The 248,090-nt window shown below is 41.7% G+C and overlaps 8 protein-coding genes, 2 long non-coding RNA genes, 1 other non-coding gene and 1 pseudogene across 30 annotated transcripts; 9 read left to right on the top strand and 3 right to left on the bottom strand.

Moving 5' to 3' along the window:
• Positions 1–477: 477 nt before the first annotated feature.
• On the top strand, positions 478–1,432 carry LOC113748339 (uncharacterized). Its single transcript, XR_003464284.1, has 3 exons — positions 478–741; positions 1,093–1,259; positions 1,356–1,432. It is a non-coding gene; the product is annotated as an uncharacterized LOC113748339 (long non-coding RNA).
• A 34-nt stretch (positions 1,433–1,466) lies between these two features.
• Positions 1,467–2,876, bottom strand: LOC113748340 (uncharacterized). The gene is made up of 2 exons (XR_003464285.1): positions 2,840–2,876; positions 1,467–1,643 (listed from the first exon to the last, which is right to left on the bottom strand). It is a non-coding gene; the product is annotated as an uncharacterized LOC113748340 (long non-coding RNA).
• Positions 2,877–8,905: 6,029 nt separating this feature from the next.
• Positions 8,906–16,574, top strand: LOC104929544 (WD repeat-containing protein 78). Of its 5 annotated transcripts, none has more exons than XM_027291449.1 (17): positions 8,906–9,073; positions 9,177–9,348; positions 10,925–11,067; positions 11,171–11,274; positions 11,410–11,566; positions 11,727–11,866; positions 13,149–13,286; positions 13,424–13,591; positions 13,691–13,845; positions 14,044–14,124; positions 14,287–14,441; positions 14,556–14,716; positions 15,304–15,419; positions 15,534–15,632; positions 15,744–15,970; positions 16,033–16,201; positions 16,347–16,574. In XM_027291449.1, the coding sequence occupies exons 2-17, from the start codon at positions 9,190–9,192 to the stop codon at positions 16,407–16,409; spliced, it is 2,235 nt and encodes a 744-aa protein (XP_027147250.1). In that variant the 5' UTR covers positions 8,906–9,073; positions 9,177–9,189; the 3' UTR covers positions 16,410–16,574. The 5 variants fall into 5 exon arrangements, 4 of the variants coding, with proteins under 4 accessions (XP_027147250.1, XP_027147248.1, XP_027147249.1 ...); XR_003464231.1 differs by having other exon boundaries at positions 8,907–9,073; positions 11,171–11,307; positions 16,116–16,201; XM_027291447.1 differs by having other exon boundaries at positions 8,908–9,073; positions 11,171–11,307.
• Positions 16,575–21,128: 4,554 nt separating this feature from the next.
• On the top strand, positions 21,129–28,201 carry snx22 (sorting nexin 22). The gene is made up of 7 exons (XM_010744091.3): positions 21,129–21,397; positions 24,414–24,497; positions 24,667–24,771; positions 26,244–26,338; positions 26,746–26,778; positions 27,247–27,314; positions 27,425–28,201. Exons 1-7 carry the CDS (start codon positions 21,311–21,313, stop codon positions 27,541–27,543), a joined length of 591 nt encoding a protein of 196 aa, XP_010742393.1. The 5' UTR covers positions 21,129–21,310; the 3' UTR covers positions 27,544–28,201.
• Positions 28,202–30,937: 2,736 nt separating this feature from the next.
• Positions 30,938–35,667, top strand: adpgk (ADP-dependent glucokinase). Of its 2 annotated transcripts, none has more exons than XM_010744094.3 (8): positions 30,938–31,171; positions 32,407–32,688; positions 33,060–33,285; positions 33,376–33,438; positions 33,527–33,647; positions 34,141–34,337; positions 34,439–34,537; positions 34,670–35,667. In XM_010744094.3, exons 2-8 carry the CDS (start codon positions 32,471–32,473, stop codon positions 35,228–35,230), a joined length of 1,485 nt encoding a protein of 494 aa, XP_010742396.1. In that variant the 5' UTR covers positions 30,938–31,171; positions 32,407–32,470; the 3' UTR covers positions 35,231–35,667. The 2 variants fall into 2 exon arrangements, with proteins under 2 accessions (XP_010742396.1, XP_010742395.1); XM_010744093.3 differs by having other exon boundaries at positions 34,667–35,667.
• A 3,482-nt stretch (positions 35,668–39,149) lies between these two features.
• Positions 39,150–43,145, top strand: ppib (peptidylprolyl isomerase B (cyclophilin B)). Its single transcript, XM_010744095.2, has 5 exons — positions 39,150–39,362; positions 40,104–40,217; positions 40,514–40,607; positions 41,054–41,238; positions 42,762–43,145. The coding sequence occupies exons 1-5, from the start codon at positions 39,228–39,230 to the stop codon at positions 42,882–42,884; spliced, it is 651 nt and encodes a 216-aa protein (XP_010742397.1). The 5' UTR covers positions 39,150–39,227; the 3' UTR covers positions 42,885–43,145.
• Positions 43,146–66,715: 23,570 nt separating this feature from the next.
• oaz2a (ornithine decarboxylase antizyme 2a) lies at positions 66,716–78,222 on the top strand. The gene is given in 6 exon segments (XM_010744096.3): positions 66,716–66,957; positions 73,089–73,155; positions 73,157–73,237; positions 74,582–74,754; positions 75,171–75,256; positions 75,968–78,222. Coding segments are annotated over 6 exon segments (648 nt in total). The 5' UTR covers positions 66,716–66,847; the 3' UTR covers positions 76,099–78,222.
• A 2,689-nt stretch (positions 78,223–80,911) lies between these two features.
• Positions 80,912–84,578, bottom strand: psma4 (proteasome 20S subunit alpha 4). Its single transcript, XM_010744097.3, has 9 exons — positions 84,512–84,578; positions 84,180–84,203; positions 84,041–84,083; positions 82,945–83,107; positions 82,722–82,799; positions 82,538–82,626; positions 82,273–82,403; positions 81,610–81,733; positions 80,912–81,173 (listed from the first exon to the last, which is right to left on the bottom strand). Exons 2-9 carry the CDS (start codon positions 84,180–84,182, stop codon positions 81,019–81,021), a joined length of 786 nt encoding a protein of 261 aa, XP_010742399.1. The 5' UTR covers positions 84,183–84,203; positions 84,512–84,578; the 3' UTR covers positions 80,912–81,018.
• Positions 84,579–91,372: 6,794 nt separating this feature from the next.
• On the top strand, positions 91,373–226,372 carry LOC104929550 (unconventional myosin-IXa-like). 15 transcript variants are annotated; one of them, XM_027291525.1, is made up of 47 exons: positions 91,373–91,801; positions 113,838–113,945; positions 124,604–125,573; positions 157,721–157,815; positions 158,250–158,312; positions 162,869–162,968; positions 165,234–165,287; positions 169,843–169,943; positions 170,978–171,104; positions 176,531–176,620; positions 183,515–183,631; positions 185,388–185,522; positions 196,456–196,577; positions 198,644–198,785; positions 201,150–201,345; positions 203,141–203,260; positions 206,481–206,556; positions 206,926–207,069; positions 207,315–207,354; positions 207,472–207,594; positions 208,067–208,147; positions 208,256–208,366; positions 209,171–209,293; positions 209,388–209,537; positions 211,037–211,338; positions 212,356–213,546; positions 213,956–214,040; positions 214,849–215,052; positions 216,341–216,438; positions 216,793–216,896; positions 217,046–217,266; positions 217,425–217,541; positions 217,713–217,901; positions 218,247–218,294; positions 218,387–218,498; positions 220,029–220,090; positions 220,394–220,586; positions 220,673–220,801; positions 220,915–221,020; positions 221,313–221,444; positions 222,581–222,704; positions 223,878–223,931; positions 224,639–224,659; positions 224,946–225,180; positions 225,383–225,525; positions 225,811–225,885; positions 226,234–226,372. In XM_027291525.1, exons 3-44 carry the CDS (start codon positions 124,671–124,673, stop codon positions 225,105–225,107), a joined length of 6,867 nt encoding a protein of 2,288 aa, XP_027147326.1. In that variant the 5' UTR covers positions 91,373–91,801; positions 113,838–113,945; positions 124,604–124,670; the 3' UTR covers positions 225,108–225,180; positions 225,383–225,525; positions 225,811–225,885; positions 226,234–226,372. The 15 variants fall into 15 exon arrangements, with proteins under 15 accessions (XP_027147326.1, XP_027147327.1, XP_027147328.1 ...); XM_027291526.1 differs by lacking the exon at positions 113,838–113,945 and adding an exon at positions 100,299–100,488; XM_027291527.1 differs by lacking the exon at positions 113,838–113,945 and having other exon boundaries at positions 169,846–169,943.
• Positions 205,971–206,112, top strand: LOC113748362 (uncharacterized; annotated as a pseudogene).
• A 10,304-nt stretch (positions 226,373–236,676) lies between the features above and the next one.
• LOC113748354 (patatin-like phospholipase domain-containing protein 2) lies at positions 236,677–238,790 on the top strand. The gene is made up of 5 exons (XM_027291847.1): positions 236,677–236,842; positions 237,433–237,493; positions 237,745–237,945; positions 238,111–238,249; positions 238,534–238,790. The coding sequence occupies exons 1-5, from the start codon at positions 236,837–236,839 to the stop codon at positions 238,643–238,645; spliced, it is 519 nt and encodes a 172-aa protein (XP_027147648.1). The 5' UTR covers positions 236,677–236,836; the 3' UTR covers positions 238,646–238,790.
• A 1,244-nt stretch (positions 238,791–240,034) lies between these two features.
• On the bottom strand, positions 240,035–240,105 carry trnaq-cug (transfer RNA glutamine (anticodon CUG)). Its single transcript has one exon. It is a non-coding gene; the product is annotated as a tRNA-Gln (tRNA).
• Positions 240,106–248,090: the final 7,985 nt, after the last annotated feature.

The following is a 248,090-nucleotide window of genomic DNA, read 5'->3' as shown; positions in this document are numbered from 1 at the left end:
TGGTTGGCGTGAACAGGCCACCATACACATAGGGGGTTTTCTGCTTTGTGCTCTGGACAGCTTTTTTTCTGCCTCTCCATCTTTAGCTGTGACAACGCGATTCAAATGAATGGAAAAAAACCGCGCCAGCGCGTGCCCGGAGGGGCGCGCACTGGAACGCCTATAGTGTGTGTGTGTGTGGGAGAGGAGGAGAGGAGAGGTGAGGGAGCGAAGGGGCGCCTAATTAGTGACATGCCCCTCTGTTATTGATCATATCATTTACACATGCACAAACAGCTGTTAAATACAGAAAATGCCGACTCGAAATAATTGTTCCCCCATCGCTTTGGCGCCCCCTCTAACGCGGCGCCCCTATGCGCCGCATATAGTGCATACCCACTCCATACCCACAGGCTGGGCACAGCCTGTCACTTGTTCCCTGGTAGATAAATGTGTCTGTGTTAACGAGGAAAGAACAGAACTCTATGGGTTAAAAGGGCTCAGACATTTATGTTGCTCAAATGTAATTATCTAAGAGAAGTTCATTTCTTGCAGGAAATGTGAAACTGACATTATTCTGTGCTGTTTGTTGCATATCATGTACTTGTAAAGCCTCATTCTAATGTGTGTGTATCCTTTCAGTGTAATGTGGCAAACCAAGACCATAACTACAGCAGTAAAAGACAAATTTCTGTACGTCGGTCAGAGAGGACAAAGAAGCCTGCAGCTCACAGACAGTGTCCATGCTGCAGGGACAACCAGGTTAGAAATCTGGGTTTTATTTTTAATATATTTATTTTTGAAAGGTTTATGTCCCAATTTGTTCAAAATGTCATTCTCCAGAACGAGAGAATTAGACAGCTTGACAAAATGTAGAAATCATGACAGAATATATTTTCAACACTGAGTGTTTTGAGACATCGTACAGGCAGCACTGTACTGCACTGTATATAGCAGTCATTTACATTTACATGAGTGTAATAAGCAGTGCATTTCCATCTAATCTCTGACAAATTTAAAACTTTGCTCTGTGAAATCTTCACTTTTTAATTTCAACTTGTTTAGTGAGTTAATTTACTGAAGCCTGACATCCTCTTTCTTAATTCTCCAAAGCACCAGCACTCTGCTACACCTACTAGCCTGCCCCAGAAGAGGAAGCGGACCTCTGTAGCCCGTCCTTCCCAGCCTTCTCCTGGGCATCCAGAGCTGCTGAGTCAAGCTTCCACTGCTTCTACCAGCTCGTTGGACTTGGTCCCAAGTTGCCAACATGATTTGTTGAGGTATGATTTAGACAAAATCTCTTTTCAACGCAACACGCGACATTTTCCATGAAATAGATCATAATTGTTTCATTTCTGTTTCTCTGCTCCTCACAGGTACAAGAATGGACACCCGCGTCCATACACTTTAGAGCTGGGACGTCGGATCAAAACCGAGCTGTGGGAGCGACTGGTTCGTCCTAGCTTCACAGAATCAGTCAGTGAAGATGGACTGGTGACTATCCACCAGCGTTTTGGGGTCGGAGTCCATCCTCCTCATTATGATGTGGACATTTCTGGCGAACCAAAGCCTGGCAAGCCAAAACAGAAGAGAGCCAGGAAGTAGGAACTGGATGCTCCATTCCATCCTCCACCTACAACCTCCTACCTCATCAACCAACAAACCTATCAGCTCCAAGTGCTTGCCAGACTCTGCAGGTGGAGGCGGCATGCATGCTGGTGGAAGAGGCTGGCAGGTGGAGGGTCAGGCTCAAGCTGCTAGCCAGAGTCTGCAAGTGGAGGCGGCCTGAAGGCTTGTGGCAGAGGCTGGTAGGTGGAGGTTCAATCAAAGCTTCTTACCAGAGTCTGCAGGTGGAGGCAGACTGCAGGCTGGTGGCAGAGGCTGACAGGTGGAGGGTCAGGGCATAGCTGCTTGCCACAGTCTGCAGACGGAGGCGACCTGAAGCAGCTGTGCCCTGACCCTCCACCTGCCAGTCTTTCCAACAGCCTGCAGGCCACCTCCACCTCTCAGACTGTAGCTTTGACTGGCACCCCATCTACCCCTCTCTGTCTCCAGCCTTCAGGGTGCCTCCACCTGTAGACTATGGCAAGCAACTGGTAGATGGAGGGTCAGTCAAAGCTTCTTGCCACAGTCTGGCAGATGATATGCCTGCAGACTGTGGAAAGGAGTTTTAGACTGACCATCCACCTACCAAACTTTGCCAACAGCCTGCAGCCCGCCTCCACCTGCAGACTGTGGACAGCAGCTGGCACCTGACCCTCCACCTACCTGCCTCTGCCACCAGCCTGCAGGTCGCCCCCACCTCCAGACTGTACCAAGCAGCTTTGACTGACCCTCCACCTGCCAGCCTCGTCCAGAGAGGAAGCGGACCTCTGTACCCGTCCTCCCAGCCTTCTCCTGGGCATCCCGAGCTGCTGAGTCAAGTTTCCACTGCTTTCTAACGCTCGTTGGACTTGGTCCAAGTTGCCAACATGATTTGTTGAGGTATGATTTAGACAAAATCTCTTTTCAACGCAACACGTGACTTTTCCATGAAATAGATCAAATTTTTCATTTCTGTTTCTCTGCTCCTCACAGGTACAAGAATGGACACCCGCGTCCATACACTTTAAGAGCTGGGACGTCGGATCAACCGAGCTGTGGGAGCGACTGGGTCGTCCTAGCTTCACAGAATCATTCAGTGAAGAGGGACTGGTGACTATCCACCAGCGTTTGTGGGTCGGAGTCCATCCCCTCATTATGATGTGGACATTCTGGAGAACCAAAGCCTGGCAAGCCAAAACAGAAGAAGCCAGGAAGTAGGAACTGGATGCTCCATTCCATCCTCCACCACAACCTCCTACCTCATCCACCAACCAACCTATCATCCACCTTAAGACTCAAAATAACAAAAGAAATCAAAGACAAACCCATCTCAGACAACAGCATCCACCGAAGCCTCCTTTAACTTTACCTCAAGCCTCCTCACCTGCAGACTCCTGACCACCAACCTGTAAACACAAAGCCTCTGACTACCAACCTCAGCCAACAAGCTATAGAGCTTCTCCACCTGCAGACTCTGGAAAACAGCGACTCCTGGCCCTGCACCAACCAGCTTCAACCTACAACCTGTAAGCCTCCTCCAGCTTCAAATTCAAACACCACCCACTGTCTATCTCTGCCAACGACCTGCAGTCCACCTCCACTTCCACATTCTGGCAACAAGCTGTAGCCTGACCCTCCACCCACCAGCCAACACAATGCAGGTCTCCTCCACCTGCAGACTCTGACCACCACCACTAGCACAAGCCTGTACTTGCCAACCTCTGTCAATGACCTGCAGGCCAACTCCACCTGCATATATTGGCAGAAACGTACAGCAGAAAATCATCTATGAGCCTCTAAGAACAACCTGGAGGTCCTCCACCTGCAGATTCTGGCAAGCAGCTGACTCCTGGCACTCCACTAACCAGCTACAGCCTACATCTTCGAAGCCTCCTCCACCATCAAATTCTGAATACCACCTGTACCACAAGGCTCTGCCTGCCAGCTTTTGCCAATGACCTGCAGGCCACCTCCACCTTTACATTCTGGGAGCAGGCTGAGCCTGACCCTCCACCTACCAACCTTTGACACCAGCCTGCAGCCCGCCTCCACCTGCAGACTGTGAAAAGCAGCTTTAGACTGACCATCAATCTACCTGCCTCTGCCACCACTCTTCAGGCTGCCTCCACCTGCCAGCATCTGCCACTAGCCTGCAGCCCAACTCCACCTGCAGACTGTGGCAAGCAGCTGTACCCTAACCCTCCACCTGCCAGCCTCTTCCACCAGCCTGCAGCCCGCCTCCACCTGCAGACTGTGGAAAGAAGCTTTGAATAACCATCCATCTACCAGCCTCTACATCCAGCCTTCAGGCCGCCTCCACCTGCAGACTATAGCAGGCAGCTTTGAGTGACACTCCACCTACCAGCCTCTGCTTCCAGCCTTCAGGCCGTCTCCACCTGCAGACTCTGCCAAGCACTTTTGACTGACCCTCCACCTACCTGCCTGTGCCACCAGCTGCCTGTGGGAAGCAGCTGTACCCTGACACAGCACCTGTAAGGCTCATCCACCAGCCTTCTGTCCACATCCACCTGCATACTGTGGATAGCAGCTTTAGACTGATCCTCCACCAACCAGCCTCTGCCTCCAGCCTTCAGTCCACCTCCACCTACAGACTGTGGCAAGCAGCTCAAGCCTGATCCTCCACCTGCCAGCCTCTTCCAACAGCCTGAAGCATGCCTCCACCTACTGCCTCTGGCAAGCATCTTTGACTGACCCTCCACCTGCCAGCCTGTGCCAACAGCCTGCAGGCCACCTCCACCTGCAGACTGTGGCAAGAAGGTTTGACTGGCATTCCATCTACCACTCTCTGTCTCCAGCCTTCAGGGTGCCTCCACCTGTAGACTATGGCAAGCAGCTGGAGCCTGACCATCCACCTACCTGCCACCAAGCGGCCTGCAGGCTGGTGGAAGAGGCTGGCACGTGGAGGGTCAGGCTCCAGCTGCTTGCCACAGTCTGCAGGTGGAGGCGGCCTGCAGGCTGGTGGAAGAGGCTGACAGGTGGAGGGTCAGGCTCCAAGTGCTTGCCAGACTCTGCAGGTGGAGGCAGCATGCATGCTGGTGGAAGAGGCTGGCAGGTGGAGGGTCAGGCTCGAGCTGCTAGCCAGAGTCTGCAAGTGGAGGCGGCCTGAAGGCTTGTGGCAGAGGCTGGTAGGTGGAGGTTCAATCAAAGCTTCTTACCAGAGTCTGCAGGTGGAGGCAGACTGCAGGCTGGTGGCAGAGGCTGACAGGTGGAGGGTCAGGGCACAGCTGCTTGTCACAGTCTGCAGACGGAGGCGACCTGCAGCAGCTGTACCCTGACCCTCCACCTGCCAGTCTTTGCCAACAGCCTGCAGGCCACCTCCACCTGCAGACTGTAGCTTTGACTGGCACTCCATCTACCCCTCTCTGTCTCCAGCCTTCAGGGTGCCTCCACCTGTAGACTATGGCAAGCAACTGGTAGATGGAGGGTCAGTCAAAGCTTCTTGCCACAGTCTGCAGGATGAGATGGCCTGCAGACTGTGGAAAGGAGTTTTAGACTGACCATCCACCTACCAAACTTTGCCAACAGCCTGCAGCCTGCCTCCACCTGCAGACTGTGGCAAGCAGCTGTACCCTGACCCTCTACCTGCCTTTCTCTGCCACCAGCTTGCAGGCCGTCTCCACCTGCAGACTCTGGTAAGAAGCTTTGATTGAACCTCCACCTACCAGCCTCTGCCACAAGCCTTCAGGCCCACACTCTGGCAAGCAGCTTTAATAGGCTACAACCTGCAGGTGTAGGCAGCCTGCAGGTTGTAGCCTGTAGTGGTATGTAGTTAGTTCTTACTTATAAGACAATGTAAGTTACCAAACTCCACCTTCTGTTTGTCTCACATGTCTGTCTCTGTTTTGTGTGTTGCTGGATGTGACCTCCAGGCTCCCTCTCACCTGACTGTCAGCTCACCACCTGCTGCTCATCATCCAGTCATCCTATATAGAGGACTGATTCCACCTTCCAGACTTCCAGATTTGTTTTTTGAATCCTGTTTAACCTTACTTTCCCTGTGCTTCAGGAAATCCTGCCAGTCATCCATCCAGTTCAGTCTTATCTAAACACCTGCTCCTGAAGTTTGCTGCCACCACCAGCCTTGCACTGTTCTGGATCTCCTACATTTAAGATCTCATCCAGTCACCCTGCTCCTGGGTTGCACTATTAATTTGGTTGAATAAACTGTATAAATGTATTCTCTTCTGTGGTTGGTGTTTGCAGTTTGGGTCCTCTACTGTTTATTATAATGATCTGTGTATATAGCATCGTACTTTAATCAAAGCAAAGTGCAAATTAGCTGCTGAGCCTCCTATCAAGGCCTCGTTCCTCATTATCTCTGTGCAGTGTGTGCAATATTCCTGTGCTAGAATACATCGGCAGGTTTGCTGTGTGATAATGTGATCAAACACAAAAATAATTCTGTAACACAAATCATCTGAGCACACTGTCAATATCAGTCTAAAACTGGATTTTTAACATAAGAACCCTGATAAGACTGAGGAGCACATCCACACAGTCCTGACAAGAGGCCTAATTAGACAACATGTGGAACAAGCTTTGAGGGTGAACCAGGCTTTACTTAATAAACCACAGGCTCAAATATCAAACATATCAACAGACCTAAAAGTTTGGCATCCAGAAAAGGTTCAAGGGCTTTTTAAACCTCATCACACCTACACTTTAACCCTCATGTATTTACAGGACACATCATGTTCACTGCCTTTTTTTCTTCACTTTTCGTCAGAAACCACTTGTGTTTGGTTTAGTGTTAGGTTTGTCCTGGACACATGGAGGAGAGGAGCAGTCAATGAAATGGCACAGATACAGTAAACTAAGATTTCTGGAGCAGGGTGATATTTTTAAAAGGACATTTCAAGCACAAAACGTCTAGCTTGGATGGATTCGTAGCTTCATTATGTTAATAAAAAACAGCATCTTTAGGAGGTCGTGGTATTATTATGATTCATTTTTTTCAGTTCCACGATATTGTCAAAGTTTTATTCTGCAATATATTGTCATTAGTGCCATGTAACTGCGTCTGGTTTGTTTATGTATAATCTACAAATGTAGTGGTGTGTTATACAGTAATAGCATACTATTTCTGTTTTGAATTAATTAAACAGTGTCAAAATAGTCCTGCATTGAAAAGCTACATTGTGTAAATGTACAAAAGTATTAGCATCAAAACATAGCCTACTTTAAGTACCAGAAATATATATTCAATGGCTGGATGATGATTGGTGATTGTATTAATTGCATGTCACTTTAAAGGTCCAGTGTGTCCGATTTAAGGGTCTTACAGAGTATCTATAATATGAATTACTATGTTTTCATTATACTGACCTGAAAATAAGATGTCAGGAAGTCAAAAGGTCAAAAATAATAATCATTATGTTTGTGTTACCTTAGAATAAGTCTTTCACGTCTATGTAATAGTACCAATAAACTCAAAATGACTGCATTCATTTTCACCGTTGGCTTTGGGGAAAGAAATTGGCTTTATTAATATTCAATGCATAAACCTGGTTACTACTACACCACTGTGTAGTGAAAGCACATTGAGTTTATTAGTACTATTACATACATCTTATTTCTTGCTTCACATGAAATGTATTGGTTAATTTATATTAAACCTATGTAATTCAAATGGGTGGATTTTTTTATGCCATTGAAATGCATAAGTCCTACATTTTGGCCTAAAAATGTTTTAGTGCAGAACAGATAGTTTAATCCATAAAAATATATGATAACTGATCTGTGTGTTTGTATCAGTATATAAATGCTTGTAGCAATCATTTGTATAGGCAGGATTGAAACGTCTGAAGTATTTATGGCCTTTACGTGTGCTTCATGTTGGCAGACTGTGGTGCTCTGGTTTAAAGATAAAATAGGACCCTGGAGATAATCCACACTCGTAGTGTATGGCCAGGATTATTATGCTTTTTTCAAGTTATATAAGTAGGGGATGGGAATGAGATCTGAGACACTGGCAGCAGCATATTAGTATTACTACTGACCTATTGTAGTCCATGAGAATAGCTGGAACATCTCACTCATTTACTGCCACCCAGTGGGGAAATAGGCTACATGCAATGATCTTCTATAAGTTTTACTCATGAACCATGCAAATCCCTCACTCAGAGCATTTCAAAGAGGCGCTAACACATATAAACAGGTACAGAAAATGACATTTATGTTTATTTAGCAAGAAAAGGATATTGCAGATTTTCTCCTGTGTTGTGGTGTTGCAAAACCACCCCGAATTGCTACAGACCTGAAATACAAACAGAGAGATGTCTGAAATGAAGGAGACAAAGACAGATTCCAGTTTCGCCTTTGCAAAGGGAGAACACAGCTCTTAATCTTAACAGACCCCGCGGTCTGTTCACCTTCTCGCCCTGCTGAGTTCTGGGGTCCCACAGCTTCTGGCTAGTTTTATTAACACACACACAAAACAGATACATGGCATATGTCATAGGGCGTTCACTATACATCTTCAATTCCTTTCATGGTCATTTCTCTTAAACAAACACTGTTATTGGAGGTTTTGCTCCATAGATAGTACTCTTCCTGAGAACAGTTTGCAGCTGCACGTGAGAGTACTCTGTCTAGTAGGACATCATAAACTTTTGACACAACCTGTCTAGTAAGATGTTCTGTGTCTGCTCTCAGTTCTAAACACACTCAAGTGGAGTCTCCTATTTCTCTGCTTATCTTCTCGTCTCTCTCTCTCTGTGTAGGCCTTGAACCTGCAACTTCTGCAAAACACTTATAGTTACACAACACTCAAAAGCAATATACTCTGTGTGGCCTTATACTTACACAGATACATTTAACACACATCTATTTTAATTCAAACATTATTATACATTTCCACACCTGTCAAGCCACTAGGATCCTAAATAAAAGACTTTTTTACTAATTTACTTCTCATTACTATTAGGTATTTAGTTCCACTGAGATTACTTTTATGTTTTATTTATTTATATATGTTAAATTGTGTTTAAATTACACAATTATTTTTCATAAGTAAATACTTATGAAAAAAAGATTATCTTGACTTAGAGTTTTTCTTAATTACTATCATTGATAAATTCTGATTAAAAAAAGCTCTTTTAAGATATTATATATTTTATGGATGACTAAAAATGGTATATGGACACATAAAATACTAATTACCACGGATTCATTTGTATGTCAAAGTGCATTTTGAAGTTTCCGACAGGGACTTCAAAATGCATGAACAGTATACTGGTCTATAATAAGCATGAAGGACACGTCCATCACCGTGCAGGTAGCCGTGCTGCAACCTGTATGAAGACATCTGCGACCTCGAGGCGTCTGCGCGTGAGTCAGGGGCGCGAGATTCCACACGTCGCCATGGCAACCAGAGCAACGGCCTCTTAGAGCCGTTTAGAGGATCAGCGCCGGTAAAAACCGTTATTACCGAAACACAGCGACAGAAAACACAGTTTGAAGAGGACAGAGAGGACACAGGAGAAGACTGGTCTGGTGATATCTCAGTAACTGAGCTGCTAACACTTTCAGCTGTAGCTTAGCTATACTAGCCTAACTGTCATGCTGGTTTTTGTTATTTTGCTTTCTCCTAGATCTCCTCTGACAATGAAAAGTTCACAAGCAGGAGCTCAGTCCGCCAGTCAGACACTCAGATGGAGCTTCACAGACTCACAGACACAGATAAAGTCCATCCTGAGTGGCAGCATGAGCAGTCTGGACAGTGTGGACAGGAGCACAGATGAAGCTCCCAGGAGAAACGTGACGGTGTGTAATCCAAACAATCTAATGCAGTGCTGGAAGAAGCATTTCAAACTAACCTAAGTACAAGTAATACCAGAGTTACAGAAGTATTACCATACTGTATTAGCATACTGGAAGTACTCATTGTGCAGAATGACCCATTACAGAATAATACAGTATATATGACTGAATTATAAAAATAAAATCGATGCATTCATGTGCGAACATTACTTTAATGATGCAGCTAGTAAAAGTGGTCCATGACTTTATACTGCTGGGCAGCTTAATCCATAATAACATCAGGATTAGTCAGGTCAGATTTATTCTATAACACATTTTAAACAACCCGAGCTGACCAAAGTGCTTTACAAATATAAAATCATGCATACACCCAGGCAGAGAGCAAGATCAAATCAATGAGTAATGCAAAAAAAAAAAAAAAACTAATAAAACAAGCAATATAAAATGCCAGTTAGTAGAATTAGTAGTAAAGACAAAGAAATGAGGTGTGTTATGTGCTGTGCTCAGTAGAAGTGGTAGATTTGTGGAGGACCAGTCATCCATGAATACAACACTAATAAGGAGTAATTAAATAAGGTAGAAGCTCTTCCTCTGAGTGCCTTGTGTATCCAAAATCTTCTTCCAGGTGGTTAGGATCCTTAAAGCTTCTCCCTGCATTCTTTTTGCAGTGTGTGGTATAGATGTCAGGGTACAGCACCACCTGTTGTATGTTCAGCTGAATGAACCTCTTGCAGGGCCTTGTTCAGGGTCATGTTCTGCACCGTTTCTGTATCAGGCAGGGATAGTTTCTGTCAAGGTGCTGGTGCAGGGATGCTAATTTGTCAGTATTCCAGGTGTGTAGTTGCTGATTGCCACCCGGTCTCCCACCCTTTTCTTCCTAGTGTGAAGGAGAAACTAAGGTGGACATGAAACGCATGAAAAATGCCACACTCTCTCTATCTAGAGCCAGTGTAGTTTATCTGTTCTGTGTTACTGATCGGCTCAACATTGCAGACATGAAAGAACGTTCTTATTTTCAGGTGCTTGTACACTAATGAAACATGATTATGCATGTTACATTTCATTTCTTCAATGCTGTGTAAATAGAGCTTCTTACATGTGGCACACTGGAGCTTTAGATAAAGTGCATGAGTAAATTTACTTTCTCTCAACCAGTGGACTGACCACACAGTGTTTCCTAACACAGTGATGTGCACATGCTTAAAGAGATTTACACCAAAACAGTTCATGTTAGGATTGAGACTTAATAATGGTATAATAATAATAATAATAAGAATCATAATCATAATAATATAACATTTTATGTACAGTAAGCTTTTCTAAGTACTCAAAGACACTATACAGGGTAAAAACATCAGAAAAACAATACATTAAAACCGGAAAAAAAATTAAAGTTAAACATTAGAAGCAGTTTTTAAAAGGTGTGTCATTTTGGAGAAGGCTCTGTCATTAGTCATAATATCTTTTCCCCACAATATAAGTAACAGAATGCACCATTTTTTTGAAAATAACTTGATGAGGGGCGATCATGAAGTCAGTTCGTAACTGATTCTGGCTGTGGTGAGCTTCATCTTTGCAGATTTTGGACAGAGGCAGAGACGTCACTCCTCTGAGCCTGCATCAAGCAGAGCCAGGATGTTTCCAGTCCGGACCAGAAAGACTCTTTCTGGATGAACTGTTTTCCAGCTCGGGATCAGAACACTCCAGTGGTCTCTCTTCCGGGTACCAGATGATAACATTCATAATATACACCAGCTGATATGTAATATATAACATACATTTCCCATCACAATTATGTATTCTCAGTAACAACATTGTTTTGCAGCTCATTGGTGGGTAGCAGCCAAGGATCCACCCTGTCACTGAATAAGGAGAGTGAGGATAATATTCCTCAAATGGACAGACCAATAAACCTCACAGCTCCACGAGGTTATCATTTAGAATTATCACTGCCTCCTCCTGGTGATTATCATGTCATATACCACTGCTTCAAATCTTTTTCTGGTATTTTAGTATGTATGCTCAGTATTTACATATCATTTTCTGTCTTTTGTTTGATGCCAGTTGTGCCAAAGCAAGAAGACGACTTGAAACAACCTGTGACAGAGAAGATGTTGAACGAGGAGGTAGACATCTGCCTCACTGAGACACATATCATTTCACTGTTTGAGCAACCCAACACCTTTGTGTCAGAGGATGCTGATGATGCAGAAGCTCAGAAGTGAGTAAATTCCTCTGCTTGTTTGTTTGTTTTTATATTAGGCAAGATCTGAAATTCACAAAAGGCATTCAGACGGGTGTCATCACACTGTATGACCAGGATGGATGTCAGTTTATGTCACATGTGACATACATGAGCTGTTTTCACCCTCTTCTTACAGAGAGAGAAACAGTCAATATGCTGAGCTTTGCAAAAACAGAATAGGCAGCCTGAAGTATGTGGAACGGGCAATGTTGACAATCAATGAAGCAACTAAAGATAAACAGACCCAGAGTGACACGATTGCCACGGTGGATAAAGGTCAGGCTTCATCATCTTATGCATTCTGTAATATTTATTTCTATAGTAGTCGAACACGTCAGAGCCACGTGTAATGTAACTATAATCTATATATAATTTAACCTAAATATTACAGGTCATACATCACACATACACACACGCGCCAGAATCATGTTAGACACTAGAAAAAAGTTGATTTGTACCAAGCAAAGGGAATAATGTACTGAGTCAGCAGTTACAGAGTTCATCAGTGTTCAGCAGATTTTTGACAACTTTGCTAACAGCCAAACATCAAGGTCAACAACAGCAGACATAGCAGCAGCTAATATTACTGACTAGTCCAGCAGCAGTCAGCCCAGCTCGGTGTCTGTCTTTCAGCCTTTTAGTTCTCCAAACTCTCACCAACCACTAAAAGTCAGTCCCACATTTACTCTTACTTGCTCACTCTCTCTTTTTCCCCTCTTTGTTTCCTCCATCAGCATCCTCTTATGTCTCTTCATCTCTGTCATTATGTCCATCGAGGTTACAGCTCTTTGTGCTGAGCTATGTTATATCATGTTACATTTACAATGTAGCTCAGATGTTTAGTCTGACAATGAAACCTCATCAATAAAGTTTGGTATGAATCTTTACTGGCCTTGTGATCCAGTTACGATTAACGGGTCACTGGAGCGGTTTTAAATGCACGATTCTCGACACATCTCAACATATCGATCCTCAGTTTTCTATCATCTGATACAAGATAAATCTGAACTCTCTTTTTATTTAAAAAGCGCTTTCAAAAATCAGACTACAACAGTCTGTCATATAAAAAGCTGCATCTTTAAATACCAGTATATGTGTGTGACCCTCCTCAGGACATTACATGTAGTGGTGACTTGACTAACTTAACTTAGTAACTCTCCTAACTCCTACTAACTCCATTATCTGGGCTTGAGTTGGATGGCAAGGTTAACAGCGCTTCCTCAATCCTTGGCTGGTTAGCTTGGCTCGCTGGATTCTTTCTAGAGGTTGATGTTAGCTCAGGTGAAAAGACTGATGTGAAGAATAATTTGGTGCTGGTTGCAAACTCCTGATTGTTTTATCGTGGCATCGATGCAGAATCTTCCACATCTGTATCACAAGAAGTTTCCATGCCTCAAGTATTATCTAGCTGATTTCACATGGAAAATGTTTTAGTCAAACTTAATGCGGTAATCAGCGGTTCTCAAATTGGATTTGTTGTTGTTGCTACAGAATCTGCTCACTATCAGGGTTTAGTTTAGTTAGTGGACAGTTAGTTGTAACTTTCTCACATCCACAGGCACTTATGCTACAATCTGGGACATCTATGACTCTTTCTGTGACCAAAGTGAAAATCCAGGGAGTGTTGTGAACACCAGCCGAGATCAAGAGACGAGTGGAGAGGAGAGAAACATCAGCAGCACACTCTACGCAGAAGGTAGCAGTACCTGGGAGAACAGTGACACAGCTGTGTTTGACTGTTTGAGACTAGAGAGGTCAAAGAATGGATTTACATCCACAGACTGAACTATGTTTGCTAGTTTTCTAACATTTTCTCATATTTCAATCCCTCAGGCAGTACCATAGAAATATGCAGGAACAATTCAAACACTGAGCTCGACCCACAGCTGATCATGATGTCAGAGTCATTCCAACACAGCTTATTATTAATGGAGAGGATCATCGTGGGAAACATCTTTCAACCCCAGCTGGCTGCTTACAGACAGCTGCCCATACTAGAAGGTAAACTCAGGTTATCACTGCCTTATTATATTACTCATATAAAATGTCAGTGTATTTGAACAAATGCCGTAAACGGTGTGGTAATGTCGACTGTGTAAGACCCTGACAGGACTGAGACGCCTAAGACGGAGACACGGAGCAAGGAGTGTGATGAGAGCTCTTCATCTCCAGCTCTGAAACATTTCTGGGCTTTCAGTTTTGAGCTCACAAGAAAATGCATCGTTACCTGCATGACCTGGAACAAGGAGGACCCGGTAACCAATGAACAGATCACCTAAAGCAGCTGCTGTGGTTTAAGGGCAGAATGAATTTTGCTTCTGTGTTGTTGTTTTTATCCCATTTAGCTGCCTTCGCTCTTCATACATAGTCTTAGTTTAAAGCTGAATGAAAGCAATGAATGCTTCTTGTTGCTGTGCAGGCCAAATGTCTCACCCTCTCTGCACTTTCTGTAGAATATCCTGGCAGTGGGCTACAGTGACACCAGTGACCAGAAGCGAGGTCTAATTTGCTGCTGGTCCCTCAAAAATCTTAAGGTATATTTATGCTTTATCTTTTTGGCCTTTGTTTCCTTTCAGCTATCGTCTTCCAGCGCTCTATCTTCCAGGGTAGAGAAGCAAACTGTAATGCACTACATAAATGCAGTCCATTTGCCAGTTTTATGAGTGACAGTGATTCTAAATGTGTCCCCTGTGCAGTGGCCGGAGCGGGTCTTCCACTGTGACAGTTGTGTGACATCCATGGATTTCTCAGCCATCAACCCCGGCCAGCTGGCTGTGGGGATGTCCGATAGCACTGTAGCCATCTATAATGTCCACTTTCGGAACAACAGGCCGCGTATCGGCAACAGCGGGTGGGGACTACGTGGATATCATAATAATAATACATAATATCACATCACACGTTGGAAAACAAAAAACACTACTGGACCTTTTTCTGTTATCTTTGTTCATTTTTCTGTTGGCAGTGAATGTACCACAAAGTCCAGGCAGCCAGTGTGGCAGGTCCAATGGACTAAACCTGAGATGAGCTCATTACGGAAGACGATGGTAGAATCTCTCATCTCTGTGTCAGCAGATGGCTGGATCACCGAGTGGTCCCTCTGCAGCAGTGGTCTTGATGGCAGAGGTACTGTAGTCTGGTTATGGTGCGATTATAGTTAAACACATCTCGTGTAAATTATTTACAGATTAACCCAGTATAGCAGTGATAGACAGATACATACTTAATTGTCCTTACAAGTAAAGTTGTTCCCACAGTCTGTACAAAGTTCAGTACAGCACATTTATCTACCTGTATCCCATACCCATAGCTCTCCGCTCCTGCCATAGCGTGCTCATTTACAGGCCAGGGACCTGTACCTGTGACTAGATGGGAACCAGTATGAAGAATGAGTTGAGGGGATGGTCGGGGTCATGTGCTATATTGCATGCTCTGTGCGTGATGGCTTGAGGTCTGAGAGGTTGGAGGTGGGGAGACCGATGATTTTGGAGGCATGGTGTGTGATGCGTGTCAGTTTGTTCTTCCTGGAGGCAGTTGGCATGATAAAGACGTGGGATAAACAGTAGAGGAGAATGGGTCGGACTATACTTTTGTACAGCAGTGATAGAAGATGGGCAGCAGCAGGGAGTGCTTTGAGTTTACGGATGGCAGTGTTTGTGGATGGCAGTGGTGTCTTAATGAATTCATATCTTTTCTGGATCATGTGTTCTTAGACCTTATGCAGCTAAAGAGGAGTATAAATTTCAAGCAGACCACTGAGGCAATGAAGAAGAAGAAAATACTCCTGTCCACCTTAACCCCTGGACATTGTATTGACTTCCATCCAGTAGTAAGCTGACCACAGAAATCAAACAGAAATTCAATTTCATATTTTGAGATGAACTTCTCAGGTTGTGTGTTTCTTTGACTGCAAAATACATCCCATAATTCTCTTTTCCTGCAGGAGTCCACTAACTATCTGGTCGGTACAGATGAGGGCCACATCCACAAGTGTTCCTTATTCAATGATCAGTATTTCCTGGACACGTACAAAGCCCATGTTGTAAGTCCTATGTCTCAAAAGATGATAAGCAGGGTTTTTACCATAACGTGTCCAACACAAAGACTGCAGAGGCTGTTTGTTCACTCCATATCACACCTGGATCTCTTCCAGTGCCCTGTGAACCACGTGGAATGGTCTCCATTTAGTGGTAATGTGTTCCTGAGCTGCTCCTCTGACTCGTACATCCAGCTGTGGAGCCAGGACCACTACACCCCCGTGATGACTTTCGCAACGACCCAGAAGGTTGTGCTGGCCGTCAGGTGGTCCTTGAAGCAGTCCACAGTGTTTGCGGCCATTTATGGACAACAAGTGGAGATCTGGGATCTGAATCAAAACATGTGAGTCAGATTAACACCTGTACAACATGATCCAGAAATAATCCTGTGTCCTTTAAATACAGACCCTTTACTTTTAGAGTGAAGCCAATCATCATGCACCATGCAGCGCCTGGTGTAAGGCTGACGTGCCTGCTATTTGCCACAGACTCAGACTGCGTCTTTGTGGGGGACCATGATGGACAAGTGACTGTCTATGAACTCAAGAATCTCAGTGTGGGGGCAGGCAAGAAGGTAAAGCTGAGGTGGCTTGTGATATTCTACATGTAGCCTGTTGCAAAACACGTCATATTAAGAAGCAATAAGCAGCAAAGCAGGGGTGTAGTTAACAGGCATGATACTATGAGAACAGGCTGATTTGTCCGCTTTTCTCTTTCAGGTGGACACTTTGGACGACATTGTTCACTATGAACTCTCCAGACAGCTTAAAGCTAGAATGTAAAAGTTCACCTCCATTTTCCAAAGATGTCAAACAGGATACCGGTAATTTTTGTTTTTAGAGCCACTTTACATTCGTGTTATTGTGGTTAAGTCTCTTCACTTCATTTTTTATTGTATGTTGTTCAATACAAGTATTGAGAAAAGTTTAAATAAATATTTGAATGAATGTTTATATCTTTATAAGCAAAGCGCCACAACAGATAGAAGAGATAGAGAAAGAGAGGAAATGACAATAAAAGCTAGAGGAAAACAATGAGACACACTGGTGAGAATTTTACTGCACATCAGAGCTTAAATGAATTACACTTACTGTGAAGTATACTGACTACCTTATATGTAACCTACAAGCATAATTACTGAAGTCAAATCTGAACCTGACATAATGTTTCGGTTAAGTTCTTGTATGAGTCTTTAAAAAGTTTGTTCAGACTGAACATCAGCAGCTTAGAGATTTTCCTTTCCTTTATTTGTACACTAAAAATGAGATCTAAAGATTTGATCTCAAAAACTGTTATGACATGATACTGAACCACCTGACCTTATTTAGTATATCAAGATTTAGGGAGACCCCTACTGGCAGCTCATATTTATGCACGTTTAAACAGGAGAGATTTCACACGTTACCAAGGGGAAGTTTGTGAGTCATACACTCTTCTCTTTAAAACTGGAGGTTCAAAATATAAAACACTTCTATTAGACCAATCCATGTAGGGCAATGCTGAATCACAGCAGAAAGAAAAGCTAAGGAGCAATAAAACCTGTCATTGAGTGATGAAACCTCTGGGTATATATTAACTTTGTCTCACTCTGTCACTCTCTTTATAAAGCAGAGAGAGACAGACGGCTGATGAAAGTGTTTTACTATCAAACAGTTGATGAAGACCTTAAACTGGGGGTCTGCAGACCCCCTAAGGGCGCCAGGGGGTCAGACAATACTTTTGACAAAATCTATTTACAAAATAAATTATTTCCATGATGCAGTCTGACATAAAGTGACCAGCTGCTATTGGAGGAGGGAAAAAGGTGAGGAAAGGTGTTGGCTAAAACACAGCAGTTCATTCTTTGTTGTGAAATTAACGTGAATCAGTAACGTTACTAACTTAATGCTAGTTACTAGTTTGATAAGTGAAGCAGAACAGATTCATTTATCACAGTAACGAGGCCTCGAGCTCGATATCCTATACAGGTACTCATTCCACCTCTGCTGAGGCCACATAGGGTGCTGGTGTGGCCTCATGAGGTGCTGGTGTGGCCTCGGCGGGGGCAGAGGATAAACGCAAAAGAGAGAAGGTAAAAAAAACATCATATAGGTATATAAATAGGTTAATAAGGAAAAAGTCAGAGGTGAATAAAGTAAATATAAAAGGTATTATAGGCAGGCTTAACATGTGCAACAGTCTTAAAGATGAATTTTATTCCTGTTCTGTTTGTCTCTCACCCAAGGGCAAGACAAAATTTAAAAACATGTCTAAACCTTAGAAGAAACATAAACCAACAATATGAAGGTAGAAATAGAAATATGATCAGTGTGAAATAGGTTAGAAGAAATTGGAAAAATAGAATTAAACAAACTCAGAACTGGTTTTATGCAAAGGTTGTTAAGATGTAAGTGTAATACATCATGTTCCATGCTGTCTAATAGTGTAGCTGTTGGTCTGGATAAGGATGGATAAAGATCACATCAGTTGAACTGTGTGCAGAACTCAAGAATGCGTCAGCTAACACAGTTATTCTGGATGACAGTGCTTTCTTTCATTCACACACTGGCTCCGGCAAATTGCATCACATTCCCCAGACCGGCTGGTATGTCTATAAATGACAAACTCCAGTGTGTGAAGTTGTGGCAGCTTGCCTTCACAGTCCCCTGAAAAGACTCTCAGAGGAGGGATTCACGGCCACAGCACAGGTTTGCCTCATGAGCAACAAGCTCCTGGTTTCAGATTTCAGTCTGATTTACAAACTGATGCATCTGCTTCACAAGATTAAATTACAATAGACAATAAAATAATTCTGAATATAAAGAATGGGAACTTCCCATGTTCCCGTCAAAATAAATTTTAGACCTACAACGAGACAGGAAAGCAGACACACAAACACATTTGTCACTCACTGTATAAAATGTTTCTTCAGTATGGGTAGCCACAAATATATGTAATATATATTGCTTTTTGTAGGGGTTAAAAAGGCTGGCATGACACTATGACATAAGTCTGGGATGTGGCAGCTCGTATGATCCACTCAACAATAGTTACAGAAGATGTTATTCTAAATGACCCAAATCTGAACCAACAACTTAAAAATTTGAAAAAACTTCCTTCCAGAGTGTAAAAGCTCAAGCTTTGCAGACAATGGTCGACGGCAGGCAGGTTGAGTTAAAACAAGGTTTACTGGTTTGGCATCAGGTTCTAATGCAAACAGGTAAACAAAGCAGAGGGGTGAGGCAGAATGGGAAGGCTGACCACAAAGGCAGAATTCACTGCAGACAGTGGCAGAAAGCTGAGAAGAGACCTGTGTTTATCTTGTGGAGCCGATTGGAGAACTGTAAGCAGGTGTGTGCGTGAAGGTGTAGAGGTCTGAGGGTGGGAAACAAGAAGCAGGCATCACTACAAGCACCACAGCTCGAGAAGCTTCCTCTTCACAAGGCCAGCGGTCCTTCCCCTTCAGCTACATAGCCAAAATGGTATAAGTAAGTATAAGTATGGAAGTATTTGAACTGAGCTACGCTAACCGTCTCCTGGTTGTAGCTTTATATTCGATGGATAGATGCAAGAGTGGAATTAATTTTCTCATGTTACTCTCAAGTGGCAAGTGAAGCAGATGAGACAAAACCGCAGTTCCTCAAACGTCCACTTGAGGCTGGCTCCAGAAGTGAGTCAGCCTCTATAAGTCCTCATGTTCAAATGTCCAACTTCACAGCAGAAATAAACATGTTTACAGCCTGGTACAAAAAACAGTTTTGGTCTCTGTAGCTAATTTCCCCGTTCATGACAACTGTACTGAGGGTGAATTTATAGACAACTCACCTGTTCACATTATATTAAGGCTTAAAGTTATGCAGGATTAACAGCGTGGGTGTTGTTACAGGTGGCTTGTTTGAGTAACTAGGCTTCATTCAGCCGATGTCAGCTGAACAAAGACAAGACAATACATCCAGAAAAAACTGAATATTTTTTAATATTGAAGACTATTGTCTAATCCAACATGAAAAAGTGATTACATCTTGAAATAGAATAGAAAGAAAAAGGACTGAAGCACTTTGTTCCTGCTACAAAAACCAAGACTAACTTCCCTTTTGTTCATGTGCATCTGCTGACAGTGTGACCTCAGACAATGAGTGTTCACTAGAACTCACATGAGCTGTAGTAAAACACAATGATGACACAGCACACAGACTAGCGTGATCGCTGTTATATTTTTACCTCGCTGTGATCTATGACTCCATAAGGTCACTCACATATCCTCGCACAGAGCTGCTTAAGTAAGCTCTTCTGTCTGCTTAAATTAAGACAGAGTGAGCAACAACAGAGGATGGGAAGATATAAATCCCATGATGACAGGTCACAGGCAGAGCATGTGATTCTGGTTGAGATCAACACATGGAAAATGAGCTGTATGCAGTATTTTAGTAGTGAAAGGGGGGAAATGGAGGGAAACAGTTATTTTATGAAGCACTTGCAAACTGTTTTAATACTTAAAGATCAACAAGACAGTTTTTTCTTTGACTTTTGCTCAGTGAACAGAGTTGGTCTGAGAGGATGTGAGTACAGGTTTGTGTTATGTGGTCTGGGTTTACATCCCTTTTGTATGTCCAGTCAAAAGTTTTTGTTTTAGAAGCAAAGCGGGAAGTGAACCTGGATTTGAAAGAGGCATGCCATTTCTGAAGTGATCTCAGTGTTTTACAGATTTACTCACCTCTGATAGGCTGTTACATATATCTATTAAACTAATAAGGTTCTGTACAGAAAGCATCTTTCAAATTTGATCTGAGCATGAACGTTTATTTTGAACTTTAAGAGTAGTAGTAACAAAAAACCTTCATAGCTGTCATCACATGTGGCATGATATGAAACAGCCTCAGTTTAATTCTGATGCCTCTGTATGACCTATAAACAAACAAGACCATCAACAAGAAGACGACATCCAGAAGAAGAGTTTTTCTTAGTGCCTGCCGCCAGGTCAGATTTGGTCAGATTCCTCCTGAAACAGACGATTCAAGGCGATGGAAACAATACTGCTTCAATCCACAGGGACCACCAGAATCAACACGAAATGACCCCGAGCTGCTTTCAGATCAGTTTATCAAGTTTTGATCTCTTCTTCTACAGCTGTAGTTATGATCTCTAGTTTTCTCTCTTACTGAGAAATAAAGGAGCATTTACCCTACAGACTGACTGAAAAGTAAAATATTGTATAGCAAATTTTCTTTTCTTTTTGTAGTCTGTTTGAACTTTTGAGGAGGCACTTTGTTAAGACTGTTAAAAACTGACTACAGCCCTGCACATGGAGAAAAGAGGTCAATGTTTTATTCCAGCAGTGTTTAAAAAAAAGCTTGACTGTGCATGAAGTTCTGAAGCTCAAACATGACTCAGCTTCAGTGAATGTGGATACCAGTCAATAACACAGCATTACTGAACATGAACAACACTGCAGACCCGCTGTAAACTTTACTCCCACATGTTGGACTGCACCTTTAATGTTTCTGGATGCGCCTGACTCCTGGGCTTGTCCAATTAGTGTGTAGGTGGAGCAGAGGAGGAAACAGACCGGAGACCAACACACACACACACACACACACACTCCGCGTTTTGTTTTTTCAGTTCCTGGACGCGGAGAAAGAAGCCGTGGATCTTTCTGTTTAGACTCACTTCCAGAAAGTTGCTCGCAGACTCTTGAAGAGGTCCGATGGTGTTCGTGGAAGATTCCCGGATGATTGAAGTGTCGATACCTTCAATGGAGAGGGAAGTGGATGAGTCGGGAAAGTCCAAAAAGGTGAGGACACGGTGGAGTCAGCTGTTTGTCGCTTTTGATCTTATTACTCCAACATGAATCTCTTGTTTGCTCTCGTTAGCGCGTGTAGTGACGGTGAAGAGCTCCGCCAGGTGAGCCAGGTAACCTGCAGCGAGAGGGAAAGTGAGCTCAGCCCAGGTTTCTGTCCAGAGGTGCAACAAATGCTCCGATCCTGTACTAGTGACAATAAAACATTGTATTGGAACAGTGGTGGAAGAAGTATTTACATCAGTTACTCAGTAAAAGTAGCAGTAGCACACTATAGAAGTACTTCAACATGAGTACAGTCCTGGATTCACAAGAAACATCTGCAACAAAATACTTCAGATGTCAAAAGTCAGTGTATCCATGCAGAATGCTCTCTGTCACTGTTATGCTGCTAAAACTAAAAATGAACTACTGACTTCAGCTGGTAGAAAGTATTTCCTCTGAAACACAGTGAAGTAGAAGTACAGATAGAACTCCATACCGCTGAAAGGTTATGTGTACTTTGTTTGAAAAGTTTCGGTTAAGCTCACACACCTCTGGGCATGTCTTTGAGTCTTAACAGATGGTTGAAGTAACAGTACTGCAGTACAAGTACAACTTGCATAAGTCTATGTAAGTGGAATTTCAAAAAGTATCAGCAAAATGTACACGAGGAATGTGATTGATGGTCATTTGAACTATATTATATGTTGGGTGGTTTAATTCCCCAGTGCAGTGTAACAGTGCATCATATGTTTTAGTCAAACCTGTAACTAAAGCTGCAGTGTTTGAGTCAAAAGTACAATATTTCTACACGTCTAATGTAGTGTAAAGTGAAGCACATAAGTGAAGTACAAATAGTGTTACTGTTGTTTGAGGTCTGACTCATTAATACGCAGGTTCAAATAAACAGTGAACCAGTCCTCCGATAATATTCATCTGAAACATATTTACAGTCTCACAAGATCCAAATTCTTATGGAAACTACTTTAGTAAATGTACTCAAGTATTTAGGGACCAGAAATACATACGTAATACATAATATTACATACATAAGTATATGGTTGTTTTGTTCCTTTACACTGTCAGTAGTGCAGAAAGCTCTACAGCATTGGTGACATTATATTGCAGTATTACACACACGCACACACAGACACACACTAGGTCCACACACTGGGAACCTTTGTGAAGGCTTATTATTATGCAGTGTTTAATAACTCTGTTTATGCGTTACTAACCAGTGTTGCTGGTTGCAGGGGTCAAAGTGAAACTAGTCAGACTTCCAGAGAATGTCTGGAAATGTTAATAAATAAGAATAAAATGGTTCAAGTTGAAACTAGTTTTCTCCAGCTGACCCTTGATGAAGAGCACAGGCTGCAGTGTGCTGAGCTGACCTCTGTTTGGTTTTTAATGATCCCAGTCTAAGGCTGCGGGATCTTAGACTCATGTTACCTTTTGTTTGCATTGCTGATAAAGTGTTAAAGCTGTAACTATATGAGGAGGACATCACCCAAAGCATTCAGTTTCTCCTCAGCAGCACCATGTTCATTCTATATTCATATTCATCTGATGTTCAAACTGCTGTGCTCATCTCAAGGGATAGTTGTGATTGGGCAGCATGTACAACATTCATCTAAAGTGTTATTATTTGCCATATTTCAGTACGTTTACTGAGACTACCAGTGTTTTCATGGTGTGATAGTTTGATATGAAACGATTTATGTTTGCTGAACTGAGCATCTCATGAACAAGAGACACATTTGTTACCATTGTTATCAGCTATCCTGATTATTAACAGTACCATGATGACCTTTGTGTAATGCTGCTGCTGCACTATAATTTCCCAGCTTGGGATAAATAAAGTATATCTATCTATCTATCTATCTATGATCGGGTATGAAACGGGCATCTTTGGAAGGCTTAGGCGTTCACAAACAAAGATGGCGTGAAAGATAGTACAACAGTTTGAATCCAGAGAAATCTCTGCACACGAGGGGCCAAAAACAACATCGAATGCCCGTGACCTTTGACCCCTCAAACAGCTCTGCATTAAACAACTTGGATCCTTTTTTTTAATCAGTTGCTTCCCCAATTACTGTTAATCATTGATTAAAATGTGCAGTTTTTTACCTCAACCACCACTAGTGTGCAGCATCCACCTGGGTGACTCACGTCAGCCATCCTGTGCATAAATGTTCACCACATCAGGTGGAGACGTGGAGAGGGAGGGAGACACAAAGGCAGGTACACTGGGGATGATTAGCTAGACTAGATGGAGACAGCCAGGTTGGGAATTTTGCCAGTGCACTATGGAGCCAGGGATACAGTAATACATGGAATATGTTTACAGTAACTATAATGTTTCAGATAATATCCCAGTGATTATATGACTGTTTTAAAATGAAGACCCACACACATACATGATGAACAGCATACATCTTATTTATGTATTTAGATGGACTGGGGATTGGATGTCATCATTCATGATGATCATTCATGTATTGGCTGTAATGATCAGACCATGCTCATCTACATGTATGCATACTTGCTCTGAATCGCCTCCTGCTGGAGAAATGACAAATTCTGAGGACATGCTTTTTTTTTTCTTCAAGTTGATTTAAATGTTTAATCTTAAATCTTTAATTCAAATTAACTTAATAATTCTGTTTGCTTTGTTTTTGATGTTTTACAAAAAGAAAATTGAACAGCAGAAGTCTTTGAAGAGTAATCTGCTCTATTTTTATTGTACTTAATTAGCTGACGTACAGCTTTGCTCTCTGTATAACGTGTTGTATTCGACTGTTGCCAAACGTCTGTCTTCACTTGATAGGATGACGTTGTTTGTTGGTTGGTGCTCCCTGAATGTTACATTACATGTACACACTCTTTTATGATTCAAGGATTGACCAAATTGTTTAAAAAGATAGTGATATTTATTTTCATCATCAGTTTGAGAAGCATGACACTCTAATGAACATTCAGTTCACTGAACGACCGGTTGTGAATCAATCTCGTGTCTTTTTGTTTGCAGCGTTTCCGAGTTGAAGTCTTGTTCAACGAGAGGAAACATTTTGTGCTCAGAAGCAGCAGCGAATTTCAGACTCTGCACAGAAAAGTACGTATATAAACTCACAATTAATGGTGTTACAGAATGAATGTGTACTGAATGTAGCACTGCACGTTACATCGAATTATAATAGAATAAAACAATGAAATACGTAATAACCTAGAAGAAAGTATACAAAGATTCAGTTAATCACAGATTCATGTTGTGGTACCTGCAGCTCAGAAAGATCGTTCAGACTCCAGACTTCCCGAGCAAAAGGAACCAGCATCTGAGGACCAAACCTATGGAGCAGAGGAGACAGGAGCTGGAAGACTACATCCAGGTAACATGTCCAGTTGTCTGTTCAATGAGGTGGGACCTTTCCAGGCACTCACAAGTAGGACTGAGCCCCTCGTCTCTCAACCAGATATCCTTTAACAGGAAGCCACTGTTTCCCCGTGCAGCATGGACCCTGTAGAAATCAGATTTTTGGCTTCACTGAGAAAGCAACTAAACTCACTTTCAACTTTGCTTTAAGAGAAATGAAAAGAAGAAAATAAGACAAACAGAAGAGAGACAAGTGAATGATCCATGATAACAAGTAAAAGTTCTTAAAATAAAAAAGTAAAAGATGCTTGTTTATGAGTCGAGGAACAGAACACGATTGATGATGACCATTAGTTTCATCTTAGGGTCCCTGCTGAAAGACATGAAGGTCTTACCAGTAGAACCCGGCACAGGTCTAAAACAGAGACCCAAACCTGGCTCATTCCTGTCCCTTCCAAACCCAGCCAGACAGAACCCTTCTGATTCTGCTGAATACAAGACCTGATCCAAAGAGGAAACTTCTACTCCTCTCTATAAACAGATCTCTGCTTATGAAGGCACAAGATTTTGGAATCGGAAGTGTTCTGGTTGTAGTCGGAGTCATCCAGTCATATTTGAGCGACCTCTGAACTCTGACTATAATCTTATTACAATTTAGCTTTTTATTTACCTGTTTACCTCTGCCTGAAGTCTTTCCCACCAGAAGCTAAATCATCATCAGACAAAAGCTGAGACTGATCTTCTACCCGCTAAAAAAGCTATTAGTGCTATTAGATTTAGTGCCAATACTCATATGCTGGTCAAGGATGTGAGGCTACAGCACCTTACCAGTCACTACATCAGCTTCACCTTTTCCCAACACTGGCCAAAAAAATGTGACCAGGAGACTCCAAACATCTTTCCCAGCTGAATTTGACCACACTTTAAACAGTCATAATCCAGAACAGACCTTTGTCACAGTCCTGATCAGAGTCACATACGCCATGGACTGTTTTAGTGCCGTCCTCCTCTGATCAACTGCACTGCTACACTCTGTCTCTCTTCCTGCTTCCCAGTGGGCATTACATGTCTGCTACTCACACCAGAGCAATACACTGTGTCGAGTTTGGGTCAGGTGGCTGAACCTTAGTCAGAGGGCACAACAGTTCCTTTAAATCCAGGCATGGCTGACCATGTTACATCTTGTATGTTAAAAGTAAGTTTAGAAAGAATCTCTTAATTGCTAAGTCAGTGAAACCGGTGTAATGTGTGATCCTCCAGCTGCTGCAGAGGATTTGCTACAGCAGGAGAACTAGATGGAACAAAAAACCACGAGGTTCTCTGAAGGAAGGGTGAAGATAGAGAGTCAAAGATCATGTAATCACTAAATCTTTGAACGCTATTTGTAGAAAGGATGTTACTCTGCCAAGTGAAATGTATCAAATGAGTTTAAGTCCTTGTTTTCATGTAATCTTAAACATACGACTCTTCTCTCTCTCCTTTGGCCAGGACATCATCTATCAAAATGAGGACGTGCCTCAGACTCTGCTGGACTTCCTCCACGTCAAACACTTCCACACAGGGAACAAGATCAGCAGCATGGAGTAAGTCCTTCAGTCCGGGCTCCTCTCTGACTGCACCCGGAGATGTCGGACATGCTGCTATATTTAGCTCCTCTATTTTTGGATTGGGGGCAATGCGGCAACATAATAAAATTTTGAACACATTTCTCAGAGTGGTTGGGGAGCAGCAGCCCTCACTCTAACCCACAATATAGAACAGAGAGACGTACAGATATTTAACAGATCAGGCTGCATGTCTTTGTTTTTGTCTGCACTGTATTGAATTGACTGTATGTAAAAAGACTTGAACTGATTATGAACAGTAGTGTTCAGTATGTGGGTGAGCTGCATTGTCACCTGCATCTGTAGCATCTGAAGCACACATATATGAACTTTTATTTTGACAGTGTCTCTGCAGGAAATGTGTAATGTGATGTGTCTAATTTCAGATCACTTGATGAGTTGGACAGTCAAGATGACAGGTGAGCTCTTCATTAATATTCTCTGTATTCTGTGTCCACTTTCTTGCTGCTTCTGCAACATCGTTGCAGTGATGTCAGATGCATTTAATGACTGCAGTATAACACCAGCTGTATGTTACCTTTGAGGATATTTCAGTCCTTCAGGTTTTATATAAACTCTTATTCAAACCCCAAGAATCTCCTGCATGTCTTGTATTTATGTAAGCTGGCATGTTAGCTGTGTCTTCTTCCATCTGTACATCTTGTCCTGTGAGTGTTACGGGTGTTATTTTGGGCTTCTGGATTGACTCTGCTCCCCCCTAAAAGACAGGCTCCTGAAAACATCTTTGCGCTTTGAAACAAAATCAGAATTTACACATACCTGAAGGACATGATGTGCTAGTGCAGTTCTGCTATTGGACACTGTGTTTGGGTTTTTTCTATCATTGCATAAGACGAATCAGTCACGTTTTACCATTGTTTCCTCAGTTATCAGTCACCACATCAGCGGGTGATGGGATTCTTTCGGGATCCTTATCTCTCTGACTGCACCTCAGGTAGGAGATAACAAGCTGCCTGTGCTTGACTTTGTACGTTTGTGTGTGTTTTGTTGTTTGGTTCGGTCACTTTCAATCTTCTTGTATGAAACTTGAGCTCTGTCTTGCAGATCTCCCAGATATTGTTGTGGACGGGGTTCTTCAGGGTTTGTACCCCCGGGATGTCCGAGTCAGCTTCACCTCCCCCACTCTCACAGAGCCTGATCCCACAAGCTCTATAGAAGCCTGAAATTCTGAATTATAGTTTGCAAGGTTTCATATATTAAAGTAGAATGTGCAGCACAGTCAAATACATAGTCAATTGAAAGCACACCTTTGTATGATGCAGAAGGAAAAAGTAGGTCACCTGGAGGATGCCCACAGGGATTTGAATCTCTTGTGTTGTATGGCTTTGTTACTCTGATCCTCCTCCTGTTGTGGTGTTCAGCCTTATTACAACCCACTGTCTTATGAGGGGAACACCAAGCCACTCAGTGTGCGTCTGTGTTTTTAGTCATGAAGATGGGTGTTAGTTGAAATAAAGTGCAAACTTTTTTAATGAAGATGTGACCACACTGGAAACATTCCTTTTTATACATTTTAGCATTAGAGTTGGCTGAGTTTATTATAAAATAAAGGAGCCATGGAGGAGTGTAGAACGTGACCTGAAAGGGGAAGATAGGATTTAGTTTTTAAAAAATAAAAGATATTCTTGGTTCCATTTTTGTCAGATTTGTTACAGTCACTACAGACATGACAGAAGCGGCACAAAACAACATGGAACTGTTTCTTCCACAGTCTGATGCCTCAGATACTGATACTGAAGCAATTGTTTAGTGTTAACAAATTTTTTTTGAAGTTCAAATATGTACTTTTATATTGAAATTATAATAAAGAATCAAACATGACTCAACCTGTGTGAATCATCTGTTTAAACCTGAGCTGTCACACTACATACAGTAGATGATCAGTGTTCAACACGTTTGGATACGTCGTGTTTTGACCGCTTTGTCAAGTGTTGACTTACAATTACAATTACAGTAAAGTAGACTTACAATTGACCACTTGGATTTAAATCTGGATCAATATGTTAAAAGCCCAGGGTCCAGCGAATCCAACCCGTGGCTCTTTCCCGCATGTCATTCCCCATCTCTCTCTCCCCACATTCCTGTCATTCTTCAGCTGTCTCTATCAAATAAAGCTTGAAAAGGCCAAAAAAAAATGTGTTTCTCTGTATATTAAATTATTTATGATAAAATAAGCAACACCAAAGTTTAACTCCACCACTGCTAAATCATCTAAATTATCATTGTTTTCCCCAAAAAGCTCCAAAAACTGTTCAATTTTTGGCATGTTTCTGTAGGATCCTATCACTCATAGTAGAGGCCTTTAAATCGAAAACCCACTGCACAAACCAACACAGCAAGACAGATTCGCAAGATCATTTTATTCCCCAAACTTGTTGGAGTGTATTCTATACTGCTAAAAACACACACTGTGAAATCCTCTCATGTGTAAGCCTTGTGATAGATCCTCCCTCTCCTTCTTGACATAAATATTATGCAGAAGAATAAGAATTTAATTTAGTTTTTCCTGCCAGAAAGATAAGACTAACCACTTTTGGACCTATCTTTAAGTGATGAATTCAGTATGTTTCATTTCAGATTTATTTCTACACTGTTTGCAGGTGTGGACGGTGTCGGGTTTCTCTCCATCTGCAAAACCTCACCCCAGCCTCCAGCCAAATAGTTCACAAGTAGCAACAAGCAGAGCATTCATGCATGTTTGCCTGAGGAGGAAGAGGAAGGAAGAAAAGTGCTCTTAAATGATGTTTGGTTGTACTTTACTGGTGTTGTAAATGGCGAAGTGAAGCCAGAAAAGTACCCTTTGTGTGTGCTGTGTGAGGAAGCTGGACGCAGCTGGAAGTGCATTTATCTCAGAATGAAAGGTCGAACAGTTCTAACAGTTTTTCAGTCCAGGCTGCTTACTTGTAAAATACAGTAAATATATGGCTGCTGCCACCAGATTACCCATCATGAGTACCACTTCTATTTGAACACTAGATTTATTTTCGTGATCCAACACTGAAGGCTAAGTAAACCTGCACTTTCATAAAGTTAGGAGAGATGGATTAAAAAGAAAAAAGTCAAAGTCAGTGCAGAATAGGCAGAGATATGTTCCCTTTTAGTTCCTAATATGCTCCAAAAACACTGGATACTACATTTCCCATAATGCATCTCAATGTTTTTTTGTGAAATCCTTCCTGCCTGCTTGCTTGAGCACCCAGACGTCATTCATCCCACCTTAGGTCCAGTGCTGATCCACATCTTTGATGTCTAGATGTGGGTGACTTCACTGATACGACATCCATTCTTTCATTGGCTACACTGTGAGACTGAGACTGTGACCTTCATAAAATATGATAGATTGAAAAAATAACTTGATAATATCACTTACACTTAAAGTTGCAGTGTGTAATATTTAGTGACATCTAGTGATGTGATTGCTGATTAAAATCCCCTTGCACACTCCCTTGTCAAGGAGAAACTACGATGGCTGTGAAACATGTAAAAAATGCAAAAGGTCCTGTCTAAGGCCGGTTTGTTTGTCCGTTTAATGGCTACAGTAGAAACATGGTGGTTCAACATGGCGGACTACGTGGAAGAGGACCCGCAGAATGTGTAGATACAAGAGGCTCATTCTGAGCTAACAAAAACATAACAATTCTCATTGTTGATTGATTATACACTAATGAAATCACCAGCCCCCACAATCTCACACACTGGACCTTTAATGTTAGCTTACGCTTAACGTTAGCTTACACTTAATGTTAGCTTTTTTTTTTTACATATACAACATACATTAAAATGAACCTATAACACAGTAGCCACATGTTAAAATTAACCCGAGATAATAAAAATAAAAAAACTGGGAAGTTAGACTTTTGCACAGAAATTAAATATGCACAGGGAAATGAAACATTTGTAGCAAAATTAAACAGTTGCAGAGACATTAAATATAAAACTGTGTTAAGAAGTTAACCTGTGCTAACATCTATATAAATATAAAACTATAAAAAGTAGAAAAGTAGAAATAAAAACGTTACATAACAATATGAAATAGAACTACAAATAGGGATGAAGGACTATGTGCAATTAAATGAGGCTACAGACAGATGAATGAAGGTCACATATCAGAGGTCGTGCAAATGTCTGTTGTGCCTCCTGTTGTACAGTCTGATGAGTCTGTTATTATTCATACTGTTTATTTAATTCTGTGCCACTATGCAAATAGAATAAATGTATAAATACACCATATCTTAGTCAATAGATGTAGAAGTTTTATGCAATTTCAAAACAACTTCAGTTCACTTTATTTTCAAATATAATGTCCTCTCTATAATAAATGCAAATAGAGAAAAAAGACACACCAATTAAAATATTTAATAATCTAATGTTTTTCCAGGAATAACATAATGAACGTATGTGAAAAACAACAACAACAAACAAACAAAAACAAAAAAACTCGGGTACACCGAGTCCTTAACTTTCGGTCCCCCCCACACACAGACAGGATGGTTTGGCCCTTCACCGCTGTTCTTCACAGTCTGTACCATAAATGTTCCCTGCGCGGCGCATGCGCAGAGCAGTAGCCGGAAGCCCTGCTTGCTGCTGCTGCTGTTGTGTGCTGGCGGTCTCCGGCTCCGGCTCCGGCTCCTGTCTCTCTCTCTCTCTCTCTCCCTCTCCCAGTCACTGCTCCTGTCTGTCTGCAGTCTTCAATGCCTCGGAGTCGGGCTGACTTCTTCAGTGGCCTCAGCCTTCAGCGAGCTCCATGCAGTGCGTGTGATTCAGCGGGGAACAAAGTTGTGCACAGCGCCGGTACGTGCCGCTCTCAGCTGCGAGGCTGCTCACTTCATCTGAACAAAAAGCTCCACACACTGCTCTGATTTCCATTAGCCGAGCTACAAGCTGCTCGCTACGGTCAGCTTAGAGTCAGATTAGCTTAGTTAGACTGAAGCCAAACACACACACACACCCTGTGTGCTGCTGTTAGCCCGCCAGCTAACAAACAGTTCATGTCCACGTTAGCAGAAACTTAACCCTGCGTGCTGAAGCGTGGAGCAGAGCTCACACTGTACCTGTAGGTAACTTAACATGTCATCATTTAATATCTGCCTCCTCAACACTGAACTACAAATCCCATGTAAACCTTTAGCAATCAGTTCATGGATTTTGTCCTTTAAATTTGTCCTCTAAAAGAAATGTCATAATGACTCATGAGTTATGATTTAAGGAACATTTTCAGACATGACAGTTTGCCTCTTTTCTTGGTCTGTTGTAGTAAATGAAATATTTTTGGACCAGCAATCTGACAAAAACAAAACACAGGTCTGCTGACATCATCTTACCCAAGGACACTGTGATGTCACTTTCCCTGGTTTATGCAAATAAAACAGAAGTAGCTTACTGTACCACGTCTGCTCAACACTTTACTGTCATTCAGACTGATGATTGTTTGAATATTCGTTTAGTGTGCAGAATGTGTTCTCCATTACTGTAACCGAGTGTTCCTCAAACCTTTTACACCTCAAACATTCATCTCTCCAAGAAACAGAGAGTTTCTCCCGATCTGCACTTTTCCTTTCTTATTTGCAGTTTGGAGCCACGATTCATTTTGCCTCCACGTCACATTTGAACTAATCATGGATAAATGTGCGCACTGCGTGAATGAATGTGACTGTGTGTGAGGCTGATGTTGAAATTGGATCGTTGCAAAACTCATTGCAAATGACATTCCAGCCATGTTGTAAAAGCTTTAATATGATTTATCTGATTTTTATTTCATTTCAAGACTGTTTCAGACATTCCTCCAAGTACCACACTTGCCATACAGCACAATGTGATGTCATCAGATACCTATAATAACTGTAAATGTTCAATTTCTTATCAATAGTTGTAAACTTGAGCCTGGAACATCAAGCATTTTTTACTTAAATACTCAAACTGGTTGCTGATTAATTTCCTTTTTGATTTGACTAATGAATTCACTTGTTTTAGCTCTAATTCAAACCCCTGTAATAAGCTCTTTAATGCCTTTTGTCCTCTTTAACCAGTTTAACGTGACATGCAGGAGAGATCTGACTGATTTCCTGTGTTGCAAGACTGTGTGGGAGCATCATGTGGAGGAAGGCTTTAGCAGCGGCCCTGCTGGCGTTCGCTGTTGGTTATTTCTACCATGGCAGGCCGGACCTGCCGGAACAGATTCTGCAGTATATTAGCCTGCCAAACTTTCAGCAGTCATCTCAGAGCCAGAACAGCCTGGAGAAGGTGATCTCGGCCGCCTGGGAGACTCTGATAACCCTGCCAACCCGGCAGTGGAGCAAAGTGGCAGTTGGGTGAGTTAAAGTTGAACTGTGGTGCCGTAACTGTAAGAAATAGATCCGTGTCTCTGTGTCGGCTCAGGTTGATATTTATTACTGCATCTGTGCTCCTGCAGCCACTTTGCTGACATGTTGAGAGGCCACAGTCAGCTCTGCTGGTGAGAAGGAATGTGTTACGAGCTCCAAGACGCTGCTGACTGAGCGAATTACTGTCTGTACCTGGCCAATTAGGCTTTAGGCTGCTTTAGAATAGCCAGCATACTGGATCAGTAGAAGTGGCTCAACCTGAAGGACTGCCTAACAGAGGGATAGAAGTGAAGGTGTTATGTTTAGGAGGAGGTTCTGGTTCTTTAAGACTATCTGGAGTCATCTCCTCTCTTGTTCAGGGTGAACGCCTGTGTCGACGTGGTCGTCTCAGGAGTGGGACTGCTGCAGGCCCTGGCTGTGGATCCTGGCGCCGGCCTGGATCACGAAGTGTTGCACTCCAAGGAGGACTTGAGGGAAGCCTTCATCCACTACATGGGCCGTGGAGCGGCTGCAGAGCGCTTCTTCAGCGACAAGGAGGTCTTTCAGAGGATCGCACGTTCAGCCGCAGAGTACCCCGGTGCGAAGGCAAGGCTAACTTCATCCCCAAACGTTGTTTTGATGTCATTTTTTGAAATGATTTATCTTCTGGTAAACTTGACCTCTGTCTTCTTCCAGCTGTATGTTGGAGGGAATGCTGCCCTCATCGGCCAGAAGCTCGCCACCTACTCTGACCTGATGGTATGAGTTTAAAGACTTGTCTGGAGCTGATCAGTAAAATCTATTTCAGATTTGTTATGGTTGACTGTAAATACTTTTCATACCACAGGTGTTGTTATGTGGGCCAGTCGGTCCTAAACTTCATGAGATGCTGGACGAGCAGATAGTCGTTCCCCCGGAATCTCTCCAGGAGACGGATGAGTTTCACCTGATCCTGGAGTATAAAGCAGGTAAAGAGAGCAGCAGAGGAAGGATCTGCTCCACTTAACAAGATCTCTTCCCTTTGAGTTTGAGAGCATAGCTCATTGATTTCACATTCCCAATCTGTAATGCTCTCTCTGTTTGTGCTCAAACTGGCTCTGCTCCACTCAAACTGAATGTTTGCATGCAGAGATGTTGTTGCTCCAGCTCCAGTCCTTCTCCTCACACTCAGGCTGGTGAAATGTCTCAGATTTCTGCTCTGCTCTTGGACTTGTGTGCAGTAACTCTGTCAAACTCAAACAGACAGACTGCCAGGTGCAGTGTTGACCCGCTCCTAAGTCATTTTCTCCAGAGCAGATCTCAGCAAGTTTTATGGGAAAGCATTACAAAACCTCAACGTGAAATCATTGAGCTAAGCTCTCAAACTGAAAGACCACCCTCTGAAGGGAAAGACAAAAAGTCCCGTAATCTGTTAAGATGCATGATACGACAGTTGTGTCTGGCTTGCTCCTCTGTTTCTAGGTGAACAGTGGGGTTCCACTCAGGCACCTCAAGCCAACCGCTTCATCTTCTCCCACGACGTGTCTAACGGAGAGATGAGTTCACTGGAGACCTTCGTGGCCAGTCTGGACGACTTTGATCCAGACCTGGTGGTCCTGTCGGGGCTCCACATGATGGAGGGTCAGGGCAGAAAGGTGTGGGAGGAGCGACTCAAAGAGGTCGGTGGTCACAGTTTCTCCACCCGTTTGTCTTAATACACAGAGTTTATGTCTGTATTGGTGGCTATCTAATATCTCGCACTCTTTCTCACTCGCTGCAGGCCGTGTCCGCCATATCTGACATCCGTAAAGATATTCCCGTTCACCTGGAGCTCGCAAGCATGACCGATAAAGACTACATGAACAGCATCATGCAGGAGGTACATGTGGAAAACAATTGTGTCTGAGAGTGAACTTCACAGAGGAAAGATGAGTGTGCTCAAAAACCCCCAAATCCCTGAAGAGTTCTGTATATTTAATTAAAGTTTTCTTTCTCTGTTTCCTGTTAGCAGGTTATGCCCATTGTTAGCTCCATCGGGCTGAACGAGCAGGAGCTGCTCTTCCTCGCTCAGGCTGGCGAGGGGCCTCACGCAGACCTGACTGCCTGGAAAGGCATTCCCGACGTGGGCCGGGTCAGCGACATCCTTCTCTGGATCCTGGAGCAGCACGGCCGCAGCGATCCCTCGTCGGAGGCAGACCTGACTCGCATTCACTTCCACACGCTGGCTTACCACATCCTGGTTACAGTGGACGGGTACTGGGCCAACCAGGCGGCGGCGGTGATGGCCGGCGCACGGGTTGCCAGTAGTCAGGCCTGTGGCCTCCAGTCTGTCGACGTTAGCAAAGTCGAGCTCAAAGCCCCGCTCGAGTTTCACAGCTCGCACGGCGAACCACGAGAGAAGCTGTCCCTGGACCCAGCACAACCCGTTACCGTGTGGCGCAGAGGAAACGTCACCTTCTACATGACGCCGGTGCTGGTCTGCAAACAGCCGCTTCGGACAGTAGGACTCGGGGATGCCATCTCAGCAGAGGGCCTAGTTTACTCAGAGTTAAAGACCCAGCGGGCCTTCTGAGGTTTGCTTCAACCTGACACTCCGTTTGTGCTGAAAGGACTCTGAAGTTTGACCTGCGGAGGTGACTGATGGGTTGGAGTGACATCTCTAAAACTTGTTCAGACCTCTGCGGCTTTGTTTAAGAATGATCATGGTGATAGTTTTAAAATCCTGCCTGATGAGTCCTCCAGCCTGCTCTGGTCTCCTCTGTCGTCCTCCAGCAGACACACAAACTGAGGCAGCGGATCAGACAGGGCTGCGAGGTGGCCTGACTCTATGCACTGCTCAAAGCCATCCTCTCAAACTCCAAAGAGTTTAGTCGGCTCATCTAATTCACTTTGACCTGCATACCTTCAGTATGCTGTGCCTTGAGAAAATAAGTTACTATTAAATATTTTATTCATATTTCAGAGCCAAACAAACTAAGCATCACGTCAGATACACATTATTTATATATATTATATCTATATATGATATATATAGTATATATATATATATATATATATTATATATATATATATATATATTTTTTTATATATATATAGATATATATATATATTATATATATATATATATATATATTTTATATATATATATATATATATATATATATATATATATACACCACACACACACACACACACACACACACACACACACACACACACACACACACACACACACACACCACACACACACCCCACACACACACACACACACACACACATATATATATAAACAATTGTGTTTGATAGTGAATTTCTAGATGTTCTTTGTTTCATCGTCACTTGAAAGCTCATTCTTCTGTCTGGGTGTCTCTGACTTATTTACATGTATTAACTGTTCTTTAATATACTTGACATTTTTTGTTGTTCATCCAGTGAGGATCGAAAATGCAAGAGAGTGCGACAAAGTTTGTTTTCTCCGGTTTTTGGCCTGAACACTCCGACTATAAAGATGTTGAAGTTTGGAAGCTCGTGCACAGTGCAAACAGCAAATATTTCAGGGTTATCAGAATATCTGCTGCTTGCTCTGCAGTAAAAAAAATCCTGATGCAGCATGTGATCGAGTGGTGAAATGTTCCCGTTACGAATGCAGTTTTAAAGGGAATCCATCTTTATGCAGTAGCAGCAGTTTACAGTTCTTAACCTAAAGCTTGTGTTGGGAATAAACATGAGGTGTAGGTGATGTCCTATCAGGGTTGCTGTTTACTTTTCTTTGTACGACTTTGCAGTTCTTTCTTTCCCGCACTATTAAGATGTGATTGGCTGGGAAACCTTCAATGTTGGCCAGTGTAACGTACTGCAACAAACGGATGGAGAGAGAAATTGTCTTTTTTAATGGTTTGGGGTGTTTTTTTTTTTTTTTTTGTTTTTTAAGCTTACTTGGGAACGCCTGCATCATGTTCAACGTACAGTATAGAACTGTATTTGTATACCTCACATGGCCGCTGAAGGCATGCAATAACGGAGTCTTAATGCATAAACATACAGCAGGAAGATGTATGGCATTTTGTTTTGCAGAATGAATTCTTTGCACTAGTAAGGACGTGGCAGGTGAATGTAACCTTAACTCCGACCCCCCCGCCTCCTTTTATTTTTAGCAAGTACAATCTATTCAACCTAACTCATTTCATTGTCAATGTCTCATGTTTTTAACATTTGTAACTGCCCATCGGTTCATTTACTTGTAGTTTGTCATTAAATATGTATGGAGAAGAGTGTTTCTCTGTTTTCTGTGAAGTGAATACGAACAAAACCATACATTTGATAGCATTTTTTTTCTGACCATTTATGGACTAAACAACAAATTGAAAAATAATCAGTATATTAAAAAATATTGTTAGTTGTACCATTCTTAAAACAGTAAGAGGTAACTCAATAGAAACCATTTGATTTGTAGATGATGCTGAATAGATTTAAATGATATTCAAACAGTTCAGTGGATCACAAAGTTATATCTCATGTAATAAACAGAAAACATTGGTGTTGTGAAATAGTGACTATCAATACACACACACCAACCGGCCGCTTCATTAGGTACACTTCAATGTGATCCAACAAAACAGCTCTGCCATATATTCTACGTTTTATGAAGCTTATGACTGTTCGGAGAGGTGTTAACACAACTATTATGTTTACTGTATGTGCTGTAGTGTTGAACTAGACTGCATTAGAAGCATGCCACCTGCATTGAAAGGTCTTTCTAAAATTTTGGCCTAAATGGATAGAAAAAAGTCTCGATATAATGCAGCCCAGTTCAACATCAATAGTAAACAAATGGTTAAATGAACATCTCTCTGACCGTGTCAACAAAAACTAAAACATTAGAAGCTTCATATAAGATGAAGTCGACTTTAATGATCCCACACCGGGGAAATTCACTTGTCACAGCAGCTCATATACACAAAGTGGATAAATTATTCATAAATAAGAAAATATATAGAAAAAGTGATGAAGTCATGCTGCTGTTAAAGAGTCTGACAGCTGTTGGAATGAAGGGCCCGTGGTAGAGCTTCTTCTTCTGACACAGCTAATGTTGGATCACATTAGACTGCATAAACGTACCCAATGAAGTGGCTGGTCGGTGTATACTGGGCTCTTAAAAGATGTATTAATATTGTGTGGGCTAAAGATGATGAAAGTATGCGTGTTTCTCTGCTTGTATACACAACATTACCTGTGGATTAGCTTAGCTCTTTGGGAACAAGGCTGGATTACCAACTTTAATGCTGGATGGAGATACAAATGTGATGAGACAAGCTCCTGTCTTGTAATAGATAGATATATTGAGTCTTCATGATATCAATCTGTAGATGACAAACAACTACCTAAAACTAAAATGCAAGAAGACAAAGCTGCTCATTGTTCTCGCAAAGATGGACACACTCACCCTCTCTGTAGATGGCTCCAACATAGCTTGCTACACCCAGGTGAAGAGTCTTGGTGTCATGTTAGACAGTACACTCTCCATCAACGCCCATATGAACAGTGCCTTTTGCAAGACTGCGCCCATCCCTCTGCAGAAGTCCTCGTAAATGCCTGTGTTACATCCTGCATTGACTACTGCAACTCCATCTTTTCTGGTTTACCAAATAAATCACTTCACTGTCTCACTTCACTGGCTACCAGTTGCCTATAGAGTTCACTATGAAATCCTGCTTCTGGCATACAAGGCCCTACACGTGTACCATGCTCCCACTTACCTCTCTGACCTTGAGATCTACAACCCCACCCGCTCACCGTGATCCTCTGCAGCTGGTCTGCTCAGATACCTAAGATGAACCTAAGTACCATGGCAGAAAGAGCATTCAGACACATTGCTGACACCAGGCAGTGTGAATCCATTGCTGAGTTTAAAAAGAAACTGAAAACCTATCTCTCATATCAGTTTGTAGACTGTAACATGGCTCAACATTTTTTTTCTATAATTTATTTATTTATTTGTATGTATTTTTATTTAGATATGTGACTGCTATTATATTAATAATACTTTTCTTATCTTATCTGTTTAATTTGTGAAGTGACCTTGGGTGTCCTGAATGGTGCTTGAAATAAAATGTATTATTATTACCATTACCATTACCATTATTATTATTATTATTATTATTATTATTATTATTGTTATTATTATTATTACTATTATTACCAACGTGATTATTATTATTATAACTATGTATAAACATCTGTTTTTATCTGTTATATACAGAGTACATCATAAACAATGAGTTCACTTCATGTTTAATCAAACATCTGTCCTATGAGAGATGAACACATATGAGCACGCTGTGTCCGGTGTTACGCGTCTGCGTGTGATTGGCTTAAACCTTCCCGTACGTGAACCAATCAGAACGCCGTGCGTCTGTACGCAGCCGGGCGGGGCGTGCCGTGCGTGTTGGACGCAGCGCAGCCCGCTCCCAGTCTCCTCCCCCCGGATACCGCACACTCCTACACCCCCCGGCTCATATAAAGGTAGCACAAATCACAGGCCGTCCCCGGGCTGCCCTTTTTTCTTGTTGATGGTTAGACTCTGCGAGAGAAGGATGAAGTTCCTTGTGGCTGTCACGGTCATCGTGGGATCATTGATTTTCCTCGCTTTCCCGAACGGCTCGTCCGCTGACGAGAAGAAGAAAGGCCCCAAAGTGACTGCGAAGGTGGGTGCTGCTGCTGGGAGCTGGCTAGCTGACCTGCTAGTGGCTGCAGTGTGAAAAAAAAAAAAAAAAAAATCCGGGCTTAGCTCAATGCTAACCGCTAGCCGTGGACTGCAAAGCCACGTCACGTACATGTTAGCCCCGCGGGTCATCCTCTGCTGAAGCCCGGGCCAGGGAGGCTAGTTAGCCGGGGAGCTAATCAGACTGTCGTTAGTCGGTGTGTGTGCAGGCAGTGAGGACATTTACAAGCCTGTTATCTGCTGCAGAGAACATGGTTAACAACTGATCCCAGACCAGCACAGCAAACCTGATGAAGTGCTCTTTGCTAAGTGGCTAATCTGGCCTATCCGTGCTCCGACCTTTAACTGTCGGTGTTTGCAGCAACTGTCCGCATCACTTCAGGCTTACAGCACCGAGCTGTCCTCCTCACGGTGACCCACTGTGGCTGCAGCTCAGCGGGGCTCGGCAGACGGTGTTGTGTCTGGCCTTGTTGTGTCTGGGTGCTGCAGGTTTGTCCACGTCCACAGTTACATGAAAGACTTGATCCACATGGAAGACCTGATCCACATCAGTCCCTCTTCTTCACCTGCAGCAGACATTAAAGTCTATATATAGGAACAGTCTATCGTTTCCCAATCAAATATCCATGTTAGATCCCCTTTGATTTTCAGAATAAAAGTTTTTCCTCATTATTTTGAGTGTGGACTAAACTTGTGTCTTTTTTATTTTATTTTTTTAATATAGGTGTATTTTGACATCAGGATCGGAGATGAGGATGTCGGAAGAGTCGTTATCGGAGTGTTTGGGAAAACGGTTCCCAAAACAGTCGACAACTTCGTCGCTTTGGCGACTGGAGAGGTGAGAACGTTAAAAAAAAGCAACATTCTGCGATTTGACTGGACTAGAAATCGCCAGATTCACGACTGACCACTAATTGAATAGCAGACAGAAGCCAGATGGAAGTTACACAGCATATCATCATTCAGTGGATCAAGCTGAACAGAGATTACTTTACCATAACCTCCATGTGCTTGAACCACACTTAGAATAAATCACTTGACTCCTTGGTGTGGTTTCAGAATGTAAAACGCAGGCGGCTGATATCCCTCTGTGGCTTTTTCACACATTGTCTTTTGTTTGCTCAAATTAAACAGAAAGGATTCGGCTACAAGGGCAGCAAATTCCACAGAGTCATCAAGGAGTTCATGATCCAGGGTGGAGACTTCACCCGAGGAGACGGCACCGGAGGTAAGATGGCCCCTGGCAACCTGCGGGATGGCAGAATGCAGATCGGGAAAGATTTGTCTCTGCAAGAACTGACTTGTGTCAGCGCTGTACGTTTAGTGACTTATGGGAAGACGCTGCAGGTGAACAGGGATGACGTCTGAAGCTTTGCTTACATTAAAACAGTTTTTTTTTTTTTTTTGTTTTAGGAATTTTAGATTTAAACATGCAAATGAAGTGTTATCTAATGCTAACTTTTGGTGTATTTAGGAGAAAGTGAGACACAAATGGGCAGAGTGTCATGGAATAAACACCTAAGTGTGCATTCTCTTTCCACCAGTCTGAATGCAGACATGTTACAGGAGCATAACAGCCTGAAATCTTGCGTTCACCAGCAATTCAGCTGTTCCCTGGTCGCTCACCTAGTAGAGCAAATGCCACATAATTATTATTTTTTGTCTTTAATGAAGGAAAGAGCATCTATGGAGACCGCTTCCCCGACGAGAACTTCAAGCTGAAGCACTACGGCGCCGGCTGGCTCAGCATGGCTAACGCCGGCAAAGACACCAACGGCTCTCAGTTCTTCGTCACCACCGTCGCGACTCCATGGCTGGACGGCAAACACGTCGTCTTTGGAAAAGTTCTGGAAGGGATGGTGAGTGTCAGACTAGGTCGGCAACCAAATGTTAAGTGTCCTGTCGCGCTGTCCAAACGCTGACCTGTTGTTTTAGTTTGTCTTCAGCTGAGACATGAAGTGTTTGTAAGATAGCAGCTGAATCTGAGACTAAAATAGCTGTTTAGTTTCCTGCTCTGTGCACTGTGAATAGAACAGGTACAGGAAGTTTGACTGACATGATTCATCACCTTGTTTATTTTTGCCTTTTTTTTTCCTGTCACTGACATCATAGTGGAAAAAATCCATTTCATGATTTCAGCGTTCTTTCAATAGTGCTGCTTTGTTTAGAAAAGAAACAGTTACGCTGCACAGAGACAACACTTCTCTGAATGCACGCTCACATCATGACAGCCTCCTCTGCCTTTGATGTCAGTGACAAACAGTCCGAATGAAATCATCCACATGAATGTCATCCAAAAGACAAGACACTGAAACACGTTTGTGCAGAAGAGAGGTCTGGATGTTGATGATCCTGCCAAACATGTCAGCATAGATATCTGTACGCCTACTGGTTGCCTGGTAACTGAAGTATTGTACTTTAGTATTAGTACCCCAAAACTGCATTTAAGTATTTAATTTTATTGCACTTCTTTTTGTTACTTAAAAATGATTCTTTTATCTACAGTGGGAGCGGGTCCTTATTCATGGAGCCCGCCATGTTAAAACACTGTTTCTACAGTAGCCCAGAACAGACAAACTAAATACTGACTCTAGACTCGGCCTCTCAAGTGTTGTTTCTCCTTTTTAAACTAGAAAGGTGAGGGTGATGTGAGATTTAGTCCACTAGTTGCAACTAAATACTACACACTGGACCTTTTTAATACTCTACTTTTAATTTGTATTTTTTGAATATTCTTTTATTTAAAATTACGCATGTAAAAACAACACAAAACAATACCCTAAAAACAAAGCATGACACAACAACCAAGGAACAATTAGTGTCCAGCAAACATAAAAACCCAAATCAAGATGCACTACACAAATGGACATCACACCAAACTAATAGCAGAATAGGGGGGAGAAAGTACCCTCCACAGGAGACCTCCACAAAACAACAAAAAACATCATACAGACAAAGCTTCTTACAACCAGCTGTTACCAGTGAATTTGTATTGTTACTTGTTAAACTGTTCAACTATATTAAAATGATATACCAGTCATCCTCTCTTGGGCTCACTTTCTCGTCATCCTTCAGCTGCCACCGTTCAAATAAAAGCTTAGAAGACCCAAAAATATCTTAGATATTTTGGTATTAGCTCCATGTTGAGCAGCTACATTTTGAATTTGAAGTTGCCTTTGGACACGAGTATTCTCACATTGTTGTTCAGCTACTTTATTTCAGTAAAGGGTCTGCATACTTGTTGATAACATGATGTGGATACTACAGGCAGCCATTGCAGCAAATCATATCAATGCTTTTGTGTAGACTTTTTGTACAAATCGGTTTAGGAGAGGCTAAAACTTTTAATCTTTAAACTTTTTTTTTTTTTTTTTCCTTCTAGGATGTGGTGAGCAAAATCGAGAGCACAAAGACAGATGGCCGTGATAAGCCTCTTAAAGACGTCGTCATCCACGACTGTGGCAAAATTGAAGTGGAGAAGCCATTTGCAGTGGCCAAGGAGTAGAGTGCTGCTGAGGGGAGAAAAGGTTGGGGAAACAGGACTGAGGCGGGGATGGGGGAGGGGGTGGGAATCGTGCAGGCCACCTTGTTTTATCACCAACAGCCCCATGGTCCTGGAGAAGGGGCTTTTTGGGGTCAATCTGTGTCGGTGGCTGCTGTCTTAAAGCACCAGAAGAGCATTTACATTAAGCAATCATGACGACACTCTGGGTCCATTTACCAACGAGCATTCCAAGGTGCACTTAACTGTTGTTTTTTTTTTTTTTTTTTTTTTGTAAAAAATGAAATCTGTAATAAAGGTTTCAAGTTTTGTTACATTGCTGAGTGAACTTTATTCCACCAGGTGGTGTCACGAACATCATAAAAGTCATGTTTGGAGCTTTATGTTGCTGATGTCTGACAGACGAGACACATAGCTTCTGAGTGGTAGTGGTTATATGCACTGTGAAACTTCATATCCATACACACTTTGTGACTGTTCTTCAGTAAGACTTACTGCTTTTTGTTTATTTTTATGGTTACAAAAAGAGAGGAGAAACTCAACAACAAAAGAACAGGTCGTATTTAAAAAGAATAATTAGATACACTGCTGCATCACTAATACTAGAATCTTAACGCAAGTACTAAACGGTGAAAGGTGGATGGCACTCTACTCTCTTGCTGGTCAGGGTCCGTGTCATACTTATTGAGGTGAACCACAAATAGCTGCCATATATCTGGAAATGTATTTAGATTGTCTATCATACTGTATCAAACTTTCTCCATATGCGATATACCAATGATTTAATTTAACCAGGTCTTAAACTGAGGCACAGTATCTGACTTGCAGAGTTTTAAAATCCTTTGGAAAAATTCTTTGCAATTACCTTTCCATACATAATTGTGCTTTACACCAAAACTTTGTGTTTAAGTAGAGAAGGGGAAACCCCTAATAATGCAATCTTTAGGTCAGGTTTAAACACACAGCTATATATAGGTCAGGAAGCCTCTTAAATATGTTACACCAACAGCTTTAGACTTATTCAGAAAAAAGGTGGGTCAGAGAGCCCTCTGCAGATTTCCATCAGTCGCATAGAGAGGACATGGTGGGAAAGATTCTGAGCAATTTGGTGGCACAAAAGTCCAAGACATACTTTTTAGACCAATACATGTATTGTAACACTTTAGTTACTTTGCAGATTATACAAAATTGAATAAATAATAAAATGTGTTTTTCTAAATTAACTATCTAATGATATATAATGTAGTTCAGTTCAGCTGTACAAAAAAAGCAACATCTTTCTGAGACTGAAATGTACATTTGGGACCTACATTTTCATGCTGTCTACTGTTACTCAAGTCAAATATTTTAATCCAGGGATTTTTCTGGTAATGTAATATTGCTGCTTTGATTTTAATTCAAAGACCTGAGGACTTCATAGACACTTACACAAACACAAAGAACATTTAGACTTTTATAGCAAGGGGGCCTGACCGGAGGAGAATTCCATGGGTACCACCAGAGCCCCGCAACCTTGTAAGAGAAATCTCTGTTGGCATTTAGGATGCTGATTTTAAACGGGTCCCTGTCCAACACAAAAAGTTTTGGACACAACTAAGCCAAAACACTTATCAGCATACACCAGCCAAACCACAGCAGGCTGACAGGGTCAAGACCACGACCTGTTATCAGGTGATGGCTCGCCCCCAGCGGACCATGATTCAAGTTCCAGAGAAGCTAGATGATGATGAGACTTATGATGATCATGTGTTGAAGAAGTTAATGTGACAATTGGCCAAGACCAGCACTCTGTTTGAGGCCACAAGTCCTTCAGCTGGAGCTTCAGCAGCCTGGTATCAGAGAGATTGAGCAGGCCACCACCCTCAATACAGACAATGATGCTTCAGCAGCTCCATTAGAGCTTATAGGCTTCACCCCAGCAGGCCATGATTTACTTACCTGAGCTAAAGCATCAGCAGTTCAGAAGACACACAGAGTGGATCACTAAACTCAAGAGTGAGAATGAGGCTTTAGCAGAACAAGAAACATACACAAGGCTCTCCATGACGAGACTGAGCAGAAGAGGATGGACTTTTGGAGAAGAAAGTCTCTGAAGCTGAGGCTCTCTGTAAAGTCCAGGAAATGGCAGAGACAAAAAGAGAGCCGGGCAGAAGAAGGCATGCGTCTGGCTTAGCAGACAGAGGACATCAGTTAACTGAAGTATGCCCCAGACACAGGACGCGCTGGAGAGTCAACTGCAGCATAGGCAGGAGTAGAGGTCACTCCTCAAAGACATCCAGCACACTCTGCAGGAGAAAGAGGGGACGATGGAGTGACCAAGTAGCAGATGAAAACTTAATTTACTATTTTAGTTTGATATTTTTGAAATGACCACAGACACCAGTCACCACTTGGCAGTGTACACTGACAGTCCACTGTTACCCTGGTTCACATGTACAAGTGAGTGTGTGTGTGTGTGAACTGCAGAGGGCTCCCTCACACCACACACACACACACACACACGGCTGCACAGCAGCACAGCAGCACAGGGGCAGTGCGTGTTTGTGGTCTCACGTGATTTTAGAGCAATAAAATAAGGAATTGTGCATTTCTGTGGTACTCGATTGTGGAGGACATAAAATGGCTCCTCTGGCTCTCCACTTGTTTGTTCCACTCTTTGTCACACATTATCTCTCCAGGGGAAAAGAAGGTTGTTTACAGAAGGTGAATCAGTTTGCTTTTGTCCTCCTCTATGGTGGTGGACGAATGGTGGATTTCACAGGACCAGGACCAGGTTAACGTTATCAAACGCAAAACAGAAAATAGACGTTAGACACACCTTCCTGTGATTTTCTGATCCTCCTCATGCTCATGTGGCAAACACCACTCCCCATGCGGAGCTTCAAGCATGTTGAAACAAAAACACTTTGCGGACAGGTTCAGGTAGAGTGTGACAGGAATTTTAAAGAAAAACCCTTAAAAAAGGAGGATCGGATTCAAAACATCCAAGTTTAAGTTGAATTTATTGTTCTTGTACAAGAGGAGCATTTCACAGTGCAACACACTAAAGGGGTTACAGAGAAAAGGCTCCCTGACGAGCTCTGACAGTTGGTTCTTATACATTTTCCTAAAATTGGGCTGTCTCAACCCCTACAAATTGTTAACAGACAATTTACATATAAAGCATCTAAACGGTTTTCTTCAACATATCCCCTAATCAGTAGCCAATATGTCCCCAATCTAGATGTCATCTCTCTTACCTGTCCCTGGCCCTCATTCTGTTCTGGAATCCCTTTATTTATACATTAAACTGAACTTTACCTTACCCTGCCAGTCTCAGGAAAACATCAATAAAGGGAAGTGCCTTCAAGACATGTAATAAATAGGAACAAACATTGTATAAGTTAAATAGCTGTGTAACCCTGATTTTTATGACATAGAGCACGCTGTCATGTCTGTGCGGAATGTACTGTTTGACTGGATGACCTTTAGCCAATATTATTATTATACCATGGATCACAGTGATTAATCACACAACTGGATACAACAGTGCCCCTTCCAGATGAGGTTATATGACAGAGACAAGTGTGCAATATGAGTTCATTATTGTGTATAAGCAGTGTATAAAATGCTGCTAGAGTATAGTGGCCATATAGGGATAAGGTATAAAAGTATCATCTATCTCTGTATAATGATCTGTGACATATCCATAAACTTAGGGCTAAAAACTATAATATTTACAAGATGTTACAGCCAGTTTCAGGCTATCCCAAATGATGCCCCTGATAATGACTAATATAATTATAATATAATGCCATTTATTCCCATGTAGCCATTTTTAGAAGCAGCATCTGGAAACACGTACCGACCATGGGAACAGCGCTGGGTGCAGGAATGGTATTCCCAAACATAACTGACCTCATCTGCTTTTGTCAACTCGTCTGCAGACAGAAGGTGATGTGAGATGTTTTCATCACTCATCTGTTTGTTTTCAGAGCATTTGCTGGAATTGTTAATGTCCCGAAACAGGCGGGTTTGTGGTTTTAATTCTAGGGTAGCTCCAGAGCTGATATACAAAGTCATTTCTGTTACTTCACTTTGTTCAAAATATTTCAGTTATCTCTACGTTATATTTGATTTTTGATTTGAAGCCTTTTCTAAATATTATTCTGTCAGTCATTCATCGCAGATAAATGACTTGTAAAAGCATACATCTGTCCATGAGTGTTAAATGGTAACATCATCTCAAGTACTTCCATGTCTTCTTTTGTATTTGAATTAAACATCATCTTACTTTTAGAATGATAGGATTGGTTTCAGGCTCTGATTATTCTACTTTTTGCCAGTCTATTCTGGCAACACTTCTCGTGATATGACTTGTGACTTCTCTTCAAGGACTCCAGGCTTACTTTTTTTTTTTTTTTTTTTTACAAGGTTTTAGACTAAAGGAAAGTTTGACATTTTGGGAAATCCTCTAATTTGCTTTCTTGCTGAGTTAGATGAGACTACTTCATGTATGTGTGGTATGAAAAACTACAGCTAGTAGCCAGTTAGCTAATAATAATAACAGCTATCCTGCCTCTGTCCATAGGTACTCTCAGCAAGAAAAGGCCTTTGGAAAATAGCAGTTTCAGTTTCATTTCAGGTAATATCAGTCACCGTGCTGCAGGGCAGCCATCGGAATCAAACACAAGTTGCTCAAATGTTCACACTCATCTGACTCAGACATTAAATATGATTTTTGACAGGCTGTAATACTGCAGGTACACACCCTGACTTACTGTAAAGACTTCTCACCACAGGGAAAGTCCATCTTTATTTTCAGACGCGGTTTAGTATGAAGCTGCAAAATTACAGAGGAGTGTGGAAACGCTTTCGGAAGATCAGCCCGCTATAATATGAAATGATATTTGCATATTTGCTTCGACAAGCTTTGAATTAAGTTTGAAAAGAGTTTAAAGTTGCCTCCGGAGGTTTGCAGCTTTAGATTCCTCATTATTGTTTTTGGCGGTGTGTTTTTGTAATAAATGATTGAGTGGAAATATGCTTCAGTATCAGCAATCAGCCAAGAAACAGCAATCGAGCCAAGAAAAACGATTTTGGATGAGACAGAAAGAGGGCCTGTGCCCTGTAGTCCTTGTTTTGCCCAGATTCACTCAGGCATCCAGTGACTCACCAGAAGGAAAGTATGGAAAGAATTCCCTGGAGTCGGCACAACAGTGGTCTTGGTTAAACCCTCTGTTGTTCCGTTTGGCCTTGTTTGTGGCGATTGGGGATTGTCCAATGAAACAGTGTTATTCTTCACTTACTGGCTTTACTGGAAAAGCCATGGCAGGCCGGACATATCTGGCATAGCTTCCTGCAAGAGGCTTTGTCAACGAGATTAAAAGAACACTGGAGAGAATCACAACACGAAGCGTGGAGGTATTGGAGGATCGAACATCCACATCCTGCCCTCCTGTCAGAGACCAGTGGAGCATATTTTGTTTGTCTCCTCACTCTGAACATTGGGTGCATCTGCTGTGATTTCATATGTGAGAATATAAACAGATTACTCAATGAGAAGATGGATTCATGCAAGGTCAAGAATAGACCTCTTCATATGAAGCTTCAGAAAGTAGTCACACCCCTTCTTCTGTTTTTATGTTCACTAAAATCTGCACAAATCAATAATTTTATATTAGCAATACGTCAAAAAAGCTAAATGTATCTTGTGTCACAAGTAGAAGCAAACCCATAAAGAATTATCACCAGCTTTATGGAATGTTGAGTCTTTTAGCTTATTGTTTTGGTTTTAAAAGAGTACTCCAATAATTTAGCATTGCACTCTTATAACACTGTCAAACTCATGATGATGATGGCAGCAGAACCAGCAATATTATTTTTTCTTTTCCATGCATTCTGCTTCCTTATCGAAATGGAATGTTATGCTAGTCATGGTTAATGTACCTAGGCCAGGTAAGTGCACTTCTCACTCCATGCATTTTCTATTTTCAAACTTCTCAACTGACTTGGAGGCAATCTATCAGCTCCCTCTTCAAACACACTACGCAGGCCCACAGCTTCACTGTTTTGGTTCAGCCTGTAGACTGTTTTAAACCTGGATGTAGTCTCTGTGACATCACACGCAGGTTTCTGAAGAAGGCGTTTTGAAGTTCAGTGTGGTGGCCTGGCCATCACCATCTTGGCAGTCCTGTCTCCACTGGCTTCAGGTTAAAAAAGAAAAAGAGCAAAGAGTTGGAGCTTAGGTGGGCTGAATGAAACGGGGGTGCTCAAACAAGCCCACTTTGATGATACCCACCTGTCAATCAAAACGGTCACACTCTTAATTATGCAATCTGAACAGGTGAGTTGTATATAAATTCACCCTCAGTACAGTTGTCATGAACAGGGAAATTAGCTACAGAGACCAAAACAGTTTTTTGTACCAGGCTGTAAACATGTTTATTTCTGCTGTGAAGTTGGACATTTGAACATGGGGACTTGACTGATGGAGACTGACTCACTTCTGGAGCCAGCCTCAAGTGGACATTTGAGGAACTGCTTTATTTCACAGCCATGGAGGTTGCTTCTTGGTTCAGTAAAAACATGATCTACTGAAATACAAACTTCTTGATATATTACTCTAGTCAGTATATATATTTCTTATTTTGAAATTTGCTTTGACGGACCAGGTCGTCTGTTTGGGTTTTGAGCCGGCTTGATGACTACACAGCTCATGCGGAATCTCCATGTTGCCAGGTATGAGACGTACTACAGCCATGGAAGCAAACAAAATGGATCAACAGAGAGAATGTTAGATTCTGTCCAACCTAAGAAGCTCCATAAGCAGACACATGGTAAAACACGGTAAATATTGAAGATGATTTAAAAGATAAAGGACCCAGAGCACCTGTTTTTTTTTTTCAGTAGGTTTCCATCCTTTTTCCTCAGTGAATCAAAAAATATCTCTACCATCATCGTCCCTCTCTGTTTTTAATCTCATGGACGCTGTAAGGTTGTGTTGTGACAGAGATCCTGACCCACAGTACATTGTGCAAAGTGACAAAGACATTATAAAAGTTACCGGCCTACCTGGCTCTTACTGTGGGAGGCGGAGGCTATTTTCTGAGTTCACCGTAGTGTCGGTGTGGAGGACTGGGCAGGTAATGGTGACTTTTCCATGTATAAATAAGTCAATTATTTCCATCCTGAAGTTTCCAAAGACACTACCTACAACACCGCTGTGGCATGTTACAAAGTTACTAAGTTCAAGTATTGAAATCATGTCACATAAACATCATCGGTAAACAGTGGGACTTGCTCAGCTCTGCTTTCCCGGGGGAAGTGAGTCGCAGAGTCAGTTGGGAGGACTAACCGGGTCACGGAGACTTTTAGCTTCAAATTCACTGATTTTTATCTTAGAAGTTGCCAAAACCGTTGTGTGGGATGTTTCTTTTACTAGAGGAGGTCTAGAGGAGTTTATTTATGCTGCTGAACTTTACCATTGTAAAACAATTAGAAAGTAGTGTTGTATTTCTGTCTCTCTCCCTCTTTTAAACAAATAGACACAAACCAAATTAAACTTGTTGTCATTATTTTGCAGCACAGACTGAAGTCAGACTCAGACATAGAAGCTGCTTCATGAAGTAAACCTTGCTGTTCTTGTTTTGCCCTCTTGGAGGTTCAGTGTCCTCAATTTGGCAACCTGGGTTAGCTGCAGTCTGGGGATGGGGGTCAGGGGGGAGACTGCTATCCAGTGTTTTGAATTTGAGCTGTGTGTCCAATCTTACATATTGTGTACCTTTAAGTAGCAATACCACAGTGTATATTTTTTTAATTGTATTTATTTATCCAAAATGGTTCAGACATCATAGAACAAATACAAAATACAAAATGTTGCAAATGTTTGTTGTATTAAGGTATTTTGGGACTTGTTCTTTAAAACAGGTTTGCAGATTTGCAGACATTTTCTTCTTTGTGCAGAATATCATGTGCAGCTCTGTCAGTCTGTGTGTTGTCTTTGTGTTTTGCATCATTGTTGTGCTGAAATTTGAATCTTCTCTCCAGCCTGACGTCATGTGTTTCTTTTTTCTTTTTTCTTTATCGCAAAGACCTGAATGGTGGATTGTCCTTCTGGCAGGTCCTCCGACCTCTGAAGACGTCACATTGCTTGCCAGGTCTCCTTTGGTTCACTTACTGTGTTTGGCAGGCTTTTGGTGGTTTCATATTCCTGATGAGATTCACTGTGCTCCTGGAGACCTTTTCAGAGCATCAATCAATGCCTGAATACAATTCAAACTGAGTGCAGAGAGCAGCATGGACCTTTTGGGTCAATTTGGATTTCATGTCTAGTTAGCTTGATTAGTATCCCCAGGTTGGTTCCAGAGTCAGCTTCATTTGGCTCTCTTGTGTGGACAGCAGGAGGGTATGCGGGTCATTGAGTTTAAATAAAGTGGTCGTAATTATGGTTATGCAAGAAAAAAAAAGAGTTCTTTTAGTCACAATTGAAAAACTTTCTGTGCTTTAAAGAACTTTTTAATGTTTAAAAATCTTTTGTTTCTTTTAAAGGTTCTTTGGAGAACTGATGAAAGGTTGTTTAAGTTGACCCTTTGCAGCAGTGTAAAAACCAACAAGGGACAGTTTGTGAACCTGAAGTACACATGGCTTCAGCTCATGCCTAACCTATGAACTTAGGGCTTTTTGTTTTTGTTTTATTGTTGTGGTGCCATTTCTAATTCTAAAGGGTTATACTCTACAACTGCGTTTTAGAGAGAGCAATTACTAATGTAATAATAATTTATATACACCCAGGGTGGCTTGTGTTTGTGTGTGTGCTCGCCTGGCTGTTATAAATCTGATTGTGTATATTTTTATTGTATTGTTAACTAGTTGGTTGTTTGTGAGGTTTTCATTGCTACAGAGACTGGGCTAGGGTTAGTTTTGCACTGATATTTACACACATTCAAGAAGACACTAGTTTTAGGGGTGTTGTTTGATGTGTTTTTTGTATTAGGAATTAGGTTATATATTGAGGTTTTTCTTTCATAGGCTTTGTTTTATAAAGAGTTCTCTTATTGTTATATTTATTTGAGAGGTTTTTTTTTAACAACATCCGCTCACCCTTTGTCCCCTTATAGTTCACCTCACCTCCTTTTGTTAGAATTAATCTGAATTTCATTCAATAAATCTCTTTGTTTATACCAAGAAAACCTGGTTTTATGTTACTTCCTCTTACCCCTTGAGCTAACAATTCAAATAGCACTTAGGGAGAGATACTATTTACACTACATTCTTTAAAGAACCTATGGATAAAAAGCTCTTGCAGAGGCATAAAGCTCCTTGCAGAGGTTCCCCTATGGCATATCACAGTGAAGAATGGTTTTAACTCACACCTTTATTTTTAAGGATGAAGGCAAAACGTAGATCAGTTTAATGGGTTTTGTTCAAATTATATCCATCACCAGCCTTGTCCTTTCACTTCTAAAACATGTCATAATTGAAATACCAGGAAGTAAGCAAGACTAACAAACCTGTTATCAAAGTGAATGTTTAATGTTCTACAAAGCTATGTATTGTAATCAGTAGCAAAGGACTGGGGACCATCGCCAACTGAAACACCAACAACTTAATAGAAATGTTTGCAGGTTGAAAGGCCTGCATAAAGCCGGGATCAAGTTCAACATAACAGCCGAAGCACGTCCACAAAGATAAGGAAACACAAACATGCAGTGTACAAGTCAGAGGGGAAATGGTTTGACAAGAGAAGTATAAATATACAACATGAGCAGCAGCGTGGGAAAGGTCTCCGTGGGAACTGGGCCTTGTTTTTTGTCAATGAGTTTTAGAAAGTCACGCTCTGACTCCAGTATAACCGACTTTTGGGTTCCCACCCAGACCTATAGCCAAGCAGCGGTGTCACATCCATTTCTTCATTGTTCTCCAGTTTCCTCTCTAGTTTCTTTTCCCCTCCTTTGCTGCTCGCAGAGTTTGCTGTGTTGTTCTCTGGAAGGAGCTTTCTTCAGGACATGGCCGAGGCTGCGGTGACACGCCGGGTTCCCACGATCTCCTGCCCTTCCTCCAGAGTTACTGCTTGCTCACCGCTCTGAACAGGAAGGCTGTGCAACAAGGCCATGGAGAGTGTGTGCTAATTTAGGCTGGCTCTGCTGGATTTCTATTGTCTTACATGGAATTCATGTGAAAGACCATGCGCCTTCTGTGTCTTCTGAAGAAGATCACCAGTAAATCAGAGTTATTGCAAGACATAAATGTGCTTATATGGAATGAACTTCAATATCAGTTAGATCATTTTCCAGTAAAGGAGGTTGGGTCAGGGTTAGAGATTGGAGAGCAGCACAGTGCTCCCTCTCTAATTTTATCCCATATATTGGATCCAAACCTTGGGGTTCATTGGTTGCCAGAGAATTCTGAAGGGTCACACAGTGATGAACCAGAATGCAACAATCTGCTAGTTTAGTTTTTATTTTTTCTATAATCTTTTTTAACCACCTAAAAAAACAGATTAAAATGTCTCAAATGCAATTGGACACTTCTAAAATTTTGTTCAGACATTCATGGTACTCATATGATGAAGCCTTTGGTGATTCCTTGACTTTTCCTCTAGCACCTCAAGCAGGATGGATTACCATGAAATATGGTACAGACGTTTATATCCCTCCCTAGATTGAATGTAAAATATTGATTGGAATAACTTTGGTGATCAGCTAATGCCAACATCAGGTCAATATTCACATTTGATCAATACTTATACCGGTTTATGACTAAATACCTGCAAAACTAATTCCCTCAGCTGTACTTTGTATTAGTGCTAATTAGCAAATGTTAGCATCCCAACACACTGAACTCAAATGGTGAGCATGGTAAATTAGCTAAAATGACATGCTAAACTTAGCATGTTAGCATCATATGCCCCCAAATCTATTCTAGCACAGCTGAAGACACTTGATAATTTTACCTTTTCAGGCCTCTAAATCATTCAAAGGTTTGAGAAGGGAAAATCAGTATTAATTAATTTAGCATAACTGGTGAGAAATGTTGCAGAACAGTGCCTAACTTTCCTATACTGCTCACTGTTAAAGCACTTTTTAAAATTAAAATGTCATTATATGAATTATTAGACTACGTTTTGTCTCTTGAGCATTTCTTGTCTGTGCACCATAAATGAAGTAACCATTGTAGCTCTTTGTGCATGTTTGCATGCATTGAGGCTACAGCATATTGCACCGTACATTGTTGGGGCCTACCAAAACTATAAAGTCAAACTTTAATCATGTGTCCATGTTTCACTTTTAAAAACTCATCTTGAGGCTTTAAAATCCATCTTACATCATTTCCTGTCCATCATCAGCCTCAGGATTAAAATGTAGTTAATGAGTAAAATCACAGGGGATAATAGCGTTCCGCTTGCTCTGTACAGACCAGGTGGCCTTTAATGCTCTGTACACTCTGTGCCGGGTACTCGGCTAATTAAAGTCACTTCCCCTCCCAGCCTGGACGCATATTTTTGGAGACATGATAAAACGCTGTGGCGTGAGGACACTGTTAAGTGCAGCTGCATTCCTGCTCGTTTCACGTAGCCGGGTAATGGCGGTGGGACTGGGTTATGCTGACTGCCTAATTGAAGTGGCTGTGTAATATTATGAAGTATTCATTGTACTGTAGTTTCTCAGACTGTGGACCTGGTGCCAGAAGAGAAAGAGAGAGAGGGAGAATAAAGTGTATGCATGAAAGAATAAAAGTATTTTAATCCAATATTTATGGGCCCACATACTGAAGGGAGGAGCTATAACTTATTTTCACTGAAAGTCTCCTCCTGTGTGGTGTAAATACAGGATGGTGGATGGAAATGGGACACCGAGGACTTATGTAATAAAGCACAGAAGTGAGAGGCATGATGGGCTACTTTTAAAAAGCAGCTCTGTTGGCACTTACATATCCAGTCGGATATGGATCCTACAGAGAGATTACCCACTTACACAGTTGCAGCAGCCTGCGTCACCGCCCCAATATCACCATAATCCTCCAGTCCAACCGCTGGTCCTGTTCTATTAGACTGCAGGACTGAGGAAAGTTCTGACAGATTAGTGGTGGTGGACGTCTGTTTTGAATGATGCAGTACACAGTTTAATTGCCATGTTTCCACAATAGCCCAGAATGGGTTCTGGCTTCAGTAAGAGCGAGAGTTTTGCAGCTACAGGTTTTGCAGGTTCTCCTACACACTTGGAAGAGGAAGGTGAGGCGAGAGGTATTCATTTGGTTGCAATCTGCAACCTCACAGTGACATGGCACTAAATCCTGCACATGTAAAGTGATTGCTACTTTTACTTAAAGATCTGACGACGAACACTGAGGAAATACAACACAATGACTTTAGCGGACTGTCGAGTTCAAAAAAGATATATATAGATATATTGAAGATACATAACATATATCCCATAAGCACAAGGAGAATACAAGAAGAATGCTTTGCCCTCTTTAGTAATATTACATCTTTAAATTAAACCAGGCAACCAACAAAGACTCCAGGAAGTCAATGCACTCAGACATCAAGTAGTCTGGTACATGACCACATCTTGACATTTTTAGAACTATGTTTTTTGTTTGAATTGAACAAAAAAAAGTTGACATCAAAACAAATAAGCCTATTTAGTGCGAGAAATGTCTCCAAATGTCTCCACCCTGTTTACCTGGCTGCTTTCTGTACAGGTGGAGGTGGGTGTGGCAGAGGATCGTCAGCAAGCTCGCAACACCTGAGGCCTGTGGACCAGAGGGTTTAAAAGCCCTCTTGGATCTCATTGCTGGTTCTCTCTTCTCCCTGAGGTGAGGTGATGCACTATATCAGCAGTGAAGTGCAGCTGTGCTATGTTATTTCATGCTACCTGTAGTTAAATGACTTTCTGTTAACCAAGCTTCATTAATTTGGATTTTTGATGTTCATGATGTCTTGATGATGTCATGGTCCAGCTGTATGTTTCCCCTTTCCCTTGTGTTTGTGGGCCTTACCCTGCCTGTCTCTCTGTCATGTCTGGAACTCTCATGTTATCTTTTTTTTTGCTCCTGTCTTGTTTTTCAGGTCTCTGTCTTCCCCGGTGTGTCATCCCTGCTCCCTGATTACCTGCCTCCCTCATGTGTTTCACCTGTGCCTGATTGTTTCCCCTCCCCTTTTCCCTATATTTAGTCTCTGTGCTCCCTTCATTTGTTGCCAGTTTGTCTTGTCCTGTACAGCGTCCCAGTGTCTCTTTGCCTTGTATTCTTCTAATTACCTGATCTTCGAACCCCAAGCCTGTCTTTTCTGACCACAGATTTGTACTGTTGCCTGTGTGTTTTTCTAGTTGGACTAGTAAAACCTTTTTGAACCACCACCTTTGTCTCAGAGTCTGCATTGTGAATCCTTCTGTGAGCCCTCCTGATACTCTGTGGTTGTGTACATGTGTCTGTCTGGGTGTGGCCATGTTGCCTTAATTAACAGGTAGGTGCTGTTACAGACTGGCTTGTTTGAACACCCAGGCTTGCTTTGGTTTTCTCCACTTGATAGTCTGAATACGGTGTTAAAGAATTGCTCATGTCAGCAGGAAAGAACTGATAGAAATACTACACTCAGACTGTCTGAGTATTTTAATGATTTGATTTTGATTCAATTGATGATTTGCAGTAAAACTACACTGACCTGGAAAAAAGAAACGTCACCCATATTTTATAACTCCTCTGGTCATTACAATTCCCAGAAACAACATGAAGAACATCAACATGTTGTCCTAAATGGAATCAACGTGATATTTTAAACACCCGACCGCAGAGCCTGACTGAGACTGAGGTTTTCTGTCTGAAGATCAAATCAGGTCTCAGGACAGCTCAACCTGGAAACAGTGAGACACTCCTGCAGGGCTGTATTACAAGAGGTCAATCAGCTTATAAAGCTGCTGAGTATGAACTTCATGGCTCTTAGACGTGAGCACGCAAGTTTTATCACGTGGAGTTAACTTCCTGAGACAAATAAGGTGACACACACAGGAGCCACATTTCCTGCTTCAAGTATTTCCAACACCCTGCAAACCATGGACTCCAGTCCACACTTTCCCTTTGAAACACAAATGTCCATTCAACATGTCTTCTACTGATGCAATCTTTAAAGGCAGATTACAAGTATTTTTTTTTTATGGATTTGTTTTTGTAAAATTCCTATTATAATATTCCTATTTTATAGGAAAATTATATATAATAATAAATATTTTATAGGAATATTCCTGAAAGTCTAGGTGCACACAACGCCAAGACTTGTGGTAAAAATATTGGTTCTTAATGTTAAGATAGTTATTATATATATATATAGTTTTTAATAGATGGTAAAGGTGTGTGGTGTTATTGTGCCAAGTGGGAGTATTGTATGTTTTTTAAATCTAAACTCAACAGAATAAAAACTTGACTCATATTATATAAATTAATATAATAGGCCAGTCAAGAACATGAAAGATTATTACACTTTACATATGATTAAATATCGATTGTTGGATGTTTTTTCTTGGTCTAGATCACAGAATACAATGTCTGGACTTAGAGTTTCCCTGCCAGGTTATTTATTTTCTAATTGTTCATTTAGTCAACTCATTTAAAAATAAAATGTCAAGTCAATCGATACTCACTGTTTCTGATCATTTCTGATTGTTTCTCATCATTTGTTGAACTTATTTTAGTCACAAACTTCTTCAAAATTTACTTTTAAATTCACTGACTTTTTGGTAACTAGTCAGCTTTACTTGTTATGTGACATGACATCATTACAGAATCAGGTTAAACTTAGAAAAAGCCACTATCCACTCCCAATGGAGTTTTGTCAAACCATACTGGCATGTTTTGCAAATTTCAAAGTGTACATTCTGCTCTCTATTTCCTTCTTCTGTCAGTTGTAGTAAGTAAGTAGTATCTGGTCATGGTTAACGGTGGTGATCTGCATTATAATTTTAATATGTGGTTTAGCAGTTGGAGCAGAAAGCCACATAACATCTTCAAGGACCTGTCCACACCCTGTAAATCAGCACCACACCGTAAGCTGCTCTGCAGAACAGCGTCCGCTGTGCAGCTTACAAAAGTACATGTAAACAATCTCAAATCATCTGAAGAACAAAAGCGGACAATTTGTCCTTCCTGTGGACGCCTACACGCCTGGCTCCATTGTTGATGAGGACCTCACCCACAATAGTCACTCTCATCAGCATAACTTCCACTGGAAGATTTGGCAGACACTGCTGGGCTGTTCCTATCCAAACTCTGTCTTTGTATCATATACAGGAGCAAATACACACAACTACACAAGCACTTCTTAATTTTTCGTCTTTCCATTCTTGTGCTTTGTAATGGAGATTGTTTAGCTACAAGCATGAAACCTGAAGAGATGTATATTTATAAGTTAGTGTCCCATTTCTGGTGTTTTCCCTCCCATGAAACATGTTTTATACACAGGGAAACATGATCTTTTCATTTTTAGCAGAATAAAGATGTTTTCCAAAATCTGATCTGACCTGAACTGTGCACCTGCAGGCTGTACTGTGAAGATCATGTACTTATAAATACTATATTTATAGCCCCTAAATGCTGCACCATCTCTCCACATTTGCAAAACGTTCAAGTTTCAGGTCAGATATGTCAACTGTATTTCATTTTACAGCATTCACTCTAAACAAACTCATATCTTAGTGAGCTAATATTGTCATTGTGTTGGTTAGGTTTGTCAGTTAGTGGGTGTAAATATTTCATTTAGATACTAATCTCTATGTAAAAACTAGTTTGAGTGGTGTAACCTGTTTTAACCACTGGTAAGGCAGTGCCACTGCAGATAGGGAGTGGATAACCACAGGATCTGCAGCCCTGGTCAAGGCCCTCAAACTCAAGTTCAAGGCAAATAATGGCAAACAAGTAAAAAACTGTTACGTGCTTATTTTTTTTAATGATATATACCCTGATTTATCTTCCACGGCCTAATCAGAGGTGTCATCAATGCTGAAGGACATTTCCATTATCAAACATCAACATCTGGCAACAACAGGAGGATCCTCTTCACACAGCAGTTTTTCAGACTCATTCCCCACCGAGCTCCTGCTGAATATTTCATTCTCAGAGCAGAGATAGAGTGTCCCGTGCTGTTCACACGATCTGCCTTTTGTCTTCGGTGTGAGGAGCTCGCTGGACAAAATGAAATACCAGGTCAGCGGTGTCTGTCCCAAACAGCGCTGAGGCGACAGGTTGAAACACGAGAGATGTTTTGTTTTTCAGCCAGCATCTCATGTGCAACTCTGTGACGCTGCTCTGGACTCCATGAAGGGCAGCTGGGGGACAGTTTGTCCTGAAAACTCAGATGCTCAGTGTTCACCTGAGCTTCAGGCTCAGATTGCTTTTTTCTTCTGCTGCAAACAATACAAGAAAAAGACTGGTTCAGTCCATTGGAAAAAAAACAACAACCTGAAAACGATTTTTCTATTTGACTTTATTTTATTGTTTGTTTTGTGATGATTTTCTGTCATCACTTTAGTTAGATTATTAGAAAAGTGAGAGTCATATGTGGTATATGTCACATTTATTTTAGAAAAACGTCAATTAAACATTGGCTGACCGTGATGGTGATCCCCTGATTTTACCTCTAGTGCCACCATAAGCCTAACATTTGTGGTTTTAAGCTTTAAGCCTCTCCTCCGGGTTTTCATCTGGCACAATTTATAAATGGTGATCCTGGTAAACAATACACCAGCTAAACACAAGCATTGGGATCGTGAGCATGTTTTAACTCTGACATCAGCATTTTAGCTCAAAGCACTTCACTGTGAGCAAGTACAGACTCAAAGAGCAGCGATCGTGGCTGCTTCCATGCTCACATTTGTCATTTTGAGTACACAAGTCAGTTTACGCTGTCAGTTATGTGCACTGTAAGTATGCGGATGGTCAAAAAGTTGTGTGTTGCGTGAAACACTGAAAACTTCTCACCCTCATCTCTTGCCATTTTGTCTACATAGCTGAACACTGGCATTGTCAATAGCAGCCGAGGAAGTAGCTGGAGCTAAGGCAGTTGTGATGCTGCAATATATAAGGTGTACATATGTTTCATATTTATATTTTTATATTGTCAAACGTTGGTGCTGATGCTCTGCCCACTTACAATAGACCATTTAGTGCAGCAGAGACTTTCCAGTGAGCCAACATGCAGCACAGCAGCACCCTGACTCTGTGTGACCTGAATGGAACTGAACCTTAGTTAGTTTCATTGCTAACCCCTGTGTTTACTATTTCATGTCAAAATAATAATAATAATAATAAGAAGAAGAAAAAGTGTCGCAATCATCATTACCTGCAAGTACACAACATCTGCACTTGAATTGCGATAAGGTTACACTATTGAAATTAGCGCATTACACCAGGAAGTACACTGCTCAAAAAAATTAAAGGAACACTTTTTAATCAGAGTATAGCATCAAGTCAGTTCAACTTCTGGGATATTGATCTGGTCAGGTAAGTAGCTGGGGGGGTTGTTTATCATTTTCATCTGTTTTGGTGTTAATGAAATTAACAACAGGTACACTAGAGGGGCAACAATTTTTTCCCTCCTCATCTTTTCTGACCAATTTCTCGTTTTGCATCAAGATCAGTGTCACTACTGGTAGCATGGTGCGGTACCTGGACCCTACAGAGTTTGCACAGGTAGTCCAACTCCTCCACGGTGGGACATCAATATGTGCCATTGCCAGAAGGCTTGCTGTGTCTCCCAGCACAGGCTAAAGAGCGTGGAGGAGATTCCAGGAGATGGTCAGTTAATCTAGGAGACCTGGACAGGGCAGTAAAAGGTCCTTAACCCATCAGCAGGACCAGTATCTGCACAACCTTTGTGCAAGAAGGAACAGGATGAGCACTGCCAGAGCCCTACAAAAGACCTACAGGAGGCTTCATGAGGGTGGCCTGAGGGCCCAATGTCCTGTACTGGACCCTGTGCTCACTGCCTGGCACCATGGAGCTCGACTGGCATTTGCCACAGAACACCACAATTGGCAGGTCCGCCACTGGCGCCCTACGATTTCAGAGATGAGAGTAGGTTCAACCTGAGCACATGTGATAGATGTGAATGGGTCTGGAGACACCGTGGAGAACGTTATGCTGCCTGCAACATCATTCAACATGACCGGTTTGGTGGTGGGTCAATGATGGTCTTGGGAGGCATATCCCTGGAAGGATGCACAGACCTCTGAAGGTTAGACAATGGAACCCTGACTGCTATTAGGTATCACCATGAAATACCTAGACCCATTGTCAGACCCTAAGCTGGTGCAGTGGGTCCTGGGTTCCTCCTGGTGCACGACAATGCCCAGCCTCATGTGGCGAGAGTATGTAGGCAGTTCCTAGAGGATGAAGGAATTGATACCATTGACTGGCCCCTATGCTCGACTGACCTAAATCCAATACAACACCTCTTGGTCATTATGTTTTGGTCCATCTGATGCCGCCAGGTTGCACCTGTGACTGTCCAGGAGCTCAGTGATGCCCTGGTCCAGATCTGGGAGGAGATCCCCCAGGACACCATCCGTCGTCTCATTAGGAGGACGGTGTCAGGCATGCATACAAGCATATGAAGGCCATACAAACTACTGAGTACCATTATGAGTTGCTACAAAGAAATTTTGAAAAAATGGACTAGCCTGCCACATCATTTTTTGCTTTGATTTTGGGGATGTCTTTGAATTCAGCCCTCTGTAGGTTGATAGTTTTCATTTCCATTAATGAAGTGGCATCCTTTTGTTCTTAACACATTACCCAATCCATATCAGGAAAGATATCCGGCGTGATTTCTTTTCCTGTTGAGATCTGTGCGGCTGTGGCTCACAGGCAGAGCGGGTCGTCTGCTAATCAGATGATCGGCGGTTCGATCCCCCGGCTCCCCGGTCTGCATGCCGAAGTGTCCTTGGGCAAGATACTGAACCCCAAGTTGCTCCCGAAGGCTGTTCCATATGTGTATATGTGCTTAAATCCTTGGCACCTTGCACGGTAGCCAATGCCATCAGTGTATGAATGTGTGTGAATGGGGTGAATGAGATATGTAGTGTAGAGCGCTTTGAGTGGTCGGAAGACTAGAAAGGCGCAATATAAGTACAGTCCATTTACCATTAGATCTGATGTGTTTTCAAAATGTTGCTTTTTGAGCAGTGTACAAAGAGTACACTGTGTACTACATATAAGTGTCTGTATTGAGACAAAACTAGGTATGGTATGGTGTATTTTGAATATCAGTTTGATAACTGTAGATTTAAATTTGTACTTTGAGCATTTCAGCCTTCTGAACTGGAGATTTGCAAGCTAACTGCTGTAGCTCTGTATGCATGCTGCCATTTAGCACTAATATGCTAAACGTTAATTCAGTAATCAGCCTAATCTTTCTCTATGGGTTACTTTTTTTAAGATTCTTTTTTGGCCTTTCTTTCAAGCTTTATTTGATAGAAACTGCTGAAGACTGACAAGAATGCGTGGAGAGAGAGATGGGGAATGACATGAAGGAAAGAGCCACAGGTTGGATTTGAACCCTGGGCTGCCACAGCAAGGACTGAACCTTCACACATGGGGCGGCTGCTCTACCAACTGAGCTAAACACCACCCCTAGGTTACTTATTTTTTGTTATTAAAAGTTATATTATATTATATATACATACTAATAATTAAAGTATGAATTCTTCCTGCAAACCTCTCACTTTCAAACAACAAGTATAGATATAAATATATATTGAAAAGCTGGGTTTCTTGTATTGTCACATTCCCACTCAGGTGGGTCACATTGTTTTTAATCTTGTCATGTGGAAACAGCAGCAATCCATCAGGCTTTGAGACAGAAAACAACTCACATAGTTCAGTAGGGAAACTCAGCACATTTCTTTGCATTACAAATAATGAGGCCAAGAATTTGACCTGGACCTCAGTATTTGTTTGCAGTCTCAATGTGACTGCATAGAAATGTTCTGATAGACTCTCCTGGAGAATAAATAGGTCAACAGTCTACTGTTCTCATTCAAGTGTGAAACATGTTAATACTGCCAAATTATTAATAAGTCATGTCTTTGTGAGCAAATATCTTTGACTCAACACATGACCATAGCCTTTCTTAAACATTCTTGAGCTATAATTCTGACCATATCTTACATATTGCCACACAAATTTGATGTCATTACCTGAAGTTGATAAAGCAAATTTATAAAGTTTTCACCAAAAAGAAATGCATCACAGTTGGAAGTTCAACTGTAAAGTTTGGAAAATTCAAAGTTGGAATCAGTTCTGTTGATCAGTCAGATGATGTTATGTATGGCCTGATAAACACTACAGGACATCTCTCAGCTGACAAAGATCAGTTTTGAGTAACAATGTGTTCAATTCATACATTCAAACTGGGAGCTGCCCAGTATAGCCAGTAGCGTGGTTAGAGTAGAAAAGTAGAATAACTAGATAAATGGCAAAGAAACCAACCCAAAAGCAGGTGCCTGGAAGGGAGAGTACAGCAGCAAGTCCAGTTCACTGGGCCCAGGAGCACTGAATTACTGTAATTAGTCACCTGGAAAGCAATGTGGTCAGTGTTATAAAAATTAGGATTACACTGCTATTTCAATGTCTTAACTTATACAATGTTTGTTCCTATTTATTACATGTCTTGAAGGCACTTCCCTTTATTGATGTTTTACCAAAACTGGCAGGGTAGGGTAAAGTTCAGGTTAATGTATGAATAGAGGGATTCCAGAACAGAATGAGGGCCAGGGACAGGTCAGAGAGATGACATCTAGATTGGGGACATATTGGCTACTGATTAGGGGATATGTTGAAGAAAACCGTTTAGATGCTTTATATGCAAATTATCTGTTAACAATTTGCAGGGGTTGAGACAGCCCATTTTTAGGAAAATGTATAAGAACCAACTGTCAGAGCTCCTCAGGGAGCCTTTTTCTCTGTAACCCCTTTAGTGTGTTGCACTGTGAAATGCTCCTCTTGTACATGAACAATAAATTCAACTTAAACTTTGATGCTTTGAATCCGATCCTCCTTATTTAAGGGTTTTTCTTTAAAATTCCCATAACAGTCAGAAACAACACAAACCCAACATCCATGATATTATCCTTTGCCTGAATATACTTAATGTCCAAACCGAGGACTTGGTCCACCTCATCAGCTCAATGAACAATATAAGAGCTAAGGGAGCTGTGGTCAATGTAAACCACGACAGGGCCACATCCAGAACCGAAATACACCTGAAAGTGATGGAGGGCCGAGACCAACGCCTCCTTCTCAGCTGTCAAATAGTTCCCCATTTGCCATGACCCAGCTTAGGCAGTCATGACCCTGAACTGTTTCTGTGAATTCTAAAATAGAAATGTCCCAAACTGTCTTACAGACTTACACAGATATTCACCATCATTGTTGATTAGAAATGACTCTACTAAACTTGCTGTAAATCTTGACACTGCTGCTGTCAGTGACATGACACTTACTCTCTCTGCAGGTTTCACTCACTGTTACATCATGGGGTGAGGGTGCTGTTCTATGGGGGATGATGGCATGTGGCAGTGTCCCTGTGTCCCCTGCTCAGCCACGCAAGCTGGACAGGCAACATTTATGCTGTGATGTGACAGGATCAAGTAGCTGGGCCGCTATCTTGTTACTAATCTGATAATCTGTTTGGCACTGGAGCTCTTTTCCATTCCTTCTTACATAAGTGTGTCTATGTTCAGATTCAAGCTGAGAGTCTGGGCCAAATGCAGAGACAGACCGTGAAAGTGTCAACAACTATGAGATGAAGCACATATTCAGCCTCCTTCAAGATTTACATCTAGCGCCATCATCAGGTCAAAATTTGGTTTATATATGATCATGGTAAACATTACACCTGCTAAACTTTACATTGACATTCTGAGTATTGTTAGCACTTGGCCATTAGCATTTAGCTTAAGGCGGTGTCATGATCAGGCTGTAGACTCTTACAAACAAGACTTCTGAAGCCAAAATCCAATGCAGTTTATTTACATAGCACCAAATCATGACAGAAGTTATGTCACAACACTTTATTTTTAATTTCATTATTTACAGAGGCCCAACAATTCCCACCATGAGCAAGCAATTGGTGACAGTGGCAAGGAAAGAGGCAGAAACCTCGAGCGGAACCTGGATCATGGTGGACGGACATCTGCCCTGACCTGCTGAGTCTAAAAAGGGAGAGAGAGAAAGATGCACAGTAGCAATAATAATAATGACAAGTATAATTATAAAGGAAATATGTAAAAATGGAGAGAGAGAGGAAGAGAAGAGCTCACTGCATCATGGGAAGTCCTCTGGCAGTCCAGGCCTATAGCAGTATAACTAAGGGTTATGGTTCAGGACTCACCTGATTCAGCCCTAACTATAAGCTCTATCAAGAAGGGACATCTTAAGATGACCAAAATGATAGTCTGTTCCACAGAAGAGGAGCTTGATAGCTGAAAGCTCTGGCCCCCAATCTAATTTTGGAGACTATAGGAACCACAAGGAACCCAGCATTCTGAGAGCGCAGTGTTCTAGAGGGGTAGTAAGGTATTATGAGCTCTTTTAGATATGATGGTGCCTGACCACGACGAGCTTTGTAGGTAAATTCTATTCTGGATTATACAGGTAGTTAGTGCACAGAAGCCAAAATGGGAGAGATGTGATCTCTGATCCTGGTTCCTGTCAGAACACGTGCAGCAGCATTCGGAATCAAATGCAGAGCCTTAAGGGATTTATTGAGGCAGACTGATAACAAGGAGCTGCAACAATCCAGCCAAGTTTGTCTTGAATTTTTCTGCACCTGTTTGAGACAGGATGTGCCTGGGCTCATGTGTCTGAGCAGTAAGTTGTGAGGATCAGATGGACAAGGACTTTGTGGTCACCTCCAGCAAGTGTATTAAGTTGTTTGTTTGTTTTTTCAAATCGTTGTTGATCCCTGCACAGATTTGTCAACACAGGGGTTAGAGGTCAAGGTCAGCCATAGTGTTTAAATAGTTACATCACAAAAAAACCAACAGCAATTTTATAGATAAGTATACCTGACAACACTTAGTATCACTGAAAAAATGTTTTATTGTACCATAGTGGAACTATAGGAGCTGCTTTTTGTTGTACCGTAATTAATTGATTGCTGGTTAAATGAATCTATAGCAAATCATCATAATAAAATATTAATATGATCTTAAGTGAGTAAGTTCATGCTGTACTTTGTGTATTTCCATATATGCTGTAACTCCATCTTTCTATTTGATTACTTTTAGCTCACAGCTATAGTTACTGTACATTAGGATTTTAGAAAGAAAATCAAAAATGACATAGTTATAGGATCAAACATCAAACATCATATAAATCATAATGGTAAGAAGAACCTAAAACTGGCAAATGAGTAGCTTACTTTTATGTTTGATACATTAAGAACATTTTGCTGCACATATTGTGTTCTTACTTAATACAATATTGACTGCTGAGCTATTACTTGTAAAGGAGTATGTTTATTTTGTAGTAAGCCTATTGTTATTTTTACCTTAAAGTAACACAACTACAGTTAAGAGAAACATGTAAAGTTTCCAATGTAAAGTTTCCAATGTAAAGTTCCCAGTGTAAAGTTCCCAGTGTAAAGTACATCATTCCCTTCTAAAATACAGAACAACACAACAGCCTAAAGATTTTTCTTCTATGAATGTAGATTGGTATATGACAGTAAGGCTGAATTATAGTTCATTAAAGCTCATCATGACTTAATCATCATGTAAATGTTGCGTAAAACAACAACAACAACACTGTGACTTCCTGATGTGGATTACCCATGATGCCTTGCCGCAGGTATAAATAGTGCTCTCGCCGCTGTAGTCCTCACAGTGACGCTCGCTCCGCTGCTGCAGATGAAGTGTCACAGCCTGTCAGCTCCCTGACGGACAGTCGCACTAGAGACTTTTACTGCGGCGAGGTTTTGCCTTCGTTTACGAATGGTGAACTTTTCTGTGGAGTTTTTATTGAACAGTAATTGCTTTAGTTGTCAGAAAGGAGCCAAAGACCCGTGCTTCCTCGAAGCTATCATGCTGAACACCGAGGAAAGGTAGGAGGATGCTAATGTTGTCGAAACGTTAAGGGAACAGACGCCAGCGGGTGATTTTGTTCACGTCAGCTGTATAAATGAGTGTTTCAGTAGGTCAGCCAGGGTTAACTTTGACACAGTTAGGCCTGTTGAAACAATTTGACTTTACTTTGAGCTAACTCGTGAAATAGCAGAAAAACAACTGCGAGAAAACAATTAGCAGCTCCGAGTGTTGACTGACAGACACACAGACAGACAGACAGACAGACCACTGACAATATAAAGACACGCAGCAGTTACCAAACACTGCTGCACACACTAGGCTTAAACATGTAAATACAAACATGATAGTGCAAAGATGAAGTGAGATAACTATAACTGATTTCAGTGTGTGTGTGTGTGTGTGTGTGTGTGTGTGTGTGTGTGTTAATGAGAGCACAGTGAACTGAGAGTGTTTTCTGCTTTAAATGGCTGCTGTTTTCCGGGATCCTGCAGGTTGATTCTTGCACAGGCTCACAGACAGTTTGTTTCACTACTGATCATTTATACTGATCAACTGATTGGTAGGAGTAAGAAATGCTCATCAATAGGTCTACACTCATGGACGTGTCTCCTTGTTGCTTGTTTTGTCTACAAAGTCTAACATTTCTATGTCATTTAAAAGTTCTTAAAACATTAGAGGAAATGCTCACATTAGACCGACTTAAATTGTGAATTGATTATTGAAATAGTTTTATGTTTTAGCACTAGAGAAATGAAATACTCAGTGTCCTGAAGGAAATCCACTCCTTAGTGCTGAAATAATTAATTAATTAATGGATAAGTTGAATGAAGATTTTGATATTTAAGTAATTTAAGATCTTCTTTTTGTCTTTGTAAAATTGCATGTTAAGTTTTTCATGAACTGAAGTGGCTAATATAAATGATTTGAATGTTTTCAAATATGTCATGTTATGGCTCGAAATAATTGTGACCAAGATGAGTGACGTTTTACAGTTGTAAAAATAACTTGTTGGTATGGAACTTATCAGCTGACATGCTGACTGATATTGATGACTTTTCTAACTGAGGATGACTAAAATGATTTCTTAGTGGCTGATATGTTTCGCTCAGGTTAGGCTTTCTTTTTCTTTCTGACTGAATAAGGTCGTGGCATATAATTACCTTCACTTCACTGTTTGACGTGTGTGTGTGTGTGTGCAATCCAGTAGTGACTTTATAGTAACTTTAGACTGTTTTATTCTGTGCTGGATGCTCCTCCTATTGCGTCACAGTAGTAGTCCCACAGGGATTTGGTGCCTCTGTGGTAGTAATATGTCTTTTTATTATGCAATCCTTAGAATGGTGTAGTAAGGTGCATGTCAGAGATAATAATAGATAATAATCTGAGCATTCACATGGATACTGTATCTTCTGGACAATGTCTGAGAAGCCCCAGTTGTGTCCTCTGGGTTTATCATCTGACGCGCACAGAGGGAGAGGTCCATTGATGCTGTGAGCCAAACTGGGACTATATTAGCTCTCTGACTGTTATGGCCCTGTCAGCTGAAGGCATCAACTGGCCTACATCAGCCTGCTTACATAACCCCCTCCCTCCACTGGTTCAACTCTCAAGCGTCAATGGAATGCGTGTATGTGAGGAGTAAAGGTCCACTGGATCAGAAAACAGCTGGATTTTCTAACCTGAGCTAGCAGAGTGTGAGTGGCTCTTTGTCGGCGAGCGGCAGATTATCTCAGCAGTCGCTGGAAGATTCTAGATCAGAGCGCCGCTGAACTTTCCGTTAAAAACAAAACCAAAACATTAACTGTGCCAACAAGTTCCTTCTGAAGTTTTCAGAGTCGCTGTTGTCGTTGACTGCAGGCGCGGCTGTGACCCAAACCTTTCAGCATTCACCCACATGTGAGCTGCAGACATAAACACAGCGCACACTGACTGAAACCTAAAAGAGTTCACGTGTGGGAGAGGACACATCTGAGATCTTGTCTCTTGATTAAGTGATTCATTGTTTGATCCATAACATGTTAAACAATCGAGAGCCGTGTAATGCCTAATACTTACAATAAGAATAACATTCCCATCATCCTTTGTGCCAATTGGCAAACATGGCTAGTGCGGTAAACTGGATTGCCAATCGTCATGGCGTTGATGCTCTGCTGAATCAATACTGATGTGGTAACAAGAGGGACGTGCACTCCTGGGGCAGCTGTGCACAGGCACAGTGTGGCTCCACAGGTCAGAGCAGCAGCTTCTGACAGGGATCCGTGCAGCCTCGCTCAGGTTTCAGAGCATGCGCTCCTTTCCTGTTTCTGTCTCGACATCTTTTCCGACACGCCACTCTGCCAAACTTCAGGGGTCGGAGGAGGTCTGAGGACTCTCCTGTTTACTTTCCTGCATACACAACGTGTTGTTTATTCTGTTAATGCTTTTCACCACCGAGCTTTGTGGGACCTTTTATGTATGTTGACAATCTGGCTTTAAGTTGAGTCGTTTTCCATTACTAAGCTGGTAATTATAGTTTTAGCAGTTGGTTTGCAGTGTTTTGGTCCTATTGGAAGACCTACCAGAGTGCTTCCTGTTTTGGTGGAGTCGTGTGTTTCTTGGCTGTTCACCAGACTTCAGCAGCTGGCCTACACGGGCCGTTCATCCCCTCAAACAATTCACCTGAATGAGTTCTCAAAACAACTTTCAGCTCAGGAAGAGAAGCCCGGCACTGCAAGTGTTCATCCTTAGAAATAAAATAAATGTTTTGCTTCATACACACATGCCCTCACCCTGCTGGGAGAGTCGCATGATGACGCACTTGGCATCTTTCAGTCTCAACACACAGATGATTAAATCCTCAGCAGCCCAGGCCTGTGAGTGTGCTGGGCTTTACATTGGAACACCGTCAAGTTGACCTTCTTTAAAAGACGTAACCTATATTCTGCTTTTAGGGCGACCTCATGACCGGGGGGGGCTAAAGAGTTGCAGCCCTCCAGCTTTTTGGAGTGGCATCATGGGGCGGGGAGGGCAGGGTAGGGCTGCTTGGAGTGTGGCTGAAATGTCAGAGGACCAAAGTGTTGCCTTTCAAAACAAGCTGGCATTTCCATCAAGGACAGGCTCTTCTGTCTGTCTCTGAAAGGGAAGATGGAAAAAGAGAAGCAGCTCTTGACATTTTGGCAAGTGTGCTTATCTCTTCCTCCATCTGCGTCCTACCTGTCGTCCCCGAGTCAGCCTGTCAGTTTTGTTTCTGTCAAAGAGAAAGTCTCGTCTGGACTGTTTGAATGCTGCGCTGCCAACATTCACCTCAGACCAGCCAGCACTGTTTGACATGCTGCTGGGACTACATCTACTATTGTTGTTGTTATACAGAATATTATAATTGTATTTACAGTAAATTAATGGAATGTAACCACAGCAATACTCAAGTACTGTGCCTTTAATCCCCTGCATTTCAGCAGCTATAGTCACCTCTCAGATTATTAAACTACCCAAACGTTTATTAAAGGACCAGTGTGTAGGATTTGGTGACATCTAGTGGTGAAGTTGTGAATCGCAAATGCCTCCACTCACCCTTCCATTCCAAGCATGAAAGAGAGTATGGTGTCTGCGAAACACATAAAGTACGTCAAAGCCAGTGTTAAGTTTGTCCGTTGTGGGCTACTGTAGAAAGCAGACAGAGTTTTTCTTTACTTTAACGCTTCAGTTCATGCGTTGTCTCTGCATAGTAAAGACCCAGAGCAGTGATGAGGATGGTGAGAGTGCGTAACAGGTCAGGCATAATGAGCTTTGTTTTCCACTGCTCACCCTCTTGGCTCGTAGCTGTGCACATCAGGTCGTCCAGGTTACCTGTCGTCCTGTTAAGTCTGCAGGGAAAGTTTGGCTCAGCCTCACCCTCATGCGCACACACACTATGTTTTTCTGTGGCACATGACATGATGATATATCAATCATGGATTCCACAGGTCCTTGAAAGTTTTTGAAAATGGACATAAATAGATGTTTGATATTTCTTTACTTCACTGTAACACAAGACATTCAAGCCTCTGTCTCTCTTTTGAATTGTTGCCCATGAGCCTTTGTGAAATCTGCCAGTTCATGTTCTAATAGTTGTTAATGTTGGAACAGCAGTAAATGTAGATTCATGTCTCAAACTATGCTATTTGGGTCCATGAATTGGGCCTGAATAGTCCTTGAATTTGTTGTTTTGTGAAGGTGTGTGAACCCTGACCAATGCTGACTTCACTTGAGTTCACTTTGAGTTTACTACACTCACACACATCGACACTTGCAAAAGAGAGAATAATGTAATGCTGAGTATTTGCTCATTGAAAAGGTGAAAATGTGACTAAGTGAGAGTCCCCGTGCCTTGGTGTCCAGGCTCATCAGGCTGTGCCGGCCGGCTGCCATCATGTCTGTTTTGAGATGCACGACGAGTGTAACTGAAAACTCCAAAGATGTGTGTTCCCGAGAGCCTCCTGAGCTATTTGCAGAGGTGTTTACAGATCATGTGCTTGTTTCTGATACATGCTGTCCACCACATGCACGACCTGCCAGGCACCCTCTGAATGCTGTTATAAATCACAGGCTTTAATTTAGTCTGTGTGCTAGTCTCCTCGTAAACAAAGTGCCTCTGAGGAGAGCAGTGGACTCACCCTGCTAACAGTGATCCAATCATCTGCAGCTTGTTGGCTTTGTTCTGTCTCTACATATTTGAATTTGCTTGAATTGTGGTCACATGGTTAGATGAATGTGCTAAAATAAATAAATAAATAAATAAATAAATATATCCAACTAAACCCGACTAACTGGAACACTGAGTTTCATGTTAAAGGACGTCAGTGTGCTAGTACTGATTCTGAACTCGTCCGGCAGATTCAAACGTGATGTTGCTGCTCACAGGAATAAACAGTTTGTCTACCATGTCCCAGGTCGGAGAGAGGTCTGGATATATAGCTGCAGACCTGTGGGGAGCCAACAAAGGAGCTAATGATGCCACAGGTGCTTTCCATTTGCTAATTACAGGAGCGTCTTTAATGAAGTTCAAATGGGATTGTGGAGTGAGGCAACAAGCTTGAGAGTTTACATCAGGAGCAGAGTGGGGATATACAGTAGCTCTGTGTATTTGAGTGAAAGATGCTACATGCTGATGTTGATGTGTTGTGACTGCAGAGCTCATGTGTGAGCCCTACAGATATATCCATAGGCTGATTGTATCAGTTATTGGGGCGGCTGTGGCTCGGAAGTAGAGCGGGTCGTCCACTAATCAGATGATCGGCGGCTCCCCGGCTCCTCCAGTCTGTGACAAGATACTGAACCCCAAATTACTCCTGAAGGCTGTGCCAGCCGTTGTATGAATGGTTAGCTCCTCAAACTGATGAGTAGTTGGCACCTTGCATGGCAGCCAATGCCATCAGTGTGTGAATGTGTGTGAACGAGATATGTAGTGTAAAGCGCTTTGAGTGGTCGGAAGACTAGAAAGGTGTTATAAGTACAGTCTTCTTCTTCTTCTTCTTCTTCTTCGTGATGTTTGATGAGTGCTGATATGAAAACAGAAAAACATGCTTGCCTTGGCTTTCTGATGTGTAGTAATATGGTTTTACCCTAATTGGCCCCAAATGTCAAGAGCAGCCCAATATACAGTTGGTCTGTAGTGTGCATGGATGTATTCATTCTAAAGTGTAATACAGGTTTAAATGTCCTGATCCAGCTGAAACACAGGCTCTAACTGTTTGCTTCACTAAATGTGTGAAGAAATTTCCAGTGAACAAGAAGAAGAAGTTGGCCTGCACACTCTGATACTTTATTTAATCTTGGATGGACTCTAAACAGCTTCTGGAAGCAGCCAACACCAACAGTGTCTGTACAGTTTAGTTTGGCAAGCACACAGCTGCTAGTCTGTGTGCCACAATGAACACGCTCTTCATTCAAGCACTGAGAAAATCTATATTCAGAACAATCTTGCTTCCTTTTACCTTCAGTACAGTTCTAAAGCTCAGAGATAAAAATGAGTGTGTTTTAGTAGAAAACTGATCTTGTGTTGTCACCACTCAGATCACTGCAGTCAGGATGTTTGTGTGTGGAAGGATTTAAAACAATACTACATTTTTAGACAGATGATAAGATTCAGTGAGACACTCTGAAACTAACCGACTCATCTTTCTCCCACCAGTTCCTGGTTAGAGGGGTCCCGCCTGCCCACCTCCATCCCTCAGTCTCCAGGGCCTCTGTGGTGCTCCTGATGCCCCTCACCCACAACTGAAGATCCCGGGTGGGCGAGGGACTGTCAGGGATCACTCTCTCGGTGTGCTACTACACAAGGTGACGGTCCAACACAGAGAGTTGTAGTTAAACATTTGTGACGTGTGAATCTGCTTATCATACAACAGTGGAGTGCATTCATCTCACAGAGTTGTGGTGATATTTGTCACCTTGATTCATAAATGAGACACATTTCCTTTAAACTGGGACATGACACGTCACAGTTGGACAGTTGGATGATGGAAGTACTTTTAAAGGCTTTTCATTCAGTGAGAAAACATTCTGAGAGAACTGAATGTTTTTTTAATGGGCAATGATGGAAAAAAGTGGCCATGTGTTGTTCTGATTCTCTGCAAGTACTTTAGGTATTAATATAATTGTATTAAGTGCTTCATCCCTCGGGGACCTCTCTGACTCAGCGCTCTTAACGCAGGAACACCTTGCTAATGAGTACCCTCATTTTGCAGAGTCGCCTTTTTTTTAAAGCTTAAAAACCTGTTAATCTGTCTCAGACTCATCATCTGCATACAATTTAAAGAAGACCTGTCCGAACATCACAGAGTCAAATAACAGTTATTACCATTTTCTGTCACAGTTCTGTATTTTGTAAACACAGCAACTGCTGTGTCTTCTTGTGTCGAGTTGTACCCCAGACATGTGACCGACCCGGGATTAGAGATTTAGGATCAGACGGATCGGTCACAACTGTCATATTAACATCCTTGTCTGTTGGGGTTAGTCAGCTTTGATCACTGAACATAGAGTCTCGCTCATTCATTCACATAGACTTGTGAACTCTGTGACACAGTATCACATCTATGATAACATACAGCATTTAGAACTAAGATGATATCAGATTCATAATTACAAACATTTAGCAGCAATTAAATCAGTTAATAAATGTCTTCAGGGAGTCAAACCTACAAGAAGTGTAGATGTCATGTGCTGTCAGCACAGGAGACTGAAGGCTCAGAATATGAATGAAGCCAGACACCACACATCTGTACAGTACAGGACCACCTGCTGCAGACATGATGCTGCTGCTGCTTCTCCAAGATACCCACATACCTACGACCACTTTTTTTTTTACTTGTGTCACTGCAGAGCTGCTGTCAGCTGCACAAAGCCTCTTCTCACGCAACATTTAGTTTGTTGTTGTCCTTTTTTAAAGTCCTCTCTCTTGTAGTGGACAACAACAAGGTCTAATCACTGTTTGACTGTAAACACTTTTAAGTCGGATGACTTCACTCCAGTGTCCAGTCCATTTACAGACACTACAGTAGCCCAGGATGGACAAACTATAATTATTCAGTTTTTCCCAGTATAATTGTGATTATAGCTTAAATTCCTGGATTTGTACAATCATCATTATGGTGTTTTTCTGTCTCACCTGTAATAACCCAGGATGAGAAGTTAACGGTGACGCAGGCTGCTCCGGTGAGTGGGAACCCCTCTTTTCTCCGCTTCCACTACCAGCTGAGTGAGCGCCGCTCGGCCTCCTGGGACACAGCTCTATCAGAAGACAGTCTCTTCCTGGAGATCCCTGCCGGGCCGCTGGTGGAGGGGAGCAAGGAGGGGTAAGGATCTGTTGATTTATTAGACTGACAAACAGCCATAGTTTCTGTTGAGATCCATTGTTTCCTCACAGCATCATGAATAAACTGCTAAAACAGATAAAACCATGTCAAGTCAGACTCTATTTAGTGGGTCTAACTTGTGCATGAGAGGCTGTGATCATGTTTTAAGGCTATCAAGAGTGTCCCAAATTAAAATGCATGCTAATAAGTTTCTGATTTCCTTCTTTGTGGTTGGTTGTAATCGATGCTGGGACAGAGTAACCTTGTCTGCTACGGGCACAAAGCCAATTGTTTGAGCCGCCAGCTTCGCAGCTGCCACTGCATTATGTAAAGTTGTAGGGCTTATGTAAAGAGGAAAAAAAAACTCTCTTTCTCTTTCTCTTTCTCTCTCTCTCTCTGTGTCGTGTCATCCTCAGGCTGACCGCACTGCTTGAGTTTTCAGAAGAGAAGCTCAAAGTTAACTATGTGTTCCTGTGGTTCCATAAAGGCAGAGAGGATCGATGTAAGTGCTCTGGTTGCTTTGAAATACTGTGTTTTTCTGTTGTTTTTGCTTTCACACCCTTTTCATATTTATTTGAAAATATGAAGAGCAGTCGATAGTTAAGATTTATTTATTTATTTTTGGATGTAGAATGTGCACACGGCTGGATTAACTTGTTCTGAGGCCGCAGGGCAACAGACCACAAACCAGTCTGCAGACTGAATTGAACACACCTTTTTAAGCCTCTCTACATTTATAGTATGTGGTGTTTTGTTTGAATGAGCTTTCATTTTGGGTGAATAACATCAAAAGCAGGATCAATGATATCCCCAGTTTTTGTAGGTGAGCTGTTTTCTTCATCATCATCTTCAATTAAATCTGATCATGACCTTAGAATCAAAAGTCAGATTAAAATGTGGATTTGAAGAACGGTGACACTTTAAACTGTGCACAAACATAATGCATAACAACATCCACAAATCATCAGACTGAACTTTATGCTAAGCTAAGGCTGACGGCAGCCTGCAGTTTTCACACGGACGTCAGATTTATATCGATGTTTTTATTGTTATATTATTATTATTCATCTCTATTTTGGAAAGAAAAAGTTGAAGTGTTCCTTTCAGACAAAGGACTAATGCAGGGCGTGTGTCAGCTGACACTGAACTCCCTCATGAATCACACTAACTGACCCCTGCAGAACGTCTGACTCTGTCCTCGTCTCATCCTCAGTGTCCATCATCAAGACGTTCCACTACATGGGCTTTGAGATGGTGAAGCCGGGCAACCCCATGGTACCGACCCGGCCCGATCTGGCCTTCATGGTTTACTCTCTGGATAACAGCAGCTCAGACGAGGAGTGATTGACATGCCGTCTCCTGACACCTCCCTCTCCCACCCGTACTCCACTCCCTTCCCCTCTCTCCTTCCTCCTCCCCCACAGAAACACCCCTCATGTCCGTTTTCTTTCTCAACCAAATCAAATCCGCCTCCACTCTCGCTCTGACACACACCGCTTGGTAATCCCTCATCACTGACTGGGAGGTGTCACCTTCTTCTTTTTATAGACGTGTTTTTAAGGGGGTGTTTTGGAGTGGTAGGATTTGCCCCGCCTCCCCCCCTTTACCAAGGATAACTGTAGATCAGAGAAATGGGGAGCGGCGTAGCTTGAACTAAGTCATCACGAGCATCGTGGGATTTTTTTTTTTTCCACTTAGTGGAGCCACATTGTTTTTGAAGACAAACGGCTGTTTGACCTTCAGGAGAAGGTGTTTTACATGAAAATTCAGCATATCTCCCCTCCCACCTTTTCTAAGGAAAGAGACTTTTGTTTGTCTGTGTGCTGTACAAGCGGTGCTTAAAAGAGGGAATCATGGGTTTGGTATGGTCAATAAAATGTTGTTTTGCTTTATAATATAGATGGGTGATGTGTTACATTTAACATTAAAGCACATGTAAACATTTCTTTACATTTCTTCCTGATATATGTTAAGGCATCATTCCAGCACATGGCATGCGCCCATTTTTTGTTTTTGTTTTTTTTGTTTCTTTGTTTGTTTTAGCTCTCATCAGCCCGAAACGATCGACACACACACACACACACACACACACACACACACACACACACACACACACACACACACACACGTTGAAGTACCCTGTCAGCCTCTCCAAACAGACGTGTCAAAGCTAAGAAGCAGCTGGTATGCTGAAGGTCACATGGGCGACGCCTTCCCTGCTCTGAGCAGTAATCAGCCAGACGGTGTGAGTTACTGATGGAGGAGGAGGTCAGCCTCACTGCTGTCTCACTTAGCACGTCGCACACACAGACACTTTTTCTTCAGAAATCATAAGCTGAATAATTGTTAAGAAAGAAGCTCCACTTCTTGTTACTTTGCATTAAAACACATGTAAAGCTTTAGCCCCGGTCTATGCCTCTCATGTTTCTGCGTTAAATTTAAGTCCAGTGAAATGTATGTTTTAAAAAAAAAAACCAGAATCCTTAAAGACTTTTAATCATCTGGACTAAACTATATGTGTGTGTGTTTCTCGGTGAATGGAAGAGAACAGAACTTTATTTTGATACAAATCTTTACTGGGCAGAATATTTTACATCTGGAAACTGTACAACAGTGTTAAGTTTTGTTTAGGAACTTTTTTTTTTTTTTTTCCTGTGACTCAAGTGTAATCGTAATACATGAGGCACAAACTGGGTCTAATGAAGCTTCAGTCAGCCCTGTAGAGTCGTTTATTCCACACCAGTTGAAAGCTCGACTGAAACAAGGCTTTTCGTGCCTAAAGAGGAGAGTGCAATGTTAATATTTTATTTTATTTTTTACTCTTGAGTCTTATTGAGGAATGTGTCCATTTTCCATATTTCACCCCGTGTTAAGTGAGGAAATGATCTCATCATTGTAAGAGTACAACAGGAGCACTTCAGGTGATTACCGTATATGCAATTAGAGTCGAAACAGGACGATCCTGTACAGGTTTTTTTTGTTTTGTTTTGTGGTTTTAAATATTCTGAACAAAACGCCAAAGAATCCATTCTGTCTGTAAACGTGCTGTCCATTCAGATCATCCTGCTTTAAAGTTCAGCTCATTTAATCCTGCTATGTAAAGCAATATTAACCTACATTCCCCATGCCAGCCATACTACCTGTAACACCTCAGAGAAACATGTTCCACGTTGGTGTTGGGATGGTGTGGGCGCCTTTTTTTTTTTCTCTTCTGCATGTGTTCAGATCATACGAGTCTTCATTGCTACTGATTGAGCCCTGACTATAAGCTGTTAGGAAATGTCAATATATGAATTTTCTCAGAGGTATATTTTTATGTATGTATATTTCTCAAATGTTTACTGTCATAGTTTAGGGGTTTATTTTTTGTTCTCAGTGACATAGTTAGCAAGCATTCAATGACAATCCACACGTGTATACTCTAATTTTTGTCTTGGGGGGAGAAAAATAATAAAACTTGTTATCTAACCTGTTGCTGTCTGTTTTGTTTTTGACAGGTATGATTTTGGTATGACATATCACATGTTTTCATGCTATGGAGTCTAGTTAAACTAGTTTTGTGTTATTCAAGACAGCAGCTCAGAGTGTCACTACAATAAACATGCAGAGGGAACAACACGGGAAGCAGGCCAAGCGTCTACAACTGAGAAACCAAAGTTAAAATAACTGTATTTACACCGTGGCAGCCGAATTCTGACTGCGACAAGATAAGAAAGTGTTGAAGTAGAGGGGCAGCGATGAGGCTGATTTTGAGGAAATGAAAGTGTTTTTGTTTTCAGGAACAGGAGTTGTGGGAAGTTCTGTTCCAGCCTATTGCTGACTCAGGCGCTAATCTCCAACCAGCTCAGCACAGCTCCCTGCTGGCATCTCGCCAAAGACCCAGATCAGTTGATCTAGAGATCTATTTACAGTGGCCTGGCCAGGATGGACTCTCAGCTGTGCTATATCTGTCTCTCTAATACAGGAGCAACCTGTTTTAAAACCTTTGTTGTGCTGTGAAGTGGAACACCATTCAGTCTGTGTGTAGAGCTTTAACCTGCAGTATAGAGGTCACAAGGTGCCAAACACAACAGCAAACTAGACAACAACAACACTATAGAAACACTTTAAAGTCCATGTAAAGTCAGAATAAATGTGTTCTGATGTTGTCAGACCAAAGAAGAAAGTGTTATTAACCACCCAGCCATATCTGCTAGGGGTACTGGAGTATGCTCAGGGTGGCCTCAGCGTGTCATCGAGACACCCTTTAAGGACCGCCCACAAAATCCTGGACTGAAAACTGGATAGTAACATATCGTTCAAAGTCTTTTCACATGTTTTTAGCAACTATTTTCCAACATATTTAATGTATTGTGAAAGAAATCTCAGAACTGCCTTTACACAGACTTTAAAGCTGCTTACTTACAAACATTCACTATTTCTCCAACAGCAGTTAGTGTATTTTGAAGTCTATCAAACATTTGCAAAGCATTTTTTCCACATTGTTTACTGGCTAACAGTCTTCTTCATTGCCTTTGCTGGTGCACTGCTACCCACCACTGTGTGTTTGTAGCATAATGTGACAGAGCAGCAGCTATATGTATGACCAGCATGCATGAACACACTACAAACAAAATGGAGACCCACTCAAGACCCGTTTTTTACTTTTGTGTTTGCACCTCTGAGCTGCTGTGCATCTTCTTCTTCTTCAATCTGGGGCCTTGTCATACCAACAAAAGAACACGTCAACACCTCAAAAGCCACAAATTACCCCCTATACATGAAAACACTATGTGAAAGTTACCTGTGCTAATGCTCATATTTGGCCAATAGGGGTGCTACAAACACTTGTCACGAGTGTCTCTGGGTCCCTGCAAGATGAATTCATCTCTCCCCCTGCTGTTTGGGGCCACATATGAGTGCTTCTGCTGACATGTCATAACTGTGCATTGAAAATCTAGTCAAAGTCAGGTATTCAAGCTTTGTCATTATGCACATAGTCCCCTCCTGGCCTTAATCTTTATGTTGACTGTCTCTAAATGCACCTCAGATTGAAGGTGATAAGCGGTTACCACATCATCTGCATTCACAGCGTGACATTTCTCAGAAACTGCCTATGTACGTCCTTGTATGTCAGTTTCCAGCATCCGTTTAGCAGAGTTAAAAGCGGCCAGTCAACAGCTAATCCTCTCTAAAGAGACTTACACTGCTGCAGACCTGACCTGCAAACCACAGCACGTCAGATGGAATGTGCCCCAGAGAAAACCTTCTTTTCTCTGAAGTGCCTCATAATACGTCTTGACATAATTTCACCACAAGGTCTATTTAGTTTACTTCTGGAGCTTTCCATCATATCTGCACTTTTTGTCCATGTTGGCTTAAAGGTTTAAAGTTCATCGACTGAAGACAGAAGATGACAAAATAAACTATAAGAGGGCATATCTATTTTCTGACGAAAAACATGGGATATGATGTATGGCAGCTCTACTCCCCATGGCATCTGTAGATAAAAACGGTTCATCCTAAGGGAACAAAAACCCTTCCCACTTGCAGGTGGTCATACACTATTGTATATTATAATCCCATTGATTATCACTTTAAATGAATGTAATTCCCATTTACTGATCAGAAAGTGAAACCGACATTATTGGCACCACCGACTGAGCTGCAAACACCTAACAGGAAGTTAATGTAAAAGAAGATAAACTTCCTGTTTTAGTGGGCTGGAACAACACCCAGAACCCTCCCACACACATTTATTATTGTGTAATCGTGGAGTCTTATTTCATAACAGTTTAAAGTATGTTACACAATTCATGCAATACATTCAGACCATCTGCTCGGCCGTAGAACAGAGAGCAGCTTGCTGAATATTAATCCTGCATTGATTTTAACTGTACACAGAAATGATAAAGTGATGGAGGGATGAATCATGGTTAAACCTTTGACGCTGATTTTCTTTAAATACTCTTGCACAGCTCAGTTCAGTCGGTTCACGACTGTAAAGTAATAAATAATGTTTTAAAATGAGGAAGAACTTTATGTTTTTTAAAGCTTTTTATGGCCAAACATTCAACACGTAAAAGATAGTTCATGTGAGACAGATAAGTTCATCATCTGGATTTATTTTAAGAAACACAAATACAAGCATACCTGAAGTTTTTACACACACACATACACACACACACACACACACACACACACACACACACACACACACACACACACACACACACACACACTCATTCTCTCACACAGAACTCGAAGTGCGGCGCAGTGGTGTGACTACTTGTCCTTCTCTTTCTGCTCCTTCTCTTTCTTGTCTTTCTCGGCTTTGGCCTCTTCTGCTTCGTGCTTCTTGATCAGCTCCTCCACCTCCTTCAGCTTCAGCACTTTGATGGAGGTCCTTCCGTCCTCACGTGTCAGCGTGGCGATCTCCACTGAAACGACAGAGACAGACGGTAAGGCTGGAAGACACTGCATGACTTATTATGTGCTTTCTGTCCAGATGCGTCAACATTTTAGGAACATGTGAAAACAGAGGAGATGATTGCATAGCTGTCACAGGACCAGCCAGCCTGTGAAAAACAGAATCTTCGTGTGTGTTAACATCCTCATTCACCTACAGTAGTTACATTAATGTCTCTCAGTTGATTGGTTATGTTTTATTGACGCTAACGTAACCCTCACCAGCTAGTCTCTCACCAGCTGCTCATTACACATGAACATGTTCATTATTGGATTTTTGCTGTTTGTCTGACTGTAAATGATCTGTTTGCAGGTGTCTTTGGAACGTTTGACATTTGTTTCTATATGAAATACTTATACTTGGTCAGTATCTGTGTATTTATCCATCTTGATACTCAGATAACACACCTTTCTCTGCAGACAGCTTGCTGACGTCCATGGTTTTATTGAGGACTTTAATGGCGAGAGCGAGGGCTGCAGAAAGAGTCATCTCTCCCTCCTTGAAGTCCTGCTTCAGCATGGAGACCGCTGCCTATGAGTGAGCAAAGAGCACAGGGAGAGAGAAAGTAAAGGTAGCTCTAATGGCACAGAACACCACACCTTCTTGTCGGTGCTGCAGAGTGGGCGTAGGGAGTGTGAGTGTGAAGCCTGCGTTTCTTCCCTCAGTCTATATCTGATCTGTGCTCCTGTCCAGCTCTCAGTGAGGAGCACAACAAGAACACTGTGAGCATCAGGTGTGTGTTTCCTCACTGGAGACACCCAAACTAAAAGAGCATGCACTCAAGGTACCCTAAAGGCCTCGGACAAAGGCAGCTCTGTTACCCACAATGCTCTGTGTGCAGCCCTGTGGAGACCCACTGGAGAAAAAAAAGCCACCATGAATCAGGACTTACACAATTAGCAGCCCCAAGAGTCAGCACTAAGTAGGCCACAGCATGTGAGCGTCTAGTCCTTCTCATGTTTAAACACTCTGCAGTGGCGCCCTCCAGAGTCACAGTGTGAAACAGCAGCTTTTAAAATTCCACACCAACTTGTTTTAAATAAAGGGATCCGAACTTGTGAGAGACTTACAGCGCTGTTGTTCCCGATGCACGTGGCCTTCCAGCCTCCGTAGTTTCCGCTGGGGTCGCTCTGGTACAGCTGGAAGCCGTAGTGTTTATCCCAGCCCATGTAGAGCAGTGACACGCCAAAGGGACGCTTTCCTGTGAGAACAGATAGACACATACACCGGCTTCATAACACTGACTCAGCTCAAGTGTGTGTTGGTGTTAACTCGAAACTTTTGTCTGAGTCTGATGAAAAGTACAGAAATGTCTCCCCTGGTGCTGCTTCATACCTCCAAACTGGGTGTAAGCCTGTTTGATGTCACACAAAGCCGTGACTAGCTGCTCGCAGGGGATTGGCTCCTGGTACTGCAGCAGGTACCTGTAAACAGCAACACACATCATCACACTCATCACACTGGATTGTGTTTGACTGCAGCAGAGTTGAAGAAGGCCACGTTCCTGACCAGAGCTCACCTCTGTGCGATCAGTCTCAGCTCATTGGTCAGCACGTTGGCGTCTGACGTGATTCCTGCCACGCTGCATGCCATGTCTCTGCAAGCAAATGAAGAGAAAACAGAGATGTTTCTTCTTTGTATATCTGATCATCTTTTTAAAACCCATGTGTTAGAATCCATCAGGTGATGACTTGATGAACCAAATGCCGTACAAGAGTAAGGCTGAGGAAGAGGTAACTCACTCATTCAGCTTGTAGATCTTCTCGGAGAAGAACACTTCATCCAGCAGCTTGTGAATGTTCCTCCTCTCAGCAGCCAGCAGCACTCCGTCATTGGCTAAAATTCCCAGGCAGGTTCCAGCGTGGCCGATGGCTTCCATGGCGTACTCGACCTGATACAGGCGCCCTGCGGATCACACACAGTGCTGCCAAGATGAGGACGTATGCACAAAGAACTAAAAGGCAAGAGAGTAAATGAGTAAAAACCTCAATGAGGAAAAGTTAAAAAGACTGTCGTCATTCACTGTCTATGTCGTCTGACCACAGCTATCTCTCTCTCATAGACCCTTTCCAAAGGAAACCTCTTACTGTCACTATTTTGCAGCATAGACTGAGAGACACAGGCGTAGAAGCTGGACATAAGAAACGGATCCAGGACAGGAGAGCATCCTACATGAACTCCTCCTGACGTAAGTGACATTGCAGGCTGACTGTGGAGGAGCTTGACCACTCTGATGGTCAGATTTAGCCACTGCAGCAGCTTCTCCACCACAGGTCACAGCCTGCACTGCCAAAGCAGAAAGACATTATGCCCACTTCAAATAAAACCTGTGATTCAGCCCGAGGGTCTGATTCGATTTGAATCAGACAGAAAAGAAAAGCAGCAGCTCTCAGCACGGTTGACGATGTATTTGTTTGGTTATTTAACATCCTCACGAACAAAGAAATATTAAGTTTAAATTCAAATCAAATCAAATCATTTTTTTTATTTGTATAGCCCAAAGTCACAAAGTACATTTGCCTCTGAGGCTTTACAATCTGTACAGGGAGTGACACCCTCTGTCCTTAGACCCTCGGTTCGAGTGAGGACACTTGCCCACAAAAAACCTTTAACAGGGAAAAAAGGTGGAAGAAACCTCAGGAAGAGCCACAGAGGAGGGATCCCTCTCCCAGGACGGACAGACGTGCAATGGATGTCACATGTACAGAACAAATCAACACAAACATATTAAACTTGTCTCCATCTGTTCCACCTTTACATGTCCCATCAGTGAATAATCCACATGTTCATTCCGTTCACATCAGTCATGCTCTGTAAGAAGCTCAGATCAAGTCTTACCCTCTGGTGAGAAGATGGTTGTTCGTGAATCATAGCGACGAGACTGAGAGGAGAGAGGAGACAGAGGAAGCCGTCACAGAGAGCATCACCGCGAACACGATGAAGACAGACAGCGCTGCACCTTTGAGAGTGTACTCACCATGTCTGCAGTCCAAGTGCGTCCCTGTGGAGGACACACAGACAGACACACAGACAGTCAGTGTGTGTGTTTATAGCTAAGCAGCCAGCCTGCAGGTATAGAGCTGCTTCGTCATGTCTGAGCTAACACTGGCTAACCCCGTCCTAGCTCCCCGCTACAGCCACACTGAGGCTGTACTGAGCACAGATGAGTCAGCTAACAGGCTAACAGGCTAACATTTTACCCAAACTCTCCATGCTTTAATATAAATATAATATAAAATAATATAATAAAACAGTGACGTCAGCACAAACAGAGTTATGAGTTTTATTTAGAAATCATGAAACGCTTACCGCTCAGAGAGCCGTCTGTGAGCGCCTTCTGATGACGTCACCAAGCGTCGCCTTTCTTTTCCTTTTTTACAATATTTTTATAACAGAAAATATATGAACAGATCACATCAGCACACACAAACACAATATGTTGTACAGGAGGGGCACACATTGTAGCTTCCTTGTTTTTAGAATGATATTATGCTATTATGATTTTGAGTATTAAGCTTTTTGATGAGTCAGAAAAAAAGCATGGAGAAATACACTGTATGTCACAAAGTCAAGGCAAAATAAATGACACATCTGTCAAAAATATATATTCAATCAAAAAACAGGTTTACTTGTCTAGCCTTATTTAGAATGAGATATTTAAGGCAGTCCAGTTATTTCAGGAGGAAACTACATTCGACATCTTATATGTATCACAGTTATTATTGTTCTTATATGTATCACAGTTATTATTGTTCTTATATGTATCACAGTTATTATTGCTGTTATATGTATCACAGTTATTATTGTTATTATATGTATCACAGTTATTATTGCTGTTATATGTATCACAGTTATTATTGTTCTTATATGTATCACAGTTATTATTGCTGTTATATGTATCACAGTTATTATTGTTCTTATATGTATCACAGTTATTATTGTTGTTTAGTGGAGAGAGAGATCTGACCAACAACAGTAACAGCAGGATGCAGTGACAGTAAAGTCAGTTCACATACTGCATTATTAGTAGTAGTATTATTAGTAAACTAACTAAATGTCCAGTTAAAGTAAGATGTAATAAATACATGGCTGTCAGGCAGTGATGGCCTAAGTGTGGAGATGTTTCTCTGCGGGAAGACAGGGGAATCAAAGATAACACAGATAAACTGAGGTGTTTAAATTTAAAACCTCACATGACTCTTGGTTTTCAGAGGTTTCTCCTTGTTGTATTTAGGTTTAGCAAAAAACCTAACCCTAAACTGTGTGTTTGTGTAATTAATCATTCTGACCACCAGGGGGACTCCTTGCATTGAATGTGCAGTAAAGATGATATTTAGGGTAGGCCTGTAGGGTACTGCTGTAGCCTCTGACCTCTGACCTCTGTGATCAGGTGGTAGAGATGGTGTGTGTGTGTGTGTGTGTGTGTGTGTGTGTGTGTGTGTCTGTGTGTGGTCACTTTTCAGTCAGACAGCATGTTCAGTCTCAGATTTTTCCTCCTGCTGTCATTTAGCTAATTTGTATTCAACGTCACACACACACACACAGTCATCTCTGCTGACAGCAAATACTTGTTAGGATCATGATGAGAGTGAGGCAGTGATTGTACAGTAGTCAAACGGACAGACAGCACTGCAGCGCTGTAGAGCTCACCTCTTTGTTTCTTGTTTGAGGTTTTCCTCTTGCCACTGCCTGGCAGCTTACCTTGAGATTATCAGAAATAATCACATCCTCGCATTGTTCTCCGAGGATTGGCGCAGGAAAGTAGAGAGCTGCAGCTGCAACGCCGCAATAAACAAGCCATAACACCACAATGTTTATTCAGAAATGAGGAGTACGATAGAGTGTGTTTTGATTTGTTTTGTTGGCCACAGTGTCCCCCGTGGAGCTTACTCACAGATCCTTCTGTATCTGCCCAAAGACAGAGTTTAGACTGTAGATCCTTCACAATATTTATCTTTGATACAGGTCTCACGTTGTTCACACTGTAGACTGTAATTTTTAACATTTGATCTGAACCCAAAACATCTATTCTACCACTTCTAAGGAAATAGCAAATAGCCACACTGTTTTGACATAGAGGCTCATGGCTGAGTGATGGATGTGAACAACCTCCTCTGGTGTCTCTAATTGTTTGGTATCACTAAAGGTGCTTGTGTTGGTGTAATAATTATTTACCTGCCAGTGCTGGGGGCCAGCTTCAGAGGGATTTTTTATTACCCCGTATAAAACTTAACACAGTGGCAAAAAGGCACCTAGCACCCAGGTGAAATATGGGAGGCCAGGGTGGCCAGCTACCAGTCACGATGTGGAGGATGGCACGGAGCCACAGATAAACCAAACATTTACACAGACACGTTGTTGTGCGGTCGAACTGTCCGTGAAACATTGTGTTCACATTTAGCTACTAGACTTATACAAAGTGTACCTCTTTAGTTCCATCCATCCTCTGTGGTCAAAGTACCCAAACAATTAATGCAACAAGTCATTCTTTACAATGTCATTGTGTAATACAGGAACTCCCAAATGGGACGTGACCTCCTGGGTAGGCACAAAGAGGGTGACACTGAAGCATTCTTTCATAAATGTACATTTTTATGAATACTTATTTCTTCTATTAATCTCCATATGTCAATAACTCATTTTATTTTTGTCTCTTTTGTTTTTCTTTTGTTCTGTCTTGGCACAAAGCAGTCAAGAGGACTCTGGCTAGCTTAAAGACCGTCTAAAGGCAATTCTGTGATTTCTATCAAAACACAATTGAAAGTACATTGAAAATAGTTACTGAAAACATGTGAAAAGACTTTGAACGATATATTACTGAAATGTGGAGTTAGAGGTTCAAACAGTTTTTCACCAGTTTTCAGTCCAGGATTTTGTGTGCGGTCCTTAAAGGGTGGCTCGATGACACGCTGAGGCCACCCTGAGCAGAGAGACAGAGATGAATTCATCTCGCTCAGAGTGTTTCAAAGTTAGTCATGTCATTTTCTGAACTCACCTGACACGTTTCAGTCACTTCAAAATGGCTGCTTGACTGCTTCCTCGAGTAGGCGTGGCTTAAGCACATTCAGAGGACACGCCCCCACAGTCCTGGAGCTGAGAATTCATTTTTACCTGATTTTGACACATCATTTCATAAACTTGTCGATATTTTGAATCATTCAAATTTGGTTGGGTGGAGTTTGGTCTGACAAACTCAGACTTTACACTGACTTTAAAACACTGCTAGCTAAACACCTAACACACTGAGTACCAGCCTTTTTAGCTATCTATCAAGCTGAAGCCAACTTTCAGCATAAAACGACAGCATAATGCTAATAATCTATATCACATACTGTATAAACTCTTGTCACAGTAGCTAAAGCATTTCAGCCAGTAAGCTGACAATGTAATGTTGGCTAGCTAAGGGTTCTTAGTTGATGGATGCCATATGTTTCCATCTTCATTATTTTGATGCAATTTCCCAGTTTGGGATTAATAAAGTATTTCTAATGTAATGTAATCTAAATAAAATGACTATCAAGATACAGATTAACCAGATTTGTACATAAACTGATGGCAATCTCATCAGTCAGATCCAAAAACTAAAGAAGTCTTTGCCCTGTGTTTTTGCAGTTTTGTGTCCTTCTTCTGTGCAAAATAATTTATCATTTGTACAACAGTAGCTACGAGAATGAAAAGAAACAGAGAGTTCTTGTTCTTGATAAAAGTATTTCAATAAATTTTAGCTGGGATCCTTTTTTTGGGATCCGACATTACAAAAAAATAATTAGCAATGTAAAAGGTGTGTAGGTGTATGTGTGTGTGTGTGTGTGTGTGTGTGTGTGTATGTTTTGGGGTGTGGTAAACGTAAATGAAATGTTGTTTGCGTGCCTGAATCATGAATTATGTATGACTGAAGTATTTTCTTTCTTTCTCTGGTGCTGCAGATAAGTGCTTTACATGATGGCCAGCTTTATCCACTTGGTATTTGAATCCAGGAAAGTATCAGTGTGTTATTTCCCACATTACCAAGGAAATATCACGCAAAGCCTGTTCCCAGTAAATCCACTTTTTTATATTGGTTCTATTTTTATTCACAGTTTCATGAGTCACAAAGTCTGCCCAGCGTCATCATCATCAGACATAATTAAAAAGCCATGACACAAAGCTAAATTAGCAGTGAATGTTGAAACAGTGGGATGTCCAAGGGATCATGAATGGAAGCTGAGACAGGTATTAGACGGTGTGTCATCTCATGTGGGCGTGGGATATTCTGATGTGAGGATATTGTTGTTGCTGCACAGATGTCTTTATATTTATAACATTGATGACAAAGACAGTAAGAGCTCTTTCAGGGTTGATGTCTCCATATTTTCCAAACAGGACATTTTGATATATTTGAATTTATAACATGTTATTCCTGTCATTTTCCAGATGATTGAGACTTGTTGGTTAAGTTTGACATTTTGGGTCTCCATACAATATGGCTGAAAAAACAAAACATTAAAAGAAAAAAGAGTTTGACATTTTGGAAAATACACTTATTCTTTTAATTGCCAAGAGTTAAGGAGCCTGCCCTCTCATGTCTGCCTGTTCAATATGAAGTTATACCACTAGTAGCCAGTTAAGCGGTTGCTAGCAGTAGCTTCCATACAACAGAGTGGAGTCATGTGATTATCTAAGGTTCTGCAGTAAAGTGAATAACCACATTTCCATTGCACATGGGCTCTTCTTTTACAGTAAAAATGACACTTGCTGAAATACCAAGAGGCCCCTTTGTTGCTGGTTCTCTGTTTTTGAGGATTTTTTTTCATCCCATCTCAGTTTTCTGTCTGACAGAAGAATCCTGTCGGCCTCCTGGCTATGCTCCCCACTATTTCAACCTTTCCAGTCTATTGTCTCCATCAGCCCACCCTCTGCCCTCAGCTACACTCTCCTGTTATTTTATGTGAAGCCTCTGTCATTTTGGACACTGACACTGGCCTGAATGTGCGCGCCGAGGGCCCCTCGACGCGGAGTTGGATTCCAACTTTCAGGGTTGGAGGGAGGATTTCCTTTTCAAAATGTCTGGCTGGTAAATATGTCACCGGGCTGGAAACCGATCTCGTGAAAAACAGGTGGGATGTTTTCAAACCCCGCCACAGGAGTGTGTGCGATCTGTTTCTTCCCTCACACACACTTGAAGGCAGAGAGTGTCAATCCCCTGCCAGCAGAGGTATTGTCTGTCAGGAGTAAGCAGCCCCGGAGCAGTTTATCTGAGATCTGCTGTTAAATCTTCTCTAATTAGATTCACTGAAGATTCGCTGTGTGTTATTTCGATGCACCTCAGAAAGAGTTAGGTTTCACTCATCACCCCCCTCGATGATAACAAAAAATTAAACAACATTGACCTTTCAACTGACAAATCCGTTTTGACAAGCAGGAGTGTTGAGTTAGGGGAATACTGAGTCACAGGGAGCTTGTTGTCAACACGACTCAAAGAGGAAAGAACCTGTTACTCATTCTTATAATGAAGTCACAGAAAGACTCCATCGTTTGTACAACACAAATGAATCAGCACCAGTCACTTCTCGTACACACACATATACATTGCATTGTACACTGTATTAAGTGTACTGCACAAGCATACAGATGTTATATACATTACTTGACAGTAGTCATTAAAGAAAACACTGTCTGCAGCTCACAGTTACCTGTTATAACATTCTGTCTGCTATCTGGCATCTTCTCTGGTTTTTTTTTGGTAAGTCTGCCAATCCTAAACCACTAACACTCAGTTTGTGTAGATGCCCATGGCTGCCAAATATCACACTCACTTATCTGCATTCATATCATAACTCTGCTGGTACTCGATCAGTGTATCAGTAAAAGTTTTATCCATGTAGCCTGCAGCCGTTCTTATTCAGAATCACAATGCTAACATATCACCAAAACTTCATCTTGAAGGGGTTACCATTATATAGTGACATCTCATTTTGAACTAAAAGCCTCATGGTCAAACTAGAGGAAAAATCTCTTTCATCCTCTGGGGACCATGAATATCAATTGTGCCAATTCATGAAGGAAACATGAAAAACTTCAGACACTCACAAAAGTCATCAGAATTCACCCTGCAGGGATCATGAATACTGGTGACAAATTGAGCAATCCATCTAATAGTTGATGAGAATTTTCACTGAATATCAAACAGGATACATGAAACAACTTTGACTTGGCCCTCTGGGGACCAAGAATGATTGTACAAACGTCCATGACAGTCCATCTAATAGATCCCCAGAGCCACGCTACTATTGTGGCCCACCTCAATGAATAAAACTTCTCTTAAACTTCCATCTGCAAAAACAACACAGGGAGTGTTGAGATGAGAAATAGTAAACCATCCTGGCATCACATGAGAATGTTTGTACAGAATGACGTCTCTTGGCAACACGTCTCTGACAGCACTGGCAATTAAATTAACAATACGGTCATGTCGTGCAGGATATAATTACAACATGCGACATCTTCACGCAACGTACAAAGAAAAGCAAAAGAAAAGAATTAATCATAACACTGTGTTTGTGTTTGAAGGAGTGCAGGAGAGAGAAAAGACACTGTACATCCTGATAAAGAGCTTCATCATCTCACAGGTTCTCTGTGTTTGTTCAGCATGTCAACCCAGTCTTTATTTCACTAACCAGAACACTGTATAGATCCTATTAGAAAACATCAGCGACCATTAGTGGATAAATAAAGTGAAATATGAGAAATGAAAATGAAAACCTTTCTGGAGCCTCAGGTTTGATGTTAATGCTGTTATATAATACATAAAAACAAGTAGTGTGTTGTGTATGCAGTGTTTCTGTGTGTACTGGGTTAAATGTCCATTATGTCACTTATAAACCTCAGAAATACTCTTAAATTATATTAATATTTAACAGATTTGACCTGTTGGTTCATGCATGCATCTATGCATACACATAGTGTGTGTGTGTGTGTTGAGGAGGAGGGGGCTTATCCACACTTTTGGCCACACCCTCCTGTCAATCAGAAGTGACACCGTCTGCTATCAAAGCCTTTCACGTTTACATAAACGGAATTTTGGATTGTTCACATGAAAACAATCACACACACACACACACACACGCGCGGGGATGATCTCCTCCCATCATCCCACCCACCCATAACACTGCTATATAGCTCCCACCCTACGGCTCCTCTGCGTGGACGCGCAGAAGCGAGTGCACGCGCGGTATGAGTGTCCGCGGCGGTTGTAGACGAGAAGAAAACGGAGAGAGAGAGAGAGAGAGAGAGAGAGAGAGAGAGGAGCCGTGAGAGGAGAGAGGAGCTGAGAGAGGAGCCAGGACTAAAATCACAAGCTCTCAGGACTGCGACAGACAGATCGGAGGAGAGGGAGAGGGACGCACGCAGAAAGTGGATCATATCTGCGGCACATTTGGAGCTTTGAGCGGCGGGGATACGTGGTGCGGGCTGTTACGCACGACAGCGTTTCCCTGCGGTAAAAGCAGCAGAGTTTTTTGGACAGGAGGCGCACGGCTTTGACGGCTCTTCCTCGTCTGAGAAGAGGGGTTTAGAGCGGGGAGGTGTACGGAGCAACGGACTACAGGCACACTGGAGGAGGTAAGCCCCCTTTACACCTCCTTTAAGTCCACATATTCACATTTCGCTGCCAGTAAACGGACGCGGAGCTCGGACTGGGCAATGTCAGACCTCCGTCTCGCTGGCTCTCTCGCTGTCTGTCAGTTGAAACATCAGCTGCAGCCTCCTGCTCCACATTCAGACCACGTAACGTGTATTTTATGAAAGAAACGATCTGATCTCCAGCAGCCCTCTGCGCACCGAGGGTCCAGAACTCCCAGCCACCCCCCTCCTCCCCTCCTCACCTCACCCCCTTCATCGCCACAGTCACCGCCGCCGCCTCGGATAAATGTACCGCTGTTTTCTTACATAATGCGTAAATGTGCATGTGTCACAGATGTTGCCTGGCGTGTGCAGGACGCCACATCTGGGCTGCAGTTGTGTTTGTGTGTGTGTGTGTGTGTGTGTGTGTGTGTGTGTGTGTGTGTGTGTGTGTGTGTGTGTGTGTGTGTGTGGAGGCTGACACAGTGCAGCAGTAAACGTGACGCACTGGTTTAAATGAGCTCGGTCCATCCTGAGCGGAGCTGCTCGGGTTCATTGTCGCAGAGGAAGGTCGGAGCTGTGAGTGTGTGTTGTGTCGGTGCTGCGGGGCTTTGTTTCGACATGGTTGTTGTGGAGCTGTGACGGACGGTTGTGACATTTTTTTTGTCGTCATGTGTGAGGCGTTAGGGCTGCTGACATCATCACGGTGCTTCTGCCTGATGGGGCATGGCTGAATCTTTTTACAGCTGGACACAAGCTGGATGTTGGTCTGCTTCACACTGACAGTGCTGCTGCGGATGGAGGATGGTGTGTGTGTGATCTGATCTCCTGTTCTTCAGACAAACAGATCGGCCATAGAGGAGACTGAAGCTCCTTGAATGCTCCTTGAATTGCATGAATGCAGCTTTGAATTGTCAAGGTTAGAGCTGGAATGATGGAAATGATGATCAATTAGTGGATGGAGAGAAGATTTAAAGAAAAAATGCCAAAAGAATCTCAAGATTCAGCTTCTTATGTGTAAACATCTGCAGGTTTGCTTCATCTTGTGTCATATTTAACTGAATATCTTCTGGTTTTGGTTTGAAGATGCCACCTGCACATAAAATTAATTAAAATGAATCAGGTATTTGAGAAATTAACAGACTGATAATGACGATAATGTTAGTTTCATCTCTTGTGGAGATTTAGATGAGCTGTAGTCTGCCCATGAAGAGGTGCCAGCTTTAATTAGGACATCTGAAGTGGAGTTACCTGTGTGGGCTTCAAATCAGGAAACCACCATGTTCCAAATTGCTTTAAATAATACAGTGTTTTTAATAATATAGTGAATGTGGAGGACGTGATGGCACAGTTACACAACATAAATGGTGTAAAGTGGTTCAGGTGGATTCACCTATTTGGTCACAGTCACTCAGTTTAGAGCTAAAAAGCAGCAACAGACAAAGTGGGCTTGTTGTCAAGGCTTCAGTTGGAGCTGAAATGAGGTCGGCTGACGTGTTAAAACAGGCCTCCATGGCTTTGACCAGACCAGCAGTGCCCTCAAGGGTCTCTGTCCACAAGTCCAACAGCTTCAGGAGGTGAGCCACCACCCTCCTCCTCCTTTTTTCTCCCCCGGCTCTGAAGTGCTTGTGTTGAGCGACAGCAGTGAAGAGCCGTGCACCGGCCTGTGGCAGCATTCATGAAATGCCACAGGGAAGCAGATCAAACCATTACAGGTGCATTATTTTGAAATGCCAGGACAGACGAGAGCTTCTCACCTCCTGTAGGAGATCTGCAGTCAATTCGTCTGACTCCTCCGGCTGCCGGTTCAGTCAGTGGAGAATTCCCTTTTTGCCTTGTCAACTTTGCTGACATTAACATTTCATTCAGGTTATTATGTAAGTGGTAAAGCCGTCGAGAGCACGAATGAAAACATTGCTTTGACAGCTCCAGCTGCCTGGCCAATGTACTGAACGCAGCTAGAATGCAACGCAGAACTGCCTCGTTTTTAACTGTGTGACGGGTGAAGACGTCATGGCAGGAAAAGAGCAGCCACAGTGACTTTTTCTACCCAGTCACAGTCAATATGAACATCTCACATACAAGGAAATAGAAAAATCATTCATTTTAATAATTCATATAGAGTGACAGCCTCTAATCCCTTTTCTCAAGCAGCTTGAAAACACTACAGACACTAGAGAGATGGTATTTTCTTTAGCATTAACACTGCTGCATCTACTGTTGTCTTTAAACGTCATGGGTGTCCCTCTGAACCACATGGGGTCTGTTTCTCCATCAGTGTTAATGAACTCTACCTCATGTCTGGCAGGAGGAGAAACGATGGATGGATGGTGGGGAAGATGTTTCAGTCGAACGCTGATAATCATGTTGTATCTCAAATCTCTAGAGACGTTTTCTGTCCAAGACCACGACCTTTCCCAAATGCTGCCAGTGCCTAAACATAACCATAAAAAGCTTATAGATAGCAGATATTAGGATATTCTGTCAGAAATGAGGCGTCTTGATGTGTATCGATTATCTCTGAGTGAGCAAAGTAAAGACATGTTGATGATTCGAACTGTACATTTATGGTTGACGTGATTTAACTCTGTTAATTATTATTTTTCATGGAAAAACAACTGCTCCATGTGATCTCACGGCTGACCTTTCATACTAACTGACATCCAATCACAGATTATTCTAATCTACAAGCTTTGCTGGCAATGTCTGTATTAGATCATGGACATAAGCTCATCAGCACATTTAGGGCGACGCTCATCTACTACAAACTGCAGAAAATAATCTTAATCCTCGAGCCTGATGATTTGCATTTGTGTTTTTGCTCCCCCTCTTTAAGACAAATGGTCTTTTTGTATGTTACTGGTTGAATCCCAGTGTCCTTGCTTGAGCAGTCAAGTCACGCTCAAACCTGCTGCTGCAATGCTCAAGGCTTCATGTAAGACAATACCAGGATGAGGTCAATGTTTCACATACCATGTCGGAGCGGCTATATGCATCTCTAACCAGGTGTATTTATAGAGCCCTGCACAATGGTGGTGGTGTGTGTGAGGCATCTTAAATAGCATCTGTCTTTGTCCTGATGCAGACAAGAGGACTTGAAGATACTACGGTAAAGTAGTCAGGTTTCCATTGTTCTGTTTGTCAGAGAACATTAAAGTTTGACCAGTGGTGTTTTTTTTATGAATGAAGTGTCATATCCTGAGTTATTTTAGGATAAAGCACATTTATTTTATTGATCATGGAGTAATGACCATGCATCAGCAACAATTTACACTTCACTTGTTTTCTCTGAGCCCTCATCGTGTGCTGTACTACTGCAGCTAGTGATGATCTGGCTGAGCATGATCCGGTTGCACTGAGTTGTGGGTTTTTTGTGTCATTCGGCTGAGTTTTAGCTGGTGGAGTCTCACAGCTAGTCATGTGCCTATAAAACTCTGTGGACAATTTAGACCACTGTCTGTGGTGTAATGAGTTTTTTGTGTGCATTTGTCACTCTCTGTGCTGTCATACATCTGTGTTCAGTTGTAAGTTTGACATTTGCTCTTTGATTGCGATGACTCACCATCCTGCTGTAGTAAATACTCAGGAGAGGATCGAATGGTATTAATTCGCTGCTGAAAGTAGTCCGCCCACAAACGGTCTGTTTACTCCTGTCTGAGTAATGTTTGCTAAAAACCACAGTGCTCCGCTGTTTCAAGACATAACCGAGTCTTTCTTTAAGGTGGATGTCTATACTCCGCTAAAGAAAGCACTGGACTTTGGGATGAGTGCAAGCAAGTCAGAAAGTATCAAGAGACGGACTAACACGTTGAGTTTTTTTTTAGTGGATTTGTTGACAATAAAAAGTATATAGAATAACACTATGCTTATCTTTTAACTCCACAGTAGCTGCAGTGGGAATATCTTGACATGACATCTGAAATGCATCATGCATCAGAAATGCAAAATATAACATTAGCAGCTTTTTGTGAGGTTTCTTTTATGGAAGTTGCTCACACTCTTCACCACATCTGGTCACATTTTTCCTACTCAAGGATTTGACGTGTCCTTTATTGCTCCTGACAGACACTTTAGTGTACACACACGCACACAGCTGTATTGGAAAAAAAGAAATCTGACATCTGAAAGGGATCCCGTGTGCTTTTTGAATATGGACACAGTTTGGATCGCTCAGTGGAACTGTGACCGCTGACACACTTCTGCTGTTTTCTGCTGCTGGTCGAGGCCGCCTGCCCGACCTGCTGACCTCTGTGACACACATGTGACATGAAAGTGATTAGTCACAGTGTTGATGCTCTGATAAACAGACTCTTTAAGTGTTGAAGTCCATCATATCTGCCACAGTCTATATTAGATGAGGATAACTTCACGCAGACACATCTGCTCCTTTTTAAATCCGGAGTTGAGGTTAACTCATGAACACATTTTACTTGTCAGGTTTTACATATTCTTTAGAAAATAACACTCAAAGACAAAACATTAGAAAGGAACCCTACCTATGCAGCTGTCCAAAAATATTGAAATAACTTTCACTTTGCAGCCCTGTAACATGTGTCACTGGCACAGATTGTTAGCATTATAGCATTAGTCCTTTTGATTCTTAGCAGGATGCTGCTGTTTGTTATTCTTTCAGCTGTTCAAAGCCAAGCCCTCTGTCAATTTCTGCATCCATTATGGCTGCTTACATCTCTCTGTATTATTCATTTAACCTCATTCTATGTCTGTCACTGCTTAAGGCATAAACATCGTGTAAACGTGTCTTGATTTTGTTGCTGGAGCTATATATACATTTTTTTTTTTTGGCTTATAGAATTGGAGCGCTTGATTGTGCTTCCTCTCAGCAGGCAGCAGCGGGTGAAGGCATGGATCAGTCCCCTGGCACCGCCCGGGGCAAAGAGCAGCCAGCAGCGTCGCCACGCTCCGCTCTGCTCGGCTGATCACAGATGGGGAGACAGAAAGAGAAGGTTTGACAGGGAACAGGGATGATTAAGAGAGGGTGTCCACATTAATACGTGTTGCAGAATTCTTTTTAAATCGACCAACTAACAGCCTGCGGATTGGATGCTTTCAGATTCTGTATAGAGCATGTATGAGATGTTAAAGGAAGATTTGGTTGATTGCAGGTTCGTAGTTTTCCCCATCACTTCTATGATCCACATCTATGAGGAGTGTCATGTCAGACAGACTCTGATGTTTTCAGCTCAAAGAGTTCCAACTTTTCACCCTCTGGCAGAAAATATGAAGTTCACAGATGTAGATTGAGCTGCTACAGACATTTGTGCTTAGATGTGTTGGTATTTTCATTTGAAAGAGGTAAAAGAAATGCAGCTGCCTGTAAAGAGCACCAACCAAAACAGTCAAAACTGCAGACAGAAAAATCCAAAGTTGAAGTGGTCGGACAGTTAAACTGACTGCAAACAACCCAACAATTGGCCAGATTGTCTAAGATGATCTAAATCGCTTCATTTGCAGGTAATACTGAAAGTGAGTGCACTGTTAAAGCTGGTGTGTAAACCGTGACGTCTGAACAGAGAGTTTGGGTCGTAATTTTAGCATTCGACTTTTGTTTTCTGTCCCAAGATAACCTCTGGGTTTATTTAAAACCTGCGTGATAAGCCAACATATTTCTTAACACCCTTAAGGTTAGCAGTCTGACTCTGTAAGGACAATGTTATCATGGCCGATAGGAATGATGCTCCAAAGTAAGACCCAAGTTATGTGAAAGCGGAAATTCCCTTTAAGACTTTCTACTTTATCTCCCTCTCCTTGTCGACTTCTGGGTGGTTTAGTGTTCAGAGAGACCACATGACCCCCCCCCCCAGTCCAAGCGTTAAGCCAGTAGTCATCTCCCCTGCTGACATGTCTTTGATCAGTCCTCTGAATCCCTAAAAACCTCGAGGCTGACACTCAGACATGGGCTAGCAAAAGGGAATTTCCCTCCAGCGATCAATAAAATATCACATTAATCATTCTGTTTACCAACTCTGGAAGCATTTTTTTAAGACATGTGTTTAGTGCAGCAGCTGAGCGCAGCCAGGAGCCAAACCATGACTGTCACAGCTGGACTTTAGTTTGAGGAACCCGCAGAGAACAATGGCAGGAGGCTCAGAGGATGTGATGCACAAATGTACTGCAACATCTCTGATTCCTATTTATTCCAATAGGAGATGCTCTGAAGCTCAAATCGGGTGTTATTTGTGTTGGTTAGGCGGTGGAAAACTTTCAGAGATGAGCTCCAGAAGCTTCTGTGCCCTGAACTTCTACTTCAATCGCTTTGGTGAGTTCTGGTGGTCAGTGTTCGCTTGCAGTCGGTGTTTGATGCTGATGCTTGCATTGTTGGTCTCACTGTGTTGGGCAGCAGATTGATGGAGCTGCTGTTCAGATTGACAGATCTAGGCTCAGTCAGTCACTCTACCCCTAAAGCCAGTCAGGATTTTTTTTCCACACTGGCTGAGAGGGTAAATCAGTAGTAAGAAAAACTCTCACCCCCCCTGCAATTAGCACCGTGTCATTTTGGGGTTGGGAGGCAGCCGATAATGTCACATCTCACTCGCATCTGTGGTGCCCTTCTTAAACATATTTGACAGGGTGCCTGCAGACTCGGGAGGCTGCGTTATGCAGCCTGTGTCACACACCCCTGGGAGCTGAATTACTGTCTTTTTTTAATAAGCACTTGTCTCATATTTGTGCCGTCTGTGCTGTCAGTTAGTTTAGCGAGCGGCGTCTGGTTTCAGTCACCGTGGACTGGTTGTGGGTTTGGGAGCTGAAGCCAAATGACGCCCCGCCAAAGAGAGTGCTGGCAGCCGACACACACACGAGAGGAATTTGAACACATGCACGACACGACAGGCAGGCAAGACAAGCGTGTGACCCACTGTCTGCCACTGCTTTGTTGCAATATGCTGTTGGCTGTGTGTGTGTGTGTGTGTGTGAGAGAGACAGGGAGACAGACAGACAGAGGTGGCCATAGCCAGAACAAAGCAGTCTGCGACCAGAGGACTTGGGTGTGGCACTCTGATGATGTCTGATCTCTCAATACTTTATGTCTATTTGCTCGCAGGCAGAGCTGAGTATGAATGAATACTGACCCAATGTCTGTCACATCGAGCATCAACAACCTGTCAGAGACCAGTGCTTTGTCAGCTCTTGCTTACATATTCTTGATTGAATCATTTTTCCTGCATTTTTTTTTAGATATGCTGCTTTTCTGTCACAATAAACTGAGTTTTTTTTTGTTTATCATCTGTTGGTTGGACAAAATGAGACATTTGACGATGTCATGGGCTTCTGTGACATTTTATAGACAACAAGATTAATAGAGAAAGTATTCTGACCATGACAGCCAGAGTAAGGTAACAAGCAATCAAATTAAATTCAAATGATACCCAGCCTTATTCATTCGTAGCTCCCTGCTCGTCTTCTTCTTCCTTTCTCTCGTCTCTCTGTGTTTCTGGCCCTAAAAGCTTAGTCATTCTGCCAAGGTTGTCTGAAAGTTGCTCTGTCCTGCAGTCTGTCCTACTTTGGTGCACAGCTCTTAAACTGGGACGCCACAATACGAATATAGCAGGTGGAAGCCGGTGGTTCAGTGGCTTAAAATCACATGACGCTGTTTGAGCTTTGTGGATGTCACCTCCTCTTTCTGCTTTATTGACATTTCTGTCTGTTTGTCTTTTAACCGTGTTTTTTTAGACGTCCTGTCCTTCACAATGATGTTGAACGTGGTGAATGAGACTGGCAGCTAATTTGCCTAAAATGTAAATAATCCACTATTATCAGATGGCAGTTAACTTGGCAGTGGGTGTGTGAGCATGCAGCCTTAATATGGGGTCATGTCAAACAGTTTGTAGGATTCCATAAATACTGACTTCATGTTTGGCTTTGAGCACCTGTCAGGATTTATAGACACAGAAATAAGCAACCAGTACATTTCAAAAATAACCTACAGATTAATTTCTAATAAAAGAAAGCAAGCAAGAAGAGCATTGTGTGTTGTGCTTAATTGGGATCCTCATTAGTATATTTCTGTCTTGTTTGTGTCCTCTAAACACTCACCAGAACAACAAAGACCCACAGCAGCTGTTTTTCTGTGTCTTCCTGTCTAGTTTTGTTATCATTATAGGTCATAAATATGTTAATAAATACTTTGTGGATTAATCGATTAGTCAATATATGTTTCCTGCCGGATATTAATTTGTATAATAATGAGGTATTATTATTCATTGCAGCCTGAAAGCAGCTTAGCAACAGTGTGCGTCATTCTTTATGCTCTGTTAGGATCGTCGGTAGCTGATGTGTGTCCTGTTTGTGTCCTATAAACACTTGCCATAACAATAAAGACCTCCAGCAGCTGTGTTTCCAATGTTCTCTGCGTTATTCCTGCTCCGCTCTTCTGTGTTCGTCCTCATTATACGTATGTTAATTAAAGTACTATCAGGCGTCATGCACACGTTTTCTGCAGGGATTCAGAGCTCGCTCCTTCTTCTTCTTCTTCCTACAGATCACTCATTTGTTCATTCATTCACTGGGTACATACCTCTTCAACCTTTCCTGACAGGCAGCAGTTGCTAGGAGGCAGACTTACTCACTCACTCGCTCTCACATAAGCAGCTAGTTGGAAACAATAAGGGTCACTGCTGATGAGCGTCACAGAGCTGTGGTTCTGTTTATGAACTCACAAGCAGCACCAGGTAAGAGAGATGATTTTATTCTGTTATTAGAAATAAAACCATCATGAGACAGTTTCAGTCTGTTCAGGTGTGTTTCTGCTTTTCAAAATTCTTCACATTTTCTCAAAGAAATGTGACATTTTCATTATTTTAAATGTTGTTTTTCTTTTGTTATTGCTGTTATTGATTGTAAATGGCAGTTAGCTTTGTCAGCAGCATGTACAGAGAGATTCAAATACTGTAATACTGAATGATGCAATTCACTAGCTCAAACTGTTGTGCACTCAAAACAAAAGAGCTGAAATGATTATTTGATTAATCTATTAGTTGATCAATAGAAAATGATTCAGTATTCAATTATTAAATTATTTGATATTAAAATATATATTTTTTTTCTTTTTTATATAAAAATGTCACATTGATTTGCTGCTTTTCTTTATTTTATATTAAATATATATAGATGTCGTCTTGGCTTTAGGAAATTGTAATTCACATTTTCACATTTTTTGACAGTAAATGTAGAAAGTATTCTGCAGGTTGATTGATCTTGAACATCATTTTTATTTAGAGGTGTTCTTTGTCCTCTGACAGTAAATTTTAATATATTTGGGTTTTTGGATAGACACAACCAGAAAATAATGAAACAATAAAGAACCTCGACAACAAAGATGTAGAAGATGTGTAAACAAACCCAACATGGGACAATAAAATCTGATTTAAAGGAGCAGTTCAGAGTGTTCAGTGGACACACAGGTGATGAATAAGAAGCTACAGTTAATAATCATTTGGTGAAATGTGCTGCTCGATGTGTGGATCCATCAGAGTCACAGTTACAGCCGTTAATGAAAAGCTCCGTGTTCCCTCTGAGGCAGCCACAGACGCAGCGGTGGCTCGGCAGTCTCATCTGGAACAATGATGAAAGCTGCTTGAGTAAAACAAGCTGCACAAGGAGCGCTCTCATTGGTCACTGACGAACGAAGGGAGCAGGGCGATTGGCTCGTGGTGTCTGAGTAGCCTCGATGTGGTTGGCTGTTGGCTGTCACGGTGCTGGGTCTCGCTGGAGAGAAACAGTGTGTGTGTGTGTGTGTGTGTGTGTAAACGGGGATGTACACTGGTGACAGTGAAAGGACACTGTATGTGTGTGTTTGTGAATGTGAGTGTGGTTAAAAAGCTTAGGTCAAGGTGAGCACAGTGGGGTTTAATTTAGTCAGAGCAGGGTGTGAAAGCTGGCCCGCTGTGGCTACATAGGTGTGAATGAAGGGTCTTTGAGTCATGACGTGCTCTACAAACACACACACACACACACACACACACACACACACACACACACACACACACACACACTGACTGCTTGTGTTTATGGCATATTAAGTGAGGATATATAACTTTTTGAGAAATAACGTGATATTAATCTTCCTGAAAAGTTGAAAAGTATTTTTCCTGTTCCAGCCTCACCCACTCTGTTATGACCACTCGCTCTCTGTGTTAGCTAATGTTAGCAAACTTCCTGATATTACTGATTCAGTTTGCTGACGCCGCAATCTTTGATGCAGAATCTGATGAGACAAGGCTTTGGTATCAGAGGGGTTCTAGTTTCAGTTTGTAGTCCGACCGAGTAGTATCGACCAATCACATTTGAGTGGTGGCGTGCAGGTAAACAGACCCAGGTATCTGTTTTCTGGATGTGTACTTGCTACACTGGAATCCTTGAAACGTTGACCTTTACCGTCAGGCTAAATGTGAACCGTCATCAGGTACCTGATGACTTATTGTGCTACATTTTACCATTAAGCATCTTGTCTTATTTTGACACAGTGGTCGCTGTTCAGTGTAATCTACATCAGCTCGCTTTGAAATGACACTTTGGCATTTCAACGACATTGATAAGTGACTGTAAATGTAAGCCTCTTTATAAAAATCAGTTCATCTCTGTTGTTTTTATTTTTTATTAAACTGTAAATTTAATTTGTGAAAGCATAATTTCAAGAAACCAACAGTCCAAAAACAAAAATATTTAATTTAATTTAATTTAATTTAATACAATTTAAAGCGATGTAAAAAAGACGAGTCCTCTCATTAGAGACACTGAAAACTGTATTTTTGGTGTTTTTGTTCAATGAATAAATTATAAACAAGCCATTCAGCATCTAATCTTCTGTTGATTGACTATTGATTATTGATTATCAAATAGCTTAGGCCCTATTCGAAAGGTTGTTGTGTAGTATTGTATAATGATCTGTAACTGTTCTATTAGTTCACTGAGCCTCTTCATCAATTGTTCCTTCACTGCTGGATCGTATGCTCGTATGAAACACGCCCTCATTAGTGCGCTCATTAATACAGGCCTGTGAAAACGAGTGTCAGCCTTTAAAGCTCATTTGTCTCCTGTCCCACCTCCACACACTTGACAGACGTTGGAACTGGATTTGTGTTTTGTGAAACAAAGCGTGGAGTGTGATCGGGAATCTTTTTCTCGTAATCACTAAACCACGCTGGCCACTTCCTGTGTTCAGGCGAGGTTTCCCAACTTTGGTCTTTTGAGAAAACACAAGGTCATACAAGCAAAACCAAGAGACAAGACGTCTTCAGCGTCACCGATGACATTTTCAGCCTAAACAAACATGCTCGGATAATGAAAGTGTTTATTCTATTGTCTTTTCAGCATCTTGAATGCTCTAAAAAAACAGACCTCCTTCAAATCTTGTATTCAGTCCACTTGTTCAGAGACTTAAATGAAAGATTCAGAGTCTTTCATGTTGATTACTGAAGGAAATTTAAATCTCCCACCTCCTCAGTGCATCTCCGCCTGACTGACAGTTGATTAGGTGGTCGAGACAGAGGAGGGAAGGCAGAGCAGCTGCCGCCAGAGAGAAAACAATCAGTGAGTCGCACACTGGCCTCTAAGTGGATTTGGTGGCTGGAAGGAGGAAGGGAGGGAGGGGGAGGGGAGACGGCGTCTGTGCTACATGTCTAGATCGCCTTGTGGACTGTGTGTGTGATTAGATGTGCCTTTTGTTTTCAAGATGTGTGTGTGTGTGTGTGTGTGTGTGTGTGTGTGTGTGTGTGTGTGTGTGTGTGTGTGTGTGTTTTTGTTGCCAGTTCTGCACAGTGATTTGGTTCTGACGACGTGTTGGATGTGTGTCGATTTGTGTATCTAGGGTGAAATTGAAATGATCCATGTGGAAAAACTGAGCAAATGAATGTGATGCTGTAAAAATATGAAGCATCTTAACTGAAAGATAAAAGTGTGTGTGTGAGCGATCATATTAACAGTTAAACACACTCTGTTGCCAGGTTTTTATTCTGTGTTGTGTTGCTGAACTGTATCATGTTATACAGACAGGTGTTTCCATTGTTTTCTCCAGCCCATTTATATGAATGAGGGCAGGCTGAACACCACAAACACCTCTCAGTGTAATGTAATACAGTTGAACGGCGCCACAAACACTGACACTCTCCACCATGATCACAAAAGAAAAACAGCTTCAACAAAAACTGAACATATAAATGTCGTGAAGGGATTTATTACAGGACTGCATTAGTGAGTACAGGTCTGATGTGTGTGTGTGTGTGTGTGTGTGTGTGTGTGTGTGTGTGTGTGTGTGTGTGTGTGATATTTATACATCAAAATGAATGTCTTTTCTCTTCCTTGAAGATTTCAAAGCATTGTTTGATGACTTCCTGCACTACGTAAGTAAATGTATCTAATCAAAGGTCATTTTTGGGGCAGCCAATGAGCGTTCTTGTCATGAGACCACACTTCACTGTTAAGTCATGGTTAACGGTGACTAGTGATGTCGTAGTTTGTGTTTGGATATCATCTGTTAATGTCTCATTTCTGAAGGATGTGTGCTCCCTGTGCACTGATGCCAAAGATGCTCTAACTGCCATTTAACTGTGAACTCTAGAAGATTTCTAAATTGCTCTCAAAGCTCAGAGGAGATCAGCTAAATCAGAATCACCGTCTGTGCTGACGGCAGATTTGGATTATTATTATTATTATTATTATTATTATTATTTTTCTAAATATTTCCTCTTTAGACTGTACAAACTGCAGCTGATGACTGCACCCTGCTCGCACGTCTTATTGTTGATGTGAAGTTTCATCACATTTTCATCACTAGCCGTCGCTGCAGCACATTGTGACGTCCTCTGTGGCTGTATTTAACTTTGTTTTCGAGTGTGTGTTTTGAACACAGTGAGAGTTTGTGGTCGTCCTTTAAAGGAAATGGAGAGAGCTATGTCTGTCTCCTCAGGTCAGGAGAACAGACTATACGCATGTTAAGTAAAAAACACATTACTGATCACAGCAGATTTTCTCTTTCTCCTTCTTGTCTTCACCGTCTTTAACTTGCTCTTCAGGCAGCTCGTTCCACATGAGCAAAGCGTGCCAGTCTCCCTCGCGGTGAAGCAGACTTCCTCTGTATTACCCAATCCCATCCGTTCTTGATTTATTGATGAGGATGTTTTAGTCTTTCCTGTTACCAGAGCGGATTCACACGCGTCTTTTGTATTATTTATCTCTGCGTGGTCATGTGTGTAAAAATTCACACGGTAGAGCTGTGTGTATGATCTAATGTTCAGTGGCATGGAACACATTGTTATACACTGCCTTTGCATGATGATGATGGTGTGTGTGTCACACTTCTGTGTGTCTGTGTGTGTTGGGTCCCACCCTGTTTTTTTAAATGTGCCCTGAGGCTCATCCTAGTGGGAGATGCGTTTGGCCTAATGGCTGCATTCTTAGGACTAAATGGAGTGTACATAATCCACATCATTGATATCCCCGCAATCACACACATACACACTGACATACACACCCGTTCGAGGCTCCTGTCTTCCCTCAGGGGCCCTCTGTGTTGTGGAAGTTAACTGATGGCCGTTGGATGTTCAGTCGTCTCCGAGCAGCTTCACTCTTTAACATTTAGACACATCACATTCACAATGTGACAATTTTAATGTTCCAATCAGAAGTAGCTGTTGGCCACGAAGCCTCATTACTACATTAAAAGTGTATTTGAGCTTCTCTGACATCATCCAGCAGGATTTGGCAAGAGCGGCGGTGGAATTTGACACCACTTTCCTTTTTTTTGTCCCTCTTCCTCCTCTGTCTCTTCTCTTTGGCCTGAGCCGCCAATATTTCTTTCTTTTTTCTTTTTTCTTTTTTTTTGTAGCTGACAGAAAACAGACTGCATTTGGTCTGCAGGCGACATGAGTGGGTTTAAAAACATCCTTTAAATTGTTGGGAGGGTGATCTGGAATCTGAGCAGAGAGCTTATATAGCTGTGAGTTTGTCACACGCTCTCTGTTTCTGTGATTATAATCCCAGAAGGATTCAGCTCCTCTCTATGATGGTCATATCTAATCTGTACAGGATTGGACTAGGAGGGCAGAGAGGGTGAGTGAGCCAGGGCTGTTGCCATGGCAACCACTAGGACCAAGGGATAATCATTGGGCCAGGCATCTGGATTCAGGAGAAGCAGAGAGAGTGAGATGTTGTTGAAGGTTTTCTGTAGCTCAGTGATGGAGAATAATAGCTGATTTTCTTGGGGCTGGTTACTGTTTGAAATATTTCAGTACTTTCAGCTCAAAATATGAAAACTCTCCATGTTTTGATACAGTAATTAAACCTTTTTTCTTTTTTTTTTCATTCAGCAAACGTTGAAGTAATAGTTTGACCTTTTGGGAAATCTTCTCATTTGCTTTCATGTAGAAAGTTAGGGGAGAACGTTGATCCCAGTCCATGTCTGGATGGCAAATATGAAGCTGGTTAGCTTAGCTTAGCATAAATGAAGGGAATGAAGGAAAAAGGCTAACATTGCAAAGTTAACAAAATCTGCCTATCAGCACCTCTAAATCACAGTAATTAACATTTTATATTGTATTGAAGTAAAGACGGTGGTGTTACAGAGAGTTTTGTGACACAGTGACTTCTTCCTATACCCCCATTAAACCTCAACTTTCTAACGTTATGTTTAAGAGTTATGGAGTGGTTGTAACCAACACTGAAACAACATTGATTCGATGTTTCTCTTCTCATCATTGAAACAGCAAAGAATTTCAACATTGATTTAATGTTGCTATGCTATCTGGGTTATTAAAGAAAAAATAAAGTGTATGAATATGAGCATTCAAAGATTTTTCCCTTTTTGGCCTTTTCAAGCTTTATTTTGATGGAGACAGCTGAAGAGTGACAGGAATGTGTGGAGAGAGAGATGGGGAACGACATGCAGCAAAGAGCCACAGGTTGGATTTGAACCCTGGGCCACGGCGGCAAGGACCGAGTCCCTGCACATGGGGTGGACCCTCCACCAACCGAGCCAAATGACACCCCATGAATTTGAATAAATTCAGAACTTGAAAGTTTTCAATATTCAGGGCTATATTTTTTGGTGTGGTGTTAAAAATAAAAAAAGGTTTAATGCCCAGCCGTACTGTTAAAAATTTCTTATTGTCTTCAGAGGACAAGACAAAAGACTAATAATATTATAATATTGTGTATTCAAGTGACTCAAACTGCATTCTCAGCATTCACTTCTTTACTTGAATCATTTGTTGGTGCTGTCTGTGTTGGTCCTGTCAGAGGGAAACATAGCGTGAGTTAATTCCTGTGTATTAGGGCTGTTTGGTGTGTTGAGAGAGTAACTGTGACAGCGCTCGTCGAGGTAACACCTTGATTTATGACCCTGTTTGGAGTCATCTTCGCCAAAGAGTCTTTTGTGTTCCCCGTTTAGCCTTCAGGGTCAGAACAGAACACCAGCCATCCCTTTTAGCTCGTCACCCATTTTTCAGTGATAGGACGCAGTGGAGCATTGAGTGCCAGAGGTCTTCACTTAATAATATAATCACTTAGCCGCAAAGAGAAGATGGGAATCACTGTTCAGCTCCACATTCAGCTGCTAGCTCTCTCTCCTGTAGCCCTGAAACTGTGCTTGTTAGGATTTTTGTTATACATTAACTGGAAGGATGAGGGATCAGTCGTTTTCCTTCAGGGTATTTCAACTAGAAAGACACATACACTCCAGCAGGTTGGACATTTGGAACCAAAAAAGGAGAGGAACCTGGTGAACAATGCTTCAAAATGAACTAAAAACAGTGTTTTTAGTCAATACAGAGTGTGTTTGGTCATTCATTGAGCAGCCTTTCAGCCTGTAAATGTGAATATTTATTGCTTTTTTTTTTTTTAAATGCAAAATGCAATACTTAGGGATCATTACAAAAACATGGGATAGACATGAGTATACAGCAACAGCAATTGGCACCAATGTGTCCAAATAGACTGGAATTGGGTGAATATAACTTAAAGAAAAGACAACATTGTACAGAAAAGAAAGGAAATGCATCAAAATAAAATCTTCATATATAAAATAATCCCTCCCTAGTCACTGCCAATACAATAGAATAGTATGAGCACATTGCTTGCAAGAAAGAATAAGAATAAGCAAAGAGTATATAGCTTAGTTAAGCTGCAGTTAATGGTCAAGGCATGATGTCTTCTAGCCATTGTGCATGAGTGGGAGAGCAGGCATCTCTCCACCTGAGCAGGATCACAGGTCGCCCTGCTAGACGAAGGATCCAGCACGTTGTTTTTCTATGGCTAACTCCACCTCCGCCTCCATGAGCCCAAGTAGAGCAATCAGCGGGCTTGGTCCCAACCTGAGAGAGTGTATGGAAAATTTCCCTTCACTCATTTTTAAGGCTCGAACAGGACCAGTACATGTGGATGAGAGAAGCCTCAGTGAAACACAGTGAACTCATTTAATTAATTAAACATACGGATAAAACGAGCGAGTTTAACATGCTCAGTAAATACAATCGATAAAATAACCTGCAGGTTAATTGATGTGTTGTTGTGTAGACCTGTTTCTATTGAAGCTAAACTCTGTACCTTGCATTTCCTATAGCTGCTTCACACAATAAAAACATCCTGCTGGCTCATAAGTGGAAAGCTCTCTAAGGTGAAGCAGCAGGAGCTGCATCTGTTCACACCAGAACACACAGCAAAAGAAGTGGGGCAGTCTGTTCTCCTGAGGAGTCGGCCTTTTGTTTGGCTTTTTCTCATTCTGATTTGGTAATCTGTGGTTTTTCAGTGTGCTGATTATTTCTCACTGCTGGTCCATGTTGTCTGTGACATCTAAAATAAAGCCTCAGTTTATGTTTCTACTCAAAGCTAATCTCTTTTGGAGCAGGCCGGTGTGTGTGTGTGTGTGTGTGTGTGTGTGTGTGTGTGTGCGTGTGTGTGTGTGTGTGTGTGTGTGTGTGTGTGCTGTAATGAAGGGTTGAACCAGTCGTGCAGCCTCCGGAGCCCCGTCATTACGCAGCGTTGCACCACAGCCTCAGTACTCAGACCTGCACTTGACAGTTGTCTCTCCTGCTTGTCTGTTTCCGTCCCCTCCCCGTCTGTCTGACCTGCTCACAGCACTGCTGCAGCAGCATAACAATGCAGGCTGTCAGCGAGGCTTGTAGGTAATTTAGACCGTCCTGCACGTTCAGACTCTCATGTTTCTCATGATTCAGTATCCCATGCTCAAGCAGGCCAAAAACAGTGAAAGATAAGAAGAGTTAGTCTTTTGCTGCTCTGAGGATTTAAACTGACCATCACGGAAATGATTCATGTGGAGGAGGCAAACACAATGCAGGGAGCTCTCTGGCTGAAAGCTCTGAGGTGGAAGTGAAAGTGACCACGGTGCCGCGTTTTCCCCCTCGCCTCTTATCGTGTTATGTTTCACTAGAGCAAAAAGAGGACCTTAACATCTTCCTCTTTCCCTAATTGGAGACTCATTTCCTTTCGGATTTCAGGGAAGGCACGCTACTGCAGCTGCATGAAAACTGAGAAGCAAGATAAACTTTTCTGCTTTTCTTTGAGATAGAGAGAGAGAGTGGAAGAGCAGGGAGCAAGATGATGTGAGCAGCTGCCAACGAATGTACAGCAGCAAAGCCCTTGCATTGTTATTGTGCCGAGGCTGGTTGAATTTGCTGAAATACAAGGTCTGGTACACACAATAGATGGAGCTGAGGCAAACAATGCAGGCTTTTCCTCCGAAAATAAATCAAAACGTCAAATGGATGTTTCTTCAACACACCATTAAACGTCACACAGTAAGCAGTTTCCTCTTAATGAAACACCTCGTTTTCTTTCTTCCTTTGAAAAGTGGCTGTACGACCTGGTTGTGCATGTTGTCATCTGTGTGTGTGTGTGTGTGTGTGTGTGTGTGTGTGTGTACATACAAAGCTGCTGCAGAGTCAGAGGTCAAGGTGGAGATCTTTTCCACCTCAGCATTGGTGTGAAGTGTTTACAAGCCTGTGAACAGAGCTGGTCCGGGCACATTCTTCTTCTTTTTGTCCCGTGATCTCAGATTTTTGGACGACCCCCCCCTCTCACTTCCCTTTTACAAACATGAACTCTGCCTCAGGTTGGATTAAGGCCCAGACAACAATAATACTATGGGGTTAGAAATTCCTACAGTCCCTCAGTGAATGTATTGGATGGATCAGGTCTTTCACAGCATGTTTCACCTTTTTAAATTTAAGTAACGTGATTTACTCAACAAAGAGAACAATCCTGGCTCTTATCTTACAAATGTGAACTAATATTTACATCTTTCTTCTTCTCATCTTGGCCTGTGAAACATTTAATATCCATCTGGCTTAGTAAAATGCTCTTTTACTGAAGTCAGTGGTTTGCTAAGTGGGTGGACCTTGAAGATCTCAGTCCTCCATCTGTCCTTGCTGACTGTGGAGAACATAACGGTTCCTCTTCCTGTCACTTAAATGCCACCACTGCTTAACAACCATGTTACCCTGGGTAGTCTCATGACTCACTGTGACGGGTCCAGGAACCCTCTTGTCTTTTTCATCTGTTGTTTCCATATCAAGACCTTGATGAGCTTTCCTATCTGTACCTCCATTAGCTTCATGTACTATGTGTCATACCTTTTACTGCTTTTTGGACAATTATGCTAAAGCAGGTCCTAGCTTCAACTCTCAGAGTCAGTACTGCTTTCCAGTCCTGTAAACATGCCTTAAGCAAACAATAAAACATTTAAAACAATGAATTGTTATTAGGTGTTCTGGTGTACTTTTGAACACTGTAGATTAGTTTCTTGTAGACTTGTCCTGCTGGTTCAGGATAGCTCCTGAATACTGCAGGCTGCTCTTTGGGATGTCCAGTAGATGTGGGTCCCACCTCTCCAGAACTTTTGTTGCGTGACCATGGTTTACCATTGTGTGACCACAATGTTTGATGCTGTGGGACACACACGGCCTTGGCAGGTACAACATGGTTTTTGCTTGGGAAAAGATTTTGTGATTGGTAAATACATTTTAAGTTATGGTCAATCACAAAACGCTTCATTAAAGTTAAAGAAAAATTGCAGTTCAGCTTTTTTACCATTTACTACTGGTCTGCAATGGGACGTGAACTCGGGACACCTTCAGGATATGAAGCTCTAATGCTGTATAATGCTGTGCTCCATTGTATTCAGACCTCTGACATGTTGAACTGCAATGGAACACTCATTCAAGTTGGAATTCAAAGTCAGAAACTTCGGCAATCTATTTGGCCTGAATTGACAACATAAATGCACCTGACTGTTGTCATTCTATTGATTTGTGCTCAAATTATAATTAACAAAATCGTCGTCAACTAATTTAATAGTCAACGCATCGGTTTTTTTTTTTGTTTTGTTTTTTTTACTTTGCTTTTCTCTTGAAACTGCGGCTGCAGCTTCCACTTTCTGTCTGCCTTTCTGTCACACACACACACACACACACACACACACACACACACACACACCTACGCACATGCGCAGTAGTGGTAATCGGCCTCAGGCCTGACTGTACGGTGAATGATACCATAACACAGACCCTCCAGGAATTCACGATGTTGCGATTTGCAACTTCAACGCAACTTCAGTGAATCCCAGTGAATTCAAGGCGGTGTTGTAATTTTAGCCAATCACCGCGATTTTTCCGCAACTTCCGCACAGTCTGCCCGGGGGATTCAACTTGGCGGGTCAGGGACGGCCGCGCGGTGCGGGAGGATCCCCTCGTGGGACCTCTCCCCAGCGTTGACTGGCCTCCGCCGGGCGCATTTTCTCTGCGGCACCTCTGGGTCGGTATGGAAAGACTCGGGGGCGAAGGTGACTCATGGCTCTGTCTGCGAGCTCTACAGTGCCCGCCCGCCCCTGTCCGGGACAGTCAATTTACATATGATCCGATTAGTTGACTAATGGAAAAAATAATCGGTGATTAGTCGACTATCAAAATAATCGTTTGTGGCAGCCCTACTTGTCATACAGAGAAAAACACTGACTTTTGACTTGCAATGGATTGCACCATATTCTAATCCAATTTTTGAATTGGCACTAATAGATTGCACTGGATGTAAACCATGTGCTGCAGAACCCACCAATATTAATATGCATGTGTTATACGAGCTGGATGCCGCACTCCAGCATGGCGCCCACCAAGAAAGTTTTCCCACTACGCACGACTTTGTGTCTCTTTACAGAACCCACCAGGCTCATGTGTGATGTCACACACAAAAGCTTTTCATCACAGCTTCCAGTTGACAGTTTTACAGACATCTCTTTTATATTGGCGGTCTGCAGGGAAAATGCTTTTTGTTTGTTGCATTATTGCGTCTGACCACGGAGACAAAGTCGCAACAAGGCTGACTTGCTGTTCTGTTTGTAGCTCGCTTTATCGATGTTTTCAGTGTTTACGCCACTTTGCTGGTTTAACAAGCTGAGAGGAAAAACTCAGACAATAGAGTTCTACAGCAGCCAAAGCAATACTTATTTCAGGGATATGTTCAGAGTTGGTTTTAGTCTCTTCAGGGGAATTGTTGTTAAAATTAAAAACATGAGTGATGCCAGTCAAACAATGATCAAATAAAAGCACAAAGGGATAAAAGCTTGGGAAAAAGAAACTTGTGCCTCAGCAGAATTCAGTACAGAAAGAGACACTGTGCCCAACATGTGGGCTCAAATTTGCAATCCAACGTCCCCTCTGCTGATTGTCAAATACCATCCCTCGTTTAAAGACATGCCTCTGCTTATTCTTGTGGCACCCTTGTTTTGCTCGTCTTTGCCTTTTTCTGGCTGTGTGGCGACAGTGTCATGTTTCAGGACTTTTTTACTGAACTGCTACAGACTTCTTCATCTCAAAGTCATTTGGCTCCATCCAACTGCGACTGCTTTACTCTAGCTTTACAATCATACACGTAAACATACACATGCATTAGCTGCTGATCTGTTTTTGTCTGTCCATAATCACGGTGTGGCTGCATGATGATGTTAACCAACTGTGACTGCAGACAGGAAGCATTCAGAGTAAACATTAATTTACCTGTCACACACTGCTCTGTCCATCACTGTGTGTGTCTGACATAAAAGCTTCTGCAAAACAGCAAATATCACAGAAGCCTGCAGCGTGGTGAGCCAGGTTTTGCATTTGCATCAGCGAGCATAATCCCCTGTTCTCCATGCAAAAACATACACGCATCCTGCTGGTCGTGACATGTTTGGTTCTTCCTGGTCCAGCGCTGTGAGGGCCATTATTAGGGCCAGACTTGCTCTGCTTTGATCTTCCTAAAAACGCCCAATGCCGCACCATTCATTACAGCTCAGAAATTATGCATGGGGATCTGTCAGTCTGCATGTATTGCTCAGCCTGAAACCGGCTCGGGTATGATTGGAAAGTAGCAAAATGGGAGAAAAATGAAGGGCTAAAAGAGAATTGCATCCTGTGTGGGTATTTAATTTGTCCTGACATTTTAACCAGCTTAGAATGAGTCACGTAGTAGAAAATAAGCTCAGTTGTTCTGTGCATTCTGAAACATTTCCCATCTTTATACTTGCATAATTTTATAAAAATAATTACACATTACACATAAACATTAATGTCAGATAATTGACCCTAACCTGACCCATCCTCTTGACAGTTGGAGCTCTGCAGTGGAAATAAAACTAAAAGTTTATCTCCTCATTGATTATTTGAAAATGTAAAATGTGGACATCTAATGCACAAAACGGAGAGGCTGCTATTGATTGTTCTCCAGCAGACACAAATCCCAGCATAGAACTGCAGGGCCAACGGGAAACAGAGGTGATGAAACTGGAGGATCAATGAGGATGATGAAGCCATTAGTGACACAGTGACCCTGGTGAGGTTTGACTGGTTTTTGTAGCATTGTTTGGAAAGTAGGACTGTTGCTGTTGGGTAACTGTGCAGCGGTTACGGAGAAAGCTGATGGCCCGTCTGTGGTTGTTCTGTTGACATTTCAGATGCAGGTTTCCTCATGCGACTTTAAGCGTGTCTGTTGTTGCTGCCCGCCCTATTAACTTCTACTCTTTCATTTTCCACAGTTCTGCGGTGTCCAGTAGTTACTCAGCAATAACTCCTCTGGATAGTGTTCAGCTGACCGCACCTTGAGAGCCAAATCTGCGGGCAGATCATCTCTTATTCTAGTGCTAGTAAGTCCTGAGCAAAGCTGCTTTAATGCAAGCACACTTGGGGGTGTTTCTGTTGGCCTCACTCAGGTTGTGGGAAGGAAATGTAGGCTGGACTTGTCCTTGGGATCTATTCTGCACAGTAACAGTAGGAAAAGAGTTGTTAGTTTAGTTTATATGAAAACTTTGACAACACAACACTTAGGCCAGCACAGCTTTTTCTAAAAGTAGAGATATCACCCATGTTTTGGACCAAATTATTTAGGGTTGTTTTAAATTTTCACTTGAGAAGACAAGGTGAGACATTCCCAGTGGTCCCCAACCCCCGGGCCGCGGACCGGTACCGGTCCGTGGATCAATCAGTACCGGACCGCACAAGAAGTAATTAGTTATTTCTGTTTTATTTAATACGGTCATTTCGAAATAAAAAAACGTTTCAAAATAAAAGACCGCTCGACTTAGACTGGGACTATAATAAAGGGGGACTTACTACTTCATCCACAGTTGGTAGGAGAAGAAGAAAATATTACTTAATACTTAATATTTTCTTCTTCTCCTACCAACTGTAGGATGATTTGTAATGACTTTGTTGATCTCTTGGTTGACTTTCATTTGTCCAGTATTTTGGTTTATTCCTGCAAAACTCCAAACGTTCTTATCAGCCTTAGCTCGTTAGCAAATGTTAGCATGTTAGCATGCAGAGGTTAGCATTTAGCTAACCTCACAGAGATCTTGTTAGCGATATGACTTTTGCATAAATATCTCTGACAGGAAACTAATTCAGAATGAATATTTATTGTCTGGGCAACACCTGTGATTCACATTCACGTAATGTAATGTATTGCCACTACGATGATTTCAGCAAATATATAATATATATAATATAAATACCTCATTCAGCTGTTCCCCTTCTCCTGTATTAAAAGAATAATTCATCATCCCACAAATTTTAAAATTTTATTCAACTGGTTTGGCACGGACGCAGTCTTAAAGTCTGAAATATTGACTTTAAATCACAGTGTCTCCATCAGGCATGTGTTATTTTTTTGTCCAAAGACACTCATAACTGTGCTGTTACTTAAGTTGTAGTTTTCAGCTTTAGTCACGCATCATCCATGTTTTGTCAGAAACTGACTATGGTCACATGAAATACACAGAGAAGTACAGAGACAGGAGCGGACTCTCTGTGTCAGGCTCACTTCCTGTCAGTCATGTTCTGTCTAAACCTCAGGCAGAAGGCCTGCAGGACACACCCCACCACCACCCTGCAGGGGAGGTCGACATTTTCTCTCTGCTTGCTGGCTCGGATCAATAACCACTCGCTGTTCATCACTTACAGAGTCATCTGTGTCTCCCGGGGTTTGGTTAGCTGCATCCTGAGAAAGAATAGAGCACAGAGTCAGATGAAACTTGCTCTTTTGTTTGTGCAATGCACATTTATACGCTGATCCAAGAATTTATGATACACATATATAAATCAATTGATGCTTAAGTAACATGAATTTTGATATTATTCTGGAAATATCAATATTTTGGCACAATCTGGTAATTTATTCAGGTAATTATTTTGTGCCGGTTATAGCTATTTAGCTATGCTATAGTTGCACCTGACGTTAGCTATGATATATCTGCAGCTCCATAAAACCATGTTAAGTTTCTTTTTCTTTTTTTGGAAAATGAGGAAAATGCCTCTTGCCTCTCTTTTTCTGACTATATGTTCAGGGAAAAGTGTTATTCATAATAAACTATAACCTAATAAGACTGTTTCCCAAGAGTTTCATTGCCTTTCAGCTCATCATTTTGGTTTTGGAGCCCACAGATGGTTCATAGTTCAGTCTGACTGTTGTCATCGACAACTGTTCTAACTTACTCTGCGGTAAAAGAGGCCAAAAACAAAGCGATATCATTGCTGCTTTAGTTTTTTTGCTGGATCTGCAGTTGGTTATGTAGCTTAAGAAGAAGAATTTCAAAGATAGAAAAGAGAGATTTGTGAAATAGGAAAATGACGAACAATGGTATAGAATAAGAGCCCCAGTGTCCTGCTCACCCCAAAGGGATGAGAGAAAAAACTCATTTCCATTATAATCCTTGACTGAAGTCAGAGAACATGCTGATCTCACATCGAGAGGATATAAGATACACATGGCACTAATTGATTTCAATCAGCATGTAACCACAGCGACAGAGATGCTCAGATGATGTCTGAATGTAGTGAGGAGGGGGGCTTCAATCAATACAGCTCTGCACAGTGCTCTTTTTCTGACACTGATGCTCCATTAGCGTGTGTGTCTGTGTGTGTCTGTGTGTGTCTGTGCCAGGAGGAGAGCGGTGCAGGTCGAGGTGATGTCATCCCCCATTGAGGAATGTAATGTGCAGAGGATGTGGAAGTGGCTCTGCATCGTGTCTTTCACACAGGCACACACACACTTGAAGTCAAAGGGTTGGCTATCTTAGGTTTGCATTTGATGTGTAACTTGTACAGAGAAATGATGGCTCTCGTCTTTCTGTGCTGAACTCTAGGATCTTGTAGTGTAGTATACTGTGCTCTGCTGTAGTGTATCATAGTGTGCTGATGGTTTTGATAGCTGTGTCGAGGTTTGATGTCGTCATAAACTGATCATACATCAGATATGCTGAGTCATAGTCAGTCCTCTGTTTGAGGCACCCAAATGCTGGAAGCATTGCAGTAAAGGAGAAAAGTGCCATGATGCAGGTTTGTGTGAGTGAGTAGTAATCATAATTTCAGTATGACATCCAGTAAATTTAACTTCTTCTTCTCCACGTCATATTTTTTGCTGCATCTGGACTGAGCTGACTTATAGAGTATGAAACCTGCAGTCCAGACCTTTTTTTTTCTTTTCTTTGTTGGTGCAGAAGCTGCATCTTACGCATGAAGTTTTTCTTTCGCGTATTCACACAAACACTCGAGTGCTGCAGTGAATGACTCGGCACTCTGTCTCGGCGTGCATGAGTTTCTGGCAGATGTTTGTGTCTGTGTGGGCTCAGTTCTCGTGAGCTCTGCTGGCCTGCTGGAATTCAGGAATTTACACGCACGCACACACACGCACACACACACACACACACACACACACACACACACACACACACACACACACACACACACACACACACACACAAGGCATTTATTATTAAGCTTTTTTTTTTTTTAAATATCTTTACCTTAAACTTTCCAGGGAAAGTTGCCTGAACACATCTTCACTGTACAGTAAATGCTGCAGTGGAAGCACAGACTTAAGGCTCAGTGTGCCTTAAACAAGCCAGGTTGTATACTCGACTCCACCTTAAACACCTGGCCAGACACAGAGAGGTTTTCTGTCAGACGCAGACCACTTTTACTCTGACGTAGAAGGGTTTGAGTGGGGTCCATACACTGTTTGACGTTGATGTGACAAGTGCTTTGTTTAAAGCACACTGAGGTGACTCTACTGGGCCAGTTTTCAGGGACTGTATGTTGCAAAGGGCACTTCAACCATAGATACTGAAGGAGGGAGAAATATGCCAGATTTTCTTCCTCCTTTCCACCTTCATTTTTCTCAAAGATGGTGTGTGGATTTGAAATGGCATCTTTGTGTTTTTGTTTAATATCCGACCTTTGAAATGTCCCAGAAAACAGCCAACTTCTTGTAGCTTGGTAAGAATAAATGTTCAGCATTATACAACACGGCTTTAAGAGGATCAAGAGGTCAGAGAATTTTCTCAAACTACTGACAGACAGACAATCAGACTTCTACCGCTCACTGCAGCTGCATGCATATCACACACACCTTTTATTAGTTTTGAGTTGAGGGGATGTTGGTGAACACAAGGTGCGCCGTTTGTCTGAGCTGATGCTTTAGGAGTGTGTGGGAGTAAGTGTGAGTGTGTGTGGAGCAAGCCTCAGTACCTACTGTGGATCAGCAGCAGCCAGAAGTGAGGAGTAAACCCACAGGGAGTTTAAAATATGCCTGTAATCCCTCAATGATCCTCTCTGATGAATGATCAGGGGTGGGAGCAAGTGTGTGTGTTTGTTTGTGTGTGTGTTTGTTTGTGGAGGTAGAAATGAATTACTGTGTGTTAGTCACAGCTCAAAGTGTAATTCCTGTTCCTGTGTAGTTCCTATTCTGCAATGCAATCATCCTTGGTTTAGTAGGTACAGTACAACCCTCAGTTTTGGACAGGGAAGCAAATACACCTTCTGTGCTGAAAGATTTAACGTTAAGTGAACTTGTGTGTGTTTATGTGTGTGTGAGCCGTGTTGAGGAATGCTGAGGTTTGGTGTTTATTGCCGTTATACTGGTGAGAACCGACTGTGGGAGAGGAGGGGGTGTTACCGTTTACCAGCCAGACTCTGAAGACCTGCAAGACGAGTTGAGCTTCTCATCTGTATTTAATGTCTTGGATGTTTGCCTGTCCCTGGCAGCTTTCTCCACTTTTATACGATCTTAAAGACTCCTTGTCTTCTCTAATGCACGTGCTGTAGAGACAGTCATTTATTGCATGTTTGCTGCACTGCTGCTGTAAAATATCACTTTTTATTTTATCGCCAAAGAATGATCTTGAGGTGTGGTTGATTCGGAGATGAGAAACATAACTCTTCATCTCAGCTGCTAGAGAGAGAGAGAGAAGGCTTCAGTGTCTGCACATGTACAAATAGAAGAGACATTCATGAGTCACTTAATGCAAGTCCCAGGTCTTTTTTATTAAAGCCCCTTTTCATGCACATTTCCAGAATTTTTAAGTCATTGAAACAGGACCAAGAGTCCATTTTGCACATTTGTGTTGCACATTTTTCCTGCATGAGAAGAACCCTGTGAATGAGGTTTTACCCAAGTCAGGACGTTCAATGATTTTCACCACTGCAAATTCTGGCCCAGTAGTTCCTGTCCTCACACAGTGCTATGTAACAACAGTAATGACACAACCATGATTTACATGAGAACATGTTAATAGAAAAGAATATGTAAATAAAGTAAACATATTAAAAATACACAAAATACCATAAATAAATACAGAACCAACCATAAATTAAAAATGTACCTTTTAAAGTGTCAAATTGTACCACTCAAGAGTCCATCCATTTGAAATGCAGAAAAACTTCCTGTGGTGGTTTTCTGGGATAGATTATATCATTTTTAGCAATTACAATATCACAATTCTGATTAGCTTTACATGACAATACAATATTATATAATAACAGTTCAACAGCCTTTATGATATAAAACTATCAACTGTCAGTGACATCGGGGACGACAAATAGAGCGCAAATAAAGTAGGTGGGTATGAAGTGGTGATTAGGCACTACAGGCTACATCTTGGTCTTATGAAACAACAAAATGAATAATGAAAGATTTTGGCAGTGTCATCACTGAAAACGATTAATGGAAAATTGAAATACAATGAGTTGATCTGCAGTCTAATCCGCAGTAGCAGCATTGCATCAATCGGCGCAAAGTTCATGAAAACTTGAGTCATAAACTGCTTCACAAGTCAGCATAACTTTCTGTCACAAGAGGAACGTCTACAGTCAGCAGCACAGTGAGCTGTCTGAAGTTGTCCTCTGCGTGCAGTAAAATCTTTTTTTTAGTGAATCATTTCAGACTCAGCTTTTGACTGTGAAAGATTCTTTTTGTTCCTCAGTCAATAATAATGAGTCTGAAGTTAATGCAGTTAATCTTGGTCATATTTTCTGCTTTTATCTGAACACCAAAACAATTGAATGTATATCATGATATTCCAGTACAGAAACTAATTGACAAATGAGTCACAGTGTAGACTTGGAGTCCTAATGGGAAAGACGGAAGACAATTTTTGGGAAGCTGTCGTGGACAATTAATGGCTGCTGTTGTCGTCTACCATTGTCTAGAGCTGAAACTTTGAAATTAAGCAGCTATTTTGACAGTCGAAGCATCATTTCAGTCATTTATTTAGGCAAAGATGTAAAACCCTTGCTTTTTGTTGTATATGATGGTAAACTGAATATTTAAAATTTTTGAAGTGTTGTTTTGATAAAGACAAACGTCTGAAGACATCACTGTGGGTTGTAGAAAATGGTGATGGGCCGTTTTTGCTATTTTATCTATTTTAGTCAATCAGAAATGAAAATAATCATTAGTTACAGACCTTCTCCTGTCTGTCACTATCTCATTTTCTGGTGTTTTTCTATCTTTCTCCTCTCTAAACCTTTCCTTTCTCTGCCGAACACTTAAAATATTAATGTCTATTGGGAAGCAGCTCTAACATTAGCAGTTCCCTCCACGAGTGATAGCTCTGGATGGCTGTGACCCGAGGCTGAACCTGTTCACCATTCAAACGACTGGCACGCTCTCATTAAGACGCCCACCACTCTTTCAATCGCTCTCCATTTTAAAGCTCGTCAGCTCGCGGCTTTATCTTAACACGCTGTCAACACTTCAGATCCGACCGTGTCAAAACAAGACCTAACAGACGTTTAGCCTCCTCCACTTCATCGCCTCTTTGCGTTTGTCTTCTTTCCACAACTTTCTCATCTCATCTCGTCTCCTTCCTTCCTCGCCGTGCGTGACTTATATCACTTTCCAGCTTCATCCATCACTATGAAAACTCAGTCAGCAATAGTTTTCACTCTAAATGCTGAACGTACAGTATTAAGGTCACGTCTATCCATTGTATTCAGTGTCTAATAGCCGTCCAGTTCCTGCCTGAATGACCTCATCACATGCAGCTGTTGGAGAAAATGCCAGAAAAGGTTTTTCAAAAATTGGCGGCCTGATTCATAGCTCCACACGTGATTTGTCAGAGCCTCGGCTGGTATGTAACCATGGCTTCTCACTCTGACCTTTGACCCTTAAAATCCGTCTTCTGGTTCCTACCTCAGATTCCTCGTACTGTTCAGCACAACCTGCCAGCTACTCCTGAAGTCCCTACTTAAAGGTTCAGCAGACAAAATGCTGTCCAGTGGTTTAATTGTTGGAAGGTGTCTCCGTTTAACTTGGGGGTCATCGTAGCTTTTGGGGCAACATTGCAGGCAAAGAATGGAGGGAAGGAAGAATTACATTTACTGCATATTCCGTTTTTTGGGGGAAGAAAGTCATTAGTTGAAGTAGGGATTTAGATTGTCCTCCTATCCTTTGAACTGGTAATCCGCAATATCCTTTTATTTTGGTGACATCTGTGGTGTTGTTGGATGGTATTTCCCATGGATCATTTGTATATCAGAGTGACTTGTACTGTACTGTCTTTTTCTTTTTGTTTCATATTGATAAAAATTGAATTACTGTAGGTGGCAGTTTTTGCTCTGCAGGTTTTCTTCTGTTTATTACAAACAAACCACTTTTGGCTCTACTGGAAATGTTGCTGTCTGTCTAAAATAGATTTTCCTACCACACACCAGCGGTTTAGATCATTTGCTGCGATGTATCAATCAGTGATAGCAAAAGGGCAAAAAAGATGATATCCATATTGTGTTATTATTTTGCATGTTTTGTTAGTACATAATTGTAAATTTCCTGCTGCTTTAGTGGGTTTGGCTACATTTAAAGTAGGTGTTAATTTGACATAATTTGTATATTATTTATATGCAGTCTTTTATTTGAAATTATATAACATAGTAGTATATATATTATTCTTTCTATATTTTGGTACGTGACTGAAACCCACATACTCTCACACACAGACCATGCGCTCCATGTATCTGTACCTGTCATCTATTCTCATTGTGATAGCAGCCTGTCTTTAGCCCCAAGCGGCTAACTTTTTAGCAGTGACGTGAGGACTTGAAGACGGCGGTCATAAGTCACTGTTTTCCAGCTTAATGAATCGCTGAGGTAGACAGCTGAGGTCAGCAAGCTACAGAGAACTGATGAAGACGAACCAACAGGAGAGCTGAATGAAGGCTGGAACAGCTGGTTTCACTAGCTGTATATTTATTATCAGACCAAAAGAGCCATGTGGTCAAGAATGTGGTCTTAGAGAGTGGTTAGAAAATGATAATGTCAGCTGGCTCAGATAAGTAAGAAGACGGCTCTCTGTGGGCATCCTAACGTTCATGCACTTGATGACAGAAAACAGAAAAATAAATAGGAAAACCTAAATAAGGTGTTCTGCCCCGTTGAGTTCAGCTTTGATGAAGACATTTTGCACAGCAGCAAACCGTAAAGACAATAAAGAAAATCTAAAATAGTAGAAGAAATCATAGTCAAATAAAATGTCCGACAGTAAATAATACACAATAATAAATGGGGTGTGGGGTAGTCACTACATCGCCAACTTGTAGCACTTTGCAAAATCAGGGGTGAATTTTGGTGCACCAGTTTGTGGTAGCTAGTGTAGCCTAGTCTGGAGGAAAGCTGGATGTTCAGTTGTAAATCTTGTTCCACAGAGCACCTTGAGAATTTGCTGTTGTGTTTCACCCTTTTTACTTTTGCTCTTGTGGATTGTGGGTTGTTGTGATGTGCCAGATGCTGGCTGTGATGTAGTTTTATTGTTTACCAAGAAGAAATGTGGATGTGGACAGACATCTCACAAAAAGTGCAGCTGCGTGTTGTTGTTGGCTTAGTTTAGACATAGAGTGATACCTCAATTTATTCAGTCTTCATTGGTTTTGTAATTTATTTCTCCATGTGCCGCACATACACAGAAGAGCCCCATCAGACAGCACAAATGGAGCATGAAAACATACTGTATTTACATTTTGGCATAATAGAGTTGAAACTCTGACCTTCTACCTATTTGAACATCTCATTAGTGTCCCAGCGAGTGACTGCATCCGTCGCTGGGGCATTGTTTTGAATCTTGTGTACTCTCTTTCATCTCTGTCCTCTCTGCCTCTGCTCTGTCTTTCATCCCTCATAGTTCACCTCTTTGTTGGCTACAGACACTCCAGCTGTCTATTTCCTGTCTCCCATTTCTCTGTCTGGTGGTGGTGGTGGGCTGCTGCAGACTGCTGTAGGTGGTCAGGATCACTCCAGACAGCAGGAGGGAGAGGAGGGTCTGTCTGGGGCGCTCAGATGATGGCTGGCTGGCTGGCTGGTTCATCCTCTCCACTTTTTTCTTTCACTATCTAACAGACGCATGCACTTACTGTGACTGAGCGAGCCATTGAAGAAAATGTTAGAGATTATTTAAATGAGAGCCTAAAGAGGCTGTTTTTATTTGAATTTTTATTTTCATGAGAACACATACCACAGTTTGTTGTCTAAGGACATTTCATTTTAATGCCTTGTCCTGCCTCCGCTTTATGGTTCCCAATAAAGTGCTGCAGACACAATCTGAATTAAGAATTCATTTGAAAGAGAAATGTGATGCAGGGCAGGCAGGGATCAGCTAAGCTGAGCTGGAGGTCACTTCAGTTAACTTTCCTCTTGTGGCTTCATACACATTGTGCTTGAAATAGATATTACATATCAGTGGCATTTTATATATCACTGAGATCCAGCAAAACAAATTGTTTTTATCACATGATGCAGTAGAACAGAATGAGCTTCAATTCTCAGACCAGACCAGTTTTAAACACATCTGTGTTTATCCTCACTAGGATCGCAGGGGAGCTGGAGCCTAACCCAGCTGATTGGGCGAGAGGCGGGGTACATACACCCTGGGCGTGGTCGCGTAATAGTTTCCTAATAATAATTTCCTTAACAAAGAAATGTCCACCAGGAAACTCTGTAAATCACAGAGAGTTGAGGCGGAGCAGCCAAAGGACATCAGAGGGAAAAGCAGAAAACATACTGGACATACAAAAAATACACACTTCTCCCAACCCCTAAGTTACATAGTATGAAAACAGTTATACAAGATTTTCAAGGATGCAGTGTGGGAGTCACCATTCACCTGATCACAGGTCGGTGTAGCATCAAAAAGATTCAAAGTCTGCTATTTTATGGTAGAAAAGTTACACAAATTTTTAAATGTTGCTGAATCAAAATATGATTTAATACTAACATGATATATCAATATTTTATCAATACAATTTGATGAGATGTTTTCTGCAGCTTCATTTCTTCACATAATCATTTGCATATTAACAATAACTTACAGCTTGTTTGTTTATTTCCAGCATCTCATCTGTAGCTTTGTAGTCTGTGTAACTGGACTGTGTGTAAAGAGAGAGAGCGAGAATAGAGTGGTGTGTTCACTATCAACAGGGAAGTGGTGAATTACACTATTGTGCTCTCATTACAGCCACTTTTGTGTGGAAGGTGGCAGCTGTTAATCTTGGCACACGGCTAGAGCCCTCGGATTATCGCGAGTACACACACACACACACACACACACACACACACACACACACACAGGGTATGTGGCTCTGATAAGCTGGCCAGTAGCCTTTAAATTCATGAAGCAGCTACTGTTCCTCATTGTTTTGAATAGCTATCAGCTCATGTCTGTCTCTTTGACTCATCTCATGCTCTCCTCTTTGTGACGCTTGTGATAGTAGTTCCCTTTACGATCCAAAACAGAAAGCCTATTGAGTCGGCCTACTCTGTCATGGGACAGATGAAATCGCCATGGCTGTACTGACCCTACTGTGACTCGATGTACTGGAAATGCCTGAGACTGTGGGGACATAAAGTGACGTCTGAAACCTCTAATATATCCTTTGAACCCTTGTTTTTCCTGTTGCTTTGCTGCCATGTTTAATCTCTCTCTCTCTCTCTCTCTCTCTCTCTCTCTCTCTCTCTCTCTCTCTCTCTGTCTCTGTCCAGTTGGGATGTCCTGAGTCAGTCCTCCGGGCCCAGAGAGCGGTGTGCTGATGGGACCTACTGCGCCACCATGAGTTTACAAGATGGCGGCTGCAGCTACGCCAGCAGCGCCAACATGGCCACCGCCAGTGGCAGCATGCGGCGGCGCCTGGAGGACCAGGAGTTCAGCCTGCGAGTCTATCCGGGCGCCCTGGCTGAGGGCACCATTTACTGCCCCGTCAGTGCCCGCAAGAACACCACGGCCGCTGAAGCCATCGAGTGCCTCATCGAACGGTTGCGCCTGGATCGTACCAAATGCTACGTGTTGGCTGAGGTGAAGGAGTTTGGTGGGGAGGAATGGATTCTGAACCCTGGCGACTGCCCTGTTCAGCGGATGATGCTTTGGCCGCGGAGCGCCCTGGAAAACCGCAGCGGCTTGGGTAGTGGCGATGACTACCGCTTCCTCCTGCGGGAGAAGAACCTAGATGGATCTATTCATTATGGCGGCAGCCTGCAGATGTGGCTGCGCGTGACTGAGGAGCGCCGTCGCATGGTGGAACGGGGTTTTCTTCCCCAGCCTGCAGGGAGCGACCCTCCATCTGACCTCTGCACTCTCCCGGAGCTAACAGAGCGCGCCATTCTGGAAAGCCTTCGAGCACGTTTCCGCCAGGAAAAGATTTACACTTACATTGGGAGTATTCTTATTGTGATTAACCCCTTTCAGTTCCTGCCAATCTACAATCCTAAATATGTCAAATTGTACGACAACCACACACTGGGGAAGCTGGAGCCCCACATATATGCTGTGGCAGATGTGGCGTATCATGCCATGCTACAGCGGCGGAGGAACCAGTGCATAGTCATTTCTGGTGAAAGTGGGTCTGGGAAGACCCAGAGCACTAACTTCCTCATTCATCACCTGACTGCACTCAGCCAGAAAGGATTCGCCAGCGGGGTGGAGCAGATCATCCTGGGAGCAGGGCCTGTGTTGGAGGTAAGGAAGTCACTTGGCAACACCTGCAGCACTGATCAAATGAGGATATGGTATATGGGAGGATGTTTTTTTCTCTCAGCTTGTCAGAAAGATACCTTAAAATCTTCACAATAGATTTTCATGAAATTTGATAATTTGATTCTGTTTGTGGATTAGTTTCCACGAGCAATATCTCAGAAGATAGACCCTTGCTTCCAAATCTTGAATGTTAACTTGAATGATTCTGAACTGATGATGAATGGTGGACCTTTGCTTTGAGTGCATTGTACTGACTACTTGGTATGACTTGTACCTGACTACTTAGTATCCCTTTTCCACTGCAATAACTTCTAGTACCTTTTTATGAATTCAGGAACTGTACCTGCAGTTTGATCCAGAGAACCTAAATTTAGGTTTTGATTCATAGTTCTTTTCTTTCCAAAAACGGAGAATGTGTACAGAGAACTTTTTTTTTTATAGACAGACGTTAACCCCTAGGTACCGACCAAGGTACAGTATAATTTAAGTCTGAGATCGTGACTGGTGACTGTTTGGTTATTCACAAGAGCCACTAACAGCCTATGTAGCTTGATTGTTCAGATATCTATGTCAGGTTCTCTGAACCTGTCAAGTGTAGACTGATAAAAAGGGTTTTCATAGCGAGACCACAACTAATAAGCCTCAAGTAAAAAGCAAGAAATGAATAACCTTGAGAGTTTTTGTTGTGCAATGTCCATGGACACTTAAATTTTGTAACCCAATTGTCCTGTGATTCTTATTAAATCATCATGTTTAGTTGTGTTTAGAGTAACATTTCCGACCAAGCCGACATACGGCATATGGCATGGTATAACTGTACTGTTAGCAGCAAGGTCAAGCCAAGCTGAAAGAGATTCATATGCTGTGAATTATACACCCTGGTTGTAGAAAGAAAGTGACAAAAGCCTGATGAAATCTGAAGAGAAGTCAGCAGGTTATGTATCTGGCACTGGAATGTCAGCTCATGAGACGAGGCATGAAATGGATTATAGAAATGTCCCTCTGAAACTGGATTACCTCAACATGCAGGGGAACCTATATTGAGCAGCGGTTTTACCACATATGACTCTTACATATATTATTTGACCTAGAAACTGGGTTTTCTGCAGTGTCCAATCTCTGCATTTATGGAAAAGAACCTAATGGAATGCTGCTTAATCCACCCTGGATTATAAATCAATAAAGGATTATGGATTATGGATTTTCATTGGGAATTTTGTGTTTTGGGAAGGTCTATTCAAGGCCAACATGTTCCAGAGCCTTTATAAATGACTCGGTGACCTCAGTACTTCCCAATAGTTTGCTGTTTTCTGGCAGCCATTTTGTTTTGCAGCACATGGCTTCCTGTCAGGTCGTATGGGGATGTCATGTCAACATGCAGCTGTGCATGTTGACTCCATGTGCGTCCCATGTGGAGGTCTGTACAGTAAAACAAGGCAGTTGCACAGTCAGTTGGATGTACGGTTTGTCATCTGGAAATCATGAATCACCTTTTAGACCTCCTCGCTGCTTCTGGGGAAGAAACTTCTAACTGCAGCTGCAGCTTTTTACACTTTTTTTCACGTGAACAATAAGTGGCGTCTGGCCTCTGTAAAAACTTGTGTTAGAGTTAGGGAACCCTGAAAAATAGAAGCTTTGGAGAAAAACAGTTTTCACATGACTACAGCTTCATACAATGCCATGCATCTTAAGAATCTCTTTTAAAATAACAAAGGGATGTGCTACATGTGTCTGAAATGACCATCAGGTGATGATTTGACACTGGTGACCGAGTACCTGTCAGAGCTCAGACGCTCCCAGAGGCGACAGCAGTGGGAAGGCTGAAAGGCTTGTTTAGCACAGATAGAGGAACATTACTCTCTGAGGAACTGGATCCTGTTCGGTGGCCTTTGTGTGTGGAAGCATGACTGTGTCCGCATGTTATCACTTCCCCATCAATCACCTGTATGACCGAGGTGTAAGAAACAATGCACACGGTTTAAATGTCACACAGAGAAACAAGCAACACATAGAAAACTCTGATTTCTGGTTCCTGTTTGTTGTGTTTTTGGTTTGTTTGCCAGATGTGCCTGTTTTTGTTACAACATGGTTACAGTTTCAAATATGTTATCTATGACATCTGTCTTTCTGAGCATTCTAATATTGTACACTTAACATAACATTACAGCCAGCAGCTGGTTAAAACTGGAAACAGGGGGCTGGCCTGGCTCTGGAATAAAGATAAAATCCGCCTACCAGCACCTCTAAAGCACTCATTAACATGCTATCTGTTTTTTTTCATCTGTACAAAAACAAAAGTGTAAAAACAACATTAAAAAACACCAGTTTGCTGTTTTGCAGGAGTTTATGGGAGCAGTAACCTGGCACATACTCTCAGCCAAGAAATAGTTCCCATAAAACTGCAAATTGTCGTTTTTTATTCTTCTGTTTTTACAGATTAACATTGAACATGTTCATTAGAGAATTCAGAGGTGCTGGTAAGCAGATTTTTGTTGCTATTGGACAGAGCCAGGCTAGTTGTTTCCAGTCTTTATGCTAAGCTAAATGTCTGCTAGTAGTAGCTTCATATTTAAGACTGCCTCGACCCAACTCTTTGCAGGAAAGTGAATAAAATGGATTGAGAGGAAGTTTCAGTTGGAATTATTTATAGAATACGCGTAATTTGTTTATCTATAGGACAAAATAATTACCAAAGAGTTTGGAAGGAAGTAACGGTAATTGGATTACAGTAATGAGAATCCGGATCTACAATTTGTGTTTTTTAGTTTTTTTTTATGAATCTTCAAAAAGCTGCTTTTATAAATGGGATAATCTGATAATCAGAAAACATGTAACCACACATACCAGAGTGACTCCATCACACTATCAACTTGTGACTCTTTGTTCTCAACATCCATCACACTATAAACAACATCCAACACAAACTGTTTCCTGTGTGCTGTAGTTTTTCCAACACTCCCGGGCGACAGCTGAACATGTCGTCCACCTTAATTCTCTGCTTGCCTCCTTTCAGCAACAGCTGGATGCAGAGACGTTATGGGCTGCTATGAATGCCCCGGGGCCTGATGTTTCTTTTGAGAGGGTAAAAAGTTTACTGCCAGCCAAGAAACAAGGCCGCTGAGCTGAACCAGCCAAATTCTTTGGTTTCCACAAGTTGTAATGCCAATTACAGAGCCATTTTCCTCGGTCAGATGCTGCCGCTGCTGCACTGACGCTTTGTGAGAGTTTGAATGTTGGCCTGAGGATGCCCTCAGTGATGGATTTCAAATAGACATGTGTTGGTTCTCTTCAATAACTTCAGTTCCACTTTGTCTTGTCCTGTAGCTTCATGCACTGACAGCCAACATGTCCAAAGCATTACTTGGATTAATTACAGTATAACTTAGGCATCAGTCATCGATGACACATAAATGCATGAACTTTATGTATAATTTAGAGCTAAAACGTTTGGTTGATTATCCAATCAACAAAAAAATGAATCTCTTTTTGATAAAAATTCTCTAGCTCTTACAATGTGGAGATTCTTTTCTCTGATTTACATAATTTCAACTGAATTAAGTTTGCTTAATAAAACCAATATGGATACGTCATCTTTGTTCCATCCATTAATTTTCTTCCACTTATCTGGGTCAGCAGTTTTAGGGTTTAGCAGGGTGCTCCAGATGTCATTCTCCTCAGCATCACATTCCAGCTCCTCCTGGGGGATCTCAAGGCGTTCCCAGGTTAGATTGACTATGTAGTCGCTCCAGCGGGTTCTGAGTCTGCCCCGGCGTCTCCTCCCAGTTGGATGTGCCTGGAATACCTCCAAAGGGAGGAGGAAGGCGCCCAGGGGGCATCCCAGATGCCTAAACCACTTCAGGTGGCTCTTTTCAAGGAACATGGATGGACTGAAAAATTAAGAGCATTGCCTTCCTGCTCAGCTCCCTCTTCTCCACAACGGTCTGGTACAGTGTCCACAGAACTGCAGACATTGTGACCAACCCGTCTTTGTTAAATAGACATTTTTCACAAGTCTTTGACATTCTGTACATTAAACAATTAAACAATTAATAATTGATAATGAACCAAGTTACATCCCAATATGCTGTGTTCAGTCATCATCAAAATCATCCTGTGACTTAAAACAAATTCAGATACACCTAAAAATGTATAATTAGAATAAGGCATTGAAACTAAGACACGTATATATACAGTAAGTGTACAATAAAGTCAACCAAAAGAGGCACATCATTGTGCACGTTTCTAGAAAACAAGGACAGTTCTATCTAAAACTGTATTCTTGTCAGTGAGCAGAGGACTCTGAAGCAGCAGACATCCAGACTTTGACGTTAACTTTGTACCAGTGTCAAGAAAGACGGTCTGGAATAAAACAGGAAAACGATTCTCAGTATGAACTGTCTCGCTGGCAGGAGATGCTGCGGTTGGACCTCGATTTGAGAACATTTGTGTAAGTGCCTGTAGAGTCAGATAAGTCATTCTTCTTGGATTCACTTAAGAGGCTTACTGCCAACAGCATGAATGGAGGGAGGGAGGGGAACCTGCAGGGGAGTGAAATATTATTTTTTTAAACCATAAATATTTGAAATCAGCGATTTTAAGTCTTCCACATTTGATTGACAAATTTTAAACACAATAATCTGAATCTAAATTCTACCACAGGCTGTGCCTGGAGGAATCCAGGGGGATTATTAAGTGGCTGAAAAGAAACTGACTAAAAGCTTATTTTTCTTTCCCCTGAGCAGAAAGAAGCTTTCACTATTTCAAGCTAAAACTGAGCCACTTCTTCACCTCTGCATCTCTTGACCTCTCCTCTCCTTGTTCTCCCTCTGCGTTGGATCCAGCTGAGCAGAGTGGCCGTCAGCACAGCGCTTCACATCGTGTTACGGTGAAGTGCAAGGTCAACAGCATTGCAGACGAAGGCTATTTTAGTCGTTCGTTGAGCCTATGTGGAGCACTCTCCTTCCTCCGCACCAAGACACATGAGCAAATACATTCATATGAACAGCATCGCTCACAAAACAAACTCATAGCATAAAAATGGCAAACGTGAGGAGTTCACTTAGTCTGAAGTTTATTTTCATGCCTTCGTAATCTTTTAGATTTTTGGTCTGATTTGGTTTTTTTGCCCAAAAACCTTTTGTTTTTAATTGAATTGAATTTTCTTTCAATGCATAGATTAGAGCTTTGTATTACCGCTCTGTGTGCTGCCCCAGAATGCTCAGCTGCTCCCGGCTGCATGACCAATTTATTTCTGATTAAATTAAGCAACTATTTTGATTCTTAAAACCTCCAGAATTTTTCTCCCCGCTGGCAAACATGTGACAGTTCAGTGAAGAAAACCCCCCCAAATAAGCTCAAGTGCTAAAACATGTTTTTATGTTTAGAGATAATTCAGTATTATTTATATTGACTCATAGTAGAATCATCACAGCATCATGTGCTAAACTATGCAGCAGAGCAAATGCCAAACACTGGGACGCTCTTCACTGCATTAAACGCCGTAAATGTATTTGTATGTATGTAATCTTGCATAGATTTCTAGACAAGACAATGTATTTCATTGTTGGAAAACATTCTTATTAACAGGGTTATAAGTAGTCGATCAACCTGCCAATTATTTTCTCCATCAATAGACTTATTCAAGAGTAAAAAGTTTCAGTTTAAATCATTTAAATTAAAAAAGAAACATTCTTCTTCTCTTCGTCTTCAGTTAAATTGCTCATATTTTGTCTGACAAACAGTCCAGACTCCAGGATATTTATTTTACGATCACATAAACAAAGAAAAGCAGCAAATCCTCACAACTGAGCAGCTGAGTCTCCGTCATGATTGCTATTGTCACTTAAAAATGGCCTAAACGATCGTCAATCATGAAAGTTGCTGATGAACTTTGTCCACTTTGTTGATTTGTCAACTCATCCTTTCAGCTCAGCTTATTAAAAACCTAATATTGATTATAGTCATAATGTCTACAGCTACTTTTATTTCATGTTTTTTTTTAAAAGCATTTTTACCCTGTTACACACACATGGACGCACATTTTCCCGCACACAGCTGGCCCCGTTTATGACAGCGACTTTGCTCTTTCTTCAAGGACACAGTGTGTGTGTGTGTGTGTGTGTGTCCCTTTCCGTTACAGCAGTGAGCTGACTCACTGTGATGGAGCACATAGAGCTTTATTGTCTTGATTGACGACCCTGAGCGCTTGATGGACACGTCGGCCGCTGCAGGGATCAGTCTTATGACCTTCTGGCTACAGTGAGGCCTTTGTAGCCAATGGGCCACTTATGACGCTCCAGAAATACAACAGTGCAGCCACATGGCGAAGCATGAAGCTCAGCATTACATCACGCCAACGGTATCATCTAACAATTGTCTATATTCTCTGATCGCCTGCTGGAATCATTTCTTGTCATGAAAGTCTCTAATAACGTGCCACAGATGGCCGGTAACTGCAGTCGTGTGTAATCTGAGCTGCGTACAAGAGCCAGGCGACAGTAGAGATATGACTGTACAGCAGGATAGCGCTGACGGTAAGACAGCTGGCAGGCTGATGGGAAGGACTTGGCTCCTGTGGCCGTGTGTCTGGTAGTGTGATTGTTGTTGTGCAGTCAGGTGATCTCAGAAGCTTTTTTTTTTTTTATCTTATTGATTTTCAGACAACTTAATATAGACATGGTTTGAAATCTGACTATTGTTTGACTGCGTTTGATCAGACTTACAGGAAACCTTTCAATTTAATTGTAATGAGAGTTTTTATTTATTGGTTTTTACTTCAACATATTACCATGGGAAAAAAAGACCAAAAACCAACAATGAACTGATTCTTCTAACAAATATTGTTTTTGCAGCCAAAGTCTCATTTATTGTAGTTTATTCCTCTGTGCCATGTGTGCCATTGTTGTCCAAACACTATTAAAAACACATCAGCGAGCCAGTGTTGAACTGGATGACACGCTCCTTCATTATCATGAACATACACACAGTGTAGATTCCAGTAAAGACAGAGAGAGATTAATCCGCTGCTGAAAATAGTCCCAAACCTGCCATTTACTGCAATTTGACTAACGTTTGCTAAAAACCACAGTGCTTGTCTGTTAGAAATGTGTTAGCCTTATTTGAAAATGAAAATGTATATTGATGATCCCTTTTAAAAGATTTCCGTCTTCAGTCGGAACAGATGAGCAAATGGGGAAGTGTTAAGAGACGGATGAACGTGGTGTTGTTTTTGAACATGATCACAAACCTGTAGCAGTTTCTTCCTTTATATATTGAAATTTATTGTGAAATATACGGGAAGTTCTGTAGAGACGTTATCAGACTGCATGTGGTGATCCTTGACATCATGTTGGATCGTCTACAACAAAGAAAGACTGAATTGTCAAGGGAAGATGAGTCAGGAAGAAAAGACATTTACTTCATCCTTGTTTCTGATGTAAGCTGGACAGACTTCCACATAGAGTCATAAATCTGAACCAAAAATGGTACGGCTGTCCAGAAACCTCATGCTCTGCATGGGGAAACAGACATTATTTACCTCAAGTCTTTTGGTATACACATTGGGTAAAGATTTAGGGTCTCGTCTAATTCCAGGACATTTTGGAAGGTCGTACAGCTTTTGATGGATGCAGTGGCTGCACAAGACTTTCAAACCAGTAGGACTTTTTTGACCTTAGTGAACTGACAACTGGCCTGCAGTGCTGCTGGATGAATTCCAGTAAATGCTGGAAAAACAATGGATGCCAAGTGACCCCGAAAAGAATTAAGTAGGTTAAAAAGTTTCACTTTTTTCTCATTCTTGGATTGATCATTGATCATAATCCTTTTTTCTTTTTTTTTGTATATTGCTATCATTTGCACAGTAAGGCAGCGCCTCCTGCGTCATGACTAAAGGTGAACCATACATTTGTGCCTCAAATCCTCCTGAAGGCTGACTGGGGCTTTGAGACTGACCCCAGCTGTGTGGTGCTGGGTCTGGGGGCAGACAGACTGAGGGCTCCTGTGGGGCCGCAAGGGCCAGATTACAGCCCGTCTTTGTTCTGGTGGTGTGGCCAGCAGACCTGCCTGCCTTCTGCATTTGTATCCGAGCAGACCCCACCCTTCACCAGATGGTTCCCATCCAGATGCCCCCCCCCCCCAACTCTTAACCAGGCCCTCAGGGAGAAGACCTGTCTCCTGTGACTGATAGATGGCTCTAGGTAGTGCCTCGGCCCTCTGGTTTTAAAAGTGTGTGTTCAAAGCCCTGTGTATCATTAAGCATGTGAGTGTGTAAGGGGCTTGAGAAGCAGCTCAGGATCTGAGATGGCTCCACACGTTAAAGCTTTAAACCCACGTGTAGCATGGACATATAGACACACTTACTGTACAGCAGCAGTACCAGAGCTGCTGTGGGTGAACCCACTGAACCTGACAGGCCAAAAGAAAACCGTAGAGGATGAGGCTGGCAGTTTGGCAAAAGGAAGCATGCATTACGGCAGCTTTGCTCGAGGCATGTGTGTATTGTAGGGGAGCTGCTTTTACTCCTGCTCTGCGTATATGTAGGCCTGTTAGGGTGTGTGTGTGTGTGTGTGGTGCTAACCTCTGTGGTGCCTGTCAGAACGTGTTAGCAGTCAGCTCTCCCGGCAGCAGGGGAATGGGAGACGTTCATTCACGACTGAGTGTGTCCTTGCTCTTTAAATCACAATGAGACATCCAAAAGCTCTCTGCTATCAGGACCGGTCTCTGCACAGGAAAGACGACTTGTATTGCACAGCACTGTATGCTGTGGAGCTCCCACCCTCTGTGAATGGTCACAACGCCTCTCATTCATCTTTTGCAGAAGCTTCAACACGGCTGTTGGACTGTTTGATTTAATAATGACTGAGCATGGGTAGAACGTTGATCAAAGCTTTATTTCTGAGATAAACATGCTCCTCTTGTATTCTTCATACTTCCTCTGCAGACTGCTTCAAATCCCAGCTTTTCTCCAGCAACAGCAATCAGTCTTCCTTTCAATTACATAAGGCTTAACAATAGCCGCTGCCTTTACATCGAAGAGCCGTGCATTGGCTAGATATCATGTGTGCTGGCTAATGACGTGGCCCACCTCAGGCCCTCTGTGTTCCTGTTAGCACTTCCGTCCCTATAATCCGTATCCTCTGGGCAGCGAGCGCTCTTCGATGCGCTCTCAAACATCTGTTCGCTGGATTATCCTCATCTCCTACTCCTTCAGTCTTTCTCTGGAGCATTCTCGCTTTCCTTTCTCAGGAAGCTGAGTACAGTGTGCATTCATCTCCGCAGACAGCTGTACACAGTGTGCTCAAACGCTACGTGGTCGGATAGTTGACCTGGACTCGGTTCAAACGTGATAGCAGAGGCCAAGTTTTCCGCTGTTGCTGCCCGGCCGATTATTTTCCACTCTTTCTTCGGTCTTAATCTTTTACTTATTTAATGTCCATTATGCTCATGGTGTCTTTGAGCAATGTTTTAATGGTTCTCTCGTGCATAAAGCGCTCTCCGAGCTGAGTCATCAAAGACAGTCATGTCATATTCAGTAGTAGGGAGTACAAATAAAATGTAATGTACAGACTTTTGGCTTATATGACCAGAATAATAAAACTTCGGCCTGTTTGTGTTGCAAACCCTGAAGCTAGTCAAATAAAATGATGACATAATAAGATCTTCTTGCATGTATTACATCATCAATGTAGTAAAATGTATTCTTCTTTTGTGCAGTGACTGTCAATAAATGTGATATCATTTAAAAATAATGACTAACCTTAAGCATTAAGCTCAATGTGCTGTGACACAGGAAGAAGACGTTTCGTCCCTTTTTCATGCCACGGCTTCTTTCTTGCTGACTCCACTCGACCCCACCCTGCAGATTTAGTGAAAGGCTCACGACAGGAAATTGATTGTCCAAATGGGCTTGATTCAATCTGAGTCTGCTTATGTGGTGTCACAGCAATCAGACCCAGATGAGATTACAGACATTAGGAGTTGTCGTTGGACACAAGGCCATCTGGGACGATTGGAGCGATTGAACAAACTAGATCTGCATTAGTGATCTCGTCCGTTTGAACCTGTTAACTGGACTCATCAGTCAGATTGAGTCAAGCGTCATCTGTCAAGCAGGAAAGGCTCATCTGTTTTTATGATTGTTTACAGGCTAATTTTCATTCCTAGAAAGTTTTCAGTATTTAAATTCACATCTGTCTGTTCTCTGTCTTCCTCATTCGGTCTCTGACGAACAAAAAGCTCCAGTATGTAACTCATTACCTTTTCTCTCTGTATTCTGCGGTTTAAATCCACCCTTTGAAGAGTTATTTAAAGTTTCTAAAGAAAACAAGTTCAGCTTTTGTTTGCGAGTTTCTGGGGAAGGTTTGCCTCAGACTAATTGGTAGCCTTGGTGCATGACAGCAGTGCATGGTGTTGTGCGGAGAGATTTCAGAAATTATATAAAACAACATTTTCCAAATTGACCTGCGTCACATGTGGGAGTTTAAAACCATGTCCATACTGTAAATAGCATTTTCAAAACACAATTACAAGTGAGGCAAGGAAGCTGTGCACAATTTATGTTTTTCAGTTTTTTATTTTTAGTATTTTGTCTTTGAGATTATCTCCAATAAGTCAGGGTGAGCAGATTTATCACCGGAGACTGTCATCAATTAATGAATCATCTAAAACAGACACAAATTCTCCAGCCAGCTTAACCTCTCAGCTCAGCTTCTCAGATACAGATATGAAGGTGGTAAGTGTGTTCCTTTGTGTTGCCGAGGACAGCCACAGTGTGATCTGCTGGTCACTGAGCAGCTCCTTTAAAATGGGTACAGCTAAAGGCCTTGCTCAAGGTTTATGCCCATCCAGATTTATCTGCTGGTTCTGGGGATTGAATCGACAGTTTGCTTCTCTAATAGTAATTAACACAGCCCTCCACCTCATTACTTCAGGTTGAGGTGAAGCTGTTGGAAAACCTGGTTGTGGGTCATGGTTATCATTTGGAGTTAAAACCTTAATATAGGTTTAATTTCTTGTTTACTGTATATACTCTACGTAATATGACATTAAGCTACAACCTCAAATAAACCTGATAGTTTTGTATGATCTTGCAACTCCAGTTTGATGATTTACGTATGATGTAATCTCTAAAGGAGCAGACAAGTAACATTTTCTCAACTTCAGACCAAAGTTTGAACTCTTGCAGCAGTCACTCTGAGTTACTGTCTAGCAGCCACAAGAAAGAACGTCCTTAATAATGCACTTCACTACAGTTGTTTGACTTAAAGCCAGTCTGTGGCTACAGTGATCTGTTCTAGCAGGAAGCACCATCCAGTAATGGAACTGTTGAGGTATTTCAGTCTACAACATGTCTCTGCAGAAACGGTGTCTCTGTTAGTCTGAATAATGTACAGAAAATGTTATGAAGTTGTTGTTTAAGGACTGTTTCATTGGTACAAAGTTCAGTTTCCGTGAGCAGAGTAGAAACTGCACATCCGCAGTTGTAACTGAGCTTTTATACGGCAAACTGTGCTCAGTTAAGCAGGATTTGGTTCAGCTGCTGTGCGAGTTGAGCAACATGTCATGTTATCAGATTGGCATGAAGTCGTCGTCAGTGGTCTGTGTACAGCCCACACTGCTTTACTTTTGTCTTTGTTTGTGACCATCTGTGTATGTCTGGATCTCTGAAAAGAGCTTCAGACAGTAGAAGTCCTCACACTCTGTTTGCATTCACAGAACATAACTTCACACATGAAGCCTCATCTGTCAGGTTTCAACAGGTCCGTGTCGAAATAAAGCAGATCCCCACCCTCCCCTTCCCTCGGCAAACCAAAATGTAACACAGTCACGTTCAGTCTAGTCACTGAAAGCGCGGTGGGCTGTTGTGGGTAAATGAATGGTGCAGATGTGCCATTGAGAAGTGGTCTGCTCAGTGTGAGAGAGTGGGTGGGTGAATGAAAAGGCCGGGAGTGTCTGATGGAAGTTTGAACATGTTCCCAGCCGAGCTGCTGTTAGTTAACAGACTGAGTCTGACGGGTGATTGTTTGCTTTGCCATTTTATTGTACACACACCTGTTTGTGTACTATTACTGTATGTGATCCTGTTAGCTTAGTGCTTCTATCCACACCAGCCATAGTCTGTCCTATTTACTTCCTCTGTCCTTTCACGTCTCTACACTTTCACTGATTATAGTAGTTCTCTTTACATTATTCAATCCTAGCTTTCCCCTCTTCCTCTTGCCGTGGATGGAAAGCTTCTGTAGCTATTGTATCCTGTGACAAAATGAGATGTACATGTAGTATAATCTCAAGATTGTTTAATTAACTTTAAGGTCAGGCAAATAAATCTATTACAGTGACCTCCAGTCTCTGTGGCGTACTTCTGACATAAATTATATCTGACTGCATTAATCACTAAGACGAATCTCATCAGTGGAGTCTGATCTCGTCTGTATTTTGTGCTCCTTCCTTTAAAAAAAGGAAAAACTTTGTAATCCTGTGACTGATGCCGTGGCTTCAATGCGCTCTTTTGTCTTAATCATTTGTTTTATTATCCCGAGTGCACTCTCTTTGCTCTCCTCTGATCTATATCCTGTTCTCTGCTGGTGCAATGACCCCATTTCCCCCATGGGGATCATTAAAGTTTCATTTAATCTAATAGACCATAACAGCACAGTTGACTGATGCTGCTGCCATAAACTGTGCTAATGTACAGTAGCAGGTTGTTCATAGTGCGGCCACGCAGCTGCAGAAGTTTCTTTCTGAATCACAAGAAAAGTCTGTAGTTTGAATCAGGGCTGTGTGTAAAATTATGGCGATTAGATCTGCAGTCACGCGATTAGACGCTGCAGAGTGTGGGCGTAGTGTGGAGAAGGTTCAACAGCACTCTACAGCCTTTGTTTTATCACATTTACTGAGATGAAGCTCCTCTTAAAAATGCATCCTGTAAGCAATTAGAATCAAAGGAAACCTGCGATAACCACTTTTGGTTAAAAAGAAATAAGTTGTAAACACAACATTGATGTGTCATCACCTTTTAAGTTAATATGGCTGTTAAATGCTCTGCTATGTTCACCAGTGAGTCTCTAGCTGTGTCCGTCTACTGTTTGTTACTGAACACAGAGTGTATAGAGTGTTTTCTCTGAAAAATGCTGCCTGCTGAGGCCCAAAGTGACGCTGTGAGAGCAGTAAGAGCAAACTGAAACTCTTTTTCTAAAAGGAAAATCTCCAGGAGCTCCAGATTTGAACTTACTGTTCTACAAAGCATCTGCCTAACCATCTTCACCCAACTGTGATGGAAAGAGAGAGCAGCGGGACACACGTCCCCTTGTTTCTGCTTGCTTAGATGGTCTGAATGCTAACAAACAAGGCTAAACTGCTCCTGGATCAGACATCAGTCATTGTGATTACCACTGTGGCTGACAACAATTTGCCACGATGGAGAGACTGTACTGTGATCAGGAGGCATCATTTTTATTTCAGTTTTATTTTAATTTGATCTCCACTTTTATCTCACTATAGAATACTTATTTTTAAAAAATGGTGAAACCCAAAATGTTATTTATATTTATCCATTGCTTTGCAGCACAGCATGCATGCACACTATTTATGAATGTGGTCGATCAGTTCAGCAGAATCTAATGAAAGCTTCTGCTCAACAGCAACCTGCGTGTGTTCCCATCATGTCTTTGCAGTTAGTAAAATGTTCTAACTGATGACAGGTAAAACTCTGTGAGATACGTGGTGTACAGTACCAACGCTCTGCTGTATCACTGCAGCCACTCACTGTGTCTCCCCCCACTCATGCAACAGCCCTACAGAGAGAAGATGAAAGCGCTCTGTTGCAGCACCCTGCCTCCATGCCTTCATCTTCTCTCCATCCCACCCACCCTAACCACAGCACGGCACCGGGGGCACATTGGTGGGGGGAGTAGAGAGAGATAAAAAAGGAAGGGGGAGGATGACAGAGAAAGAGGAGAGTGAAGAAGGAGGGGAAGAGGAGGGAGATGAGAGAAGGAGGATGAAATCCTCGCTTAAATAATAGAGAGCAAGAGAGTCATTTTCAAGCGAGCGAGCTCCCATGTGTCCCAGTTTCGGGGGTTTAGTGAAATCGAGATGAGGCTGGTAATGCCGACAGATTTTACTCTTCCTGAAGACCGTCTCCGCAGTCCTCAGAAGTAAAGCAGAGCAGCAGAAATACTTCCTTCAGGGGCAAAAGCAATTCTCCTGCCATATCCACTTGCCTCTCACCTCCTTAGCAGCATGTTCACCTTGTAAACAAACGGCATGAAGGAGTGTGTCTGAGTGCCCTTGGAGCTCTGACTTCCGTGAAGATCCTTTTAAGGCATTTAATAGACTTGGTCTGCTGCAGTCTGTGCCGTTTATCGCTTCCTCCCAGTAAACACCAAACAAACCCTGCTTCATCCTGACAACGCGACACTTGCTGCACGCGAGGTCAAGGAGGATGACAAAGTGTGACTTTAAAGTCCTCATTCACCAAGCACCATGTGCAGTGTGCATGGTGGTCATTTAATGTAGCAATACAGTCATAGAAAAGCTGTGAGATTCTGGTGATGCAGAAATTCCCCCTTTAACAATGATGATCTTTAAATGTGAACACTCACATTCATAATTTGAGACCATATGAGTCTAATGTGACGAAACATCAAAGTGACAAAACAGACTTTATGAAACAAAAACTGCAACTAAATGTCTTTAAAAAAAATTACTATCCATTAACGAAAATACATTTATATATAAATATAAAGGCTTGCAGTGTGTGGGGACATGGGATGGGAGCCTTGTAAAGTGTGGCATAAGATGGAGTAGATGAATCAGGATCCCTGATAACAGACCAACAAAACACATTTTCTATTGGGATACCTCAAAAAATTATTCGTGGGCAAGGGAGCTGGCAAAAGTATTTGATCAGACTGGTCTCCAATACATAAATAGAAATGAATTATCTTGTAGTGTTGGTGAAATTAAAACAATGCTATTTGAAAGTTACAAACAAAAAGATTTGTGTAAACCAAAATTGATGTGGTACCCTACCTCTGTCGGAGGAAGTTGGGAGCTTCCACTCGATTCCCGAAGAGGATAGAAAGCGTCTCCTGCGTGATGGTTGAAAATAAAATGCACTTTTTGTTCTATTGTCCAAAATTATCACAGCATTATTTATATGTTTTTCATAAGATGTCCGCAGGATGTCATTATTTGTTTTCATTGTCAGACAAATGCAGATTAAACTTCCTGTTTGCAGACACTACAGGTTTCACTTGCTCAGTCTGTGTCAAGTGCAGTGCTGCTATCAGTGCACCATCATGGCACAGTTGTTTTGTTATCAGCCGTTTGGACTATCCTGTGACTGCTGCTTCTATGATAAATGTGGATTTACTTGAAATGAGCAGTTGATCCGAGAGTGTGAGTGTGAGTGTGTGTGTGTGTGTGTGTGTGTGTGTGTGTTCATTTTTAGGTGGTCTAGTCCAGTGGCTGCCGCCTGGTGTAAAATTAGATTTTCCTGCTTGTGTCACAGAGTGAAGCATCGTCCTGAAGTCTGAAACATGTCGGGTCAAAGAACAGATAAGAGAGAGGAGAAGTGAATGGTAAAGAATATAATAGTGCTTGGAAGTAGGAGGAGATGGGTGGAGGTGGAGGCAAGAAAAAGAGGTAGAGGTAGAGAGACCTATTATTAGAAAAACTTGAGAGGTAGAAAAAGATAGGAGGAAAAAAAAGAATGAATGGCTGCTCAGTTTCCAGAGCAAACCTCCAGCTAATTTTCAGACTGACAAAGAGGAAACAGTGCAGTCTTACAGGAAGACAAGAGTCTCTGTCTTCTGGTGGCTTTACCTCCTTCCCATGTTTCCTTCCCCTGACAGATAAGACAGGAGGAAATGCCATGCTCCTTTATTGAATCAGGTTGCCAGATCCACTGTTCGTACAGAGCCCTAATTCAACTTCCCGCTCTTCCTTTCCCTGGCACTTTGGTAACACAATATCCTATCCATGAGCAGAGAGAGATCGCATGATAATTCCACGAGAACTGCCATTTTGGCTCCTAACCTGCCTTTTGCTGAGTTATGACCAGTAAGGTGACTCTCAGTTATTCATTTCTATTTATGGGTGATGTGAAATATGGTTTGGACATGGAAATGGACAAATGGGAAACTGGACTTGTTAGCCAAAATACCTATAAATCTGTTATGTTTGTCTACTAAATTTGAATGCTGTGTTTTTGAAGAGGGAGTGAGTGCTCCAGACAGGTTTGGCCTGAATATGGAAGGTTGCGCAGCTTAAAGGGGCTTTTCCAAGTGTTCACTCTCAGACTAGCAGCACGGTCAGCACAATGTCAGGCAGTCAGTCCACCACTTTGGGAATCATGAGTGTCTTTCGTGACAATCCTTCCAATAGTTGTTGAGAGATTTTAGTCCGGACCAGACAACACTGATCACCTGAACAATGAAATGCCTCAACAACTGCTGGATGAAATTTGGGACCGATATTCATGCCTCTCTCACGATGAATTAAACTAGCACCATCATAAAGTCAAAGTTTTAATTTGCCTAATACTTTTTGTGTGTCAGTCCCCGCTCAACCCACTGCTTGATATGCCTTGATATGATACTGCTTGATCCAACTCAAACACACTCGTTCATCTGCACAGTCAAACTGAAGGGCGACAAATAATAACCTTAGAACGTGTACATGGAAGTGTTGCTAATTGCCAGTTGCAAGCATCCATACTGTAAAGTGTGGATCACTGATGGGGATGAAGACGGTCATCATCGTGAATTATAGCTGCCCGATACGGCAGAGTGATGTGATTCTGTGGTAAGAGTGTGATTTGAGGTTCTTGTTGTGGAGACTGTTTGCACCCACAACCTAAGATGGAGAATGACTCTGCTGTTCTGTCTGAGGCGACTTTCCCCTATCATCATTTTAGACGTTTCAGACACAACAGTCCCTGCATGATTGATGAGATTCTCTAAGACGACAGCAAATGTTGATGCTGTGGCCCTTTTTTAAAGCATCCTCTCTTTGCTCCGCTCCGCTGCATACATTAAGAAACCATATTGTCGTGCACATAGGAGGGAAAAGGTCTGATTAACTTCAGCAGCACTTGAAGTATAAAGACCAATGTAATTGTCAGACGTGTTTCGTCAGGTTCATTATACCTGTAACGCTTCTCCTTCCACTTGCCATAGCTGAGCCTTGGGGACATGGAGACAAAGTAAGCCAACATTTTTAGCTGAATGTTGTGCTAAGAGGGCAAGTTGTGGAGCTCTCGCAGGAAAAGGCGATGTGGTGAAGTAAATCATAAGCAGATTGCAGAGTAAAACATTTTTAGAGCATAAAAAGATAAATAGTCAATCATAAGAGAGGTCACTCTCACTTTTTTAAAGATATAAAGCTGTGTAAATGTGCAGCAGCTGGTTAGGTTGGTTCAACTTTGCCTCATCTGGCACAGCACTGTGTTGGCCAATCAAAAACAAGCAAGCGTGCGTTCCTGTTGGATAACTGTTCTGTTTGCTTCATGATGGATGTAAAAAAGATAAAACAATTACCACTTTGATAACTTTGATAAATTCTGTCTCTGAGTATTATAAACCATTTTTCAGCATTTTGCCTCTAATAAGACACTAAAGGCATTAATCTGTTTCTCCAGCTTGACCTACTGGGTCATATTTCACTGTCTGACCGGTACCTTAAACAGCACACCCCCACCAACATTAAACTAACCCTGTACTGCTTTAGCACAGAGCTGTTTTCAGACAGCCTGTGTCTTGTGATTATTTCTGTACTATGTGCATGTTTGTGAGTTACTCTTTACATGCACTGAACATAATACGTGACAAAGATGTTGCATAAGAGCCTGAATCCCCCTTTGTGTATTCTACAAACTTTACAAACAGTAGTACTCGGAGACAGCACTGCTGACAAGGCAATAAAGAGCAACAATGAGCTCACTGAGGCTGGGCGGGCTGAGTTAATGAAGTGAATTTAAGAGTGTAGTGGAGGAGGAAAAGAAGATGAGAGAGAGGAAATGCCAGAGGGTTGTAATCAGTGTTCCCTTCGCCTGCAAATCCCCCCAGTAAACAAAGAACAAGCACGTACACACAAACACATGCACAAATACTAGAAACCTATATGTACCACATGATCTCTCCTCACTGAAGGCAACATAAAACTGCAGAAACTGCTGCTGCTGTCGGGAGGAAAGACTTGAGTCTAGAGGTTTGACCCCGAGGTGGAGAAGTGGATACGTGTTCTTTTTAGCTTCTAGAAACGTCTGTAAAATATCTCTTTTCTAATAGAAAGACGCAGAAATTCAAATCACAGGAGACCAAATAATTGATCATGTAAAAAAAAACACCATCTCCAGCTGAACCTCTCAAAAACTGAACTGCTGGTCCTCCCAGCCAAACCTACTATCAACATCAAAGTTGAATACCTATGTCTAGCCCCCACCAGGGTAGTGAGAAACTTGGGGGTCGTGACTGATGACCAGCTAACCTGAAAAATCAGCCCTTTATCAAAACAGGCTGTGGTCATTTCGTGACTTGATTACTGTAACACCATTCTGATCGGCCTCCTGGATTTTCAGATGATCCAGAACTCTGCGGCACACCTGGTTTTCAATCAGCCCAAAAGGTCACATGTTCCCCTGCTGCTCATTGAGCTTCACGGTCTACCTGTAGCAGCCTGCATTAAATTCAAATCTCTAATGCTGACTACAGAATAGTCTCCGCTTCTGCACCTACCTACTTGAATGTCCTCATACTGACATATGTTACTTCCTCCAATGAACATCTCCTGGCTTTGCCACCCGTACGCTCAGGACAATCCAGACTCTCATCTGTTGTTCCCTGTTGGTGGAACGCACTAGCAGTTCCTACCAGATCACGGCTGTCCCTCTCTACCTTTAAAAAACCCCTGAAGACCTCCAGCTTTTCAGAGAGGACCTCCTCTCCAACACTACCAACAACTGGACAAGATAAATCTACCCCCCCCTCTACAACTGGACTTTAAGTTTATACTGTTGTATAATGCAGTTAGAGATAAATATTCACCATCTGGTAGCAAAAAATACTTTTCTTTATGGTCTCCCATAAAAATCAAAGTGAAACACACAAGCATTCTTTTTACACATGCACACACATTCTCACACACTGCATCACAATCCAAACATAAATACACTGGATAGACAAACACATTACTGTATGTATGCACACACACACACACACACGGGCACTACTCCTACCCAAATCCTGAGGTAATCATCTCGCACTCCTACACTCCTACACACACACACACACACACACACACACACACACACACACTGCAACATGTAGGAGTCCAGCTCCCGAGGGATTAACGCTTCAACACACTGAGTTGTTGGATTTTCCCACACCACCTTGCACGCTGAGTTACATTTTCTGTCAGTCGCACCGTGCGGGGTTTGCAGGCTCATCGCCAGCTTTCGCACACTCCCAGAAACTCTCAGGATTTGCTAAACGCTGCAAAGCTGTGGCATGTTACAGCGCTGGATCGGAGTGGAGGTGGTTTGAGGTTGATTAGGCGTCTTAATGTTTGTTGAGAGCCGTTTATTTTTCTTTGAAGGCAGTTTTGTAGCAGAGCTTGGAACACATCTTTCTAACAGCTACCCTGCCAGAGGCAGCATGAAGCCAGGGCGTTTATGAGGTATGGCTGGACTGACGTAGACAAACACACATGCTTCTCCAGTGCCAGTTGTTCAGAGCTGGTTGAGTAATAAACATTTCATCAGGTGGAGTTAAATACAGACCTGTATCTCTCTGTGGGTTTCCAACCAGCTGTTTCTATGCACATTTGAGTGAGTGAGTGGAAATGTAAGAAATAAGACAGGACAAAGTTGGAATAGTGCAAAGAAGTTTGAAGTTTGTTATAAAAAACAAACAAATACATTCATATCATGCATTCCACCAGTCTCGGTGACTGGACGGTTCTGGAGTGACTGCCGGCTGAATGGCAACCTCACAGACTTCAGGAAGTCATTGTGCCCAGCCTGGAAATATAAGAAATATAGTAAAGTACCTTACCGCCACTGCCCTAAAACACACACAGTAGTCATTTTCACACATTTCGTGTGCACACTAGCTGTTTTCCTGTTTTTAATCTTTATGCTAAGCGAGCCAGTAGCTGGTTAGACATGAGAGTGGTGTCTCATCGTCTCATGTTGAATTGTTCCTTTAAAAAGATAAAACACAAATGACATTTTAATGAATTATGCACCACGTCCTCTTGAATAAATCCTCATAAGAGGAGCTGATGAAAATATGTTTTATTTTGCCAAATTCTCAGAAAGCCTCTTGTGTATCTTGCACAACATAATGGAAACATAACTTGCGTCCTTCGTGTCCTCCTCATGTACTTCTCCATCCCATTCCTCCCCTTCTTTCTTCTTCTTTTACCTTTTTCCCCTTTATTTATTTCCTCCCTTTTCTCTTCATTCTACCTCTCCCACTTCTTATGTTTCTCTGCACCCGTCCTCCTCCTAGCTGACAGTGGTAGTGGGCCTGTTGACAGTCCTGTGCCGTGGAAGGAGGCTTTTATTGGGCCTCTGTTTTCAGCCCTTCCTGAGGCCAATGGGATCCAGATGTGGCCCGGCACTCTAGTGACAGCAGCCATTTATGGAGAGAGAGAGAGAATGAATGTGTGTGTGTGTGTGTGTGTGTGTGTGTGTGTGTGTGTGTGTGTGTGTGTGTGTATGAAAGAGTGTGAGAAAGATGTGTGTTGTCGTCTTCTCATTGTGGTCTTAAATCCTCTCAACTCGTGTACAGATGTTTGACTGCGTGGGACTTAAATTAAAATGTGTATAGAAAGCTTCAGATGCGTTCATGTGATTCAGTGGGAGAGCTTTAGTTAAACTTGCTGGCTGCACGTCTATAAGGTGATTGCTGTGTTGCACCACTTACCTTGTTGGTGTGTGTGGATCTTTGTGAAGACTTTAAGACCTTCAGACTGATGACATGTTTCATATTCCTCATCTTCAAAGAGCTGTTTGGGGTTTAAGTTCAGGTTTTAGGGTTAAGGATAGAATTAGGTTCAGCAGGGCGTCCTAATGACCTGCGGTCTAAGACACATACCACCATAACCACAAATTCAATTGGGGACATTTGTTGCATGCTATCCCCCCGTCTCTCAGACCATGTTCCCTCTCTGTCTCTGTTTGCTATAGAATCAAGACAAACTGTGATGATACAGTGTATGTTTTCCCATTTCCAAAAAGGATAAAATGTTTTTTTGGATGTATTTGTGGAAACCGTTTAAGCTGTAAGCCTTTCTTGGTGGGTGGTGGGGGGTTCCATAGCAGCAGTTGATTGACATTTGTGAACTGGCATTGCTTAGAGGCGTGCTGTCAACTTCCATGGCACGCTACTCACTTGAGCTCATCGCAGCACTGTAGCCTACGAACGTTGACAATCACAACAGCTGATTATTACGTTATTTATGTTAGCCTTTTATAAGTTTGTATTCCACTCTGAATCCATTTTATTTCTTCTTTTTGTCTTCGTGGAGCTCATTTTCCAGCCAGGTGTCATTAAACCAAAAAAGAGGATGTCTTCATTAAATGAGTCACATGCTGCATGTACGTCATGATTTATTCACTACGTTTGTTTCCTCTGCACCAGCTTGCCCACCACAGCTAAGTGTAAAAACTATTTGATTTAAGATTAGAGAGATATAGATATATAGAGATAGCAAGTAACCTCAGTATGTTACCTTACTGTTACTTGTATCAAACAAATGAGAGCACTAACATTGTCGCTCTCCATTCTCCATGGAGAACACTGTTCCAGGGGGCGCTATCACTACAGAGACACAAATAAAATTTACATTTCTTTCTTTTGCCAACTGCTGAAAATTACCCTTAGCTGAAGTTATTTTAAAACTGTTTTTAATTATTGTAAGAGTTAGCGGTAAGGTTTAGTTGTTCAGCACATATTTAGTTGTGATGGGCGAGAGGAAGGCAGTGGACCATGTCAAGTAAGGGTCCTCACAAGTACAGATGCATGCATTTGTCATGTTGCGTGACTTTCTCTCTTTCCTTTTTCCTTTCTGTGTGTGTGTGTCTGTATTGTAGTAAAGATGCATTGCAGAGGTGTGTCCTTGCATGTGTGTGAATGGACTAATGGGCCCCTCGTTGAAAGAGTGACCCCGATGAAACCACAACAGACAAGAATGAGGAACTGCCGATGAGTAATACTGTACATTTATGCAGGCACATCCTGGATATATACAGAAACACTGTTCTTTAGACAAGTGTATATGCAGAGAGACTGCTGTCTTTGTACAGTGTGTTCTCTCTGGAAATCTGTCCTCCGCAGCCAAGACAAATGACTACTTTTTATTTTTATTTTATTTTCTACTGTGTTATGTAGGCCTGGATGAGGATTAGTGGGCTAGTGTCTCACATTTTTTCTTTAACTGATTTTATTTCAGTCACTTATCTGATACCACACTTGCAGTCTGCCTTTAGTGGAGGAGTATATTAAATACATGGTTGTACTTGAACTCAGCATAACCACATAAATTTAGAATAAGCCTTTTATTTTTTACAGTCATGTCTGTTATACCCTTTTGTGGATCCACCAGCCAATATCAGCTCGTTGTCCAGTTTGAAGCCTTTTTGTGGTCAAACAGGGTAATAAATACTGCATTTACTCAAATGGATGATAGTCGGCAAGCAAAGGCTTTTCATGCCAAGCACCAGTCATTAGGCTGTGACGTTAACTGCTCACACTCACCACATGAAATGAACCTCCGTCTCGGAGTGTCTCACCTAATAGCAGAGCACTACTGGCCCATAACTACGCCCACATGAAGAGTCACGATGAAGCCGGTTCTTGAAAAAGCTGAAACCAAAGCAGGTCGATTCCGATTCCGAGTCTAACGTGATTCACGTTAGACTTAATATGCCTTATTTATACAAATATTCATAAAACTAAAGCATGTTTCTGACATGTTTATGACAGACTAGTTTGACGATTTGCTTTGAGCTCCGTGAGCCGGTGTTGCACCGTGTTTGGTGACCCATCAGATTCTGAGACCTGCCCTGATGTTCTTACCCTAACCCTAACCATCTGGACAGTCTGTAGTTTGAACAGCAGCCATAGAGCCGGCAAAGGTTTAGTGTCACCTGATGGACTTTTGTGGGCAAATGAACGTTGAGCTCTCTGTGCAGGCAACATAAACACATTGTACTGATACAAAGATGGTTGAAAATCATCAAAGTTTCCCCTTAATTATCCAATAACTGTGCACTACATGTAGCATAATCAATAAACGGTTTTAATAATAATAATAATAATAAGTGGGCAGGTCGACAGAAACTCAATATGATGCAATAAATATGAGTTTATTATGGAATATGTGAAGTCTGTACATTTTGGAAAAAAGTTAATTGAATAATTCCATTCTGTCTGTTGACAGCTAGCTGAACTTTTGTACAGATGAAACTAATATAACGTGTTAACTGTGACCTTTAGAGGTTAACCTTTGGACAGTCAGGCTATCTATCTAGCTGACTTTAGCACAAGAGTGCTATCAATCTTCACATCTAACTCTAAGCAAGAAAGAAATAATGGAAAGAAACAATCAAACCGTCAAACAGTTCACCTTAACCTCAAGTTTAGTGTTGAGAAAATAGTTCTGTTCACTCGTGTGGCTTTAAGCTCCCCCAGTGTTTTAAACGGTAGATAAGCATCTGTCAGTGCAGCCAGTGAACAACACGAGACAATAATTGGAAATTATTGAGCGTTTGTTTATGTCTTAGTGACTGTACCAAATGTTCAGCCAGTAAATGAGGTCGATCGTAAGTTAACATTTAAACAGGAAATAAGGTAATGGTCTTTTGTAAAAGCCTGGTGGAAGTAAGGAAGTGCTTGATGGCCACGAAGTATGTGTGTGTGTGTGTGTGTGTGTGTGTGTCTGTACCCAAACACTGTATTCAGTTTCTTTGCTTTACTCAAACCATCTCACCTCCCTTTACACACGCCAGCTGTTAAAGGAGGCCTCTTCAGCGTGACCTGTTAGGATTACGTAACTATACTTCTCCACCGTCCTCACCTCCTTTTCCCTCCCTCATTTCCTTTTTCCCTAGAAAGGAGGGCTCATCACATGTGTGTGTGTGATGTAAAGGAAAGAAAGGGGACAGAAAAAAGAGAAGAGTGGAATGAGACAGGAGTGAAAAGTTAAAAGCAAGTCATGAAGATTTATTTGCTTTGTTCACGTTATTTAAAGCCTTTTTTTTTTTTTTTAATACAGCTCATGGCGACTTCTTGGGATGCATTTTGTCCACAAGGTCTGGGTCAAATATAGATCTTTGTCTCTTGAGAGGATTTTATCGTCGTCTTGTATCATTGTGACTTCAACAAAATAAGACATCCACTTTCTGTTTGTTGATGACTCATTGAAAGACAGTTGAATCCATGATGAAAATGACACCTGGTTGCATCACTAGTTTAGTGCCTTGCTAAAGGGCATTTTGGTCAGTGAAGGAAGGAATTCCTTCCTCCGTCCTCCTGCACAGGATTGAGTATTCCAACCTCCAGTTACTGTATGAGTCAAGCTCCCAGCTGCTTGTGACAAACACCAGTTAGCCCAGTTATTGAGGTCTCGTGAACGTCCATGGGCACGTGATCGTGGTTTCCAAACTCAAACAGATTAAGGAGGTAGCACACTTGAGCTGAATATAAACACACACACACTCTCACACAACGTTGTCATTTGTCACATCTTATGAATGTTACAGTTCGCTGTTATGAAGCGTTCACAAGCACCTGTGCTGCTTACATGACTGTGTGTTCTCAAGCATGACCGCACACCTAGAGGAAGAGCTGGCAGTGAAGCTACTTCAAGCCACACACACACACACACACACACACACACACACACACACACACACACACACACACACACACGCTCTCTGTTTTCCCAGCGTGCCATGTGAAGCCATGCTGCACCTGCTAACGTAGGAATGCGATGTGATGTCATCTCGCTGTGAGCTCCTGTGAATGTGGAAGTAGTAAAGCCTTAAAAAAAATAAAAGCCTTTGGTTCTAAAAGCAGACTCAGACGGCCCTCTGGGGGAATCCACACAGCATGAAATCAGAGTGAAAGATTGTTTTCGAGGCATTTCTGCTGCTCCAGATGCTGTTTAACAGCACGACACGTGGAAGCAAAGACAGATAGTGAAGACATGCATGTGATGACATGGACCCAAAGTTACAACATGAGTGACTTTGACATCTCTCCATCTTTGTCTTTTTACTTTTGCTTTCCTTTTTGTTGAATTTGGGTTTTTGTTGACGACAGACAGACACCTATACCACAGTGAACATACATTAAAGTTAACCTGTGCTAGGATCTTTACAAATAGAAAAGTATATAAAAGTAAAAATAGAAATAGATTGTTGAGTTTGCCCACAGTGGCTCCTGATGAGTGGTAAAATATAAGTACTGTGTTTAGTTTTATAGATAATAGCAACCTTTTGAATTCAGTATTTTAACTTATGATGGAATATTCTCTGTTTTAATAAAGGCCCAGTGGGCTGAAATCAGCAGTCCATCTTTTGTAAGAGGAAGCCTCTGATGAGAGCACGGAGCAGTCACACACTTCCTTACTAGAACTGAATGTTGAAAATTATTTCCCCCCTAATTTGAGAAATGAAAAATATCTGTAACTCATTTGTTGTTGTGAAATAGCTTACACAGAGACTTGATTCTAGGTAACTGTATCTGTGTGTATGAAGACATTCTAGTAACTATATTGCTATTTTACCAATTATGAAGCTGTCAAAAGCAGTTTGACATGTACAACTTCATGCGCATCAGTGGTGTAATGTAGCGGTTCACTCCTGTCATGTTATAGCTGTTTAATGAAGTGGCAAATGAGGTAATGGGGTTAGTTTGAGTGTGTATGTGTCACTGATGGCATTTACTGTATCTGTAACCAGAACCTTCTAGCAGGTGGTTGTGTTTTTAAAAAAGTGTGTGTATAAGCTTGACTGACTTGACTGGCTGTACTGCTTTGTGCTGCTGCCTGGATACCCACAGACTGAAGGCAGGCTGGTGGTTTCTGGTTTGGTTTTGTCAGGTTAAACAGGCGGAAGAAGGTTGAGCACTTCTGCCCACGTGCTGATTTTAAAGCAGAAGTTATATGCTGCAAAACAAACCCTAACCTACTGTTTGGAACTACTCTGTCCAAATATAATACTGAATGTCATGGGAATGTGCAATAGTAGTAACATTGTAGCATTGTAAATCGTAGGAAACACAATACTGTCCATACTGTGAGCTAAATGTCTATCTGTACAATACAATAACCTGGTCCTAAACCTCAGTAATGATAGATAGATAGATAGATAGATAGATAGATAGATAGATAGATAGATAAAAGTAAAAATAGAAATACTATTTTTTAGAAATAAGAAATAGAACTACAAATGGAGATAAAAATATACAATAGATTAGGCTGTAGACCAGGGGTCTCAAACTCAACTTACCTGGGGGCCGCTGGAGGTAGAGTCTGGGTGAGGTTGGGCTGCATCAAGTACTCCACAAAAAAAAAGGTTTTCAGGTATTCCAAAAAAAGGTACATCTGATCCAGTCTTCTCAATCTTGTTCAGTACATTCAGCTCCTGTGTGATGACAACAAGAAAAGCTAAGTCCATGAGCCATTTGGGATCACTTAGCACAGGAACAGCCATCCCACCCATCTCCATGAAGGCTTTCACTTCAAGATGTTTCCCCTGCTGAGCCAACATATCTTGGTGAAGTAGAGCACATCATCATATGCTTATTCCAAAAAGGTGTGGAACTCCCGGTGCTTTAAGCCCCTTGATCTGATATGGTTGACGCATTTCACATTGTCAGACTTCAGGCATTTGCTGCAAAGGGCCTGCTGATTGATAATGCAGTGCAGAGCAATGGCCTCCTCTTCCAGTTTTCTTTGAACTTGTGCCACCAGTCCATTTCTCCTCCCTGTCATTGATGGTGCTGCGTTGGTTGTTATTCCAGCAAACCTCTTCCAATGCAAACCGGCATCCACAATGGCATTACACAGCTGGTGGAATTTCTCCTCAGCGGTGGTCTGGCCATGCATAGGAATCACTGTGAGCAACTCCTCCATCACTTCAAAATTGGCGTTAACACCACGGACATACATCATCAAGAGCGACTGAGTATGCACAGAAACGTTTGGCATGTTACCTGACAGGTCAGGAATACGCTCTGCCACTGGGCTGGCTGAAAGGCTGATGTTGCCAAACTGATCCTTATTTCCGGACAGACTATACTTGCAGCCTGTAACATGCACTTTTTGACAAACTCGCCTTCTTTGAACGGCTTACCCGCCTAAGCAATCATCTCACTCACCATGTAGCTAGCTTCGACTGCTGCATCATTCTCTTTGATAGCTTTCTTGAAGAAATTTTGTTGCCTCAGTAGACATGTTGTAAGATTGGCGAGCCTGTTCTCTCTCTCATCTCCCTGGTCTTTTGCATCCTCCTCAGCATGCCTAGTTGAGTAATGATGTCTGATGTTGTATTCCTTGTGCACCACAGCTTTTTCTGTGCATGTAAGACACATCGGGCTGCCCCTGTGCTCAACAAGAGAATATTTCATCTCCCACTTTTCCTGAAATTGTCTGTGCTCGTCGCCAAGTCTTTTCGGCAGGTTTTGAGAAAGACATGACTGGGGCTGGGTGACCGGATATATTTTCCTTCCACTTGGTGTCGCTCCGGAATCACGCTGTGACTAATGCTACTAACGCATTGGCTAACTTGACAACAAACGCCACCGGAAGATGTCAGGGCAAGTGTGGCCCACGCAGCGACTCAAAAAAGAGAAAAGCGTGCTTGAGAAAAACGCGTGGGCCGCGAGTTTGAGACCCCTGCTGTAGACACTGTGGTTATTGTCAGGAAACATCTTTAAAATTATTCACCTGAAATCAAATGTTATGAAACCACTTTAATCAAGCTTATATTTCATATTGGTGGATAAGCTAACAGTCTGTTTGATCAATAACGGACCAGTCTACCAAAATATATATATGTCTCACCAGGTCCCTCACATAATGTCAGCTCTCCCCAACCTGGATATCCACAAAGGCAGAAACAAAGAAAGTGCTGAACCAAGCAGTCACCATCACCTGGACATGAGGGTGCTGCAGCCAGCATCAATAATTTGAACCACTCAGCACTCCATGAAACACAGAAAACTAGTTAATGGAAGCTAGCCCAGCACAGATTTTGGCAGATCTCCACTTGTTATTTCATAATCTAGGTCACCAAATGGTTTTTGAGCGTGTTTAGGCAAACAGTGCAGCTGTACAGGGAAAAAGACAAAGAAAGAAACAGAAGGAGGGTTATTAGCATTAGTGTTTGAGCTGATTTTAGCTCCGGCTTTATGGAAGGTCCTGACATGCTAATTAACAGGCTAACCCCCGTCTTGTCTCACTCCCCTCTACACTTAACATGCTAAATGATGATCTGAAATGAAAGCACCACTGCCTGCTTCCTCTGAGGATGAGGAGCTGGGCTTCTCTGCAGCAGTGGAGAAAACAACTGGCTAACATAATATGACAGTGTGGAATAGCCCACAGGGGCATGAGCATACATTAACATAATGTCAGTATGGGGCTAGAGTTGCCATTTGGACACACACACACACACACACACACACACACACACACACACACACACACACACACACACACACACATGTGCGCACACACACACACACAGTCACAGCAGGATTAGGCCCTGGGGTCAGCACATTTGCTTCAACCAACATAAAATCACTTCAGCATATGGCAGGCTAAGTGTTGCATCTTTGATTTGTGTAAGTGGATGATGTGGCGAGCTGTTTTTAACACACTTAAGTTGGTTATTCCTGGACTGCACACGGCACCACAGGCTATGCAGTGTAAAGCCGGGGTTGATTCAGTTTGTATGGAGTCAAACATGTCAGTATTCCTTGTTCTTGGAGACAGCCTGGCATCGCCTCAGTTCAGAGTGTTATCAATGGGCATAGGCCACAATGCCTCTGGATACAATTGGATAGACCTACAACCAATCAGTTGGTAAATGCAACTTGTGTTGTAAACGTGATAAACATCTCTCATCAACTTCAATTGCATCAATTGCAGTTCTTCGTTCTTTTAGAGAATACTGCTGCATCATCATGGATGGCCGATAAGGTCATGCTTCTCTGTACAGTCATCGTATCAAACCCTCCTTATATTAAATAATTGGTTGTGATTGGCCTGATTAGATCCAGGATGGGTGGAAATCTGTCTGAATGGGACAGAGGCCAGACCCCATCTGCCAGAGCAAATAAAACATGAGCTCCTAGATTCTTCTGGTTCCCAGGCTTGATGAGATATGTTTCTGTGCATGTACAGTATGCGTGGAAAAATAATATTTTTGGACACAATTATTGGGTTGCGTTTAGATTGTTGTTGTTTTTGGGTTTTTTTTGCAGTGTTTTCTTCAAACCACATCGACTAATAGAGTTGTGGTTTAATTTTCTAACTGATACTGTAGAATAACTAATTCTTTTTTGTTTTTATGTCTTCATTGGGGCTTTTGGGGGCATGTTTGAGTTTATTTAGATATTAGTAGATATAGTAGATATTAGAGAGGTGACACAGGAAATGAGGCAAAAGAGAGATACATGCACAAAAAGTGTGGCTGAGAGGTATATCGATGTTTTCTCTGTACTTGGGAAAATAATCACACTTTAGTTTGTCTGTCTCTCCCTCTCACCCATGGTCTGTCTGTCCTCATCTGTCCCTCTATGCATGTTTAGCATACACACATACTACGTATACATACAGAGTATCACTGACTCGCAGTGTGTGTTTTCTTGTGCTGCAGTCACAGCAGGCGTTGACTGAGTTTATCACCAAATCATCTAGACACACACACTGTACATGCAACGTGCCCACACATGACACACGTATACTTACGGAAGTGCATGTATTATGAGCTCAAACAGCACACGCATGTATGTCCTCCCTGTCCATCTCCTCCCCGCATGTCTCTTGCCAGCAGTGGTTTGATTGTCATTGACAGTTTCCATCAGAGCCGGGCTCATTTCACTCAATCATTTCAGGAAGTGGATTTTCCTCTAAAAGTCCAAACTGGAAACATTTTTGCCACAAAAGGGGCTCTTATATCCAGAAATTGTGGAGGATGAAAGCTCTGTCATTATCATGTAAATTGCAGTTTCGATTTACATTTTGGATGGAGGGAATTGGCGATCCCTCTGCCAGTCCACTCTCGCTCTCTATGGTTGACTATTATTTATAAAACCTCAGCGGGGATCTGGTGGAGAGAAAAGAAAGATGGATGGATTTGAAGGAGCGAATCGACAAGGCCGAGGGGGAACACAGAAGAGGAAGAGAGATAAGCCATAATGCAGCCATATTTATTGTTTTGTTGCTTTCTTTTGTCGCCCGCCTCGTCCTGATTGGTTCATTAAATGTGTGTTATGTTGGGGGAGATTTTGAATGAATCACAGGAGATCAAAGCCTGATCCAGGAGCAGGATTTAACTTTTATTAAGTGTGTTATTTCAGAGCTGTAGTATTCACCCAGCAGCCACAATCTGTTATCTGACGCCCACTGCTCTCTCAGTCTCTTCCCCATCCTCCCTCCCTCCCTCCTTTCCTCCCCCTCTCTCTGCTTGCTCTTATTTAGTCATTTATCATAACTCCAAAATACTGATTGCATCAGCCTGAAATTTCACCCCTGCTTGTGTGAACTGTAGTGCTGAGATCTGAAAATATGTTTTTCTGCCTCTCAAATGTCTCACGCTCCTCATATCCTCCCTTATCTTCTCCTTCCCTATCCTCTGTCCTGCTTCTTTCCATTTTTTTAAATTCTTATTGATTTCCTTTCCTATCATCTCATTTCTCCTTTGTTTTTATCCACTATCTTGTCCTCATTTCCTTTCTTCTCATCCTTTGTTCTGTCTCCTCTTTGCCTCGGTCCCTCTTTGTTCCTTTTATCATCTCCTCTTTATCATTTCCCTTTCTCCTTTGATTTCTTCCCTCTCCTCAACCTTCATTGCATCTCCTCCTACCTTTCTACTGGTTTCTCCCCCTCTCCCCTGTTCTTGTTTCCTCTATCTATATTTCATCTTCTTGCCTCAACCTCTCCTCTCCTCTCCTCTCCTCTCCTGTCCTCTCCTCTCCTCTCTGTTTTTCTCCTCTTCTCTGTTTATCTCCTTCTCTCCTCTCCTCTCTTTGTTTTTCTCCTTGTCTCCTCTCCTCTAACTAACCAGCTCCACTGGGGCCATCAGACGCCTAATGAGAACCTGAATGAGTCCTCCAGGGGCCTCTGATGGTGGACTGTGTATGTGCATGCTTGTGCGCACACGTGTGTGTGTGTGTGTGTGTGTGTGTGTGTGTGTGTGTGTGTGTGTGCGTGTGTGTGTGTGTGTGTGTGTGTGTGTGTGCCCACAGACTCCCATGAGTTGTGACTGTGTCTGTTTTCAGGCCTGCAGTGTGTTTGCCTTTATAGGAATTTGGCAGTTTAGTGCATGTTGACGTGTCTGAGAGAGAGAGAGAGTGTGTGTGTGTGTGTGTGTGTGTGTGTGTGTGTGTGTGTGTGTGTGTGTGTGTGTGCCTCATGTGGGCCCCTTCCTGAGCCTCATGACCTCTGTTACAGTACTGTGATTGGTAGCTTTCCCCTCTACTCCTAACACATTTTTTTACTTTGGTTCAGTGTTTGCTTCCCATCATAAAGTTTGCATATAATATTTTAAGACCCTGTAAAGCATGTGTTAACTCCTGTTCGTCTTTCTGTTTTAATACTGTACATAGAGAATGAAAGAACATACTGCAGCCTGATGTTCCAGGTATTTTCTCTCTTGAATAATGTGGCTCCTGCCTCCCCAAAAAGGACCACAGTAGAAAAAGCCTTTGGACTTCTACAGTATTGTGTTTTCATCCTTGTAATGACTTGTGGGACATCTCTCCCACTTTTATATTAATGATCAATAAAAAAAATTCAATCAATGGTGTGAAACATCACATATCGGTCGAGCTCTAGTTATCGCCTGTCTACATGCTGATATGTCGACCTGTCTGTTTTCCCATCAGGCTTTTGGAAACGCTAAGACGGCCCACAACAACAACTCAAGTCGCTTTGGCAAGTTCATCCAGGTCAACTACCAGGAGAGTGGCACTGTCAGGGGGTGAGACACACGCACACACGCACGCACGCACACACACACCGTCATTTGTATGATTCACATTCATACTGTTTTTGAATTGAACATTGACTTAATACTTACATAGTAATTAATGATTTGTTAAAAATAGCTGCTGATTAGTATTCCACAGTGGTCACATGAAATAATTAGAATAAATTTAATAATTCATATGTTGTGTCTATGAAAATGAAATACTATGTGTGAATAGCCTAGTTAACAGTATGATTAAGAAGCATTTGTTGGACCCTGATTATAAATTCACAACTGCTATTCATAATAGTTCATTTCCTGAAAGAGTCCCTCTGGTCTGTTTTCATGTTTCCCTCTCTGCAAGTCAACATTCTTCCCTGCATGTTGTTAATATCTTAAATATATGTCATAAATATAACTGACTGTGTGTGTCTGTGTGTCTGCAGAGCGTACGTAGAGAAGTACCTGCTGGAGAAATCACGTCTGGTGTACCAGGAGCACAATGAGAGGTGAGTGGAGACACATTGAAGATAATATACTGTGTTATTGGTTTGTCACTGATTCATCTGATGGTTTGTGTTGACATGTTGTCACCTACAGTAGTTGGCTCATAAGAAGATTACTGTCATGTATTTAACTTGGTAAGATTTAATCCAAGGTTATGACATGATAGATTTTAGTTTAAAGATATGACATGGGAATTCATTTTTCTGTAAACATTTCTAAAATATGAAAGTAATGAGCCCTGAAGAATCCCAGTTGATGTGGTGCAGTCATAAATTGAGAGTCATATTCCCCCTTTTTTTGAGAGATAGAATGTCAAATCCATATCTCTGCAATGATGTGTTCTTTGTCTAAGAAACTCAATACTAAAATAGTCTTCATTTCCTCCGTGAGCTGAGGATGTATCGTGTGTCATTCTGAAATAGGCCTGTGCCCTTCGCTACATTAACACTGCAAACTATCAGGTTTCCCTAAGAGTTTGGTCTTCGTCCGTTAATAATCAGAATGAGAGAATGGATTTCATAGAACTGTGTCCACTTAGTGTTTAAACAACGATGTCAGCTCACACTTCTTTTTCTCTTTTTCACACTAGCCGACTGTTTGTGGATTTCCTACACAGCGTGCCCAAACACTCCCATACATAAACACGTGTAGGAATTTCCACCTGTACCCACAGAGCTAAATTCATATTTTCCTCTTCTCAGACAACACATACACTCTCTCTTCTTGACTGTCTCTGTCTCTCATCTCTGCCAGTCAACGGTAAAACAAAATCACGGACCCCACCAGCATAATGGCTTTGTGAGGGAAGAGGAAAAACAATGTAAAACCGTCCACTGGTCATCTAATCCCTCTAACCTTGATTGGCCCAGGGTTTCTATTTCACCCTGATGACAGGCCCTGGCAGCCATATTGATAGGGTAGAAACTAAAGACAGGACCTCCCAGACGGCTCAGACCTGAAGCTAAGAGACAGGGGAGCGGCCAGGCTGGTGATAAACTGCAAACTATCTTAAATCTTAAAGCCAGTCTCATGACAGGTTGCCTCTGTACGACCCCGGTGTACTGTAAGAAAAGAATACTGAAAGAGAATCAGCTGATGCTGCCGAGCTTTATGACTCTGGCCTCTGATGGTATGATAGCTAGTGCAAGTGAGAGGCTGTTACTGTATGCAGCAAACATGAATCTGTCTTAAATTATTAATAGGTGCGCTTGTACTTATGAGTTTGTTATTTATATAATGTGTCATTAGTTTCACTAACTGAGGATCAGTAACAGTGGTGTTATGCACAGTTCAACCGGAACATAACAAAAGAGGCCCACGCAGAAACCATTGAAGTAAACCAAATACAACTCAACTCAACAAACTGTACCGGGTTAAGTTAACAATCAGCAGTAAAGCTGGTGTTGGTGCTCTGAAACTGTAGGTGCTAACTTAAACTGTGTGTAACATGAACCACGGCTAAAGTAAAACACAATCAAGCCAAGTGGGTGCAAGAGGGTCCAATCACTCACAAGGTGGGCAGGACTCAGATCTGAAAGAGGAAACATATTAAGTCACAGTGGATACAGTAGTAGCTGTCGTAGGGGTGGATAAGGTAATGAGAATCTACCAGTACAATGAAGCTTGTTGACTCAAGTCACCTTTTGGATGACAACTTGACCTGAGCAAAAATAAAAGACGTGAGACTTTACTTGACTTAAACCATGTTGACTCATATTACTTGTCGGTGTTTAAATTTTAAGTTTGAGTATAAAAAAAATTCTACATTGTCTTGAGAGTGCATACTGGGAATGACATTTTAATTCCAGTCAGTCAAGCTCCTCACTGACAGGTCTATGGATCAGATCAGATCAAATCATCACTTCTGCAAATTGAGAAATATATAAGTAAAATAAACAATACTAATTATAATACAAATACAATTCATTGTCATAGCTTTTTACCAGTTAGGTACTTTTTTCTTTATAAAGACAAGCTACTGCAGGTGAGACTCCGGTATCTTGAGGGACTTAAGACTTCACTTGACATAAACTGTGACTTGACTTGCCCCCCCCCCCCAAAAAGTCACATATATAGCCAAATATTTTGGAGCAAGTTTAGAGTCATATATGCCTGACCAGCAGCCAGCTAGTTAGCTTAGCTTAGCTTAGCTTAGCACAAAGACTGGAAGCAGGGGAAGCTGCTAGCTTGGCTCTCCGTTGATAGGAAGCTCGCTGGCTTTGCTGGCTGCATAGTTAGCATACAGACATGAGAGTGGTTTCAAGTTTCCCACATAATAAGAAAAATCAAATGTCAAACTATTGTTTTAATAAAAATTGGAATGAAACAAAAATGATGTTGATAATTCTCTCAACACAAACTCAAAAACCACAAAAATGTTGTAATGTGTGTGTGTGTGTGTGTGTGTGTGTGTGTGTGTGTGTTTCAGTGGTTAATGGGATAGTGATGTGCCTTGCACTCTGTATTTATCTAAACCACTCATTGCATTGAACTCATTTGGCAACTCCTATCTATGCACACTATGTACGTATGCCTCACCACACAGAGCCTCACATCCCTGTAAATATAGTCGTGTATATATATCAAATATGTGTGTTCTATGATATCCTTCTTCTTCACATATATAATCTTCTGTCTTATTTCTTTATTTTGTTGTTTTGACACCAAATTCTGTGTAACTGGGTAATTGAGGGTTAAGATTGAGTTTTTGAACATGTATAGCATTCCATGGCAAATAGATGGCTGGAAAATACTGCCTTAAATCAAACCTTTTGTCCCTTTCACTACTCAAGGGCGGTTTGGGGTCAAGGGCACTGGTTTTAGTCTTGTATCCATGTCAGTAATAGTTGTACTTAGGGAAATAACCATGCCCCTTGTCTTGAAAGGACCAAATTCATTAGGAAACCCGATCTGCACATGTCACTGTTAATATTTACTGTTGTGACTTAAGCTAGCCAGCCAGCTACAGTTTGGTTCAGGTAGCTCATCAGTGTTCGTTAAGAGTTATTTTCAGTGTTGATTACTTACCCAACTGTTTGTAGTAGCAGATACAGGAGCAAACATAAAACATATTTGATCATCTTTAGGAGATGATCAAATATGTTATTAGTTAGATTAGTTCAAAGTTAAAATCATTTTAAAAGTTGTGATGAAAGAAAATATTACCTTGAAGTAAATCTGAGGCACAAAGTGGTCTTATTAAAAAAATAAAACTTGGCATTTATGTATTATTTAGTAGTATTTAATTTACATTAAAGGTCTAGTGTGTCCGATTCAGGGGTATCAGAATATGTCAGAAATGGAATATAATATTCATAACTATGTTTTCATTAGTCTCCAGAAGCCCTAAAAGGCCATACATACATATATTTTATTCCACCCGTTTTCTCGTGATAACGAGATAATTTCCTCCGTTTTTTCGTGATAACGAGATAATTAATTTGAGATCTTGAGAAAACAAAACAATAGTCTAGTGTATTAAATCAAGTGCGCCCGTACTACGCAATGTATGGCAAATGCATGTAGTCCATGATACAGAGTGAGCAAACATATTACGCCACTGTAAAATCCCTTTGATCCATCATTTCTGACAAAGGTTGATACACTTGATCTCAGGACTGGAGTGAGGATTAGCCAAAGTGTATCAACCTTTGTCAGAAATTATGGAGCAAAGGAATTTTACAGTGGAGTAATAGGTTTGCTTGCTCCGTATCATGGACTACATGCATTTGTCATACATTCTGTAATACGGGCGCACTTGATGTATGTATGTATGTATGGCCTTTTAGGGCTTCCGTATTAGTCTATAATCACTTGAAAATAAAAATCATGATGGCTCTAAGGGAGTGAGGCCACAGAGTTGCAGTCAGCAAACACTGTTAGGGGCTGTTAAATCCTACACACTGTTTCCATTCTTTAAAAGTCAGGACACAATTTTTTTGCATTGGTTTGGAAATCCTTCTTATTTTTTAGGTCTCAAGGTTGGCAAGTATAGCAGAACCACACCTCCTTAATGACAAACTTTCCATGTTATAGTATCTATATAGCCTCTAAGTGCTTCAGTTTCAGTTAAAAACATCTTTCTACATATCCACCAGTTCTAAATCTGAATTCTTTAATATTATCCCTGGGCTTTTAACTTCCCAGCACTCCATCAGACACCAAGTGTCCCCGAGCAGAGGACTGAAGCTGGTTTCCAGCTGTAATAGAATTACATCTCAGTGTGGCCAGTCTTTGTGACAGAGGCAGGACCTTAGCTCCAGCCCACACACCACACTGCTGCTTTGTTTGACTTGAAATGCGAGCCTACGGGGGGTTAAAGGTGTGACTTATTTGTAACACCTCGTAGGTTTGGGTTGTGAAATAGGCTGCAGATTAAGAGTTTTTCACCGTACTCCACTCCAAAGCTTTCAATGGAGTCTCCCTCCCTCAGGCGTCGCCTCAGTGAATTGTCCTCAGTTTACCTCTGAGAGAATTTAAAAATGATTCAAGAAATCAATACAGGAAAAGTGTTTCACTGCTGTAGAATTATAGCCTTTAACTTTCTGTGTGTCTGTAGGAACTACCATGTGTTCTACTACCTGTTGGCCGGAGCCAGTGAAGACGAGAGGAAGTCCTTCCACCTGCTCAAACCTGAGGAATACCACTACCTCAACCAGGTCCGTACACACACACACACACACACACACACACACACACACACACACACACACACACACACACACACAGAGCATAGCTAGCAACGACAAGGAGAACATGAGGCAGAGGCAATAAAATATGACGATTATAACTAATTGCATTGGCATGAATTATCCAGTGTGGTGGCATGTCATTTATCAGCACTGAAACCGACGTCAATTATTAATCAAAAGCAATTTCGTGTCATCATGTACAGCAAAATGATGTCGTCACGATGACACGATGATCTGGCCATGCGCAGAAATTAAAATAATGTGAAGGAAACCGTTGGCCTCATGCAAGAAGCAAGATTCACCAAACTCTGCCCAAATTGTAAATAATTTTTTTCCCCTTGTGAAGAAAGGCAGACTTCCTGTACATGACTTGTACAACACGTCTGGACTCTCTCTGCCTCAGAGAAAATTATGAATACCAGAAAATTTGTGATAATACAAAAAATACCAAAAAATCTCTGAACTCACCCAAAACATGCCACATAAAAACAACTCTGTTTGTATAAGTGGTTTTTGCCGGAGGCCTAATGTGACGTTTCAGTTTTACTCTGCTGCAAAGAATTCAAAGGAAATTTCAGTTCCTTTGTTTCTCTCCATAAATGGTGAACATCCATCCCGGATGAATAGTATGTCATTAGTAAAAATAAAGCTAAGGCTCCATGTGGAGGATAATAGAAATCTCTGCAGCTCCGTTCCCTCCTTTCCTCTCCTTTGGATCGTATTTACTCATTTATGATAACTGGATCAAGTGTTGATTGCATCAGCCCAAAAATTTCAACCCTGCATCTGAGTGTGTGTGTCTAGCATGTGTGCGCGTGTGTGGCTGGGTGTGTTTACATGCTTGTGTAGGTGCCAGAAGCCCCCCATATGTGTGCATCTTTTGCAGTACATCTGTGTGTGTTGGCAGCAGATGTGTGAGTGTTCATATTCCCTCTTCCTATGGCAGTACACTGGGGAGGCAACAAAAAAACAACTCCTTTGTTCATCTCTTTTGGCTTCCCTAAAAAAGTAACAGTTTTTCCCCCTTCTCCTCCTCCTCCTTAATCCCCACGACAACAAACCCCCCCTCCCCACCTCCATCCTCTGCTGCCGGCTGCCTGTTACTATGCAGCTCTGTTTCCATGGCAACAGCAAGAGTCAGGAGTTAATCTGGCGCTGACTTGCTCTCGTGCGCCGGCAGTCGTGTGTGTTTGGGTCCACACGCATTTGTCTGAGCGTACACACAGACACTCTTTACAAGTATATGATATCCATATTCTATCTATCAGATTAATTTTATTCTCTGCATGTTCATCCGTCTCTGTATCTGTCTGCCTTTTAAACACATTTACTCTAGTGCTCTGCTTTTAGTCCAGTTGTAATCCTTGAAGCGGATGTAATCAATCATACTGACAATTATCACCTGAACTCGCAGCTTCTGGGACTGTATAGTGAGTTTCAGCTCATTGTTTAGCTGTCTGGCTGCAACTTCACTGTTTAGTTTCACTCTTGCTGCTCTCATGGCGTCACTTTTGGCTGCAGCATGCAAAGCTCTAAAAACCTGCTCAACACCGAACAGCAGACAGACACAGTAAGCCGTTAGCTGGTGAACACATGGAACATTCAGCAGCTAAAGACACAGATATTTCCCTCAGGACAGAGTGAAAAGAGAGTGAATATTGGACCACAAATACAACTCCAAATAAAGCAGCGGCAGTGGGAAGGGTTAGGATAGAATTAACATTAACTGAATGTATATAAGTTGAAAATGTATTGCAGAAAAATGGTTACAAAGAGTTTACTTGTACTTGTACTTTACTTTAATTTGGTGGTATTACTTCACTTTCAGAGGGAAATATTCTACTTTTTACTCAATCTTTTGACATCTAAGTTAAAATATTTATTTACTTTTACTTCAGTAAGATTTTGTTTTTACACTTCTACACAAAAATAAGTCTGAATACTCGGTATGTGTTGTGTAAGTTTTCACTCACTGGCTGAGATTGTGCGGTTTCTGAGATTTAAACCAGTTGTATCCACAGTGATGTCGTCACATCATGGATTCAATTACTGCAGCTCTGGAGATGTGTGTGTGTATGTGTGTGTGTGTTTGTTTGTTTGTGTGTGTGTGAGGATTAGTAATTTCTTCCTCACATATTAACAGCATGTGTCATTTTTCTACACTTTCAAGTGTGCGTATTATTGTTATGTGTGTAATCCATGCCTTGTTAACCCGCTCTGCCTTGCTTCCAGATGACAAAGAAATCGCACAAACACCACTGGGACAATTACTATGAGAGCGAACTGGTCAGTATCACGTGGATGACAAGTTGTTTGTGTACGTCTGTGCTCATGGGTGTGTCGTGGTACTCTGGGTTTTTGGTGCCAGTCTTGTTCTCTCTGCTGTCCACACCCGCCTGCTTTCACTGCAATGGACTAAAGATGGTGACCTGAACTGACCTCGGCTGGTCCAGCTCGATAAAGTGCCTCTGAAATGTTTAAAGGGATACCTTTAATGTTAATGTTGCTTTTTGTATTAGAAGGAATACCACCTTGAGTATCTTATTTCAAGTCTAATCATTGAAAAACAAAACAAAACATTGAAACATGATTGATAGAAAAATATAAACTAATAGATAAAGTTCTTTGCATGATGGAATCCCTTTAATCTTTCGCTTTGGATGCTTTGCTGTCAGGAGATGAGTGATGACATCAAAACTGGAAACCGCCGTCTTTAAAGGGAAGGTTCAGGATTTTACCTTCACCACTTCATTTACATGTATCTTATGACACACACGTAACATTGCAGGGCATTGTATCGTTGAAAGTAATGGCCTAAGAGTATAAAAACTCTGCTGAAAAAAACTCTGTGAAATAATTAGTGACGTCCTTTAATAATAATGATAATGAATGATATGTATTATACTGTATTATATATTATTTTATTTAATCTAATGATAGAATGGTGGACTTAACAATTTAAATATAATCTAAATATATTTAATAGCTACTAGCTACTATAAATAGTATCACAAACATGTTTCATGAACATTTGAATTATTATTATTATTATTATAAACTTAAACAGTTGTAACAAAATATGTCCTGTAGCAGGTCATTTTGCAGTAGAACAGTAACTTTTGTCATCAATAGATGATATATATCAAATGGCAGCACATTTTGAACAGTAAACTTAATTAACGAGCTACATTTGGGGAAAAAAACCCAAAGGTCTAGTTAGTATTTACCAATGACTATATTTCATTGATAAATATAATATACTTCACATCCTGAAACCTCCCTCTAAGTGTGTGGTCCATTTTGTGTGTGTGTGTGTGTGTGCCTGTGTGTGTGTGTGTGTGTGTGTGTGTGTGTGTGTGTGTGAGTTCGCCGGTTCACCAGCCTTTGAGTCTGCCACTGTCTTGCCAGACTCCACCTGTAGTGAGTAATGTTTGGTCAGTGGGATTTGTTGCGTGGTTAAAGGATTCAGTATCTCCTAATAGGAGATTATGTTACTTTGACTTTGTCTGCAAGCAAACACTTGACATCGGTTAGCATAAATACAACTGGTCTATTGGTCTTACTGTATTTCCCTCTTGACTTTGGCTCTTTGTCTCCCACTTTTTTTTAACTGTTCTTTTATCCAGGAAAGGGTTTCTGAGGACACCGGCTCTTTTTTAAGCTCTTATTGTAGGTTCTGCTTCTCATCCATCCAGTTAAAGGAGTACTCAACCAAAAATCTGTCTTTTGGATATGAAATACTCTCCTCATATGATTGAAATGGGCTCATATTGAATTCAAATGGTGACCCGGAGTCATGGAAATCTCTCAGATCACTCCTGCAGAATTCTCCGCCACATTGCTCTGAGGGGAGTGGCATATTTATCAGTTTACAGGCAAAGTGAAGGTTGTTTGGAACATCCTGAACATGAAGATCAATGCTGGAGGTCCGGGTTATGCTGCAGGAGTGATTTTGGAAGTTCCCATGAAAGTTTTTGATTCATGTCTTTTGCTGTAACTGCTGTGCATCACTTTAAAATGTTTTTGTGACTCCAGGCTGACAGCTGAGTCCTCTGAGAAGGAGTAAGCTACAAATATTTCAGAGCCTACATGGGGTGAATATTTGATAGTCTAAAGACTTAATGAGAAGAATACTTCAACATTTTACAACTATACTTATTTGCTTTCTTTCCACGAGTGTGATGAATAGATTGACATCAGGATGTCAGTAGAGGAAAAACCCACCTGTGACCACCAAGCATCATACTGTCATACTGGACTTGTCTTTTGTTTTTATATATTTCTGTTCATGTCTTTACATTTTGTACATTGCAGAAATAAGTCAGCTTTAGAAGTTTGGACAGAACCAGGCTAGCTGCTGTCTGTATGCTATTATTAAATTAACTATTTTGGTGTAGCTTATAGTTGTATGTTTGACATTTTATGATTTATGTTAAGCACTTTGAATCACCTCGTTAGAAGGTACTACAGTATACAAATATGTATATTTAAAGACAGGAGATTGTTATTCATCTGCTCGTCTCACTCTCACAAAGAAAGTATTTCTCAAAATGTTGAACTATTCCTTTAACTTCACTAACCCTCGGCGCTCCTTTTCCCTTTTTTCTTTCTCTTTTTTTCCCCCTCCCACTGTCTGCTGACACACGGTCTCTCTCAAGGGTCAGTCAATGACCTTATCAGTCTGTGACCCCACTGTCTAAGGAGATGATGTCACACACTCACACACATAAAAAGCTCAGCAGCCCTCGACAGCTGTCTGAGCTATCTGACCAACCCTTTGGGCCTATTTACCCTCTGACCTCTACCACTGGTCAACGTGCGGTGGACTCGCCTCGGTAAATAGAGACACTCAGCACTTTGAACAGGGACAAGTATATACAGATTCCAGATGCAACATCTGGGGCTGAAAATAGGAAACAAACAAATAAATTTCTTAAAAAAACAAGTATTTGACTAAAGATCCCAAAGACCAAACATGTTCTGGATGTTTGCATTTGATGTGTGCAGTCGGGTGTTTGGTTCTGGGCCTCTGTGGCTGTGGGTTTGCATTTTGTGCCTGTTTGGGTGTCTTTGGTTTTTATGGCTGTGTGGAATGTCTAGTGACGGGTTGGCATGCTGTTTCTGGCACAACATCGACCGGGTGCCTTGACAACGTAAATCATGATTAAGTCATGGTAAGTAACAGGAAAAGCCTCGACTGGATGCACAAAGCTTTTAACTGGATCTATGAGTGATCTGTTAAAAAGGCTCCATGTGCAGCGTCTCAGTTTTGTGTAAACCTGCACCAGAAGTGTTGCAACTGGCATATGATTCCAAATTTTAAGTTCCGAAAGGAGAAAAGATTCTTTGTTTGAAATAAGTAAGATGAACAGATTGTTTCTTAATCATCCATTTTCTGCACTCAAGCATCCCTTGTTCTTATTTTTTTCTAAGCACCAATAGCTAAGGTTTTGGTTTTTGACCAAAGTATTCCCTCACAACTGGCCAAAATTGATCTCTTTATTTTCTCAACTTCCTCCAACGTATCACATTGTGCTGCTTGGCGCTGAGGTCTGACATACCCGGCAATTTGAAAAGTGGCTTTTCCCGGGTCTCACCGTAGCTCAAGAAGCCTCAAAAACCCTTTTGTTGCAATTGGAGAAGCTCGCTGGAGAAATACGCCGATTGTTGGCCCAGCAGCTCCTGACTAGCTCTAAGCCAAAGGAAAACAATGGAGAGGCAGAGGAGTGTTGAATGTTAAAGTGTAGAAGAGGCAGTCCAGAGTGTGGATTATGGGTTCCTGTGTCTTCTCTCGCTGGCCGGTCGCTGTGGTATGTGCTAATTACAGCCTGAGAGAGGCTCGCTGCTGGAGCAGAGACATGCTGACCGACCGGAGGGCCCGAGGAGACACACACACAACACACACACACACACACACACACACGCACACACCATATACAATCACTGTTTACATACATCTCCTCTCCCTCCTTTACAATCACTTTATGACATTACACTGAAATGTACATTACTCGTATGTTCATTGAGCAGAGTTTCTTCAGAAAATGTGTCCACAGAGGTGGCTTGTGTTTCGCTTCCTCCTTCTTCAGAAGATTTTCAGACACGCTGTTTTAATTAATCACTTCAAAGCAAACATTTCAATTTGATTGATTACTTAGTGTCGTCTGCTAAGCTGAGTCAGACAACCATGACAACAGTTTGTCTCCTGTAATCGATTTACTTCCAACATGGTGGTCCTGCCCATTAAATACGTGGCCATCAGTTGGAGTTTAGCCCTTTGACTCAATATTATTCCAAGGACAATGATGTGGAAATGATGTTCTAAATGAAGGAAAATTATCTTTTGATTTGTTTGAGTCATTCTGACCTTAACCAATCACATTGCATAAGCACAAAGGAGAGGACGCTATCACAAGAAAACCAATAAACACCATCATAATCATTTTGCTTTTAAATTCAGCCAAACTTGTTTCAAAGTCATGAATACAAAATGCTTTAAACACTTGATTTTGGTCTTTGTTAGTCTTGACTAGATTTACTTGCTTACTTTACTTGCTTTGATTTAATGATATATATTATAATTTAATTGTATTTTTAGGATCAGGTCTTTATTTCAAGTCATGAAATATTCTGGGAAACTCTGCTTAGTCACACACACACACACACACACACACACACACTAATTTAGCTTCTACAGGAAACTTTAAAAAAGTGTCTCCATCCTCTGTAACAGCACAGTTATCAAACAGGTTTTTTTTGTGTTATATGTTCATTTTATGATGCTGATTCCTCTCTTCTTCTTCTCCTTCTTCTGTCTTTGTATGTTTCCACCTGACACCAGCAGGACTGCTTCACAGTGGAAGGAGAGGATCTGAAACATGACTTTGAGCGGCTGCAGCTGGCTATGGAGATGGTCGGCTTCTTACCCACCACACGCAAACAGTAAGCTGAGCTACGTGTACATTATACATTAGTTGTTCAATGACTGATTACAGAACCTCAGTCCTATCTGTTAGAATCATTCATCAGTCTTTTTAAGCAGATTGAATGTATCAGATTACATTTCTGTGTATTACTGTTACAAACTCTATAAAATGACATATTACAAACTAAACACACTTCATCTGATGTTCTCACAAAACATTTACATTTCTTTGTAATAGTATAATGCATATTTTTATCATTTTTGTCCATCCATCATCTAAAAGCTGGAACCTGAACATTGTGTTTGGGTTAGGCACCTTTTCAGATATTTGTTACACAGATTTGGTACAAAGGTTAGCTTTCTTTTGACTGCTTGGAAAAAATCCCTCCAAAATACATGTTAATGTTATTGCTGTTATTTGATATCAAACTTTTGTAAATTGGAGATGTTTGCTGATTGGGTGGCAAGCATTTTTTTTGTGTCACCTCATTGTCAATATCTGTCGTAAAATCCTCCATCCTATGAACACTCTCTGTCTCTAGTTTGTGGTTGTACAGTTTCACGAGACTGGGATTGTCTCAGAGGTCACAACAGGTCATTTTAGACAGAGAGCTCAAGTTACAAAAATGATCTCACTACAGTGAAATGGTCTCCTATTGGGACTAACATCATCACACGAAGAGAGGGCTCAATGAATCCATGAGGGTCTCTGCTTTCCAGTCATATTAGATTTATAGAGTTGCAACACTGTCTGAGCACACAAGCATCTGTAAAAGGACTTGTGGGTATCCATAGAACCCATTTTCATTTTGCCAGCCCTGAAAACAGACAGTGTTGCAACTCAACTCTCAGATATGTTAAATGAGGCCACGCCAGCCTTTACATGACGAAAATTAAGCCTAATGTTAGAGCAGAATAAGCGTCCTGGTCAAACATCTCTGAACACAAAAACTCTTTCCATTCATTGTAAAAACATGTTCAATATGACAGACGGTTAGTCGCCCAATATCATATAAATGTATTAACGAAAAGTGCCTTTCTTCTTTGTCAGGATCTTCTCCCTGCTGTCAGCAATCCTCCACCTGGGAAACATCCGCTACAAGAAGAAGACTTACAGGGACGATTCCATCGACATCTGCAACCCAGAGGTCCTGCCCATCGTCTCAGAGCTGCTAGAGGTGAGCAGCATGATGCGCCCATCTTCGATTTAGTGAAGTTCAAATCAACACATTTTATTAAAGTGGAAAATGATGTTTGTAAATTCTAATTTGATTTTAATAATAATCCAGTTCTTATGTGAAAAAAGCCACACATGACAGGTCTGAGTCAAAAAACACAGAACATTGAGTCCTGCTGACTTTATGCTGAAATACAATACTCTAAATACTTGAAGGATAATAAAAATGAAGAATTGGAGCAGGGCTTTACCACAGGGCTTGTTTATTCTCCCTAAATACTTTCTTTGCCATTTTGTCTCCCAAAGTTATTCCATCACATGCCCACTGGAGGTACTTAAAACTCCATGGACTTGGTGAACTTTAAGAAACAAGTAGCATCCATTTGAGCCAGTCACTTTTCCTTTTTGCTATGTATTTTGTCAAACACTGCGAGAGATCGGGATTCCTGTTGCCAGAGTTTACCTCCCATATGGGGCTTCACAAAAAACCTTTTAAAGAGCTGAGGACTCTCTGCGTACGAGCACAGCTTGTGGTGACAGCGGAAGTTAAGAGGTGCTTCAGGTCCCAAAGAGCCGTCCAACCATCCAGCACTTCCACAAAGTACTGTTTGTGTTAAGGCTATTTTCAGACCTCTTGTGCTGGTGTGCTGTTGCGTAGGCGAGCTCTCCCACCAGGAACAACGAGTCCTTGTTGTTCTCATATCACCTGTATGGTTAAATCATATTTTCATGATTACATAAATCATCAGGCGCTCGTAAAAGCTTCACAATGATATTTTAAAGGCTGTGACATATATGACTTGCTTGTCAGCAGCTGTTTTGTCTCCTTCATTCTGAAACGATTTTCTAAACCACTTGTTTTTCTGCAGAGCGCTGCAGACATCTGCCTCAGCTTGTCACTCACAGTATGCGTGTGTGGTGGGTGGTCAGTGCTTGTCCAATCACATCCTTTCTTGTACAATCGTAACTTGTCTAATTGCATATTTGCAGGCAGGCAGATTAGTTTGCTCAGCAGCAGCACTATGTCTCTGTAAATAAAGTTCAAATGAAGTTCAGCCAACCTCTGGTTTCAGCTGCATTATAGTAGGAGCAGTACAGTAGAAGTAGAACTGCCTCAGACTGTTCATAGACTCCAGTGTGCACTGTGGACAGTTTCATGCTGGTGTGTTGTTCATCATGCTTTATTTAATTTGTTTAATATTTTTATAGCCTCGCTTCTGTTTTACTGCTGCACAAACAAAAGCAGAACTGAAAAGTAGTTCTTCTAAAAGCTTTGATATCTTCCTGACCTCAGTGTAGACACTGTAGTAATTATCCAACACACACATAATCAGCCTGCTCTGCAGGTTCAGACTGATTTGACTATTTAATCGTCCCCAGCCTTGGAAAAACATTTGCTCGCATGGGTTAATATGCCACACAGCGTTTACAAATTTATGATGTTGTGCTGAATCTTAGGTTCATTCTTGACACTGAGCACAGACCACACACACATACACGCTCATACACGCTCATCAGTTTTCACTGCAAGGACAGCTCAAACATTCACATGCTGCTCTGATTCACCTCGGAATTGAGGGATGGTGGCACTTTCTAGTCTTTGTTACAAACTTGAACGATTAGCCAGACGTGTTTGTTGAGTCACTGACAAAACAATGTCCAAAGTGTGCCGGAGACTCCTGTCAACAGCGTGGTTGGGATGTTATGACTAAAGAGAGGCTGCCAGGGTCCCCTTTAACATCCAGACTGGTGTCTTTGAGTCTAGAGGTCCGGAGGGGGCAGTGACGTGAGCTGAGCCACATGTGGGCCACATGCTCAGGGTTTGTGTTTTAAGTTCAAGTTTATTTGGATGTCTGTTAGTTGGTGCAGAGGCAGTGGTTATTTCTCCCTAGAGACACATAAAACATTCTTAAACCAAAGAAGAAGAAAGGAGGGAAAACCAAAACACAGTTTAATGAAATCAAGAGTCGCAATGAAACAGTGTTTTGAGGACTTCTTAACCCTTTGATTTGGCAACATTCCTATGAGATGTAAGACGGGTCAAACACTTGGAAATCTGGAGTGGAGGGCAGATAATTAAAGAATGTGTGATGGTTTACTGGTTGCATGGGTCAACTGACAAATTGTGTTTTCCAGGAGGATATAAAAGCATTAAACAAGAAATGTATTGATTTTGAAAATATGTCTTGGCTAAAATGTTGCCTTTCATTTCATTACAACCTGACAGCAAAGCATGATATTACCCCACGAGCTCATTTTCTGTCATAATTGAATTAGCTTGATGCTAACAGAGAGGGGTTGTATAGACCAGACAGGCGCCCTCAAAAATACGTAACACTTAGGTTTAATTGATAATGCCTGACTTTATTTTAAGACCCTTTGCATAAATGTCTAAAATAGCTTGTTGAGGTTTGCTTAATGCAGTTTCGTGCGAGTCACGAGGCTTCAGAGTTCAGCTGAAGTGCTCCTGGTGGCTCTGAGTGAGGTCTTAATTTGCATGATTAACAGTGTTGGAATCAGTCCATACTTCAGTTTGACAAATAAAAAGGCAATTTCAGACAGGATGGGTGAACTGCTGCTCTCTATTTTACTGTGCTACACTCATGTGAAGCACCTCTCAGGGAGAACTGATTGGCATGAGTGTGGATTGATGAATGAATAGGAATGAAACTAGCTGGGACTTCCTGTTTCCTGTGGAACTGGAAGAGGAAATAGAGCTCGTAGGAGCTGATGGACAGATGACAGACTAGATCCTCTGAGCTGTGGGGTTGAGTGATTTGACCTAAACAGAAACATTCCTGTGCAAACTGGTAATCAGTCCTCAGAGAGTATCTTATGTGAGAACGAATCACACTGAAGCCTGACTGTTGATTGTATGTTAAAGCTAAAAACACAATTTATGAGCCTGAGGTCAGTCCAGTCCAGACTGGACTGGACCAGTCTGTGTTCACTCATCACCACCTGACCAAGGCCAATACATTATGATAAGGGATGGCTTTTTACAGATAGGGCCCATTTTGTAAGTTCTAGAATAAATCTAGCCTTTAATATTGAAGGTCAAATGTATTGGTATTCACTGTTTCTTAGTTTTATTCAGGAGCAGGTGAAAAGAAGGTAAACAAAGGTCAACAGTATGTCTTTACAGTTTACCACCTACTGCAGTCTTGTGCTTCTAAATAATACCAAGCAGCCTTCATGCCTATGAAGTGAAGCCAATGTAAAAGTGCCAAAAACTGCAGTTCCTCAAATGTCTACTTGAGGCTGGCTCCAGAACAAATCAGTCTCCATAAGTCACCATGTTAAAATGTCCAACTTCCACCCGCCTCTGGTCCACCATTGATCCTTGTCTTTGTAAATGTTTCGATTAGGCGGAAGAGGTAGGACTGCGAAGATGGCGGCAGCCAGGGCCAACACACTCTGAGCTTCACAATGGTTCTTAAGAAGCCTGTAGGTGACGTCATGGATATGACATCCATTCAATCGTCAATAGACAAGACAAATAACTATATAAAATGTTAGCTACATCAGGTAACAGTTAATTAACAGATGTTTTTTTTGTAGCATCCAGTGAAAATGTAAGGACCAGGCATCAGAAACATTAGACCAGAAAGATGATGTTGAAATGTTTAGCTGTGATTGAGAGAAATAGGTTGTACCTAGGATGTGCCAGTGTTGGCGTGGTGTTTACTTCAGAAAACAGCATCTGTCAGGGCTGAAGATTTGCTAACCTAGAATCAGACTTGATGGAACAAAATGTTTAATTTAAAAGCAGAATCACTGATCCCAAACCAGTGCTTACACACTTCTGTGTATTATGGTATTAGAGCTGTGATCATAGACAGAGCAGCAAGCCTGTTACCAAGCGACTAATACATGAAATGTAGCGGCTAAAGACCAATCACCAGGCTGCAGAATAGGATTTGCTCATAGTGGAGGGATTATCAGGCAGTGTGAAATGAAGTCTGATTATGCCACCACACCCCCACCGACCCACAAACACACATGCAGCCCTCCTCCTGTCCTCCCTTCTCTGTTTGTCAAAGTCTTTATAAAGGAGGCAGTTGACAAAACTACATCCATAATGGTATTAACTCCTACATTAACACCATCGCCCTTTATGCATGAAGACATCAGGCAATCACACAAAGACATGCTGTCACATGTATTTACCCACACACACACACACACACACACACACACACACACACACACATGGTTTCATCAGCAGCTGTTCAGCCCAATCCCATAATCCCTGTAGAAGGAGAAGATGTGTGCGGTGGCAACATCTGCTTCTCCCAGTGTGGCCCTGCCATCAATGATTTGTCTGGGGCCAAGTTTAGAGTCTGTGTGACCTCAAGTGCAAGGCCACATAGTATTATTGTACTATATGTATGAGGACGCAGAGGAGTGCTCTAATGTGCTAATCTTGGTCAGCTATGTTAGTCAGGAGCAGCAGAGTTTTTATGAGCACCACCTCAGGAGATTAATCAGTCAGCTGGGGATGAATGATGAGAGTCTTCTTCTTCACAGTTTTTGGTCATTTATATCACCATGGTAATGTATACTGAAGTCAACTGAGAAATTAATAAATAATAGCATTTGCAACATTACACTTTTGGAAAATCTCTACATGTAGACAAATAAACGTGTAGTGGTATATCCTCATATCGCCCAGCTCTGTGTTCAGTCATCACCTTGTTGTCAAAAACCTTAAATTATATTTTGTAACATGTGCTTAATGGAGTTCACACTTCCACCAAAGTGTTATTTTCCTCTGATAAACCTCTGATTAAAATGTTCTTTTGGTCAGAGGTTACCCTGGTAGTTTTGGTGTCTTGATCAAAGACACTTCAGTGTGTGTGTGTGTGTCTTTTTATAAAGCGTCGAACAGGTAACCTTTAATTAAAGGTCGGTGATGTCTTACTCATAATTCAATTCAGTACTCAAGTGACATCATGAATAGTTGCAGCTTTGGCTTGGATAATGAGGCCTGCATTACAAATGAGGGGTGTGGAGCATGGATGATCTATCAAAAATGCTGGCTGCATTGTGGGAAATGTAGGAGTTTGAATGAATGAGTTTTTTAGGTTGACCCATATGAGGAACTAAAGGTCTTGATATTTCAGCTTGTGCTGCTTTTGAATCCCTCTCCTGTGCGTTCCTGAGCCTTAGGGAAGTGCAATAATGAAGAGACATTATCCGACTGGATCATTCCTGCATGTCCTCATATCAGCTTTTCAAATATAGTCCACAATATCCCACAAATGATTCTCACTTCAGCTGAGCTTTCGCTGTGATATAATGTACAATGGCCTTTAAATTCTGGATGCTCTATGAAGTCACACCATAAACACATCCCTCCGTACGCATACCATCACATGAACACATGTAAGAGCTCTGATCTGACCTTGCATTTTTCCCCCTCAGGTCAAAGAAGAGATGCTGCTTGAAGCACTGACGACCAGGAAGACGGTGACTGTTGGAGAGAGGCTCATTGTACCCTACAAGCTCGCGGAGGTGACGTTTTTAGTTACCACAATGTCTACACACAACGCCACATCAAAAATGTGAAACCTATACACCTGTGTCAAACACAATGACTCTGATGACCTTATTTCTGGTGAATTCCCTGTGAGATTGTCTGGTCTGGTTATTTCCCCTGAATATTTAAGGAAACTCAGAAGATGCTAAAGATAGAGTCTGAACACAGTTTCATAGGTTTTCTTTTCTTTGCTTCACATGTTACAAACAGCCTGTGTGAGGGTGGCAGATAGGGTGTGACATGAATAAATTCCAGTCAGTCTCAAAAAGCATGTTGGAGCCAAATGTTTTGTCATGAGGTGCATCAGCTGGAGGGGAGATTCTGTGTTGGTGTGTGCATGCTTTGGAGCTTGTCTGGGGAGTTTGTTGTGACACTTCCCCCAGCCCCCACCGCTTTCTTTTTAAGGCTCTTGATAGGGGTCTCTTCCTCTGCAACTTCCTGTTTCCTGGCTAGTCAAGGAACAGCCTGACTTAACCCTGTCCATACGCAGACTTACGTCCAGAGGGCTTCTGGATGCAGTCTGCGACTTGGACCTCCAGGATATGTCATTTGACCTAGTTAGATGTCTATCACTGTGCTGGTGTGTATTAATATTCAGTGTTTTTTGTTTATCTCTCCGTCCCCAAAGTCTTTCTTTCTTTGAATGTGGTCCAGCTCTCTGCTCCTGTCTGCAGGGCCTTTTCTCTGAGGAAGGAAATGCTACACATAGATAGTCTGTTACCGTGCTGGGCTCCACCCCTCCATCTGATCTACGGTTTAGTTTTGCCCAACAATGGTTGCGCTCGCTCTCACACGCCCCCCCATCTCTCCAGTCATGTGGTCTGGTCTCAGGAATGTGCAACCTCCACTGGAATATACAGTACAGAGGCCAAAAGCCAGATCCTGAGTCTGTCTCTGTTTGTCTCTTACTCCGTCTCTCTCCTTCAGTCACACATGTTTCAAACACATAAATTCCAGCTGTGTAATGGAGGCTCAGACAATGTCATCAGAAACTTAATCCCAGACAAGGTCTGCAGCTATGATAAACAATAAATACAGTTCTCCCCTGTCCTTCACAAAATGGCCTTATCTTGGAAATAGAAATAGAAAAACCTGGAGAGAATGAGGCAGATACCTTTCAATCTCTGAAAGCCCCCCCTTTGACAGGACAGACATAGAATAGCATAACTGGAAATCCCCAGATGTGAGAAGAAAAGAGTCTTATTACCTGCCACCATATAGTAATATATCAATGAAAGAAGCTGCAGTGTCAAATCTTCTTTGAGCTGTGTTTTGGTCTCCATAGACGTCTGAGGCAAATATCTGGGTCTTACGCAGCTAAATGCTTTACTGTGTTCACCGGCTGGGACCCTTTATACAAAGACAGAGTCATGTGATTGAGTATTAATGCAAAAATATGAATTGGAGTCACTTTATTCAAGCTAGCAGGCCACTGGGGTAAGGAATACCTACCACACAGCCACAAGTTTGCACTTCTGCGGCTGTCAGCACCCTCATTTACACATCACACTCTCTAGCCACTAACCCTAACAATCACAGCTATATGCTTAACCTCCAGCCCTTACACTAACCTTCAGCGAACGCTGGCCAAAATGTCCTCACTTTCCAAAAATGTCTTCAGTCTCTATATCTAAAACGCAAACATAGATGCAGAAAACGCACAGATACACCTCAAGAGTACCGAAAGTGAAGCCCTGCCCTGATTTGACTGAGTGCCATGGGAGCAAGTCGAGGCCACCTGTGGAATCCATAATACGCCTGTTTTTATACAAAGGAAATGTGGAAAAAAAAAAAAACCTGGCGACTCTTGTGGGCTCTTCTCAGAAATGATTTCTTCCTACTTGGACGAGAAACGTTGAGAAAGTGTGCTCGGCAGCTGTCCCATCCACCCACAGTGGAGATGGGGAGATTTTGGCGTGGTGTCTGACCCGCTGAACCTCAGTCTGCTGCAGAGTAGAGGTTGGACGGGGCCCTGGCTGAGTCAGGTGCAGTGCTTTTATGAATTGTTTGGTTTGGGTACCAGAGAAATAACGTGAGTGAAAGTAATTCCCTATTTCATGCTTGGCAACCACTACAGAGGTCACAATCTGAGATAGGTTTGTTAATGTCTTTCAGTCTTGGATGCTAAAGACGAGTCTCAGTGAATCAGTGTCATGAACTGTATTTTTGTTTTAAATCCTTAACTATGTTTTTTTTATTATTCCGTTTCTCACAAGCTTGGTCAGTCAAGACTAAAGATCAAAAGAGCCATATTTCTAATCAATTGGCCCCCATGCTGCTTAAGTTTTAAGATTTTATTAAGGCAATGCTTAAAGCCAGTCAAAACAGCTCTGAAATCACACAGTTATCACAGAAATGAATGAAAAATAGTAGTTTTGGTTTGTATTTATTGTTCATGTTAAAAGTTTCCCATGCACTAGATATGGATACGATGATATTGATGTAGTCTGCTGAAGGAAAGGAGAACATTGCAAGTCATGTAAGGGCTAATGAGCACAGCTGTAGATTGTATACACTATAGTGTAATTCTGTTCAAATGAACACACACATGAAGATGACACCAATATATTAAGGGCAGGAATCTATGCAAACCCACGTTTACCCTCTAGACAGCTATTAACAACATTATCAAGTTATCATTGCTAAACGTTTATTCAGGCATTATTCAGGCAGCTATGCCGTGGTTTAGCTCGGTTTATTTCAGGTCTGGTCCAGAGAAGTGATAAACATTAGTGTGTGTTCATGTGTGACTTCCTGATGGCGTACATGCATGCGCGCGTGTGTGCCTATTAATGTGTGTGAGCTGTGTATCTGTCAAGATAAGGTAGGCTGTCTGACTTTGACATTTTTGATGTGGCTTTAGATAGTCTGGCGTCACCACTTCCTTCTTCCTGTTTAAAGACAGACATGTGGAAGGGGAAGTGAGGAGGTGGGTGGTGAGGGGACTGGGGGGTGCAATCAGTCACTCATTCATATGCTCTGCATTCATATAAACGATTCTGCTTCATGTTTAGAATAATATCAAAGTTTTTGAAGCCTCATAGTGAGTGTAGAGGTAAATGTATCACACAGATATACATATAAGTATAGACCTACGTAGACAAAAACAACAACTACATTAATACAAATTGAAAACAGATGCAAATTGGCACATTGTGGTGAAACACATGCACACACACAAAACATCCTGCAGCGAGGCAGCTAGCAGGCCACGTGCAGTGTGAGCTCATGCTGGTGTTTTTCACCTCCTGTGGTTTTCAGGAGAACGAAAGAAATGGAAAGAAAGAAAACAACAAGTTTCCCTCAGCAGCACCTTTATAATCACAAACACCAGCTCAGACCTGGTTTAACAGCCAAGGACCACTACACTTTACAAAAGTCTCTGACAAAGTCCAGTTAATTATTTTGTCAGTTTCTTGGGTGGCCATCCAGTAAACATTTGCTTCCAGCCATGCTCCTTCCTGGTTTGTGACTGCTTCCATTGTGGTGAATAATTTAATTACATGGCAAATGCAGAGACAATGCCTGCTCAGCGAGCATGTCAAATGTTCACATCACGTCTGCCGATCCCTGGAGTTCCCGTTGAAGTGTTTAGATTGTGATTCTGTTTCAAACGCTGTATTATTCATCGCAACCTTACGTAACTTTGTGGGAGCAGGGACGTCACAGGCCTGCATGCTAAAAATATAATAAACAATCAATAATGCAAGAGTGAAGAGGCAGCTTTTACATTCACTTCATCACAGCTCTTGGCTAAATGTGGCCTTGACGGGCAGCGAGTCCTTAAAGTGAGGGCATCCACCCTGAGGCTTGATCAGGTTCACAGTGTTCCACAAAGACCTCTGAAAGAAGAGGAATATTAATATTCTTTTGTTGTTATATAACAGATTGAAGTAATTTTCAGGGTTGTAACACAGTATATAGTTGATGATTTTGAATGCTGAATAGGAAGCAAACCTGTTTCAATGTTCATATGTGCATCTCAGAACTGTTTAAAGACTAAAACAAATGTATCCTTTAGGATCCGTTCTACAATAAGACTAGACAAAATGCAAAAAGTAGTTTTGTATTCATCGCTAGAAACTAGCTTTATCCTAAAAAGTTTGATGTGTGTTTGCATTTCCATGATGTGCGTCCAATCCTGATAATGCAACACTATTTATTCATTCATTCTTACAATTTGTACAGCTGATTTTTCTGTCACTATACCTCATTTAGCTTTGTAGAAAGATGTCATACCCATTCTTATTCCTGTCCACGTAGCTCTGACCGGTCGACTGTTTCTCCAGCTGGTGGAAGTTGGGCACAACACCAGACCTGTTCAAACCAATAAACAAATCTGAGAACTGGACTGCAACCAGGCGATATGTGTCTGGTATTTCAGCATTGATTAGAGGTAGACATCATGATGAAAAAAATGAATAGAAAATATCTTAAATCAGTTATATAACATAAAAAAATAATAATATTCCTCTTTTTTCATAGGCCTTTGTGAAACACTGTGAACCTGATCAAGCCTTTATTTTCTTTGAATTCCTGGAGTTTATGTAACTACATTTTAATACAAGTGTGTCATCAGAGAGAGGCTAAGGAAACTATTTACACTCAGATGACGTTTGTAGCATCCTAGTGAAATGTTGAGTTAGATCCTTTATCTGACAACCAGCGTGACCTGACAAATATCCTGTCTACTCATCACTGTTTGTTCACATTAAGACTTTCTGATGCTAAACATTCAACCTGCTCTGTCTGTGGTTAGCAGGTTTAGCAGTTTAAGTGTTCAATCCAGTGGCTCTTGTCAAACTGTGTCGATTTTGTGTGTTTTTCAGTGGTGGCACAAATACACAAATTTCACCCTATTTGTTTTCACTCTGTTCTAAATGAAATCTGCTCTGATTGGATTACAGTGAGCAGGGTCTTGAGGTCTCTGCTATAGCCTAATGCACAACTATTTTGGGGTTCCTAGCATGAAAATGTGTGACCTAGTTGAAGCAGATTTCTTTTGTCTTGTTCCACTCCTCATTCAATCATAACACTTCTTGTTGCCAAAGAGCATGCTCTGGTGTCCAATTCTCCATTTAAGAGCACTTATGTTAGCTTAGCATGCATTTCATCATGTCTAAGGAGGGACACTAGTTGCTCTTTGGCTTGTTGAGGCGTAATAATAATGGCTCCTCTTAACAGTGTTGTTTTTTATGGATCAAAAAGTGATCCATAAAAAAAGTTCCAAATAGTAATATGCAAGTCTGGAGTCACTTAACACTCTGGCTTCTGACTGAAAACACCTAAGGTATTACAGTACAGCACTTTGCACAGCAATACTACCACTAAACATACTACATACCACTAAACATAAGAACATGAGAAGTTGTGAGCAGTATGGGAGTTTTAACACAGGCTTTGTGTTTGTTCTCTAAATACAAACTGGCTGTTGCTTTAACCTTTAACAATTTATATATAGACATATGTATAACAGCAGCATGAGGTGATATCTTATGCTGATACTGCAGCTTCACATTTCCCATCTGAATTGCAGTAGTAGAGTGGCTAGCAGACTGTTAGCATTGATGGTAGCTTACTTGAACTAATGTGTATGGCCAGTGGATCTTCCTTGAGAGATATTAATGCTAACTGACAGTTAGCTCATTTCAACATTCTGGTGCTGCTCTATACTGGTGTTGTTGGCACCCTGGCATTTGAGAAAGCCACACAGAAGATTGATACCACATCCATTACACCCATAACATCATGCTAAATGTGAAGGTAGAGCCACTGGCCATTAACTTAGCTTAGCTTAGCTTAGCATCATGGCACATTAATTAGTAGTACAGAGTCAACTTTGGAGGTACTGTACTAATAGGTGGATTTTCTAAATTTTAGACAGAGCCAGGCTAGCTGTTTCTCCTTGCTTCCAGTCTTTATGCTTAGTTGGCTCCATATTTAGCATACATCCACTTTGGTAAGAACGCAAATGAGCTATTGCGCCAAAATGTCAAATTACTCCTTGAGGATTTCACAAAAATCAGTATTTCAGCAAGGTGGGTCAAAAGACAAGTAACCATTATTTTTATTATCAATGAAAGTGTTCATTATTTCTTGGATGAATCCACAGAAAATGGTTGGCCCACCACAGTTCCCCGGAGGTCTTACTTGTTTTGTCCAACCCACAGTCCAATTATCACAATGAGCTAAAACAGCCTATGTTTAGCCTGACTTCATTTATCATAAGCTGTCAATGAATTGATCAGTTATTTAGCCTATAAAATCAGCAATACTGTGAAACTGTCATGGCCTGATTAACACTATCCATTGATTAATGTCCGCCTCTGCTTTTCCTTGCGGTGTCCCTCTTCTTTAGACTCAGCTGCTCCCTGTGCACTAGTTCATTAGACCTCTTCTCCGCCTGCTTCACACATTCAATATGACACTGATCCAGTTCCAGAGAAGACAGAGGGAGCATTAATGTTGTGTTTGGCTTGTTGCTCTGACCTAAGCTACCACAGTTGTCAGGTGTTTTAGGTTTGATATAGTGTAGTCGGCTGGTTTCTATCATATTTCTATCACATAATAATAAAAAAAAGACAAACAAAATAAATAGGTTAACAAAAGGATGGATATGTTTTACTGGTTGCATAAGTGTTCCCTCTGTATGCATTTAATGCTTGTGGGCAACCACAGCAACACTACCACCACTGTGAAATAAAAATGGTTGGGCAGCAGAGGACAAATCCTTCAGTATGGCTGTGAGTTATAAAACACACTCAGTGGGCTTAAACGGTACTGGCTCCTGTTCCAGATTAACAAATCCATATGTTTTTGATCAAGAGGTAACTGATCTGTTCTGTTCACGTATGTGTGTGTGTGTGTAGGCGGGCACGGTGAGGGACTCCATGGCCAAGTCGCTGTACAGCGCGCTGTTTGACTGGATTGTGTTCAGGACCAATCATGCTCTGCTGAATAACAGGGACCTGGAGGACAATTCAAAGGTACGAATGAAAACACACACACACACACATACACACACACACACACACACACACACACACACACAGAAACACACACTTAAAGACGTCTCATGTCCTCATATACAGAAACACACCTAAAATATCTTTCTGAGAGGAAAATTCTGTTGTATTAGAGAAGTGACTGTTTGACATTCACACAGAAGGTGTTGCATTGTCAAATCAGGAAAGCACCATGAACCACATGTTAACCACGTGTTAAAGTTTAAACCAGTTCACTGAACTAGTTAGCTGAACTGCACCACCACCAGCAGGTTCGGATATTACACTTTTATTTACAAGCTTTCCTTAGAACATACGAAAAGCTTTTTCCACTGAGATGATGGATATGACATATTAAATACATATGGCTTACTTCAGTTGGAGTTGCTTTTAGGAAGGTACAGGTTGAAGCTTAACTAATGTAATCCATAAATAGCTTCAGAGGAGCCACGCATTGTGAATGTCAATTTCGAAATACTGCAACACCTCCCTGTCCAGCTAACTGCCCACTCACAAAGTCACAGATTACTCTGAGTTTATTTCCAGAAAAATTGCATGATCTGACTGAGTCACCATTTTAGGATGGACAGATTAGTCCTAAAGCGGCAGGTTAGTATCTGCTTCTGTCACAGGCAGAGTTTGACTGTAGAGAAGTGAAGGCGACGCAGCACCTTTAAATGGACGAGGCCATGCTGGGCCACTTTTATAGGGTGTCATTTACTGTGCAGACGTGCAGATATTATACATAAAACTGAGTTGACTAAATTCTGGACCGGATACATCTGTCTACAAGGACAATATATATATATATATAACATACAACACAATAATAGAACAAAAATATATCCTATCACTGTCACATGTCAGGTAACCTTCTATCACAGTGCTGTGTTGTATAGGCCTTTATAACAGTCTGTCTGTCGACCACATCTGCCTGTCTGTCTGTTTGTCTGTCAGTCAAGACTTGATTCCCTGTTTTCTGGCTGCCTTTGCTGCCAGAGGCAGGGAGTGGTGTGATATGAAAATTCCATGTCTGTGCGTGTGTTTATGTATGTGTGTTGGAGTGGCAGCTGGCAAATCAGACCCTGTGGGGGCATCTAAAGGATTAGAAAACAGATCATTTGGTGTGTGTGTGTGTGTGTGTGTGTGTGTGTGTGTGTGTGTGTGTGTGTGTGTGTGTGTGTGTGCCAAGAACATTTGGGCAGATGGCATCAAGTTCCCTTCAGCTCAGTTTACCCCCTGTGGTCCTCGGCTGTCCCTCACTGCAGTGTGTATGTGTGTGTGTGTGTGTGTGTGTGTGTGTGTGTGTGCGCGCGCTTCCCTTGGCACTGACATCATCTCTGTGTGTTTGCCTTCCCTCTGTGCTGTCATGGGGTCGATGAGGTTGCACTTTCTGTCAAGGTCATTGTTCTTATGTACAGATAACAGTTTATATATGCAGTGTGTGCTCGTATATGTTTTTATGCCAGGATTTTAAAAAGAACTGCTCTTCAGAGAGAAATAAAACACTGCTGGATAAAATGGAATGAAATTGGAAACAGCTTTTACAGTCCATTTCATAATTAAAGAGCCTCTTTGAGTGAACGCCTCCTTTACATGGTGAATATTAGTGATATATGATGACATGAATCTTCCTGACACAGGGGAGCAGCTGGCTCACTAATAAAGATGATAAAGAACCATACATTTTACTGATGTTTACAGTGCTGCTCACTTAGCTGTCTGTCTTTTTCTCCAGATTCTGTCCATAGGGGTCCTGGACATCTTTGGATTTGAGGATTATGAAAACAACAGCTTTGAACAGTTCTGCATCAACTTTGCCAACGAACGGCTCCAGCACTACTTCAACCAGCACATCTTCAAATTAGAACAGGTAGAGTGTTGTTCTGTCCCTTTGCTCTTTGTGACCTGCAGACACTGATTATTGTGCAACTGCTGATAACACGTCACTGCATTTTGTTTCTTACTGCCCCAATGACAAAGTCAACAACACCCAAACATTCATATGGGATTTGCTACGACGTGTCTCGGTGTCCAATGACGTCAGTTTGTGCTCTGGCACATTATTGTTGCACATTCTGCAAAAATGTTTGTATGGCTCTGATTGATTCAACTGATGGAGTGAAGAATAGGCCGCTCCTGACTGACTCTGCAGTCTTCCGTCAAACATCGAACTGGTGAAAATGGATGACTTCCTCTTCAGAGGAGAGCTTTGAACACACTACAATGAGGTTTAACAAACTGTGAGGGAGGAGCTGCTTGTGCAATGCTGCTTTCTCAGATATTTTTCACGTATCTTGGTTATTTAATCTAATCTGTGGCTTTTTCGTCTGCCCTATGCTACGTTCACTATGCTAACCACACATTTAGAGTTTACAATAGTTTAATAGTGATTACAAATAAGAAAAAGATGAGAAACCACAAACAGCAGTTATGTAAATAGATTCCTTTATGCCAGAAGGTATCCCCAACAATACTTCAATATTCACAGAGTTAGGAGAATCAGATCAGTGCCACCCGCTATAATTTTCATACAGTAAATATGTAGCTGAGCAAGTTAACTCAGCTTAGCATAAATCTGCCTACCACCACTGTACCATATAATCCATTTTACATGTTTTGTTTGTTTTAATCTGTACTAAAAAAGTGTAGAAATGCCATTTAGTGTTTTGTTGTGTGTTGGGCTACTTTGTGACCAAAGCCAGTTACTTCCTGGACTCCCTGCTGATTGCCTGGCAACTGCTCCCAGCCTTTTAGACGACACAGTAATTAATGTAGTAAATATATATCTCATGAGGGCAAAAGTGAAATCCATTAAATACATTAAGAGTTAGTTTAGCAGTGAATTAAAGATGCAGTGTGTAAGATTTGGAGCCTTTATTTTCAGAATAAGGCAGACGCGGAATATAGTATTCATAACTATGTTTTCATGCATGGATAATCACCTGAAAATATATATATATATATTTTTTATATTTTTCACTTAAAAATGATCCTTTTATATCTACAGTGGGAGCGGGTCCTCTTTCATGGAGGCCGCCATGTTGAAACAGTTGTTTCTACAGTAGCCTGGAGCAGACAAACTAAATACTGACTCTAGACAGGGTACTTAAAGTGTTGTTTCTTTTTTACACTAGGAAGGTGAGGGTGATGTGAGGAGATTGCAATGCCATTATTACACCACTAGATGCAACTAAATCCTACACACTGGACCTTTAAGAATCAGAATGTTGTATTATCACATTAGTCTAGCTTGATTAGCAGTAACTTGGTACAGAAAAAAAATATGAACTAATGGATCAATAATCAACTAATCAACTTTAATCAGACCCATCTATTTAATTGAGAGAAATAAAACAAATAAAAAAAAAATCACATATGCAGTCAGTGACAACGGGTTAGAAACCACTGGAACCAACAGCAACAGCAGAACAACAATACAGCACATATGCTTTGAGATGAAATAACATTCACCACCTAACCCTAACTATCCTTACTGTACCAACATGTAAGACTCTGGTATCTTCATTCCGAACTGTCCCTATAATCTATGCTTATAGTAGCTATGGGTATAATAAACATACACTTCTCAGAAGCAACATGGCCACATGCATACATGTAAGCTACAAGATAAAGTTGTTTTAGTGCTTTAGTTTCTTCTTGAGCTCAGTGGCATCAGACTAACATTGGCAGACATTTCACTTTAGCAAACAACCAGTCTTTGCAAGATGAATATTCCCTTGTATGATTGCTTTGTGCTGGACAGCCACGTCCCCCCTGACATTAAAGTACAAGCAGCTGTAATTATGTAGCTTGGGTACGTTAGCATGCAGATCCATTAAAGTGAAAGGTCAGAGGAAAAGTGCTGAAGGACCAGAACAGGCTGACAGACTGAGTTTAGAGCGCACAAGTCAAACAGAGCTGCACGTCTCCTGACAGCGGAACGCTGCTAACACGGGCAACACACAATGCTTTTTTAACGTTATTGTAAACATTTCTTTCTGACTTGGTTTGGTTTGTTTGTTTTTGTTTACTCTTATTGCCTCTGATTAGCCTCAGATCTCTTTTTTTTCTGTTGTTGTGTAATTTCATCAGTGTCTCTCCTCACTATGACAGCTGTGCTGATCAGAGACGTCAGCTCTAGCTTCATAACTACCCCCTCTTCCACTCAAAAGGACTATTACTGAACCGCTAATCCCTGGCCAGCTATATTATGTATTCATTATGCTCATTTATTCAGATACAAACTGCCAAACCACTTAATATTCAGCACACATGTTTGATTTTTTTTTTTTTCCAAATCGTATCCATAGAATGAGCAAGAGAGGCAAAGAAAAGAGAGAAAGAGACATTTTGGGGGAGATAATGAGTCCCAGTCAGATGACTGTGGACTCTCACAGTAGCTGTCAGCTTCCGTCTCCCTCCTGCTGAACCCTGATTGGCCGTGGCAACTTAGCAGGCGGGCCTATTGCTGAAAGCTAAACGAGGAGAGGAACAGAGCGGGGGGAAAAGAGCAGTGTTTCAGTAAATGAGTGCAGTAACGTCCCTTCACCCTCAATGAAGATCACAGGCTGCAGACGCACTAATGGTTCTGTTATCTGTTTCTGACAGTTTGCCCTCAGGCTCTACACACACTCCCTCACACTCACACACACACTGCAGGATGTAACATGTGCTAACAAACAGGTTGTGTTGCAGTAAATGAGGAATTGACGGTTAAGCACTCTGGGGCTTTAATTCTACATAATTTTCTGCTGCTGTACATGGTCATACAAAGACAAAGTAAAAATAACTGCCAGCTACAGAAACATTATCTTAAACAAAATATACAGATGTGATTTGATGTCTATAGAGTAATCCTCACTTTTCATCTAGCACCATTATCAGTCAAAATCTTTCTGCGTTTAGTACTTTAGTTTATGACGAAATACCTACAGTAGAAAGCTGACATCAACGTCAGGTCTACTTTGTGTTTAGTGCTAATAAGCAAGTCTTGGCATGCTAACTTGCTAAGATAGTGGGAAATGAACATCAGCATGTTTGTAATGTTGTGAGAACATTAGTGCGCAGACATTAGCATTTCAATGTCTACATGTCCAAGGGTCGTGTCTAGATGGTAATTGTAGATTTGCAAAACTCTCATGACCTTTGTGCCCTCGTGGGAGATGTTTGCCTTTATGGCTTTTAATCAGAATACTGCTGTTTTGTCCTGCGTGAAACTAAAAACTCAGCGTTAACTTGGCAAGCTATCCTAACCAAGTCGTTTTGGTGCCTAACGATGACAGATTAAAGAGAGTATAGCGTATGTGTGAAGTCACCCACAGGTTTCTGAAGTGCCATTCTGAAGGTCAAAATATGTGGCCACCGTCATGTCGTCACAGTCATCTTGGCTAATCTAAAAATCTGCAAAGATGTGGATCATTAGGCAGACCTAAGGTGAGCTGAATGATGTCTGAGTTTCTCAAACAAGTCATCTCTTATAGCACTCACCTGTCAATCAAAGCGCCACGCTGTTAATTCTGCTTAAACCTTAATATAATATGAACAGGTGAGTTGTATAATAATTCACCCTCAATACAGTTGTCATGAACGGGGAAATTAGCTATAGAGACCAAAACTGTTTTTTGTACCAGGCTGTAAAAACATATATCCTATCCCATACAACTGCAGATCCACTTCAAACTTGGTGAGGCATGAATTATCTATGCATGACCATGTCCAAGTACAGCCACACCGTGTTGTTAGCGTGGCTTTGGCTCTTAGTTTTCTTCATGATATACATAGAAAATAATCAATTACAATTACATTAATTAACAGATATTATACGTATGTGTATATGTATAGAATAAAATTATACATAAACATGTTCTTTTTCTTCATGAACTGAAAAATAAATGTTAGATAATAGTATATATAAGTGTTTTGAACAGAAGCTGTACTTTGATTGTTTCATTTTTGTGCTGTCAGTCTTTGTGAGACAGCAGGTGCTCCTCGATGGTTGTCTCTGTTTTGACTGAACCTTTCACTCTGAGGTTTGTTCCTGTATTATGTTCAACTAATAAGTGTCAAAGTGCTGCTGAGACACTCTCCCTCACAGGACGGTGCCCAATATTGTTTCAGCAGAGTTCACGTTTATTATCCTTTAATCACTGGGGTCCTCCAAACCTTTGGCTCTGTGCCTCTCTTGAGTTTATTTGACAGGACAACAGATGAGGTGGTGCTGAGCTCTGGGGGCCCCCTCTGAGGCAGGTTGGTATAGCTTCCTAATCGAGGTTTGATAGATCTTTACTGATTTGTGTTTGTTTGAATAAAGTCCTGCAGTTCACGCCACAGGCCTCCTCTAGCCTCAGTTTGACGTCATGAGGAGAGAAAGCACTCCACACCTTGTCTGCCTGATACAGAGACTTTCCTGGCTTATATAAACTCAGCAAACTAAACGTTAACTATGATGCTGAAGTTTGTACTATTTGTTGTAAAATTATTTCAATTTTATTAGAAAACATATAGAAATTTCTGTGTTTTAAAGCCCCAGGTTTAGAGTGTAATAACACTGTGGTAAAATTAGTTCTAACATTAGCTAACAGCAGCTACAGTTGGCAGCAGTTTACTTCACTGTCCATCAGAAAACTCTGTAAATCACAGAGAGTTGAGGCGGAGCAGCCAGAGGACATCAGAGAGAAAAACAGAAAACTTTTTCTCCATAAAATATGATCCAGTTTCACCAAAATCAGAGAAATAGTTGGTGGTGTGTGACTTAGTGCTGTAAAGTGTTACGTGCTTCTCATGGGTGATCGTACCCGGAGCCCAAAGTTACATATTGTCAGAACAGAATGACAGAGACACCATTCATCTGATTACAAGTCAGCGTGTCATCAACATGATTAATATCTGTCATTTTATGATAGAAACGTTACATAATGTTGCTTTAAATGAGGACCATGCTTTTGAATCGCTCAATGGGGATGGCCTTCACAAAGGATGCTAATGGTAATAGCTTCTTTTTTGGTTAGCTGAAGCAGAATTGAAATGACAGAAATCCTCTGTGCAAACATTAGCAGTAAGCAGACGATTTGCTGTAGAAAATATTTATCTGAATGTGTCACTGAAAGGAGCCGAATACTTTCCTTTTGACTTCTATCTATAAAGATAAGAAATGAGTTGGAGAAGAGCATGAGTTTCTCTGCATGGTCTTTGTATCCACTGCAGTCCTGACATGCAGCTTAAGGTGTCTGTCTAGGGTGGTAAGATGTATTCAGTTTAGAGTTTCACTTGGAATGTGAGAACGAGCATAAACCACTTTTTTCTCTTCGTACTATAGGTGATTTTTGACTTTCCGTCAGGAGGGATTTTCTTCTTCTTCCTCCCTCCTCAAACAATCAGTTGGTCTTATCAGCAGTGTATGTTTACCTTTGGAACAGCAGCCAAAGCTAATAGGACCACACCAACTACAACCCTGAGTGAGCTGGAGGAGGGTGTGTGTGTGTGTGTGTGTGTGTCTCTAGTGTTTACACTCAACATGCCAATTGGTGCTTGATTTCTTTTCTTGTGTGGTAGGACGGTATATATCAAAGTAAGAAAACACATGACAGCCGCCGCCTTAGGCAAACACGCTATCATGTTTAACCCGTGAGATGTCCTGACTCAGGAAAGAAATGAAAAACATGTGGGTTTACCTTTATTTCACAGACGATGAGACTCTTTCCAACAGAAGTACCCCAGATACAGTAGTAGACCAACACTGAATCAACATCGAATTAATGTTGAAGTATCAATGAAACTGTCATTGAATCAACGTTGCTCAACATTGAAATATAACAAAGATTTGTCATCAGGTTTGCATCCTGAAATAATGTTTTAATTTCAATGATGAAAAATAGATCAAGACAGACATGAAATCAATGATAGTTCAACTTAAAATCAATTGCTGTTTTATCAGTGAACCAACATTGAACATTAATTAAACCAATCCCCAGATAGCAGATCAACATTGTTGGCATCAATGTTGCCTTTATCACTTATTTATTCAACCTAAACCAAAATGATGATTTGGATGGAATTTCAACACTGAGTCAACGTTGCCATGGTAACTAGGACATGCTCCTGTTCGTCCCACCTTAAAGAGAGTGGCCATATTTGAACTAAATGTACTTTTATCACATTAATGGTCATACTGATAAAGTTAATTATTCATAGATCCAGCTTGTTCCTTGACGTCATTTTAGTGAGTCATGCTGGTCAAGTTTAGCTCTTTCTAGCTGGACCACAACAAGCGAAACCCTCCTGTAGTGTAGAGCATGTTTAATGACAACACAGCCAGCGTGTAAAAGCACTGGAAGTTGCTGCAGCTCCCATGATAACACCACTGCTCCTCCTCTCTGTAAATACACTCTGCTGTCATAACAAGAGAGGAGGAGCAGAGCGAGTGAAGAAAGAAATAGAGAGATGGCAGGAGAGAGCTATGGAGCAACCCACACAAACATACTCACCTTTGTAGCACAGTGCTGCTGTAAACACAGTTTGTTTGAAAGCTGTGCTGCGTTTCGGAGCAGAGGACGTGTCACTGTTGACTAGTAGATGGAGGGATGTTCAGAAATCCTGACCAACCACATCAGCCACAATAGAACTCTCTGCTTTCCTCAGCACAGCAGGGAGTTTCAGATGAAATGTTTAATTTGGAATAATTTTTCGTACTGCTGCATAATTTAACCTGTAATCATACAGCATGATTCACTTATTGATCATATTTTGAATAAATATTCTGAATCTTCAAAGTAATCAAAGTTTTACAATGAATGTTCTGGAGGTTATGTCAGTATCAGTCATGTCACCAACAGGTTTCTAAAGAGCCACCTTGAGGCTTAGTGTGGTGGCTCTGGCCACCACCATGTTGGTCCTGCTTCCACCACCTCCCAGCTTATCTAAAAATCAGCAAAGGCGTGGATCATCAGCGGACCTGAGGTGGCCTGAATTATTCCTGGATGCTCAAACAAGCCACCTGTAACAGCACCCACACGGGGAGATTAGCTATAGAGACCAAAACAGTTTTTTTTACCAGGTGGCTGTTCACATGTTTATTTCTGCTGTGAAGTTTGACATTTTAACATGGGGACTTATGGAGGTCTATTTGTTCTGTAGCCAGCATCATGTGAATGTTTGAGGAACTGCAATTTTTGACACTTCAGCATTGGCTTCACTTCACCGCCACAGAGCTTGGTTGAATGTTGAACAGACAGCAGCACAGAAGGAACAAACGCTAGTTTAGGACAGAGCCTTTCAAGCGTCTTGCAGTCACTGTAGTTTCTCCTTCGTGAGAGAGTGAGACAACGAGGAACTACACAGCCAGATGCCACTAAATCTGACACGCTGGCCCTTTAAGTACAGTTACTTTTCCCCACTAGGGAATGCACATATGTAGTATATGTAGAAATATTCCTCTGGCTCTCAAAGTCTGGACAGAAATGTGCAGCAGAAAAGCATGACAACCGTTGACCTGTGTCACAAGGACTCATCCATGTTTGAAAAGAAACTGAACAGAAACTATGATTTTTTTTTTGTTCAAATCTTCTGGTTTTAGTGGCACTTGGTCAGTTGGTCATCTTCATCTGACTTCTCCTATCTGCAGCAACATTTTGATTGAATGTCTCCATTCTCTGTAATCTCTGCTCGTCAGTCCTCAGGGTCCAGAGAACTGCTGCTTTTTCTATTTGACCAGGTCTATGTTACTGATTTAATTGGACTAGAATAAACCAGCAACGCTCTGAACGCCACACCACTGAATCGGGGGACCAATAGCACAGAGTTTAGAGAGGCTGAAGTGATAAAGAAAATATGTTTCGATCAGGACAGAAATTAATGAATATTTTCATTATCAATTACATTCTCAATAATCATTTTCTTAAGGAAATGTCAGAAAATAATGAAATGATGTTTTATAGTTGCAGTTTCACATTTGAGAAGCTGGAACTTTTTTTCTTGAAGACATTGTCCATTGTTGCCATTGTGTCATCTCTAGTTCACCCAGTAGCAGCTGGTGCGAGCAGAGATCATCATGAAAATATGAAGACTCGTTAAGCAGCTGTTTCTTATGAGCTGGACCTGGCACGTCTGGCACTTCATGATGAAACTCTGCTAGCAGTGACTCGACCACTCTTTGTTTAGTGGACCGTAGCTGAACCACCTTCTTTGCGTGCTTCACATACTGAGCCACAGCGGGTGCGGCTGTTTACGTAAATATGTGTATGTAGCAAAATGGCTGATGAGCGTGTGTGTTTATCTCTCTATCTGTGTGTGTGTGTCTGCATCCAATTGTCTCTCTGAGTCAACACGTGTTCACAAACTCTCACAGACACAACAAAGTTAGCCAGATGAACTGAGTCGTTGGTAAGGTGCTCGGTTTGATGAGAAAACAAACAAAAACACGCCTGCAAACACACCACATGTTCAGAATGCCTCGTCAGTGATTCAGCAGGCTAAAAAAGGAGGTGAGGGCAGATGTGTCGCATGCATCCTCCATATCTGCAGGACTTGACTGCCTCTTAGTAATCAGTTGTCAAAATATTTAACTTTTTTTTTTTGTTACCATAATGTTGGTTCAAAAATGCATGCATACTTTCATAGATACATACAACAGGGTACCAGAATGCAGATGGATACAACCACATGTTTCCTGCGGTTTATTTTGCTCTCCAGATTATTATGCACATTCTCTGTGACCATGCTGGTTGTTTTCTGACCGTACATGCCAGGATGCTTGATGTGAGCTCATTTGTAACAGACCCTTTCTTAATGTTTCACCTCTGTATACCTGGCCGATCGCTGTGTGTCATTGGTGTGACTACAAAGATGATTCAGATTCAGTCACCACGTACTCTGATGTCAGAAAGGTGTCAGAATTGGGTGTTCAACGACCTGACTGCAACAGGTGGTTTGTTACACAGAACCATATAGGAAGTGAATCATCACCATTTATGATAGACAAATTTCAACCAATCAGATCAATGGACCATGTAATGTAGTCAAACTACAGCTGGTTGGAGAAAACATCTTCCATTAAGATGCTAGCAGTGCCTACACTTACCTCTTTATATAGTAATAAGCTCTGGACATATGTACAGCTTCCTGTAGCTCGTTGCAATACACTGATTGGTCCATAATTACTGTGCTCTGACACAAACGTAAAGCTTGAAGCCCTTGAAGATGGATTCTTGTGTGATTTTGCAAACTTGCAAGACCAGCTTGCCTTGCAAGCTTTGGCGTCACGTTCACCTTACACTGTCCATCTGTTCGTCCAACACTTTGGTCCACAGTACAATGTGTTGACGTGTTCTGGCCGATGTGGATATTTCTGGTTTCTCTTTTGCTGTTGTTGTTTCTTGAATTTTGTTAATCTCTCATCAAAGTTTTTACAATCTTAAAACAGACTTGTTTTCTTTGGCTTTTTCTTGAGTTTTGTGGTTTGCACTTTATATCCTTGTTTTTGTACTATATTGTCTCTTCTGTCTCTGCCATTCTGTCTGTCTTTCTGTCTCCTTCCTTCAGCTCTTTGTAACTTCTGTTTCAGAAGTGGTGTGTAAAGTTTGCTTGACTTGGGACACCAACATCAGGTCGCAAGTTACACTCAAATAAATCTTTGCCCATTGTAAGAAATGGGAATCTGAACATCTATGTTGATTTTCCTGAAGTTGATGGGCATATTCATGGTACCCACAGGATGAGACTTTGTTTTTTGTGGCCCCCGCCTCTCCACCCCTTTGACATTTTCTCCAGCTGCACCATTGGTGTAAAACAGCATGAAATGCACTGAGCACATGCATGGTTCTTGGAGGAGCAATTTGTTGCACACATCTGATCTGACATAATCTAATAGGCACATTGTTATTAAATTTTCTGAGCACACTTATGCTTCCAAGAAGGATAAATCGTGTTGTTGTAATGGCCCCACTGTTTCACATACTGCAAGGCTTCACTGCAGAATTAGCAGTAGGCTATGTTCTTTTCTGGGTATTGGGTGGTGTAACGTATATTGCAGTGTCTTGGGGCTGCCATAAGCTCTTTCATCATTTATGCTATTGATCTGATACAAACACCCTCCTTTTCTTCTGTTTTTGCTCAGCTAGGCTCGCTGCCTTGCTGGTGCTGACCCTTAAGTTTTAATGTTATACAAGAAAGGTTTGCTGAGTGTGCATGCTCTTTTCCAGCAGCCCAACAGTAAGACACACCGTGACCTCTGAGACTCCTGGAGCAGGAACTGTTTATAGCTCAAATTCACCTGAACAGTAGTCTTCCAGGGAGACGGGAACCTCCCCTTCCACTTGATCCGGGCTGGCAGAGGGATTGTAACTGTTGTTATTGGTTCCTCCCTTAGGGGTATTAAAGAGACACAGATCATATACCTCAGCCGGCATTGGCCCTTGGGGGCACAACTGACTATGGTTTTACTGGCAACCAACAAGCAGCCAGGTGTTTTCATAGTGGAGATTCAGGTTTTTAGTGCTGGACTGTGCTTGGACTTTTTGGTTTTATACCACACAGAGTTTGCACAAGTAGAATAAATTTAAGCCACACTTTACTTCTTGTGATTATATTCATGGTGCCTCTTTAAGGAATTAATCTCCTAGCGCTGAAAAAAGTGAAGAAAAAGTCCTTTCCACTGAAGCTGTCATGAAAATGCATCAAGGAGGGCACCAAACCTGCATGTGAACATCAAGACTAGAGTCAACAATGTCAACACAATGCCTTTTCTCTGTAACACCTTTGACAGAAGTCATTTGAACCTCATGTCTTCCCTCCCCTGTTTCCCCCTGCAGGAGGAGTACAGGGCAGAGGGCATCACCTGGCACAACATCGACTACATCGACAACAGCGGCTGCATCAACCTCATCAGCAAGAAACCCACGGCACTGTTCCACCTGCTGGACGAGGAGTGCAAGTACGTCACCCGCCGAACTATAGTTGATGTTTTAGAAGCCAAATGATTAAAGTTTAAAATGATTATGATTAAGTATTTTTGGTTAGAATTCTATAAATGAAACTAAAGATTTTAGAGTAATTGTGACTGACTGGCCATCTTATTTAATTAATGCAATACCCTACTTTAATTACTGGAAAGCAAAGGTATGATATGATTGATTCAATCCATCACCTGCTGAGCTGAATCAGACAAACCCAGATGCATCTCATCTTGTTATCAATGTAATTACTAGATGAAAACATCATCACTTTGATGTGTGATTTAGTGCCACTGTCTTAATACTTTAGAGGGGGTACCTTAACTATCAAACACGTCAAGACACCCTGAGAACTATAATATATTAGATCACTGGTGGGCCTACAATGGATACCGATGTGGTTGAATGGAAATCTTCACTAATGGGATAGTTTCCATGTAACTTGATCAAGCTTAAGTATCGGAGCAAAATTTCCACAATGTCAAATGATATGTAAACAAGTAGCACCAAAAATGAGGAATAATATTGTAAAAAATATGAATATAATTCATTATTGGTGTTTTAAACCTTGTTTATGAAGTTCTCTATATGATTTCATTGAAGAATAACTTAAGATACACTTCCTGGACACCTGTGGATAGTTTAGGCACGTTTTATACAGTCAGGGGTTGACTTATATGACAAATTCATAATTTACATTCTTCTCCTGTCAGAATGTTGTGGAAAGCAAAACATATTTCATTGTAGCATGCTTTGTTGAGATGACCTTTTGATCACCCTGTACAAACCCGTCTTTCACGGAACTGGTGACTCAAGACAAACTGCTCCCCGTGCAGGCCTTTTGCTCATTAGCTTGATTGATACCAACACTGGGACGTTACTAAAGCACGGAGACATGCTTTCTCCTGCGGCAGCATCTCTGAATCACGTTTGATTTTTTTCTTCTTTGCCCTCTGTATTGTGAAATGCTCTCCTCCTGCAGGTCAGCATCTTTTTCCCCTATAAATCAAATGCAATGCTCTCCAGGCCCCCCTCACATAAAAACACATCAGGCGGTACACACACGGCCATATTTATCTATGTTAGCTGTCATCTTACTTGCCACTTAGTGTTACTGGTTCATCTGGATCTAATAACACCTGGAATGGACCAAATGGTGTGTGTATATGTTTGTATATATTGTATGTGTGTGTGTGTGTGTGTGTGTGTGTGTGTGTGTGTGTGTGTGTGTGTGTGTGTGTTAAGAGGTGGGCCACTTTAGGAGAATTGGGGTCAAAGTGGGATCTCTAAAGAAAAAATGAGGGGGGACAGGGTCTCTCTTGAGGTTTATGGTGCCACAGGAAGGGACTTCATGCTAAATGATTACACAGAAAGAAATGAAGACGCTTAGAGATCCCATCATTCACAGTTAGTGGAGCTGGCGGGGCTTCGGGGCCTCTAGGAGAAGTGGATTAGGTTACTGCGGTGCAGGATCGGGGTGAGTGTGGGGGTTCATCTCTAAAGTAACAGCATTAAGCTTTAAGACCTCTGCAGTGTGTTTCAGAGGGTTTAGATGATGCGAAACATCCCTTTAGGTATGTGCTGCCTGAGGTTTCGCAGTGAATGAGAAAAATGTCCATGGTGCAAAGGTGAAAATGCCAAAGATGAATGTGCATGTAACTTCAAACTTGAGCCATAGCATTATGTGTGACAGAGTTTTAATCCATGAGGATCATGGGAAAGGACTTGGTTTCCTTGAATTCTCAGATATGCAGGGAGTAATCATCAGCTACCTTATATTATGAAAAAAAGTCCTCATTAGAAGTAATTGTTGGCTGTGTACAATTGCATTTAGTTCCTTCCTTTCACTGTAAATGTATTAAATGCTGCTTGAGACACAAATAAGTGCCAAAGGCAAGTTTCCCAGAGAGAAACGTTTACATTTACATTTTCTAGAAATGTTGTGCATCATGTCTGAGGTCAGAAATGTGATTTGAGACTTCATATTTGTCCCCATACATTGGTGTTTTGAACCTGCGCCTGATGAAATCATTGATGTTTCCTCTAGTTTCCCCCAGGCTTCCAATCAGACCTTGCTGGACAAGTTCAAGCGTCAGCATGAAGGAAACAGCTACATCGAGTTCCCCGCTGTCATGGAGCCTGCCTTCATCATCAGACACTACGCAGGGAAAGTCAAGTACGGTGTCAAGGTGAGATGCATGCTCATGGTGTGTCAGTGTATGTACCATATGTACCATCACCCATAAGGTGGTTAGTTTTTGCATAGCAGTGATGCTCCACTTAAGGCCTGATAGGATTGGGGGGTGGCCTGGTACACCCCGGACAACTTTCCAGTTCATCACAGGGCACATAGAGACAAACAACCATTCACACTCACAGTGACTGTTTTCTAATTCACATTAATTTGTTTGTATCAATTGGTCAATGTAAAAGGGAAGTTGCATATTAGCCTCTCGGTGATCTGTGCAATGCACAGAAGGGACACATGCAGTGATAGCAGTGACATTTCTGACCTGCGCGAGGAGTTGTCTCTTTACAAAGACGATGGAAACAGGCAATTTAATGAAAAGTGGATGGATGAATTTTCCTTTATGATCCTAAACAACTGTGCTTAATTCACCAAACAACTGCTATATGCAAAGTTGCTATCAGGCACCATCACAGACATAAGACATTTTATCTAATAATTGTTATTAATATTTCTTCATTAACTGGCCACTGGCTCTGGCCTCCAAAGAGCCAAAGAGAGTAAAAGAGGTGGATCTTGATCTATGCACAACTTTAAGCCTTAATATAATGTGAACAGGTGAGTTGTATATAAATTCACCCTCAGTACAGTTGTCATGAACAGGGAAATTAGCTATAGAGACCAAAACTGTTTTTTGTACCAGGCTGTAAACATGTTTATTTCTGCTGTGAAGTTGGACTTTTGAACATGGGGACTCATGGAGACTGACTCACTTCTGGAGCCAGCCTCAAGTGGACGTTTAAGGAACTGCAGTTTTTGGAACTTGCATGTTGAATTGCCTCTCGGTTTACACCAAGCAGATTTTGAGCCATCAGTCTCATCAGTGTTTACTCAGTTTTACTCATGAGAAAAATGCTATTACAACATTTGAATAACCAAATCAAGGCAGCCAAATTCTTTTCAAGAAAGTGACATGATTTATGTTTTTTGCTCATTTAGAAATGCGGCAAAACGAAGCAAAGCACAATCTGGAATATAATGCATGTGTTCTCAGTCAGGTAGGCTCAGGATGTCCAAATACTATCCACTGTGGTCTAATATCATCTCTCTTTGGGCAAACCAATAGAGAAAAAAATCTTTCACAACTATCTAGCATCTGCAATTTTGAGAAGAAACTTGTAGATGTCAGTATGTTCGAGAGGTCACAGACTAATCAAAGCAAAGCTTTAATTGTCAAACAGTGGGGGAAAATACGGCCCCTTTAACAGAAGTGAAGCTGTTGTGGTGTGTCTTGTAAATCCGGACTGGATCCGCATTAGTGTCAGTTAAATTGCTCAAATGTGAATTAAACACAACTCTTCTGTCTGCGTGTTTAAAGTCTAAAATCAAAGATGTGAACAGATGAAGGAAGCTTCTTCTCACTTCACTTAAACCTTTTATGAAACTGCAAATCCGCAGCAGACCTACTTGTTGTTCCGTCGACCTATTTTTTCAGCTAAATCAAATTCTCTGTTCGCTTCCCAGCTGCGTTTTGATAAGAAGCACATGTGCTGGAATGGGGCGAGCTTATTGTTGTTTGACTGTATAATATAAATCTGTAACAGTTGGTTATCGTGGATGTGGAAAGGTATCCCATATCTACTGAGAGCCAAAGAGTTGTTTGGTGTGAATTGTGTAGAGAGAGCCAGAGTCGTGAAATGTGTCTGACGTTTGCTTGAGAGTGAACACACAGCTGACTCGTATCATATGAAGGGAGAGTGTGTTGACGGGTTTATAGTTCATGGCTCTGTTATCATAGCACAGCTTCAGTTGAGATCTTTAATTGCTTACAGACAGATGGTGCAGAAGAAAAGATGGTGGTTAACTGTGTGTGTGCACCTCATATTTAATGTAAAGAAGTCAAAGGTGGATGGAAAATTATGACAACAAACATGAATTATGCATTTCCAGTTTGATTCATGTTTTTGCTTCAATAATGATCACTCACTTCAGAAGCTGATGATTTTAGATGTACATTTAAAAGTACATTTTGGGGAACAGACTTATTCATTTTTTTGCTGATGAGAATTCATTTATGTATGTTCAATATGAAGCTGGAGCCAGCAGGCGGTTAGCCTAGCTTAGCATAAAGCCTCTAGCCTTGCTCTGTCCAAAATCTACCAGCTACTTTAAGGTTCACTAATAATAACAATAACAATATCACATTTCCACTGTTAACAACATCACCCAAAATAAGGCAATATTTCTACTTCTGTATGTTGTGCTCTATGGTTAAAAAACAATTTCATGATTGTGTATAATTATTAATGCAAATGAGGAGTAACTAACACTCCACTGGATGCATGTGTGTCTTTCCTTCATTCAGGACTTCAGGGAGAAGAACACCGACCACATGCGTCCTGACATTGTGGCCTTGCTCAAAAGCAGCAAGAACGCCTTCATCTGCGGCCTGATGGGAATCGACCCTGTGGCAACCTTCCGCTGGGCTGTGCTGCGAGCCTACTTCAGAGCCCTGGTGGCTTTCAGGGAGGCCGGACGTAGACACACTCACAAGAAAACTGGTGAGGAAATGTTTAGTGTAATCCTTATTCTCACTCACCTTCTTACTGTGAGTCGTAGGATCCCACATAAACTGAGCCCTCCAAGTAACTTTCTACTTTCCTTAGATACTCTATGTGCGAGCTCGTCTATGTTGAAAAGACAATGCAATGTTAAAGATGGTCAGCTACAAGATAACTGGTACAGCATGTGCCCCGTGTGCCAAGGCTGCGTCCTCACTGCAGCCTCCAGCTCTTTACTACGTGTCAGTGCTTATTATTCCTGTTCTTTATCTGGATCCCCATTAGCTTCCACAAACAGGGTCACTGCTGTCTCTCCTTTCCTGCCTGCCTTCAGCTGCATGACTAACTAAAGGAGAAGGTGAATAAAGTTAAAAAAGCCCCAAAAATACTATCTATTGAAAAAAAAAAAAAAAAAAGATAAAAGTGTGCTGGCAGCCGCCATGTTGGTGGTCCTGCCTTTTATGCCTTGAGGCTAATCTAAAAATCGGAAACAACATGGGTAATTGGTGGAGCTGAGGCGGGATGAGCCAAACAAGCCATCGCTAATGGCACCTACCTGTCAATCAAAGTGACCTCTGTGTTAATTCTGCATTACTTTAAGCCTTAATATCATTTGAACAGGTGAGTTCAGCATCGGTGTATGAATGGTTAGGTCCTAAAACTCATGAGCAGTCGGAAGACTAGAAAGGCACTATATAAGTACAGTCAGTTTAACACTGTCTGTTGCTACATATATACCTAAATGTGCAGGGCCTCGGTAGGGTCAATTATCCACATATATGTGAGACTTCTTTTTTTTCCGTGGTCTTCGCTAAAATTATGTCTTTTTTTAATGATTGTTGACTATTTTATGTTACAGAGAAATATGTTTTCAAGGGCTTTAAATTCATACTGATTATCAGATGTGAGGATTTGATTTCTTTCTCTGTTTCATATCATCTTTGGGTTTTGGACTGTTGCTCACACAAAACAAGCTATTTGAGGGATTTGCAATGATCATTTTTCACTTGTGTTTGACATTTTATAGACTAAACAGTCAATTAATCAAAATAATAATGAAACTCATTAATCCATACACTCAGTTTGAACCCAAAATACACACAGCTTATTTTTCCTCCTGCATGTTGTCAGAAAAAGGAAAAACTCTCCCAAGGCTGAAGCAGGCAACAATAATGTTTTCTCATGCATGACTGTTTATGCTAATAGATTATTTTAACTTCTAAACTTACAAACACTCATGGTTATCCTAAACTATCATTCATAACTGCAAAGAAAGCTGCTCTCATGCTGTGATGTCCACAGCCTTGTTTTAATTGGCCCAAGATCAACGTGGTGTGTTTGGGGAGGTGAAGAGTTTTAACTCGAAGTCGTGCTTCTGCTTGTTGATGATGACGGGGAAGAGGAGGAGGAGGAATACGAGAGTTTTGATCTCCTTCAGTGTTTATTTTCACAAACTGGAGGAATGTTAAAGTGCAGAGAGTTTGAAAATGTCACCACCAACTTATCTCAGAGGGGTTTGTTCCTCACACATGAAGTATTCCTTCTCTAATTCGGGTCCTTTTCTTTTGTTCTTGAACCTCTTTGCCGATTTTTTTCTCCTGTTTAATTCACCTTACCTTACTTTTCCTTTCATGTCCTCTGTTTGAGCACTCATCATTTTTCTTTTCTTGTTTTTATACATTTTTCTTGAACATAAAATATAAAATAAAATTTCCTGTGTGATATAAAATGGAGCTGCTTTATCAAACGTTATGTCTCATTTTCTCTTCCTTTTGCCCTCCTTGCTCTGTTTCAGGGAATGATGCAGCAGTTCCCTGTGCTGTTGTCAAAACTGTGGACAGTTTCAGTTTCCTCCATCACCCTGTTCACCAGAGGAGCCTCGAGATCCTCCAAAGATGCAAAGATGAGAAATACAGTAAGTAACTTGAAATACCTCAAGATGGAGTTAGAGTTAAGATAGAGTGGTCTGATTTTTTTTTTTTTTTTTTTTGTAAAAAAGGGGGATTTTTGTTTGGATTTTTGTGCTCGCGTATCACGACATTCCTCTGTTTCCTGCCGCATGAGGACAATGTCTTCATAAACAGGGTGCTCTTGAGGTGAGAGCACCTCAGAATAAGTGCTGTTATTCCAACGTGAAAACAGAGGAGAGAAGAGGAAATAGTGCTTCTGCTAGGCCAGTTCAGTCACAGATATTAGTTAGTTAATATAGTAAAGATATAGTAAAACAAAAAATAAAAATGTATATGTGACATTGAGGTTTCTGAAGAGCCGTCATGTTGGCAGTCCGACCTCTTCCGTTAACCCAGTCTCCCGGCAAATCTAAAAAAAGATGGATCATCAGCAGACTGAATGACGTCTGGGTGCTCTAATGAGCCAACAACAGCACCTACCTGTCAGTCAGAATGGCCACATGGCTGTTCTCCATAACTTTAAGTCTTAACATAATTTGGACAGGTGTGTAAAACCTCACCCTCAGTACAGTTGTCATGAACGGGGAAAATAGCTATAGAGACCCAAACTGTTTTTTGTACCAGGCTGTAAACATGTTTATTTCTGCTGTGAAGTTGGACATTTGAACATGGGGACTTATGGAGACTGACTCATTCTGTAGCCAGCCTCAAGTGGACGTTTAAAGAACTGCAGTTTTGGGGACTTCTGCATTGGCTTCATTTCCAGGCCATGGAGGTTGCTGCTTGGTTACAAACTGATTTTGACAGATATTTGCATTATGGACGGGTTTTTTTTGTTTTGTTCTGGCAGTGACCTAAAAAAAAAAAAAAGGACCCCTGTACGCAGGAGAAATGGCTTGTATTATTTATGTTGTATTCAAAATGCTCCCATCAGTCGGTGTATTTGTTTTTAGATTAGTTTCAATCCAAAAGACGTTTTTTTTTGTTTTGTTTTTTTGTATCTTTCTCCTTTAAATGTGTTGGGGAGTTTTCCACTCTGTGCATGAGTTTGAGTCTGATTCAGGTTTTTTTAGCCAAAACTATGACAATTTATTCTCATTCACCTCTGGCTGAATGTTTGTTTGGTTTGTCTGGAAGTGGTTCCTTTTCCCCAAGGTCGACTAATCCGGCTTAGAAATTTTTTGGGGGGTACATTAATGATATTTTGGAGTGATGCAGTATTTGAAAGGTGCTCATGTTAATGGGCTTTATAATGGCATGGATTCCTGTCGATAAAGGTCTGTTTGAACTGAGGTGAGCTGAGTGAGAAGTGCGCCCATCATCCCTTCACTAAGCTCAGCCCAATCAAAGGGATCAATTCCAGGCTTTATGGAAAGAGTAATGGGTCTCTCATGATTTTCAGCCTCACTGAGCTGGTTTTATTACTGCTATAAATAAGATATTGGAAATCTGGTATCTGGATCATTTTGAGCTCTGGTCAGGTTGACTCACCTAACAGCAGCAGCTCTTAACTGAACATGTTCCCACGCCTGAGTGAAGAGGCAAATGAATCAGTCCTACAGTATGAGAAGCAGCAGGGTTTAGTGACGCCCTCAGATTTTCGGGTCGTCCTTCATCACACATTTGGTCTCTGTTGTTTACGTACTCATTTCTATGAATCTGTCTTTGTGTGCCTTCAGGCGTGTCACATGGCATCATGTTATAAAGCAGCACTTTGTTCCAGTGGGATTTAACAGCTGAAATTAATTTCCAAGGAAAATTTCCAAGTAAATTCCCCAAAGAGTTTCCTCCACTAAAGGGAAACACGTTACACATGAACATCAGCATGCTAGCCATGGTTAGCACTCGGCCTGTAAAAACAGTTGTAAGGTGTCTTTGTGCGGCTTCGGAGGAAATGTCAAGTCTGAAAAAATGAATGTCAGGGGTTATCTCGCTCTGGGTTTGGAGCCTATAAAAGGAAATCCTGTGTTACAAACATGGTGTGGTCTTTGAAAGATGTGGACATTTAGCAGGCTTGTAATTTTCTAATAAAAAGTCTCCATGGGAATTAATGGAACTGTGACTAAACATTTCAATCTCTGCTGCATCGTTTTTAACTAACCACGCATTCTTTCTTTCAAGCTTCAACGAAAACATTTGCTTGTCTTAAAGGAATAGTTGAACATCATGGTGCTAATTATTTGATCTTGTGCTGAGAGTCAAATGGGAAGATTGATATCACTCCAGTTGCCAGGCAACCAGCAGAGCCTCCAGAGAGTTACTGGTCACAGTCCACATGTAATCTGGCACATGACCCCCCGTAAAATGGCTAATTGTTGTTGTTACACTTTGATTTCTGTACCAATTAATCAAATGTAACATGTTAATTAGTGAGCTTTAGAGGCGCTGGTCAGCAGGTTTTGTCAGCCTCTGTCACTTCCCCGTTTCAACTGTTTGTGCTAAGCTAACAGGCCGTAACTTCATGTTTACTGTACCGACAGGAGAGTGATATCAATATTCTCATCTAACTCAAGAAAACAAGTAATTGCCTTTCTAAAAATGTAGAATTATTCCTTTAATTAACTGGAAACGTGTTCATCTGCCAAAAGCGCACACGCCCTTGCGACTGACTTTTTCATAAGTCTAAAACAAGAGCCGGATGAACCTTTAGTAGTGGATGAAAGAAGGAGAGGAAACAAGGCAGCCAGAGAGATTTAAAGGATTTAAAGAGTTGGGATATTACCGGCAGGGTCATGATCAAGAAGGTGGTTCACCCAGGGCGAGGCTCAGGCATTGCACTCTGGCTGTGCTGACCCCTGCGAATTCCCCAAATGTGGGAATCGACTGCATAATCTCTGGTAGTGGGGGACTGCCCTGAAGTTTTTGGGGCGGCAGTAGCTCAGTCTGTAGGGACTTGGCTTGGGAACCAGAGGGCTGACATTTCGAGCCCAGTATGGACCAAAACCGAGATGCCCACGAGCAAGGCATCTCAGGGTGTCACTCTGCGAGGCTGCCCATCACTCCACCATTTGCATGTCTATGAGCCCTTTGTGTGTGTGGTTGTATTTCAATAAAGCACCTATTCTATTCAAAACATGTGAAATCTTTGTACAACATGCAGTATATCCATGGTAACAGCAATGAGATGATAAAGGTGAAGTAGGTGGAGGTCAATCAGAGAGACAGATGTAGATAAATCTCATGTGTCTGTTCCTCTCCTCTCCTCTCCTCTCCTCTCCTCTCCAGGTATCACAAGGAAGAATCCTCGCACACCTCTCTCAGATCTTCAAGGCACCAATGCCCTGAATGAGAAGGCCAGCTGGTGAGTGTGACACAATACAAAAAAAAATATCAATTCAGTTTTATTCATAAATTTGCCTCTGGGGGGGAAGCCTGGATTGAGATAAGAGGAAAAATAAAAGAAACCTCAGTCTGATTCATGCACATGGAGATCTTTGTTTTTCTGTCTTTTCTGTGTGTGGTAGGGTCCTGAGAAAATCTATTCAGAGGCAGTGACAGATCAGCTAAATAAACAACATTTATGATACTCCTATTGTCTCAAATGACTCTGTGTCTCTGCAAATTACAATCTTCTGCTAGTACTGCAGAATCTACTGAAAGTCCCTCACATCTCTGTCTTTCTCCCCCTCCCTCCATCTCTCTCTCCCCCCCTCCACCCCGGCCTCTGTAGGGATGGCTATGGTGTTGGCTGTAATGGTCGCAGTTCCAGGTCTGGTCGTCTGTCCTCAACAGGAAGTCCCGCCCTGGAAGAAGATGGGATCTTCCTCAACTCAACGAGCAGCAAGCTCCTGGAGAGAGCTCAGGGCATCCTACTGTGAGTCTGATATATAATATGTTGATGTTCCATTTACTCTTTTAGTTTTTAGCTAGTAGAAATTAGAAATGCTGTTTTTGTAGGCTTAACTGTTATCCAATTGCATTGTGGGTAGTGTAGTAGCCAGGATATTCAGAGGAAGAAGCATATAGGTAATAAAAGTTAGTGTCATCTGTTTTGAGTCCCTCTTAATGAATGGACATACATGTTACAGTCATTTACTATAAAATATCTCTCACCTGTAGGAGAAACAAAAACTGCAAAATCAAGCCAACCCTTCCTAAGGTAAGACACAAACACGACCCAACATGACGACGTCATCAGAGACAGTTATCAGTGAGAGGTCTCGGTGTCAGATGACAGACAAAGGTTCACGTATGATCTGGGTCTGGTTCTTTGCAGCACTTGTTGGACGTGAAGTCTCTGCGCTACCTGAGCAGCGTGACGCTCCACGACCGCATCACCAAGTCTCTGCTTCACCTTCACAAGAAGAAGAAACCGCCCAGCATCAGTGCACAGTTCCAGGTGAGTGCTGCCGTCACCCTCTGCTGGAAAACACGTGAAGTACAACAACATTAGTGACTCAGCAGCAGCAGCTTGTACTGATGATAACATACACACTTTTCTGCACTGCTTATAAATATAATGCATACTGTGGCCTGAATAAAGACATAAATCACAATATGAGCTATTATTATGTTACTTTACTTTAGATTGTGCTGTAGCAGAACGTTTTTCTTTGGATAGATTAGATTAGATTAGATTAGATTAGATTAGATTAGATTAGATTATACTTTATTCATCCCACAAAGGGGAAATTCACTTATTACAGCAGCAGAAAAGTGTAATATACACTACAGAAATTAGAGTAGAAAGGGAAAAACACAACGAACAGACAGGAGTATCTTATAACCTACACAATAAACAAAAAAACAAACAACGTGCAAAACAAGATAGAACAGGATGTGATGTCAGTGCTTTGTGTTTGTGTGTGCAGGCGTCCCTCAACAAGCTGATGGAGACTCTTGATCAGTCAGAGCCGTACTTTGTCAAGTGTATTCGCTCCAATGCTGAGAAGGTAACTACTGCTGCAGAAGCTTAAATACAGCTTCTCATCATGCCTGCAGCTGATTTCTGTTTCATGTTATTTACCCTCTCTCTCTCTCTCTCTCTCTCTCTCCATCAGTTGCCGTTGCGTTTCAATGACAGCCTGGTGCTCAGACAGCTCAGATACACAGGAATGCTGGAAACCGTCCGGATCCGACAATCAGGATACAGCATCAAGTACACCTTCCAGGTAATCCTCTCTGACTAACATCTCACAGCAGATCAGTAGTCGATATCATGATACAGAGGGACTAGTTGATGCTGCGCGTCATTGTAGATCAATCCTTCATCTGTGGCTTTAGTATGGTGCAGCAATTTAGCAGTGGCAGTGCATCTACAGCAGATATGCAGCATGGGACTCTGTAATCATGATAGACCTTCTGATGACCGAATGTGTTAAAAAACAAAATGATATATTTAGAGAAGGAAAGAGTCCTTCTGTCCCTGCGAAGAAGCAGATGTGTTGTCACTGCAGTCAAACAGCATCTCCAGCTCAGAGTAGCTTGCTGAGGATTTAGTCTAATCATATCGCAGCTCATTTGTCACCTATTCCTTTGTTCGGTCCCACCTGCTTTACGGTTTGTTTTGGAGACCTTTTTCGTGAGATTAGCGTGATGACAAAATGGCTGTTAATATGTTTATGTGGTCATTTTATCTGGTTGCATGGCATGCATTGATATTTCTGATTGTTTATCTTTGTTGTGCTGTTTGCAGCTGTGTGTTTAACTGACTCCTTTCCCTTCTTGGCATTGTGTGTGAGTACACTGTAAGCCATTGAAAACATGAGTCAAAATCTTTGTTTGCCAGAACATACTTGGCAGATAAAGTTGATTCTGATACTAATCTTACTTTTTATTGCTGCACAAACATGGCCACATGTTGAGATTCACTGTAATGAATCTACTAGGAATACAGTTATTTTAGCCTGTTTCTGATTGTATCTTATCATGTTACACTGCTTTAATGACCACACATACACACTCACCTGTTGCAGGACTTTGTGCGTCACTTTCATGTGCTGCTGCCTCGAGGCACGAGCCCGACCAAGTCAGGCATCAGGGAGTTTTTCAGACGGATCCACCTGCCACCTGCCGGCTATCAAGTGGGCAACACAATGGTACAGATTCTGGAAATCAGTTCATCTCTTTTACATTAGGTGTGCCATCTTGTTTTACTGCAGAGCTTCATTTAAATGTCCCTGTGCGACGCAGGTGTTCCTGCGGGAGGCGGAGCGTCAGCGTCTTCAGACCCTCCTCCATCAGGAAGTCCTGCGGCGAATCGTCACACTGCAGCAGCGCTTCAGGGCCGTCCTGGAGAGGAAGCACTTTGTTAACATGAGGCAGTCTGCCAGTGTCATCCAGGTGAGATGTTAGAAGTGGTCAGCAATTCTCCAACTCTGTGTCCACATCCATGCAGATAAAAAAAATCATATTCTAATTAACTATTAAATTATAGTTGTGTAGTTGTGCATCATGAATCAGTTCTTCCCTCTGAACTTTTCAGGTGGAGTTTCCATAGTCCATTAAGGCTACTTAGCCTGAGACTGTTTAAACAGTAATGGGGGTGCATTTACTCTCTGACTCACTGATACACATTTAAGCCCTTACAACATATATTCGTCTTCTTGAGGGATTGGCTTTAAATATATTTCAAGATATATCCCATTTGAAACGTATCAGAGCAGCAGAACAACCTTTAAAAAACATATTAAGCAGTAACTTAACACCTTTTAAAATCTTCCTGCTGACCTGCAGTTATTTAACCTCTCACCTTGCTGCAGTGATGTACACGTGTACCCCAGGACTCTGTGACATCACTTTTGGGTGTGGTTGGTTACACGTGCACGTCTGAACGCACTTAATCACACATCACACAAACCGTCAGAGACGAAATAGGCCTGAAACTCTCAAACCAGAGAGGACAGCGAAACACTCTTTAGTCTCTAAGGACCACTGTGACTGAATGTGTTGATTGACTAAATGATTAATAACATCTTTCACAACTAAACTCAGTGAGTTTTGAGAAGGAAAATAAAAGATACGTTGTTCGACTACAAACTGATACTGTTGAAAGGAAAGAAAGAAGGACAGAGGGAGTGAGTGAGAGAATGAAAGAAAGCAAACAGCGAAAGGATTGATGGAGGGAGAAAACACTGCATTCAGGCGGTATGTTTTTTCTGGAATAGCCCTCAGAGGGGAGCTGTCCAAATCTTTGTCAGGCTGAAAGAAAACACTGAGTCAGTCCAGAAACAGTGAAACACTGAGCAGGAGCCAATGATCCACAGATAACATTTATTAGAAGAATAGCAAATAGCAAAATTAACATACACTGTAAACTGCTTTTTGAGCTTCGTTCTATGAGGTCTAATATTTGTTATTTTTAGGCTAAAAATGTGTGAAAAAAATCTGAACCTTGCTTTTAAATAGCAAAGTTGGTCAGAAATGAAAGTTTCTGTTTTCACATGACAAGAATTCTGTCCTGCATTTAATCTGTTTTGACGAAAATGTAATGAAATGAAATGCAAAGTGTTTTCAGCCTGTTTGAATTTGTCCAAAAATTCCGGTGGTGTCTGCCAGGTACAGGTGCCAGATAAGTCTGTCATACTGTAGTGCGCCATGAATAACACAAATATTAAATTCCACAAATTTGAAAAGTATGTTTCATTGCAACCCAGCAGGAAGGTGGAGTATTTTTAGAGGTCAGAAGGGGAAATAAAAGCTTTTCTGTTTCACAAATATCAAGATTTTTAGCCCAAAGTCTTCAGGTACATCAAACTCAGTAAAATCAGTAAACACGCTGGAACCTGTAATTCCAGCTCTTTTCAATGAAGCACTTTTTTCTCTCTTCTGTGTTTCTGCAGCAATGGTGGCGACGCTGCCTCCTCAAAGAGGCTTCCATCAACTCGGGTGTTGAGGAGGAGGCGGTGGTGTGTTTGCAGGCGGCCTGGAGGGGCTACAGAGAACGCAGGAGGTTCTTGCAGTGGCGGGAGTCTGCCGTTGTTATCCAGAAGAACTGGAGAAACTTCTGTCGTCGTAGATCTTTGGCAGCTGTGACGATTCAGACAGCCTGGAGAGGATTCAGGGAGAGGAACCGCTACTGTCGGACATACAGGAGTGTGACACAGCTGCAGGCGATGGGCAGGGGATACCTGGCTCGACTCAGGTGAGAGCATGAGTGTGTGTGTTTGTGTCGTACATTTGAGTCGATGTTTTAAAATGAAATTTCATTTATCTGCATCAGCTTTAATAATCAGATTAAACTTGGTGTTATCTAATGCACACCTGGTGGATGATAGGACAGTGAAATCTCTGTCAGTTCTTTAGTGACATCAGGTATCAAACATTTACAACATTTAAAAACAGTAATAAAAAAAGTCAGTGTAATTTTGATTGTCAAAACATTCCTGTGTGAACATTATAATTTAACTGTATGAGTTTTTTCTTACTTAAAGGGTGTTTTACTTTCTATTTCTGAGCTTTGCTTTCTGCAGGAAGCTCTTTATTTCTGTAAAATGATCAGCAACTTCTTGCAGCAGCAAACTTTTGTTGCAATCTTTTCAAGAAGAGGGTTATTTTTTTAATAAAGCAGCTATAATCAATATATTTATAATAACAATGGATCACATGACTACTTGTATTTGAAAGGGGTCACTTATAAATTACTCTCCAGTTACCCTCTGCTCTGTTAAGTGTTTTAGCTTCTTTCAGCTCATGTTTTGGTTTTCCTTCCAACTTTACTGCATTGGTTCAGTATCACTGCTCTCAGCCTTGTTTTTAGCCACAGCAGGCAACTCTTTCAGTGTAAAATCTATAAAAGAGACGGTCTCCAACCTGCTCATCTACATCTAACAGCAGAGTCGACAGACAAAGTTAGCTGCTCAAGAAACAGATATTTCCCTCAGGAGTTGGTCCCAAAACAGAGCTTTAAAAAAGAATATTGAACTTTCAAAATAAATGCTATGTCACTCTGTAACTCTGTAACTGTTTGCTTACGATTACAGTATATCCTATCAACTTGAAAAAATGTCAGTATTGTGTTCACAGTTGTTTCTGCCACCAAGTGGCCCAAAAAATCAGTTGTTGCAGGTCTAAGTGAAAATGTGTTTAGAATACTTAATGTAAAATCGTTGGTGTGTAATATTCTGTTTTCTTTTGTTTTATTCACTGATAATGTCTATAGGTTCAGTGATGTGAAGGAGCGTGAAAGACTCACACAACAGAGTCCACCAGCAGAGATGGATGCAGGACCCATGGTGGACCTCCCCTTATCAGAACAGGAAGCTTACATCCAGGATATCTCTGGAGAACTTTCTGAAGACTCTAAACCGGTTCTGTTAGACGTGGGAGAGACAGAAAAAGAAGAGGACTCGGAGCGAAGCAGGAACATAGATGAGACGAGTCATAAGAACCGCTCAAAGCGAGAGAGCAGACGAATGAGAGAGCTGGAGCAGGCTCAGTTTAGCTTAGAGCTTCTTAAGGTCCGAACCACCAGTGTGGGAGGTCCTCTGCAAGAAGACTCGATCCTAGACGGCAGCACCCGTCAGCTGGAAGACCATCACAGGCATTCTCCACGGGGATCTCCAGTCAGTCATGGAAGTTTTGAACTGCTCAGTGTGGAAGATATGGAGACTGATGGCTCTGGAGGTTTTGGTTCTCAATCGACTGCACTTCAAGAACCTCCCCAAGCACTGGATATTAAGCTACCTGACGGGCTGAGAGATTCCAACTATAATGAAAAGCCTGTGATAGAGCTGCCCAATAAGGTGGAAAGTCCACGAGCAACATTTTATATTGCTTCTGACCAAAGTCCAGTTCATGTACCAAAATTTGAAAGCCCCAGTAAAGGGAGAAGGGAGTCCACATCTCGAAGACCTGTAGTGGTGCTGATCAGTATGCAGAAGGAGAGCCCTGTGGACGAGGGAGAGCTGCTGGCAGCCCAAACATTAGAAAGAGCTTCTGAAACAGAAGCAGCAGCATCTAAATCCCAAATGATCCCTGTTGCAGGTTTGGAAGTAACATCAGACATGGAACAGCCTCATGGGATTGCTATCCAAGCCAAGACAGATGTATTCAGAGTGGACCCATTGTCATCCGCCAATGGATCAAGTCCAGAATTACCAGGGATTTGCTCCTCAGAGGTGGACATCCAGATCATCCTTGAGCCAAAGGACAGCATTCTGCCCAATGTTCTCCCAAGTCAGCAGGAGAGGAAAGTGATCCGGCCTACACAGGAGGCTCCCAGCCCGGTCCTGGACACCAAACCTCCGAAAGCTCAGAAGAAGAGCTCAGGCCAGACTGTGATTGTGAACATGGTGGAGAAACCCTCCAACACTGTGTTCTCCCCACCTAGACGCAAGCTGCCCTTCTCCAAGTAAGTGACCCATTTTACTTAAGGATATGAGGGTAGGTCGTTTTATAACCTACTTTGTGGATGTTTAATGAATCCTTTCTCTAGCTAAAGTACAAATTCTGACATTCTAAACTTGTACCATTACTGTACAACAACCTCCATTACAATGACTCAAGATCTTTGCTCAGAAAATTCAGAAAAAGATCATTATACATCCTATTGAAGGAACTTATCCTAGTTAAAGTAGACTTGTTTACAGCTGGTGACCATGGTTTGGTATTTTACGACAAACCTTCCCTCCTACAAATAACCATGAAAGCTATCAATGACACCAGTAGTGATAATATATTTCTGCAGAAGCAACAGTTGAGTATAAAAGTAGATTTAGGAACTTTTGTAAATCATGTGATGATTTTTTTTTTTGTTGCAGGTCAGATAAGGATTTGGTGAACCAGGAAAGGTCTCTGTCCATGTACAGGGATGACTCCAAATCTGCTGGATCCAGAAACAGAGAGGTAGGACACACACACATCAAACCAGCATAAATATACAGCAGATTGATCAGATTTATACAGGACAAAGAAGCGTGCAGATGACAGACAGAAATGTATAATTTACAACTTATTTAACAGAATTTAGTCCCCAGTCCTGTGCAGACCTATCATCAGCCTTGTCTGCTAGCCAAGAAAATAGTTTTGTGAAATGCATTATATGTATTTATTATGTATTCACACATGCATACACAGATTTATTTGTACGTGTTGTTAACTTTAGAGTATCTGTAGCTACTTTTTGGAATTTTTTGGGAAGAATTTACCTGATAAAAGATGTATCAGGGACAGATGTTTGCTACTTTTACTTCTCTAGATTCAGTCTTATACACATTCAAGGTCCAGTGTGTAGAATTTAGTTGGAACTAGTGGTGTAATCGCTGCATTGCAATCTCCTGACATCACCTTCACCATCTTAGTGAAAACAGCACTTGAAAGTCCGAGTCTAGAGTCAGTATTTAGTTTGTCTGTTCTGGGCTACTGTAGAAACCGGGTGTTTCAACATGGCGGCCGCCATGGAAGAGGACACGCTCCCACTGTAGATATAAAATTAAAATAAAATTTAAAAAAAATGAAAAGATTATTTTTTTCAGGTGATAATACATGCATTAAAACATAGTTATGAATATTATATCACGTCTGCCTTATTCTGAAAATGAAGGCCTCAAATGTTACACATAATCAATTTCAGTCTCGTGCATGTTCACACACAAACACACATAGACACACACACGTTAGCAGCTGACCTGATGTTCCTGTGGTTGCCTGGAAGCAGGTGGGTCGACCTGGCCCCAAAAAGAAAGCGCGAATGTCCAGGACGCGCTCCGACTTCCTCACCCGCTGTAACTCTGAGGGGGCGACCCAGTCAGATGACGACGATGAATACTACATCCCCGCACACTCCCACACGCTGCCCCCCTCCCTGTCTCCCTCATGCGTCCACCCCGAGGCTGACTGTCACAGTGATTCTGAGATGGTAAAATACCGGATCTCTAGAGGTCCCGTGACCTCTTAAGCAAGCGACTGTTTCCTGTCCACTCAGTCTGCCCCACACACCACCACCCTCTTTTCAGGTGGACCTGGCCAAGCGGCAGGGGAGCAGCCTTTTAACACTGCTAACCACACCTTCGTCACACTGTTCACTACTGTCGGACTGTTTGACTGCTGAGCTGCAGTCTGGTTTTCTGGTCCTGTCTGGAGTGAATGGCCTTGCACGTCACACTGGTGGCTGTCGGTTTGAAACTCGGCCCAGGCTGTGTCATCTACCCTCTCACTTCTAGACTTCTTTCCTCTTTTCATCTCACAAGAATATATCTCTTCATCAATGGATACATCAACATTTTGGAGTTTAATCTGATATTTTCCTTTAGTAAATACATGCCATGTTGTCATGTAGGACAGGGAATTAGTTTATTATGTATTGATCTTTTCATTGTTTTTTAGTAACAGACAACAGCAAGACATGCATGTTTCCCATTTTAGATGGATAAACACTTTGAATGATTAGTTAACTGTCAGAACTTTTGGTAATTCATTTTCTAATCAAGTCAGTTGAATAATTGATTAACAGCACCAGTTCTGAACAAAAGGTATTTGTCAGTATATAACACATGAATGTTGTCAGTCATTTACCCACAGATGAAGAAGAAAAGCTCTCAATGTGTTGCAGGAAAAATAAAAGGTTAAAACTCAAAATGCCACATATGAAGGTATCCCTATGTCTTCTTCTTCTTTGACAACAAGGACTGACTGAAGATCCTGTCCATTCATATTTTGACAACACGACACATCATGCCTCGCGTCGCACTGCACGCCGACCGCTGCTGCCGTTGCATGCTGGAACCGTCCAAACCTCGAGCCGAGTAACTTCTCACTAACAACGTCGTTTTCTACCAGGATCTTACGAGCATGACTTCTGTTTCTCTCTTGATATCAGCAGTACACTCTGCTGATTTCACTCAACCTCTTCATACTCAGTAGATTCATTACATCAGTATACATTCAGTAGCATCACTAGAAGCAGGAAATAAATAATGCTATTTATAATAAGTAAATAACTTACCTCAATGTGTAGTCATGCTATGTAGTAGTGATGTAGAATTAAGCATTCTACTCTCTACGTTATAGAACAAACAGTATACATGTAACTCATAATAACATAATTTTTCTGTCCATAAGGCTCCACAGAGGAGCCAAACTGTGTTAAACAGGAAACTGAGCAATTGAAATTGAAATACATGTTCATACATTTCTCTGCTCTCCAGCCATCTCACAAAGACCAGAAGAAGATCCATAAGACCATGTCGTCAGGAGACCTGGGCAAGGTGGAGGTCCTCAGGAAAACCTCCAGTCAGGATGGAAGGTAAGATCACTTAAATGCCTTTTTACTCGAAGTAAATAGTTTTTACACAGAAATGCTCCTGATGACCTCAGACTTTTATGTTTTAGTGGCTGCATCAGCTTTTACAGGCTGTAGAAAAAGAAAATGAACACGTTCAAGAGGTTAAATCTGTCTGTTTCAGCTCACTTATTTTAGTTGTACAAAAGAGTTCAGCACACAAATACATTGTGTGACCTTATATTTACTTGCAGTAATGCATTTCTCACCTAAATAACTTTTTGTTATGTTCTTTACTTTGTCTTTTGTAGTGGATATTTATCTATTGTTAATGTGTTTTATGTCAGCTTAAATTAATAATTTGTGTTTGTGATTTAGCAGGATGAGAGGAAAGATGAGATTCTGGAGTAAGACAAAGCATGGTGAGAAAAAACTGTCGAGAGAGAAGCAGGCCAGCAGGAGTGAGTCTGGAGAGACACACGGTAAAAAAAAAAAACCTACACACACTGAGCTGTCTTTCACCTTTGAGTGTAGATGTATAGGCACACACGCATGTATGTAAGATACAATTCATTTTAAGTAATTCACTGTCTCTCCACCTCCTTCTCCGTCTTTGGGTCCATCCTCCCAGAAGGCTCTTCTCCTCCTCACAGTCCAGATTTGGAGGCTGCCTCTTCTCGGGTGGTCAGGGACAGTAAGGAGAACAAGGAGCCGTCTCCAAAGATGAAGAGGCGTCGCAGTGTGAAGATCAGCAGCATCGCTCTGGAACCCGCCCAGTGGCAGAACGACTCACTGCACATCCTCACCTCGGCCCACGACTACCGCAGCATGAATGACTTCCTCATGAAGAAGGTGAAAGTGCAAACCTGAACCTGTGCACACAGCGCTGCTTCCACTTTTTAAAGAAAAGTTTGCCTCATTTTGTCCCAGTAAACAGCTGCATCAGCTGTTTTATTCACATTTCATCACCTGACTTGAATTGTTTGCTTGAAAATCATTTGTCCCTCCAGATCGCTGACCTGGAGTCTGAAGATGGTAAGAAAGACACCATGGTGGATGTCGTCTTCAAGAAAGCACTGAAGGAGTTCAGGATCAACATCTTTAACTCCTACTCCACCGCCCTGGCTGTAAGTCCTTGCTGCTCTTTATTCTTTGTTATATTTAATGAACTCTTGGATACTTTTCTCTGATTGTCTGTAAACGTTTACTGATGTGAAACTATAGGAGGATTCATTTGTCATAACACAAAGAGCACTGATGACCTCCCCCCAAATATTTTCTTTCCCCCTCGCCACCAGATGGATGATGGGAAGAGTATTCGTTACAAGGATCTCTATGCTCTGTTCGAGCACATCCTGGAGAAATCCATGCGTCTGGAGCAGAGGGACTGGAGTGAATCACCGGTAAAGGTGTGGGTCAACACCTTCAAGGTTTTCCTGGACGAGTTTATGACCGAGTTTAAGCCCATGGAGGGAACTATCGGCAGGGTAAGAATAAAAAAGTGGATGAATGAAGAAAATAACAGAAATCCTTGCCAGGACATAAAAACACTACACAATACATTTTAAGTAATAGATGCAGATGATATAAAGTATTAAAATGAAATTTATTATCAAATGCAGATGAAATTTACCTCTAGACACTCAGGGTCAATGGGTCATCTGCAGAGCTTTATAGCATAAGAGAGATCAGAGATTTATGGTTTAATTATTGGAAGGAACATCTTTTAAAGCTTCCGACATCTGGCAATACAAATATCATCTATTAATAAGAATTTATTATATGCGCAGAAATGACAAGAAATACACAAAATCATATTTCTCTCTGTCCAGGCTCCTAAACGTGAACGCAAGAAGTCGAGGAAGAAGGAAACGGACATTGTGAGTTGAAAATTTCTTGAAACTTTATATGTGTTTTGGAATAAAAGCAAAAATGGAGCTGAGCTGACTGGAGGCTCTGCTGCACCCTGCAGGTGGAAGAACACAACGGCCACATCTTCAAGTCCACACAGTACAGCATACCCACATACTGCGAGTACTGCTCCTCCCTCATCTGGATGATGGATCGAGCCTGCGTCTGCAAACGTGAGGAGTGGACACACACACACACACACACACACACAGAGTTTATAACTCTTTTCCAATGGATGGAGCTAACACTAACTTTAAATGTTGCTAAAGGTCACATTAGCATATTACAGATGATGTGATATCCTAATTTGCGTATTGATTTATTGATCTAAGACATTCAATTTGCACAGTTAAAGTTAGCGTTGCATAGTTAGTGGTTGTTGGTTGCAGTGAGAGAGGTCGGGTAGATCCAAATAATCACAAACTCACTGCAGGGACATCATATATATTTAATGTAAATAAATCAAATCAATCTACAAATCTACAAATTAAGAATATTGAAAAAGGGAAGGAGAAGTTGAGACAAACTATTTACATATTTAGAAACAATGCAGACAATTCAGAGACTCTGAGAGAAAGACTTCCTGCCTCCACACCACACCTCCTGCTGCCTGTGAGCAGAGCAAGAGGAGGGGCACAGACCACAGAGCTGTGGGCAGAAGGGCTGTGCAGCATGCATGGAAATGAATTATAATATCATATATATGTCTCACCTTTTCCCCTGATAATCTGAATAAGCCAGTAAATTTGTCTCATGTTGCTTTTTTAGAAAATAAGTCAGTTAAAGGGTCTGAAAAATCTCTAAATCTCGCGACAAAGTGGAAACACTGGAGACACCATAAAATGAGGGTTTAGTGAAAGTCAAAGTTGTGTTTTTCCTTAAGTATATCATATTCTGATACAGCACAGATGCAGTGGTTAGCACTGTCGCCTCACAGCAAAAGGTTCTTGGTTCTGTGTGGACTTGTTCTCCCTGTCTCTGCGTGGGTTCTCTCCGGGTACTCCAGCTTCCTCCCACAGTGCAAAAACATGCACTTAACAGGTTAACTGGTGACTCTAAATCATCTGTAGGTGTGAATGATTATTTTTCTGTGTGTGATGGCACAGGGTGTGCCCCATCTCTTTTCCACAGTTAGTTGGAAAAGTCCAAAGTCAGCCGTGACCATATAGGAACATGAAAATGGATGATTGGAAGTCACGTTGTAGGAGTTAATAATTAGAAATCATTAGATGTGTGTGAAGCTTTAATTTAAAAGATGAATGTATTTATCACTCAGTATTTATTTGCCTTCTCTTTGCATGCTTGAATTCAGCCTGAAAGCAGGTCATAAATATCTTCCACACAGCAGCAGCAGCAGATCCTAATGTTCTCCTAACTCACTTACCCACAGACACTCACACCCATGTATGTAGTTTTTATTTCCACCGCAGCACATTATCCCCCACACTCCTTTCACACACACAACCCGTTCACACTCGATTCGATTAAACCCTCTCCCTCTCCTTTCATGAATCTATCTTCTATCTAGTTACAAGATCCATCTGCATTTCAGATTTCAGTGAGCGGCGTGCATCACATCTAAACTCTCTGCCGCCGCTGCCTCAGTCTCAGTCTTTGAGGTCATGACTGACTGACTGCAGCTGTTGTTGTGCAGAGGTTCAGAGAAATGCCGTCAGTCTGATGTGTGTTGTGTTGTTCTGCAGTGTGTCGCTACGCCTGCCACAGGAAGTGCTGCTCCAAGATGACCACTAAGTGCAGCAAAAAGGTAGGAGGACATTTTTCTTGCTCACTATCTTTATCCTTTAATATGATAATAGTGTTCAAAACAGCAATCAATGTGGATGTAATCAGTTTGAACACCGATCAGAACAATGATTAGATTATTGCCTGCTTGATGTAGTTTGACACTTTTACAAGATTTTACAAGATATGTCTGTGTAATAGACATTACTGAGTGACTTACTCATTGTGTCATCTGTCTTGATGTCGTAGCATCAGTTACATACAGTTACAGTACAGTAAGCTCATTGTAAAACCGTCGTCTTTCTGTGTTTCTGTGTTCTTCTAGTACGATCCGGAGCTGTCGTCTCGGCAGTTCGGCGTGGAGTTGTCTCGTCTGACCAGTGAGGAGCGAACAGTGCCCCAGCTGGTGGAGAAACTCATCAACTACATCGAGATGCACGGCCTCTACACAGAGGGGATCTACAGGAAGTCGGGCTCCACCAATAAGATCAAAGAACTCCGCCAGGGGCTGGACACAGGTGAGACTGACTACTTCTTCTTCTTCTCCTCACAAAAAGGGAAACATGAATGAAAGTCGCTTTACCTGGACAAACCTCTGTTCCAGATGTGAACAGTGTGAGTCTGGACGACTACAACATCCACGTCATTGCCAGCGTTCTCAAACAGTGGCTCCGCGACCTGCCCAGCCCTCTCATGACCTTTGAACTGTATGAGGAGTTCCTCAGGGCCATGGGTAAGCAAGAATTGGCCCCTCTCACAGTCCAGAGGCTCCTCCAGCTGAGGGTCAGTTTAAGAAAGCGAACTGTTACTTGGTTACTGATGGTGTGTGCTTGTTTTCTTTTTCAGGTCAGCCAGACAAGCGGGAGGTGATACGAGGGGTGTATTCAGTGATTGACCAGCTCAGCAGGACACACCTCAGCACACTGGAGCGCCTCATCTTCCATCTGGTTAGGTGAGTGATGAGATAATAATCAACATGTGCTCTACAGCCTCAGGCAAGATGGCCTCTGTCGGAATTCTGGGTTTTGAAATGAGATCTGCAAAATGTTTTTGCCTTTGAGCAAAATGTCAGTTTAATATTTGAAGCTGTGGTTTCAGATTCTTGTTTTTCTCTCTGATTATCAAACACGGTGGATTATCTGTCTTAGTCACACGCCATCCTGTCTTGTTGTGCGTGTTGGGAATGGCTGTCTAAGTCTAACATTAGGAGTACAGTAACAGGATTGTACGGTGGTGTGTTTCAGGATCGCCTTGCAGGAGGAGACTAACAGGATGTCGGCCAACGCGCTCGCCATCGTGTTCGCTCCCTGCATCCTTCGCTGCCCCGACACCATTGACCCACTGCAGAGCGTCCAAGATATCAGCAAGACCACGGCGTAAGTCCACCAGTATTGTATTGTATTTTTGTGAAGATGCAGGTATGAGGTTTTGTTTTTACATACATTATTTCTCATTACCTCATACTCTGTGTTCAGTTGAGTAACAGGAGCTTTTTTTTTTGCCATGACTTTAATTGACTGATGGTCAGAAAACATGTCTGGAGGCCTGTAGGGACAACGTTTGAAACAAAGACTGAAGACTCAATAAAACTTTGGCTTTGACTGCTCTTCTGTCGGAGCCATTTGTAAAGTCAGTCTTATCCTCGTTGGAAAGCATTTCCTCAGTGGAGATTTGCACATTGCTACTGTAAATGAACACACACATACTAGTTCCTTCATGACAAACTGATGTGAACTGACAATGCTTACATTAGCTTACTAATGGCTTACTGATGATGATCTGCAGGACACTGCATGTCACAGTTAGAAACAGTTTTTACTGTGTGTGTGAACGCAGCTCCACAGTCAACAACAGAACACACTTCATGTTTAAAGTTTTTACATCACGTCAACACGTGTGTTCATATTCACACGCTCTCTCTGCTGCAGGCTGCATCACACTGTTTAAATACATTACATTATACTTTTTTTTCATATCTGGTTGTGAATGACTGAACAGTGCAAAGATTTTTTTGTAGCTGCTGCAAGGAATTGTGGGACGACATTACTTCCTTTCCTTTCGTAAAGGATGGTCTGGTGTATCCTACTGTATGCTAAAGGAGACAACAAAGAAAGCACTGAAGCTCCTTCCCCTAACAGTCTGAGAATTTGAACAGCTCTTATCATGGCGGCTACGTTAATACTTCAGGGTCATTTCACTCAGTGAGGAACCTTCATGAGCAAAATTGACTATTTGACCACGTGTCTTCCTGTTTTAATAAAAACAAATCATATATTTACACAATATCGTTTGCTGCTGTAAAACATGTATTACAGTTTGTTACGCTACAGTGAATTCCTGTTTCAGTAGTCGATGCTTTTTACTGGAAGGACCAATACACTTAATAATTCATTTAGATAATCTTTACTAGCGAAGAGGTTTTAATGGTGCAACCCCATTTAGTAAATCACTAGTCTGATCTACATGCACATATTTGATTGAATTCTGTTCTAAATGGATTTCTTCCCCGTAGGTGTGTGGAGCTGATCATCAACGAGCAGATGAACAAGTACAAAGCACGCCTGAAGGACATCAGCAGTCTGGAGTTTGCAGAAAGCAAAGCCAAGAGCAGACTGACCCACATCAGGAAGTCCATGGTAAGATCAGCCTGCTGTCAATCACCTGACAACAGCCCGCCCAGCCGGGGCTTCTATGCAGAGTTACTTCCTCACGCTAAAGATATTACTGTGACGTTGACGTGGATGTTTTTCTACCTGTTCCTTTCACTCATCATTTAAATGGTGACAGTTTTTCAGCTCTGTGAGCAGCTGGCATGGTTTTAGACACGGCCATGGCAGGAGTTCATTCCTCTGTGTTCCTTCACATCTTTCATCCACAGACTTTGCTGTGTTTTTGTCACATGAGCAAAACGCTGACACAAAACACTCTCAAAGGGATAGAGCTTGAAAATGTACATGGCAAGACACAGTGACTACTTTACAAAAAATATTCTTCTTATCAAGAAGTCCCTGTTATATTTCTATATGTTCACTAATACCTCTCTATTTCTAGTAACACAAACATAACAGTAGATGTTAAAAATGGCCTAAATGTATTTTTCTTTTACTGAGAGAAAAACATAAATATGAGTGTTAAGAGTGACAGTTACATACATACTTACCAAATGTGATCAGTACAGTAAAATATTATGTTGCTCATATTAGTCATTTCTTAGTCACAACAACAAAAATATACATATGTCTTGCTGTGAACAGCTGGCCTTTATTAACAATCGGGGAAATTGCTTGTTGTTCAACTGAAGTTTTTTCTGAACTTAAAAAAAGTACTTCCCCTTGTAAGCTGCCATGTAAACAGCAGCAGCAGAGGCAGTGACTCACATCAAATCCAAAGTGTAACTTTATATACTACATTTCAACAAGGAATGAAATGACTGTGCTCTCTAAGGAGCAACAAGCTTTGTAACGTGTCTCTCTGGCAAACACTGATCGGGAAAATGTTGTTATTCCTAAACTTCCCAGCCGACTGTATCTATCTAAACATTCCAAGTAAGCATGGTTTGAATTGTTTGCAGCTCAAAAGATGTCTGGACATTTTAAAACTTAGCAAAAGTAGGTTAAAAGGTGACACTTGTTGCCTGGAAACTGAAGTAGTTCTATTTAACTAAAATGCCTGAACAACCAAATGTAGCTCATTTTGAAATGCCTCGACATCTTTTGACACGCAAATCACCAAATCCGCTCTTACTTGATAACCTTCATTACTCCTTAACCCTAACCTGTCCTTCCTTCCCCCCCTCCCCCTCCTTCCAGAAACCTGTACTAATTGCTGTTAGGTTTATGAGCATAACCCGCACTGCCACCCCGGTATGTATGCCCCTGCCACTCCATGTGCCCGCCCACTACTAGTCCTGTCCTGTCCGTCAGTCTATCTATTGATCCGTCCACTCATACTGTCTGTCACCTCCAGCCATAGTACTCGTCACGTTTGTCTGCAAGTTAGTTCTCTTTTATCTGTCTGACCTTCTGTTGTTGCAACCTAGTTGACAGTTGTTGTCGCTGTTATGGAATTGTGATTGAATAATTCACGAGGGGACAATAACCCCTAAAGTGAACATGTTGTTTGTTAATATCTACCCGACTGTGATACACTGTGGTATAATTAAAATCAGTTTAGGGAAATCATTTGTTCAGGTTTTCTCATTGATTAATAATATAATTTATAATTAATAATACATATTGCTTGACTTGAGTTGACTCTCATGAAGCCACTTGTACTCTGACTTAACCAAAGCAACACCAACACCACGATGTAGCTAAGTCCCATCCCATCTAATGTTAGACATGACAGCAATGTTAACAAACTAGCGTCACTGTTCCTATGGGTTATTATTCTTATTATTTCTTGCTTCTGACATTTAGGCAGGTGTTGTGTGTTTTTACAGTTTCATTACAGGTACTGTGTACTGCTGTTTGTGTTTGTAGTGAGCGCTCTGACACAGCTGCATTCTGACTCTAGCTCCACTGACTGCTCTTTGCTTTCTGTTTCTGCTTCACGACTTATTAACGCGCAGCCTAACACAGCTAAACTTAAGGTAATGCCTACCTGTGTGTGTGTGTGTGTGTGTGTGTGTGTGTGTGTGGCAGAAGCTGTGTTTGTATGTGTGTGTATTGAACAGCAGGCCTCATAGTTTTTCTAGCTGTCGTGAACTGTGTTCGATACCTCATCTGTATAGTCTGTGGGGTCCAAACATGTAACCATGTCTATAGTGAGCTGTCTGTGCACCATCACTGTCAACCAGATAAACAAACTGTTATCGATCATCCTCCTCTAACACACTCTCTCCATCTCGCTCTGTTATTTTCTGTGTGGACTCACAGAGCAAAGTTCGTGTTCGGCAAAGCAGCACCCACGTGCCCTCGCCTCCTCTAAGCCCCAGGGTGCCCGCTGTGGTGGATGGAGAGAGTGCAGGAGGTGGAGGTGGTGGGGGGGCGGAGGAGGAGGAGGAGGAGGAGGAGAGGATGCAGCAGAAGCTGGGATGAACGAGCAGCAGCTGGCGATGCAGCAGGAGGAGCGAATCCTCACCGAGCAGATCGAGAGTCTACAGAAAGAGAAGTATGACGTCTCACTTGATGTGTGAAGTGTTGTTCAACATGTAACGTAAAGTTTTAGTAAAGCACAGATCTATTCATTTACTCAGCTACAAATATGAGGACAAATATTGTCTTTTCTTTTCATGTCTCCTCGTACTTCCACTCCATTATATTTCAGATAAATCACCCCTGTGTCTGTCTCATGTGTGTGTTTGTGTTTGCAGGGAGGAGCTGACGTATGAGATGTTGATCTTGGAGCCGCGGGCGTCTGACGATGAGACCCCTGAATCCGAAGCATCCATCGGGACAGCAGACAGCTCTGAGAACATCACCATGGAGACGGAAGGAGCCACCTCAGACCCCTCTGGTATGTCTGTTATTAATCATCAAGGATATTTATTTTCACATGCACACCACAACATGACTTGATTACCGTTTATGAAGTGATTAAGGTAATAGCTTGATTAAAGTTAATCACATTATATTTACAAGTAAATGTCCTGCATTCAGAATGTTACTTTAAGATTCACTGTGTAGGGTTTAGTCTAGGGGTGTAGTTGCCGATTGCAGCCGCATCGTCTCACCTTCCGCTTCCCTGCATAGTGGCCACCATAGAGCCAGTATTTAGTTTGTCTGTTTTGGGCTACTGTAGAAACATGGCGGTACAAAATGGCAGACTGTTGAAGAGGACCTGCGGCATCTGTAGATATAAAAGACTCATTCTAAGGTAACAAAAACATAACGGTTCTTATTTGCAGGTAAATAGCAAAACATATTACAAGTTCTGCCATATTCTGTAAATAGAGCCTTCTAAATCTGACACACTGGACCAAACACATGGATGAACAGCATTAGTGGGCCACCTTTATCGAGTCCAAGACCAGGACTGATTGAGACTGATCCAAGTCCAGATGTGCAACTTTACATTTGAGTGTCTTTATTATGGTGTAACAATAACATTCTGTATGCAGATGAGTAATAGCAGACCTCTTCCTGACATAGACTTATGAGGAATAAAGCTGTGCAGCTTGGAGGGTCTGATGCATTGACACCTGTACTGCGGCTCTCTCCACAGAACAAGGCTTTTATCGCTCCAGGAAGTCGGACACAAAGGGCAGACGAGCTCTGCGCCGTCAGCCCGACTCCCAGGACTCCGCCGACTCCACCTCCACCGTCTCCTCCTCCTACCACCCTTCCTCCTCTGTCTCCTCCAACGCTTCTGGCTCTCTCTCCCCTCACTACCGATTCCGCTCCTCCTCCTCCGGGCCCCTTCTCACCTCCTGTGGTTTAGGTGCCCCATTGGCCGAGGAGGAGGGGAGCCAAAGAGCCGGTAAGACCCGCCACAGGCTGAGGCTCAGCCGCAGCTCACCACGCGAGCCCTCAGGGAGCCACCGGAGGGAGTCGGACTTCAGCTCGGGGCCACAGCAGCTGGTTCTGTACGGCAGCAACGAGTTCATGGTGTGAAGCCAAAAGGAGGGAAGGAAACGCCGGCTGCAGCCTGAGTGCAGGAGGGTGTACGAGAAGGGGGAGGAGGGAGAGATCCGGGGGGTTGAACGAGGCTGGTTACGGGGCGAGGTTCGTGCCCAGTGTCGCCCTCTGCCCCTCCTCGGTGTGCCCACCCCCCTCCTCCCCTGGTCCAGTCAGAGCAGGAAGTAGGAATAAAAGAAGAGGAGACTGGAAATGTGACACAGAGGGACAAAATGACAGGTTGTCAAAGAAAAGAGGACTGAAGCTGGAACAGAGTAAAGTGAAAAGACCCCTGCTGGAGCCCCAGGGGTCGCTCAGAGGAGAGAGAGATGAAGGGAAGGACGGGTGGTGCGAGACAGAGAAAACCCACACCTGCAAAGCCAAATCTGATAGTGCCCCATCTTTTTTTTTTTTTTTTTTAGCATGTGGGCAGGTGGTTAAAGCCACCCAGAAGAAATGTAGCCATACCGACTGAACTGGCAGACTTTTTGTCTGTAACCAGCGCCAAGCTAAGTCTGCTTTTCATGTTTACACAGGACACAGCAGCCAAAAGGCTGCACGACACTCCATCACACCTTTCTCCTGCGTCAGTTTGAAGAAACTGTACAGAAATATGTTACAGCTGTATGTTACATTATTATTATTATTATTATTATTAATATTATTATTATGTTACAGAGGAAAAAAGTGTACATAGGAAGAAACTCCAGTGCTGCTCCGGGGTCGTTCAATGTTGATTAATCTCTATTTCCTGTTCCTCTGTTTTTTGCAAAGTGAAGTGTGAAATCCAGGTTCCACTATGGTTTCTGTGCTGGTCTCGTTCAGTTTACCGTCATTTGGTTTCACTCTTTATTTCACAGCGAACGGAGCCAGTTTCCGGGTGCCCTCCCTCAGGTCACGCTCTTGAGTAACAGTTGAAGGAAAAGCGATCCGCACTCACAGTGCTATGTAGTGTGCTGGTGTCACGTTCACTCGACCTGAGGTGTCAGATGTCAATCAGCCATAAGTGTATTGTATGTATCTGCCTTTTTCCTTCTGTTTGATTCAGAAACATCAGTGTTACCATGTCAGGACTTGAATTTATATATGTATGACTTGTTGTCATGTTTTTTTTTTGTGTCAGATGAAAGCCATTTTTTCTTTCCTCTGTGTTTGTGTGTGTGTGTGATTGAATTCCTGGCACTGTCCTGCCCACTTTGTGCATGTGTGGTCTTCTCTACTCACATACACTAGTGTGCCCCCACCCCTGTAAAGGTGAAAAAGTCTCTGCAACCATCAAACAACACTAAAACTAACTCAGACTTCTGAAATCTTTCATGAGTCTGCGTTTTACTGCACCTGTGGGGAAACTCTTGCACTCACCCACACTTTCAAACCGTCCGCGATGTCCTCTGAGCCAGCCACAGTACTCTTCTTCTTCTTCTTCTTCTTCTTCTTCTTCTTCTTCTCGTTCACCATCATCTTCCATCCTCTTCTCTCCCGGCTCTGGCTGTGAAAAGTAGCATTTAATCTGCCTGTTAACCAGACAAAAACGAGTAGCAACTAACTGAGACCGTCCACGTTTTTCTGCGTACTCTTAACTCTCTTTCTGTCTCTGTCCATAACCATATCGAAACAGTGTAATTTATCAGATTTATGGGCCTACTGAGTAGCTTAATGGCAATGATGTCTCTGTACCTTAGCTGCAACATCCCTCCTTGCTTGCTGCGTCTGTGATCAGATACTTTGGGAGCGAGCTTCGACCTGATCTCACCAACACAATCAGTGTTATTCAACTTTTCCTTGAAGCTGGAAGTCTCAGTAAAGACTGTGCTGATCTCGACTTTTAATGCAGGTGTGGAGACTTGCAGTGTGCTGTCTTTTTACAACGTGAACTGTAGACCTGTTTAGAGAAAAAAAGAAAAAGAAAAAAAGCTTTTGGAGGTGAGCTGAAAGGACAAAACTGATTCCAGGTCAGAAAACTTTAAGTTTCTATTTGACGGTATGGTCTTTGTACGTGTCCAGGCTGTCAATGTGGCATTCAGCCAACAAAAAAAAAGAAAAGTGAATGTACCTGTCACTGGAAGGCATGCTCTGCTTTCTCTGGTTGTTTTTTGTTCCTCTTTTATACACAGTGTATGTACTATTTATGATCATGCTTTTGGGGTGTACATTGGTTTAAAAGAATCTGTTCTAAAATGTGTTATAAAAGGATATATTATCCTGTGTACGGTTCATTATCTACTATTAATCATGTCAACATGTTAACTGGCCACAGTCAGTCTGTCATGTTTAAAATAAAGCGTGTCTCTTTGTCTGCGCCACTCTGGACACGGTGATGTATAAGGTGCAATTTGTGTTATACTTCTTTTTTTTTAATGATACAAACATGTCTATGGTTGTAAGAAAAAAAAAAAAAGACTTTACGGGGGAAATTCATCTGCTTATTAAAAAAGCAAAAGTGCAGCCAAACACAAATGAGTGGAGTAATATTTTAGCTGACAGGAGTTCAACACTTACAGGTCATTTCATTCATTTCTAATGCATTATGGGGTCTTCTTTGGGACAAATCACACATTTGTTCCACAATTAAAGGTACCCCGTGGAGTTTTCTTCCACTTGTATCCTCAAGGCATGAGCTGATTTCTAAAATATCCTGCATTGGTTACATCTGTGATCTCTATCCTGCAGTCTTGTTTTTTTGCTGGCAAGTTGCTGCATTTCTTTGCATGATCTGTGGAATAACATGAAACCGTGGCCAGTATCCATCGCCTTTGTGCATGTGGTTACACACGTGAATCAGCTGCATGGCTGTACTCGTGGTCAAAAACTCCACCTGATCAGCCTCTGATGTTGGGCAATAAGATTGGCTCTGTTTCATTTCGTCTCAAATGTGCTGGATGTGGTTGAAATCTAATCTCAGTGTGAGAGTACAATGGACAATAGACAGACAGACAGACAGACACTGACCAGTAAAACAGAAACTGTTGATTTGAATTTAGTTTGAATCTGTTCGACGGGAGACATTTTGACTTATCACAGGTGTAAATTTTATTCAAATGAATTGTGGCTGGTTTCCCTGGAGCTGCTTGAGTTTCAGATTCCTGGTTACTGTGCACGCTGACTCATCGTCATGCCTCACTTGAGCACTTGAAGGGCGGAGTCTTAGTTATTGTTTTTCTTACCATGACTCATCGAAATGTCAGTGTTAAAATGCCTATTACTAATATCTGGTTAGTATCAGGTTTGTCGTTTGTCAGGTGTGTTAAGACTCTATATACCATATGTATTTTTTAGGTTACAGCTCTATTTTTATTTGTATTTAAATGTTGACATCAAATATAATATACAGTTATTTTTGTATATTTGACAGTAAAAGTATAGATTTATGAATTTATTAAAGGTCCAGTATGTAAGATTTAGTGGAATCTAGTGGTGAAGTTGCAGATTGCAACCAACTAAATGCCACCTAATACTAATAATAAAAATACTAATTTTCAGGTGATTATAAGTTATGAATATTTCTATTCTATCAATAGATTCCCTTAAATGTTACCAACTGTCAGTCCACCTTAAACTGAGTTATTTATTGTAGTGGTAGAAGTAGTACTGAGATCTTTAGCAATACCACAGTGTCAAAATACTTTCTGTTACAAGTAATAGTCCTGTATTTGAAAAGTATTTCCACTGAAATATACTTGTACTTGTAGAACAAAAGCCACAAATCAAAACGTGAGGAGGAGCTCACTTTATCTATTTCATTAATTATTGATATATTGTATTCATTTATGTGGATAATTTATGATCAATAATGTAAACACGGTGTTTATTTATGGACTGATTTAAAAAAACAAAAACAAAAAAACATAAGCTGTGTACGCGACTGTTACCACAACAAAAGCCTTTATTTCCCGTCACCAGCGGCTCAAAAATGAAACTAAACAGAGCGGAGAACAACGAAGAAGATTCCAGCCTTGTGCTGTGTTTTGTTGACGGGCTGACGGGGACAGACGGGATTCAGAAAAAAGAGTTTCCTCTCCAGTTTCTCTTCCACTGAAGTGAAAGCGGGTGATGTGCCTGTCACCTGCCGCTGCCTCCATCATACATGAACACAACCGAGCTGACAACAGCTGACTTCACATCTGTCCCACCACCACTCAGCTGATCCTCATCAAAGTGTCCACGGTGAGTGACTGTAATGTTCAGCTGTGCTTCTCCTCTCTGTCATGTTCACTCTGTACATCTGAATCTGAATCTCATCAGATGTGTGTTTCTTTAAATCCTGCAGATGCCTGGAACCATTGTTTTCTTTGACCTGGAGACCACTGGTTTAGGTAACATCAGCTGTCCATCTCTTTGTCTCATCACCTTCATTTTTTATATAAATATATATTTATATGAATTACTGAGGTTTATATGTGATGTTGAAAATAATAGGTCCATTTCCAGAACTTTCAGCCACATCCATTAAGATTTTTATGTCTAAATAATGTTCTAGTCTGCTGTTGAGTAGGACACACTGACTAAAGTTATTAATTATTTTTATCCTAATTGAAGCAGTGATGGAAGAAGTACTCACCTCTTATTTAAGTAAAGGTAGCCAGGATTAAAATAATCCTATGTTCAAAATTTTAATTTAACATCAAATCATACTTACTTAGTACTAAAAGTAAAAGTACTATAATACATGTAATAGACTTATTACTTGATTATCATTAGTGTTAGTACTGTGTAAGCATTGTTAATGTTGGTAAAAATGAAGTTTATTTTAGCTACTTTAGATGCTTCTGGGCTTAATGCATAAATAACTCATAATTTTATTAATAATCAGCATCTGCAAAGTAAGTAGTTAAACAAATGTGCTGGTGTAAAAAGTACAATATCTGCTTTGAAATGTAAAAATGTAAAGTAGTATAAAATTTAAATACTTTAGTGAAGTTATACTTGAGTAGAGTATTTGAGTAAATGGTTACATACACTGATTTGAAGTCAGTGAATCATCTGTAATGAACAAGCTAAGTGTCTGTTGTCACTGTGTACCAGTATGACTACCTGACAGTTGAGCTGACATCATGATTTTCATGATCATTTCTTATCTGTCCGGTCTGATGGCTCCACCCATCAGGTGGAGTCTTTATGTGATAAGACTGCTTTCCAGTTCCAGACACACCTCTGCTACACGCAGCTGCTACATACTACATGACACGCTCCAATCAAAGCTGCAACATGCAGACTTAACATTGGAAATGTGCAGCTGGAAGTCTCCTTACAGATTATACAAATAAGACAAAATATTAAATACATACTCCTGAGAGCCTGACAGGATTTCTCAGTATTTTCTGACATTTTAAAGACCAAATGATTATTTGTTGAATTGTGAAAACAAGGAAGCAGATTTATTCCTAACTGTAAATACCTATGAGGTATGTATGTCAGTTAAAATGACCCCTCCTGTCACAGGAGTTGGGCCTTGACTGAAACTGTCAGATTTGACTGTGAGTCAGTAGTCATGACTTTGTGTGGGTGTGTTCAGCTAAAACGAAACTTTGGCTGCACACTCCATCACACATTCGTCAGGACGTCTTGACAGACAACTCTTTTATGTGGAGTTATAGTTATGATCGTGCAGTGACTGAACAGACAACAGGGGGAGCCAACTGCACAGAAAATAAATAGATAACTCACTGTCAGCTGATGAGTGAAGAGGAACAGATGATGCTGTTTCAAGATTTAAGATTAGATTTTTAAAGATCAGGCTCCATATGGAACAGATAATATATAACATGCTGTGATCTTTGGACAACAAAATGCCTGTTGCCATCAGTTTGAAAGTCTTCACTTCAACTTCACTGTTTTCAATATCAGGAAGTACAGTTTCTGTTCCTCACAAATCCAGCTACTTGGGTTGCTTGGCAACACCTATCCAAACAGGAAGAAGACTCTTATCACACTGTTCACTTCACTGTGGGATTGTTTTATTGCTTTTAGCTGCATCTCACTGCCTCCGTCAGTATAGAGCTGCCACCACATGATAAGAGATTTCTCTTAGCTCAAAGTACGGTAGAGCTCAGATCATAGCATTACCAGAAACATCAGAATTTCTATGTGACAACATGAATGGACGAACTGTTGCTAAGCTAAACGTTTTCTGGTCACTTTTCTGTTTATATACCTACAGTAGACTTTTCATACAAAGCATTAACACTATCCCTGTGTATGCCTGGTACGGCTAACCTTCATAAAAAACTGTGTGTCCATTCACAAAACTAGTATTTTCCCCATCTGACAGCTGACATTTCGCCATGCAGAACTTTTCCTGGTGAGATGGTAGTATGCTTTTAATGTAGTGAGTTCAGGGGAGGGTTGAATTTCCTTTACTTTTCGTCCCCTTGTTTTCATGCGGCGTTACATCTCATTCAGCTGTTATCTCATTGGTTGGGCTTTGAAAAGGTCATCGGCACGAGAGGTCAAAATTGAAACTATTTTGAAATGAGCTTTGAGCGCAGTGCTTCATGGCACACCGTCGATGATAGCACATCACATAGTTCGGCATCACCCCTCCTCCCGTACAAAGCACAAAGTACACAGTCTTCATAGTTTTGAAGAAGCATACTGGCACCTTAAGGGATTGCTTAGTTATTATGAAGATGGTTCAGCTGTTATCACCTGAAAATTTGGGAAATCAGCTTATTCTCTTTCTAAAGGCCCCCACACATGATCAGCGGTAAGACCACTCTGTGCTAACCGTGCCATTATTTTCCTAATGGGAGAGCAGTGACACCCAACACTCAAAAGTTCAAATGATTTCAACTTTTTTTTATTGGATAGACAGCTGAAGAGTGACAGGAAACATGGGGAGAGAGATGGGAATGACATGCAGGAAAGGGCCACACAGGTCAGGATTTGAGCCTGGACCTCCGCAGCAAGCCTTCACACATGGGGCGGCTGCTCTACCGACTGAGCTAAACGCCACCCCAAATGATTTTTTGTAAAGATAATTTTTTGGGCTTTTTATGCCTTTAAAGATAGGATGGCTGAAAACAGACAGGAAGCAGAGAGAGGGGGAGTGACACGCAGTAAATGGCCGTCCGATGCGGGATTCGAACCGGGGCCAGCTGCAGTGAGGACTATAGCCTCCACACACGGGGCGGCTGCTTAACCCACTACGCTACCGACTGCCCCCACCCCAAATGATTTCAACATTGACCTTTGCCGTCACTAACCTTTCTTGTGCAACCAATGCGATAACAGCTGTATGTGACGTAGTGTAGCAGTGAGACTGAGAGCAGAGAGGGATGGAAGAAATGTAACTCTTTCCTCAGCTCAATGTTATAACACAACTTTAATTAAAAACATAGCGTGATCTCACTGGGTGAAGTAATTCATGACAGAATGTCAGACGGGGCAACCAGCAGCTTTGTAAATAAATGTAAACCTCTAATCATCCATTGGTTTGTGGGGGAACAGAAACTTGATTCATATTTGATCAGCACTGCTGAGTCTGCCGTGTTGAGCTGGACGGAATCCCTGAGAAAGGTATCTTCAAACGGCTAACAAAAGAAGAAAGTCCAACACATAATCCACAACAGTTAAGACAATGGTTAAAAAGCTTTATTTATTTATGTTTCTTTATCCTCAATATCTACTTTCAGACACCACAGTGTGTGACATCATCCAGTTGTCGGCCATCTGTGGAGAGAGGGTCTTCAACACCTACACCCTCCCTCGCCGAGCCCTCACTGAGAGCGCCAGGAATGTCACAGGCTTCACCGTCAATGACGGCAGCCTTCTTCTCCACGGGGATCCAGTGGACACCATTCCCCTTAGAGATGCTATTACCTCCTTCATCACCTTTCTGCGCGGCTTCCATTACCCCGTGGTTCTGGCAGCCCACAATGCAAGGCGGTTTGACGCACCCGTGCTAACCAGAGTGCTGCGACAGTTCTCCCTCCTGCAAGAGTTCCAGCATGTGGTGTCTGGGTTTCTGGATACTTTTCTGCTAAGCAAGAATGTCTTTCGTGGTCTGGGCAGTTATTCTCAGGAGTACATGGTCCGCCACTTCCTGGGAAAGACCTACAACGCTCATGATGCTGTGGAGGATGCCAGGATGCTGCAGGAGCTGTTCAACAGATGGAATCCTAGCAGCTGGGATATCTCTAGATTTACCTACAGGTCATCTCTAGCATTTTAAAAAAAGAACAGGTTTCATTTTGCAGTTGTGTTCTCATCATGTGTCTTCAGGTTGTTGGACAGACTGACAGATTCATGTTTTAGAAAAAAAAAGAAAAGAAATGACAGTAAAATTTGACATAAATTTTAACATTACATATAAAACTGACATATGTAATGTTGACTCTGTATAATGATTTATTTTCAGTTTTGTTGTCTGTAATTTGTCTCATAGTCACAAGCAATGTACTTATAGCACAATATTCCTCCAAGAATCATTAAACTGAATGTTTTATTTTCATGACTGCTTTTCTCTGAGTTCATTTGGAAAAACAGCATTTCTTTTCCCAAATGAATGCAACACGCTTCTAGTTTTGAGTTCTTTTTTAGATCTATTGAAATGAAAGTGAAAGTTCAGCATCTGGCCCCGTTAAACTCATTCAACTGCCACAAAATGTTCCTTTCTTTAAAGTTTAGCACTACAGCTGGGCCTTCACCGCCAAGGAAAGAAATAATCGCAATAAAAGCAGCTGTACAATGAATTGAAAGGGTTTAACAACTGCAATCATTTAATTAACGATGATAAGGATGTAAACATATAGACCATAACATCAATAACATTCTCTAGAACAAGAAACATTCTCAACATTAACTTCAGAAAACTGGAGACTACTTAGGCTACATAGTTGAAATTAAATAAACTCTAAAGACAAAATCTGGAAATATAAAATGAGGTCACCCAGAATGTCACCGCGTGACGCTGCTGACACGGTTTCATCACCATGGACAGCACTGTGAAATCACGCAATTTGCGCTAGGATTTTTACAGACAACCTCCGAAATAAATACAAATTCCTGAATGTCCACTTGGCCAGTAATCAAGGTGGCTTAAAACATAGGCCTACGTTACATGAAAACGAAGTTCATTAGTCTGTCTTTCTTTATGAAGTGGGCAATGGCAGCGTCATAAAGTTTGTCTTTTGATTTGAGCTCCAAAAGAAGTCCTTTCTCTATGGACATCAGTGCCAAAGCTCCCAGGCAATCCTGTTCAGTACTGTTCCTGGCGTGCGTCTTGATTCGCTTCAGAGCCGAGAAAGACCGCTCCACGGAGGAGGTGGACACGGGGATGGTCAGCTGTGGCATGCTCTCAGTCAGCTCAAGTGTCAGAAAGTGCAGCAGGGCTCCTTGCCTCAAAGTTTGCCATGTTGTACATGGCCGTCAGTTCAGTCATGAGCCTGGGGAGGTCAAAATGCTGCCCGTAGTTTTCAGTGAGGCTCTGAAACTCATTATTCATAGATATAATAAAAGTATTTTCTGCCAAAACTTATGAATTTAAGTAATTCTTACATTCTCTCTAATTGGTATTTCTATGGTCACAAGGTAGGAACATTCTTTTACACAGAGACTCCTCCTGATTCTGTGAATGTTTGATGATATTTTACACTGTAGATGGTGGGATCTTCAAAGTCTTTGCAATTTTACATTGAAGAACATTTTTCTGAAATGTTTAGATGTAGTTTGTTGCAGATTGGTTAACCTCTGCCCATCTTTACATCTGAGAGGCTCTGCCTTTTTGAATTGCTCCTTTTATACCCAGTCATGTTATGCTTTTGTTGCCCCTGTCCCAACTTTTTTGAGATGTGTTGCTGCCATCAATTTCAAAATGAGCTAATATTTTCCATGAAATGCTAAAATGTCTCAGTTTTAACACGTGATATGTTGTTTATGTTCTATTGGGAGTAAAATATGGGTTTGCAATGATTTGCAAATCATTGTATTCTGTTTTTATTTACGTTTTACACAACGTCCCAAATTCATTGGAATTGGGGTTGTATTTCATTTACATGCCTCAAACTTAATATTTCTTCAAGATGATGATCCATTGTTATATATTTGTGAAAACTATGTCTCTGTTAATCTGAATATTAGACAACATGTGATTTGAATATATTTCCCATGCTGCACACCAATCAACAACCTCCCTTTCCAGCATTATGTGGACGGCGCCGTCAGCGACAACCTGCCTCGATGTCATCTGAGAAACACAATCACATTCTCTGCGTATGCTGGTGAGAGTGATCTCTGCCCTCGAGGAAGCACACTCAACTTCCATGAAGTTGAATCACATATATTGCATATTGCTGCCAACGAGACTTTAAAGACTTTAAATATGGATGGTTCAGATTTTGTTTCGGTGGTATTACTTTAATAATGTTGATACTAATGGCTCACAAATAAGTCTGTGTCATGCAACTATTTTGTTTATGTGGGATATCAGACAGACAAAGAATAAATTAAAACCAGGTTAAGCTTAATTCTGAGACTAATATACTGTATACTATTTAAACATTTTCAGCACTAACCAGTAACCACACCAAACCATCTATTGTTCCTTCTTCTCCTTTCCAGAGAAGTTAAAAAAAAAAGAATAAAAGATGTTTCCAAAGTTTGTTTTCCTGCCTGAACAGAAGCTTGGCTGAGAGAAATTGGGTTAAAATCTCCTTTCTGCCCTCTGCTGGTCACAAATTAGTCAGGCTACTGCAACTTTAAATATAAAGCACACATATCAATGATATCAATGGGCAGTAAACAGCTGCAATATTTTATAGATTTATAGATTTAGCTTGCATCCTCACCAAGCTCCTTTTTGATTTTACAGGCAATGGCTGAAATCTGCCACAATGGATACATGGATGCTCTCCACTTCCTGCAAGACAACAGTAAGGACATCTTAGAATTGGGGTTCAGCTGTGGGTGTTGGGGTGGAGGGTTGGGGATTGGCGGAGGGTGTTTGCTTGTTTTTATGTTTTTATGTGAGCACTTCATGTTACATTTTTTGCATGAAAAGTGCTATACAAAAAAAGTGTGATTCATTGATTGTAATAATCACTGTTAAACATTATTGTAATAGCTAGCCATGGTTGTTGATGAGGTGAGTAATCCAGTGCTTCTTATTAAATACCCGTCACAGATCTGATCAGCGGTGCGTGTCCCATGAGAAGTCTGGAGACAGACTCACCCAAACCTGCTTGTTGTGAGCTGGTGAAGAAGTCAGCTGAAGGTGAAGCATCCAATGAGAGCATAGAACACAATGGACTGGAACCACCTCAGGAAGAGCACTGGTGGCTGGATACACAGCTCATAGAACACCTCCCAGTTAACATTAAAAAGGGTAAGGCCTGTCACTGGAGGGCAGATGACATGATCAACAGTCCTCCTTGTTTGGGGAGAAGAAACCTAGTACAGACAGAACTGTAGTACTATACTACTGAGCCAGTACAGTACATTTAATGCAGTAGAACTAAATATGTAATGTTGTTCACTGTATTTTTCTCAGCGTTGTGTGAGGCCTGTAGAGAGACACATGCTGCTGGAGGTCTGTTGTCCCACATGACGTACCTGCCAAAGAAAGTGACCTCTTACCTGCAGATCCCCAGTATTCTGCCCATGGGGTCCGCCAGCTCTCTAGCTCAGAGGTAGAGTGAACTAGCCTGAATTCCTTGTGATTATCAAGATACTGTAATAGAAACTCTAATATGATTATCAAATCATATTACAGCATCTTTGTCATCTCCAACTGTTTTGTACTGTAGACCACAGGTTATAACAAAATCTACAGATAATTGATGAATACCCTCGACCTGGTTGTATTAATAATTTGGAACCACAGGTTGATACTTTTCCCTTAGTGGTAGTGCTATGTAAAACATCTTGGTACTCATTCTACCACTGTCAATATGTGCTCATGTGCTCCTTTCAGACTCGCAAATTGCATCCCAGATGTACCAAGGGACATGAGCCGGCTCTATGGCATGGCTGTAGACATATACAAACAAGCTTGGAAGGGCGAGGTGGAGGACTATGACAGGTAGGCAGTGTAATAATCATATCTCCTGTCCAGATCTTCAGAAATGTGCAGCCTGTTGCAAGCTGCAATGCTTTACTAACCAAACTTCCCCGGAGTTTCTGTGCTCTCTCATCCAGCAGGTTCTCGTGGATCGTGGCTGCTGCTGTGATCCTGCACGACGTCCACTACGCATATTATTACCGTCATTATTACTACCATATCTGCTACTGTGGTCATTTTATCATTCATTGTAATTCATTGTCATTTTATCATTCATTGTAATTCATTGTCATTTTATCAGTCATTGTAATTGTACAATATGTTTGTGTTGATTTGTCCTGTACATGTGACACCTTGCACGTCTGTCCGTCCTGGGAGAGGGATCCCCTCTGTGGCTCTTCCTGAGGTTTCTTCACCTTTTTTCCCTGTTAAAGGTTTTTTGTGGGCAAGTTTTTCCTCACTCGAACCGAGGGTCTAAGGACAGAGGGTGTCACTCCCTGTACAGATTGTAAAGCCCTCTGAGGCAAATGTACTTTGTGACTTTGGGCTATACAAATAAAATTTATTTGATTTGATTTTGATTTAAAAAACATCATGTTTGTTTTTTTGTACTTGACTTAATCAGTGCTCTGAGCTAAAGGCCTGTTGGTTAAGCTAATCCTGTGCTTTTTCCAGTGAGACTCCACTGCGGCGATGCACAAGCTTGCCTCTAGGCCTGAACTGTCGACTCGGAGAGAAGACCTAAATCTCTTCCAATGACCCCGAATTACTCCCACTCAGCTTTACCTTCACCTGTAACACACATAATGTGCTGGATCACACAGTGATCAGCGTTCAAATCTTGGTAGGACCTGAATTAAAGGTCATCTCAGAATTTACAAGCACAAGCATTAGCCTAACAACACTGAGGTAGCAAGTATAAACCAATAGTTAAGTAGCACATTGCTTACTAGGACTCAGCCCAGGATGCCATGAAGCTGTACCTAAGATAGACGCTGACACTAGGTCATGTTCTTGTCTAAAAATCACAGTTTGGTTCAGAAAAATGGATTTAAAATGTCCCATTATCTTGCTAAATTTGTGAATCTTAGTGTCACTTGATATTGAAATTTGCTCATTATCTCATATTCAGCCGATCATAATAATGTCTCTTCAAGGATACTCCATTTGTTGCATTAAATATACAGTGTTTATTTAAACCATATTTAGAACAACATTTTAAAAGTCTTGTATAAAAAGGAGTACCTCCTGCTAAAGAACCAAACCTGTTAACCATGACATCTATCTTGTGACTTGTCATTTCATGATTATTCTGCAGGTGGAATGGGGAGCAACTGTTGTAATTTAATTAATAGATAACATGAGTCATTTTCAGAAGTTCAGGTACGGATTATTCAACCTTAACCTTACAATCAGATCCCACTGAGATTTGAACTCCGATCACTGGATTCAGAGTCCAGAGTGAAACCATTACACCATGAAACCACCTTGTGGAAGACTTTTTGCTGCGTTCACAGATAACCGGTCTGTGTGGGAGATATGCATGTATACTGTTTTAAAGTGTTTATTCCCTCTTGTGAGGCTGACATATATATCGACATATATGTCGTAATATATCGTGTATGTGCGTGGTGTGTGCGTGTATCCTTATGTGCTGTGGTCATATATATGGGCTCAGTGTCTGTGTTCAGATATTCAATAACTTACAGCCTTCATGTTGACTAACCTCGCTCACAGCAGGTGACGTTGTATCCAGGCAACAGTAGATGCAGTCTCTGTGTACAGGTGACTGTTAAGCGTGTACAACATGACATGCACCCAGAGATAAGTCTTTAAATGTGTGCTGTCTGGAGACCTGGAGACAATGAGTCGGTTTATTTACACTCTGACAGAAGCCAGTTGAATCTAATAAAGAGATAAACACAGTACTAAGACTATCATTATGGTTGTCCACATGAATATTAAAATCACAATAATTACTTTATCTGTTTTAAGGATCAAGTCTGATGCAAACTCTGCAGTAGGACCAGGAGCTCGTTATACTGTAACAAAAAAATTGGATGTAATGTTTTCAGGTTGGGTGAGTGAGGCTAAGAACCAAATGATTTAGAATTTAGCTTAGGTTTAGATTATTAATACACTTAAGTCAAATATGGCTCCAATCATGGCAGTACTCCCTGTCATATCTACAAGCTGCTGTTGCATATAAGAGAGTCCGTATCCCATTACCGGTGTATTTTCCCCTGGACTCTCTCAAGAAACGAGATCAGCCTAACATTACATGCACTGACATTAGATAACACATGAACATGATGAGAAACCCTAACGTGATTATGTTAGTACACAATGTAAAATCACGTTACTGGCACCACATCACGTTGATCATGTTATGTAATTACTGTATTATTTTCAGGATTCTATAATATGGCCCTTAACAACACTTCTTCATCGCTTCGGTGTTTTTTTTTTTTGGAAATTGAAAGAAAGTAATGGAGCGTTGTGTTGTGCCGGTTGGGTTTGGGGTACACTAGCAAAGCATCACAAAGGAGGAAACCATTTTGTGATGTGCATGAGTTTCAGACTTCATTACTACAAACATATAGTAATGATATGTTAATTTGACCAATTATATTTGAGCCCCTGAAATCAGGAGACTGTGTAAAAAATGGTTGCAATTCCAAAATGTTTATTCATTTTCTTTGTTCTACCCCTGATAATATTTCTTAATTAAACTTGTTGTTTTTTTAAATTCCAAAGACTTTTCCTGATGGTCATTCATATTTAATTTATTTTTTGATTAAAGAGTCAAGGATGTAATAAAGTTACATAGCGTGCAAATGTGTAAATCATTGTTCACTTTGTTCTCCACATTGAATTGTGTCTTTGCCTCAATTTACAGCTACAGATGCATGTGCATCAGTTTATTGGGTTACAACAAGATACAAATAGTGAAAGCAACAATTTAACTGTTTTTTTTATTTATATTTTTTATGATTTGGTCTACCACTAACTATTGGTTCTGAAAAACACAGAGGAATACTTCTTTTTTTGTTTTTTTGTTTTTTATTTTTGTTTTTTATTTTTTTCTTTCTTTTCTTTCTTTTTTGTATTATCTGCAAAACTGTATGGGGAGACCGAAGCACTCGGGAAACCCATACAGATATGGAGGGACATTTGGAGCCACTAAGGTGTTAGTTTTGATGTGGAGTCATGTTGCCTGGGCTTCTTTACCTTCTTACTGAGGAATTGGTGATGTTACAAGTTTGGGTTCTGAAACACAGGTGACCGTTGTTTTTTTTGTTGTTGTTTTTTTAGGTTATTTGTCTCTGACTGTGTGGGAAAACCGAAGCACTCGGGGAAACCACACAGACATGGGGAGGACAGCCTTCTCACTTCTCACTTCCTTCAGTTGTTGGGCCTGTGAAACACTGGGGGACTTGCTGCTGCACATTTCTTTGCTTCTCTTCTTTCTCAAACCGAGAAAGTGGCGAGTTTGTTTCCATAAAGAAGGCTTCCTCATTGTCACTGCAGCATTCTCGTCACAGCCTTCAGCCTCAGCCTTCAGATCTGTGTCCTCAGAAGTGGAGGAGAGTCTTTAACCACTGGTTCAGGGCTAGTGTAACACAGTCAGACTCAACCACTGAGTCCTGTGAAACACTGAGGGAAGACTCTGCAGAGGTTCCAGGTCGTGTGAACACGGGGGAACTCTGCTTGCTGCTGCACATTTCTTTGCATATTTTTTTTTTCGCAAACAGAGAAAGTGGCAAGTTTTTTTCCACAAAGAAGGCTTCCTGTTGTCACTACAGCATCTCTGTGTCCTGAGAAACAGGGTCTTCATCCACTGGTTCAGGATTCTGTGAATCACAGCTGGACCCTTCATCCACTGGTTCAGGATTCTGTGAATCACAGCTGGACCCTTCATCCACTGGTTCAGGGTTCTGTGAAACACTGATGTTGAAGGTTCTTTGGTCCTTTAGTGTTTCCAGCTCTGCATGAAGGATGCCATTAAGATCTTTTTCAGTCTGGAGCTGAGCAACAACTTCATTATTTTTTGAGGTCTGCTCATGGAGTAGAATCTTCAGGCGTTCCAACTCCATGTCTCTCTCAGACACCGTTCTTTCAACAAATTGGTGTCATGCTCGTTTTTCTGATTCCATATATCAGATGATCCAGCGTTGATATCTTTCTGGCGATTTCCTTTTCCATCATCTCAAGTTTTTCCACAAGGGTGACAATCCTTTGTTTTTCTGTGTTGATATCCTTTCATTCTTTTCTTCATCTCTTCTACTTGGCAGAGAACTGTTTTCTTGAGTTCTTCTCTCGACCAAGTTTTCTTGTTTAAACGCTCAACCTGTTCACAGAGAGTCGTTCTTAGCACTCTCTGATTCCATTTTTGAGCGAGGTCATTGTCCCATAGGTCCTGTTCAGAGATGTCGTCTTTTGTCTTTTGGAGTTCGGTTTTCAAGTCTTTAATCTGTTGGCACAGATCTTTTTTACAATCTCAAGTTTTTTCTCAAGATGGCAGTCATTTCTTCTTTTGCATTGATGTCCATTTCATATTTTTCCTGTAAACAGTATGATCCTGATTGAGTTCATCGTATGAACGGCAGAGGATATTGTATTCCTGGTGAGGGTTTCAAGTTCTGTTGGGGTTTCATTTACCACAGACATCATGCATGCTTGCTTGTCTGCAGGTCTTGTACCGCTGGAAAAGCTGCCTATTCAGAGTGTTCAGTTCCTGATTCTTGAGAATTTCTTGTCGGTACAGATCTACGTGTCGCTTTCTGCCATCTCTCTTACCAAGTTCATTGGTTAAATATTGAACCTGATCCCAGAGAGTTTTGTTTTCAGTGGTCTCATGTTCCAGGTTTCCAAGAGTTCTCTTACTTTTCTTCCTGAAAAGATCCGTCTCCTCTGCCCTTTGGAGTTGGGATTTCATCTCTCCAACTGTCTGCAAGGGCCTCCATTTGGTCCCTGCCAAGAACACTGGAAATCGCATATCTACTCCAGTTGTAGGGGGTGGCAGCTGCATAAGCCAGTTTTGAAACATGGTTTATCGCTGTATCGTCCGTCTCACAATGATATATATAACGTGTAGGAAGTCTTCAGTGAAGTAATGAGATGAATTGAACACTCACTCTTACTTACAGGAGTGAGGATGTCAAAATTCCGTGCTTTCATGTGATCAAAGCCACAAATTCCTGTGGCCCCCCCATTTTTCCTTCTTAGTTACTGGTGCCATGTCATGTGATCAATTGACCTTCGCCGAGCCCCGCCCCCTTAGTTACTGTTGCTAGGTCCGTCAAGTGTGACAGAGTGCCATGACGGGAAGAGGTATACCGGTGCGTGTCAGTGACAGTTTTTGGAGCAATACCTCCGTGACATCCTCCAGACGAGGCAAAAGGGGTTCCCCCCTTCCCGCATCCCTGGAGGTCAGCGCTCAGGTGCATATGTGAGGGCAGAGAGAGGCCAGGACCCGGGCCAGCCTCCCCCTCATCTGGGCATGGGAAAGAGGTTTGAGAAACATCGTGCTCTCCAGAGGCCCACTGCTCGAGCGGGGTGAGTCCCTAACAACCACCACCACCACTCCTGAGGTGGGTGAGGGGCGTGTGGTGAGTGGCTTCCCGGTATGGGCTCCGTCGTGGTATGGCTGGGTCAGACGGGGCGTTTCGGTCTTGCCACCAGAGCTGTGGGAACGGGGAGGAAGATCGGGAGCGGATCCGCCCTTCTCGTTGTCCCTCCCGGCCTGGGAGGGTTTGTGTTTTTGGCTTTGGGAATGGAAAGAACCAACTCCTCCGGTCAAGCTCTTGGGGTATCTAGTCCCATTACATACACCATAGGCACAGGAGTCTGTAGCTTGATGGACCTTCTTATATAGTAATGGTTGCTAGGATGTGTGATTGGACAATGACCGTTTTGGGGCGGGGCTCGGCGAAAGGTCAATTCAGCTGTCAGTCATGACCTTATTGGCCTATGGTTTTAGAATATGGTTACTACATACACTGAAAAAAAAAAATATGGACATCGGTTGCACATTATCAAATTATGTGCTCATGTTCCATATATCATTTTTTATTTGAAAAATGAACATAACTTTTTTATATGGAGTTTTTTATAAACTAGTTCGTACTCATTCAATTTCCGTTCTCCACGTACTTAAGCACTCCTTTTCCGTCCACTCCTTCTTTGACGCCGCTGGGCTTTTTCACCTGCCAAAAATTGATTGAAGGCCAATACAGTTAATGAAAGGTGTTTCTGCCTAAATATGGTTTGATCTCATTCATAAGCTTCATAAATAAAGATCTGAGCTCACAGGACAACTTGGAATTCTTTTAAAGGATCATTACAACACAAAATGGCATTTTCACCTGCCAAAATTGATGCAGCTCCTTCCTTCAATGTATTCTGCCTAAAAGACTGTTCTTTATCCTGAAGCATCATATGTGACAGATTACCACCTCACATTACATCTCACACTGGCCTTTACTTCCAACACTCCACAACTTACAAGTCAACTTCGTTTGTGATGTAAAGTAAGCATTAAACACTATTCTGATCTGATTCTAATGTGACAGATCACCACATTTTCTGCCTGAAAATGTCTTTAAATCACTGCACTGTCAACATTTCAAAAGACAACCTTGGTGAATGTCTTGGTTAAAAGAATGTTCCTACCTTGTGACCATAGAAACCATTAGAAGAAGAATGTAAGAATACTTAAATTCACAAGTTTAGCAGAAAATACTTCATATTATTCTTATACTGCACGACGACTCACCCGATTCAACCAGGATACACATCCGGTGGGGCCTATGCATTGAAGGTACATAGCATGAATAAGATTAATGTTAGGACTGGAATGAAAGTAATTGTGTTTCTCCAGCAGCAATGTACAACTCTGTATAAAAAATAACAAATTTATTTAGTACACTACTACCCAACACGGGCTGTAATGATTATAGTGGCGATAAACATTGAATGTAATATGAATGAATACAAGTTAATGTCAATCACATTTACTACTTTGTTGATTAAATGGTTAAAACTAAGTCTGAATGTTTCCTTAAATGTTGACATTCATGTTGGATAACCATGCATGGTTGCAATGGCATGACAAATAACAAATTAATATAATTGCAAAGAACAAGTGCAATGCCCTTTTTGGTCAAAGTTGAAGTACAGCTAAGAGTATTACTCAAAGTCTGAATATTTGATATGTCTGCAAGGAAGAAGGATGAAGAATATAAACTATTAAAGTGTTCTGGCATGACATGTTTACTTGCATTGGTAACTTTATAACTTTAATTAACTTTAATAACACAAAGGCGGATCGACAGTTAATTTTGGCCATTGGGTGCTTCAATAACTTTCAAACACTTCTTATAAGATTATGTTCATTATCATAATGAATCTATTTTACACCTCTTACTCACAGTTTGCAGAGTGCATCGGGTGGATTCATTGGAGTTTGACAATTCCACATCTGGTGTAAAACACCATAAGAGAGCACATTGCTGTCTCTCTTCTTGAGAATACAGGTGTTTTTTTTTTCTTCCTTTTTATAATAATGATATAATAGGCTATCATTTACTCTGACAAACATAGCTCATAGTTAAGGGAAAATATTGTTGTACCTTGTTTTGCCAGATGACTTGAGTGACCTGTGCAATTTCTGTGGGGAGCAGCAGGGGGCACACACACACAGTCTGAATATATTTGTAATTTAAAATTATGTTATGTGTTTTATTATGGGCATAATTGATTAACAATTTAATTATACTTTTTTGATTTCCTGTCAAATTCAGATCGGATGTGACATCTGCCCAATGTGGACCATAAAAGCTGTGTAAAGTACCCACGCAGAGGCCGCAGGAAATATATTTGTGCAGCATGCAAGTAGAAACTGCAGCTGCTATTGGGATATGAGTTTGGATGCAGTATGTATGTATGGTGACGCATACTTACACATGAACAAATAAATGTAGGTATCGTATGTGTGTGTGTGTGTGTGTGTGTGTGTGTGTGTGTGTGTGTGTATGTATGTTATGTATGTATATGGGGTCCGAAGGGCAAGGCCTGAGTTTTTTCACGATCCTGAACCTCTTCCTCAGCTGAGTGAGAATATTGTTCAGGATTTCACTGTGCACTTGCGGTACGCTGCGCGCAATCTCCACCCTCCGTGCCATGCGCCCACTGGGACCTCCAACTACGTGCACAGTGGTCCTCATAAATAGAATAAAATTTGACCTTTTCTCTCTCTGTGGTGCTGCAAAAGTCATCATGCTGGACAACAGAAACTGCTGTCATATCTCCTTATTCTGCAAGATCCCAAAGAGACATGTCTGAGTAGGCAAAACTTGGCTTCTGCGTGCTTATCACCACTGACACACCAAACTGGGAAAAGTGCTCCTTACACCAACCGTCAGTGATGTAACGCAGGACATGAGACATCTGAGCGGTGTTGTCTCTGGGTCTACCATAACGGAGACAAAAGGCGCTTCCACGTGCACTCTCGTCTCCCGCCATTTAACTCTGTCTCTCGAGAGCGGTTGAGTTGGAACCGCTCTCACCACTCTGCCGAGATTCGGACTTCACGAAGGCCTACGATGTGTGTTTTTGTCTCCCCACTTGAAATCAAATCGTGATTGGTCAATTTGCCCTCACTCTCCAAACCAAACACATAGCTTGGCCTTTCCCGGGATTCGTGAAGTCCTAACCAATTAATGAGACAGCTAACCGGGCCTTGATAGAGACGGACGATTCTGATTGGATAACATGTTTTTAGGACAGTAACCCTTTGCTGAGGTGAACTTGACAGTAAACTTTAGAACATAGATGAGAGAAAATGTATAAATGTATTGTATTAAATTAAATGAATAGAAAAATATATATATTTTTTATTTAATACTCCTAATTTTTGGTCCATTTTTTTTAGGGCTCTCTGAAGGCGTAGAAGGCCCTGCCTTATAGTGAGAAATCCTAGTTTAATGTTCTTAAAGCTGGAAGAAAAGGAAACGATAGATATGGTAAATAAATGTAAATACAAACATCTACTGATCAAACTGATTGAAACATGAGAGAAAGTTGTAAAAAAGGTGATTGAGGGATTCTGAACCACTTGCATGCATCTGTAACTTATCATTCCAAACCGGAAAATTTCCTAACATCATGAAAATAGACTAAAGTTGTGCGGTGGGTATAAAACGGGGATAGACAACCACTTCACAAATTAACAGGCCAGTTTCTTTTTTCCACAATTCTCCAAAATTCTAGAAAAAACATTCATAACACATTGGACAAATTCATAAACAACATAAATTATTACTTTCTGACAGTCAATATGGATTTAGAGTAAACAGCTCAGGTACAAAAATTTTTATTACTTAAATAAATGACATATGCAAGTTTCAAGAACATTAAAACAGTGTATTTGCAGATGACACTAGTATTTTTGTTCGGGGGTGAATTCA

This window comes from Larimichthys crocea, chromosome XIX, assembly GCF_000972845.2.
Source record: "Larimichthys crocea isolate SSNF chromosome XIX, L_crocea_2.0, whole genome shotgun sequence".
NCBI lineage: Eukaryota > Metazoa > Chordata > Actinopteri > Sciaenidae > Larimichthys > Larimichthys crocea.
This window is presented reverse-complemented; position numbering and strand designations above follow the sequence as displayed.

Coding starts and splice junctions, on each gene's coding strand:
- LOC104929550 (XM_027291524.1), top strand. CDS start 124,671: ATGAGTTTACAAGATGGCGGCTGCAGCTACGCCAGCAGCGCCAACATG. Junction 176,621..183,514: donor TACCCTACAAGCTCGCGGAG/GTGACGTTTTTA, acceptor GTGTGTGTGTAG/GCGGGCACGGTGAGGGACTC. Junction 221,445..222,580: donor GATATCAGCAAGACCACGGC/GTAAGTCCACCA, acceptor TCTTCCCCGTAG/GTGTGTGGAGCTGATCATCA.
- snx22 (XM_010744091.3), top strand. CDS start 21,311: ATGGTGTTCGTGGAAGATTCCCGGATGATTGAAGTGTCGATACCTTCA. Junction 24,498..24,666: donor TTCAGACTCTGCACAGAAAA/GTACGTATATAA, acceptor TGGTACCTGCAG/CTCAGAAAGATCGTTCAGAC. Junction 26,779..27,246: donor TTGGACAGTCAAGATGACAG/GTGAGCTCTTCA, acceptor TTGTTTCCTCAG/TTATCAGTCACCACATCAGC.
- psma4 (XM_010744097.3), bottom strand. Junction 82,800..82,944: donor AAGATCTACAAGCTGAATGA/GTGAGTTACCTC, acceptor ATTTGCTTGCAG/AGACATGGCATGCAGCGTGG. Junction 82,404..82,537: donor GGCTTACACCCAGTTTGGAG/GTATGAAGCAGC, acceptor CTGTTCTCACAG/GAAAGCGTCCCTTTGGCGTG.
- adpgk (XM_010744093.3), top strand. CDS start 32,471: ATGTGGAGGAAGGCTTTAGCAGCGGCCCTGCTGGCGTTCGCTGTTGGT. Junction 34,338..34,438: donor GGGAGGAGCGACTCAAAGAG/GTCGGTGGTCAC, acceptor CACTCGCTGCAG/GCCGTGTCCGCCATATCTGA. Junction 34,538..34,666: donor TGAACAGCATCATGCAGGAG/GTACATGTGGAA, acceptor GTTTCCTGTTAG/CAGGTTATGCCCATTGTTAG.
- ppib (XM_010744095.2), top strand. CDS start 39,228: ATGGTTAGACTCTGCGAGAGAAGGATGAAGTTCCTTGTGGCTGTCACG. Junction 39,363..40,103: donor GCCCCAAAGTGACTGCGAAG/GTGGGTGCTGCT, acceptor TTTTTAATATAG/GTGTATTTTGACATCAGGAT. Junction 41,239..42,761: donor GAAAAGTTCTGGAAGGGATG/GTGAGTGTCAGA, acceptor TTTTCCTTCTAG/GATGTGGTGAGCAAAATCGA.
- LOC113748354 (XM_027291847.1), top strand. Junction 237,494..237,744: donor CCACTTCCTGCAAGACAACA/GTAAGGACATCT, acceptor TACCCGTCACAG/ATCTGATCAGCGGTGCGTGT. Junction 237,946..238,110: donor CCCAGTTAACATTAAAAAGG/GTAAGGCCTGTC, acceptor TATTTTTCTCAG/CGTTGTGTGAGGCCTGTAGA.
- LOC104929544 (XM_027291447.1), top strand. CDS start 9,190: ATGAAAAGTTCACAAGCAGGAGCTCAGTCCGCCAGTCAGACACTCAGA. Junction 11,308..11,409: donor ATTATCACTGCCTCCTCCTG/GTGATTATCATG, acceptor GTTTGATGCCAG/TTGTGCCAAAGCAAGAAGAC. Junction 15,971..16,032: donor TGGGATCTGAATCAAAACAT/GTGAGTCAGATT, acceptor CTTTAAATACAG/ACCCTTTACTTTTAGAGTGA.